Source organism: Xenopus laevis, chromosome 7L, assembly GCF_017654675.1.
Source record: "Xenopus laevis strain J_2021 chromosome 7L, Xenopus_laevis_v10.1, whole genome shotgun sequence".
Classification (NCBI taxonomy): domain Eukaryota; kingdom Metazoa; phylum Chordata; class Amphibia; order Anura; family Pipidae; genus Xenopus; species Xenopus laevis.
In genome coordinates this window covers 78,062,619-78,350,976 of record NC_054383.1, presented here as the reverse complement: position 1 = coordinate 78,350,976, position 288,358 = coordinate 78,062,619, and the positions used below count along the sequence as shown (strand labels likewise).

At 38.3% G+C, this 288,358-nt stretch overlaps 8 protein-coding genes across 11 annotated transcripts; 4 read left to right on the top strand and 4 right to left on the bottom strand.

Annotated features, from left to right (window-relative positions):
- Positions 1-19,303: 19,303 nt before the first annotated feature.
- On the top strand, positions 19,304-35,496 carry nxpe4.L (neurexophilin and PC-esterase domain family member 4 L homeolog). Its single transcript, XM_018225735.2, has 5 exons — positions 19,304-19,450; positions 27,035-27,726; positions 29,417-29,478; positions 31,327-31,542; positions 33,953-35,496. Exons 1-5 carry the CDS (start codon positions 19,370-19,372, stop codon positions 34,243-34,245), a joined length of 1,344 nt encoding a protein of 447 aa, XP_018081224.1. The 5' UTR covers positions 19,304-19,369; the 3' UTR covers positions 34,246-35,496.
- Positions 35,497-53,129: 17,633 nt separating this feature from the next.
- LOC108695825 (NXPE family member 2) lies at positions 53,130-104,661 on the top strand. Of its 2 annotated transcripts, XM_041569204.1 has the most exons (8): positions 53,130-53,918; positions 58,498-58,559; positions 73,693-73,755; positions 84,505-84,604; positions 88,517-89,223; positions 93,900-93,961; positions 101,743-101,958; positions 103,806-104,661. In XM_041569204.1, the coding sequence occupies exons 4-8, from the start codon at positions 84,515-84,517 to the stop codon at positions 104,351-104,353; spliced, it is 1,623 nt and encodes a 540-aa protein (XP_041425138.1). In that variant the 5' UTR covers positions 53,130-53,918; positions 58,498-58,559; positions 73,693-73,755; positions 84,505-84,514; the 3' UTR covers positions 104,354-104,661. The 2 variants fall into 2 exon arrangements, with proteins under 2 accessions (XP_041425138.1, XP_041425137.1); XM_041569203.1 differs by lacking the exon at positions 73,693-73,755.
- Positions 104,662-123,205: 18,544 nt separating this feature from the next.
- On the bottom strand, positions 123,206-132,246 carry rexo2.L (RNA exonuclease 2 L homeolog). Its single transcript, NM_001095353.1, is given in 7 exon segments — positions 123,206-123,807; positions 124,205-124,258; positions 125,387-125,495; positions 125,736-125,847; positions 127,367-127,444; positions 128,572-128,655; positions 132,066-132,246. Coding segments are annotated over 7 exon segments (561 nt in total). The 5' UTR covers positions 132,111-132,246; the 3' UTR covers positions 123,206-123,728.
- A 4,953-nt stretch (positions 132,247-137,199) lies between these two features.
- rbm7.L (RNA binding motif protein 7 L homeolog) lies at positions 137,200-143,869 on the bottom strand. Its single transcript, NM_001087346.1, is given in 5 exon segments — positions 137,200-138,881; positions 139,400-139,502; positions 142,418-142,514; positions 143,374-143,536; positions 143,744-143,869. Coding segments are annotated over 5 exon segments (756 nt in total). The 5' UTR covers positions 143,834-143,869; the 3' UTR covers positions 137,200-138,578.
- Positions 143,870-143,904: 35 nt separating this feature from the next.
- LOC108696405 (piggyBac transposable element-derived protein 4-like) lies at positions 143,905-147,376 on the top strand. Of its 2 annotated transcripts, none has more exons than XM_018225734.2 (2): positions 143,905-144,044; positions 144,361-147,376. In XM_018225734.2, exon 2 carries the CDS (start codon positions 144,819-144,821, stop codon positions 146,625-146,627), a length of 1,809 nt encoding a protein of 602 aa, XP_018081223.1. In that variant the 5' UTR covers positions 143,905-144,044; positions 144,361-144,818; the 3' UTR covers positions 146,628-147,376. The 2 variants fall into 2 exon arrangements, with proteins under 2 accessions (XP_018081223.1, XP_018081222.1); XM_018225733.2 differs by lacking the exon at positions 143,905-144,044 and adding an exon at positions 144,051-144,277.
- Positions 147,377-155,468: 8,092 nt separating this feature from the next.
- On the bottom strand, positions 155,469-158,923 carry XB5789557.L (uncharacterized XB5789557 L homeolog). Its single transcript, NM_001086396.1, is given in 3 exon segments — positions 155,469-156,070; positions 157,136-157,343; positions 158,655-158,923. Coding segments are annotated over 3 exon segments (783 nt in total). The 5' UTR covers positions 158,803-158,923; the 3' UTR covers positions 155,469-155,643.
- A 3,811-nt stretch (positions 158,924-162,734) lies between these two features.
- Positions 162,735-229,542, top strand: spa17.L (sperm autoantigenic protein 17 L homeolog). Of its 2 annotated transcripts, none has more exon segments than NM_001197283.2 (8): positions 162,735-162,807; positions 167,781-167,952; positions 170,078-170,148; positions 177,535-177,663; positions 179,272-179,387; positions 194,481-195,339; positions 215,835-216,051; positions 229,029-229,542. In NM_001197283.2, coding segments are annotated over 6 exon segments (1,530 nt in total). In that variant the 5' UTR covers positions 162,735-162,807; positions 167,781-167,798; the 3' UTR covers positions 216,036-216,051; positions 229,029-229,542.
- A 1,889-nt stretch (positions 229,543-231,431) lies between these two features.
- On the bottom strand, positions 231,432-248,045 carry vsig2.L (V-set and immunoglobulin domain containing 2 L homeolog). The gene is made up of 7 exons (XM_041569202.1): positions 247,890-248,045; positions 243,353-243,516; positions 242,858-243,065; positions 240,238-240,393; positions 237,991-238,110; positions 234,066-234,213; positions 231,432-232,588 (listed from the first exon to the last, which is right to left on the bottom strand). Exons 1-7 carry the CDS (start codon positions 247,939-247,941, stop codon positions 232,483-232,485), a joined length of 954 nt encoding a protein of 317 aa, XP_041425136.1. The 5' UTR covers positions 247,942-248,045; the 3' UTR covers positions 231,432-232,482.
- Positions 248,046-288,358: the final 40,313 nt, after the last annotated feature.

Genomic DNA, 288,358 nt, shown 5'->3' with positions numbered 1-288,358 from the left:
GTTGAATGTTACACTGGGTGACAGGCTCAAAACATAGTCTAATAATTTGAATGCCTACAATGTTTACATCGAGACTATTCTTAATTTTAGCTCTGATGCATTGTCATCTCAATTTACAGCCAGAATGTTTTAAAAGGATACAGTTCTGGGGGGTGATAATGAAGGTTTCACACAATGTGCATGCCTAACTAAGCATGGTCCGAATACTGGTCCCTCTAGGGCACATGGCTTTACTGGGCCTTGTTGCACCCAGGTTCCCTGGAACATCCAGCTGAGTCAGCAACCAGAAGCCAAAGAGGAAGATCCACTCCTTCACACTCAGTATACCAAACTGTGACAGGAAGTGGTCACAGCGCCTCTTGGCCAATAACACAACTATGCAAATTACATTTAGTTACATGGGAATCCGCCTAGGAACTAGGGAGATCAGGAAGTGTAGGGAATTAAAGCCATAGGGGCACATTAACCCTATGGGTCCCTAGAAAAATATGAACAAAATATGCTTCATTTGTAATCAGATCTGAACCACTGCATTCCATAACCATTACTATATTTTAAGTCTATTTATAACATCCTTAACTGCTAACTTAAAAATTACAATACACAAATCATTTAAAGCCATTTAAAGTTAAAATTAAATTAAAATTCTACTAGTTCTGTAAACTCATCATATAATAAAATATACACTTAGATAGCTGTACATCACCAGAGAGCTAATTGTCTTGCTTTTCCTCTCCCATCTGAACAGTGTGAGTCTGTAGTGACATAATAATTTAAAATATTTGTGACGTAAAATAAACATCATTTAAAGTTTTTACCCAAAAGCATTTTATTCTAATAAGATTACTATTTCTCATAGCCAGTATACTCGACAGATCTTCATAACACATACAAGAAAATAAAAGTTTAATACATGTTAAGTTTATGAAAACAACAACAAATTTAAAAATAAAACTTCTGATTTACCTTTGTCATGTCACTAACTTCCTTTCTAGGGTCCATCATAAGTGTAAGGTCTTCTTAGACTGTCACTGAAGATGCATTCCACAAATGTCAGTTATATATGGATATATATATGGATATATATATATATATATATATATATATATATATATATATATATATATATATATATATATATATATATATATATATATATATAATGCATAGAAGAACCAGTTTTGTGATTCAATGTGTCTTTGACTTTTATTTCACTTCATGCTGCATCCAAAGTTTCGGTCCCTGTTGGGACCTTTATCAAGGATAAAGTGCATGTGCTTACATTTACATTTATACACTCCCATTTCACCAATAAAACAGAACAACCAATAGAGTTTCAGTGAATCATGAATAAATAATTGACAATTAAAACATAATCAGTTATGTGACTTTTCTCTTTAAAAAATAACCATCTCACCACAAGATGTCACTGCATATGTGAATACTAGAAATCCAATGTTAAAATCCATTCAGTCCATCCTGTCAAAAGAAATGTTACCTTTTAGTATTACTTTTCATTGTAACCCTTTAAAGGAGAAGGTAAGCTACAGAGGCATTTTATTGCCAATAGATTAGCTGCAAAAGTGCAAGCTAGAATGCTATATTTATTCTGTAGAATGTTTTACCATACCTGAGTAAACAGCTCTAGAAGCTCTCTCTGTTTGTTTAGCTTGGTGATGTCACACTGGTGGGGGCCTTCGACACCACCTGTCTGCTACATACAATGCTGTTCTAACATCTGTACCCCGGCTGTTTCAGAACACTTCACACATCCATTCATGCAACTACACAGAATTAAAACCTCTGTGAATTTCAAACGTCACCTCTTTAAAGAGTTACAATGTGCCATTGTGATTGGATTAGTGGAAGAGTTTATATGATGAGAACTTCCCACACCAGTCAGTTGAACTGAAGAAGCTGCTCGGATGAGTAGTGAAACGTCTTCAACGATTACTCAGCAAATCCAGTTGTTTTTAGATTTACCTATACTAGATATACCATGACTTGGATGAGAAAATCTTCATAGTCATGTCCATTAAAAAAGTCAATTTGAAATAGTTCATTTCATGCACACCCTGCAGATTTATCTCTCTTAGTCCGTTTGCTCCAGCGGGGAGCATAGAGCCTAAACGACACTCCTCCAACGAACTCGGTTCGCAGCGGTCTTCTTCAGCTGAGCCCATGTCCATCCGGCTGCCTTCATTTCAGCCTCCATGCACCTCCTCCATGTCTGTCTTGGCCGGCCAACTTTTCTTTTCCCTTGTGGGTTCCACTCAAGGGCTTGCCTTGTGATGTTGTCAGAACTTTTTCTGAGGGTGTGGCCTATCCAGCCCCACTTTCTTCTTCTGATTTCTCGGTCAATGGAGATCTGTTTTGATCTTTTCCATAGGCTGATGTTGGAAGTTTTCTCTGGCCATCTGATGTGTAGGATGTGTCGTAGGCAGCGGTTGATGAAGGTTTGGAGCTTACTTGTGGTTGTCATGGTCAGTCTCCAGGTTTCCGAACCATAAAGCAAGACTGCTTTCACATTGGTGTTAAAAATACGAATTTTGGTTTGTTGTGAAAGGGCAGTGGAGTTCCAGATGGGACGTAAGGTGTTAAATGCCTGGCTTTGTTGATACGGCTCCTGATGTCCTCATCTGCTCCTCCATCCTTGCTTACTACGCTGCCCAGGTAGACAAACTTGTCCACGTCCTTAATGTCAACTCCTTACAGCTGGATTTGATCTTGCTGCTGGTTTTTAATCCTCATGGTTTCTGTTTTGTTAGTGTTGATCTTGAGGCCAGTTTTTGCTGCTTCCTCTGATAGACGTGTGAGTTTCTGCTGTGCATCTTGTTGTCTGTGGGACAGGAGGCTGACATCATCTGCAAAGTCTAGGTCCTCCAAGATTTTAGTGAAGGACCAGTGGATTCCTGTGTTGGCATTTTGTGTAGAACTCTTCATAATCCAGTCTACTACCAACAGGAAGATGGTTGGTGACAACATGCAGCCTTGTCTCACCCCCGTCCGCACTTCAAAAGGCTCTGTCATTTTTCCTTTATGCACAACCTGGCATGTGGAGTTGTTGTAAAGTTGTTTGATAATGGAGATGAATTTTGGTGGTATCCCATAATGTGCCATAAGTTTCCAGACGACCTCTCTATCTACCCTATCAAAGGCCTTCTCAAAGTCTACAAAGATTGTGTAAAGTGGAGACTGCCATTCCAGTGATTGTTCTATGATGATGCGCAATGTTGCAATGTGGTCCGTGCAAGATTTGTCCTGCCTGAAGCCTGCTTGCTCATCTCGCAGTCGTTTGTCTAGAGCCTCCCTCAGTCTCAGCAGCATGATTCGTGTGAGTACCTTGCTAGGTACAGATAGGAGCATGATGCCTCGCCAGTTGTTGCAGTTGGAGAGGTCGCCTTTCTTGGGAAGTTTCACCAGATGCCCTTCCCTCCACTCTTTTGGCACGCTTTCCTGCTCCCAGACTTTCTGAAGCAGTGGGTATAGCATGTTCGTGGTTGTTATGACGTCCGCTTTTAGGGCTTCAGGTGGGATACCATCTGGACCTTCTGCTTTCCCAGCCTTGATTTCTTTTACTGCTGTGATGATCTCGGCTCTACTGGGTGGGTTGGTGTTGATGTCCAAAAGGCTGTCTGCTGGTGGGATGAGTGGAGGCTGCTTCTGCAAAGTGCTCGACCCATCTCGTTCGTTATTGGCCTTCGTTGGTAATGGTGCGGCCTTCTTTGTCCTTTGTTGCACATGATGGCTGTGTGTTCTTGCCTGCGAGAGTTCTGGTGATCTCATACAATCGCTTCATGTCCTGTTTCCCCGCTGCCGTTTCTGCCTCCTCTGTAAGGTCGTGGATGAATTTCCTCTTATCCGCTCTACAGCTCTTTTTCACCATCTGATTTGTCTCCCAATACTGTGCTTGGAGATCCATCTTTTCCTGATGATTTTGACGATTATTCATCTGTTTGAGTTCTTTTCTTTCAGTCATAAGATCCCATGTACCCGGTGACAATCATTCCTTGTGCTTTCTCTTCTTTTTCCCCAGGACTTCTTGGCAGGTATCCCTCCAGACTTTCTTCAGCTCCAGCCAGTGGTCTTCCACCATCTCTTTCTCCAACTCTGCTAGTGCCTCAAAGCGGTTCTTCAAGCTGCACTGGTATTCTGTAGCTTTATTTGCATCTTTCAGGCTCTGCACATTGTATTTGAATGCTGGCCTCTGTACCTGGTCCCTGTGTGCCCTTAGCTTCAGCCTCAGTGTCGCCTGCACTAGGTGATGGTCTGACGCAGCATCCGCCCCTCGATTCACCCTGACGTCTAGTAGACTCCTCCTCCACTTTCGACCAATGGTGATATGGTCGATCTGGTTCTCTGTCTTTCCATCAGGGGAGGTCCAGGTCTTCTTGTGGATGCTCTTGTGCGGGTAGACGGTGCCTCCAATGACAAGCTTGTTGAAAGCACAGAAGTCCATGAAGAGTTCTCCATTTTCATTTTTCTCCCCCACTCCATGTTTGCCCATGATTAGTTCTTTTTCGGTGTTGTCCTTCCCAACTTTGGCATTTAGGTCTCCCATGAGGATCTTTAAAGTCCCTTCTATGTATCTTATCAATAGCTGCCTGCAATGCACTGTAAAACTCTTCTTTCTCTTCTTCTTTTGCAGTGTTAGTAGGTGCATAACACTGAGTGATGGTAACGTTTCTTCCTTTGGACTTGAATCTAGCTGACAGGATTCTCTCTGAGATTGGTTCCCACTCCATCAATGCCTTGGCTGCCTCTGCTGTCATAAGCAGTCCAACTCCATACATGTGCTGTTTTTGTGGGCCAGAGTAGATGATAGTTTCTCCGCTCGCCAGTCGTTGTTGTCCGTTTCCTGTCCATCTTATTTCACATAATCCTAGTATGGTGATCTTATAGCGGCCCATCTCCTTGGTCACTTGTGCTGTTTTACCGCTTTCGTAAAGGGTGCGGACATTCCATGTTCCGATCTTTGTTTTGGTCTTGCCTGATAGAAGATTTATCGGCGCACTGGCTTCCCTAGGGCTTTCACCAGATTGCGTCATAAGCTCTGCTGGACAGAAATCATCGCCAACCAAGTTGCTTTCTGATTGTGTCGTTGTGGTTTCTGTAACAAATTATTTTTTTAACGAGAATGGGTTGTTGGCCCATAGCCCAACCCCCAACCTGGAGGGCCAGGGACTGCACTCCGTCTGGTCTCTATCCTTTGACCTGTCTGGCATGGGTGGCCCTGCCAGGAGTATAAGCTCCAGCCAGCATAGCTCTCTGGGTTATTGAGACACTCAAGCCCTCCCACCACGTAAAGGTAGCAGTCCATGGGAGAGCTGCAGATTTATACAAAGTATAAATTTTTTGTTACCAGAAGCGACGGATACACATATTGGGGGTCATTTATCAACACTGGGCAAATTTGCCCATGGGCAGTAACCCATGACAACCAATCAAAATGCTGCATTCATTGTTCTACTTGCAGCTGGCTTTAAAAAGCTAATCACTGATTGGTTGCTATAGGTAACTGCCCATGGGCAAATTTGCCCAGTGTTGATAAATGAGCCCCATTATATACTGTTGCATTAATGTTAATCAACAAAAAATACTGTTGCAATCAATGTATCTATTTTTCATTATTAATGCAAAAATGTAACAATCCATTATAAAACATTTTCTGTTCTTTCTACTTATGGTCATACATCATGATCATTTTCTTTGGCGTTTTTTAAGTTGAAAAGCAACTTAGCACTATTTGGCCGTTCGACCCTTTTGGTGCCACACAGTCTTATTTGTGGATCCAATAGGCTTCCTTTTGTAGTAAAGCCTTATCAAAATCCCCACCACGGGCTTTAACCAGAAAATGCTCAATCAGCATGCATCTGAATGCTGTCAGACTGTGCTTGGCTTCAGCCAATGCCTTGCCACTAACTGCTGTGCAATGTCCTGTTTTTACTCTTCTCCTTGTCCCTGTCCTCTCTCTCTCTCTGGGTCCAGTGCAGCCCTAATACTGGCTCTGTGCATTCCAATTTGCTTCTTGAGCTGTTGTATAGTTTTCCCACAATATATGAGGCCACAGGGACACTTGAATAAATAGACAACCATAGTGGTGGTGCATGTCATTCGCTGATTAATCGTATATTTTTTGCCTTTATGTGGGTGTGTGAAATTGGAGCCTAAAATCAGGCTGTTGCACAATAGACACTTTCTTCACTCAACAGCGACACCGGGTGGTGAGCACACAAACTTTTTGAAGATTTTTTTGAGATGTTTTGGATGACAAATTGAAATAATGTAATCTGATCTGACATGCATGACGTCATCTTTGGCGCCATTTTTTGAAATGGGAAGGGCTTTGTACATAAATAGTCACTTGACTTAAACAATTGTATTCCATCCTTGATAAAAGCCCGAATGAGGGCTAAAACGTTGGATACACAAGAATGAATAAAAATTAAATATTTCACTGAGATTGGAGTGCGGGTATATATATACAAAAAAGTGTCTTTTTTATTAGAGTGACAGTTCAGTTGTGCAAAATAGGTATTCTCAGGGGGCTATATGTTGGAGTGCTGTGGTAAAGTGTGTGTAATTTGTATATCAAGCCTGACCATGTGCACCCAATAAGGTAAGAGATGAGCTGCATTTCCTTGTGTTTTTTATATATATATCGATCCATGGGAAAGCCGGCACTCACGAAAAATGGTGTAAACGTGCCTGGGTGCAGTGTCCAAAATTTTTAGAAATACAATTCAACAAAGAAGGTCCGCACTCTCAGGGCTTAAAAATAAAAAATGGTTTATTATAAAAAAAGACTAACGTTTCGGCCTCTCACTTTGAGAAAGGCCTCGGAGAGGCCGAAACGTTAGTCTTTTTTATAATAAACCATTTTTTATTTTTAAGCCCTGAGAGTGCGGACCTTCTTTGTTGAATTATATATATATATATATATATATATATATATATATATATATATATACATATATATATATATATATGAACAGGCACGTTTCAGGGGCTGCTGCCGCCTGAGGCAGCAGCCCCAATGCCGCCCCTCCTCCTGCTCCGCTCTTCTAACTACCAGCGTCGGAGCGGGTGGAGGAGGGGCTGCATCGCTAGTGCAGCGAGCACTATTGCGCTCGCTGCGCTAGAAGAGCCGAAATTCGGCTCTTAAAGTTACCAGAGGCGGCTTTTTGCCGCCCCTGGTAACTGGCCGCTCCGTGCCGCCTGAGGCAAGATTCTCACCTTGCCTCATGGCCGGAGCGGCCCTGTATATGAAATGCAGCTCATCTCTTACCTTATTGGATGCACATGGTCAGGCTTGATATACAAATTACATACTTTACCACAGCACTCCAACATATAGCCCCCTGTGAATACCTATTTTGCACAACTGAACTGTCACTCTAATAAAAAAGACACTTTTAGTTACAAAGTTTGTACAAAGTATGCGTAAGCTGACGCACCCAATAAGGTAACGGATGAGCTGCATTTCATTGTGTTTTTTATATATGATGGGGAGGTGGCGTCTTTCCTTTAAATGCCTGCTCTCCCAACCCCTGCTGAATGGTGTCTTTGGAAGAGATCATGCTAAATAAAGAGAAAAGCAGGTATGGTCTGTCACCCACCAAAGATAATACTTTTTTCACTTAGATAGGATTGACACACGGACGCTGCCTTGGCGGGGCGCATCAGCTTATGTATACTTTGTAACTAAAAGTGTCTTTTTTATTAGAGTTACAGTTCAGTTGTGCAAAATAGGTTTTCCCAGCATTCATGAAACTCCCATTGTGGTCAGTATTTAGACAGATCTCATTTATTTGTACACATATAATGCCATTCACACTTGGGGGCACATTTACTGAGCTCGAGTGAAGGATTCAAAGTAAAAAAACTTCAAATCTGAATGATTTTTTTGGGTACTTCAACCATCGAATAGGCTACTTCGACTTTCGACTTCGACTTTGATTTGAACGATTCAAACTAAAAATCGTTCACATATTCGACCATTCGATAGTCGAAGTACTGTCTCTATAAAAAAAACTTCGACTACATACTTCAGCAGTTTAAACCTACCGAGGTACAATGTTAGCCTATGGGGACCTTCCCCATCACTTTTCTAAAGTTTTTTGATCGAAGGGAAATACTTCGATCGATCGATTAAAATCCTTTGAATGATTTTTCCTTCGATCGTTTGATCATAGGATTTGCGGTCGAATTTGAGGGTTTATTAACCCTTAGTAAATGTGCCCCCTAGTATAGAGCTAGTTGTAGTTAAACAGGTTCCAATGTAATTATTCATGAAACTAGACCTTATTCATGAAACTGTCTTGGTGGACAGTGTTTAGATAGATATTGTATATTGTATATGTATATTTCTAATTCTTAAAGAGATACTGACACCAGAAACCAAACTCTTTTTTACATCTATCATAATATTGCCTTTAAAAGCTACTTAGAACTTTGCCATAAAGTATTTGCACAATGCTTTTACATTACCTGTCTCATGCCCCATGTTCCGCAGCAGGCGTGCGTTAGCATTAGAAACTTTAACTGATACTCTGAGATGGGACAGTCAGGTTGGCAAAAAAAAGTTTAGGAACTATAACTAACAATTACTTACAAACACAAACCTCTCAGCAAAAAAACATGACCTATAGGTAACTTTTAATAAACTTTAATATTTTGATTGCCGGCGAAATGTTGCTCCCGCCCATTAAAGTCTATGGTCGGCAAATTTTTTTGCCACATGAAGCCATACAAGTCTATGGGCGTCATTTCTGCTGCAAAAAAAGGGGAAAAAATTTGCCCATCCCTAGTGGTTTACAAAACTCTATGCTGCATTTTAATAATGGAATGGCAAGGCACAGAAGATCTCTAAATACACCTGCTAAGCCAGTTCCATGTATGTACACACCACAGTGGAAGCCAAGAATACCATGACCAGCTTGCGCCTTATAATAAATGCTGTAAATGTTTTGTTCCCATAGTTTTTTATAGCCACCATAGTAGCTAATTAGAAGCTTCCATGACGTGTTCGAAAGTGTCATTTCACATGTTACACATATCATCATACAATGTGTATGATATGTTTTATTTATTTAGACTTATTAATATTACAAATTTAGTTAGCGGTGTTCAATTACCAAAAATGGATCCGGTAATATCAAACATAACCACATGACAGCGCTTACATTTTCGCGGGCATTCCGCGAATTTATTCGCTGGCGGCGAATCGCGCAAATTCGCTGCAAATTCGCGCCTGGCGAATAAATTCGCCCATCATTAGTAGTGATATACCTGTACTACTAACATGCCCTACTACTAGTTCCTGCAGTTCTGCCTTTGTAGCCATGTGATTTGTTCACTTTTCCAGTTATTTTGCATCTATTCAAGTGCCTGCAGGTAAATGTTGCTCAGTTGCTATACAATTAGACTAGACTTGGGATAGGAAAGAACAGCCAAGAGGAAGGTGACAGTTTTACCTATGTGTTGCAAGTACTATAAGTACAAGTACAATAATAGATTGTCTTTGATATCTTTGTTACTAGGTTGGACTAAGTATTTGTAATATTTTTTGTGTATCTCTAACTTTTGTATTTTTTGTAATACCTTATTTGTTAAATACTTTGGATACCACGGTAGTCAATGGGATTATTGGCTATAAACATTGAGAAAGATATTTATGTCTCGTATAAAAGATATGGATTCCCTCTAGAAAGCTTTGTGTTCCATTACTTTAAAGAGGACGAATACAGAAGCTATCAAATTAATCAGCAATGTGGAGGTAAAGACACCATATTTGTTATCACCATCGGACAGTACTTTATTATTATTATTATTATTATTATGTATTTATATAGCGCCAACATATTGTGTATAATGTGATTATACAACTAAATCACATGAATTATAAACATAGAACATATGGAGTTACATACATCACAATTAATACAGGTACAAAAAGGTGAGGAAGGCCCTATGCAAAAGAGCATACACTCTAAAGGGAAGGGAGTAATACACAAGGTATAAGGCTTTATGCGGATAAATTTGCAGAGGAGGGCTCACAAGCAGCTTCCACCAGCGACAGACTAACCTGAAGGTGAGACAGGAAGAATGCGCTGTGAAAAGAGGCCGGAGAGTCCAGACGAAGTAACAAGGGTGAGATGGACGAGGTCAAACAGATCCGGGTCAAAGGCAGGCAGCTAAGGTTCGTAATGAAGTCAGGCCGAGGTCAGGTGCAAGCAGATCAGGTCGTAGTGAAATCAGGCCGAGTTCAAGCGAGTCAGGAATAGCTGGGTCAACAACAGGAGATCAAATATAACAATGCTGGGGTCTCTTGGAAATGAACTAAGATAACCTAGCAATTTGTTTGTATGTCAACTGAGTTGATATAGGCCCAGCCTAAACTCGCATGCGCAGAAACGCAGGGCGACGCAACGAATGTACGTACGCACGCGCGCCGAGACGTGCACGCGACAAGGCGCACGCACATCAAGGCGCACGCTCGCACACAAATGCACAGGCACGTCTTCGCTGACAACTGCGACCAACTACTTGCCTGCAGGGACGAACAGAACCGGACATCACCTCTACACAGCGGTGAGTGGCCTTACACAAGGTGTGGGAGTGGGCAAGATCGAATTAAGTGGGTGAGAAATGTAGTATTGTATGTGGTGTTGCATTTGGTAGTTAAGCAGAGTGAGGGTAGGCTTCTCGAAAGAAGTGCGTTTTAAGAGATTTCTTGAAAGCAGAAAGGTTGGGAGAAAGTCAGACAGACCGTGGGAGAGTGTTCCAGAGGAGGGGTGCAGCCCTTGCAAAGTCTTGAATGCGAGCATGTGAGGAGGTAATGAGAAAAGAGTTGAGTAGCAGGTCAGTAGAGGAGCGTAGTAAGCGGTTGGGTGAGTATATAGAGATGAGTTCAGAGATGTAGGGTGGGGCAGAGTTATGAAGTGCTTTGAAAGTCAGTGTCATCAATTTGAATTTGATTCTGAAAGGTAACGTAAGCCAGTGCAGGGATTGACAGAATGGCAAGGCAGAGGAGGAGCGGTTGCAGAGGTATATGAGCCTCGCAGCAGTGTTCATTATGGACTGGAGAGGTGACAGTCTCTGGAGGGGAAGGCTAATAAAAAGAGAGTTACAGTAGTCTAGACATGATATGATGAGAGAGTGAATAAGAATTTTGGCAGCATCTTGGGTGATAAATGATCGTATTTTGGATATGTTCCTTAGGTGGAAGGGACATGATTTAATAAGTGACTGGATATGAGGAGTGAATGACAGGGCAGAATCTAGGATAACCTGAGGAGAGGGGGTGATAGTGGAATTGTTAACTATGATGGATACTTCCGGGATGTTAATGGTGTTAGTTGGAGGAAAGAGAACCATTTCAGTTTTAGAGAGGTTTAATTTAAGGTAGCGTTGTGATATCGAGGTAGAGATAGCGGACAGGCAGAAGGAGACGCAAGTTAGGAGTTCTGGGTTGAGATCAGGAGATGAGAGATAGATCTGAGTATCATCAGCATAGAGGTGGTAGTGGAAACAATACGAGTTGATTAATTTGCCAAGGGAGGAAGTATAGAGGGAGAATAGTAATGGTCCCAGGACAGAGCCTTGAGGAACTCCAACAGAAAGAGGTAGGGGAGAAGATGAGACTCCATTGTAGGAGACACTGAAGGATCGATTGGTGATGTAAGAAGAGAACCAGGACTGTGTCACGAAGGCCAATCGAATGGAGGGACTGGAGGAGGAGAGGGTGATCTACAGTGTCAAATGCGGCTGAGAGATCAAGCAGTATTAGTAGTGAGAAATGATTGTTGGCTTTAGCAGTTAAAAGGTCATTAGTTAGTCGAGTCAGGGCAGTTTCCGTGGAGTGTTGTGGCTTAAAACCAGATTGTAGGGGGTCCAGCAGGTTATTGTCAGAGAGGAATGAGGTTAGTCGGTTGTAGACTAGGCGCTCAAGTAGTTTAGAGATGAAAGGTAGCAGAGAGATAGGTCAGAGGTTGTCAAGATTGGAGGGATCAAGAGAGGGTTTTTTCAGAATGGGGGTGACAAGAACATGAAGTCTTACAAAGGTTAAGGGGAAATAATCTTTATGCGAAACTAGAGAAATGTACTTTTGGGGTTTCTTCTGTTCAGTTTTTGGGGTTTAACATTTCCAGCAAGGGTCTAGAAATGGATCCAGGCAAGGTGAGAGCAGTCCTGGATTGGACCCAACCCCTTTCGTTACATGCAACCCAAAGATTATCGGCAGTTTATCAAAAAAATTTCCCTCATTGTGGCCCCCATCACTAATCTGACTAAAAAAGGCGCTGACCCCAGCATGTGGCCTCCCGAGGCCGTTCAAGCGTTTGATTTCCTAAAAAAGGAATTCAGTTCAGCCCCCATTCTCAGACACCCCGATACTGCACTACCTTTTATTGTGGAGGTTGACGCCTCTGAGGTGGGAGCGGGGGCAGTCCTTTCTCAAAGGCACCCGACTACCAACAAGTTACAACCCTGTGCTTTCTTCTCCAGGAAGTTTTCACCCGCAGAGGTGAATTATGATATAGGTAACAGGGAATTGTTGGCAGTCAAATGGGCCTTTGAGGAATGGCGGCACCTCCTGGAGGGTGCTAAACATCTGGTGACGGTCTATACTGACCACAAAAATCTACTATATATAGAGTCTGCTAAACGCCTTAATCCGAGGCAGGCTAGGTGGGCTCTATTTTTCACAAGGTTTAATTTTTCTTTGACCTTCAGGCCTGGGACTAAAAACACCAAGGCGGATGCACTCTCTAGGAGTTTCGAATCCATTTCTTCTGACTCTAGTGAGTGTACTCCCATTATTCCCAGGGAAATGATCATAGCAACCCTTGAATCTGACCTTTCTTCTTTATTGCTCCCTCTTCAAACATCTGCTCCTTTAGATACCCCTTCGGGGAGATGGTTTGTACAACAGGAGTTAAGGGAGCAAGTATTGAGAGTGGTTCATGATTCTAAAATGGCAGGGCATCCTGGCATTTCTAAGACGGTGTCCCTGTTATCCCATTATGTTTGGTGGCCATCTTTTAAACAGGATGAAAAAGCCTTTGTTAATTCCTGCCCAGTCTGCCAAAGATCAAAGTCTTCTCGAAGTTCTTCCAAGGGTCTGTTAATCCCCTTACCCATTCCAGGAAAACCTTGGTCCCATTTGTCAATGGACTTCATTGTTGATTTACCCCCTTCTCAGGGGAAAACGGTGATTTGGGTGGTGGTGGATAGGTTTAGCAAGATGAGCCATTTTGTTCCCCTTCCACACCTCCCTTCTGCTAAGACTTTGGCTGACCTATTTGTTACCCACATGTTTAAGTTTCATGGTTTTCTTGAAAATATTGTTTCTGACAGGGGGGTTCAATTTGTTTCTAAGTTTTGGCGCGCCTTCTGTTCTGTGGTTGGGATTGAGATATCATTTTCCTCTACTTATCACCCCAAAACAAACGGTCAAACTGAGAGGGTAAACCAGCCCCTAGAACAGTACCTCAGGTGTTATGTGTCTGATAACCAATCCACGTGGGCGGAACTGTTACCCTGGGCAGAGTTTGCATATAATAATGCTACCCATTCTTCCTCTGGGGAGTCTCCTTTCTTTATTGTAAATGGGTTGCATCCCAAAGCTTTTTCTTTTTCCAGGTCTGGTTCCCCTGTACCCTCTGCCAATTCTTCTGTCGAATTCTCTAAGGTTTGGTCTCAAGTGCATGAATCTCTGGCAGCAGCTACTTCTGCTCAAAAGAAAGCTGCTGACAGATCACGTAGAGAGGCACCCCAGTATAAAGTGGGGGATCGGGTCTGGTTGTCTACAAAGAATATCAAGTTAAAGGTGCCCTCTCTCAAACTAGGACCCAGGTTTATTGGTCCATATCCCATTTCCGAAATAAATCATTAACCCATCTTCAGTTCGCCTTCAATTACCTGACAATTTTAAGATTTCATGTATCTCTCCTAAAACCTGCCTCTGATATTCGTTCTTTGTCTGTTCCTCCCCCAGTGTTGGTTGAAGGTCAGCCTGAGTTTGAGATCCAAGAGTTCCTTGATTCCCGCCTCGTACGAGGTAAGCTACAATATCTTATTAAGTGGAAGGGCTATGGCCCTGAGGAAAACTCTTGGGTCTCAGTAGATGACATCAAGGCTGACAAACTCAGGAAGAGGTTCCATCTAAAATTTCCTGGAAAGCCTGGGGGTCCAGTGGCCCCCCCTGGTAGATATTGCAGATATTTATCCAAGTATATACTTAAAGGTTGCAGTAATGAATCCACCCCCGATACTATTGGGCATCCCGGGGGTTTATACAAGTTCTTATGTATCTTAGGTAGGAGGTAAAATACTGGCACCATTGGATGATCTGTAATTAAAAAGCATTCGTGGGATCATGTTCCAACTTGGTGTAATGTAATATATCATTCAATTGCCTCATAGCCTCCTCCATATAATCTGATTTATTCATCACAACAATGGCACCCCCTTTGTCAGCCTTCTTTATAATCACATATGTATTGCTCTTTAAGTCCTGGAGTGCCCTATTTTCTTCTTTCGATAGGTTGTATAATTTTTTCAACAGGCATTTCCAATTAAGTGTTTCAGTGTCCTGTAAAACCATCTGTGTAAATACATTTAGATTTTCACTAGTGATTTACGGATAAAATGAAGTATTCCTTTTCTTTACAACAGGTAAATTAAGCTCTATTCCTTTTGCATCCTTAAAATGCATTTTCAACCTGATTGTCCTTATAAAGCGCATAAAGTCAATTTTAAATCGTACAAAGTCACCTTTAGCCGATGGATTTTATGGATCCTTTTTATTGTATTGTATTTTTTTTGTTTTTATTTTATTGTTTATTTTATTCCTATTTTAATTAACTTGATGATGTCAATTTTGTAATTAAGGAAGGTGGGGCTTGTGATGTACCTCCCTTTAAAAATCTGTGTTTGCACAGTTTGTAAGTAGCACTGGATGAAGGGGCATGTCCCCAAAACGTTTGCTGTGATCTCACAAATAAAAGAAGCTTTTTCAAAAACTTTTGCAGAAGCAGTATGTGGAGTGTGCCTATGTTCTATTTTTCCATGGAAATTATCTTGCCAGAGACTCCTTGAGGTAAAAGACAAAGTTTATTTGACAACAGCTACAGGGCATATCTACCATAAGGCACTTGAGGGCCTGTGCCTACGGCAGCAGGGTCCAGAGGGAGGTACAGCAGGGAGCTTTTTTATCTTTTCTTCTTCTTTTTTTTTTTGAGTGTGGACTGCCCCCTGGACTGGCCAACTGAGGGGGTGAGGGTGGAGGGGAGGCAGAGGGAGGTAAAGCAAGGAGCATTTTTTAACTTTTGTTTTCTTTTTCTTCTTTTTTTGAGTGTGGACGGGCCCCTGGATTGATTGTTAGTGTGCTCACTTGTTTGTTTACTTATGTGCTCTGTGTATACTCAGCTACCAACAGCCAATTGCATTTAAGAGTAAAAGGCACCAGTATTGCTGCTCACACAGCCAGGACTCGGCTGACAGGCCAGAAGGCAGGATGGATGGGTGCTGCAGACTCTGTGCCATACTGTTATGTGTTCTGGGATATTTATACATGAAATTGCCTCTGTGCTATCCTGCTATGTGTACTGGGATATTTATACATGAAAATGCCTCTGTGCTATCCTGCTATGAGTTCTGGGGTATTTATACATGAAATTGCCACTGTGTTCATATATATATTTATATATTGCCTGAGGGTATATCAGAAACATGGAGAGTGGTTTATTGGAGTCATGTCTCCCAAAGTGGGAAGCAGTGCACCTCATTCTTTCCTTTTCAACGTCAATACTGAAAATCGGATTATCTGATTGTAGGTTCATAGCAAAAATAATGTCAAACTTGAGGGGAAGGGAGAGGTAGGGGGGTGTCATCAATCAAGAGTGCCTAGGGCAGCACAAACTGTAAATATAGGCCTAATGAGCTACATGGATTCTGAACTCACCAAGAGTCAGAATACTGGGCAAAAGGAATCACAAGGTGTTCATAGACTTTTCATGGTCACAGCACACAAGGCAAGCTTGTAAGAAACTGCTCCCAGAATGATTCATTGTAGTTCTGAACTCAAAAACATGGTTAAACTGAACCATGGAGTTCTTGAGACAGCACTAAGGGGGGTACAAAGCTATGGGTGAAATCTGCCTGTACAGAATCAGCCAGCAAGTAGCTTTTTTCTTGGCCCTGACTTCAGCATTGTAAGTGCCTTCAGACCTTGACAGATAGTCATACTATAGTACATATGTACTGCAACAATTATGTGATTTTAGCTGGGTAGATGGGTATGGGTGAAGGGCTTTTGAAGTCGCCTCACTATATTCTTACATCCTGCCTGAAATGGGACTTGTAGAGGCTCAATATGTAGCAGCTATCCTGAACATTTTTGTTGAAAGCTATTCAATTTTTATTAGAGTTATTCAGTATTTATTAGCACACAATTATTTTGTTTTTAATGTAAGACAGTAATGGAGGCAAAATTTCCCCCTCCTTTGCCAACCTATAAATGCATTGGTGGGAGGATGCCTACATCTCTTTAGATATGAGTGGCATCTAAAACTCTACCTACACTTTATAGATGACATACTATGTATATGGCTGGGTGGTAAGGAGGAACTTGAATCTTTTTGTATATTGAGTATAGTAAGTGTTGAGTACAGGGATTAATAGTATCCTCAGAGGAGTGCATACGCAAGTACATACTATAACCAAGCATGTTTTCTGATGTAATTGAGAAGAAAAAAATCACATTTCTTAGGAGTGCCAGGGAGTGCCAGGGAAGTACAAGTGCGGTAGCCATAGGTGTGTTAAATATTGACATATGACAGTATGTAGAGAATTTATACAGTTTGTGAAATATGTTGACGTTCTAAAAATACATGTTAATAATAATAATAATTTAAATCTGTAACTGTAACAAGTTTTCAGATTAAAGACTGCATCAATTTAAATACAATCACAGTCTTCAAAGGAAATAACGTATCTGAGGCTGTTTATGGAGTACTGCACTTTTTTTTACAATAAAATCACCCCATGGTACACACTAAATGTATTTTAAATATAATAAACTGTCAAATAGGCATGTTTTCCCAACTATAAGGCATGTAGAGACATAGTAAGCAGTGGCAGAACTACTGGGGGAGCAGGGGGTGCGATTGTACCAGGGCCCACATACCCTGGGGGTCCACCGGCGATTCACGTGCCCGCGTAGCCACCAAGAAGATCACTTCTGAAGGGGGTGGGGGGGCCCAGGGTACGACACTGCTTAGTTATGTTACTGATAGAAAGAATAATTAAGTAGGAATAATACCGTATATACTCGAGTATAAGCCGAGTTTTTCAGCATCCAAAATGTGCTGAAAAAGTCTACCCTGGCTTATACTCGAGTCAGTGGGCAGTAGCTGAGATTGCAGTCACTTTTAATCACTCCTAAACCAACAGTTCGCTTGGGGAGAGACTGCAATATCACACAGCGCCCTCTGTTGGTTATATGAAAGAATAACAGTGCGCCCTCTGTTGGTTATATGAAAGAATAACAGTGACTGCAATATCACACAGCACCCTCTGTTGGTTATATGAAAGAATAATAGTGCGCCATCTGTTGGTTATATGAAAGAATAACAGTGACTGCAATATCACACAGCACCCTCTGTTGGTTATATGAAAGATTAACAGTGACTGCAATATCACACAACGCCATCTGTTGGTTATATGAAAGAATAACAGTGACTGCAATGTCACACAGCGCCATCTGTTGGTTATATGAAAGATTAACAGTGACTGCAATATCACACAGTGCCCTCTGTTGGTTATATGAAAGAATAACAGTGACTGCAATATCACACAGCACCCTCTGTTGGTTATATGAAAGAATAACAGTGACTGCAATATCACACAGCGCCCTCTGTTGGTTATATGAAGGATTAACAGTGATGGCAATATCACACAGCACCCTCTGCATATGGTAGTGGGACAGTGGGACAATCCACACAGTAATCCGTTTGGCAATTCTTTGTCACCATCAACTTTGCAAAGAAGTCCGGTTGATTGCTGGGGGGGTCGCTTTGGCGGAATGTGCGCTGCTGGGAGACAGGGCTGTAGTTCTGTCTAGGCTTATACTCGAGTCAATAAGTTTTCCTAGTTTTCGTAGGTAAAATTAGGTACCTTGGCTTATACTCGGGTCGGCTTATACTCGAGTATATACGGTAAGAACAAATCTTGGAAATTTTGTGATTGAAACTTTGGTTCCTGCATTTTATGTGTACTAAAGATATTTTAACTCAGATAACCACATACCTTTGCAAAGTACACATTCTGAGGAATTAAAAATAGGTAAATATATTGTCCTATTTCAAACAATCAAGAAAACTTCTTTCCAGGGCCACTCTGCACATAATTGTGAGTGACTAGCGATTCCCTGCTGCACATACTGGTGGGTTGTCCACAATCCCCCAGCACACTTACTTGTGGGTCCCCCACCACACATACTCATGGGCCACTTGCATCCCCCGCTTCGGAAACTTGAGGGTCGTCTGCGATCCCCATGCTGTTGATACTACTGAGGTAGTTACACCAATGCTGTGTTGCATGTAAAACCACTTGCAAAAATGCACTCTTCAAACTTCCATATAGTTGCACTCGACCTGCATAGTTCCATAGCACCCCGTATCAATTGCTCAGTTGTGCCAAAAGTATAAAACACATATTTCTTGTATGCCAAACACAGTAAATTGTGTAAGATTTGCAACACAGCAAAGTGCAGTTGCATTCATTTTGCCAAATCGAGCACAGTTCCACAGGGCATAGCGCAATTGCATCTGATTCAGTGAGGCTGGAGTGTCTGGGAGAAACGTTGTGAAACAAATGGTCGTAAGTTTGATACTTGTTTAGTAACCAATATCAACCAATCAGTAGGGAGCATATACTAGTCACATATTTAGCAAACATCTCACATCACTTATGAGTTCTTTCATAGTGCTGTAAAATTTCCAGATACAGCAGCCACACATAGTTTGTTTGTTCTGATCATTATATCCTCAGGATTCTCTGCTACATTGTTACAAGCTAATTTCTCATGTTTATATTGCACAAACTGCAAATATGTATGACAATAGTAATAAGGGATGATGGCAACATGCTGAAGAGTTTTTCATTGTATAGCAACTTTATATTCTTTACACCCTAGTGTATGAAGGTTTTTAATAACATAAGTTTAACACTTAAGAATTATAAAACAAACACATGTGTAGATATGTAAGGTTATAGTTACCACATGTGTAGATATGTAAGGTTATAGTTACCATATATAAATTGTCAAATAGACTAAAATTATTCCTTTTTTTATAGGCCTGCAATGAAGCATCAACGTATTCTAGTTTTATTTTTGCTTTCCATGGCCGTGATTAGTTTTTTGGTACATCGCAGGATTGTTAAGGTAAAGGAACTTTTTTTACATTAATTTGTTTACCTTGATTTAGTAATGGCAAATCCCGACTCCTTAGTTACATATCATATAATTAAGGTTTCTGGGACAGGTAATCATAAGGTCCACTATGGTGTCTTTATTTTTTCATTGTATTTTCTTAATTGGAAATTAAAATAGGGGTACTGCATGTAAATATCTTTCTATAGTGAGTTGGTGTTGAAAATCTAATGAATGTATTGGAACTATTGAGTCACATGAATTTTTTAATTCTTCAAATATTTATATGAAATACATCCCAAGAATATCCTGTAAATTAAATCCTTATTATGGTGCAGTAATCAGTTATAATCAGTGTCTTGTAATTCACTGAAATGTGTTTATTATAATAAGGAAAGTACCACTTATAGTAAAATATGTGGATATTAGAGGTCACTTCGGAATTCCATGAAAATTCCATAAAAGCACTCAGACTTTGGCCTCATGCCTTTATATGACATTGAACGTCCTCTGTTACTTATAATCAGTGTCAGACTGGGACACCAGGGGGCCCACCAAAAAACTTTAGACCAGGGGCCACCAAAAGTTTTTAGACCAGGGGCCCAAACTCAGTACTATTTTCTTCCTCTCCTCACTCAACCTCTATTCTTCTAGTCTCTTTTCTTTACATACTATAATCTATTATTCCATCTATTTAGCCTCTTTGTTCTCAAATGCTGCCAAAAGTTTAGCAGCATGAGGGCCCACTGACACCTGGGCCCACCGGGAGTTTTCCTGGTATCCCGGTGGGCCAGTCCGACACTGCTTATAATATCCTTATGTTTTACTATAGGGGGGTATATTATTCACGATATAAACACAGTTTTATTACTTGAGCTACTTTAAGCTGGAATCAAAGCCTAATACAGGCATAGGATCTATTATTCATCTCCATCTCCATACTTTATGTCTGCTAAAAACATTTAAACATTACTTAAAATCAATAGGATTGTTTTGCTTCCAATAAGGATTTATGTAGTTTAGTTGCCATAGTTGTCTATAAGATATATATATATATATATATATATATATATATATATATATATATAATTATATATATATATATATATATATATATATATATATATATATATATAATCCATGGAGAAGCCGGCACTCTCGTCACAGTGTGCAAATATGCCTGGGTGCAGTGTCCAAATTAAGTACATTTAACTCACAAAAAGGTCCGCACTCTCAGGACTTACTTGAGAATAAAAAATGTTTTATTAAAAGACTAACGTTTCGGCCTCTCCGAGGCCTTTCTCAAAGTGATATACATATATATATAATTTTACACACAAACATACACACACATACAGTATATCCATTTCCTGTAAAACAAAAAATGCCCCAAAATGATATTATCAGTGCCACCCAGGGCCACCATCAGGGGGGCACAGGGGGTACTCCTGTACCGGGCCCAGGCCTTAAGAGGGCCCACCTTGACAGTGCCAAAGCCGTGCTGCCTCTTCCTAAGTCCCGAACCGCCAAACAGCCTGATTCCAGAAGTGGAGAAAAGACCCAAAGCCACGAAAATAGCCGAAGTTAAATTCCTGAAGTTCATTTCTACTGAATACTGATGTGTGTTTTTTTAACCCCTGGCCACCAATATTATTTTAATACTCTATAGGCCCCTGCCACCATTTTTTTTTAAACTTGTAGGGGGCCCTGACCACCAATGTTTTTGTAAAAAATTTTTGGGGGGGGCCCTTGCACAATTCTTTATTTTAATTTATAGGGGGCCCTGACCACCAATGTTTTTTTAAAAAACTTTATGGGGGCACTCGCACCAATAGTTTTTTTTTAACTTATAGGGGAGCCCTGACCACCGATGATTTTTTTTAACTTGTAGGAAGGCCCTGACCACCAATGTCCAGTGGACTTTTTACTGTGGCGTGGGTGGGATCTGGGGTGAGTAAGGATCAGGGGGCCCAGAAAATTTTACTGTACGGGGCCCTGTGATTTCTGATCTGGTGCCACCATCCAGTTAATCTGCTTGAAATTCGATGTCCTCCCATCCAGGTGTGAATGTTAAGTGTCCATTATATAAAAAATATATTCAAAGTGTTACATTTCCTTATTTTCATATCATGTGTCAATTTTGTTTCTACACAAAAGTTTCCCCAATAAAGCTTTCACTTGTAAAGATAAAACATGATTTTGCTATACAATGTCGCTATACTGAAAGTAGTACTGAAAGAAATTACTCATTTTCACTGCACATTTTTAAGTAAAAAAACAAGTAAGCACCAACTGCCATTTAAACCCTTTGGGGCTACTCAATTCAACTCATGGATCCAAAATGCTTCTCTTTTTAAATGGGTGGTTCACCTTTAAATTAGCTTTTAGTATGTTATAGAATGGCTAATTCTAAGCAAATGTTCAATTGATTTTTATTTTGTATAGTTATGGAATTATTTGCCTTTTTCTTCTGACTCTTTTCCCCTGACGTGCGCCGATGAGCGTGTGCGCTCCTGCGCAGGCGTGCACGTACACTACGTTTAAGGAGGATGAAATTAACGCAGGAAGGAAGGCCCTGCCTCAAGGCCCTTACCGCGTGCATGTGAAAATGCCGGCACGCGCCACAAACTGTTGGGGGCTGGGTCAGGGATGGGGGCTGGGTCGGTGGGGGCCGATGAGGGCTGGGGCCCATTGGTTTTTTTCCCGGTTTCCCGCCAACCCAGTCTGACACTGCATATAAATATATATGTGTGTGTGTGTGTAAAATTCACTTTTTCCCTTAAAAAAGTCCCAAGGGGGGCCAAAATAGTGGATACATATACACAAATAAATATTTCATCTGAACTGTAATCGATTGGAGTGCTGGTACAACATTTTGGCCCTTATTGGGACTTTTATCAAGTACTTAGTAAACCAAATTTCAAGAGAAAAAGTAGTAAGCTCTGCTGTATGCTGGCAAATGAACAGAGTTTGTTAGGTAAAATGGGAGGCCTAGAATTAATTGCATGCTCTAAAAAATATGATATAATTGGTATCACTGAGACCTGGTGGGATGAAACATGTGACTGGACTGTGAATTTAAATGGTTACACCCTTTTTAGGGGGGACAGAGGGATAAAAAATGGTGGAGGAGTGTGTTTGTATGTAAAGCCTGAATTAAAGCCATGCACTAAAGAAATAACCATTGCTGGCACTGGTGAGATTGTGGAATCCCTCTGGGAAGAGATTTTGACTGGTCAAAAGGTTAAAAAGAAAATTATCATTGGTGTATGCTATAAACCACCTTGTAAAAGTGACAAGTATGAAGCCCAGCTACTTTTACAAATAGAAGCGGCTTCGCAACTAGGTCAAGTTGTTGCTATGGGTGACTTCAATTATCCAGACATTGACTGGGGTAATTGGGCTGCCAAGACAGAAAAAGCTAGTACGTTTGTAAATATGCTGAATGACAACTTTTTATTCCAGCTCGTTCAAGAACCTACAAGGAATAACTCTCTTTTTGATCTTGTGATAACTAATAATACTGAGCTCATCTCTAGCATTTGTGTGGGTGAGCATTTAGGGAATAGTGATCATAACATGGTCTCCTTTGAGATTCTGTTGCAGAGGCAATTCTATAAGGGAGTAACTAAAACACATTTTAGGCACCATGAGGGGATTATTTGACTTTTTATAATATGTAATAAACTTGTACTTTCTAACTTATAAGCATGCTTTGGAAAAATTCTTTAAGCTATATGGTTATATCTCTGTTTGGTCACTAGAGGATTCCTGCATTCTATGACAATGTTCACTAGGCTCTAGATCCAAGCTAATTAGATACATTAAACATATCAAGTGGGAAATGCTTTTCACAGGGTTAAACACAGAACAAAAATGCTTTAAAATGCTGCATAATAAATATACATTCCTGTATATTCCCCTTGTAAGCATGAACATCAAAACCTTTTTGGTTCAATAGAAGTGTTGGTGTTGAGGTGGGTAAGAAAATACATGCTTTTATGGCTGGGTTAGCTGGACAGCCGAATCATTTATAATGTAGAAGGAGGCCAATAAATCATGCAAAAAAAAAACACAAGCAAAAATCGATATGGAAAAGGTTTTTGCAGCAAGCAGTAAATAGTAAAAAAATTAAGCAGGAAGGGGTTGGACCCTTAATATCAGAGGGGATCAGCTGGTTGATGAGAACAAAAAAAAGATGAGATTCTGAAATCATAATTTTAATCTGTCTGCAAAAAAGAGGAACCAGTTAATGAAGTTTTCCTTCTTAATAGTCCCAAATTTAAAAGAAATCCAAGCCAACCAGGCGCCCTAGGCAACCTGGCCGGCCAGCCCGCTACACACTGTGCACACAGTGCTTAGCTCTGTGATTGCCAAATCTCTTTACTTAATTTTTCAGGATTCATTGAGGTCTGGCATGGTGCCGTGAGACTGGGGAATTGCTAATGTGGTGCCGCTATTCAAAAAGGGATCCTGTTGTCAGCTTTAAAACTATAGGCCAGTTAGTCTGACGTCAGTGGTAGGAAAGCTTTTTTAAGGGTTAATAAAGGTTAAGATACTGGACTTCATAGCAAATCATAATACTATGAGTTTGTGCCAGCATAGTTTTGTGTGTAATAGATCTTGCCAGACTAACTTCATTTCTTTTTATGAGAAGGGGAGCAGGGACCTCGATTCTGGATGGCAGTGGATGTGATTTACTTAGACTTTGCTAAAGCATTTTATACAGTGCCACACAGAAGGTTACTGGTTAAATTAAGGAATGTTGGCCTGGAACATAGTATTTTACCTGGATAGAGAACTGGCTTAAAGACTATGTTACAAACTGTATAGTGAGAAGCCTGTGTACTGCCCATGTACTGCCCGGAACCACTTCTAAGTGAACAAGAAAGCCCTGCTTTTCCCCGTATTCACCGACGCCCTTTTGGGGCCCCAGACTTTCTGTTGCAGAAAAAGGCAGGGATCTTAAACACAAGTGAAGTATACCAAAAACAGTGGCAATGACGGACCCAGCAGAGTACAATGGCTGGCGGCAAGAATAGTCGTTATGCAGGCAACAGTTCAAAAGGCTGGCAACAAGAATAGTAGATTTCAGGCAGGCAAGGTTCAAAAGGCAAGCGGCAAAATTCGTAGTCAAACAACAGGTAAGGGTCAAAAACCAAAATGGAAATGCAAAATAATGCTTAGCTGGTTCAGGGGAGCTAAAGACAAGCTTGAGCAAAGATTACGGTCTGAGATGCGCCTTTTAAATTCAAATTTGCCAAAAGGGTGAAGTCAGCACATTGCATTGCGCATGCGTCCTCTGGCGTCAGCGCACGTTCAGACGCCCAGCAGATGACCTAATGCTATCACGCGTCCGGACGCCAGCGCTGGATAAACTTCGGGAGCTGGAACGCCGGTCTCCCGGAGCGCCTTACAGACTGGTTGTAAATGGAACATATTACCAGACCCCAGAATCAGAAAAGAAAATTGGTCCAAAACATAATATTTGTACTGGCTGAAGGATAGATTACAAATAGTTGTGGTAATCTGAACATTTTCTAATTGGACCAGTGTTGTTAGTGGAGTACCAGAAGTGTCAGGCTTGGCCCTTTACTTTTTAATGTGTTTATTAATGACATTATAGGGGACCTAAACCTAAAAAAATAATTAGTGTTAACTTATCCAGAGCAATCCTTTGAGCAATTTTGTAATTTACATTCATTATCTATTTTAAGTGATTTCTGAACTATTAGCATAGTTTTTGTTTTATGCTGCTAAGCAGGCTTTAACTCAACAGCTTATTAATGGCCAAAAGTGCCAGTGACACAAAGGGGCAGATTTACTAGGGTTCGAGTGAATTTTAGAAGTACAAAAAGTTCAAATTTCAAAATAATTTTTTGAATACTTTGACCATCGAATAGGATACTACGACTTCAAATTGACTTCAACTTTGATTTGAAGTAAAAATCGTTCGACTATTCAACCATTCGATAATCGAAGTACTGTCTCTTTAAAAAAACTTTGACTTCAATACTTCGCCAACTTAAACCTGCCGAAGTGCTATGTTAGCCTATGGGGACCTTCCAGAGCAATTTTCAAATTATTTTATATTCAAAGGAAAATCGTATCGATCGTACTATAAAATCATTCGAATCGTACGATTCGAAGTACGATCGTACTACGATCGGAATACGATCGTACGATGAATAAAATCCTCCGACTTTGAATTTTAATGTCGGAGGATTCTATTTGATGTATGTTCCACTTCGAAATTCGACCCATGATAAATCTGCCCCAAACTTTATATGCACTTCCTGGATTCAGTTAACCCATGGGTTGCCGACATTCAGTTGCGCTTCAGTCCTGCTATTAGCATGATAATAAATTGTGCAAAACTATGCAGGATGTTGTTGCTTTGCAGATAGACTAGGCTAAAGTGGAGAACTAAAGTGGAAACCAGTTATTTGTTGATAAATGCAGGGTTATGCACTTTGGTAGAAGTAAAATAAATGGTGTACACTAAATGGTAGCACGTTGGAGGTTTTCTTAACTGAGAAGCATTTGTGGATTTTTATGGATATCAAACTGTACAATGCTGGTGGGAACTACAGCAAATAAAGTACTATCTTGCATAAAAAAGGGTTGAAAACATATTTTGCCTCTTTACAGATCCCAGACAAGGCATCACCTTGAGTATCTTTTTCCCATAAAAAAGATTAAAGGCTTGAGTAGCTGAGTCTCAAATCTTTGGTTTTGGGCAGGACTTCTCGGGTCTGAGTCTGGGGCATTCCTGTTTTTTTTGTTGTTTTATTGATATAGAAAGTGGACAGGAAAGGATCATTTCAGCTAGTATGAAACTAATTTTCTACCTTGCAAAGACCAAACATAGAGTAACTACTCTACACAACAGTTTGTCTATATAAACTATTGTAGAGTTTCTGAAGCAAACACACCAACTGTACCAGGGCAGCATGACAGTACATTATATTTTCATTACTTTAAAACAATTACATGTTTTGGTGTTACCGCTACTCTAAAACAATAGGTAAAATATATGTTCAAAATAAGCCAAATAACTTTGTTCTAAACAGCCAATGTTCACCATTCCTCTTTCCTTGTCCTTTAATTAATGTATACGTTCAACTACTTACAATTACATTTTTATGGAATTGTCATTTGTGCAAAAAATTCATTTTCCAAAAGTATACTCAAAGTTTTGTCTGATATTGTATACATGTATAGGTGTTAAATGTGTTTCAGTGGGTATGGGGTTTATTGTGTGTGGAACTTTGTTCAGCCACTCTTTATCAATGACATCTAGTCACTGTTCAAGCTTATATCCCTATAAAAAGCAAAAACTTAACGAAAATTAAATGGCCCTCCACCCCACAATGAAAAAAAATATAGTGAAAATTAAAGGAAAGAATGCAAACTCCATGACTTACTCCATGATTGTGCGTACAAGTTCCTTAAAACTCAAAATATTTAGTATGATTTATGTACAATATTTCATAATCTACACCCACATCTAGTAGTTCAAATGACATGCACTGTTTTTCAAAGGGTAAGGCCAACCAATTTATCTAACCAAGCTTTCGTTAATCTGATTATTAGATTCCCACATTTATATATTTGAAGTCAAATTGCGAGGAGGTGACAAAAGAAGAAACAGAACTTCAAAAAGAAGTGAAAACAATCTTCAATGAAGTAGACAGTTCAATTCCGAAGATCAGCTTCACTCACTTTAATAACACAACCAGTGCTTGGAACAGCAAAGCCAACATTATAAATCCTAAAGATAAGTACTGTGTTGGCGATTCTTTAACTGTCCAAGTTGACATGTTTGATCATTTGGGCAAAAGGAAGACGTATGGAGGAGACTTCATGACGGCAAGAATATACTCTCCTGATATTAAAGCCAGTGCATCGGGGAGAGTAGAGGATCTAAGGAATGGGAGCTATCACATACATTATACTCTTTTCTGGCAGGGTACAGTACAATTTTCAATCCTTATGGTCCATCCCAGTGAACTTACATCAGCTTTATGGCAGGGAAGAAATAAAGGCTATGGATATGTAGCCCACACAGGATATTTTGTATACAAAGGCAATGAGGCCAAAGTAAAGTGTGGATATGATCTAAATAAAACACAAGAATTATGTGAATATTCTAATCCCAAAGAAGAGGAATACTTTTATTGTGAAAAACCTGGGAATATTCCATGTGGGTCAATGATAAAAATCATGAGTGTTTTTGTAGACACTCACTCCTATCTAAGTGAAGCTGAAAAACATCTTTTAATCAGGTAAGTCATATTTCCAACTCAAAAATAACTTTTTTATTTTTATATATCATGAGAAGGCATGTGTGTGACATTTTAAATAATAATAATAGGGTTATGCACATACATGGGAATAATTGTCATAGCCATCTATCCCACAAAAAAATATAGAATACTGTAAGTATCTATTGGATTTCTAACTATTTAAGGGCTGGGGCTAGGGATGTAGCGAACTGTTCGCGTCCGCCGCAAGTTCGCGAACGTCGCGCGACGTTCGCCAATAGGCGTTCGCGTCAAAATCGTTCGACCATTCGATCGCTAAAATCGAACGATTTCCGTTCGAATCGAACGATCGAAGCCATTGGATTGAATGAAATCATTCGATCGAATGGCTTCGATCGTTCGATTCGAACGAAAATCGTTCGATCGAACGATTAAAATCCTTCGATCGTTCGAATCGAACGATTTTCGGATGTTCGAAGTTCGCGAACTGTTCGCGAACTGTTCGAATTTTTTGCCGCATTTTTTGCCGGTGTTCGCGAACGGCGTTCGCGAACACATACTCGGCAGTTCGCTACATCCCTAGCTGGGGCCCTGTTTTACATTGTAGTTTGCATGTATTTCTGAAGGTATAAATACTGTATAAATCAGCAAAGTATCAACCCATACTATGTTAAGCTAGAGTAGTAGTCCCAGATGGGTCTGATTAAGTTAAAAAGGATAAAAATACATTAAATGATTTCTATACTATATTTGTATTTAGAACTTAAACAGGCACACATGTAGATGTTATCTGCTGTATCATGATTGCTCATTACTACTGCATATCGTCTGTCTAGCTGACAGCCACTGGATGTTAAACTAGGAAATATGTAAATTTTCTAAAAAAAAAAAAAAAAAAATACAGGTAGAATATTTTATATTTATAATTTCACTGGTTTATACTCACTAGCTCAGTGCATCAGTTCATTGATTTATTAGTTTGTTTTTTTTACCTAACAGTGCAAAGGCCCTGTTTCCCCATCGCATGATATTCTGTCTCTTAGCATCTACATAAAATATATATAAAATTCTAATTCTGATCTGGGTTTATGCCAGCTGTATGTTCTATAACACTGTATAAAAACAAGGTTTTATTGTGACTCGTTCTTCTTGTTTCAAGCAATGGTCTACAGAATAAAGTTGATTTAGTTTTGCCCTCTCCTAAGCAAGAGGAGTTGTCATGGTATATAATAATACCTTTATTTAAGATTGTATTCTGATCATCCTGGGGGAGATTTAGGTGCAATGACTAAACTGTTTTTAAAAAGTGAGCCTCACAGTGCTCTCAGTAGACAGGTGATCATTACTATTCTAGCCATAATGTCTTCTAAATAAGACTCTTGCAGAACCATCTTGCTAGAGGGATTCACCAAAACTTTCTTGTGATAAGTTGCAAAAATGAACACAATTTTGCATCCATGAAATTGCAGAATAGTTTTGCCCCATGATACCTAGTTCTTTGCATCCACACTTTTGCACCTTCCACTCCTAAACTACAGTGGCAACTATTATAAATAAGCGGCAAAATGCAATGTCATAGGTAAAAGGGTGCTCTATACTCAACACCTATCTTTAAGCGCCCAAGCAGTCATTAGTACTCTGTGCCTGTATGAAATTTCTTTTGCACCAAATGAATACTTAATTTAAAGTTGTGTTTTCTCTCTTTTTCAAGATCTAATATTCGTGTTGAAATACCGAAAAATTTTAAAACAATTTCTGTTACTCTCTGTAGTGGTAAGTATGATGCTCCTGATAAGACTAGGTTAAATAAAACAATTTGTTGTGTTTCTTCCAAAAAAGAACAAATTCTCAGAAAAATAACAGTGCTTACTGAAACTGTACAATATATCATAGCATAACAAGTACATTAAAAACTGTGGACAATAGCATCCATAAATGCATAAAGGATGAGATGCATTTGAGCCAACATTTTGTGGTGGTCTGTGTGCTGCCTCAGATCACCTGACCAGAAATAATACAACTCTAACTGCAACAGGAAGAAGTGTGGAAGCAAAAGACAGAACTCTGTCTGTTTATTGGCTCATGTGACCTAACAAGTATAGTTTGTTTGAGTGCTAAGTGAATCGTACAATCCCAGGGGGCAACCCTTAGTTTTTTTAAATGGCAATTTTCTATTTATGATTACCAAATGGCCCATACTACTAAAAAAGTTCTAAAGTATATTGTTATAAAAATGGTTTATTTACAAGAAGCAGGGTTTTACATATGAGCTGTATTATGCAATATATCTTCATAGAGACTTACATTGTTTTGGGAGTATAGTTTTCCTTCAAGGGCTCCTGATAAGCCACCTGAGGCTCTTCAGGGTTAAAGGTCAATGTTTACTCTTAGCTCCCTTTTCCTTCTTACTGTGATTGGAGCTGGAAGTATTAAGCCAGTTTTACAGCACTTTGGCCACACTGAATGTCTGATTACAGACATTTAACCTCTGGTAAGTACAGTATACAATAGGAAATTCGAATACAGCTGTCAATATTTTTAAACAATATAAATGGTACAACTGAATAATGAAATGTATGAAGTCAGTAACATAACTAGGTGGGGACGGGCCCTGGTGTGGGCCTTGCAGCCAGGCCCCCACACGTCGATTTTCTTTGCAGCTGCAGCCGACTGTAGCCGGCTTCAGCAGGGCTCGATCTGCCGGGGGGCCCTGTGTGGGGTGCGGACCCTGGTCCAATTGCACCCCATGCTCCCCTTGTAGTTACCCCACTGTATGAAGTAAAAGTAATAATTAAATTGTAGTTTCACTTTCAATTCGCAGAGGTTATATGTAAAGAAATTTTGACTTTGGGTATTCCGGATAAGGGATCTTTCCAAAATTTGGGTCCTTATACCTTGTCACCTAAAATATAAATGAAACAATAATAAAACCCAATTGGGTAAGAATTAAATATATCTTACTTGGGATCAAGTACAAGGTACTGTTCTGTTATTACAAAGAAAAAGGAAATCATTTTTACAAATTTGTTACTTGATTATAATGGAGTCTGTTGGAGATGGCCTTTCAGTAATGTGGAACTTTCTAGATAACATGTTTTCGTATAATGAATTTAATACCTGTACTTAAAAGTGTAATATAGACTACTATATACCATAGACTTTTAGTTATAGCCACTGCATGTTCACTATTATGATCACAATCTAGCTAATTACAATCCTTTTGATAAAAAGGAAATCAATTTTTAAAATGTGGAATATTTGGATAAAATGGAGACATGCAGAGCTTTCTGGATAACGGGTTTCTGGATAACAGATCCCATACCTGTAATATTAACTGGCATAATAACTCATGGTATACAATTACAAGTTACATTACAAGTCATATTTCCATTTGAGACTTTCTTTCTGTAATAATGATTGGTCCACCTACTTTGAAGTGTAAGGGGGTACAGTGGAAGTGGATTTATTCTACATTGTATTTAACATTCCATAGTGCCCAATTGGTTGCCTTTCATTCGCACCATGAGGTGTCTAGAGTCAACTGTAACTACAGTACATGTTTTGCCAAATGTTATCAATGCAGCAGCTTATACCAAATAGCATTTTATGTTATTTTGTTAGGAAATATAACTGAAGAAAAGAAGAAATGCCCAGGATTTAACTATACTTTCCCCAGTGGCTATTTCTACCAGAATATATGGAACCACCGGTATTGCAGTATAACAAGATATCGCAACATGAACGATATCAATGAATGTTTAAAAGGAAAAATAGTGTACATGACAGGAGATTCCACAATGCTTCAGTGGATGACTTACATCAATAAACATGTCAATAGTAAGTTTAGAAACATGTCATATTTAAATTTGTCAGTAGTAATTTGAGAAACAAATTACATTCGGTTATACTCTTGTAACTAGACAATTAATGAATTAAGTACTATTAAGTACAATTAGGTACCATTCAGCCACAATATTCATGAATAACCAATTTTCTTCAGTTTGCAGGAATATCATTGTAGAGTCATACTTCATAAAGGTGAACTAAATCCTCCTTGCTTTAGTTTTACTCTAGCACCATTACACTGGCCCCAGACAGCCTACTGAACTGCATTACTTACAACTGCCACAAATGGTACATGCTCCTATAAGGACTAGAGAAGTACAGAGTTGCACAGTAGTGTTGGCAGCGACCATCTTGGGCCACGTCACTTTTGCTACCTGCTTGGATCTCTGTGATTGGAATGCAGGTGAATGCACAATGGAATGTGATCTGTGGCCCAGGTCCAGTGTGCATTAGAAACATTTAAAAAAAGGCTTTAGTTCCCCCTTCAAGGCATTACGTTTCATACCCCCACATACCTTCCAAAACTCCACCAATAATTGGTTTCTGTTTTAAACTAAAGCAGTGATTAGCTTGGGAAATCTGCCAGATACTGTACTCTCAGATACCCCCATTACATTCCACCAGCCTCATTTTAATGGTTATGTATGCATGCAACCCCAATCTTTTGTTTTATCTGTGACATGGTGTGTTCAGGGCCACTCTTGTCATGAGGCAAGGAGGGCACCAGGTTACCAGAGAAGGGAAAAAGCAGCCTTTTAAAATAGAAATGTAAAATTGCTCTTTTTCTGCACTTGTGATTCAGCCTCCCCACAACCTTTTCTGTCAGGAAAGAGATAAGCATAAAGGGTTCAGCTGGGGGCTGTTGGCTCAAATGCAGGAGCCTCTACAGTGCCCATGAATATGTTCCAGTCCATTCATATGACTAGAGAATACTGGAGTTAAAATCAAACAGATCAGCACAGTGGATCAGCAGTACATAAGTAATAGTTTACTACATCCAGGTAAGTATACAATGAATTACAAAAGCAAGTCTTGCTGTCTATATTTTTATACACCCTGCATGCAGCTGAAATGATCATTAATCAGATATCCATATTTTATATTTTATAGCGTATTCAAGAGATCTACCTGTTAAATGGTGACAGAAGTATAGTAAGAGAACAATGCAAGTTTATGATGGCTTAGCCAACCACCATACATAACAATATTGTAATAAGATCTACCATGATATAGTTACATAGTTACATAGTTAAATCCGGTTGAAAAAAGACAAAGTCCATCAAGTTCAACCCCTCCAAATGAAAACCCAGCATCCATACACACACCCCTCCCTACTTTCACATAAATTCTCTATACCCATATCTATACTAACTATAGAGTTTAGTATCACAATAGCCTTTGATATTATGTCTAAAAAATCAATCATCCAAGCCACTCAAAGGCATTAACTAAATCAGCCATCACAACATCACCCGGCAGTGCATTCCACAACCTCACTGTCCTGACTGTGAAGAACCCCCTACGTTGCTTCAAATGAAAGTTCTTTTCTTCTAGTCTAAAGGGGTGGCCTCTGGTACGGTGATCCTCTTTATGGGTAAAAAGGTCCCCTGCTATTTGTCTATAATGTCATCTAATGTACTTGTAAAGTGTAATCATGTCCCCTCGCAAGCACCTTTGTTCCAGAGAAAACAACCGCAACCTTGACAGTCTACCCTCATAATTTAAGTCTTCCATCCCTCTAACCAATTTAGTTGCACGTCTCTGCACTCTCTCCAGATCATTTATATCCCTTTTCAGGACTAGAGTCCAAAACTGCACTGCATACTCCAGATGAGGCCTTACCAGGGACCTATAAAGAGGCATAATTATGTTTTCATTCCTTGAGTTAAGGCCCTTTTTTATGCAAGACAGAACTTTATATTATTTAGTAGCCATTGAATGACACTGCCCAGAATGAGACAAAACCCTTAGATCCTTCTCATTTAAGGAAGCCCCCAACACACTGCCTTTTAATGTATAACTAAATTAATTAAGATTATATCCACCCTTTAGACGTTGACACTATCAACCCTGAGTAGCATTGAACTTAGTATTTTAAAGGATGCACCGAAATATATTCTTCATATAGTTTTTATTCCCTTTCCTGTGACGTGCAAATTTGACTCTGCATGATCTGTCACTATGACAATTTTAATTTTAGTTCTGTTTTAACATTGCATATAATTTTAACAACACAAAAATCACTTGCAATTAATTTAGATTAAACTGTTTTAATTCAATCTTTTAAAATATCTTATTTATATTTTAAGGAGAACCTCACTGAGAGTAATACATTTTATTGCTAACTTTACTCATTTACTCATCTTAATTTACTCATGACCACTATATTTTACTCTTTTAGGTCTTAAGATGTTTAACCTTTATAATGAACACTGGCCAATGACACGTTTGTTTGTGGACCTGGAGAGAAATATAAAAATAGAATGGAGAAAACACACAAAGCCTTTCATGATGCTTGTTTTTCATACCTTTAAGGAGGAGTATACGATTCCTGATCAAATTGATCACATTAGTGGTAACCAACATACAGTCTACATATTTACTCTGGGAATGCACTTCCGTTTATTTCCTCTAGAACGTTATATCCGAAGGGTCATTAATATAAGGCGAGCCATTGAACAGCTACTTTTATGAAGTCCTGAAACCAAAGTTGTTGTTAAGATGGAGAATACCAGCGAAATCGATAAAAGGATAGAAATGATGAATGATTTCCATGGCATTGTGCAATATTCAATCCTAAAAAATGTTTTGCAAGGCCTTAATATTTTCGTGGTGGATGCTTGGGACATGACTGTTGCTTTTGCAAGTGAAAATACCCATCCTTCACAAGAAGTTATAGCCAGCGAAGTAGATTGGTTATTAAGCTATATGTGCCAGTAGAATTTGGTATTTGCTTAATAAAATGTTCATACAGTATATAGGCAAATCATGATGAACAACTAAAGTACAAAACAATATAAATGACACAGATGTTTTTCATCAAGGCTTACCATTGTAAAGGTAAACTACAAGGGTTGATTACTTGGTTAATATCATTAATTACTCTGTCTCACTTAAAATTGTTATAAGAGGGTTGTCTTTCAACACTAAAGAACATAAAGTTTACTACTAATGTTACCAAGGGTTTGGACTGAATGGGATACACTGTTGAGTACTTAGAGAGATTAGTTACATTTTAGCCAGATCTCACTTTCTGGGTTTCTTAAATTTCCTTTTATCTGGTATGGTGCCAACATACTGGAGAGAAGCTGATGTAATTCCAACTATAAAAAGGAGTATGTCCTTAAGCTGTTAGTTATGGAATATCTGTTATGGGCAAGCTATATAAGGGATCAAAGTCAAAATTCTGGCATAATAAGTAGTAAGCCTGATCGAGCAATTTTGGAAAAAAGCAAAAAAATGTATGATTTGGATTTTTGCTCGATATTATCAAGTTTTTCCCCGATCCAATTAAATTGTTTTTTTTTTAATATTAGATAAGGTCAAATCGTGAATTCTAGTTTTGTCTGACTTTTTTTAAATGTAAATTAATGTTGTAATCAATGTAAATGATAAATAAGGCCCCCCATATCTTTTTAGAAAGTGAGAAAATACAAAGTCCCCAAATGTAACAAATTTAGTACAAATTGAATCCAGGTACTGTTCTGATTGCCCTTCAGAGGATTTTTACTTTCTCTGGATGAGCTAGCAATTAGACAGGTTTCTTGATGATTGACAAACTTTTTTATCAATCTCTATAATGCTATGATTCAAGGGATGAAAACATCACCTTAAGTATGCAGTGGCACCTTTTTGATCAACTTTCATTAAGAAGGACATAAAGGAGCTGGGAATAGTGCAGTAATATGTAACAATGTAAATAAAACAATTAAACTATATGAAAAAGGCTCAAAGTTTGGATTGTTTTTCTCCCCACAGCAGCCTCTCTCCCCCCACAGAAGTCTCTCTCCCCCCACATCAGCCTCTCTTCCCCCAAGCATTTCTCTCCCCAAGCAGTCTCTCCCCCCAAAGCAGCCTCTCTCCCACCCTGCAGCCTCTTTCTCCCCCACAGCAGCCTCTCTCTCCCCCCACAGCAGTCCCCCCCCCCCTCACAGCAGACTCCCTCTCACCCCAGTCTCTCTCCAAACAGCCTCTCTCCCTCCACAGCAGCCTCTCTTTCTCCCCCCACAACAGTCTCTCTCCCCCCACAGCAGTCTCTCTCCTCCCACAGCAGCCTCTCTTCCCCCCTAGCATTTCTCTCAACCAGCAGTCTCCCCCCCACAGCATTTCTTTCTTTCTCAGCAGTCTCTCTCCTCCCACAGCAGTCTCTCTCCCCACAGCATTTCTCTCTCACCCAGTCTCTCTCCCCCAGCATTTCTCTCACCCCACAGCAGTCTCTCTCCCCACATCAGTCTCTCTCCCCACAGCAGTCTGTACCCCCACAGCAGTCTCTCACCCCACAGCAGTCTCACCCCCACAGCAGTCTCACCCCCCACAGCAGTTTCTCTCTCCCCCACAGCAGCCTCTCCCTCCCCACAGCAGTCTCTTCCTCCCCACAGCAGTCTCTCTCCCCCCACAGCAGTCTCTCTCACCCCATTCTCTCTCCCAGCAGCCTCCCCCCCCACAGCAGTCTCTCTCTCTCTCTCACCCCAGTCCCCAGTTTCTCTCCCAGGAGCCTGTCTGCCACCAAGCAGTCTCTCAACCACCATGCAGCCTCTCTTCCTCCAGCAGCCTCTCTCCCACCACAGCAGTCTCGCTTCTCCCCAGCATTTCTCTTGCAGCAGTCTCTCCCCCCACAGTAGTCTCTCTCCCCCCACAGCAGCCTCTCTTCCCCCAGCATTTCTCTCTCCTAGCAGTCTCTCCCCCCCCCACAGCAGTCTCTCTCCCCCCACAGCAGTCTCTCTCTCACAGCAGTCTCTCTCCCAGCAGCCTGTCTGCCATCAAGCAGTCTCTCTCCCCCCCACAGCAGTCTCTCTCCCCCCCACAGCAGTCTCTCTCTCTCCCCCAGCAATTCTCTCTCACCCCACAGCAGTCTCTCTCCCACACAGCATTTCTCTCTCCCCCACAGCAGTCTCTATCCCACCCAGCCTGTCTGCCACTGAGCAGTCCCTTTCCCACCACACAGCCTCTCGCTTCCTCCAGCATCCTCTCTCCCACCCTCCAGCCTCTCTCTCTCCCCCACAGCAGTCTCTCTCCCCCACAGCAGTCTCTCCCCCCAGCAGTCTTTCCCCCCACAGCAGTCTCTCTCCCCCCACAACAGCCTCCCCCCACAGCAGCCTCTCACCCCCCAGCAGTCTCCCCCCTCCACAGCAGTCTCTCTCCCCCACAGCAGTCTCTCTCTCATCCCAGTCTCTCTCCCAGCAGCCTCTCCCCCACACAGCAGTCTCTCTCCCCCACAGCAGTCTCTCTCCCCCAACAGCAGTCTCTCTCACCCCACAACAGTCTCTCTCCCCCCACAGCAGTCTCTCTCCCCCCACAGCAGTCTCTCTCCCCACACAGCAGTCTCTCCACCCACAGCAGCCTCTCCCTCCCCACAGCAGCCTCCCCCCCCCACAGCAGTCTCTTCCCCCCACAGCAGTCTCTCTCCCCCCATTCTCTCTCCCAGCAGCCTCTCCCCCCTCACAGCAGTCTCTCTCCCCCCACAGCAGTATCTCTCTCATCCCAGTCTCTCTCCGAGGAGCCTGTCTGCCACCGAACAGCCTCTCTCCCCCCACAGCAGCCTCTCTCCCCCCACAGAAGTCTCTCTCCCCCCACAGCAGCTTCTCTTCCCCCCAGCATTTCTCTCTCTCTCCAAGCAGTCTCTCCCCCTCCCCACAGCAGCCTCTCTCCCACCCTGTCTCTCTCCCACCCTGCAGCCTCTCTCTCCCCCCAAATGGGCACGATCTCCCTCTTGTTCATCAAGGCGCTGGAGGAGGGTCGAGTACATCAGTTCAGTGGTTTGCGGAATAGCGGGAGCTTCTTCCATTTTCTTCCGTCTCATGGGCCAGTTGTACTGACATGTTCGGCACACTATATCCAGAACCCAAGCTAGGCTCCCTGGTCTCGGCTCTCACTTCTGCCTTTAACTGCCGCCTTTCACCTCAGGAGGGGCCTTCAGCTAATCAGATGCCGCCAGGTCTTATTTGATAGAGGAGCAAAAGTAACGGTTCTGGATGAGCAAAGGGGCACGATCATCTCACCAGGATACTGGAAGGAAGAACACCACCAGGAACAGGCAGGCCGGGCCAGCACAAGCAGGTTAGAATAGTCAGACAGGCCGGAATCAGCATTAGAGAGCATAGAAAAGTCGTTGGACAGGCAAAGGTCAGATTGGAGAGATCAGAATAGTCACAGACAGGCAGGATCAGAATTGGAGAGATCAGAGTAGTAAATCAGGCAGGCAAGGGTCAAAACACTGAAGGTCAATAGTAAGAAACACACCCAGGAACAAGGTTAATTGAACCGAACAACGGGCAGCATGCTGAAATCTAAATTCCCCTTTTATACTATTTGAATTTCGCGCCTATGCGCGTGACGTCATCACGCCAGCGCATAACCCAGGAAGATTTAAAGGTCTTCCAAAAAGTCATTTATGGTCTGGCATATGTGGGCCAGACTTTAAGAGCTATAAAAATCAGGCTAAATGAGGACAAATCTGCAATACGGAACTACCAGCTGCCTCCAAGACCATTGAACCCCTTGATAAATAAAGATATGGGAAAGTCAAAGAAAGAAACAACGTTAACTAGACATTTCTTTACACAGGGCCATCAGGTGGCACAACTTCGTTGGCAGGTTTTGGAATAAGCGACGATTAACTTTTAGAGCCCGGCTTATTCTTAAGGGGCACATTTACTAAGCTTGAGTGAAGGATTCGAATTTCAAATTTCAAAGTATTTTTTTGGGTACTTCGACCATTGAATAGGCTACTACCACCTTTGACTTCGACTTCGATTCGAACGATTCGAACTAAAAATCGTTCGACTATTCGACCATTCGATAGTCAAAGTACTGTCTCTTTAAAAAAATACATTGACTACATACTTTGGTAGTTTAAAACTTACGAGGTTCAATGTTAGCCTATGGGGACCTTCCCCAGCACTTTTCTACGTTTTTTTTGATCGAATAAAAATAGTTAGATCGATCGATTAAAATCCTTTGAATCATTTGATTCGAAGGATTTTCTCATTCGATCGAACGATTTGTATTCGATCGATCGATTGAAGTATTTGCGCTAAAATCTTTCGAATTGATATTATTATTATTAACCCTCGAAATTCGCCCCTAAGAGTTGACATAAAAGAATCAAAGGTAATAGAATTGTGTTTGTCAGAGAAAAAAGCCTTTAACTACAGTGATCTAACAAACCTAAACAAATCCACCGAAAATGAAAAGGCCAAAGTCGTAAAGGCAGGAACAATGCTTAAATCTTTACCCAGTTCAGTCAATTTCCTTGATAAAGAAAGAAAAAGATATGGAAAAGTCAAAGAAAGAAACAATGTTAGCTTGACATTTCTTTACACAAGACTGTCAGGTTGAATTTGATAATAGACTACACCAGCTGCGTATACAAGTAGAAAGTGATGGTAAGATAATTATAAGCTAGTACTAAGCATTTGACTAATATTCTGTATAATATGTATATTTCTGTCCTTAGTAGGAACAGAGATGTGCAGTACTGGTTCTACCTTATATCAGGTGGTAACTTTTGTAAATAATTTTCTTTTTTTTTAACAGTGTGAATATAACAATGTATCAAAATGATTATAAATGTTGCTACTATGTTACAATTGTGTGGAAAGATTGAAGAATGGACACAAACAAAGAGACTTTGAACCCTTTATTCTAAGAGATCCACAAACCTGTTGCTAATTTATTAACTAATTGCATATGGACTGAAAAGATGGACTTTTACACACACCTCCTTGGGTTTCCTGAGTCCAATCACTGACTGGTGGGGGATGGTTGGGGTGTTTTAACCCTTTAAGTGCCAGCAGAATTTCACATTTTGGTTACGCGAAATGCCAGCCGTTTTTGAAACATTTTGTGCTCTCTCACTTTAGGGGCATTTTCTGAGGGGAAACCTATAGTTTACCTAGGAAAACTATACATTGTTTTTTTCGGTAGAAACTGAGCTTTCTAAATATGCCTGAGTTTTCATGTATTTCCACCTGTGCAAAAAAATTTATAGTGCTAAATACCAAAAAAAATGAAAAATTACCATTTTTCATCGTATATCAATTTATACCAGAATAATATTTCATTTTACGGATGAAAATCCAACTGATTTGGAAAGCCTTATGTCTCTCGAATGTGCCAATACCAGATATGTATAGTTTTAGGGAGATTTAGGATTTCTGTACAGCAAAAACTCCCGGCAGTATATTACCGAATTTTGAAAGCACTAAGGCAGAAAACGGCATGCTTTAGATTCCAAGTCAAAAAATCCTGAAACCGTAGGTTTACCCCAGAAAACCATACATTTTTGAAAAGTACACATTCTGCCAATTACAAAATGGGTAACTATGTCTCTCTACTCCCAACTACCAAACATAAAAGCTTGTCTGAACATAGCGATTTTTCAAAAAAAAATTCAAAATTCTGAAAAATCATTTCAAAGGTTTTATTTTGCTGCTTTGCATATCCCAAACTATATTAGGTACCAAGAAAAAGCACCTGAAATATGATTACCAGGGGTCCACTGAACAGTTTGATACCCATTATGCATAGGTTTACCAAAGTATCTGCCATTTAGAGACACCAATATGAAGTTAGCACATCCAAATTGTTCAGGACTTTACTTCAGCTACTGAGAAATCAACACATTGACTGCATTTTTTGTGGGGTAAAAACACAGAAATATATGTTTACCCCCCAAAACCCATATATTTTTGGAAAGTACACATTCTACCGAATCTAAAATGGGTACCCATGCCTTTCTGCTCCAAACTAATGAGTCTCAAGGCTTTCCCACAATTGTCGGTTTTGGTGAAATATCTGAAAATTGCCTCAAAGCTTCAACTTCTCAGCACCATATCACCCATGTATCGTTACGCACCAAGAAAAAGCACCCTAAATATGATTGCCAGGGTTCCTCCGAACAGTTTGGTGGCCATTGTTCATAGGTTTACCAAAGTATCTGGCATTTAGAGGCCCCAAAATGAAGTTAGCGCATACAAATAGTCCAGTGGGTAACTTCATCTAATGAAAAATCAACACATTGACTGCATTTTTGTGGGGTAAAAACAAAGAAATATATGTTTACCCCCCAAACCCATACATTTTTGGAAAGTACACATTCTACAGAATCTAAAATGGGTACCCATGCCTTATTGCTCCAAACTACTGAGTCGCAAGGCTTTCCCAAAATTGACGGTTTTTGTGAAATATCTGAAAATTGCCTCAATGCTTCAACTTTCCAGCATCATATCGCCCATGTATCATTACGTATCACAAAAAAGCACCCAAATTGTGATTGCCAGGTGTCCTCCAAATAGTTTGGTGCCCACTGTGCATAGGTTTACCAAAGTATCTGGCATTTAGAGGCCCCAAAATGAAGTTAGCACATACAAATTGTCCTGTTGGTAACTTCAGCTAATGAAAAATCAACCCATTGACTGCATTTTTGTGGGGTAAAAACACAGAAATATATGTTTACCCCCCAAACCCATATTTTTTTGGAAAGTACACACACATTCTACAGAATCTAAAATGGGTACCCATGCCTTTCTGCTCCAAACTACTGAGTCGCAAGGCTTTGCCAAATTTGGCGGTTTTGGTGAAATATCTGAAAATTGCCTCAAAGCTTCAACTTTCCAGCATCGTATTGTCCATGTATCATTACCAGCATAAAGCATCCTAAATATAAACATAGGGGTCTACTAAACAGTTTGATGCCCAATGTGCATAGATATACCAAACTATGTGGCGCACAGAGACCCCCAAATGACAATATGTATAGACATTTTCACCGCTGACGCGCTGGCTGCTGCAATATAACCACCCGGTGTGTGTATTATGCGACATTAGACCACCTAACAGTACAGAGACCCCAGAAAACCATATATTTTCAGAAAGTACACATTCTGACAAATCCAATATGGGTAAATAAGTGTTTCTACTGCAAACTGCCAAACTGCAAAGCAATGCTGAACATAACGGTTTTTATCAAATTTCGGAAAATCGTCACAAAGCTTGAATTTTACCCCATTATATGCCACACATTTCGTAACTTATCAGCATAAAACATCCTAAATATGAACGCCAGGGGTCTACTGAACACTTTGATGCCCAATATGCATAGACATACCAAACTATGTGGCGCACAGAGACCCCCAAATGACAATAGTGTATATACATTTTCACGGCTGACGCGCTGGCTGCTGCAATATAAGCACCTGGTGTGTGTGTTATGCGACATTAGACCCCCCTAACAGTACAGAGACCCCAGAAAACCATATATTTTCAGAAAGTACACATTCTGACGAATCCAATATGGGTAAATAAGTGTTTCTACTGCAAACTGCCAAACTGCAAAGCAATGCTGAACATAACGGTTTTTATCAAATTTCTGAAAAGCGTCAGAAAGATTGAATTTTACCCCATTATATGCCCCACATTTCGTAACATATCAGCATAAAACATCCTAAATATGAACGCCAGGGGTCTACTGAACACTTTGATGCCCAATATGCATAGATATACCAAACTATGTGGCGCACAGAGACCACCAAATGACAATAGTGTATATAAATTTTCACAGCTGACGTGCTGGCTGCTGCAATATAAGCACCTGGTGTGTGTATTATGCGACATTAGACCCCCCTAACAGTACAGAGACCCCAGAAAACCATATATTTTCAGAAAGTACACATTCTCACGAATCCAATATGGGTAAATATGTGTTTCTACTGCAAACTGCCAAACTGCAAAGCAATGCTGAACATAACGGTTTTTATCAAATTTCTGAAAATTGTCAGAAAGCTTGAATTTTAGCCCATTATATGCCCCACATTTCGTAACGTATCAGCATAAAACATCCTAAATATGAACGCCAGGTGTCTACTGAACACTTTGATGCCCAATATGCATAGATATACCAAACTATGTGGCGCACAGAGACCCCCAAATGGATATATAGTAGATAAAATTTACAAGGCAAAACAAAATAAGGCAGTAAAGAGTGAAATGCAAAAAAATCCAATAAAACCACAAAAATCAATGTTTTTTTTCCAGACTAGTGTTATCGGCCGTCAGAATCACAGTTTGAATATTTTAGCTGGGCCAAACAGGTTATACGGCTAGAAACAAGTGAACACAACATATGCAGAGCTGAAAATGCAATAAAATGGCTAAAAATTCAATAAAATGGCTAAAAATGCACCAAAATACCCAAAATTGCAATATAATCACCGAAATAACATACAAAAGGTATTGCACAGTATGGTTAGCGAATACGCTATTCGTAATGGCAATAAAACATTTCTTTCAGCCAAAAAAAGAGACGATGCGATAAGAAAAAAAAAAAAAAGCCACAATGCCATGTATGTGCATGTGCGTGTGTACAATTGGTAAATTACATGTTATGTGCACGTGTGTGCATGTGCATGTGTGTGTAAGTGCAGTGAGTGTAAGTGACCCCCCCAATCCCCAAAAATGTATGTGTTAGTGTGTGTAAGTGTGAATCTAAGTGTGTATTACTGTAATAAGTGTGTGTTGGTGTGTTTGTGTGTGTAATTGTTGCACTAACCTGAAAAAGTCGCTGGAGACTGTTGCAGACGATCAGGAAGAGCCCCTGGAAGAGATCTGCGATGTGATTCCTGTCTCTGTGCTGTGGGGCGGAGATCGACGGCGCAGTGTAGGCTGCAGCAGCAGGACACGTAAGTAACACGTGCCTGCTGCTGCTTTTGGGCCCCTGGGCGATCGCGCCCCAGGGGCCACTCGATCCCCTGCTCTGCTTATTGCCTAGGGGCAGGGGATCGAAGCGGAACGGAGCGAGCGGCTCTAACAGCCGCTCCTCCACTCCAGAACCCGGAAGTGCTGCAGAACGTAGAATCTACGTTCTGTGGCATTTCAAGTTACTTTTCCACAGAACGTAGATTCTACGTTCTGTGGCACTTAAAGGGTTAAGAAGCCTGCACATTCTGTTTGTTTGTTACACTTGATAAAGGGCATATAGGCCCCAAACATGTTGTGTACAAGTAGTCGAATAATAAAAGGATAACCACAGCATTAATTGCTTGCAGAGTGCTCTCCTCATTTCCTTATATATTGAGTTGCACAACTTTGTTGGCAGCTGCCTTTTCTTACTTTGCATCAACAGTCTAGAATAGAAAAGGACAGACAATCCCTGCTTTCAATCGCAATACATATACAAACAACTTAAAAACCAGATAAAATCTGTTATTAATGTATATGGCAAAGTTGCCTAGAATAATGTTTTTTTTAAAGGGATACTGTCATGGGAAAAAAAAAATTTTTCAAAATGAATCAGTTAATAGTGCTGCTCCAGCAGAATTCTGCACTGGAATCCATTTCTCAAAAGAGCAAACAGATTTTTTTATATTCAATTTTGAAATCTGACATGGGGCTAGACATATTGTCGATTTCCCAGCTGCCCCAAGTCATGTGACTTGTGCTCTGATAAACTTCAATCACTCTTTACTGCTGTACTGCAAGTTGGAGTGATATCACCCCCCTCCCTTTTCCCCCCCAGCATCCAAACAAAAGAACGATGGGAAGGTAACCAGATAACAGCTCCCTAACACAAGATAACAGCTGCCTGATAGAGCTAAGAACAACACTCAATAGTAAAAACCCATGTCCCACTGAGACACATTCAGTTACATTGAGAAGGATAAACAGCAGCCTGCCAGAAAGCATTTCTCTCCTAAAGTGCAGGCACAAGTCACATGACCAGGGGCAGCTGGGAAATTGACAATATGTCTAGCCCCGTGTCAGATTTCAAAATTGAATATAAAAAAATCTGTTTGCTCTTTTGAGAAATGGATATCAGTGCAGAATTCTGCTGGAGTAGCACTATTAACTGATGAAACATGTTTTCCGATGACAGGATCCCATTTAAATAGGCAAAATGTATTTTTTGGATGTTTTTTTATACAAGCATAATATCTAAGACTATTGTGATACTAAAATCTACAGCTAGTTAGTTTAGATGATATATATAGATATATATGCAGTGGCGGAACTACCGGGGGAGCAGGGGGTGCGAGCGGGCCAGGGCCCGCACCCCCTCAGGGCCCCCCGGCAGTCCGCGCGCCGCTTTGCGGCACATATTCCCTGCCAGTTCCGGGTGTAGGGAGGGTGTAGGGAGGGGGGCCCGGCTGCGCGTCCTGCGCCAGGGCCTGCCCCCCTCTAGTTACGTTTCTGTATATAAAATATATGTGTGTGTTCAGATAGGTCTGTGTAAGTATGAAGCCTACTAAAAAAACAAGAAAAACCTGTTTGTGCAGATAAGACTATAGAGGAGGGAAAGAGAAAGCTATTTTGTGGCATTAGTGTAACCAAGGCACGAAAGTCTGAGTAATGAAAATCTGAAGGAACACTGTAACCGATATTAAAACAGTCACTTTCCTTCCAGCCTAACAATATTTTTTATTTTTTTATTCAGATAGAAATTATTAACAAACTTAATTTATTATGTACTGCATATCTAATTAAATAGGCTTTTCAGTTAGCTGGTATGTTAATTCATTGGTAAAAAGTGCATGGGGCAAGGTGAGACTCTGTGTGCTATAGAGACAGCTGAGAATGAAAGTATTAAACAGAAATGAGATTAATAAAATTGATCTTTAACTTTGTTGATTTATCAGTATAAGCAGATCATTTGTATGTGAAAAGCAATAAGAGAGTAGAATATATAAGAAAGAAGCAGCACTACAGGTAAACAACAATTACATTTATGGAACATCAAACCCAGCACAAGGTTTAACAAACGGACTGCTAATGTGATTTAATGTGGCACTTAATACATATAATATATAGGCTATAACCATGCTGCAGTACACATTTAGCACTCTACTTCCACTTTCCTCAGTATAGGTGCACATCCCCCTGTCTCCTCTGAAACTGGTTTTTGTAAGACAATATTCAAAATGTTTGTATTTGCAGGAACTGTCACAGAACAATGTTTTAAGCCAAAACGGCTTTTTATCAAGCTAAAAAAAATCTTGTAGCCACCTACACTTTATATACATCATGTAACAGTGACTTGTGGCAACAAGTATATCTAAAAAATAAATAAAAATGCAACTGCAGGGAACCGTTTCTAAGTGTAGTAATTCATTTACTTCCTTTCTGTCTGATCCCCACACATAATATGCACTTACAAGTTTATAATAAATAAAGGGTATAATAAATATCTGCATATAGAACTCTTATCTGTCAGTATCCTTCATTAACAGCTCCTGTTCATGTCCAGCCTCCTCTGTGTGTTCACTGCTCTGGTTTACTCTGTCTTTATTCTCATAGCGATATTCAGTCACTTAGAGAATCTGAACTCTGTGCCCAAGATCCACAAAACTATTTGGATGAAAGAACTCAAAAACTCTGTGTATCTGGAAAAAAGAACTATTCCTGGAGTTGTGTGCATTTTTTGCAAAATTGGTGAAACGGCTAAAAATTTGCGAAACGGCGCTGGGTCTCATTTTTGACACCGGCGTCCGTTTTTAGGACGCCGGTGTACCTTTGTTTTTTCCTTTTTTTTCGCCGGTGAGAATACGCTGGTGTAAAAAAACAGATGGTGGCGTCCATTTTTTTGACGCCAGCGAATTTTCACAGCTGTTTCGCAAATTTGCCAGCGGTGAATCACGCAAATTCGCCGCAAATTCGTGCCTGACAAATAAATTCACCCATCACTACTTATAATTGCATATTATGTGTGGGCAGGGTCGTTCCTGCCATGAGGCAAGGTGAGCACCTTGCCTCAGGCGGCAGTGAACGGCCAGTTACAAGGGGCGGCAAAAAGCCGCCTCCTGTAAATTTAAGAGCCGAACTTCCGGTTTATAAACTGGAAATTCGGCTCTGCTAGTGCAGAAAGTGCAGTACTCGCTTCTGCGCTAGCGATGCAGGGCGGGAGAGGGGGGAGGCATCGGGGTTGCTGCCTCAGGCGGCAGCAGCCCACGGATCGCCCCTGTGTGTGGGGTTCGGGCGGAAACATAGTAAATTAATTACCACACTTAGAAAAGGTTCCCTGTTGTTGTGCTTTTATTTATTTTTTGGATATTCGTATGTGTGGAGAAGGAGTACTCCAATAATAAAGCTGCAAAGTGGGAAAGTTACTATAAAGTAAAGTGTCTATACAAGTTGGAGTGATATCACCCCCTCCCTTTTCCCCGCCAGCATCCAAACAACAGAACAATGGGAAGGTAACTAGATAACAGCTCCCTAACACAAGATAACAGCTGCCTTGTAGATCTAAGAACAACACTCAATAGTAAAAACCCATGTCTCACTGAGACACATTCAGTTACATTGAGAAGGAAAAACAGCAGCCTGCCAGAAAGCATTTCTCTCCTAAAATGCAGGCACAAGTCACATGACCAGGGCAGCTGGGAAATTGACAATATGTCTAGCCCCGTTTTAGATTTCAAAATTGAATATAAAAAAATCTGTTTGCTCTTTTGAGAAATGGATTTCAGTGCAGAATTCTGCTGGAGTAGCACTATTAACTGATGCGTTTTGAAAAAAAACATGTTTTCCGATGACAGGATTCCATTTAAATAGGCAAAATGTATTTTTTGGATGGTTTTTTATACAAGCATAATATCTAAGACTATTGTGATACTAAAATCTACAGCTAGTTAGTTTAGATGATATATATAGATATATATGCAGTGGCGGAACTACAGGGGGAGCAGGGGGTGCGAGCGGGCCAGGGCCCCCCGGCAGTCCGCGCTCCGCTTTGCGGCGCATATTCCCTGCCAGTTCCGGGTGTAGGGAGGGGGCGGGGGGCCAGGCTGTGCGTCCTGCGCCAGGGCCCGCCCCCTCTAGTTACGTTTCTGTATATATCGCATAGGTGGAGGGTGATTTTTTTGTTTGGGTGGGCTAAGTCTAATGTTACATCAACAGTTTAGTAACCTGTGATTTTTCCACTGGTGGGGGAAACAGCTGATTCAGTCCCATATTATAAGCATTGGCAAAAGCTTTAATTCACCTTTCTGAACACAGAGAAATTTTTTGTCTAAAAATGCATGCCAATCTGAATTCTGTCCCATACATGGGCTGACTTAAGAGTTACTTACTGATGGGCCCACACACTGCATGGTTATGTACTAAGTGCTTTTTTTCTTGCCGTGGACAAAGCCCAGACTATTTTGAAAATAATATTCATAGCACTCTTTTATTATCAAAATTATAGAAAAAGTTCAGTTCATCCACATTACAGGAAATCATGGCTAATGATTGGGTTGTTTAACATTAAAGCATGTTTATTGGTCTACTTTCACACAAATATGTTAACTGTCATTTATGGGAGATCTTTTATATAGAAAGTATTATGCAGATATATTTTGGTCCCCTTGCAAAAAAACAGTAGCTGTGCTTTTACTGCAGTTCCAAAGTAATACAATATAAAAGTAGATGAGGTTGAGAAAAAACTTGCATTCAACCATCAACACAACATTTGTGTGTAAGTGAAAGTAGACAAACTGATTTGTTAGCTGATACAGAGAAAGGTGAATTGAATTGATACAATAGTTGTTATATTCCTCATATACTGTTGAGAAATGTATCAACTAATTGTATCAACTAAATGTAGCCAATTGTAACAGTTCAGATGCTCCTGGATCACTGAGCTTCCAGCCTGAAACACCAGAGACACAAACATTAAACGCTAAACTTCAATTTTGGGAAAACAGTAAAAGTAAAAGATGGAAAGTAATTGAAAAAATGTTATGTTTATGGTGAACAATAGGAAAAAACTCAACTGAAAAAATTGTTTGTACGGTAAACAACCCCTTCAAGGAAACAGTCACCAATATCTAAAACTATTCAGGTAGGTGTTGTCTGAAACTCTCACAGGTGTGAAAGTGAGATCTGGTCACAATGGCACCATAACGACTGCATCACAAATTCACACATTTTTCAGTTTCAGATAACACCTACTTGAATAGATTAATGGAACTACCATTGAACATTGATGGTATTTATTTTTTGTGTAATGTAAGTATGAAATAATCCCCCCCCCCAAATACCAGACAAGCAGGTGGAAGATTAGCATCTACTTTGTCTCTTGGCCCTGATCCCCAGCACCACCCCTTGACCCTCCCCCATACATGCTCCAATAGACACATTGGTCAGTCAGAGGATTTACATTTTTTTTCTTAAAATTTTTTAGGCAGACAGGTTTGGGGAGGCTTAGCCTCCCCAGGCCTTAATGAAAATCCGCCTATGTAATATATGTGAGTGTTCAGATAGGTCTGTGTAAGTATGAAGCCTAGTAAAAAAAAAAACCTGTTTGTGCAGATAAGACTATAGAGGAGGGAAGGAGAAAGCTATTTTGTGGCGTTAGTGTAACCAAGGTACGAAAGTCTGAGGAATGAAAGTCTGAAGGAACACTGTTACCAATATTAAAACAGTCACTTTCCTTCCAGCCTAACAATATTTTTTATCATTAAACAAATTGTCAGACGAACAATATTACAAACGTGGACTAAAGAAGCAGAAAGGTGACTTTTCTTTTTGAAGCCCAGTAAGTATAATGAACTTTAGACACCTCTCTCTAGAACTAAAATGTTGTATGTGTATAGTATATATGATATATGTGCAGTTCATCATTTCAGCACAGTCTTAAGCTTTTTTATTCAGATAGAAATTATTAACAAACTTAATTTATTATGTACTGCATATCTAATAATGTAGGCTTTTCAGTTAGCTGGTATGTTAATTCATTGGTAAAAAGTGCATGGGGCAAGGTAAGACTCTGTGTGCTATAGAGACAGCTGAGAATGAAAGTATTAAACAGAAATGAGATTAATAAAATGGATCTTTAACTGTGTTGATTTATCAGTATAAGCAGATCATTTGTATGTGAAAAGCAATAAGAGAGTAGAATATATAAGAAAGAAGCAGCACTACAGGTAAACAACAATTACATTTATGGAACATCAAACCCAGCACAAGGTTTAACAAACGGACTGCTAATGTGATTTGATGTGGCACTTTAAACATATAATATATAGGCTATAACCATGCTGCAGTAAACATTTAGCACTCTACTTCCATTTTCCTCAGTATAGGTGCACATCCCCCTGTCTCCTCTGAAACTGGTTTTTGTAAGACAATATTCAAAATGTTTGTATTTGCAGGAACTGTCACAGAACAATGTTTTAAGCCAAACTATTTGGACGAAAGAACTCAAAAACTCTGTGTATCTGGAAAAAAGAACTATTCCTGAAGTTGGGTGCATTGTTTGCCAAATTTGTGAAACGGCTAAAAATTTGAGAAACGGCGCCGGGTCTCATTTTTGACCAGTGTCCGTTTTTAGGACGCTGGTATACCTTTGTTTTTTCCTTTTTTTTCGAATACGCCGGCGTAAAAAAAACGTCCATTTTTTTGACGCTAGCGAATTTTCACAGCTGTTTTGCAAATTTGCCAGCGGCGAATCGCGCAAATTCGCCGCAAATTTGTGCCTGACGAATAAATTCGCCCATCACTACTTATAAGTGCATATTATGTGTGGGCAGGGTCGTTCCTGCCATGAGGCAAGGTGAGCACCTTGCCTCAGGCGGCAGGGAACGGCCAGTTACAAGGGGCGGCAAAAAGCCGCCTCCTGTAAATTTAAGAGCCGAATTTCCAGTTTATAAACTGGAAATTCGGCTCTGCTAGTACAGAAAGTGCAGTACTCGCTTCTGCGCTAGCGATGCAGCCCCTTTTGACCCGCTCTCACGCTAAACTTTTAAGCGAGGAGAGGGGGGAGGCATCGGGGTTGCTGCCTCAGGCAGCAGCAGCCCATGGATCGCCCCTGTGTGTGGGGATCGGGCGGAAACATAGTAAATTAATTACCATACTTAGAAAAGGTTCCCTGCTGTTGTGCTTTTATTTATTTTTTGGATATTCATATGTGTGGAGAAGGAGTACTCCAATAATAAAGCTGCAAAGTGGGAAAGTTACTATAAAGGAAAGTGTTGGTATGAAATAACTATTAATTCCGGGAGCACTGCAAGTTACTAATTAGTTCTCGTTGTGGCAAAACATGTTCAACAAGTGCCATTTTTTGTCTCACTGATCCAATGATTTTTCGTTTAGATGCTAAATGGAACAAAATATATAAGACTGAATATTAACTCTGAATTTTATTCATAATACAGATAAATATATAATTAACATATTTTGCTCTCCATCAAAATACAAATTATTTGTAAGACCATGCAAAATACATATAATATTACGGGGATTGATGCAATATTGACCAAAAGGCCACTTACAGTAAGAAAGCATATGAAAGGTTTTATGTCTTTCTGCAACAAGCTACTTAACTAAAATACTTTTTTTTAAATTAATTGTGTTAGCAAAATTGCAGAAAGCCTCTTAAAGATTTACAAACAAATTTCTTAGCGGGGAGTATACATGGCTTGTCTGACAGCCAATGAAAACAGTATAAAGTCCTCAGAAGTAAAGGGCTTTAAAAAAATCCAAAAAATCCTGGAAACTCAAATACTATCCATAAAAATAGAAAGGAAATCATATTATTATTTTATTATTATTAACATGTATTTATATAGCGCCAACATATTGAGTAGCCCATAGACCCCCTAGTACTGACACACTAACATCAGATTCTTATCATGTAATTTAAAATTAATAGGATGCCAGTAATCCAATTTCAATGCCCAAATATAGGTTAATCTCCTGATAGTTTTTTGGATATTCGTATGTGTGGAGAAGGAGTACTCCAATAATAAAGCTGCAAAGTGGGAAAGTTACTATAAAATAAAGTGTCCATACAAGTTGGAGTGATATCATCCCCCTCCCTTTTCCCCCCCAGCATCCAAACAACAGAACAATGGGAAGGTAACCAGATAACAGCTCCCTAACACAAGATAACAGCTGCCGGTTGATCTAAGAACAACACTCAATAGTAAAAACCCATGTCTCACTGAGACACATTCAGTTACATTGAGAAGGAAAAACAGCAGCCTGCCAGAAAGCATTTCTCTCCTAAAATGAAGGCACAAGTCACATGACCAGGGCAGCTGGGAAATTGACAATATGTCTAGCCCCGTGTCAGATTTCAAAATTGAATATAAAAAAATCTGTTTTCTCTTTTGAGAAATGGATTTCAGTGCAGAATTCTGCTGGAGTAGCACTATTCACTGATGCGTTTTGAAAAAAACATGTTTTCCGATGACAGGATCCCATTTAAATAGGCAAAATGTATTTTTTGGATGGTTTTTTATACAAGCATAATATCTAAGACTATTGTGATACTAAAATCTACAGCTAGTTAGTTTAGATGATATATATAGATATATATGCAGTGGCGGAACTACCGGGGGAGCAGGGGGTGCGAACGGGCCAGGGGCCCCGGCAGTCCGTGCGCTGCTTTGCGGCGCATATTCCCTACCAGTTCCGGGTGTAGGGAGGGGGCGGGGGGCCAGGCTGTGCGTCCTGTGCCAGGGCCGCCCCCCTCTAGTTACATTTCTGTATATATGCATAGGCGGAGGGTGATTTTTTTGTTTGGGTGGGCTAAGTCTAATGTTACATCAACAGTTTAGTAACCTGTGATTTTTCCACTGGTGGGGGAAACAGCTGATTCAGTCCCATATTATAAGCATTGGCAAAAGCTTTAATTCACCTTTCTGAACACAGGGACATTTTTTGTCTAAAAATGCATGCCAATCTGAATTCTGTCCCATACATGGGCTGACTTAAGAGTTACTTACTGATGGGCCCACACACTGCATGGTTATGTGCTAAGTGATTTTTTACTTGACATGGACAAAGCCAGGCTATTTTGAAAATAATATTCATAGCACTCTTTTATTCTCAAAATTATAGAAAAAGTTCAGTTCATCCACATTACAGGAAATCATGGGTAATGATTGGGTTGTTTAACATTAAAGCATGTTTATTGGTCTACTTTCACACAAATATGTTAACTGTCATTTATGGGAGATCTAATATATAAAGTATTATGCAGATATATTTTGGTCCCCTTGCAAAAAAACAGTAGCTGTGCTTTAACTGCAGTTCCAAAGTAATACAATATAAAAGTAGATGATGTTGAGAAAAAACTTGCATTCAACCATCAACACAACATTTGTGTGTAAGTGAAAGTAGACAAACGGATTTGTTAGCTGATACAGAGAAAGGTGAATTGAATTGATACAATAGTTGTTATATTCCTCAGATACTGCTGAGAAATGTATCAACTAATTGTATCAACTAAATGTAGCCAATTGTAACAGTTCAGATGCTCCTGGATCACTGAGCTTCCAGCCTGAAAACACCAGAGACACAAACATTAAACGCTAAACTTCAATTTTGGGAAAACAGTAAAAGTAAAAGATGGAAAGTAATTGAAAAAATGTTATGTTTATGGTGAACAATATGAAAAAACTCAACTGAAAAAATTGTTTGAAACAACCCCTTCAAGGAAACAGTCACCAATATCTAATCACAATGGTTCCTAAAACTATTCAGGTAGGTGTTGTCTGAAACTCTCACAGGTGTGAAAGTGAGATCTGGTCACAATGGCACCATAACGGCTGCATCACAAGTTCACACATTTTTCAGTTTCAGATAACACCTACCTGAATAGATTAATTGAACTACCATTGACCATTGATGGTATTTATTTTTTGTGTAATTTAAGTATGAAATAATCCCCCCCCCCACATACCAGACAAGCAGGTGGAAGATTAGCATCTACTTTGTCTCTTGGCCCAGATCCCCAGCACCACCCCTTGACCCTCCCCAATACAAACTCCAATAGACACATTGGTCAGTCAGAGGATTTACATATTTTTTCTTAAAAATTTTTAGGTAAACAGGTTTGGGGAGGCTTAGCCTCCCCAAGCCTTAATGAAAATCTGTGAGTGTTCAGATAGGTCTGTGTAAGTATGAAGCCTACTAAAAAAACAAGAAAAACCTGTTTGTGCAGATAAGACTATAGAGGAGGGAAGGAGAAAGCTATTTTGTGGCATCAGTGTAACCAAGGCACGGAAGTCTGGGGAATGAAAGTCTGAAGGAACACTGTTACCAATATTAAAACAGTCACTTTCCTTCCAGCCTAACAATATTTTTTATCATTAAACAAATTGTCAGACGAACACTATTACAAACGTGGACTAAAGAAGCAGAAACGTGACTTTTCTTTTTGAAGCCCAGTAAGTATAATGAACTTTAGACACCTCTCTCTAGAACTAAAATGTTGTATGTGTATAGTATATATGATATATGTGCAGTTCATTATTTCAGCACAGTCTTAAGCTTTTTTATTCAGATAGAAATTATTAACAAACTTAATTTATTATGTACTGCATATCTAATAATGTAGGCTTTTCAGTTAGCTGGTATGTTAATTCATTGGTAAAAAGTGCTTGGGGCAAGGCGAGACTCTGTGTGCTATAGAGACAGCTGAGAATGAAAGTATTAAACAGAAATGAGATTAATAAAATGGATCTTTAACTGTGTTGATTTATCAGTATAAGCAGATCATTTGTATGTGAAAAGCAATAAGAGAGTAGAATATATAAGAAAGAAGCAGCACTACAGGTAAACAACAATTACATTTATGGAACATCAAACCCAGCACAAGGTTTAACAAACGGACTGCTAATGTGATTTGATGTGGCACTTTAAACATATAATATATAGGCTATAACCATGCTGCAGTAAACATTTAGCACTCTACTTCCATTTTCCTCAGTATAGGTGCACATCCCCCTGTCTCCTCTGAAACTGGTTTTTGTAAGACAATATTCAAAATGTTTGTATTTGCAGGAACTGTCACAGAACAATGTTTTAAGCCAAACTATTTGGACGAAAGAACTCAAAAACTCTGTGTATCTGGAAAAAAGAACTATTCCTGAAGTTGGGTGCATTTTTTGCCAAATTTGTGAAACGGCTAAAAATTTGAGAAACGGCGCCGGGTCTCATTTTTGACCAGTGTCCGTTTTTAGGACGCTGGTATACCTTTGTTTTTTCCTTTTTTTCGAATACGCCGGCGTAAAAAAAACGTCCATTTTTTTGACGCTAGCGAATTTTCACAGCTGTTTTGCAAATTTGCCAGCGGCGAATCGCGCAAATTCGCCGCAAATTTGTGCCTGACGAATAAATTCGCCCATCACTACTTATAAGTGCATATTATGTGTGGGCAGGGTCGTTCCTGCCATGAGGCAAGGTGAGCACCTTGCCTCAGGCGGCAGGGAACGGCCAGTTACAAGGGGCGGCAAAAAGCCGCCTCCTGTAAATTTAAGAGCCGAATTTCCAGTTTATAAACTGGAAATTCGGCTCTGCTAGTACAGAAAGTGCAGTACTCGCTTCTGCGCTAGCGATGCAGCCCCTTTTGACCCGCTCTCACGCTAAACTTTTAAGCGAGGAGAGGGGGGAGGCATCGGGGTTGCTGCCTCAGGCAGCAGCAGCCCATGGATCGCCCCTGTGTGTGGGGATCAGGCGGAAACATAGTAAATTAATTACCATACTTAGAAAAGGTTCCCTGCTGTTGTGCTTTTATTTATTTTTTGGATATTCATATGTGTGGAGAAGGAGTACTCCAATAATAAAGCTGCAAAGTGGGAAAGTTACTATAAAGGAAAGTGTTGGTATGAAATAACTATTAATTCCGGGAGCACTGCAAGTTACTAATTAGTTCTCGTTGTGGCAAAACATGTTCAACAAGTGCCATTTTTTGTCTCACTGATCCAATGATTTTTCGTTTAGATGCTAAATGGAACAAAATATATAAGACTGAATATTAACTCTGAATTTTATTCATAATACAGATAAATATATAATTAACATATTTTGCTCTCCATCAAAATACAAATTATTTGTAAGACCATGCAAAATACATATAATATTACGGGGATTGATGCAATATTGACCAAAAGGCCACTTACAGTAAGAAAGCATATGAAAGGTTTTATGTCTTTCTGCAACAAGCTACTTAACTAAAATACTTTTTTTTAAATTAATTGTGTTAGCAAAATTGCAGAAAGCCTCTTAAAGATTTACAAACAAATTTCTTAGCGGGGAGTATACATGGCTTGTCTGACAGCCAATGAAAACAGTATAAAGTCCTCCGAAGTAAAGGGCTTTAAAAAAATCCAAAAAATCCTGGAAACTCAAATACTATCCATAAAAATAGAAAGGAAATCATATTATTATTTTATTATTATTAACATGTATTTATATAGCGCCAACATATTGAGTAGCCCATAGACCCCCTAGTACTGACACACTAACATCAGATTCTTATCATGTAATTTAAAATTAATAGGATGCCAGTAATCCAATTTCAATGCCCAAATATAGGTTAATCTCCTGATAGTTTTTTGGATATTCGTATGTGTGGAGAAGGAGTACTCCAATAATAAAGCTGCAAAGTGGGAAAGTTACTATAAAATAAAGTGTCCATACAAGTTGGAGTGATATCATCCCCCTCCCTTTTCCCCCCCAGCATCCAAACAACAGAACAATGGGAAGGTAACCAGATAACAGCTCCCTAACACAAGATAACAGCTGCCGGTTGATCTAAGAACAACACTCAATAGTAAAAACCCATGTCTCACTGAGACACATTCAGTTACATTGAGAAGGAAAAACAGCAGCCTGCCAGAAAGCATTTCTCTCCTAAAATGAAGGCACAAGTCACATGACCAGGGCAGCTGGGAAATTGACAATATGTCTAGCCCCGTGTCAGATTTCAAAATTGAATATAAAAAAATCTGTTTTCTCTTTGAGAAATGGATTTCAGTGCAGAATTCTGCTGGAGTAGCACTATTCACTGATGCGTTTTGAAAAAAACATGTTTTCCGATGACAGGATCCCATTTAAATAGGCAAAATGTATTTTTTGGATGGTTTTTTATACAAGCATAATATCTAAGACTATTGTGATACTAAAATCTACAGCTAGTTAGTTTAGATGATATATATAGATATATATGCAGTGGCGGAACTACCGGGGGAGCAGGGGGTGCGAACGGGCCAGGGGCCCCCGGCAGTCCGTGCGCTGCTTTGCGGCGCATATTCCCTACCAGTTCCGGGTGTAGGGAGGGGGCGGGGGGCCAGGCTGTGCGTCCTGTGCCAGGGCCCGTCCCCCTCTAGTTACATTTCTGTATATATGCATAGGCGGAGGGTGATTTTTTTGTTTGGGTGGGCTAAGTCTAATGTTACATCAACAGTTTAGTAACCTGTGATTTTTCCACTGGTGGGGGAAACAGCTGATTCAGTCCCATATTATAAGCATTGGCAAAAGCTTTAATTCACCTTTCTGAACACAGGGACATTTTTTGTCTAAAAATGCATGCCAATCTGAATTCTGTCCCATACATGGGCTGACTTAAGAGTTACTTACTGATGGGCCCACACACTGCATGGTTATGTACTAAGTCATTTTTTACTTGACATGGACAAAGCCAGGCTATTTTGAAAATAATATTCATAGCACTCTTTTATTCTCAAAATTATAGAAAAAGTTCAGTTCATCCACATTACAGGAAATCATGGGTAATGATTGGGTTGTTTAACATTAAAGCATGTTTATTGGTCTACTTTCACACAAATATGTTAACTGTCATTTATGGGAGATCTAATATATAAAGTATTATGCAGATATATTTTGGTCCCCTTGCAAAAAAACAGTAGCTGTGCTTTAACTGCAGTTCCAAAGTAATACAATATAACAGTAGATGATGTTGAGAAAAAAATTGCATTCAACCATCAACACAACATTTGTGTGTAAGTGAAAGTAGACAAACGGATTTGTTAGCTGATACAGAGAAAGGTGAATTGAATTGATACAATAGTTGTTATATTCCTCAGATACTGCTGAGAAATGTATCAACTAATTGTATCAACTAAATGTAGCCAATTGTAACAGTTCAGATGCTCCTGGATCACTGAGCTTCCAGCCTGAAACACCAGAGACACAAACATTAAACGCTAAACTTCAATTTTGGGAAAACAGTAAAAGTAAAAGATGGAAAGTAATTGAAAAAATGTTATGTTTATGGTGAACAATATGAAAAAACTCAACTGAAAAAATTGTTTGAAACAACCCCTTCAAGGAAACAGTCACCAATATCTAATCACAATGGTTCCTAAAACTATTCAGGTAGGTGTTGTCTGAAACTCTCACAGGTGTGAAAGTGAGATCTGGTCACAATGGCACCATAACGGCTGCATCACAAGTTCACACATTTTTCAGTTTCAGATAACACCTACCTGAATAGATTAATGGAACTACCATTGACCATTGATGGTATTTATTTTTTGTATAATTTAAGTATGAAATTATCCCCCCCCCCCCACATACCAGACAAGCAGGTGGAAGATTAGCATCTACTTTGTCTCTTGGCCCAGATCCCCAGCACCACCCCTTGACCCTCCCCAATACAAACTCCAATAGACACATTGGTCAGTCAGAGGATTTACATATTTTTTCTTAAAAATTTTTAGGCAAACAGGTTTGGGGAGGCTTAGCCTCCCAAAGCCTTAATGAAAATCTGTGAGTGTTCAGATAGGTCTGTGTAAGTATGAAGCCTACTAAAAAAACAAGAAAAACCTGTTTGTGCAGATAAGACTATAGAGGAGGGAAGGAGAAAGCTATTTTGTGGCATCAGTGTAACCAAGGCACGGAAGTCTGGGGAATGAAAGTCTGAAGGAACACTGTTACCAATATTAAAACAGTCACTTTCCTTCCAGCCCTAACAATATTTTTTATCATTAAACAAATTGTCAGACGAACACTATTACAAACGTGGACTAAAGAAGCAGAAACGTGACTTTTCTTTTTGAAGCCCAGTAAGTATAATGAACTTTAGACACCTCTCTCTAGAACTAAAATGTTGTATGTGTATAGTATATATGATATATGTGCAGTTCATTATTTCAGCACAGTCTTAAGCTTTTTTATTCAGATAGAAATTATTAACAAACTTAATTTATTATGTACTGCATATCTAATAATGTAGGCTTTTCAGTTAGCTGGTATGTTAATTCATTGGTAAAAAGTGCTTGGGGCAAGGTGAGACTCTGTGTGCTATAGAGACATCTGAGAATGAAAGTATTAAACAGAAATGAGATTAATAAAATGGATCTTCAACTGTGTTGATTTATCAGTATAAGCAGATAATTTGTATGTGAAAAGCAATAAGAGAGTAGAATATATAAGAAAGAAGCAGCACTACAGGTAAACAACAATTACATTTATGGAACATCAAACCCAGCACAAGGTTTAACAAACGGACTGCTAATGTGATTTGATGTGGCACTTTAAACATATAATATATAGGCTATAACCATGCTGCAGTAAACATTTAGCACTCTACTTCCATTTTCCTCAGTATAGGTGCACATCCCCCTGTCTCCTCTGAAACTGGTTTTTGTAAGACAATATTCAAAATGTTTGTATTTGCAGGAACTGTCACAGAACAATGTTTTAAGCCAAACTATTTGGACGAAAGAACTCAAAAACTCTGTGTATCTGGAAAAAAGAACTATTCCTGAAGTTGGGTGCATTTTTTGCCAAATTTGTGAAACGGCTAAAAATTTGAGAAACGGCGCCGGGTCTCATTTTTGACCAGTGTCCGTTTTTAGGACGCTGGTATACCTTTGTTTTTTCCTTTTTTTTCGAATACGCCGGCGTAAAAAAAACGTCCATTTTTTTGACGCTAGCGAATTTTCACAGCTGTTTTGCAAATTTGCCAGCGGCGAATCGCGCAAATTCGCCGCAAATTTGTGCCTGACGAATAAATTCGCCCATCACTACTTATAAGTGCATATTATGTGTGGGCAGGGTCGTTCCTGCCATGAGGCAAGGTGAGCACCTTGCCTCAGGCGGCAGGGAACGGCCAGTTACAAGGGGCGGCAAAAAGCCGCCTCCTGTAAATTTCAGTACAGAAAGTGCAGTACTCGCTTCTGCACTAGCGATGCAGCCCCTTTTGACCCGCTCTCACGCTAAACTTTTAAGCGAGGAGAGGGGGGAGGCATCGGGGTTGCTGCCTCAGACGGCAGCAGCCCACGGATCGCCCCTGTGTGTGGGGATCGGGCGGAAACATAGTAAATTAATTACCATACTTAGAAAAGGTTCCCTGCTGTTGTGCTTTTATTTATTTTTTGGATATTCATATGTGTGGAGAAGAAGTACTCCAATAATAAAGCTGCAAAGTGGGAAAGTTACTATAAAGGAAAGTGTTGGTATGAAATAACTATTAATTCCGGGAGCACTGCAAGTTACTAATTAGTTCTCGTTGTGGCAAAACATGTTCAACAAGTGCCATTTTTTGTCTCACTGATCCAATGATTTTTCGTTTAGATGCTAAATGGAACAAAATATATAAGACTGAATATTAACTCTGAATTTTATTCATAATACAGATAAATATATAATTAACATATTTTGCTCTCCATCAAAATACAAATTATTTGTAAGACCATGCAAAATACATATAATATTACGGGGATTGATGCAATAATGACCAAAAGGCCACTTACAGTAAGAAAGCATATGAAAGGTTTTATGTCTTTCTGCAACAAGCTACTTAACTAAAATACTTTTTTTTAAATTAATTGTGTTAGCAAAATTGCAGAAAGCCTCTTAAAGATTTACAAACAAATTTCTTAGCGGGGAGTATACATGGCTTGTCTGACAGCCAATGAAAACAGTATAAAGTCCTCAGAAGTAAAGGGCTTTAAAAAAATCCAAAAAATCCTGGAAACTCAAATACTATCCATAAAAATAGAAAGGAAATCATATTATTATTTTATTATTATTAACATGTATTTATATAGCGCCAACATATTGAGTAGCCCATAGACCCCCTAGTACTGACACACTAACATCAGATTCTTATCATGTAATTTAAAATTAATAGGATGCCAGTAATCCAATTTCAATGCCCAAATATAGGTTAATCTCCTGATAGTTTGTGGGGGCTTTATAACTGACAATAGACTGATTCTTGGTTCCTGGTCCTTCTGCTACAACTTTTGACTACACTGATCACTGCCTACCCTTGACTTCTTGCCTAAATACCAACCTTGAACTGTTTAACCCTTTATTTACTGCCTCTGTGCCATCCTGCTATGTGCACTAGGATATTTATACATGAAATTGCCTCTGTGCTATCCTGCTATGTGTTCTGGGGTAGTTATACATGAAATTGCCACTGTGTTCAAATATATATATATTGCCTGAGGGTATATCAGAAAAATGGAGAGTGCTTTATTGGAGTCATGTCTCCCAAAGTGGGTGTGGCCTAAAACTGTGCACCTCAGTTCTTTCCTTTTCAATGTCCATACTGAAAATCTGATTAACTGATTGTAGGTTCATAGCAAAAACAATATCAAACTTGAGGGGAAGGGGGAGGTAGGTGGGCGTCATGAATCAAGAGTGCCTAAGGCAGCACAAACTGTAAATACAGCCCTAATGAGCTACATGTATTCTGAACTCACCAAGAGTCAGAATACTGGGCAAAAGGAATCACAACGAGTTCATAGACTTTCATGGTCACAGCACACAAGGCAAGCTTGTTTTTTTTAGCACACAATTATTTTGTTTTTGATGTAAGACAGTAATGGAGGCAAAATTTGCCCCTCCTTTGCCAACCTATATATGCATTGGTGGGAGGGTGCCTACATCTCTTTAGATATGAGTGGCATCTGAAACTCTACCTACACTTTATAGATGACATACTATGTATATGGCTGGGTGGTAAGGAGGAACTTGAATCTTTTTGTATATTGAGTATAGTAAGTGTTGAGTACAGGGATTAATAGGATCCTCAGAGGAGTGCATACGCAAGTACATACTATAACCAAGCATGTTTACTGATGTAATCGAGAAGAAAAGATCATATTTCTTAGGAGTGCCAGGGAAGTACAAGTGCGGTAGCCATAGTTGTGTTACATGTATTGACATATGACAGTATCTAGAGAATTTATACAGTTTGTGAAATATGTTGGCGTTCTAAAAATACATGTTAATAATAATAATTTAAATCTGTAACTGTAACAAGTTTTCAGATTAAAGACGGCATCAATTTAAATACAATCACAGTCTTCAAAGGAAATAACTTATCTGAGGCTGTTTATGGAGTACTGTACTTTTTTAACCAAACTTTTAAACTCATTCCCCGCAAAGACTTGTTTCGTGTGAAAAAATACTTTATAACTCACTGGAGGTACTCCACATAGGCCCTGCTGCAAACAAAAAGCCTTCTCAAATTCCAAACAATATAGAACATGGGCACACTCCACATACTGCTTCTGCAGACATTCTTTTGAAAAAAGCTTCTTTTATTAATGAGATCCCAGCAAACGTTTCGGGGACGTGCCCCTTCATCCAGTGCTACTTACAAACTGTGCAAACAAAGACTTTTAAAGGGAGGTGAACTACAAGCCCCACCTTCCTTAACCACACAATTGACATCATCAAGTTAATTAACATAGTGAAATTTTTTTTTATAAATACATTATAAAAAAGGATCCATAATACCTTAATAAGGTGATTTTTCAATACTATTGATAGTCCTTTGGTGCTCATAGTCCATATAATCACGTGATCCCTTTGTGTTAAGACTGTAGATAAAAATATACAAAATTTTTAAAATGTCAAAAATGCAATAAAATCTCGATTTTACAAAATCAGGCACAACACATATTCCCCCATTAATAGAAACAGGAATAACTTAAATCCTCATTTATTCCCATGGGATCTAGTGTATTCAATTTTTCTATCCACAGAACCTCTTGCTGTAATAATAGTTTGTCTTGGTTACCGCCCCTCATGGGGAATTTAACTACCTGGAGTACCAACCATCTTAGTTGTTTACTATTGTGTCCATGGGTTTTAAAATGTCTACTAACTGGAGTGACATATTTCATTCTATCTAAATCGCAATTATCAATCGACCTTTTGTGTTCACCAATACGCACTCTAATCTGTCTCTTTGTCTTTCCAACGCATGCTTTACCACAAGGGCATTTTATCATGTATATAACACCCATAGTTGTACATGTGGCAAAATCTTTCAAACCAATTTCATACCCCTTAGAAGGGTGGTTAAACTTATTGCCCTTTATAATGCTACTACAGCATTGACATGTTAAGCAGGGGTATGTACCTTTTTGTAGTGTACCAAAAAATGTGGGCTGGCGACTACAACTCACCCCTATATCAGTCCTAGTGAGTTGATCTCCCAAGCTTCTAGCTCTTTTATATGAAAACAACGGTTTCTCCCTAAAAAGGGTCCCTTAGCGTCTATCCTTCTCTAGAATTTCCCAGTGTCTGTATACAATAGAAACTAAAGTAAACGATGTGGCAAATGGCAGAGCGCTTCCCTTGCACGCCAGCTCCTGCTAAGCCGCAGCTATTGCGATAAATCGGCTCCTTCTGGCCGGCTTCCACTTCACACTCCTGTTACCGCTGCTCCTGTTACCGTATGCACGAGATTTTCTGGTTAAACAGATGCAGAAGGCGATGGGAGTGGAAAGGGTAAATCTCCTGGTGAGCACAGAAAATATAAAGAAACGGAATACGGAAAAGAGATTACCATTTGTCAGTACTTATAATGCACACTCTGATAGAATCAAATCTATTGTATACAGAGCGCTGTTCAAAGCATTCTTGGAGTCTGGCACGTTAGTATCAATATATTGGCTTTATTGTGCGCTTTAAAATTACAAAGGAGGGGGATTCACATCTAACGCGTTTCGTGTCAGAAGACCTGACACTTCATCAGAGTAATTAGAGCATACCTGTGTAAGTGCTCAAATAGTGACATGTATGCATATCATTAATAAATTAAAGGTAAAGAACATTCTTGTGAAGCAACAAAAAAGTTCTTAAAATTATACATATAAAATAAATAAGATAATACTTGTACCAAAGTGACAATTGTTATTACTAAATGTAATACCTTTATCTTAATATTGTGTGTGTATTTATTTAAAAGATTATTTATTGCAAATAATGTGTATTGTGTTAGTAATTTATTGTACTCCATGTTCTCATATTACTGTAAATAAATAAAATCTGAAATATATACAATAAGTATTGTGTTATATTAATAAATATAAACTTAAAATAAATAAATACATTTTTTGTGATTAATTCATTGACAAATATTAGTGTAATAATTTAATTTTAAATGTCTTAATAATTAGATAGTGCACTTATATTAATAAAAAACTTTTTTGCTCATTTGTGTATATCTTTGCATATCTACAACAATTAAAAATACATATCCATATAGATACAAGAAGACCTGATTAATATATTAATATGTTCATTATAAACATTCAGAACCATTTCTTTTGTTTCTACTTAATTTTTGTTCGTATCCAACCCATTGTTGGAACAGTTTGATAGATAGGGATTTTCTCTAAAGAAAATTGCACTGGCCTATTCCAATTTATTCAAGATTATTAATTAATAAAACATATATTGGAAAGATTAATTCCACTCCATTCACTCTTTACTTGTTTATTTCAGTTGGTTTTAATTTTTTTTGTTATATTCAATTGGTTATTAATTAATATTCTCACTATTTGTTCTTAACGTACTTGATTATGTTTATTCTCTTGGCTCTATGAAAAAAGTGTCAAATTGTAATATCAGATTTATAATATCAAAATACAATGAGGAATGAATGTATAAACAGTAATCTATCCAATAAAGTTTTTTATCTCACATTCTCTGTTCAGCCCATATGGTGTAACTGTGTCCAATAGGGTCATCCATTTGACCTCTTTCTTAGACAACAATGTATCTATATGGCCTTTTCTCTTCCCCAGTTTAACTGCTTCAATTACCTGGAAAGATACAAAATATTCATTAGCCTCATGTTCTTGTATTACATGTTCTGCTACAGCTGAGGATACATCGAATCTATTTATGCACGCTAGATGTTCCAGTACTCTATCTTTTAACCATCTCTTTGTCTTACCGACATATTGCTTACCACAGCGACATGTTGCTAGATATATAACATCTGATGTCCTGCAGTTAGCATATGTTCTGCAGTTATAGATTTTTTTAGTTACAGTACTCTGAATTTCCTTTGATACATTTATGAATCCACAACATTTGCAGATATTAGCACCACATTTGTATGTTCCGGTGACATTCAACCAATTAGTTTTATCTTTCTTATTAGGTAACATACTTGGGGACACCTTATCTCGCAAATTGTTTGCCCTTCTATATAGATATGGACCTATCGTGGAAGGACTCCTTCCATGATAGGTCCATGGAACTATGGGATAGATTGACATCTAGGGGTTACAGTACAGAATGCATTAAGAAAGCATATGAAACAGCAGTACTCAGCAATAGATCTGACCCTTTGAATAGTAGGAAAAGTGAATACAGAAACAAGAGGACAACATTTGATAAGAACAGAATAAAATTTATCACCACATATAGTATGGAAGCCAGGGAGATACAAAATATAATTTTAAAACATTGGGGTGTATTGAGATCAGACCCTATCCTGACACAATTGGATCTAAAGAGACCTCAATTTATCTATAGAAGGGCAAACAATTTGCGAGATAAGGTGTCCCCAAGTATGTTACCTAATAAGAAAGATAAAACTAATTGGTTGAATGTCACCGGAACATACAAATGTGGTGCTAATATCTGCAAATGTTGTGGATTCATAAATGTATCAAAGGAAATTCAGAGTACTGTAACTAAAAAAATCTATAACTGCAGAACATATGCTAACTGCAGGACATCAGATGTTATATATCTAGCAACATGTCGCTGTGGTAAGCAATATGTCGGTAAGACAAAGAGATGGTTAAAAGATAGAGTACTGGAACATCTAGCGTGCATAAATAGATTTGATGTATCCTCAGCTGTAGCAGAACATGTAATACAAGAACATGAGACTAATGAATATTTTGTATCTTTCCAGGTAATTGAAGCAGTTAAACTGGGGAAGAGAAAAGGCGATAAAGATACATTGTTGTCTAAGAAAGAGGTCAAATGGATGACCCTATTGGACACAGTTACACCATATGGGCTGAACAGAGAATGTGAGATAAAAAACTTTATTGGATAGATTACTGTTTATACATTCATTCCTCATTGTATTTTAATATTATAAATCTGATATTACAATTTGACACTTTTTTCATAGAGCCAAGAGAATAAACATAATCAAGTACGTTAAGAACAAATAGTGAGAATATTAATTAATAACCAATTGAATATAACAAAAAAAAATTAAAACCAACTGAAATAAACAAGTAAAGAGTGAATGGAGTGGAATTAATCTTTCCAATATATGTTTTATTAATTAATAATCTAGAATAAATTGGAATAGGCCAGTGCAATTTTCTTTAGAGAAAATCCCTATCTATCAAACTGTTCCAACAATGGGTTGGATACGAACAAAAATTAAGTAGAAACAAAAGAAATGGTTCTGAATGTTTATAATGAACATATTAATATATTAATTAGGTCTTCTTGTATCTATATGGATATGTATTTTTAATTGTTGTAGATATGCAAAGATATACACAAATGAGCAAAAATGTTTTTTTATTAATATAAGTGCACTATCTAATTATTAAGACATTAAAAATTAAATTATTACACTAATATTTGTCAATGAATTAATCACAAAAATTTTATTTATTTATTTTAAGTTTATATTTATTAATATAACACAATACTTATTGTATATATTTCACATTTTATTTATTTACAGTAATATGAGAACATGGAGTACAATAAATTACTAACACAATACACATTATTTGGAATAAATAATCTTTTAAATAAATACACACACAATATTAAGATAAAGGTATTACATTTAGTAATAACGATTGTCACTTTGGTACAAGTATTATCTTATTTATTTTATATGTATAATTTTAAGAACTTGTTTGTTGCTTCACAAGAATGTTCTTCACCTTTAATTTATTAATGATATGCATACATGTCACTATTTAAGCACTTACACAGGTATGCACTAATTACTCTGATGAAGTGTCAGGTCTTCTGACACGAAACGCGTTAGATGTGAATCCCCCTCCTTTGTAATTTTAAAGCGCACAATAAAGCCAATATATTGATACTAACGTGCCAGACTCCAAGAATGCTTTGAACAGCGCTCTGTATACAATAGATTTGATTCTATCAGAGTGTGCATTATAAGTACTGACAAATGGTAATCTCTTTTCCGTATTCCGTTTCTTTATATTTTCTGTGCTCACCAGGAGATTTACCCTTTCCACTCCCATCGCCTTCTGCATCTGTTTAACCAGAAAATCTCGTGCATACCCTCTATCCTCAAATCTCTGTAACATTTCCATCATTCTCTTATAACACAAATGGTCATTGTTAGAGAAAAACCTTGACTGTGCTTTCCTTGCACTGTCCCTGCAGCTACGAGTCGACTCGATTTATTCCTGTGTACTGGCAGACCATCTGATATCGTTCCTTCCAGGTGCGCTGATCAGGGAACTTGCAAGAACGACACGATACGTTTGTGTGTTGCAAACAAGTTCAGTTTATTATGCGTAATCATACAACTTATATAGTCGAGTAGATAAAGACATTCCATAATGATGACGTATATATCATAGTCAGGGAGATGCTAGGAAGTGCATGTCTGGCTATGCCTTAGAGCAGTGGTCCCCAACCAGTAGCTCGCGAGCAACATGTTGCTCTCCAACCCCTTGGATGTTGCTCCCAGTGGCCTCAAAGCAGGAGCTTATTTTTGAATTCCAGGCTTGGAGGCAAGTTTTGGTTGTATAAAAACCAGGTGTACTGCTAAACAGACTGTCCTGTAGGCTGCCAGTCCATATAGGGGCTACCAAACAGCCAATCAAAGGCCTTATTTGACATCCCCATGGACTTTCTCATGCTTGTGTTGCTCTCCAACTCTTTTTACATTTAAATGTGGCTCACGAGTAAAAAAGGTTGGGGACCCCTGCCTTAGAGCTACGGGACATTTAGTGTGTGTGCAGGCAAACATGCTATGTAACGGTTAAGAGATATAGCTTGCAAACATAAGCAGAAGGGAAGTTGAACAACAGGACAGATCATTAACCCTTTCAGTCATCAGAAACAATCCTCCTCACCCTTAGAAATTGACTATAGGGAAGACCTTTACTCACACTTCTAGGGTGAAAGCTGGAATTTAACATCAAGTTATTCCTATCTGTTTCTTTACGAAATAAGTCAGTTTTGAGTATTCCATCACTTTTGGTTACCAACACATCCAGAAAGCTGATGCTCTTATCATGGTATACTACCCATACTTGTACCTTGTTTTTGTAAGAAGAATGTTCTATCTGATGCTGGGATCTCATTAATAAAAGAAGCTTTTTTTCAAAAGAATGTCTGCAGAAGCAGTATGTGGAGTGTGCCCATGTTCTATATTGTTTGGGATGTACAGCCAGTGACATAGCTAGATGTTACTGGGCTCCACAGCAAATTAATTTTAGGGCCCCCAAAAATGTCCATAGGTTGACCTGTTTAACATATATTTAATATATATTTAAATTGCTCCTTAATTGGGGCCTCATGGGGCCCCCTTTACCTCCTGCCCCCTCTTGTAGCCATTGTATCCAGTTCCTCTGTAGTTAAACCCCTATGTAGAGCCATATTGGAGATGGCTCCATACACCATGGAATCATGGAATTAAAGGCAACCCAGTAGGGTGGGTAGTATGAAGTGCACTTCTCCTGTTACTATTATATCCAGTTCAGTAAACTAGAATCTGGAATTCTCTTCTTCTTCATAACACCTACGGAGTATCATCATAGTAACCCTTCTCACTCCCTCCCTTGCTCCACCAAGGCTCCTGGTATGTGTTAGGAGGTGCACCAATTTTGCCAAATATAAAAGGAAAGAGTTATGTGGCAAAAGCATGTACATGTAAAAAACTGTGTTAAGGCAGGTAAATAGGAAAGGGGAAAGTTGCCTGCACAATCTATGATGAATAAATAATTGGTCAGTGCAGCTAACTGGGAGTAATGTATTGTAGTAACCAATGCAGGTTTTGTTCCAGTTCTAGCAACCTAAGGCAGCCAATTAGCAGGTAGTATTTACATATCTTTTAGGTTGAAAAAAAGCTAAAAAAAATTACTCCAAGTTACTTATCAGACAAGAAATCCCCATCTAACTTGTGGGTGTGCAAATAGTTTAGCCCCCCCCAATCACTAAACTCATTTAAAGAAATAATGCATCATCTAATAAAAAAAGTAATGCAGTGCTTCAGTAATCATATCTTAGCTCACCCAGGAGCAGATTTGGAGGCCAATTTACAATTTTTCTGAGGCTGAGGAAAAAAAAGTGAGAAACAAGGGAAAGTTGTGCTCACCACTAATTTTTAAAACCATTAGGCGGGAGTGCAATGAGGCTGTGACCACAAAATATATATATAGACAAATACAAGAGTCCTCTGCACTCAACCCATTATCAATATATTTAAGACAGAGACATTTTGTGCATACTGCTACTAAAAAATGCCTTACCCTTTAAACAAAACAGGGATTGTTTGTCCATATATTGCAATATATTTAAGCTGGCCAACTATGTCAAAGTCATCCCATATCTGGCCAGTCCTATGCTTAATTTTCATCTGATTCATTAAGAATTCTATTGCTTCATTATACATTATACAAAAGGGACTAGTTTTTACCTGCAACTTACTAGCTGCTTTCAAAGTAAAACTCCAAAACTTGGCTGCTCTTTTATTAGACACCAGTGGGATCACCTGACTATAGCTGGGAAGGGTGGGAGCTACAACATGGAGCTGGTCACTGCTCCTGTATAACTATAACAAACAAGGGAAAGTTTTGCTCACCACTAATTTTTAAAACCATTAGGTGGGGGTGCAATGAGGCTGTGACCACAAAATACATATAGTCAAATACAAGAGTCCTCTGCACTCAACCCATTATCAATATATTAAAGACAGCGACATTTTGTGCATACTGCTACTGAAAAATGCCTTACCCTTTAAACAAAACAGGGATTGTTTGTCCATATATTGCAATATATTTAAGCTGGCCAACTATGTCAAAGTCATCCCATATCTGGCCAGTCCTACGCTTAATTTTCATCTGATTCATTAAGAATTTGACTTTGACGTACTTGGCCAGCTTATATTGATATATATATATATAGGGTTATATTGAATTTCCCTCTCATCATTCAAGATTTTACTAAGTAGGTGTAGATCTCAATACTGCTAAGGTTAAGTGGGAAAAAGTTGACCACCAGGAACTTCCATGGTACATTTATGGCAATATATGGCAGCCACATTTTCTGGTTAACACATGAGGATTCATTAGCAGCACATTTAGCATTTAGCTTTTTATAGCATGTTGTGAGCCATTATATGCATCTACAACCCTGGACTAACAGTTATGCAATACTGAGTTTTAAAGGGATACTGTCATGGAAAAAAAACATTTTTTCAAAATGAATCAGTTAATAGTGCTGCTCCAGCAGAATTCTGCACTGAAACCCATTTCTCAAAAGAGCAAACAGATATTTTTATATTCAATTTTGAAATCTGACATGGGGCTAGACATATTGTCAATTTCCCAGCTGCCCCAAGTCATGTGACTTGTGCTCTGATAAACTTCAATCACTTTTTACTGCTGTACTGCAAGTTGGAGTGATATCACCCCCCCTCCCTTTCCCCCCCCAGCAGCCACCAGCAGTGAGCCCGTTTGGGAACAATATTTATTCCCGGGCTCAACACCTTGAAAAAGTGCTCATCACCGTATAGAATAGGTAAACACTTTTTCACAATTCTAGAGATCTCAAAGAATTGTTTACTATATCTCGTGGTCAAAGCCACTTTCTCAGACCATTCTTGCCTTTTGTTCTTAACTCCCCCTCCTTTAAAGGACCAGTAACATCAAAAAAATTTTTTAAACAAATCGTTAGTACACATCAAAAAAAAAAACACCACCACAAATTATAATTTAAAATCACAAAGCCTTTATTAAGAAATAACTTACAGAAACTGCACTTCCTGTCCTGTACAGAAACGGCGAAAGGGCGACCATCGATGCTGCTGGGCTCGATTTCTCCTCCCTGGCTACTCTACTGTCAGCTTGTGAAGGAGCAAGATGGATGCCTCATGCCTGCGATGCGATGCAGTGACTGCTTGGGCCCCCTCCTCCTCCTGTACTATAGATGAGAAGCGCCCACCTGGACACTGGAGGAAGCGGTGATAGTGGAGGCGGTGGAGGGAGCTGTAAATCAATGTTGGCAGCGGCAGTCGCTTCTCATCATCAGTCACGGCTAAACGGAATGCAGGCAGATACAGACGTTATCGAAACAATCACTCATGTGCAGGAGCAACCAGGGCAGGGATCGGTGGAGGAGGAGGGGGCCTGGCCAGTGACTGATGATGAGAAGCGGCTGCCGCTGCCAACATTGATTTACAGCTCCCTTCACCGCCTCCACTACCACCGCTTCCTCCAGTGTCCAGGTGGGCGCTTCTCATCTATAGTACAGGAGGAGGAGGGGGCCCGAGCAGTCACTGCATCGCATCGCAGGCATGAGGCATCCATCTTGCTCCTTCACAAGCTGTCAGTAGAGTAGCCAGGGAGGAGAAATCGAGCCCAGCAGCATCGATGGTCGCCCGTTTGCCGTTTCTGTACAGGACAGGAAGTGCAGTTTCTGTAAGTTATTTCTTAATAAAGGCTTTGTGATTTTAAATAATAATTTGTGGTGGTGTTTTTTTTTTTTGATGTGTACTAACGATTTTTTCCAAAATTTTTTTTGATGTTACTGGTCCTTTAAGTAGGTCTTTTCTATCACTTACTTTTGCTCTTTGAAACGCTTTCTGAATTGTCCTTTGCTTATAACCTCTCTCCAAAAATCTCCTCTCCATGTCTCGTGCCTGACAACCAAAGTCTTTCTCCTCAGAGCAGTTCCTCCGAAGCCTTAGGAACTGTCCCACAGGTATACCCTCTATTAACCTCTTGGGGTGACAGGACGAGGCATGCAGAAGAGTGTTGACACTGCATGGTTTACGGAAAATACTTGTATTTATCGAGTTCCCTTCTATTGATAGCCTCACGTTCAAAAATTATATTCCAGTCTGATTGAATTGACTAGTAAACCCCAGGTTCAAATCATTGTTGTTAATATCTCTTACAAAGCCGTCCAATTCCTCCTAGGTACCCTGCCATATACACAACAAATCATCTATATAGCGTAGGTAAAGTTTTACATGTTTTCTTTGTTCTTCAGTGATATGGGTCTCTTCCCACCACCCCATATACAAATTTTCATATGAGGGGGTGAATTTAGCACCCATTCTTGTACCCCTTTTTTGTAAATAAAAGCAGGCATCAAAAATAAAGTAATTATGTTCCAAAAGGAACTTGACGGCACTCAGCAAGAAGCATAGCAATTCATCTGAATAACCACTGTATTTTATTAAATGATACTTGATAGCCCCCATGCCCTTGTCATGCGGTATTGAGGAATATAAAGAGACTACATCTAGTGTGCCCCATGCATTATCCTCTGCCCATCCAGTATCATTCAATCGTTGCAAGACATGTGTGGTGTCTCTAGTATAGCTTTCTAGACGTACTAATAATGGTTGGAGATGTGCATCAATCCACTCCGAGAGATGCTCATTCAGCCAATCCCAGAGATGATTGGTCTCCCCAACGGAGGTCTCTCTTTTTTTATGGACCTTCGGAGGGTGATAGAAGGTGGGTATAGTTATCGATTGTGGGACTAAATAGTCCCTCAATACCATATCTATTACTATATCCTCTACTCCTTTCTGGACTAGACATTCTAATTCAGTTTGGAACTGTCTTGTGGGATCTCCCTTTAATTTTACATAAGCTTCCTGATCATTCAATTGCCTGAATGCTTCTGCCTTGTATACCTCAGTATCTTGTATCACAGCCATTCCTTCCTTATCTGCATTTTTGATGTTTATATTTTGATCTTTTTTAAGGGCTCTCAGCGCCTGCTTCTCTTCCTCACTTAAATTGGTTAACCTATTGCCTTGTTCTTTCACTTTGTTATTCAATTCCCATAGACCCTGCTCATTTTTTGCAGATAAGACAGAAAAAAGAGTTGTTGACTCCAGAGAATAACCAGCAGACTAATGAGATTAATAGGAGTTTTAAAAACAAGAGTGAGTTCTATCCTGTACAATTGAGGGGCCCCCTAGTGAAACAATTTCAAAGGAGAGTAGAGCAGGGTCTATGGGAATTGAATAACAAAGTGAAAGAACAAGGCAATAGGTTAACCAATTTAAGTGAGAAAGAGAAGCAGGCACTGAGAGCCCTTAAAAAAGATCAAAATATAACCATCAAAAATGCAGATAAGAGAGGAATGGCTGTGATACAAGATACTGAGATATACAAGGCAGAAGCACTCAGGCAATTGAATGATCAGGAAGCTTATGTAAAATTAAAGGGAGATCCCACAAGACGGTTCCAAACTGAAATAGAATGTCTAGTCCAGAAAGGAGTAGGGGATAAAGTAATAGATATGGTATTGAGGGACTATTTAGTCCCACAATCGATAACTATACCCAGCTTATGAAAACAGAAAAAACGCAAGGGACTTTTCCCCACAATACATGTGTCTGAGACGATCTGCAAAATAATATAGATAATTATATGTCAAAGTAAAATAAAAAGCGATTTTTATTCACCACCATGCCATATTAATCAAGTAAAATTAAAAACATTTAAAAATAAACAACGCTGCATATAAAGCTGAAGGGATCCCTTTTATAAGGACAAAAACCCCAAGAGCTGATTATATTAATCAGCTAAGGGAAAAATTCGCATGCTGTTATATAAGGTAATAAATAATCTGTTGATAAGTGAAAAAGTGAAAGTGATGGAGGGGCTCTGGAACAAAAATGTGGATTTACAATTGTAAACTCCTTGAAATAATTATATTCAGTTAGGTGAATCCATCTTGTTCCTAATGAGGAGAAAGTTCCAAAGCTTGAAGACAAAACAGCATGTAAGTATTCCCCTACGTCGTGTGTTATGAAAAGAGGTTTGCGGGATGGGCACCTGAATGTTTGATGCTTGTAAACCCGTGTTCAAGTAACTCCAATATTGTTGTTAATGCTTTCTAAGCCTGCTGGAGTCTGTATCGTACTGGGGGTAGGTTATCTCACCTGCAATAAGCAGTAGCGACTAGACAGTCCAGATAGTCCCAACTAGCGATGTGAGTATCGCAACATATATTTTCAAATGTTACTAACAGTTTGCGGGTAATGTGTCCACCGCTCTCTGTAGCGGTCATGTGACCCTCAAAAGGAATATTAGTTGTTCCGACCGTATAACAAGTTGCGCTCACGGATGACTTCAAAGATCATTAGATTAGCCGTGCAACATCGCTACCCCAGTCCTCCGCTTGTCACGCCAGAATGCAGTCCAGAGGAGTCTCCCTGCAGCGAATACAGCGCTGAACTTCGACAGCTGTTTCGCCACAACTCGTGGCTTTGTCAAGAGGCCAAAAGCCGGAAATGCTGGGGATTTAAAGATAGTGTCATGTGACTCTTGAGCCTAGCTACGTAGCGGTACTTTGAATCCAAAAGATTTTTTGAATCCAAATGAATTGTATCCAAAAAGATATTCCAGCAAGAATGTAATTGTAACCACAATAGTGGTCCTTGAAAAAGCCAAGTCGATCTCTATTTCGAGCAAGTGCCATTAGTGAAGGATGGTATTCCAGATTGTGGTTGGAATGTCAAAAAGGAAGGGAAAGGGGAGGGGAAAGGAGACATACAATCCAATACATATAGTGAAAGTTAATTAGTTAAACCTAAATGCTATGTGGTCATCAATTTAGAAACCGATACATAGGCTATAATATGGCATGGTGATAATGTAATTTCGAGAATGGCATTTTAGTTTGTAGGTATATTCGTTAATTATGATTATAATAAAGATTCATAAAACCATGTCCATATAAGGGCATGATTACAATACACTTCAAGGGTGGTATGAGCAAAATAAATCAACAAAAATACAAAAACAAAAACCAAAATCAAATTGAAAATTGAAAAAGAAAAACAATAAATGTGTAAATGTATTATGATAAACCCAAAAATTGAAGAATCAGCAACAGCCAAATTTATGTATTAATTAAGGCTTGAAAATTAAGATGACCATTCAATCCAGAAGTGGATTTATAAGTATTTAATCTGAAAATCCACATGGTCTCTCGTTGGAGCAATTTATTATCTAGATCACCACCTCTTATATCCCCATGAAGGTGATCTATGCCTTGAAAGTAGGAGCCTGCATATTTCCCATTGTGCACACAATAAATGTGTTTTGCAATACTTGACATCAAATTGCAGTTTTTAACATCCCGTAGATGTTCATAGATGCATCTTTTCAGTGGTCTTATCGTTTTGCCCACATACATGCTACCGCAGTGACATGTGAACAAATAAACTACATATGTGGTAGTGCAGCAAATATAATGATGCATATCAATGGTTGATGTGCCTTTGCCAAATGTGGTAGATATTCTTAGATGGCTGCATTGTTCACATGTGCCGCATCTAAAAGTTCCTGGCATTTTGCAACAAGTTGTGCCAGAATGTTTTTGAAAATGACTGTGGGTTAGCATATCTCCAATGCTGGTATTTCTTTTATAAGTGATCAGGGGATAAGGGGTGACCAAAGAACCTAGAGAGGGATTTTTTGATAAAATGTCCCAGTGTTTTTGAATTATAGACCGGACTTCCTTATGATTCTTATTAAAGGTCATAATCAGTCTAGTCTCATTTTGGCTCTTAGGTTTACCCCTAGATGTCCCAACTCTATGAGATTGATACAAAAGATCCTCTCTATTCTTTCTAAAAGCATTTTGATATGCTTTGTTGAGACAACGTGTTTTATATCCCTGTGCCTTGAATCTCTGGTATAATTTATATGCCTCTTGTTTAAAGGACTCATCTGAAGAACAAATGCGTCTCAGTCTGAGGTACTGGCCTTTGGGAATACCATCAATACACTTATGAGGGTGCATGGAACCTGCATGCAAAAGGCTGTTACTGGCCGTTTTTTTCCGATATAAGTTGGTAGACAATAGGCCACTTTTATCTTTTGTAATCAATATATCCAAAAATTCCAAACTACATTGGTCAAAATGTAATGTGAATGTTAAATTAAATGTGTTGGTATTAAGTTGGCTTACAAATTATTTTAAAAGTTGTTCAGGGCCCTGCCAAATTAACATAATATCATCCATTGATTTCTCTCAATAAATGGGAAGTATCCAATATAAAAGAATCTAGTTGTGTAACTAGTGGTTTTAATACCATATCTATAAATTCACTTATGGGTTCAGTTAGAGAACCACACCCGGAGACAATCGGTCTTCCCGGTGGGTCAGTGATGGATTTGTGAACTTTTGGGAGAGCATAGAAGGTTGGAATTCTAGGATGATTTACTTTGAGAAATTCATTTGTATTTTGATCAATAATCCCCTCTTGGGAAGCTTGGTCAATCAAAGTGAATAGTTTGTCTCTGTATTTATGTAGTTGAGGTAACAAAACTGATTGATACCATTGTTTGTTGTTCAAGATTTTTTTGCACATTGCTACATATTTAGAAGAATCCATGATCACAACATTTGAGCCTTTATCAGAGGACTTTATTATTATGTCAGAATTCTTTTGCAAAAGTTTGAGTTCAGCAAATTCATTTCTGGTAAGATTAGGAAATTTCATGTTTTTAGTTATTCGTAATATGTCCTCTGTGACTCTTCGTACGAAGTACGAGTATGGTAATATCCCCTGAATTTTCGGATTATAAATTATGAATATCCTGTAATATTTTATGTTCATCCTCAATACGTGGATCATCCCATAAATCCAACAGTATTTTTAAAGTTTTGAAATCTTTTAAGTCAAATTGACTAAAGTCTATGTCGCCTTTTTGGCCATTTCTTTCCCATTGGAATTTCAGAAGTAATTTGCGTGCAAACAAGTGGACATCTCTGATTGTGGAAAAGTGATCAATGGTTTTTGAGGGCACAAAAGAAAGCCCTTTTTGAAGTACATGTGAAAGAGTGGGAGATAAGTTTAAATGTGACAAATTAATTATTTGTAAATCGTCATTGTGTGACTGATAAGTGTCGTGATTGGAAGAATGGGGTGAACTACCTGTGACTTTCACAGGTTGAGTGTTTGTAAAAAACCAGCTCTAGTTTGTGACAAAGTGTCTTTAGAAAAATTAAAAAGAAACGGATCTTGATTGCTCTTTTCTTCTACTAATTGAGTGGTGACATGTTCCTTGTGAGATACTGTGTTCAGTTTTCGCTTTTTGCGATCAATTTGTTTCCGTACATGAAAGGAAGTGTCTGATCCGCTCATATCACTTTCAGAATATGTGTCTCGATCTGAATTTTTGTAAGTGCCTTTGTGCTGTGCCCCTTGAAATCTTTTTGTGTTTATTTTTCTATCATTTACATTGGAGCGATTAAACCTTTTCTTGTTCCACAAGTACACATGTTTATTTTCATAATCAGAGATGTCCCGCTCAAACTTGTGTTTTTTTACCTGCATAATTTCTTTATTAAGGTTCACCATGAACAGTTTTAGATCATTATCCAATTTCTTAAATTCCTCATTTGGCTCAAAGTCCCTCAGTTGATCACATAGGTGTTTTTGTTGAGTTTTAATAGAATCTAATTCTTCAATGTTATACTGTTTCAAAAGGGACATCCATTTACAGGAACAATCATGCAAAATTTGTTCCCACTGAGTTTTAAATTCCAATGGGGTATCATCAAAAGAGGGAAAAAGCTGAATGCGCAACCCCCTAGGGATAATGTGTTGTGTCATATATTCCTCCAAACAAATCACATTCCAAAATATATTCAATCTCCTACGTAATAAATTTTTGCTTTTGACCATTAGATGCGAGAGTGTGAGGGAATCAGTATTAGCTGAGGTGGCGGACCCTGAAAATATGTTTTTAGCCATCTGGGCCCATTTGCTATCATCAGAAAAAAATTCCATTAAAAAAAAAAAAAGGGGAAGAAAAGGAGAAATAAATCACAAAATGTGTGATATGTTAAGCCTCTTCTAATAGTGGGAATACTAGTCCCGAAACTTGATTAATATGGCATGGTGGTGAATAAAAATCGCTTTTTATTTTACTTTGACATATAATTATCTATATTATTTTGCAGATCGTCTCAGACACATGTATTGTGGGGAAAAGTCCCTTGCGTTTTTTCTGTTTTCATATTGTTAATTTAGTGGACACCCCAACACCTGTAGTCTGTTACAATCTTATTAAGCCTTATCTGAGTCATTTTTGTTGTTATACCCAGCTTCTATCACCTTCCGAAGGTCCATAAAAAGAGAGACCTCCGTTGGGGAGACCAATCATCTCTGGGATTGGCTCTCTGAATGAGCATCTCTCGGAGTGGATTGATGCACATCTCCAACCATTATTAGTACGTCTAGAAAGCTATACTAAAGACACCACACATGTCTTGCAACGATTGAATGATACTGGATGGGAAGAGGATAATGCATGGGGCACACTAGATGTAGTCTCTTTATATTCCTCGATACCGCATGACAAGGGCATGGGGGCTATCCAGTATCATTTAATGAAATACAGTGGTTATGCAGATGAATTGATATGCTTCTTGCTGAGTGCCGTCAAGTTCCTTTTGGAACATAATTACTTTATTTTTGATGCCTGCTTTTATTTACAAAAGAGGGGTACAAAAATGGGTGCTAAATTCACCTCCTCATATGCAAATTTGTATATGGGGTGGTGGGAAGAGACCCATATCACTGAAGAACAAAGAAAACATGTAAAACTTTACCTACACTACATAGATGATTTGTTGTGTATATGGCAGGGTACCCAGGAGGAATTTGACGGCTTTGTAAGAGATATTAACAACAATGATTTGAACCTGGGGTTCACTAGTCAATTCAATCAGACTGGAATAGAATTTTTGGATGTGAGGCTATCAATAGAAGGGAACTCGATAAATACGAGTATTTTCCGTAAACCATGCAGTGGAAACACTCTTCTGCATGCCTCGTCCTGTCACCCTAAGAGGTTAATACAGGGTATACCTATCGGACAGTTCCTAAGGGTTCGGAGGAACTGCTCTGTGGAGAAAAACTTTGGTTGTCACGCACAAGACACGGAGAGGAGATTTTTGGAGAGAGGTTATAAGCAAAGGACAATTCAGAAAGCGTTTCAAAGAGCAAAAGGAAGTGATAGAAAAGACCTACTTAAGGAGGGGGGGGGGAGTTAAGAACAAAAGGCAAGAATGGTCTGAGAAAGTGGCTTTGACCACGAGATATAGTAAACAATTCTTTGAGATCTCTAGAATTGTGAGAAAGTGTTTACCTATTCTATACGGTGATGAGCACTTTTTCAAGGTGTTGATCCTGGGAATAAATATTGTTCCCAAACGGGCTCAGACCCAGAAAGATATGCTATCGCCTAGTCATTTCAAAATTAGCAGTCAGAAGCGTGACTTGGGACGACTTACATCGGAAGGCAATTATAGATGTGGGAGCCGTAGATGCATAACGTGTAAGCATATGAAGGTATCAAAAAGATTTGAGTCAACAGTGACAGGTAAGGAATATGATATTAAAGGGTATATTAACTGTAATACCACATTTGTGATCTATTTGATCACGTGTTTGAGGTGCCATAAGCAATATGTGGGGTGCACAAGTAGGAAATTGAAAGAAAGAGCAAGAGAGCATATGAGTCAGATTAGAAATCCTTGAGCAGCAGAAAAGAGTAATATCACTAGACATTTTACAGAATGCAATGGGGGGGACATAGACTGTTTCTCCATTCAAGGGATTGAGAGAGTAAGATTAGGAGAGAGAGGGGGTAATCATTTAAGCCTTCTAGGAAGGAGAGAGGTTTTCTGGATTTTCCATTTGGGCACAAGTTTACCATTAGGATTTAACCATGAATTCGATGTTACCTGCTACACCTAAATATGTAGAATAGATGGATTCGAAGTGTGTAGAGGGGTCAATAGGCGAAGCTACTCTATAAGGGAAGCGCTGGCAGAAATAGGCAGTGACGGCTTTTACGACTTATAATATAAGTATTTGTGTGGAGAGTGATATTAGTGCAAAGTATTTATGATATACGGCTATTTATACAAAGATATCTTTATATATATATATATATATATATATATATATATATATATATATATATATATATATATATATATATATATATAAAGCTGGAAATGGAGATCGCACTCACAGGTTAAGTGTTTAAATGTCTTTATTCAGTGGACGATCGCTGACGTTTCGGCTGACACGACAGCCTTTCTCAAAGTGCAAAAATGGTTCACACAAACGAAATAAATACCAAGTGTGGCGGGAAAACAAAAGGAGCAACCAAAAGCAGAGGAAGCGACGTGTAACAGACCTCATCAGTGACAATATAACAAGTAATAAAGTGAAAAAACAAAAATAATATCAAGAACTAATAAAAGATATAAGTCAAATAAAATATTGAAAAGAAATCTTTTGAGCATAATCCGAAAACCCGTAGAAATAAAGAATATTGCTTATATTGAATCAAGAACCAAAAACCCGGTCATATCCCTTCACATAAAACAAAGTATCCATTTCATAGTTTAGTTAGTCACACTCTAAATAATAACAATGTATCGAAACATGAAGGTAACATTAGTATAGATCGTAATAAAAAGGAACTACCTTGCGTATTGTATTGAAGCTAAAGCCGTTGTGTCTCGTACTAGCAGGATCACTGGGCACTAGCAGGAGAAAGGAGGAGGAGCGGGGGGTAGAGTATGTTGACGGTGATTGATAGGATCCGTAGAAGAAGTAAATTAAACAAAGTCAAAGCGACGATCGGTGCGTCTCGTGGGGGACAAGATAAGGATCAGGAACTAAGATAGTTAGCATAGAGGGGAGTAGGAATGCAGCGGGTAAAAAGAGATAGATCAGTCAGGACAGAAGTGTGGGAAAATAGGAGCACGAAGAAGAAAATTAAGCAAAAAATAAATAATAAATAATAAATAGAAAAAAAATAAATAATAAATACTGTAGATTAAACAGTGTCAAAGCGACGTTCCGTGCATCTCATAGGCAAAGGATAAGGATCCGAAACTGAGATCGTTATCATAGAAAGGAGTAAGAATGCTGCGGGTAAAAAGAGATAGATCAGTCGGGACAGGAGTGTGGGAGAGTTGGAGTTAGGGAAAGGAAAAGTGAGGCATAAGAATAAAATTAAAAATAAAAAATAACAAATAAAAAAGTGTAGAAATAAATAATCAGGACAAAACTTTTTTTATTTTTTATTTTTAATTTTATTCTTATGCCTAATTTACAGTATTTATTATTTATTTTTTTTCTATTTATTATTTATTATTTATTTTTTGCTTAATTTTTCTTCTTCGTGCTCCTGCACGGCCTAGGGGCGGATGCCCAGCAAGTCCGGTGCTGCAAAGGCAGGCAAAACATGGTCATGGTCAAGAATTAGACTGTAGGTCAGGCTGCAAAGTGCAGTCAGAATAGGCAGAAGTTAAAAACCAGGAAAGATCACCAAATATAACAGACAGGATACAAGAGGGAAACCAGCCTGAGAACCAAGCAAATAATTGAATGCTTGGAATCATAAATATGCCCTGCAACAAGTGTGCAGGGTCTGGGCATACATTTGCATTATGTGAATCAATGTGCATGCCACATTTTCGCGCAAAGTAGTGTGTTACATGCATATGCATGGCAATATAGCAGCTGAAGCAATGAGGATCACTGGACAGCAGTTAAGTTTTCTTACAGGAAAGTTATCTGCAAATTATGAGCATTTTTAACACAAAGAAAGCTATCTGAAAGCATGAGGTGTCAAAAGGAGACCAAATTAGGTGGCCTAGGGGATCTATAACCTATGGGAATAGTACAGGAAATGTGGAAGGACTGTGAAAGGTGACCGAAAGTCCTTGTTTGTGCTGTTGGTAAACTATAAGAGCTGAAATGCATTCAGGATGAAGGCCACACATTAACAGATGAGTTGGACACCTTTTTTTCCAAAGAAAGGATCATCCCGGAATTGTTGGGCAGGACAGCCATAATAAATTAATCAGCTTCCTTATGTTGCCAACCAGATTGATCATTGTGGATAATAGCCAATAAAAGTATTTAAAGGCACTACTAAGACATTGGCCAAGATTGTATAATCTATATTGTTTGGTTCTATGCAGTTGTTTTTGAGAAAGATTTGTAAAAGCTGGAAGTTATTGTGGTGCCAGAATGTTGGGTCAGGTGCTTTAGCTAGTTTTACAAGTTTTATAGCATATACAATCTCTTCTTTAGTTATAGGCACAGATAAGTTAGCTTGCATATCATCATTTAGTTATGGAAAAGAGTATATGAAAAGTTTATATGTTTTGTGTAAAGTTTCTTATAAAAGTCAGTGAATTCAGAAATGTATTTTTTGCGAATTTCCTGTAAGTACATCCTTTCCCTATTTTAATTTGAGAGAAAGGAGCTTTTTATAAAAGAGCATCAGTTTTGTTGCCTTTGTGATAACATTTTTGACCAAACTACATCAGGGACCACTCCGATTTCTGTTAAGATGAGATGGTGTATGGTTTTTTCAATGGTTTGTTTGCCTTTAAATTAACTTTTAGTATGATTTAGAGAGTCATATTCTAAGAGAATTAAAAATGGGGTTGCATTGTTTTATTATTTGTGTTTTTTTTAAGTTATTTAGCTTTTGATGCAGCAACTCTCCAGTTTGCAATTTCAGCAATCTGGTTGCTAGGGTCCGAATTGCCCTAGCAACCACACTGATTTGAATAAGATACTGGAATATGAATAGGAGTGGGCCTAAATAGAAAAATGAGTAATACATATAAGCCTTAACAATTAATGTGCTTTACAGATGGGGTCAGTGACAGACAGGATAGACTCCATTGGTATTCTTTAGGGATATTGTTTAACCAAGCGATAACAATCAAGTGGTCTGACCAAGAAGTAGAGCGAATATTCGAAGACACCATGGAGGGAATAAAATAATGGAAGATAAATATCATATCTATTCAGAAATAAGATTTATATAATATAGAGAGGAAGTTCTTCACTACTCTTTTTTTCTATTAGAAATGTTCCTAAGACATCTTAAAAAATAAATAAAGCTATTATTTAAAATGAGAATTTTTTCTTGTGGTGGTCATGTAGAAGCATACTATGAGGTTTTTACAGCATTAAGTTTTATGTTGTGCACCTTTATTTTATAATAAGGGCTAATCTGCTAACGTGGCAGTTGTTCCAGTGTGGCACACCTGAGCCCCATGTCCATGTATATTCACCTGCAATTACCAAGTAATTATTTGAAGTGCCTAAAGGGACTCACCAATGATATGGTGGGCAAATTGGTACCTTCAAGGGGAAGAAAAGTGTAAATTGCTGCAGGGTGGCAAATGGTTGGCACTCCCCTGCCAGTGACTGTAATCACTTACCTGACACCCTGGGCTGGTGGTCCTGTCAGCAGAAAAACAACACCAGCCTGAGGTTCTTCTCAGTGATCACCGCACAGTGATTCTCTTCCTGTATTTTTATTCTTCTTGTGGGTGTGCATGTGCAGTACAGTGAAAAGCCAAACAAAGTAGCAATACAAATCAGCAGTACCACGCATCATTGGTCCCTGGGCATTGAAGAAAGAAGAAAGCAAAGAAGAGGATCTCTCTATGGTGCTCGCTGAGAAGAACCATAGACTGGCAACAGGTGCACTGGATCCAATTAATGAAAAGATAGCTGATACCTGTTTTTACTGCAAATGGGGTGATCCCAAATTTTATTCCATGGTGCTCACAACACTTCAAATGATCAAATGTTTCAGGGATCATTTGAAGTGTTGTGAGCGGCTATCTTTTCATTAATTGGATTCATTGCTGGCGTGTGGCTGGGCCAGTGCCATATACCTGCCTCCCCTGTATTGACGTTGTGTGTAACTGGTGCACTGGCCCTTAGTGATGTGCGGCACCTGACCCTAACCAGCCCCTTAATGATTTGGCCTATTTCATGGCCATTCCCTATTATATGAGAACAAGGAGGCTAAATAGATGGAATAATAGATTAAAGTATGTAAAGAAAACAAACTAGGAGAATAGAGGTTGATTGAGGAGAGGAAGAATATTAGTACTGAGAGTGGGCCCCTGGTCTAAGGTTTTATGGTGGGCCCTTGATCTAAGGTTTTTGGGTGGGCCCCTGGTGTCCCAGTCCGACACTGGCTATGATGTGACAGAAGGGGCAGTATATATGCACATATATGAACAGAATGGAGGTGAAAGTGGGGCATTGTAAGGTTGTGGGCAGGATGAGCACATGGTAAAGTTCAACCTGAAAACACCCGCAAAGATTGTGCGGAAGTGGGCACAAATCGGCCGTCGGGTGCCACTACTGCTCCAGGTATCAGGTAAGAGACTTTCAAATTTCTCCTGGAATCACTGTTATCCCAAACATCAGACATGATATAAAGTATGTGTTAGGGGATTTCTCTGTTAGTTCCACTCAAATATTCCTGTTCCACACATCTGCATCTTGCGTGTGCGTGCCACAAATTATAATGGCATGCCAAAACTCAGGTTATAAAGGTTAGAAGATAAAAAAAAATATGTATCTATACTCAAATATTATTATTTATCTTCACATTATCCATTGTGATTTGTCTTACTAAGCTATTATATTTCTTATTCTTTTAGAGAGACTCCCATGGCTATAATAAAGCCTAGATCTGTTGCAGTTTTAGTAGTAACAGCATTTTTCCTTCTGAGCTTCATGTGGCACAGGAAAAGAGTTCAGGTAAGAAGCCTTAAAAAATCTGTTGAATTATATTCAATGTTATTCTTTGTTTTTTTTATCCTGTGTACTATACCTTGATATACAAATTTTATTTATCAACTCTACATGGAAAAAGACACAAACTGGACTACAAATCCAAATATATGCATTATATTTGATATTAGCATATCAAATTAAATCTGCACTATGCCAATAAATATAGTTCTCACATAACCACTTTCCTGAAACACCAACTTCAGTACCAATAATTTTTTCTGCTGGAAAAAAAACTTGAATCGCTGGAGCTCGAAAAAAACTTGAAACATCATGAAGGCTATTAACATCTTCAAATGGTTCAAGGGACCTCTGCCATTGACTTCTACATGACCTCGACAGGTTTTAGATTATAATAAATCTAGAAAAATTTAAATTTACAATCAAAAATACCCTTGAAATTTTTTTTGTGGAAAACATAACTTGACCCTTAATAAATCTGCCCCATGGTGTACTCTTGCCAAAACTAAGACTTTCAAATGAAAAAAACACTATTGGCAGTGGAAAAATAAAGTAGATACACATACTGTATTTGTTGCTCCTTCATGTCCTCTCTGTGGTTTAACACTTCTACATGGGACTTCTAGCCAGATAGCACACTCAAGTAAGCAGTCTGTCTACAATTATCAGTCTAGTAAGCCCATGCCTTTTCAAACTGAACACAAATGTTAACACTTTCTTTAAAGGGACTGTTCACATCTGAGTTAACTTTTATTATGATGTAGGGAGTGATTTTCTGAGACTATTTGCAATGGTTTTCATTTTTTTATTATTTAGAGTTTTGAGTTGTTTAGCTTTCAGCAATCTGGTTACTGCTCTTGTTGAGTATTTCAAAGTAGCAATAACAATAAGTTTGTAGCCTTACAAAGCATTTGTTTAGAAGGGGTTAGTGACCACCATTTGAAATCTGGAAATAATTCAAAGAAAGAGGCAATTAATTAAAAACAATAACAAATAAATAATAGACCAATTGAAAAGTTGCTTAGAATTGGCTTACTAGTTAAAGTAATGGTAAACTACTCTTGATGAAGTGACTTGCACAGTCACGAAATGTGTCGAGCCATGCTCCCCACTGCTTGCCTCATCCGTGTGTGTGTTCACGTTTGTTTTTAACTGAATGCCTCAATAATTTGGACGTTTTAAATATATATATCCGTTTTCATGAATCATGCCATGACGGCTGGCTGCAAGTGTGCTTTCATTTTTACATTGGATTAACCATGTTACCAGAGTGGTATCGGCCATTAACCGCGGCATTGGATTCCTCACTCCATCTCCAGAATTAGTCTTTCCCTACGGCGTGATACTTTTCTCTACCCCTTTAGCAAGGTCATCTTACCCAGCCTCTATGGTTTGAGAAATATGAGCTACCTACGAATCTGTTATGGCCTCATTTTATTTTGCCAATGAATACATGGAAGGCATCAGTTAAGAAAGTGTTTTTCTTTTTGCCAGATAAAACATAGTAGTAGCAACCACAAAACCGGTAACTACTAGCACCTTTTATATAGAATATACCACTCCAATATTTTCAGAGAAAATATAAATAAGTCCATCAGTTTTGCCACACACAAGATGGGTGCCACTTTTATTTGTTGCCACTCCAAGAAGAGTTCATTATTGGGTATACATGTAGCAAAAGCAGTCCACTACCACAAGATAGCCCCAAAATGTAGGTCTTTCTTTGTTCATATTTAATGTCAACTGAGGTGACTCCCCATATCTTTTTGTGACTGTCATATATGGCAAACCCGAACCCCAGGAGAGTGACTGGATTCCTGTCTAGGTGTGCTCTTTTGCCACATTTGGCTTTGGGCCAGGCTCTCAGTTACTCGGGTGCCACCAGTACTTACCGAATGAGAATCCAGTACTCCCACAGTGACAGACAATATATACTCCATGGAATGAAATGGACATATGCAGACAGGCCAGATCAGAACCAGATAACAGCAGCAGAATCGTGAGGCCAACTCAAGGTCAGGAACAAGCCAGGGTCAAAACCAAAAAGTCACACAGGGGACAGCAGGAGTCAAAGGAACAACACTCACAGGAAACATAGCACCTAGGAGAAAGCACGCTTGGCCTATAAAGGGCAGTCAGTCAGTGCAGAGACTAATGGCAAATACTGAGCATCTGAGGGCAGATTAGCAACAGTTGAGCTAACCATGCCTACCAGGGAATACAAGGATGCTAATAATAGTGAAGTAGGACCATAGCTGTCTGCCTGTATAGCACAGTGGTATAGGAGACTACATAGCAACCTGCAGGTCACTGGGCCAAACAGAGGTAGGATGTTACAATGACCATTCATTTTGGTATTTTAAGAAGCTGTAATCATTCACTGATGGCAGTTAAATTTATGTACCAATTCACTAATTTGATTTGTAATAAAAGATTTCTGCAATTACAGTAACTGTAACTAGTGATAAGCGAATCGCAAAACAATGAAAACATTTGCGAAACAGTAAAAAAAAATTTGCAAAATGCTTTGATATCAATGGGCGTCAAATTTTGTTAACATGCAATCATTTTTTACATACACAACAATTTTTATCGCTCCAAATGCATTAATGGGAGATTTCTCTTAACGCATTTTTTTTGTCTCTGCAATTTTTTTGTTCAAGTCGATGGGTGTTTTTTCTTACAGCGACTTTTTTATCCAAATACTTTCAAGTCAATGGGAGTTTTTTTCTTATGGTGAATTTTTGTCCAAATGCATTAAAGGCAATAGGTGTTTTGTCTTATGGCGACTTTTTTGTCTTGGCAAATTTTTTTGTCGTGGCAAATTTTTTTGGCGTGGCAAATTTTTTTGGCGTGGCAAATTTTTTTGGCGTGGCAAATTTTTGCAGCAGTTTCGCAAAAACATTTGCAGATGCGGAAATGCAGAATTTCACCTGAATACATGGCTGCAAAAAAATTAGCTCATCACTAGATGCTAATACTGTAATATTTTACACTGTGAAAAACCCACATATATTTCTATTATAGATGTAACAAGAGAAATTGGTTTCAATAATGATTAAAGTGATTCTGTCATTATTTTTATGTTATAGGTTTTATTTCTAAATTACACTGTTTAGACTGCAAACAATTTACCATATAAAATTGAATTCCTAAATCAACAAGTGTATTTTTTTGCGTTGTAATATTGTTGTGTAGACAGCCATTGCTATGTTTTGGTAGCCAAGGATGAGTAGAGTATAACAGTGCCTTATTAGCAGGCTCATGCAGCCATTACACAGCAGTAAGCAACTCTAACATCACAAGATGTATAGAAAGTATGCACAGTATAAGTCTTGAGCACAGTGACATCTACAGGCCATTTGTATAAACACCACAGCCATCTCAGGTCATTTTGCCTGGTCATCTACTTTCAGAAATAACCAGTGCTGCACTATGGAACTGCTTTCTCGCAGGCTTTTGTGTGACTCAATGTGAAGGTGTCACAGTGGGACCTGGAGTTTTACTATTGAGTGCTGTAATTATATCTACCAGGGAGCTGTTATATTGTGTTCGGGAGCTGCTATCTGGTTACCTACCCATTGTTCTGTTGTTAGGCTGCTGGGGGTGGGGGAGGGGTGAAATCACTCAGATTTGCAGTACAGCAGTAAAGAGTGACTAAAGTTTATTAGAGCACATGACATCAGTCACATAACTGGAGGCTCCTGGGAAACTGACAATATGTCTAGCCCCATGTCGGATTTCAAAATTAAATATAAAAATCAGTTTGCTCTTTTTAAAAATGGATTTCAGTGCAGAAGTCTGCTGGAGCAGCACTATTATATTATGCAAAAGAAACGTTTTCCTATGACAGTATCCCTTTAAAGTGGTAATTAAAACAAAACCATTGTTAACTACATGCTGTTTATTTCTATCCAGGTGTCTTTACTTCATATATTTTGTAACTGCACTGGACCTTTACAAGAGAATGTAACCTTCCCGGAAGTACCAAGTGAACTGCAAGTTAAAATAAATGACATTTTTAACAGAATTCAAAAACTTATCCCAAATGTTACTCTCTCTAACTTGAACATAGCAACAAATGGAAAGAACAGTAAAGCATTTATAGTAAATTCAAGGGAAAAGTATTGTGTTGGAGAGGATCTTGTAGTTCAGCTTGATATGTATGACGCACTAGGCAATAGGAAAACATATGGAGGAGATTTTATATGGACTCGAATATTTTCTCCAGAATTGAATGCAGCCATCTCTGGAAGAGTAGAAGATTTTTACAATGGAACATATCATGTTCATTTTCCTTTGCACTGGCAGGGGAAAATCAAGTTCTCTGCCATGTTGTTTCACCCCAGTGAAGGAATTTCAGCTCTATGGAGGTCTAGACATGCCAGTTTAGGAGTTATCGGTTTTAATGGCAGATTTGTACATCTAAAGGAACAAGCTATTACAACGTGTGGATTTAAACTTCAAACAAAGGAAGAGGTTTGTGAGTATCTGGATCCAGATGATGAAGAGGCCTTCTATTGTATCAAACCGAAAAATCTACCTTGTGAGAGCCTGCATGACATGATGGCTATTGACCTGCATTCATCATATCTCAGTAATGAGGAAAAACAACTCTTTCAAAGGTATTTCTTTACACTGGAAATTAACAGCTTTATTAAATTAACAAGAAATCATAAAATTACAGTAGACAATATTTTTTTAAAACAACAAGCATTTCATGACAACAATATACACAATTCTGCTGTTTTAAAGGGGACCCATCACCCAAAAATATTATTCAAAATCCTATTTTATCACATTAGTCAAGCAAAATGAACTTTAATTACACCATATAAATTATTTGAATCTTGTTTCCTTCAGTCTGGGAATTCAATTATAGCAAGCAGGCAGCAGCCATTTTGTGGACACTGTTATTAAGACAAGTCTTGTATCATCTCAGAATCTTGTTTGTGCACCAGAATGGGGGACCCGATGTTCATCCCCATGCAATGGTTACACAATTAAATGGTAAAGAGAATGGGGGAATGTGTGGAGAGCTGTGACATCTAGGAAGTGCTGAATGGAAAGTGAAAGTAATTGTCTGCCCCGCCTCTATGCCACTGACATAGAGGAGTGGCAGACAATATTTGATTGACAGCTGAGATTTTTAAATGAGTTTACAACAGCTATGAATGCTCTAATAAAAAATAGAAATTGGATTTCATGTTTAATTTGAAAAGGACTTTTATTATACAGATTTTTGTGTCTGGGTGACAGGTCCACTTAAAGTCCCTGGTATTGTGGCAAATTTGTTGCACATCTTAGCTTCATTTTCTGCTCAAAAAGTATAAGAGTAACTGAACACCCATATTTTCACAAAAATAAGAAAAACCATAGACAAAACCTCAGGCTCCCAGACGTCAATCCTTTTCCCTTGTCATCAGCCAAGGAGAAAGTGGCACATGGTTTCCTCATTTATATAGCTACCCTGGAAGAGGGGGATTTCTAACTATATAATAAACACACTCACACCTAACATTAATGCTACATCTTCTTCAACAGGCTCCTCCAAGAATACAGATCTGCAAACAAGATGGGGTGGGGGTTAAACCATGCAATAACACCTTAACAGCATTACCACGTACACATTTTCCCAAACATACGTAACCCTATAAGTGAAGCAAGGCAAGCGGCAAGGAAAAATGCACCATTATGCACAAATACACATCATTAACTAAGACTTTTAAATGAAAACACTATTAGCAGTGTAAAAATAAACTATATACGCATACTGGTTGCTCCTTCATGTCTGCGGTTCTGCAATATTCCCACTTCTACATGGTAATGCACTAAAAGTTGAAGGGGAAACTTCGGACATGGGGCTTCCCAGTCAGAGAGGCCCACTCAACAATTGTTCCACACAGCTCAGTTAGGGGCGGGCAAAAGTTCAGTCTCTAGTCTCTAGAGGGAGAAGGTGACTTAACAATTGCCACAACCTGGGACTAAGATCTGATTGGCTGCTCCAACTTCTGGCCCAAAAGCTGACCATAGCAGCTCCAATCTTTTCATCAGTTTCACTTTCATCAATGGTCTTGCCATAATCCAATGGTACTTGTCACATAAATTACTCAATGATAAATACAAACAGAACCAGATTTATTGGGGTGGTGGGCCCCAGCCTGCTGTCTACTATTCTCCCTCTTTGTTCAGGTCAGGGACACTGAGCTCTCAAAAACATTTGCACATGTATTAGCTTTGTATTCCAAATACTAGATGCTACTTAACCTAGTCCCTATTCCACAGGGTCTGTATCTGTGTTAGGTACCACCGGGGCACTAGTCCCTCTATCTCCTCGCTGAAGCCTCTGCTGCTCTACTACATAACCTATCATTAATTGTCATCACCTTCAGTGAGCTTCACTCAACTAACCTGCCACTATCTAACCTAACTAATTACACTTCCTCGTTTCCTGGTGTTAACACTGGGTGGCTTCTTTTAATCATTTCTTACAGACCAAATAACTTCTAGAACCAACCTTGACACCTATTAATTTAAATAAAAGACCATACTGCTTGCACACTAACATGTTTTCCCTAGAATGCTGCTCAGTACCATATGAAAGCATTCCCTCCCTTTCTGTTTAACTTATTAGCCCCCACACATACCTCTTTAATTTTTGTTTTCCACCACACCCTACAATAGGCATCCCAGTTTTATGGAGCCAGATAATTCTTTATCCAGAACAGAATCCTCAATTAATGATTTGGAAAGGAGATTGTATTCTGCTGTGCCATTGGAGCCAAATTTCCAATATGACCCAGTTGAAATTAAGAAGTGGCATCTGTTATCCCAATCATTTAGACTGGTACATGAGAGCTTAAACCAAATGTTCACTTCAGAACAGGATACCTCAATAAGGTTGGAAGCTTGCAGTAAGATTGTTAATATCCATGGCTATGCCACTTAGTGCATCTGGGCCACATTTCCTAGGTTATTATTATTAACTGAAGAGCCTTTAACCTGAAGACCCACGTTTCCTTTTTTTAGGACACCTAATGGGATTCCTGAAAAGGAGTATATAATATATAAAGCTCCAATATATCACACAGTTCTATACAATAAATGGGTGTATATAATGAACCCATAGATAACATACACAAAACAACCAATCTCTATAGTTAGAGAGGATTCTGTACAAAAAAGCTTGCCTATCCTGCCTAGTTTGAAACATTTTTTTCTCTGAGTGATCCAAAACAATCACAAGTTTTTACAGTCCTGAACAATTCTGCATCCCTGAAGGGGGATTCTACCTAATGAACCCTGTTTTACATCTCATTAGTTAGTGTTGTCTTCCTACCTTAGTAGTTTATTTTAAGTACCTAATGACCAGATTAGATCCTCTACACTCCTGTACTCCTGTTTGTACTATACATCAATGCTCCCCACACACTGTCATTATATTGCCAACAGACTCCCTTTCTGTGGGAGATGACTGAAGCAGAATTTTCTGACCAAGTTCCTAAATGTCCTTGTGATCATTTTATATCTTGGTCAATCCCCATATTCCTCTTAACAATGCTCTTTGCATTTCCAGATTTTTAAACCTTTCTGTGGCAAAATTCTAAAATATCAATATATTCTCTTTTGCAGACCATCTCTTTGATTTTTAAATGAGTCCTAAGAGGACCCTCAAAGTAGACATATGTGCTACCCTTTGCGGGATCAGAGATTGGTAACATTTTTAAAAACCTTCTTCTTGCCCATTTCTTATTTACATTCACCATAATCTCTTGTTCCCTCACCTGGAGGAGACATACCACATTACTTTTCTGGTTGAAGGAGCTGTAGTTACTAAGTTTGCAATGCTAGGCCCATCTAGTGATGTAGACTGAAGTCTACTTACCATTTTGCCATCATATCCCTTAACCCTGCAATGAAATCCCTAAAACCGGCTTTTCAATTTTTTGAACTAGCCCCCTTCGTCATGGCCTGTTCAATGACAATACCACTGCCAGTCCTGTTGCAAAGGACCTGGATGTGTCCACTTCAGGTGTCCTTAGAACTCCCACAGGTTCTGGTAAGGTATGTCTAGATGCTCCTCCCAAGCACCTGCTACTGATTCAATTTACTTTTTTGTTGTTATAAGCCAAAGGTGTTTATGAGATTAAAAGAAGACAGGAAACCCCTCCAGCTCAGCCCCTCCATATGAAAGCACTGCCATACTCATACATGCCCCTTTTCTCCCAGTACAAGCACAGCCTGTGTATGAACTGGCTTCTAGCGATGGGCGTCGATGAATAAATTCGCGAAACGGCCTCGAAAGTACGGAAAAACGAGATGCAAATTTTTCGCTGTTTCGCAAATTTCGCGGTAAATTTTCGAATTTCTCGGCTAAGAGAAATGGTGCAAATTCACCCATCACTATTGGCTTCTCTTCCTGCTCTGATCTTGTTCAGCTTGTAGTAGGCCTCTTCTCTGCTCTGCTCCATTACTCCCTGTTGGGATCCCTCCCATTCTGCACTCCCTTAGGCTTCATCAATATTCTCCTGCCTGAGTGCCTGATGACACTCCATGATGCTTCAAGAGAAGATATATGAAGAGTTTAAAAATCATTTAAAGAAACAAAAGGAACTGTGACTGCTTTTCAAAAAAATCAACTCCAATCATGTAACTGTTAAGATTTCAATAATACTAGCTACTAAACAGCAACAGCAAGAAATTCACAATTGTGAGAACATTGCGCTAGGGAGAGTGGGCACCCTCCATGTCCGCATTTAGTAATGAAGGAAACTCAGTATAATAATATTCTGTCTGTGATGTATTTTATACTGTTCAAGCAGACCAGAATCAGAAAATATGTGGGTATATTTTAAATATGCAAAAGGATGCTGGCACTCACGATTATCAGAAGCAATGTGCCTGGTTGCAGTCCACATAACAACAGATGCCCATGTGTTGATGGAAAGCCATACTCCCAGGACTTATCTTGGTCAAAAATTTAATCTAATGCAAAGCCAATGTCCGAAATGTTACATTTGCTTTAAATTCATCTTTTTGACCAAGATAAGACTGGTGAGTGTGGATTTCTGTCATACATGTATTTTTGCCAATTATTTCCAAAGCAATGTAAGCTTAACACTTTTATTACACATTTATGTTAGTTAAATGCATGTACGGTATGGGAACTTCTTGACCAAGTACATCCTTTGTCTAAAAAGTATTGTTTATAGGCATTGATTATACTCTAATGTAATTTTATAATAATAATAATAATAAATAACTACATTTGTAACTAAAGTATGCTTGTTTGTTTTTTTAGGTCCAACATTGGAGTGGAAATACCCGCTAATTTTGAATTTGTAGATGTAGTGGATTGTAACAGTGAGTTCAAATAAATTATTTCTTATCTAAACACCAAAAACATACAGTATAGACATATAAACAGACATATAAACATATAGACACATATTGACACTATGTATGGCACTCCTAGGAGAGAAAGATGTAAAACACAACATTTCTTTATTTTAAAAACGTATTTTGATTAAATCAAAACTATACCTTCAGAGTGAATAATTAAACAAGAGATCATTTATATCACAATAAGTGACCTTTTAAGGAACCTTACCAAATTGACATATATATTGAGCTGCCATTTTCTGATGGTCTGTGTGCTCCCTCAGAGATCACCTGATAGGAAATAATGCAATTCTAAGTGTAACAGGAAGAAGTGTGGGAGTAAAAACAATTAATTAGTTGATAGAATGTAGAATGGGTGTACCCTAGGTTTGTGTGTGAGCACAGTGAATCATGAAGTCAGGAGGCGGCCCTTAGTTCTTAAAATAGCAATTTTCCTACTTACCACAATACAATGACACAAACCAGATGGAGCAGTGTTTTACCTATGGGCTGTTTTATGCAATATATATTTATAGAGGCATTCAAATGTTCAGGGTATAGCGTCCAATGTTATGTCACTTTCCTCGAGCAATGCTGTTTTTTGTGTATGTGATTCTACTGGCAGATCAGAATTCACATATCTTATATTAAAATTAATGGGGGCAACCACAGGTATATGTGTTCTGCAGAGACATGCAGCAGTTCTTTAAAGCAGCAAAGCAGTGTGCAAAGTGCAAAGTGCAAAAACATTTTTGCACTTTGCACACTGCCTTCCTGTTGTTAGATGACCCCCACAGAGTTGCATTCTGGTGATATTTCTGCAAACTGAAAAAGTATTTTTGGAGCTAAATTTCATCATGTAAACTGTATCTCATGGCAATACATGGGCAGTATATGTCCAACTTAATTTGCAATTACACTGCTGTGAGCTGATATTCCAGTAAGTCACAGCTTGGTGAATGCCTTTTTTTCAGCATTGTGTTTGCTTCAGGAACACTAGTTGCGTTGTAGGCATGGGGCCAGCCATTTAAGTTAAAAAAGGAGAAAAAGACCTAGGTTACATAGCAGATAACAGATATGCTCTGTAGAATGCAATGAGTTCATACACTGACAGGTACAACATTTAGGCCTGGAGATAAATTCTACAGAGCATATTTGTTATCTGCTATGTAACTTAGGCCCTTTTCTCCTTTTTTAACTTGAATGGCTGGCCCCATGGCTACACCGCAACTATTGTTCCTGAAGCAAACACAATTTTACCAGTGTTCACCAGTGTAGGGCAACAGTACAGTATACAACAAGGGTTCTGAGTAAGCGACTGGTTCCAATTACTGCCTTTTTGTGCCCCAAGCTCTGCCTTTCTCCATGAAAGTTGCCATTGTAGTAATATAAACGAAGATTGAGCCAGGCACTCGCAGGTTAACTGCAAAAAGTGTTTTATTCTCACGACATGTTTCGGGCAAAGCCCTTTATCAAGTGATACCCACAGCGCACCTAAACATACAATATAAGCCACACCCCTGTGTGTGATTAAGTGGGAAGAGCTACTGCTATAGGGAGTATTTAGCCTAGCCCACAATTTAATAGGGGTGTAGTTGTGGCTATTAATAAGTGACAATCAGGTACAGTAATCATACAACCGCATTTTGCCGTCTCAGCCTACCAAAAGGGTCAATTGCTGCAATAAATCCATCTTATAGCACAAGAAATGCATCAAATACTCAAACATTTGTTACATCAATTAGTATTGTGACCGAAAATTTATCAATACTACTATCTCTTACTGCAATGTCGGTTTTCATAAATCTTTATAAAGGGCAGCAGAATTTTCAATTTATTATCTGTGAAAAAGAGGAACAAGAGTAAAAAATAACAAAAATGGTGCAATGCTCCAGTATTCATTTAAACCGGTAAGTACCAGGCTGTTAAGCCTCTTAATCCACACTGCTTCCTGTTGGAGGTGTAGTTTTTTTATATCACCTACTCTCTGTGGTTTAGATACCACCTCCAGGACTAACCATTTGAGTTGTGATTGATTGTGATTATTAATAAAGAAGTGTCTGGAGACTGATGTGTCTGTTGGGGTATTTGATTTATAATTTCTAATGTCGGACTTGTGCTCCTTGATTTTTTCTTTTACCGCCCGTATTGTCTGTCCAACATAGACCTTACCACAAGGGCATTTTTAACAGGTATATTACACATACATACACACCCCAAACAAGGAAAAGTGCCTTTTTTTCTTAGACCCCTGAAATAACAAACTTTGTGAAAATCTTTTCACCACTTTTTCAGCCTGGTTGCTGTTATGGTGGTACTGACTTGCAACCTTTGAACCACTGAGTAAGGGATTTCTCAGAATCTCCCCAACCTCTATAGCTGTTTTATGGAGAGTATTCTTATAATAACCTTTCACACAGAACCTATCGATTAAGGATTCTGCTGCTTCCCAGTATCAGAAGCTATCCTACATGCCCGTAAGAATTGCCCTTTGGGGATGCCAGAAATGCATTTTCGATTATGGAAGCTTGAATGATTCAAGAGGTTATTTCTATCTGTGGCTTTTCTATACAGATTGGTGTCTATGGACCCATTTTCAATGGTTAGATTTACATCTAGAAAATGTAATGATTTTTTGGCCATTTCTGTGGTGAATTTGACCATGAGATGCCTTGCATTCACTTCATTCACCATCTCATTAAACAATGATACATCACCCTTCCAGATCACTAAGATATCATCTACAAAGCGGAGATAGAGTAAAATATGGTTATTGTACCAGTGTTTCAGGAAGAATTCCTGCTCCAACTTATGGACAAATAGATTTGCAAAGGATGGGGCTACCGCTGCCCCCATCCGCGTGCCTTGGCCAATAATATTCGTTCTCAAACCTAAAGTAGTTCCTTTTGAGTACTAGGGTTAGGCAATCTAACAGAGTGTTTGGAAGGTTTGTGTTCAAAAGAGCTTCTTCTACACATAAGATTGCCTCATCTTGAGGAATAGAAGTGTAGGGACTTACTATATCAATGCTACAGAGAGTGATGTCCTCCCCTAAGTTACCCAAACTGACTAATTTGTTTAACAAATTGTTAGTGTCCAGTAAACAACACTAGGGATGTGTCGGCTGAACCGAATCTGAATCGAATCATATGCATATGCAAATTAGGGTGGGGAAGGAAATCACGTGAGTTTTGTCACAAAACAAGGAAGTAAAAATGTTTTTCCCTTCCCACCCCTAATTTGCATATGCAAATTAGGATTCCGTTTGGTATTCGGCCGAATCTTTCACAAAGGATTCAGGGGTTCGGCCGAATCCAAAATAGTGGATTCGGTGCATCCCTAAAGAACACAGTATTTGTTTTACCAGTGGTTGTAAGCATTGATCAACATACTTTGCCAGAGGCTCTAAGATCGAGCCATTTCCCGACACAATGGGGCGCCCAGGCGGGTTCACTAACGATTTGTATATCTTAGGCAGGAGGTACAAAACAGGAGTGCGTGGGTGCTCAACACATAAAAATTCTTTAGTCTCAATAGGTATCACATTATTCATGTGTGCATCATTAATCAGACTACTTATTTCTTTTGAATATCAAAAACAGGTTCTTTACCATTCAATTTATAGTGACCAGGTACCTGTAGTTGTCTCCTGGCCTCTGTGATATACATATCTTTATTTATTACAACAAAGCCCCTCCCTTGTCTGCTTTTTTGATAATGATTGTATCATTATTTTGAAGGGATGCCAGAGTTTTTTGTTCACTCTTGGTAAGGTTATTATTATACTTTACGGGTTTCTCCCAGACCTCTCTAACAGCTATGGTCAGGACTTTCTCAAATGCTATTAAAGAGTCATTTTGTATAGTGGGAATAAAGGTACTCTTTTTCTTTAAACCCCTTTGAAACCCCGCATTCTGAACAGATTCCCCAAAACACATTTTTAATTTTAATGACTGTAAAAAATTCTGAAAATCAATCTCCCAATCAATAATATACAACAAGGGCCTAACAGAGCAGAGCAGTTATGCATTGGAGAGCTAATTTTAGCACAATTTGGGTCAAAACACCTATATAATTATACAAATGGTTCAAGCAGACATGTAGTAAACATATTCCGCTACAAATTTTATAAACAAGCCCCCATATTTTATCTATATTTTATTTGTACCAAAATCATTCTGCTGTTTTGCCCTTGGGGCCTTCATATCCTTAAGTCACCTATGCTATACAATTCCTGTTTGCTAGGATATCTTAAAGAGGATACTAAAGGGCAGATTTATCAAGGTTCGAATTCAAATTCAAATTAGAATTTTCGAATTTTGAATGGTCAAAACTGTCAAATTCAACTAGGGAGTTATTGAAATTTGATTTGAGCATTTTAAAAAAATTGAATTTGATTTTCAAGATTTATCATACTCTGACCCTTTAAGAACTCGATTTTGACTATACACCTGAAACCTGCCAAATTGCTGTTTAAGTCAATGGGAGTGGTCCAGGGATCAATTTGGAGTTTGTTTGCAGCCCTCCTGACATTCGAGTTTTTTCTGAGGTTTTGTGTCGATCTAATTTATCCGAGTAGTAAGAATTTGATTTTTTTTAATAAATAAACTATTTAAAAACTCACATGAATTAGAAATGCCGCCGTCACAAGTTGAGACAGTTCTCTTATTCACAGGAGATTTAAAGGAACAGTAACACCAAAAACATGAAAGCATTTTAAAGTAATTAACATATAATATACTGTTAGCATGCACTGGTAAAAGCTGTGTGTTTGCTTCAGAAACATTACTATAGTTCAGCTTGTTTATATAAACTATAGTAGTGTTTTTGAAGCAAACACACAAGTTTTATCAGTGCAGGACTACAGCACATTATATTGTCATTCCTTTATAATACTTTCATGGGTACATTTTGTACCTGATTGTCTGAGCTTGCAGGATTTGTTATCCCAAATCAGTCAAAAGAACAGCTGGGCTGGGAAATTAAATCCCATAGATGACAACTGACAAGTATATTGTCAATTATATTTTCAAGTAGATTCAATTAATATCAATATTGTTTGAATCCACTACACATGAAGCAAGAATATGTTTCGTAGGGAGATCTGTACCACTGAATTGGTCCATGACAAATTGATCCAATTCATTAACAATACATTTCTGCAGTAATGAAAAACAATTATCGTTATGGGTCCCAATCTATGACTATAGCATTTCCTGATAATATTAGGACAGTATATAATTTATGTGAAAGTAGGTAGGGGTGTGTGTATGGATGCTGGGTTTTCATTTGTAGGGGTTGAACTTGATGGACTTTGTCTTTTTTCAACCCGATTTAACTATGTAACTATATAACTATGTATAGAAATCTCATGATTCAGGCACACTTACTTAATGGCACCATCTTTTGCTCATGGTTAAAATGTAACTTTTATTTGGATTTAGTTAAAATGTTAGTACCAAATTCATATGAAAAACACAATGACTCATGACTAATTTAAAACAAATTTATCATTACAGGGTTATAGGTTTATCTGGTCCAGATTCCCTTCACCCTGTCCTGCATTACCATTTCCCACCGGACCATTCATATTGCCCTCTGTACCTGTGCCAGCACCTATCATATTGCCCCCATTTGTACCTATGCCAATGGCAGTCAATCCCACAGATTGTCCCCAATCTGTACCTGTGCCAGCATAGCCAAAACATCCATCACATTCTCACCCCCAATCTGTACCTATACCAGCGGTAGCCAAAAAAATCCATCATATTGCCCCTGATTTGTACCTGTGACAGCAGGAGCCAAATATCCATTACATTGTTCCAAACATCTGTATAAATGTGCCAGCAGCCACCATATTGCCCATGTAACTGAGCCAGCTGCAGCCAATTCCTCATATTGCCCCCAATCTGTTCCTGTGCCAGCATCAGCCAAAAGATTTATCAATATTGCCCCCAAATATGTACTTGTGCTAGCAGGAGCCAAAAATCCATCATATTGTCCCCAAATATGTACCTGTGCCAGCAGCAGCAAAAATCTATCATATTGCTCCCAAATATGTATCTGTGCCAGCAGCAGACAAAATCCATCATATTGCCCCTAATCATCTGATATTGCCCAGAAACATGTACCTGTACCAGCAGCTGCCAACAGGGAGGTGAGGAGTCTACTTCTGCCCACAGTATGAATAACAGACACGAGGGGGTTGGAACAGGTGGTTTATAAAATTGAAAAACTATTAAAAGCCATGCACAAAAGGTTTAAAAAAAATTCCCCCTCGTGCCCCCCCCCCTTTATTGCACCCTAGGAAGGTGCCTACTCTGCCTACCCCTAGTTCTGACCCTGAATTCAAGTGCAATTATTCAACAGAATTGCTGTTCTTAAATACTACCTACAGTATATATTGGTGCCCAGATCAGAGCATTCTCTGTCTGCTGAGGTTGTAAGTCACTAATAAATATTAATACATCTTGGCACATAATTATTAGCCCATCATTGGCATTCCTTTGATAATAGGGGGGTTATTTTTTACTAAAGAAAGCTTGACCAAACTCGCATCCATGATTTTGCATTATTTATCATTAAAATAACTTGAATAAATCGAATTGGGGAAAAACTCAATAAAATCAAGCAAAAGCCCGAATCATATGATTTTTTTTGGACTTTTCTCCTGAATTGCTAGATTTTTTGTGCTATTGTCTGAAAACCCAGAATTTTTCTGATTATCGGACTAAACCTGACACAAACAGCGATATCTTCAAATTGGGACAGGGACATCTCCCATTGACTTATACAAGACCTGGACAGGTTTGAGATGGCAGATTTTCAGATTCAGGCTTTTTGCTGCTTTCATTATGGACTTTTGCAGCAGTATAATAAATCACGAAAAATCTGATGTTTTTTTTCCACAAAAAATGCTCCAAAATACCAACCAGAGTTTTAGCAATCAACCCCCTAAGTGTCACCAAAACCAACTGACCATGCTGAGTTCACTAAGCACCATTGTAGTGTAATATTTGTTAAATTGTAATATGTTTTAGGTGAGGAGGTAGCCCGTGGTTCCAGCACATATGCTGCTGTGAAAAAGGAATGGTATGAATTATAAAATACAATTAAAGAACAATATTCAGATCTAGTTAATACTTTGCCTTGTTATTATGCCATTATGCCAGTGGTATATCTCTGTCCCCTAAAGTTTGGAGTATAAATACTGCCGAAATGGCCACAGAATAAACTTTATGAACGGTACATGAACAATTAAAAGAAGTCGTAATTCCTGGTAAATGTTTTTACATATACCAGACTGAGCTGTACCTTGTATTCTAATATTGTACCTTGTACACTAATATTCTAATCTTCTGCCACAGTGTCCGTTTGTATCAACAAATTATTTTCCATCTGTACTGTGAACCCATAAATACTCTAATAAAGCAGAAGCCTGTGAGTACCCTAAATAAGTCACATTTATAGAATACTCCTATGTCAAAGCTTTCAGCAAACCAGTTCAGCTATCTCAACTGGTTTGCTGAAAGTTATGACATAGGAGTATTCTATACATGTGACTTATTTAGGGTATTAACAGGCTTCTGCTTTATTAGAGTATTTAAGGATTCATAATGAATCTCAAACCTGTGGTATAGCCGTAAACTGGGTTCAGACTTTTTTGCTCATTCTGTTGTATCCATCCCTACTGTATTGCTTTATTTAATAAATGTGATCATAAAGTTAGTTTATGCAGCACAAAACTTTCTTGTATTTTCCAGAAGTGTCTTCAGCAAAACCAAATTGTCAGACGGGTATGAACTCTCCATTTCCAAGTGGCTACTTTTACAATGGTGTCTGGAACCCAGTTTATTGCAACATGTCTAACTACAATAATGCAGAAAGCTTAACCAAGTGTCTGCAGGGAAAGAAGCTTTTTCTCATTGGAGATTCAACACTGCGCCAGTTTATTATGCACTTTACAGAAGGCATTCAAAGTAAGTTTAAAGAGAAACTCTGGCTTCCAAACCAAAATTTTATAAAGAGGCCCACATAATACAGAAACCCCTAATAAAACCATCACAGTTACCTGTTTCTTCAAAAAGTATGAATACATGCCATTTTCTATTCTGAAATCCAGCTGCATCATTTGAAATCCTGGAATGGAAGGTGGGACTAAACACTGATGTCACAAATTGTAGCAACTTCACCACAGCTTACAGACAGCATGCAGGAACTACATAACCCACATTGCATTGCACTGAGATGATCTGTTCCTTATTGAAATCCTATGTGCAGGGAATTGTGGGGTTTGGAGGATGCAGTCTAAGGACAGCTGGCTGTTGATACAAAGTAACAGTGCTCAGTCAGCTCAGCAAAGTAGTCAGACAGATCATCAGGAGAGTAGGAGGCTAGGCTTAGGGAACTGTCAGAAACCATTAAAAATCATGAAAAGTCTGCATATTTTTTTAATTGATGTATAATGCAAAGTTGCTTGAAATTATGTTTACTTTTCAAAAAGCTTAAGTTATGTTTTTGTGGAGTTCCCCTTTAATATAGCAGGCCAGTAGATAGGATAAAACTAGACATTTCAGCTCTGTCAGAAGCAGACAGCTACAGGCTATTATTGTAGAGTACATATTATTAAATCTTCATATTCTTTACAGTGAGGACAGTGAGGTTGTGGAATGCACTGCCAGGTGTTGTTGTGATGGCAGTTTCTGTTCATGCTTTTAAGAGTGGCTTGGATGATTTGCTGGACAAGAATAATATCCAAGGCTATTGTGATACTAAAATCTATAGTTAGTATTGATATGGGTATATATAATTTATGTTAGAGCATGGAGGGTCATTGTCAGAGTGTGTATGTATGGATGGTGGGTTTCATTTGGAGGGCTTAAACTTGATGGACTTTGGTCTTTTGTCAACCCGCTTGTAACTATGTAACTATGTAACATGCTGGTCAAACTCCAAAAAGATTTAACAGTAAGCTGGTTATTATTAATGATAATAATGTTCTCTGTTATTTTCTATTTATGGTAAAGCTTTATATGGAAAATTCAGCATGTATGTTTTTATATTATGTTAGCCATGCATACTAGGGGGTGCACCAAAAACATAATTTTTAACATCAAACGAATGCCAAATCCTCCACAAAAGATTTGTCCATATTACTGAACTCATTCCAAACCCTAATAAGCATATTATAATCTGGGGAAAGAAGATATGCATCATCTTACACTTGGATATCAGGGTTTGGATTTGGTCAAGGAATCCTGTAGAAAGTGTTTAGTGCCTCCTGCATGAAAACTTTATGTAGCCCTTTTGAAACCACAGTTACCATTATCACTTACTGCTGATTAGCTACACTTGTGGGTCTCTGCAGACTCCATGGTATCTCTTTCTCTCAAGGCCTGGTTTCTGCATGTTACCATCCTCTTAACCACCCTACTTTATTTTCCAGTAACAGCTCAGCTGTCTTTTGCTTCTTTAAAAACTCATGGATGGGTGCTGTGAGCTATAGATATTTGATTACATTGCAGTACATCCTTGCTTCACTATATTGTTTATTATTGTATATTAACTTTATTGCCTTTGCAGCTATCTCCCTGTGATTTCTTGACTTTCTAGTACCTTTGCACCTATTCATGTACCTGCTGGTAGTTCATTTGCTAGGCAATCAGATGCCAGTGTGCTCCAAAATGGGGACGGTGACATTAGAGGCTGCAACCACGAGGAAAAACAGGCAGGGGGAAGATGGCAATTTTAGATATGAGTTGCAAGTAATATATTGTTGATCTATATGGTCTAAGTTATCTTAATGTTCTTATTTTTTATTTTTTAGTTGTTAAATACTTTGGATACCATGGAAGGCAATGGCAGTCTTGGGAGGAGACACTTCTGGCTATAAACATTGAGAAAGATATTTATGTCTCGTATAAAAGACATGGATTCCCTCTAGAGAGCTTTATGTTCTATTACTTTAAAGAGGACAAATACACAAGCCGTCAAATTGACCAACAAGGTGGAGGGAAAGACACCATATTTGTTATCACCATCGGACAGCACTTTAGGCAGTTTCCGCTTCAGCTTTACATCAGAAGAGCCATCAACATCCGAAAAGCCATAGAACGGTTGTTTATTAGGAGCCCTGAAACAAAAGTTATAATCAAAACTGAAAATACCAGAGAAATTAATGCTCCTGTTGAAAGAATTGGGGATTTCCATGGGTACACTCAGTACCTGGCACTGAGGGAAGTATTCCAAGGAATAAATGTAGGCTTTGTGGATGCTTGGGATATGACTGTCTCATCAGCTATAGCAACAGTTCATCCTCCAGGGAACACATTTCAAGGAATAATGAGTTTGACGTTTACATTTGCTTGTTCATAAGCACAACAAGTCATTTTCACAACTAAATTTTTAACCTTTCAACACATTAATATATTGCTCATTATGCCACTTATTTAACATAATAATCACTAATATTAATAATCGAGTATGCTGAAGAAAGGAATTTGGCAGGAGAGTACACATCACATTCTTGTTTAAATGCAGTTTTACAGCTTATGAGTTTTAAATATACATATTTACAGGATATGTTTGTTTATGTGAAATTAAAGGGGTTTTTCACCTTCCAAACACTTTTTTCAATTCAGTTGTTTTTTTAGATTGTTCTCCAGAAATAAAGACTTTTTTCAATTACTTTCCATTATTTATTTTTTAAGTTTTTTCCAAAATCCAAGTGTTAAGGTGAATGTTCGTGTCTCTGGTGTTTCAGTCTGGCAGCTCAGTAATTTAGGTGCAGACTCTAAACTGTTACAATTTTGCAACATTTAGTTGATACATTTCTCAGCAGCATCTCTGGAGTATTCGCAACTAGTGTATCAATTCTAACAGCTGCCTGTAATGAAACCCAGAGATTCTTCTCAGCAGGGACAAAGATAAGAAATGCATCAACTAAATGTATCCATTTAGAACAGTTTACAGGATCGGCGACCCCCCCTCTCAGAGCTGGTTCAGAAGGTGAAAAATTACACTTTACACTTCAATATTAGAAAAATAGAAAGTCATTGGAAAAAGTCGTTATTTCTGGTGATCTATCTGAACCAACTAGTTGTTTGAAGGTGAACAACCCCTTTAAGGAAAAACTTACAGCAGTTGTCAGTGTACTTTCAAATAGAAAATGTATATTCCCTTTCTTATAAACTTTGGTGCTATGGAGAAACAGTTGATTTATTATTAATTTTTATCTTAAATGTATTAATAAATATTTCTGTTGATTTTGTTGTTAGGTGCCATGTAATTTAGTTTTTTGTTCATTTAATGTTATTCTTAATTAAAGGGTGCTACATCACAATTCAATTAAAGGGTGCTACATCACAAGTTCTAGTGCTACATCACAATTATTTAATTTAGGCTTGTGACTTAAATGGATGCTTCCACATTACCCTCTGCACAGGACTCCAGGGGTGGGTCATGGACGACAGGTATATTTCCCCTTTATTCAGGTACCTGGAAGGTGCACAGCAGGGCTAATTACTGCAGCAGTGCAGGAGTTAAGAGAGCCCTGAGAGTTCAGGAAGGGGGTTGGTAGACACACGTGAGGTCTGCAAGAGAGAAGTGTGTTTGGAAACTGCTCTCCTGACTGGGAATAAAAAGCTTTGTAAGGCTAGGTGAGCCTAGGTGAGCCTGATCCCTGAATGGGAATATGAACTGTTTTCTTTCAATTCTGCTGTGCATGAAAGTGAATGTTACTTTATGCTGAAGACTATGTTTAAGTTGACTTATTTTACCTGCTGAGGATACAGCTTGTTTAAGTTGTTATTGTTACCTGCTGAAGATACAGCTTGTTAGTTTGAATAAGGAATAAAAAGACATTTATTCTACTACTGTGTTGTGGCCGTAGAGCATGGGCGATCCGACTCCCCCTGAACTTTACACCTCATTATAGTTTATTTATTACAGTAATAAATCTGATATACTTCACAATAACCTGAAAGCACTAGTTTGCCATCAGGTAAGAATCCATTGACAAGCTCTTTAAAACTATCATCATAATGGGCAATAGAGGCCAATACAGTGGACAATGGAGACCGTAGGCATTTAGGTTAAGCATTAACTGACAACTCAAATGGAAAAAACTTGAATCTGCGAGTTCAGGGTTAACAACCTGAAAATTCAAAATTGATCGGGTTTTCAATCAAAACCCTGCAATGAAAACTCAAACATCATGCAGGCTATTAACATCTTCAAATGGTTCAAGGGACCTCTGGCATTGACTTCTACATGACCGTGACAGGTTTTTGATGGTGTATTTTCGAATTCAAGCTATTTCCAGGGTCAAGGTATAATACATCTTGAAAATTCTAGTTTTTTTTAACCCAAAAATTCTAATTGTGACTACATAATAACCTTGAAAACTTGAATTTTTTGTGGAAAACACAGCTAGAATAGTTAGAAAGCTAATAAATTGCCCCTAAATGTTCATGCAACTACTGTCTTGCAGGTCGTAAATGACTCCTAGGTGGTTTAGAGGGCTTAGAAATGTCAAGTCCTTTTTCTAAAATAAACTTGCTATACTTATGTTTCTGTAACAGTATACATATTTCTAATAGGCATTGCAGTTCTCAATAAAATCTTTTTTTTAACTAAATTTTTATATGCCATTATGAGTTTTACAAACACATTTTGATTTATTTTATGTTTATTCTTATGTATCAGCCAAGGTTCCCACAATATTAGTGGAAGGTGAAAAAAATGCATCACCCCAAATTTCACTTCAATGTACATTTATGTTGACTTCCAAGTGAATCTAAATAGGCATTCTTCTAAAATCTCACCTTAACTGGCCTTGATGGAGAATGAAACCCCTACATTAACAACAGGGACCTTCACAGGCTTCCTTCCCCTTTCCCCAAGCTCATCAAGGAGACCACCACATAATGTCCCTTCTCCTCATACCTGTACTGAAAATGCAGAGGAGAGCAGTAGGGTTGGCACCAGCTCTAGCCCCTTGACTTCCTGTCATCAGCTCTCTAACAATAATTACCAACTATGAGCATGCACAATTGAAGCCAATTCCTTGCTCCAGCAGTACATGTTGGTTGATGATAATTGCCAGAGACAGGGAGGGTGACTGCTATCAGAATGAAGGGTACCAGTCTAGTATTTTAGATACCTGCCTATTCTGGCTACTTTTTGCCATAGCCCTGAAAAATGACCAGTAACAAGGAATATTCAGAAAAATAGTAAATCTGAGTTCTAAACATAATCATAGTATCATAGTCAGAACTTCATAGGCCTAAATTAGCTGAAATTGACAAAAAGAAAAATCCCCTTCAGTAACTATACACGACCAAGATGACATTACCACCAAGGCCCCTAGAAAGAAAAAAGGGCTATACCTGACAGTTGGCATATAACTGAAACTGAACATTTATTTTCTATTCTTTTTCCCAATTATGTAGTTGCAAGAGTTGTTAAGTCTATGAGAGCCTATATTTGACGCTATTGTTAATGAAACCAAAGACGCAATGCAAGAGTTAAACGAGGAGTAAACCCAAATACGAAAGGTCGTTTTGCAAAACAGAACTAATTGGCCAGGAATGTTGCACCTATATCACTGAAGTAGAAGAAGGTCATATACAACACATCCAGTCACTAAACTGCAAAATCTTTTGGCTGAATGGTCTCTTAATGCCTGGTTTGGTGCATTTTGGGGTAGTATTATACAACTCGCCATACAGGTGTTAGCTATGGTAATATAAATTGGCTTAATTATTTGGTTGTTGTTCAACTCCTGCAAATTATTTGGTTGTTGTTCAACTCCTGCAAAACCAGTCCCATTGCTGCAGCCCAATATGTGACTATAACTCCAGCAAAGAGGAATTCTATCGAGATGGCTAAATTTACTGAGCAAACCAGTTCTGTATGTGTTCCCGTGCAAAGCAAACTTGAATACATTTCTCCAGAACAACTCATTAATCAGTTGTGTGGTATCTTCACTGCCCAAAATCCCCACTGGTAAATAAAAAGTAGATTGGAAAATTGGAATGGAAACTGTTCGCAAAGGCATTTGGAAATCACCTAGGGAGATTTTAATAGATTAGACATTTAAGCATATATTAGAAAAGAGAAGTTGCTTAACTGGACAAGTGTCTGGACATCTGCTCCTGAACAGATGACATTGTGTATCAAAAAACAATAAAGGATAACCATCAAATACATATGTGATTAACTAGTCTATGAAAATGATTTTGAGTGTGATACAAAATCAACAATTGCTAATTATGTTTTGATTAAGGTATAAAAAATATATGTCATGAGGAGAAGGGCAATCTGTTTGATTGCTGCATTGCTAATCTGCAGTTTGGTGTTTGAGTATGAGGATTATCCGTGTGTCCGAATGTGGTGATTACCCTGGTCCTTACTTAATCTAACCTCACTACATCTAAATTACCTTATTTACATAGCTTTCTCATTTGCTCTTAGAGATAGTGACCATTTTCCCTCTTACTTTAATACAGTGCCTGTACAGAACTTTGTGAAGTTCAGTGTTGAAACAGTATATACATATAAGTTTATGCACTTGGGTAAAAATTACATAAATGCTATTTATAAACTAGACTGTTTTGGTGGTATTCTTAATTGAGAATGATTTGGGAGGTTTTAAGAATAACAGACTTTTTATCTCAGTATAACTTAGTGGCTATTTAAGATAATAACATAGTGTCTTGCTCCTCTGCTCCCTTGCGTACACACTGTGTGTTGCAACACAGCAATGAGCATGTCATGATGTGCATGTGTTGTGATGTTGTGCATTAGGCTAGACAGTGATTTTGTACCAGGTTATCAAGTGGTGTTCCAGCTGAATTCCTGGATACTTCCCACTATGTATTAATAGCCTTGTTCCTGATAAATGACTCCGATCAGCTGCTCTGATGTCTGGCCTGTCTGACCTCTGCTTGTCTAATTCCTGATACTTTGCTTCAGACCTCACTAGCCTCTCTCCACTCTGCTGGTTACCTGTTCTCATTCTGGGTTAACTTGGTGTCAGCGTGGGCTGCTTGTGGGCCTCTGATTATACTGTTTTTTATTTGACACTTCATCAAGTATGCTAGTATAACCAAGCCAAAACATGGATCAGTCTCTAGGAATGCAATGACCAACTCAGGTAGTATGCTTCCTTGGCTCACAATCTTCCTGACCACACTTGCAAAGATCATCTCTGTTGGTGGCAAAAATACAAAGGGAGGTGAAGTAAAGGTAAGAGATGATGTTTGGGAGTGTCATGTAACCCGTCATTGCTGAACACAGAAGAACAGGAGCTTCATTGTACATGCACAATACTTCAAGACTCACATGTGCTAAGATAAGAAAGTGAAACATTGTCATGTATATTGCCAATAATTTTTATTTGCAGTGTGGATTAAGGACAAAGGATAAATGAATGATAGGCAGCCTGATGGTTACTACATGTTCACATACTGGTACTCTAAATTTACAGTTTTTAAACCGGAAATTTGGCTTTTCTAATGCAAGAGAGCACGACTGGGCTCTCTGAATTAGCAATGCACCCCTCTCTGGTGCAGAAAAGATAATCGCTGGGGGTGGCATTCATAGGTGGACTTTCATTAAGGCTTGAAGAGGCTAAGCCTCCCATAACCTGTTTGCCTAAAATATTAAAAGGAAAATTAAAAGAAAAAGCATTAAAAATCCTCTGTCCTACCAATGTAACAATTTGAGCTTGTCTGGGGGAATGGGCAGAGGGATGCTGCTGACTAGTGTCTTTAGAAAGAAAAAAAACCTACCTGGTGACTCCAGTGATGTCATCAAAAAGATTTTGCATAGGAAAGTTTATGAACTTATTGGTGTGTCAAGCATAGTTACTAGGTGTGACTGATCTTTACCCGGAATGGTTGTTTGTTCTAGGGATCAGGTCTGTTAATCCTCCATCTGCTTGTCTGGTATGTGCAATTTACATAATGATCAATTGTAGTTTCATTGAACTATTCAGGTAGGTGTTGGCTGAAACTGTGAAGGTGTGATGCAGCCGTTATTTGGACCATTGTGACCAAATTACATTTTTACACATTTCAGCCAACACCTACCTGTATAGCTCAATGGAACCATTGTGATTGGATATTGGTGACAGTTTCCTTAAAGGGTTAAAGGCCTTGTAACCTTAGCTCCAAAGTAATTGAAAATAACTGCACACCCTAATTTCCCAGATCTCTCCTCTTGGTTTTGCTCAATAATAGGAGAATCGGAAACCTCCAGTCAAACATATAAAGAATATCTCTGGCACACAAGACATGCGTTCAGCATGAGAAGCCCTTGCAATTTTATTTAATGCATGGTGCAATGTTTTGTGACACTCCCCTTTTTTCAGCATGCTCGACAAAGGGGCATCATGCATTAAATAAAATTGTAAGGGCTTGCCCTGCTGAACGCATGTCTTGTGTGCCAGAGATATTCTTTATACTTGCAAAATTAGCTGCTTACCAAATAAATACGCCATTCCTTCTTACTGGATTGCTGCCTTAATTTGCCTTAATTTGTATCACAACTTAGACTGCAGCATACATGCCTTTAATGTATTTTCACCTTCCTCGGGATAAGATCAGTCAGGCAACTTTCACTTAGACACACATTTTGTATTGATGGTTGAATGCAATTTGTTTTTAATCTCATCTACTATCATATTATATTACAGGTATGGGACCTATTATCCACAATGCTCAGGACCCAGGGTTTTCTGGATAATAGATCTCTCTGTAATTTGGATTTTTATACCTTAAAGGGATTCTGTCATGATGTTTATGATCTAGTTTTTAATTCTAAATTCAACTTTTTACACTGCAAATAATTCACTCTAGCATATATAATTTAATTCCTGAACGACCAAGTGCATTTTTTGCTGTAATATTGGTGTGTAGGCAGCTATCTCAAGTTAATCTGCCTGGTCATGTGCTTTCAGAAAAGGGACAGCACTTTAGGGTGGAACTGCTTTCTGGCAGGCTGTTGGTTCTTCTACTCAATGTAACTGAATGTGTCACAGTGGAACCTGGATTTTTACTATTGAGTGCTGTTCTTACATCTACCAGGGAGCTATTATCTTGTGTTAGGGAATTTTATTTAAAATATTCAAAGAATACAATGATAAATCAAATCACAACACATGTAGTTGCAATTCAAATCAAATATCAAACATTGAATTTCAACTGAAAGAAAAATGAATACCATCCCATATTACTCAAGACTTTTTAACACAGTCAGATCCAAACACCTCGCCACACTTTCCCTTAAAGAGGATGATGTTGGGCATTCTATGAGAAAGTGCTGCTGTGTCTTCTCTACCTCACACCCCCATGGGCACTCTCTATCAACAATACTGAGATATCTGAGCAGGCCCGGACTGGGAATCTGTCAATACGGGCAATTGCCAGAAGGGCATTTACTGTTAAAATGGGCCTCTTCTGTTTTATGAAGTTAAACTGCAGTCTCGTCTGGGCCGTGATTATTGTTCTCGTGGGCTGCTGAGCAGGAGTAGAGAGTACACTGGGCTTCTCCCTTCACAAACATACCGAGCAGCCTTTACTCCTCCCTCCTCCTATGATTGGCCGTCAGGGAAATGGCAAACGAATGCACCACGCCCACATGGGTTGGGAAGCGTCAGCTAATGAGCTAAAGTTACATGCGAGAGCTCCCGTCCTCTTTCTGTGGAATAAGAAGCTCCAGTGAGAGAGGTAGAGAGGGGAGGGTGTGTGTGTGTGAGAGACGCAAACATGTGACAGCTCCTTCCTGTGATCGGTAGGGCACAAACACACGTCTGCACTAGTTAAAGATGGTTATTATCTATGCATGGGTTCACAATGCCCTCAAATTGCCTTCTGTAGGAGATTATCTGACCTGTCAGAGTATTTTTATTCTTTATAGCAGTAAATTATTTCCTAGCACAGTAAATTGCAATGTAGATTTAGTTGCAGCACACAGCTATTGAGGACAATGTAAGGAAGTTCAGCAAGGCAGAGAATGTAATAGTGTGTAATCTAATCTGATGTATATTCAAATAGTAATGTGTAAATCTTGGGGTGTCAGTATTCATTCAGCATGGGCACAGCTGAGGGTGGCACAGAGCTGTATGCACCTTCATAATCACTTTCATGCCCTTGCTGCTTTAATAACCATACGGCCCTTTAATAATGCACTGTAAGTGTAAAGATGCACTAATGCACTGTGTGTCTCGTGCTAAAATACCCACAATTCTCTCTCAGCTCCAGCAACTATAGGACACTCTTTGTCTTTTCTGGAAGGTAGTCTGTTCGCTCATAAGCACACACACATCCCTGCTGTCACTTTATTTGCCCTACAGGTTCTTTACATTTAACCCACATATCCTATCTACCTGTATGCTTATTGACATTAAAACAAACATTTGATCTTACTTTATTTACATTTTTACTATTGCACCTGCCACACCCAATACAGGTATTGGACCTGTTATCCACAATGCTCAGTACCTGGGGTTTTCCGGATAACAGATCTTTCTGTACTTTGGATCTTCATACCTTAAGTCCACTAGAAAATCATGTAAACATTATATAAACCCAATTGGCTGGTTTAGCTTCCAATAAGGATGAATTATATCTTCGTTGGGATCAAGTACAAGTTACTGTTTTATTATTAAAAATTTTGATTATTCGGATAAAATGGAGTCTATGGGAGAAAGTCATTCCATTTGCAATAGGTTTTATTTTTTGTTATTTGTGGTTTTTGAGTTATTTAGCTTTTTATTCAGCAGCTCTCCAGTTTTGCAATTTCAGCAATCTGGTTGATCCTGAAAACTTGTTGAGCTTTAAATTCAGTTCTGCCTATCCCCTCTCAGTGGAGTAATTACCAGGGGTATGGGGGTGATTGCGATTCATAGGGGAGAGGGCCCGACAGGGGGGCCCGGGTGCCCAGCCTGTACCAGGGCCCGTCAGCAAGTAGTTACGCCACTGTTCAGCTGAATATCTGCATGGCGGTAGGGACTGTGCATATGCCTTGGAATGGGAGAGGGAACCTTTCCACGTGGATTTTAATAGCTTGATTTTAATAGCATTCTCGCTAAAGCTAGCAATACATGGGCCGATAAAAGCTGCCGACCGAGTCGGCAGCTTATTGGCCCATGTGTGGGCCCTCCTACGGGCTTCCCTGAACAATATCTGGTGAAATTCGGCCAGATGTTGATCAGGCAGGCTTAAAAATCAAGTCAGATTGCAGACTGCATCTATTCGTTGATGCAGTTCCGCTATCCGACCGCCCCTTTTGCCTGCATTATGATCTGGTCGTTGGGCCCTAAGGTGCACGATTGGGTCAGCTTGATATTGCCCACCTCAAGCCAATTGATTTATATAGGCAACTGCGCTGATGAATTATAGCATCTATGGCAGTATATCACAGTTATTTGAGGATCATTTTTATCTGCAAACATGGAAGATGAGCAGACCGACGAGATGGGCACCAATATATACGTTTTAACCCAATATATATAAGTGTGGCTGAGCATTGTGTGTTTACATGTGGGCTGCTTTGATTTTTTTTGCCTGGGCTGCTTTTTACGCCCAGTCCGGCTCTGTATCTGAGATTACCTCTCACAAATAGTTTGCCTTGCAAGGACAGCTAAGAAATGTCCCAGAACTTTCTGGGTAATCTTTTACTTGTGAGGAAGCGAATACTTTCCTTTAGTATTTTCTCTGGGCAGTCTTTGACACAAATAGGTGAAATAAAATGTAGATCCAGCACCTTCCAATAAATGATTTTTCTGTGAAGGGACCATATGTCTCTTGCACAAATATTACATTTCTTAAAGATTTTAACTGATTGCCGCAGATAAGATGGGGTGCAGCCTCCTCTTATCCAGACCTCTTTCACCCTGCTGCTGAGTAGCCAATCTCTAATAAAAGGTGATGCCCAGTCTCTAAAGCTGATTTCCCACAGAGACTCTTTCCCCTGCACTAGCCCTCCAAAGTAAAACTTCAGAAAGATGGTGCAGAAGAAAACCACGGGACATGGCATGTCCAACCCTCCCCTTTTCTTCTGCAGGAAAGTAATCCCCCTTTTAACCGGGCTGAGCCCACTCCCCCAAAGCAAGAACAGGCTCTGGATCCGGGTATAGAGAGATTCTGGCAAAAAAGACATAAGAAACAAAGAGAAAAAGAGGAATCAGGAAAGTCCTAATAATGTCAATCCTTTCTCTATAGGTCAGCTTCCATGATTTCCACCGCTGAACATTTGCTAGACCAGCATTCAGTTTGTCTTCCCAATTTGCCTTATTAAGGTCTCCCTTACCAAATTTAATCCCCAGAATTCTAACTAAACCTGGGGCCATTGGGAATTTCTCAAGCTTAGTGCTTGGTTCGCCCTCTAGAGTCCAAAAAGCTTCCGACCCTGAGGCCTCAGAGTAACTTCCGATGCACTCCAAAACCTTTCCCTCCTCCTCAGGTTTTGATATTACCAGCATGACATTGTTTGCGTAGGCTATGGACTTAAAGGATTGACCCAATGGAAACAAAACACCCCCAAGCCCACAATCTGACAATCTTACAGTCTCCTCAAGAATGGATCTAATGAGAAAACATACAGAATTGGACTCAGAGGACATCCCTGCATCCCGCCAGCTCTCACCAAAAAGTCCTCACCTTTCCAAACCCTTAATCAATGGGAAGCTCTTTGTCCTGCTGTACAAAATTCTAAGCCATATAATGAATTCATCCGGAATGCAGTATCTTTGCAAAGCAGCCCATAGATACTCGTGAATGACTTTATCAATATTCACTTGGTCTAAATAGAGAAAGTATTTGCCACTGCCAAGCCTTGCACCTCTCCAGTGCTTCCCTGAGAGAAAGAACAGCACCAAAACTGTCCCTTCCCTCCAGTGACCAAAACTGAGAATTAGAAAGAAGAGACCCAGTCACCTCACCCAACTTTTGTGAGAGAATCCTAGCCAGAATCTTCCTATCACAATTGAGAAGGGAAATCTGCCACCAATTCTCAATTTGCCTCGAATCCTTCCCCTTTGAAATCAGAACCAGAGAGGAGGACTGCATAGCTGTAGGAAGGCACCACTTTGCCAGACAGTCATTAAAGACTTTAGTAAGAACTGGAACCAACTCCTCCTTAAAGGGATACTGTCATGGGAAAAAAAAAAAATTTCAAAACGAATCAGTTTATAGTGCTGCTTCAGCAGAATTCTGCACTGATTTCTCAAAAGAGCAAACAGGTTTTTTTATATTCAATTTTGAAATCTGACATGGGGCTAGACATATTGTCAATTTCCCAGATGCCCCAAGTCATGTGACTTGTTCTCTGATAAACTTCAATCACTCTTTACTGCTGTACTGCAAGTAGGAGTGATATCACCCCCCTTCCTCCCCCCCCCCCACAGCCAAACAAATGAACAATGGGAAGGTAACCAGATAACAGCTCCCTAAGACAAGATAACAGCTGCCTGGTAGATCTAAGAACAACACTCAATAGTAAAAACCTATGTCTCACTGAGACACATTCAGTTACATTGAGAAGGAAAAACAGCAGCCTGCCAGAAAGCATTTCTCTCCTAAAGTGCAGGCACAAGTCACATGACCAGGGGCAGCTGGGAAATTGACAAAATATCTAGCCCCATGTCAGATTTCAAAATTGAATATAAAAAAAATCTGTTTGCTCTTTTGAGAAATGGATTTCAGTGCAGAATTCTGCTCGAGTAGCACTATTAACTGATTCATTCTGAAAAAAACATGTTTTCCGATTACAGGATACCTTTAAATGTGCTGTAAAACTCTGCAGTGAAACCATCTGGACCAGGGGCCCTCCTTTTCTGCTGTTTTTCAATTGCTTGCAGTACTTGCTCCTCTGTTATCTCGGACACCAAAGGGGAAAAGTCCAAATTGTCAGTGTTTGAAACTGGGGTTGCCTCCAGGAAAGCTTGAATCTTACCCTTATCCAAAGCCCCTTTCTTTTTGTAAAGGTCATTGTAGTAGGACCCCACAACCTCCAGGATACCCTCCCTAGAAACTTCCAATTCACCCTAAAGGTTGTAAAGGCCCCCAACCCGCTTCCTCTTAACTGTCTTCTTACAGTTCTGGTAAGGGTCCGGGGAACATGAAGTTCCATAGTCCCTCTCCAGAACCAGGGACTTAAAGGAGAAGGAAAGCTACCGAAGCAGTTTATTGCCAATAGATTAGCCACAATAGTGCAAGCTATAAGACTATATTTATTCTGCAGAATGATTTAACATACCTGAGTAAACAGCTCTAGAAGCTCTCTCGGTTTGTTTAGGATAGCAGCTGCCATATTACCTTGGTGTGACATCACTTCCTGCCTGACCTCAGATTACAGCAGGGAGGAGAGGAGGGAGGGGGAGAGGAGCAAATTTATTCCTGTGTACTGGCAGACCATCTGATATCGTTCCTTCCAGGCGCACTGATCAGGGAACTTGCAAGAACGACACAATACGTTTGTGTGTTGCAAACAAGTTCAGTTTATTGAAGGTCAAACAGAGGCTTATATAGGTTATAAGTAAAGACGTCCCAATATAGTGAGGTATCAGCATAGTTATTAGCATAGTATATGTCTGTAATAGGTTCAGCATTCAGGATGGGAAAGAGAGAAATAACAGACAAATGTGTGCATGCATATTAGCTAAGATATTTTGGCTGAGTCGAGCTGATAATATTGTTTATAGTACATGATGATACTTATCCAAGGTTGTCTAAGAAGAGACAGTACAGGGTCGTACAGAAAAACAAGTACAGAGGCCTACAAGGGTTGGCACGTTGGCATGTTAACCCTTCACTGAGCATGCTCAAGCCTTGCTTTGGAGGTTTAAACTGAAAACAGGAAGCCTGATACAGAAGCCCATGCGTACACAAAAGAAGGAAAGAAATACTGTGTTTTTTTTGACAGAGGATTTAGAGCAGCATTACTTTGAGGGTTTACTGGTGTATTTATATATGCCTCTCTGATAAAGCTTACTTAATTTTAGCCTTTCCTTCTCCTTTAAGCCGGTTGTACTGACACTGCCTCAACAAGTACTTAAGCCGGTTAACTTTTTCTCCCGCCTCCCAATCCGAAATACAGATTTCAAGTTTCATTCTTAGAGACCAGCTCTATTTCTCTTTAGCCCTCCCTTTCTTAAAAGAGGCAATTCTGAAAAAGGTCCATAACGTATCCTTAGCTGCATCCCACCAATCTGCAACAGAAAGTCCCTAAAACCTGTCTTCTAATCATCCTATCCCAGCAACTCTTTTACTAGTCTCGAAAGCCCCTTACTAGAGCCTTAGCTTCCCACTGCACCATAGTGAAAGGATAAACCCAAATAGACTGAAAATTCGACCACCACCTCGTTAAAATTGGAAAAAGTCTGATTTTTTTTAACAAGAATTAAGTCAATCCTACTACCTCTGGGACTGCATCTATAGGTGTACTGACTTCCTCCCACCAAATGTGGCCAAATCCACCAACCCCACCTCTTCTATGAAGTTCTTAAAAACCAGGCACTCATTTATTGATTGTCCCTGTTTTGTCCTTATCACATAACATCTGGTTGAAAAAAAATGACTGGCATTTACGTGAATAGGAACTGAGTGACATAAAAATATTTTTTACCCAGATAGTGTTACCATCATGAACACTCATCACATATACATCATAAATATCATAAGTTAGTGCGTAAAAACATGTGTAAAAAAACAATTCCAAAACATTTAGTGATATAAAAGTGTATAAATTATGTGTACATGTATAATTCATTTTTTCCACAAGATGTCACCGGTGTGTTTCATAAGCTAACTAATTTGTATCAATAATTCATAAAACATTTCCTTTCACTGTTAAAACCACAGAAAACTAGAAAAACTGTAAAAGAACTATCAAAGCTCTATTTATCCATTCTGATCAATTCTACGAAAACGACTTGCAGATTTTTAATTAAAAAAACAACCCATATTGATCTGTCCATTCATGCCTTTTGTTGAGACGCAATTAAGTTCATAAATCCAAAAGGCTTCCCTTTTCAGGAGCATTTTTCCTACATCACCACCTTTTGGATGTATTTGTATCTGTTCTATAGGCATGCATCTAAAGGACAAGGACATAATAATACGAAATGTGGACAAAGGGGGAGGGGTAGTTGTGATGGACTATACATACTACTGTAATGAATTAATGTCGCAACCAACTATCGGAGTTGTGGAAAATTATGGTAAACTACTGGTTAACCTCACAGACAAGTTTAAAAATGAATTATATGCAATGTTAAGCGCAGCAAAAATGCAGGGGTGGGTAACCGCAAACATGTTTGAATATTTGATTCCATTATACCAGGTGATACCAGTAATTTATACATTGCCGAAAGTATATAAAGATATTCTAAAACCACCAGGTAGACCCATAATATCATCCAAGGGTTCTTTGAATGAAAATATTGAGCATCTGCTGCAGCCTTGTGTGAAGATGATTGGTAGCTACCTACAGGACACTAATGACTTTTTGAAAGTAATCCAGAGTATTTATGTTCCGTTAACTGATCTAATGTTGGTGACACTGGATGTGCAGAGCCTGTACACGTGTATACCACATCATGCTGGCCTGTGCGCTGTGAGGAATCTAGCAAATATGTGGGTCCACCCATTGAATTTATATTATCTCTTTTAGAGTTTATTTTGCATAAATTGGTAATGACAGCCAAAAAACAAAACAATTGGTAATGACAGCCAAAAATTGGGCCATGGACCTAGATCGAAATGCTTTACTGACGCAAGAGAGTGCCAAGAGAACACAGATACACACAAGAATGATATTTATTATGTAAGTCAATACAATACAAAAAGCACACAGGTGAAGCAGATAATCCTGAAATATTGGGATGTAAATTGTACGGATGAACAGTTTCGTGACAAAGTGAATAAGAGACCTAAATTTAGTTACTCCCGTTCGAGAAATTTAAAAGAACAACTCAGTCCATCCGATCCATTATGTGTGGTACCCTTACTTTATTGAGGCAAGACGGTGAGGCAGCTAAAGGAAAGGATAGGCATGCATCGAGCGAGTATTAGGGCAGCGTTAGACCCTGAGAGGGTCAAAAATAAAAATAAAGATGACCGGAAACATAGCCCAACAACCGGTGGCTAAGCACTGGGCAGAGGCCAAGCATTGGTAGAATTGATCTGAATGGATAAATAGAGCTTTGATAGTTCTTTTACAGTTTTTCTAGTTATTCTGTGGTTTTTACAGTGAAAGGAAATGTTTTATGAATTATCAATACAAATTAGTTACAATTTTGTTTCTTTTTTCCTTTTAGGATACTTCTGTATCATGTGGATTTTAATTGAGCACTGTAACACGAGCTTATGAAACACACCGGTGACATCTTGTGGACAAAATGAATTTTACAAGTACACATAATTTATACACTGTTTTATATCACAAAATATTTCGGAATTGATTTTTACATATTTTTACGCACTAACTTATGATATTTATGATGTATATGTGATAAGTGTTCATGATGGTAACACTATCTGGGTAAAAAATATTTTTATGTCACAAGGGTTAAATCACTTAATTAACAAGTTTTCATTGCCCGTTAGGTTTGTTCCTGGTGCCTTTAGCTGTTTGCTATTCTGATTCTGAACTTGTTCTGACTACCTGTTGTGACCCCTGCCTTTTCCTGACCTCTGTATCCTGATCCATTGCCTGAATTTCGACTACCTCTTCTGCCGTATCCCTCTGATTGATCTCCTGGTTTTGACCCTTGCCTGCCTGACCTCGCTTTAAACGCTGCCTGCCCAGACCCGGCCTGATTTGTTTATGCTCACTTTCTGCCTGCCTCGACCTAGCCAGTTCGACGATCCCGTCTAACACTTTGTACCACGACCTTCAGCCCAAAGACTTTGCTAACAGTGGTGCCCCTCTGCTTATCCAGAACCTCTCGCCTTGCACCTCTCGTTTAAAGGAAAACTATACCCCCCAAACAATGTAGGTCTCTATTAAAAGATACTGAGTAAAACAGCTCATATGTAAAACCCTGCTTCATGTAAATGAACCATTATCATAATAATATACTTTTTTAGTAGTATGTGCCATTGGGTAATCATAAATAGAAAATTGCCATTTTAAAAAATAAGGGCCGCCCCCTGAGATCGTAAGATTCACTGTGCACACATACAAACCACATGTAAGGTCACATGAGCCAATTAACAGACAGAGTTCTGCCTTTTGCTTCCTCACTTCTTCCTGTTACAGTTAGTGTTGTAGTTTTTCTGGTCAGGTGATCTCTGAGGCAGCACAGATAGAGTCACGAAATGGTGGTTCAAGGCAAGAGATGTAAAAGGGCAATATTTATGTAAATATATATTCCAGTTTAGTAAGATTCTTTAATATGTCATTCAATTTGATATAAACTATCTGTTGCTTAAGTATTCATTTTGGGGGTATAGTTTTCCTTTAAGTCCTGGTGGCATCCAAGTAGTTAAGGGCTCCTCTCGAGGCCAACGGCGGTCACACTACAGGTGAAGCATGAGCCGAGACCAGGGTGCTTGGCATTTGTTCTGGTGTTGGGTGCCGACCGTGACAGTGACTAGGGAAAGCACATCACAATTTAGTTATCTGCCACAAAATGCAAGCATAGTACTATGATTTCTTACCAGATCCCTACATAACAAAGAATTATAATCAGTTTGTCTACATAGGTATGTATCTTAAGTCCAAAATGATGAGAACCTGGGGTGTTGCAGATAAGATATCCTCCAATAATGTGGAGCACCATGTGTTAAGTTTACAAAAAATGTAATAAATGTTCATAGAAAAACCTTTAAAATATTCATAGTTACACAGTAGATGAGGATGAAAAATTAAACTCCTCTCTCATGATCAACCTTTTGTCCCAGAGAAACCTGCCTAATTCTAATTATTTACATGGCTTTACCTAATTCAAAAATCTTGGACAGCATTATATTGACTTATTAAAAAAAGAAAAAAGCCTTTGTTATCATAAAGAGCACAGATCATCATCACAAGCAACTGTTCATGCACTCAGTGACAGTTTCCCAGGCAAGTATTAGACGTTGTATGTAAATATTTATAGCCTGTCTTTTATCACATCTAGTGGCCACAGTTAATACACATGACATTATATAAGTACAGGTACTAAGGGGCAGATTTATCAAAATGTGAGATTCAAGCTCACCACAAAAGAAATCACTCACTTTCTATTAATTTCTATGGGATTTTTAGAATTTATATAAAACAAAAACTGTGGTACCGTGTTAGCCAGTAGCAAAAATAAATAAAAAAAAATAAACAAATACAAAACGTATTGTAAAAGTGATACCTATATTGGCTAACAATACAGATACATTGCAAGCTTTCAGAGCACCAAGGCCCCTTTGTCAGGCAAAATAGAAATGAAATCTGGAAAGGCACAGCATATATTCTGTTCAGTGAAAGGTATTCATGGGCAATAAATCAGGAAGTTACAGATAGATAGAGATCAATTGTAGAGATAATACGAGTTAGGGTGGGTTGTAAATAGTCCAGGAGTCTGGATTCAGACAGGTCACAGTGTTACATGAAACCTGACCCTAAATTAAGGCCCTGTCTTAATGTATTAAATAAGTCCATACATTTGAATTCATAAATCTTCCTTTCCCGTTCAGTTTTAAAGTTCCCTTGATATTTTAATATGATTTAATACAATATTTTTCAACTAAAGTGCATGCATATAGAAATTTTTGAAGATTCACTTACACCCTTATGCAACTACATTAGGCAACTCTTTGAGAAGTAATTGGGGTAGTGCTGCCCCCAAGGGGCATGGGTGAATCTGCGGAGATTTTGTGCCAGAGGAAATGTTTTGCAAGGGGGGAGCTGATCCCTGAACTTAAGCAACTGACCTGGGGGAGGCCTTGTGGAAAATAAATTTACATGTAGCAAGGAAGGGAGGAAAGGGTTATTCTAGAATGTGCAATACAATTTCAGCCTCAAAGGTTATTAATCAGTTGATAAAGGGTATGGGGGGTCTTAGTTATGAGGAAAAGTTGGGTTAGTTGGGACTGTTTACACTGGAGAACAGATGCAAAAGAGTTGGTTATAATGACTAAATATACAAGGGGACCATAACATTATTTATATATTCACTGAAGAAGAAAAAAAAAGTTTCATTATAAAGGGTTTTTAAAGAATAAGCTGTGAATTGTGGAACTGTGAGATACTCTCCACAAAGAAGTAGTATTCAGAGATTAAAAGGTCATTCAACCCTTTCTTAAATTCCTTCAAGAAACGTTTGGATGACCTTTTAGAAAGGGAGATGGATATTTTTACCTTCCTCTGGATCAACTAGCAGTTAAAGGAGAAGGAAAGTCTTCCTGCACTTGGGGGTGCCAAATGTTAGGCACCCCCAAGTGATTGTATTTACTTACCTGAAACCCCGGGTTAACCCATGTTGGGAGATGTAGTCTAGCAACAGTAGGTATGTATTCTTAAAGCACAAATACTATTTTATTATTTTTCTCAGTGCCGGTGCTCTTATCAGCAGAAAACTGCACCGGCCTGGGGTTATATCAGTGAGCACCACGAAGCAATCCTCTTCCATCATCCTCTTTCTTCGCACGACTGCGCATGCGCAGTAGAACTTCAGCTAAAAAGTCAGCTATTTCGTTCAACTGCACATGCGTCTGCCCTGGGAAATTTAAAGCAAGAAGAAGCCGGAACAAGATTGATCCGTGGTGCTCACTGGAATAACCCCGGGCCAGTGCAGTTTTCTGCTGATAGGAGCACCGGCACTGAGAAAAATAATAAAACAGTATTTGTGCTTTAAGAATCCATACCTACTGTTGCTAGACTACATCTCTCAACATGGGTTAACCCTGGTTATCATGCTGGACCTATGCGGAGAACTAGTATGCTGAGAAGTAGTTTAATTACATTTGGATGAGCAAAAGTTAACCATTTGCTGAGAACGTGCTTAAACCCTGTGTGAACTCCCCTTATACTAGTGAATATGTTTTTTCCACCAAAACTTGCAAGGGTAGGTCTGTGCAGGACCCAGAAATGGATTGATATTGTTAATGGATGAGTAAAAAAATATTTTGGACACATACTGATTGAGGCAGAACTGTACAAAGGTTTGATTATATTCAACTTATTGGCTTGCAATAATTCCTAATAAAGTTTTTAGTCTTTAAATAAAAACACAGCACAGTATTTTAATAAAGAAATGTAAAGTTTATTTGTTAATACAGTTTGAAAAACTTAAATGGAAGACAGCTGAACAAGCATTCATATCAATAGCTCATAATGCCACACAAACAACTTGGCAAATAATGTTCCATCTCATAGTGGAAAAATCCTCAAAATAGAAAATCCCCTACCAAATACTATCTGAACTGTTCACCAAACTAAATACCATTAACCATATCTCTCCATGTCACAGCAAGTGAGACAGAAGAAAGCGGCGTGTTGTGAAATTTCAACTTTTTTAAAGATACATTAGTAAAACTTTAAAGCCGTTTTAAAGAAACAGCCATAACTCAGGGCAAGGTTTAGCTCATGTAGGCGCATGAAAGCTTGTAGTTTTAAATAACCAAGCATGCAAGAAATGTAGTTTTCAGAAATCTTGCTGTTTGTGGTACCATATAAAATCAACAAAGATTCCGCCTCTTCGAGTCAGATGTTGGTCACAGACTCTGGCTTGGCTGCTTCTCCATTTTCTAATATCTTTCTTTTTTTAATCAGTTTTTGTCTTGAAAATGCTTTCCCTATAAAACTGCAGTTCCTTGATGCTCTCTCTGATATCATCCAGGGCTCTTTAAAAAACACCAATAAACAGTATTACTAATAAGGGTAATGCATTGATTTTCTTTACAAACACTAGACAAAGTAGCAGCTTGCAGTTATTAAAGCTATATTTATTATATCTGTAAATGAAAGCTCAGGGATTCATAATTATACAGCCAATTACTACCACAGCAAGTAGGTGTCTGTGCATAGGCAGTTAGGAGCGCTCAAAACCTCTAAAAGCAGAATATTTTTGTAAACTGCAAAATGACAGAAGCCATTTGTTTTATGTTTGGATTTAGATCCCCTTTTTGTAACATACACACGTTTCACATTTCTATATCATGCAGAGTAGTCTCATAGCTGCTGACCAGACATGACAGAGGTTACATAACTTGTGTGTGTATGAAAGCTAACGTCACTTACCTATGTGAAGCTGCCTTTTTAGGAGCAAGTCCATATTCTACAGGGTGCCAGCGTCTGAACAAAATAAAGATTAACTGTATGAGAGAAACGCTCTACTGTAATAAAATTTACTGAACACAGATTTAATAAAGAGCGGCCATTATAATGGAAGATTCAGGTGACATATACCAAGACCACTGTCATTTCAGTAAGAAGGCCTTTAATCTCAATTATGTATGCAGTTATTAAGAAGACTGCAGTGATGAAGCTATTCAATTCTGCTGAATTGTGCTTTATATAGGGAGTATTAGTGTTCATTACATATTTAATTCACCTTAACGTTGCTTGACTGTTTCCATATATTAGTCATTTATTATATACAGATCCCACTCAGTGGTCAAATACAATCATACCGAATAATGTAATTTGCCTAAACAAGATTGGTTACCGTGCACTATTTAGACTGTTCAAGCTGACTCAAGAATGAAAAGAAAGATTAATATTTAAGCCAGAGCTTAAGTGCAAGATTGAAGCTTGAAAAACTATGGGTAAATCACAATGCTTTAGTGAAATAAAGACCAAGACATAAAAAGAAGATGACCCCAATCATTACAGCTCCCACTCAGAAAATGGAGAGAGCTAAAAGGGGGTGGGGTCCTGTTTCGAGTCCAGGTAATTAAATGCATACCATAGGCTAATGTAACAGGGAGGGTGTAGAACATAGTTCAGTAATTTTTGGATTCAGCTGAATACCAAATCCTCCATGAAAGATTTGGGGCAAATGCAGAATGAACTCCCTAATTTGTATATTTACATGTAATAAAATTGCATCAATCGTGACCAAAAAATTGCCACAGTCTGTTGTTCAGGGCTTTAACAATCACATAATTTAAGGGTTGGAATGCTGGATTCAGTCAATTCCAAGTATACAGTGACTGGAAAGGGTTCACAGTAATCTTATCATATTAACAGATTGATGGATTAGAATATTCAATTCTCCCAAAGTTGTGTTTCCAAGCACAACAACTACTCTGAATCAACTCACTCCCTGACGCTCACACAGACTGACAAAGATTCCTGGCTCAACACCAGCGTTTGTAAACTTTGTAGATATAAGCACAAACATCTGTCTTTAATCACCGATAAGAGAAAAACATATTGCGGTGAAGAAAAATGAAAAACTCATTGCAGAAATAATAATACCTGCACAATTCTTTCACAGTGCTCACATCAATGATCCGGTAATGTAAGTGTCTCATAAACCGTGGCATATATTTATCCAGAAATTTCTTATCTGCATGCACTGAATTTCCTAAGAGGATAAAAATGACATTTTAATTTAAAAACAATTTAAAAGGAGTGTCTGTAATTAGGGATATATATGTATAAATAGCACAACAGATACAGGCTATGCGAGAAATGTGACATTAATAAGAGCCATTACAAACACATATGCCCTACACAATACTACAGTCCAGTGATCACGTACATAAAATGAACCACAATTGTGCAACTCAACCAGAATTATGCTTCAGGAACACAGAGTTCTTACCTGCTAATGGGCAGACTCCCGGAGGTGTGTGTTGCCTGATGAATGAAAGAAATTCATACTCAGCTTGTTGTAATGTTATTCGACTCTCTCTGACTGCTTGGGTAAGACCAGACTGAAAGAAAAGAAGGAAAATAAGCATGTATTTAACTGCAGATAATACAAGTATGAGATTTATTACACCTTAAAGGGATAGTAATGTAGACAGTGGTATTCTAAGACAAGTGGTCTTTAAAGTTTTTATTTATTGAAGTTTTTGAAAACTTTTTGTTTTGTTCAGCAGCTTTCCAATCTGGAATTTCATCAGTTAGCTACTTGCTAGGGTGTCAATCACCCTAGCAACTAGGGATGCACCGAATCAAGGATTCAGTTCAGGATTATGCCTTTTCAGCAGGATATGGCCAAATCTAAGTGCCTGGCCGAACTGAATCCGAATCCATAAAATCATGTGACTTTTCATCATACAAACAAGGAAGTCAATTTTTTGTTTACTGCAAACGGTTCTCTTTCTCCCTTGTTTCCCTAATTTACCTATTCAAATTAGCATTCAGATTCAATTCAGTATTTGGCTGAATCGCTCACAAAGTATTCGGCAAGTTCTAAAATAGTCGATTCAGTGCACCCCTACTAGTAACGTGGTAGTAGTTTAAAAGAAGACTTGAAAATGAACAGAAGAGGGCCTGGATAGTGCTACAATTAACGCAAACTACACTACTTAGCAAAAACTAGTTTTGTATTTTAGATGTCAGGATGCACAAACGAATGGAACAAAAAACTGCAGTCAAAAACTGCAGTCATATCTTGTGTGGTCACTCATACACTTTCCGCCAGTTCAGCCCATGGCAAATCGCATAGAGATTGTACCCGACTAGCCTGTGTATACCTGCCTTAACTCAGTAATAGTAGAAAATAAACAAATTCCCCTTAGAACCTTCACTATTTTCCCAACATGTAGCATTCTATAAAATTGTGCAGTTAAATCCAGGATATAGTTATATATAAAAGTCAAAAACAGATTTTTTTATTTTATAAGTCAAAACAAGGCATTTCCGTTATCCAAGGAAAGTGCTGCCAATCGGTATAATGAATATTCTAAACTTTAATCAACATTGCAAAACTAATAACATCAATAATGTACAGAGAACATCTTGAAGAATATATCTTGAATATATCTTGGCAGCAACACACTTATTTGTGTTAGAAAGACTTTCACCTGGCTCAGGTGTACCAGGAGCCAGGCATTGAATCTAAAGACCTTCTCTTATCTGGGTCCTTTAGCCCATGTTTCTGCCTTCACAGCTGCAAGGGAGCTTCCCTAGCACTCTAAGCATGCATATAAAGAGTCTCATACCTAGAAAGATTATCTTCCAAACAGCATACTAGCTCCAGAGACACTATGAATGTGAAGGCAGAAAGCTAAATTATGTGAAGTAAACTAAAAAAATATATTTACAATACAGAGGGGCAGAGCTGGAGGAGGATAACCTGTACCCAAATATTTACATTTTATTGTTGGGTTAGCAATAAAAACACTAGCATGCAATTTATGATTCAAATGATTTTTTTTTCAAAATATTTTATTAAAATCACATTCCTCTACAAATCTGTTTATGAACCACTAGATAAAAACTCACCTTCCCATGGTGCTCTTTGCACCAGTCAGACATGCCGTCCAATAGTTCATCTGGCTGCTTAATAATCAAATTAGGACCCTGTCATTGTAAGAAAAAAAAAATACAATGTATATGTTGATCCAAATTATGGAAAGACTCCTTATCAGGAAACCCCCAAGTCCCAAGCATTCTGTATAATACATTCTAAGCCAGTATGAAAATAGAAACCAAATATAGATATTTAAATTAATATACATGCATGTAAAACAATGTATTGTAGCTAGCCATTAGTTCTTAACCTGTATCCTGCAAATCCCACAATTTACTGCAATGCATTGTAGCTAGTGAACTGATCGACGTTCCCTATCTCTATGCAGACAGAACAGACAAAGTTCCGCTGAAGGCTTTTCAACTGTGTTGACACCAATCTGGTCATGTCCAAGATCACCCAAGGCCTCTCTACTACCTGTGTATAACCTGGGCATCATTGGCAACATAGGACACTACTGACACAGAAATGGACAAGCATAGCTTTCAGGTGTAATACACATAGGTATTGAGTAGTCTTTACATCAATCCTATGGAGTAGGTACAAAACTTAAGGGGGACGCCACACAAACATAACAAACTTTTTGAAAAGTAAAGATAATTTCAAGCAACTTTGCAATATACATCAATTAAAAAATATGCAGACTTTCACGATTTTTAACGGTTTGGAACAGTTCCCTAAACCTAGCTCCCTGCTCTCCTGCTGATCTGTCTGACTACTTTGCTGAGCTGGCTGACTTCTGTTACTTTGTATCAACAGCCAGCTGTCCTCAGCCTGCATCCTCCAAACCCCCAATTCCCTGCACATGTAATTTCAATAAGGAACGGCACATCATAGTGCAATGCATTGTGGGTTATGTAGTTCCTGCATGCTGTCTGTAACCTGTGGAGAAGTTGTTACAATTTGTGACATCAGGGTTTAGTCTCCCCTTCCCTGCCAGGATTTCAAATGATGCAGAAAGACAACTGTTAACCAGCTGGATTTCAGCATAGAAAACTGCATTTATTCATACTTTTTGAAGAAACAGGTAACTATATGGTTATATTAAGGGTTTCTGTGTTATGTGGGCCTCTTTATTAAATTTTAGTTTGGAAGCCAGAGTTCCCCTTTAAGATCTAGTGTAGAGGCTCATAGCACAGCAGATTTTCTAAAGAAAATTAAATAAGAGGTGCCTTACTTCTGCCAGAATATCAAGATTAGAATCAGTTATGAGGCATGCCATCTCAATGATCTCGTCCTTCTCGATATCTAGGCCAGTCATCTGTAGAAAAATTACAAACATATTAAAAAATAAACTGAGAGTCTGGACTGTGTAGGAGGTCCACAGGTAATCAAGTAGGCTGAGGGTGGCTATGAAACAGACCCAAGCAGGGTTCTATTGTGGTCACCCGTTTATTTTTAAAGACCATTAGCCAATCTCACCTAAAAACATTATAGCCTTCATAAGTGCTTTGTGGCAGCAACAATTAGTTTTAAAACATCTTCCCCCATATGCCAAAGAAAGAACAGCATTCTGCCATTGGCTATTATTAAAGGGTTTGGTCAACTTTTTTAGCTTTTTATTCAGCAGCTCTCCAGTTTGCAATTTCAGCAATCTGGTTGCTAAAGTCCAAATTACCCTAGCAACCATGCATTGATTTTAAGAAGAGACTGGAATATGAATAGAAGAAGGCCTGAATAGAAAGGTGAGTAATAAAATGTAACAATAACAATACATTTGTAGCCTAACAGAGCATGTTTATTAGATGGGGGTCCAGTTTGCAATTTCAGTCTGGTTGCTAGGGTCTGAATTAATCTAGTAACCATACATTGATTTGAATAAGAGACTGTAATTGAATAGGAGAAGATCTGAATAGAAAGATGAGTAATAAAAAGTAGATATAACAATAAATCTGTAGCTTTACAGAGCATTTGTTTTTCAGTTAGTCACCCCCATTTGAAAGTTGGAAAGAGTCAGAAGAAATAGGCAAATAACTATAACAAATAAATAATGAAGACCTATTGAAAAGTTGCTTAGAATTAGCCATTTTATAATATACTTACCCCTTATGTAATAAAAGGCACAAAAGTTGCCCAAGAGCAGTAACCCATAGCAACCAATAAGATGTTTGCTTTTAAACAGGTGACCAGTAAATGCTACCTGCTGATAGGTTGTTATAGGTTAATGCTGCTGGGCAAGCTTTTATTACATAACCCCCTTAAAGGGGGACCAGCAGATTAAGGAGGCAGCACCCCACATGGAACATTTGTTGTCAGATAATTTGCATTTAACCCTTGGAGTATAAAACATTTGTATTTGACCTTCAGAGTATTTGGACTTTGTTATTTGTGTGCATTTTTTCTTGTTTCTACACATAATTGACTTAAACCAGTTAGTGCCCCCTTTTCTCTTATATACATAGGTTAATTATATAACGTACCACATTTCCCCAAATGCTGATGTTTCAACTGCCAAAAAGCCAAGGAAATATGCACTAAAAAGAACACTTGCAAAGAGGGGAACAGGACCTGTATCAGCTGAGAAAAAGCCCTGTTTAAAGTCAGCATTGTGGGTGTCAGAATTGGGGCGGCTGTTAGATTATTATGTTTTCAATTTAGGGGAGTTTATTGACCATTGACCCTAAAAAAAGACTGAAGAGGTAATATCTGTAAGATGTCCAGCGGCTGAAAGTAAATCATCACAATGTTGTTTTTTTAGCTTGCTCTATGATGCAAATTTTAAGGCACCCAGTAGGTAAAGGGTTAAACAACTCAATGCCATACTCCAGTTAATCCTAGCAATTTTATAAAGTCTAATAAAGCAGAGTTAGGATACAGGGCTGTTATGTGGCTGTCCATAGTCAACAGAACTCTGTCTCTTTGACATTAGACCCCCTTTTCAAATTAGTACAATGAATCGAGGTTATTCTTATTATGTTAAAGATGTTTATTTATTGTACTAAAATTGACAAATTCTAAAACAAAATGTAAAGTCACATTTTACTTCCTGGTTTAGACGAGTACAGTCAAAAGAAATCAGCAGTCCACGAGAGGCCCTCTGTATAAACAAGTCCCTCCCTTTCGCCTGCTGAAGCCTGTTAGGCTGAGATAAGGGGCAGCCTGTACTGTACAGAGGACATCTCAGTGCACTGCTGATTTATTCTGAAAAGGGAAGTAGAATGTGACTCTAGTTTAATTTTTTTTTTCCAGATGCTCTATTTAATACAAGAAATATGAAAATACATACATCCCTTATTAAAACAATAAGCAAAAAGTATGTACAGTGAAACCCCTATTCATTGAACAAATTTTAAAAAGAGGGGTATACTGCGCTAATACTTAGCGTTAAGTATGTTGTAGAATGACCAGTTCTAAACAACAATTGTTCTTACAGTATTTTTTATTGCAGTTTTTTATGCATTTGACGCATTCCAGCTTAAAATTCTTTCTGGTTGTTGAGGGTCACCGACCCCAGCAACCAAAAAACTTTTGTTAATGCTCATCTTTACAGGTAAATGCCCAACGGCAACTATAAGTCTGGGAGTCTGTAGCGATCAAAAGATTGTGATATGGACAAGAGTGCACGATCAGAGGGAGTAGTAAGGCAATGGAGACAACACAGAACAAATGGTTCACGTGGCAGAGGCATTGCTATCATGTTGCCATGCAATCTATTTTCAAGGGGTATTTGAATTCACCCCATTTTCAATCTCAAGTGCAGAAAACATAGGAGAGCAGTCAACAGACCATCAATGGGAGATGGAAGATGAAGGCATATTTAATTGAAACAGTCACTCCATAATCCAGGAATAGGATTTATGGTGTTCAAAGAGATGAAGAAGGACAATAAAGTCTACAGCCACACATATAGACCAGTAAGACTGAGATTCAAAATAGGCCCAGGCATTTATAGTATACAGAGGCTCAAACAGCCTGGGCTGTGTCCTCAATGTAATAAAAATGTATTTTAACAGATGATGCTGTTCTTTTGTAACTGAATTAAAGATGTCAATCAATCTGAGGGTAGGTGGGTGACACGGGCTACTGTAATTTTAAGACTATTGTGTTTACCTAATAAAGCTATACCATATAGTGGCCATCATTTATATGAAAGCTTTACAGGACAGGGACTCCAACCTTTTGTCTCCTTCACACTAAGCACGTCATCTTTATTGTAACTGGACTTTGTATTTTGTACTCATTTGTATTTATTATTGCGATGACCCACTTTGTTCTACTGTACAGTGTTTCACTCACAAGTTTCACTACACAAATACAAATGTACACACATACATCAGGACTAGGAAGCTATTGAGGGCAGCAACATGCCCCCCACATTATCATATAAGGGGTACACACATGAAGGAAGTCAAGGCACATATAATAATACGTCATGGGCTAATTCTACACGAACATGGCTTTATTTACTCGACAGAATGTTGCAATTAAGCAGAGTCTATACTGTCATAAAGGAGCCCGCATCCCTAACCCCTATCATGCTGGATAATGTCGTAATGCTCAGTATGACGCGTCACAAATGTCTTAACACCCAGTGACATTGTCGTTGCAACCGCTCCCCCCACGTCACAACTGAAAGTATTGCGCAAGGCTTCAAAGATGGGATCCCAAAGTTACGTCCAAACCGCTATGTAATTAAAGTGCGCCCAATTCTTTCATTAGTTACAGAATTACCTCCAAGTCCACCCACACCATCCGTTGGCCCATGTCCTTCGCCATGTTCCAAACACTACGGGACTTGTAAGCTATTTTCCCGCTTGCAACCTGCGACAACTGCTTAACAACTGCTGCACCCACAAACCGTCCAGCATGCAACATGCCAAAACTGCAGCTGCCGGCTCGGCCGCAAAGCAGCACTGACACGTCACGACACAATCTTCTTTCCAAGCCTCAGTCTGAAAGTTCCCTGCTCTGATTGGCTTATTTCTTTGTCCTAAACCTGACGCTTGAGCTGCGTTTTATTGTTCATCATTTTACAGAACATTATTGTAAGGTTTAAAGCAGAATCTGTCTGTTGCTTTTCGACAACTCATGTCTCCTGTGCAGGAAAATGATGCTAAATGGTGGGAGTTGTTGAAAACCAAGGCCACAGAAAATTGAATTGTACCCGACTGTTCTGCAAAGGGAATGTGATTTCACAACTAATATCGTTTAGTGTTATTAGTATGTGATACAAATAATAAATTGATCTTTTACTAGGAGTGGACCAAATAGTCGTTTTTTACATCATTCTTAACCTACTGCATGTAGGCCTATTTTTCAGCATGGGCAAAATAAGTAGCAATTATATATTATGCCTATACTTTAATTAAAGAATGCATATGATATTTGTTGGTTATTTCTATAATAACACTATTTTATTATGATGTTATTTTAATGTTATTATATATTGTGTTATTCTCTTAATACTCCATTCTCCATTAGTTGAACTAGAGATACAGGGCTCTGTGTAAACAACACCTCCCTCCACCCTTTTTGGGTAAAGGCACACCTGGCAATTCGGGGAGATTAAGTCATCTGGCGACTAATTGTCTCTTCTTTGGGGCACCTAAACTCCCGAACGGCTTCCCCCTGTCTTGTGCCGGCTATAATGAAAAGTCGCCTACGGCATGGCACACGCGTCGCTTCGTATTCCTAAGTCACCCGAAGTTTCCTTGTGAGGCAACTTTGAGCGACTTCGGAATACGAAGCGGCGCGTGTGCCATGCCGCAGGCGACTTTTCATTATAGTCGGCACAAGAAGGGGAAGCTGTTCGGGGAGATTAGTCAAGGCGATTAGTCGCCAGGCAACTGAATCTCCCCGAATCTGCAGGTGTGCCCTTACCCTTAGGGTGGTGGCAGAGGGGGGATTAGTCGCCCAGTGACAAATCTTCTCTACTGCGGGCGACTAATCTCCACATATGCCTTCCTGCTAGCAAGAATAGAATCGGGATGCTTCGGATTTACAAAGTGGAAACTCCAGGAAGATTAGTCGCCCGCGGTAAAGAAGATTTGTCGCTAGGCGCCTAATCTCCCCGTCTGTCACCACCTTTATTGTAACTGTTTTGTCTTACAGGTAATAAGCAGGAGTCCATTGTGTAGAGCAGTGATCCCCAACCAGTAGCTCACGAGCAACATGCTGCTAACCACCCCTTGGATGTTGCTCCCAGTGGCCTCAAAGCAGGTGATTATTTTTGAATTCCAGGCTTGGAGGCAAGTGTTGGTTGCATAAAAACCAAGGGGCAGATTTATCAAAGGTCAAAGTGAATTTTCGAATGTAAAAAATCGAATTTTGAGCTATTTTTTGTGTATTTTTGAAAAAAAATAATTGAATATCGAAATGTATCATGTACTGTCTCTTTAAAAATGTGACATCTAAAACTGCCAAATTGCTGTTTTAGCCTATAGGGGGCCTTCTACAACCTATTTGGAGTCAATTGGTGGACTTTTTTGGAAAAATGTCGATTCAAATTCGATTGAATACGCTATTCCTTCAATTCGTACAATTCTAATTCGGCCGAAAATGGACCTATTCGACCAAAAAAAACTTTGACTTAATTTCGGTTGGTCTTTTTGAATTTCTACGTTTTTTGATAAATATGCCCCTAAGTGTACTGCCAAACAGAGCCTCCTGTAGGCTGATTTTCCACATAGGGGCTACCAAATAGCCAATCACAGCCCTTATTTGGCACCCCAGGAAGTTTTTGTATGCCTTTGTTGCTCCCCAACTCTTATTTTTGAATGTGACTCACGGGTAAAAAAGGTTAGGGATCCCTGGTGTAGAGGGATTTAGTTTCTCTGCACAAGCCCTGTTAATTGAACTCCTGTTAAACAAGGAGCCTTTAATGTAGCCTCACTTTTGCAGTCTGAAGATGACCATACACAAATCTGTCTGCCACTCGCTAGCCACTCATGCCGGGTAGTTAAGATTGTGGCTTGCGGAATTCTTTCAGCTATAAAAGAAGCAGACCCTGCAACCCAGACCTCATGTTATCCCCAGAGTTCTCTTGCAGGTTGCATCTAAAGCTGGCCATAGATGCAAAGATCCGATCATATGAATCATTGTACGATCGGACTTCCCCATCTCCCGACCTGCCACTAACCATTCAGATCAAATAAAGTAGTTAAAGAACAGATCAGCCAATGTTCTGCCCCTGACAGCAATCGTACGAAAGTTATGTCGGACAAAAGCTGGTCACAGTCTCTGTTAAATATTGGGTATTGGAAAAATGGTTATATTCCAGTATTGATTAAGTTTGAATATGTTTCATTTGTGCACTCATGACTTGTCATTCACACATCTTTCACACAATGGTTCCCATACTCCATTTGTTCCTCAAGTCTGGAGGGATTAGGTTACAATTAACATATGGAATTTATGGGAAGGCTGGGGGAGGTGTATCCCACAGGTTTTGAATATATCCCTGGACAAAGAGAAGTTCTCTCTCTCACGCTCTCTCACACTGGACACACACACAAACACATACACAGACACACACTGACTCTCACATAATACAGACAAACACAAAACTTTTATACAACATATTGATACATACATATTATTTTGGTAGGCTGTCAATAGAGCATTTGACTGGCTAGGTATCTGTTAATTTGTATGTATTTTCTGTAACATTTTTTACACATTAAATATATTTAAATATCACCTTGGTGAGTGGTGTTTGTTGACCATAGAACTTATATAAATTATTTTAAAAAGACAGTAGTTTCTAACAGTCTCCCTCTGAAAATCGCACGAATACACGCAGAGATATCGTCAGCCGACAGAAATCTTTTAACCTGATCGACCGATCTCCGCCGGACGAAAAATGTTGGGACTCTCCACACACGGTCCGAAAATCGTACAAATCAGATATTTGCGTCTATGGCCAGCTTAAGCCATAACTTGTGGCCAGTGAATTGGACGCTAAAGGGATTATAATATAAACACTGTGTGCCACCGAAGTGATGCCTTTTCAACATAAATGCTGAGGAAATGGTGTTTGTCAATAGTTATTTGAAGAAGGGCAAAGAAAGATGAATACGTTTTAGTAAAAAAAAAAAAAAGATGGACAGAGTGCTACTTAAATAGCAAAAAGCAAATAGCACACAAGGATTTGTGCACAAAATAGAAAAATTTCTATTTTGATTATTTGATAATAAAAAGTCGCAAGCATTTGTTTTAAGATGGGGTCAGTGACCCCCATTTGAAAGCTGGAGTCAGAAGAAGAAGGCAAATAATTAAAAAAATATAAAAAATAATGAAGACCAATTGAAAAGTAGCTTAGAATTGGCCATTCTATAGCATACTAAAAATTAACTTAAAGGTGAAACACCCCTTTAAGAAGAGACCAAAATGGCCATCTACAAAGACAGCTGTTATGCATTCACTGAACTGGAAAAAAAATAAAAAACCTCGCTTTCTAGGAAATACATTTTTGAACGTGCATATGAATAGCCTGTCTCTAAGGGTAGGACTTCACGGGCGATTTCCTGCAATCCCATGGGCATGCGTCATGTCAGCAGAAATAAGGTAGGTAATATCATTGTCGGATGGTGTTACAGCATTGATCCTACACGACTGTCGGATGCAGACGCAGTGTGCAGCGTCTGCATCCGACAGTCCTGTCGCGTTGGATCAACGTGGAGTCCCACCCTTAGATGTACACAGAGATTTACATTTTACAACTGCTCGTACAATATCCATCCATTTGGCCAGTGAGCCAATACCATGTGGGTTGTGCTCATGTACTTTATGGCCACCCTCTAGAAATGCAAAAGTTGCTGCCCTAAAAAGTAATTTTTTTTTTTTTTTTATAACTATTAAAGCTATTTTTTTGCTTAATACAGGTCTCATTGACGGTTTACAATGGTTCATCAGGCTTTTCCCACCTACCATAATGGTAGAGCTCACACTTGAGTCTAATGAATAGTTGTACATTTAACCAGTCCCTGAGGGACACTTATTTCGAATAAAACCAACAACTTTTATAGGCAGAAAGGTCTAGAATAGAGGATTATTGCAAAATAAAAACTATATACAAAAACACAATATTAACATCAGATAAGATTTATTCTCACCAAATGTTCGAGAAATTACACAAAATGGGTCTTCAAAGTGGGACATTATGTAAAACAATTTGATGAAAACAAGTTACACTTTTTCCTTACAATAAAGGGGTACCATCTTTGGACCCTTAATCTGTAAATAATTATTCTCTGAAGAAATACTGTGCTCACTCCTGTATAAGGGTAGGACTACATAGAAGTTTTCGGCGTGATCTGACACACTGCGGCAAAACGCCTGCGACAAAAATAAGGTAAGTGAATGCATTGTCACAACGTTGATCCGAAGCAACACAACTGTCGGATGCAGACGCAGAGTGCAGGGTCTGCATCCAACAATCGTGTGACGTCGGATGAATGCTGTGACACCATGCGACAATGCATTCACTTACCTTATTTTTGTTGCAGCGCGTCGTATCGCTCCGAAAACTTCCATGTAGTCCTACCCTAGCCAATGACACACACTGCATAGGTAAATTTGCTTCATGCCATCCCATGCGTTTTGAATAGGAATAAATGTGCTATGCTTGTTATTACACATATGGTTCAGATTTCAGCTAAAAAATAAACACAATTGTTTTCTGTCTGAAATCCAACCCATCAGGGCAGTGACATACAGATTACACCTATTCCTATTTCTACACACATGGGGTTGGCCTTATCTTTCTCCATTGACATTTTTTATGCTGGCAAAGATAACTCGGTAAGTGCCACTACCCTAAGGGTGGCTTTATTATTACTAATTTGCAGGCTTTGTTTTTCTTTAATGGTGGCAAAATATAGTTGACATTACAAGAGGATATTAAGTTAACACCTTACATGGAAATCCATTTTACTAAATAATTAACAGGGTATGGCTTTTCTCTTGAAATTATTAAAAGAAAAAAGTTGTCTAAATATGCTTTACCTGAAATGATTTTGTGACATAGCATTTTCCTGAGTTACCCCGATCAGCCATATTAAAATATTTTTTTTGTCCCAACAATGCACAAAATAAACCTCTACAATGAATTCATACAAATTATCAATTAAAATTCAAAATGATTACAATAGAGGTTGCTTTCTCTGTAAAAATGGTGCTTCGAAAATTATTATTATTTTTGAAAAACACTTCTCATTAATGGTGTTTCAATACTGAATATTTAACACTTATTTTGTTACACTGTGAATTTGAGTGGGAACGTCAAATGTCAACATAAAATAGTTCCAATTCTTTTACTTGTAAAACAATAGCCAACTGCATATGAAAAATTGGCATACACTGGGAACATTTTGAAGTGGAAGAACACTTTAGTATCAAATACTTTGAAAAGAATTCAGCTTTCTAACCGTGGCATAAAAAAAATACAAATGTAAAATATTTGCTTCTCCTTAAGTGATTTTAATAAACCAGAGCGGTTATCAACTGCTATCCTGAGCTGAATTATACTGTTAAAATAAGTGAATATCCTGCTGGTGTAATAATCTGCTGGAATCTACATGTTAATCCAGATATAGACATATATTGTTACTTAGCTACTAAAAAAAATCTAAACCAAAATAAAACTTGCAAGTTACAAACCTTATTGGAATAATCTTAAACTCAGTTAAATGGAATATATCTGAGCAAGTCAAGGCTCTGTACCAACATCTTAAACATTTGTTTTGTATACTGCTTGATAAGGGCATATTTTAATTCCCATGGGTACAGAGCTCAAAACTATATTTATAACCAGTGTTTTTTTTTTTGTAAGACAACACAGCAAAAGATAAAGATATTCCATTTTTCACAAGCATGTGGGAACATCTAAAATAAATAAAAATCCTTTCCTGCAAACCGTGATATTATAACATCAGACCTTATGATATATACAAATTATTGCTCAGTACAAATATGATATGCCATTTTGTTGTACAACATTTTTTTTTCTTTTTTTGAGAGCTTAATTATCAAACAGGCTAGATGATGTAATATTGTCACTGGTAATGCAGGTTTTTAAAAATATTTTGTAAAAAGATTAAAACGAGAGGTGGTAAAATTAAACAACTGAAAAAACTTCTAATTTTTCAGTTTCATTTCCAAGATTGCTTCTGCTTTCAGTTAAGTATGGAACTTGTTTGAAAATGTTTGTTGTAAAGCAAAACTGAAATATATCTTCTTTCAAACTCAGTGTCTTGAAGACCGCCACCTGTTGTCATAGGCTCTATCTTCATAGTAGTGCTCCTCATGACGGCCCCTGTGGTGCGTCTCCCGGCTGTAATGGTGGCCATCACTCATATATGGATGAGAGCCATGCACTCTGTCTTTGCGCTGGGCAGAAGAAGAATCATATAGCCTTGAAGACTGCTGGGAACTTTGGCTGTACTTATCATAATGCGTTTGAGATGAAGGTGGAGAGTAGCTAGACTGTGATTGTGCTTGTGATCCTGTTCCATACCGAGACGACTGCTGCCACATAAAATTGTTTATCTGGAGAAAAAGGTTTAAAGAAAAAAAAAAAATTTAGAGTTAAGATTTTGCAACAAAACATCCTCACCCACTTTCTATCCATTACTCTGGGGTTTTTAGAAGATTATTTATAAAATTGTGAATTCTAACATTTCACCCATTGATAAATACACTTTTAAAATGCCACAGGAACATATAGAAAGAATTTTTCTGTGGTAAACCTTACATCTCACATTTTGATAAATCTGCCCCTAAATTTGTATAATTTCAACACACACGATATCAAGCAAATTGGACAGTTTTTTTTTAACAATGAAGTAGGAACTTGGAGAGTGGTGTTGCAGTTGACATAAGCTACTTGTATTTCCAATACTTTTAAAGCAGAGCTGCATAACCTAACCCTAAGCAAAAGAGTGTGAGGTACAATATAAGTAAAACAACTGATAAAATAATATCCGTAATATCTCATCGTTATGAGGATAACCAGCTATTTTATACCATGAGTGAAAAACCAACTTTAACATTAGAAGACCACTTACCACTGCTTGTCTCTGAAGGTTATCAGGTGAAGAAAATGATCTCTGTGAATTTTGAACAGGAGAGTGTCCAGGAGATTTTAGGTGATCTCCGTTTCTGTCATACCTGTAGGAAGAGAGATCATGCAGTTAAAATGTAAGTATTCTGATTCCCACAAGAAAATGTAATAGCAATTAAATGTATTTGAAAACATGTTATGAAAATCACAACAGAAAATTATGGATGTAAGAAATCCATTATTTTTTGGATTCTGTTAAATATTGAAATCATTTGGCCAAATGGCAAACCAACACCAATCCCAAATGTGCTTTTTTTCTCAAATTTGCAATTACACAGACATTTTGTTAAAGGGGACCCGTCACCCAAAAAAAACATTCCAAATCCTCAAGCAAAATGAACTTTAATTACACTATATAAATTATTTGGATCTTTTTCCTTCAGTCTGGGAATTCATAATTATAACAAGCAGGCAGGAGCCGTTTTGTGGACACTGTTAAGACAAGTCTTGCATCATCTCAGCATCTTGTTTGTGCACCAGAATGGGGGACCCGATGTCCATCCCCATGCCCTGGCTACACAATTAAACGGTAAAGAGAACGGGGGAATGTGTGGAGAGCAGTGACATCTAGGAAGTGCTGAATGGAAAGTGAAAGTAATTGTCTGCCCCGCCTCTATGCCACTGGCATAGAGGAGGGGCAGACAATAGTTGATTGACGGCTGAGATTTTTAAATGAGCTTACAACAGCTATGAATGCTTTAATAAAAAATAGAAATTGGATTTCATGTTTAATTTGAAAAGGACGTTTATTATGCAGATTTTTGTGTCTGGATGACAGGTCCACTTTAAATCCCTCTCATCTCCAACCTCACTCCCAGTTAGGTTAATAGTTGGACAAATGCATTACATTATAACAATTAAAAATCTGCCCCGTTTATATAGGGTAAATACCCACAGCCACCCATGTGAGGCAATATTTCTGTACCGAGAGAAATGGACACCAACTTTTTGCATTAATCAATAAAATCAAATGTGCACTGCCATAGGCAGGCATCGAGGCAGGGCAGGCAATTACTTTCACTTTTCATTCTGAACTCATTCTGCACCTAGATTTCAGTGCCCTCCTTATATTCCCCCTCCCTCCTCACCATCTAACTATGTAACCAGTGCATGGGCAAGGGCATCACTTGCCCGATTCTGGCACATTAACAAGACTTTGGCATGATGCAAAACATGTCTTAACAATAGTCTTTATATAATGGCTGCTGCCTACTTGCTGTGATGGAAAATTCCAAGACTGAAGGAAACAAGATTTTAAATAATTGATATATTGTAAGTAAAGCTTATTTTGCATTAAAATAGGTTTTGGAATTATTTCTTAGGGTGACCAGTCCCCTTTAAAAACACACTAAAGGGATTTTTTTTATCAAAAGTTGAGTTTTTAGACCGCCAATGAACTCCTAACTCGAATAGTTTCTAATTTAAGAAAAAACTTGAATCTGTGAGTATGGGGCTAACAACCTCGAAAACCTGAGCAAAACCCTCAGAAAGAAAAAAATGAACACCATGAAGGCTATTTTAATGGTTCAAGGGACCTCTGCCAACGACTTCAAAATGACCTTGACAGGTTTCAGATGGTGTATTTTTGGATTCGAGCCATTTCCAGGGTTGGAGTATAATAAATCTTGAAAAATTTAGGTTTTTTTTAACCCAAAAAAATGTTTTTTGACTCCAAGGTATCCTCGAAAACTCGAATTGTTTGTGGAAACAAGTCGAACTGTAATAAATCTGCCCCTAAATGACTGGAAATCATTAGGCAATTTGCCGTATTTGTACCTTTCACACTGCGAGTGTGATACAGTGCTTATAAAAAAAAAAAAAACTATTCACTTCCAGTGGACATTTTCCTGTATATTTTTTTCAAAACACAATTACAGTGGATTTAAAAATTTTTGCTGATCAACAGAAAATAAACGTCGATGTCACAAAGTTGTGACTCGTAAAACAACTGCCCAAACTCATATACTCTCTCCAATTATAGCCTAGTCTTGGCAGATTCACAGGCGTTCTATACTCTTTCCATTTCTTAATGAGTTATGTCAGTCACCTTTTCAGAATTTTTTTGTCCAAGGACTGTTTTTTTTACCTGCATTTTTTTTGCTTTTTAACACACGCTTAAATGCAGGTTGGCGCGCAACTAAAACACATTCGCTAATTGATTCCATTATATTCTGCCTGGTTGTACTCGTGAGTGTTCTGCATAGCATTTTACCCCATTTGCGTTTTATTGTGTTTGTTTAGACACAGCATGTTGGATTTACTTGCATTTGGCACATGTTCAGCTATCAATGGAACAGAGGGTAGTGTTTGGAAGGGAAAATAATGCACTTAGTTGTGTCAAAAATAAACACGTTTAAAAGCAATATATGCGCTTTTTGAGATTCAACATGCATTAAAAAGGAAAAAAAAAAAACCCTGAAAAAAGCACCCGTGTTTAAAAGCCCTTAATGGTATAGGTTATGTCACATTAGTGACTCAACAGAAGTTGGTGTTTTTTGTTCCACTTTCACTATGATGTGAAAAGTGATGTGATGTTTCTTGTTGATCAGTGCAATTTAAAAAAAAAAAAAAACCCTGAAACCACTATGATTCAATGTGCTTTGACAGTAAAACATGAAAACATCTATAGGCACAGTATAGATTACATTTCATATAAGGTAATATGTGATGTGTTTTGTTCTTAGAAAAGGAAATAATAGATGTAACTATAATACACTGCACCCCTTTCATCCAACCCTTAGGGCCAAATGTAATACCAATACTTGTGACAAAGTCCAAACAGGAAGCTTAGATAAAAAAAGTACAACAAAACTATTAATAGGTTTTGTATTAATCGTAGTTTTAATATTAAAAAGTTTACTCTTATACTCTTCCCCCAAAGCTTGGGTTTGTGGGGGGATATTGGGATATTAAACAAAAGAGACTGCAAGACACATTCCATGTTAAAAGTTTAAATTTTTACCTGCTTCCATTTGGTGATGAACCAGTTGGACTTCCATTGCCGTTAAAGTGTGTTGAATGAGGAGAATTATTGCCATCTTGTTGAATGTGTTTACTTCCTAAAATGAAAGCAGCAATAAATGCATATTCCTTTAAAGAGATACTGACATCAAAAAATAACCTTTTTTATTATCTATCATAAATTATTGCAAGAGGAGTGTTCTATTTTGTTACAATTTGTTATATGAGGACTATGCTACAATGTGTTCCATTATTGAAAGCTAAATTTGTAAGTTTTGTAAAAAGATTAAAAAGTGAGTCAGACTCACACTGATGCTCTGACTTTCAAAGAGAGCTACTAAAAAAACAGTAACACCTAAAAATTAAAGTGTTTTAAAGAAAAGTCAATATAATGTACTGTAGCTCTGGTAAAACAGGTGTGTTTGCTTCAAAAACACTACTATAGTTTATATATACGAGCTGCTGTGTAGCCACGGGGGCAGCCATTCAGTCACAGGATACACTGTTGATAACTGATACGTTCTGAAGAATCCCATTGTATACTACAGAGCTTATCTGTTTTCTGCTGTGTATCCTGTGCCTTTTCTCCTTTTTCAGCTTTGAATGGCTGCCCCATGGATACACAGCAGCTTGTTTATAAAACACTATATAAACTATGGTAGAATTTCTGAAGCAAATACACCAGTTTTACCAGTGCAGGGCAACACTACATTATAGTCATTATTTTAAAACACTTTCAGTTTTAGGTGTTATGTTCCCTATTCCTGTAATTTACGCTGGTTTCATGCAGTAGCCCAGCAAAGGTAAATTCTAGGTTTAACACTACAGTAAGATTGCCACTGAAGTGAATATCAAGGGTCAGCGGATTCTGGCAATTTTGTGGTTTGTATGACACATTTAAAATACAGTGGTAGCTTCTAATCTCATCAAGAAACATCAAGAGTATTGCTTGTGTACCTGATCTGTATTGTATTTTGAGAGGCCTTCCAAACAGTTTGATGCCATTTAGTAGACTCATTCCATAGGGAACAGACTCTTCGTGCTTGAAATTCACAAAAGCAAACTGCTTTGGTTTTCCATCTTTATCCTTTGGGATTTTAACACTAAATGCAGGGCCTGCCTGAAAGTAAAGCAACACGGTAGTCAGCAAAACAGAAATAATATAGGGGAATACATTCAGTCTGTTACTGTTGCACTGCAGTAAAGCAACTAGGACAAAAACGCACACCGGTTACACGTAGTGAAGTCGCAACATAACACAAGCCATAATGGTTGGGGATAAGAAGGGCTTCTACAAAGATGTTGAGGGAGAGCTGCCACGGCTAACCTGCAAAAATAACTCAAAAAGCAGCTCTTCTGTAGCTCGCGGGTCCAAATTCCCGACAAACAATGTCCTATCCGCCTCGGCCGCTCCCATTTCTCCAGAATTTCACGTATCGAAACTATCACTTGTGTACTTCCGGCTACTTTCTGTCTCGCACAACGTCATCAGCATGAAACCGGAAAGACTTAACGCCTTTCCTGTCGCTGCCAGTTATGCGTGGTGTGGGCGTGGCAAAGGAACCAATGGCTGATTTGAGCCTGTTTTGAATTGCGCGCTTCCAAATCTGCACTTCCGTGTTTCCCAGGTTTGTTTTCCTGACTCCAGTAAACAGGAATTTTGCTTCTGGATTATAGTATTTTCATTCGCAAGACAAGGTTCCCTATTACGTTCTCTGCACGTGCGTGATTGGATACTGCATTATAGCGAGTTAAATCGTAGCAGCTACTATAGGAGCCTGTGGGGATAAAGAACCAAAACGCACCGCATCGTTCAAGGGCTACATATGCAATCTGCAGATCATCTTATTCAAGCAGCAGTGTAGGATTATTATACGTTACTGTGACTGAGCCATTGGAAACAATAGGCACGTTTTGTTAATGTTTTTTTTTTTTTAATTTCAGGTGATCGCTGCCGTATTCACTCCTCAGCCTCGTGTCTTCTGGCTGGAGCTTGTTCATCTGGATTTGCCTGCCTTTCCTATTGAACATAAACCCACCACAGGAAAGCACAAGCATATTAGTTTGTCTTTTTCTTGCCACTTGTTGGCAGACTTTCCTACATTAACATTTATTTACAACGTTGCTAACTGTGCACACTTTTTTGCTTTTAATAGTTTTTTTTTTTTACCATTTTTTTAAGTTTGGTGATTTTAATTGTTCTTTTGGGCAGGTTATATATTTTATTTGTGTATAGGTCTTTTATACCGAGTTCGTTAAGGTGCAGTGAGTTTTTTTTCCATTAGCCAGCCTGATTAGTTATGTTGGTTAACTCTTAACTTGCTTACTTGGTTTATAAAAAGTTGCAGATCACTTTTTTCCCAGCTTCACTTTGCTTGTTGGTTTTTGCACTAGTGTATATAATGGCCAAAAAGATTTCAAGCACTGAAGAGGCTGATATGATGAATTCAAGCTCAGAGGAGTTTAATGATTACGATGTGGAGAGTGAGGACTTCGACTCAGAAACAGACTCATCTACAGATGATCCAGAGCTTGAAGATAGTAGCTGCATTAGTGCAGAGACTAGTTGTAGTGACACTGATATTGCTGACAAAGCAGAGGCTAGTTTGAGTGAAACCTGTGTTTTACATATAGAGGGAAAAGTAGCTGAGGATGAGGTCAGAAGTGCTGATGCATTTGTCGGAGGAGACGCTGCATGGGGTCCTCCCCAAAATTATTCCCCGGAGATTCCCCTATTCACTGCAGATCCTGGCATCAAGGTGAATACCAGTAATTTTGAGCTTGTGGACTACTTCTATGTCTTTGTTACAGAGGCTATCCTACAGGATATGGTCTGCTACACCAATTTATATGCTGAGCAGTATCTTTCTAGCCACCCATTACCCGAATATGCACAAGCTCAGGAATGGCATCCCACTAATATACATGAGATAAAAAGATTTCTGGCACTCACAATAGCAATGGGCCTCCACACAGGCAACACCTTGGCATCCTACTGGGATACCACTACGGTAATTTCCATCCCACTCTTTTCAGCCATAATGCCTATGAACCGTTATCAAGTTTTACTGCGGTTTCTTCATTTTAATGATAATGCTACAGCCACTCCCCCTAATGAGCCTGGTCATGACCAACTTCATAAATTGAGACCCCTTATTGAGAGCTTGTGTAAGCGCTTTGCAGAGGTGTACACTCCCTCCCAAAATCTTTGTGTAGATGAGTCCCATATGTTTTTTAAAGGGCTAAGGTTCCAACAGAACAGCCCAAGAAAGCGATCCTGCAATGGGATAAAATTTTACAAGCTCTGTGAAAGCAAGACCGGATACACCAGTAACTTTATGATTTATGAAGGAGCAGACTCCTCTTTAGATCCTCCAGGTTGTCCACTTGATTTTACGGTCGGTGACAAAATAGTTTGGGAGCTCCTAATACCCCTTCTGGGCCGAGGTTACCACATATATGTGGATAATTTCTATACAAGTATTCCCTTATTTAGGGCCCTACATAGTCTGGACACCCCAGCCTGTGGCATTGTAAGCCATATGAGAAAAGGCTTGCCCAAGACACTTTTGAATAAAAGTCTGAGGCCTGGAGAAACATATGGGCTAAGAAGCAGTGAGCTCCTGGCCATAAAACATTGTGACACCAAAACGGAATATATGCTGACAACAATCCATGATGAGTCTGTCATTGTAGAACAGAGAGCTGGCAATAGGCCCCCCAAAAGTAAGCCACTCTGTAGCAAAGAATACAATAAACATATTGGTGGTGTTAATAAAACTGAACAAATCCAGGAGTACGACGCCACCAGAAAAACAAAGTCCTGGTACAAAAAAGCAGCATTTTATATGATTCAAGTGGCTCTTTACAATTCATATGTTGTTTATAAGGCAGCAGTTCCAGGCCTCAAATTGTCCTTTTATAAATACCAACTGCAGCTGCTCCCTGCATTGTTGTTTGGAGATGTTGAGGAGGTACCAGATGTACCTGATAATGATAATGTTGCCAGAATGGTCGGGAAGCATTTTATCGATAACATTCCACCCACACTTAATAAAAAGTATGCCCAAAGAGCCTGCAAGGTGTGCCGCAAAAAGGGTGTTAGGCGAGATGTGAGGTACTATTGTCCAAAGTGCCCTAGCAAACCTGCCTTATGTTTTCAGCCTTGCTTTGAGCTTTACCATACTGTTGTACACTATCAAAATCTGTGAACACTGTAATGTGCTGGTAGATTAGGGCTCTCCGTATTTGTGGGTATTTAATCATTCGCCATATTTATAAAGTGGACTTGCTATGCTCTAGTTTTTCTATGCATGATTGAGAGCCTGCATTTGGCCCGGTGCCCGGTAAAAATGTTCAGTCAAGATGTGCCATACTATTGCCCAGATTGCTATACAGGTATAGGACCTATTCTCCAGAATGTTCTGGATCTGGAGTTTTGTGGATAAATGTATTTCTGTCATTTGGATCTTCATAAGTTATCTGCTAAAAATGTATTTAAAGGATAACTCAACCCCACAATTAAGAAAAGCCCCTACCTACTAAGCTGTATGGTTCCCCTCCCTTCTCCCCCCCCCCCAATACTTCAACAAATGTCCCTCAAATATTTCTCTTAGTATCCGTGCAGAGTAAGTGCAGTGGAGCTTGTGGGCACCATCTTCTGGATCTTTGGATTTATTTGGGTCCGCTTTGGCAATTTCCGTCACTTTTGGCGCATGCGCTGTCGGTACAAACCGGAAGACTGCACAAACTACGCATGCACCAATGCAGTGTTCTATTACAGATGAAGACCGGTGATCCGGAAGAGGGCGCCCACAAGCTCCACTGCGCTTACTCTGCACTGTTAGGTGAGAAATATTTTAGGGACATTTTCAAGGCTATTGAAGTATGAGGGAGGGGGGTCTATCTAGCTTAGAAGGTATGGGCTTTTCTTTATTGGGAGGATGAGTTCTCCTTTAAAGATTAAATTAACCCAATAGGATTGTTGTGCCTCCAGTAGGATCATATTTTAGTTGGGTTCAAGTACAAGGTACTGTTTTATTATTACAGAGAAAAGGCAAATATGTTTCAAAATGTTTATTTTACTATAGTGGAGTTTATAGGAAATTACCTTCCAGTTGTTCAGTTTCAGGATAACTCATCGCATAACTGTGGCAAGCTCCCATTATGTTTCCAGCCATGCACTGAGCTTTACAATTCTAAATGAATGCTGTGGCTTGCTTGAATATTACTGGATCCATGAGTGGTGTAGGTATTATTTGTAAAGTTGTATTAGCATGCTGTAGGGTTTTTGCACAGAATCTAAAACATGGTGTGCTGGAAGTTTTTGTGGCTGTTTGGCTTTCTACTTACCATATACATACACTTTTTTGCAAAAATGGAGTTGCCCCATGAGGGGGGCACAATCAAAGCTCACCACAAAGAAACCTATGAGATTTTTACAAGCCTATTTATCAATAGGTTCAAATTAGAGTTCACTATTTCATAAATACACTTCTAAAAATCTCTTAGGAATGAATAGAAAGTTGGTGGGGGGTTTTCTTGGTGTGCTCTTATTTCACACTTTGATAAATCTGACCCTAGGTGTTTGTGTGTACAGGTTACAAGATGAATGATTTTTTTGTTTTTTTTTTTGGCCTCATATATTTAAACTAGAAGAACAGGCAGACAAAATGCTAAGAGGCCAACAAGGCCTATGATTTAACTCGTGCTGTGTGATGAGTTTTTATTTCTTTAAAATCTTTTAGAATGGTTATTAAGGATAGAGTGGGAATTCAGTTTTAGATAAAATTGTGATTGGCACACTCAAAGTTTTTGTGCACGAGACACTGAATATTTATGCTGTTGTTAGGTTAGGCCAAGTGTTTCCTCTGATTATGGATAACTCTTGTGCTAAGGGCCTAACTGATCGAGGTGCTTAGTTGACCAACAGGGCACATAATCAAACTTGTGGTGTGTGATGAATCCACAAAAACAACTTCTGATGTCACAAGCTTTATTACTGACACCTCATAATTGTCTGTATTTTCAAACAGATATAGCTATATGTTTCTGTTTATGCTTTGAGCTTTATCATACCATCTTCAGAAAGTATTGTCTGCTCATAGATTAGGACACCACTGTGGGTGGTGTAGGTGTTCAGAATGACTGTAAAGTTGTGTTGGCATGCTTTAGGATTTTTTACACAGGAACCCAGGAAAATGTATGGTGTGTCGGCACATTGGAGGCAGTTTGGATTAGGTAATTTACATTCAGCTTTCTGCAAACCAGTTTGTTGTTGTTCTCAAAGTTTGTGTTTTCTAAACTGGGCCTGCTTACTACTAAAGTTCTAAAATGAATGTGCTATGGGCATAGCTGCCTGTACTAGGTTATTGATAGAAACCATGATTGAAATAGTGGTGGAGTCCATGAGATTATATAATCTCTCCTGTTTTGATTTAATCATAAACCTGTCTTTCAGTGCAGTCACAGAAGTTACCTGTATTCCAGGCCAACATTTATTTCAGATTTTGTCAGTAGATTAGGGCTGTCTGGGTTTTGTGGTTAGTAAATGCCTTTGTCTTATTTGTAAGGGTCAGGTCACACAGGCAGATTCGGGGAGATTCGTCGTCGGGCACAAATCTCCTCTTCTTCAGGGTGACTTATCTCCCCTGCCTGAAATGTAAATCGCTGGCGGGATGGTAATCGAATCGATTCGTTTTCCGAAGTTTCCTCGTGAGGCGACTTTGGAAAATGAATCGATCCAAGTGCCATCCCGCTAGCGATTTACATTTTAGCCGGCAGGGAGGCAGTTTCGGGAGATTAGTCACCCCAAAGAGGAGGAGATTTGTCACCGGGCAACTAATCTCCCCAAATCTGCCTGTATGCCCTGAGACCCTAAATTGAACTTTGTGCAAATGTTTTGTGTGCATTGAGACAGAAACATCATGTTCTGCTACATTGTGTCATGGGTTTGGATTTGGATTTGTTCATAGCCATTCAGCTTTTTGCAAAAGTATGTTTGACACAGTCTAGGTTTTCAGGTACTGGGCACAAATTGAGTATTTGTGTTAATTTTAGCCTTTTGCAGTATTTCTCTGATTATGAATAGCAGTGCCAACTAATATGGCAGGTCAGATATTTGGGGGGAAAAAACGAATAGTGTTAAAATCTTTCTGCTCCTTTTCTCGGTCGTCATCAATGCATCTCTGGCTCTTATGAAAGGTTATTTCAAACCTAGCAGTGCCCCTCTCCTGCCTCCCTGCAGCCTTTTCCCAAGTATCTTGGGAAATGGAAATGTATAAATATATATAATATGGCATCTTGTAGGACAGTGAAACTAAACTGACTGCTTTCAGGAGTTATATGAAAAATACAAAGTGGTTAAAGTGGATCTGTCGCCCTTAGAAATAATTCCAAATCCTATTTTATGATGTTAGTCAAGCAAATTATACTTCACTTACACTTTATAAATGATTTAATCTTTTAGTCTTGAAATCACATGAAGCAGGCAGGCACCATTTTGTGGACATTGTTATTAAGGCAAGCTTTTTATCATGCCAAAATCTTGTTTATGCACCAGAATGGGGCACCTGATGTCCATGTCCTTGCACTGGCTAACCAATTAGTTGGTGAGGAATGCAGTGACATCAAGGAAGTGCAGAATAGAAAGTAAAAGTAATTGCCTGCTCTCTGGCATAGAGGAGGGGCAGGCAATAGATGATTGACAGCTGAGATTATTAAATGAGTTTATAACTGGTATGAATTTTTTAAGAAAAATTATTTTTTGAATAAAAAGTACTTTTATTATACAGCTTTTTATGTCTGGGTGTCGGGTCTCCTTTAAGGCACAGCCAGATATTATTTGTTAAAATAGACCACTGGTTATGAAAGATAAAGCTGTCTAAGAAGTTTCTGCCTGTAGTAGCATGGCTCCTTTAATTTATAAATCGGTTCTAGTCCTGGGAAACCTTTTTCCACTCACAATGATACACAGGTCCTAATAAAAAAATGCATTGTACTGGACATCTTGTCACCCAAAAACCAATTTGTTATATTAAAGGTTTCTTGTACCATAAGCAAAAAGACTCCACACAGGAACCTCTGCAACATGAGGATTACTCCTGTGTTTACTGTGGCAAGCCAAACACACAGGTAATCCCTATTTTGCAAAGGTTCCAGTGTGCTGAGTCTTCTATTTCCTTATGCCTGTGGGGGTGCCGTTCCCTACTCTAGAGCACCAGGTATACTACTGGAAGAGAGCCCAGGTGTGCATGTGAGTTTCTTTCTTGTACCATAAGCAAGACCACCATCTCCTTTTCAGGGGGAGGGCAAAAGCTTCAGTAGTTAAATAAAGGAACTCAATGGAAATATGTAAAGAAGAATATAATTTTCTGATGCCACATGCAGGCAGAATTGGCCTGTTTATGAAGTGATATTTGATTGGTGCAGACCTTGTTGTAGGGAAGTGGACATTAAAAAGAGGTAGCACAGAACTGGTCCTGGAGAATTTCGGCTTGGATTTTTGATGTGCCAGGAACAAGTTCATACCAGCTTCCTAATCAGCCATTGAAGAAAGGTCATCGGAAACCCAGTCCACAGCTCTTCAAGAACATTTATTAAACTTCACCAACAAAGCTAAGTACATGTGTATATTAATAAAAAATACTCGGTATAGTATGTTTAGCATTGTAAAATCATTTTTTTGTAGATGCATATGTTATAAGCAATAGTGCCTAGTGTGTGATATTATTCGTATGCAGTTTACACGATTTTTCTAATTTAGTGGTTTTGAAAACATTGCAGATGACGTCTGCTAATACTAGGCTTTTTGACCCGACAGCTCTCCATGATCAGTCAGGTTATCATTATAATTAAGGGTTGAATTTTCAAGTTTTTTTATGGCCAAAGCTTTCAAATTTGAGTAGGGGGTTATCCAAAATCGATTTGAGTTTTTATAAAAAAAAAAAAAATTGAATTTGATTTTTGAAATTTATCATACTTTGGCCCTTTAAGAACTCAAATTTGACTATTCGCCACCTAAAACCTGCCGAATTGCTGTATAAGTCAATGGAAGAGGTGCAGGGATCAATTTGGTGAGGTTTGCAGCTTTCCTGACATTCTATTTGAGGGTCGATCCTATTCACCCGAGTTTCGAAAATGTAATTTTTAAAACATTTGATTGGTCAAATTTCCAGTTCATTAAAGTTTATGGGAGTTTAAAAATAAATAAATAAACTCGAAATTTGACCCTTGATAAATGTGTCTTTAACTGTTTATATAGAAAGTGCATGAGCAGTTAGGGTCACTAGAAAAATTTAAAATATTCTTTGCACTACAGCGGTGCACTCGTTTAAATATATACTGGTATAGTGTTGTATTACTTGCTAGGTTGGAAAATGTTCCAGTGTTAATTTGTGGGGAATTGAGTAAAATATCCACTGTAAGGTAATGAACATTGGTGGTTATGGGGAAATTTCTAATTCTGTTTTTCTTTTCTGAGTTTTGTTTTACAGACTTCCATTTCTTGAAGAATAGGACTGGACCTTAAAAGGTTATCTTTCATGTAAAGGATCCACTGAGAACAGGTGTTTCAGTACACTAGAATCCGAGAGAGAGAGAACGTGGCATGGAGAACACGAGGAATGCTAGAAGAAAAAATACAAAAATTGAATATTGGACTGTGACAGTGTGAGCAGCATGGACAGAAATCTGCTCTTTCAAAAACGAAGCAGTTATCACTGCAGTTATCAGTAAATTAGAGGTCAGGGTGAAATTCCAGTTTCATTCATTTGTATGAAATTCTTAGAAGCCCTTGTTTTTTGTTTTTTTTAGAAGCTGTATACTATTATTTTCACTTTACAAGCGAATAAAGAGAGCAGTGGAATTTCCCTCTGGTGGACTCCTGCAAGCTCTCGCCTTTGTTGTTTGTTTGTTTTTTTACCCTTTTTTGGAATTGTGTTTATAGTACTTGGTGAGCAGTAATCGATTTCACAACAGAGACGAAAATGGTGGATTGTGGGCCAGTTAAACTAAACTGAATGCTCTGGTGTGATTTGGAAATAACAAAATTGACTTGTCACATTGTTCATGCCCAGGCAGACATGATGTATTAAAGGCTCGATTCACCTTTAAATAACTTCTAAGCAACTTTTCAATTGGTTTTCATTATTTATTTTTTATAGTTATGTCTTTTTCTTCTGATTCTTTGCAGCTTTCAAATGGGCGTCACTGTCCCCTTCTAGAAAAACAAATGCTCTGTAAGGCTACAGATGTATTGTTATTGCTACTTTTTATTACTGATCCTTCTATTCAGATTCTCTCCTATTCATATTCCAGTCTCTTATTCAAATCAATGCATGATTGCTAGGGTAATTTGGACCCTAGTTACCAGATTGCTTAAAATGTAAATTGAAGAGCTGCTGAATAAAAAGGTAAACAAAAAAAAAAAAAAAATGAAAACCAATTGCAAATTATCTCAAAATAAATGTTAATAAAGATATGTGTTTAATCCATAGTGTGCTTATTGTTTTCTAAACATTTAATGCAGTTTTGCACATGAAGTGCCCTTTGCACTAAACCTCTCAATCATTTTTTAAATATGGGGCACTTGCTCATAATATATGTGTATCGGAGTTTCCAGTAAGATTGGATAACTAGCGACATCACACACATATACATAACGACATAGATGAGGTCCTCGCACTTTATGCGCATGCATGCCGACATAAACATCCATTAGTCTGACCTGTTGAGCAAACACATATATAGTAACATTTTAATTCAGGTTGCAAAAAAATTAGTCCACAAGTTCATTTTAGTATAATGGCTAGTTTATCTAATTTAAAGTTTGAGTGGAAGGTGAAAAAATCAATTTGATGCTTCTCCAAATAGCCTCTGAAAGGAAAAAAAAAATCCATTCTGGCTTTAAGAGGACAATTGGACCAGTCCATTGATTACCTTTGCATAGATAATTAATTTTAGTAACCCTGCATTTTCTGACTTGCTGAAATGTTGTTTATCTCTTAAACTTTTCTCTCTCAAATTCCCAGCTCTCACTGAATATTAAAATGGAGCCTCTTTAGTTCTAATCTCAATGTATACCCTTGTGTATACTATAAGGAACTAGATGTAAAATAAGTTTAAATGGAGTTTATTGTATGGATCTCTTTGTATATTTACTGTAACATAGATATTGTATCCTCCCCCTAAGTGCCTGTTCTCCAGTGTAAATAATCCCAGCCTGGCCATATTGTCCTCAAGATGGAGAAATCCATGTTATATAAGCTTTACGTTTCTTTTGGCTTTATTTCAATAATGTCTCTTTGAAGGCCAAAGCACAATGATGTCATGCATTAGTTCATACAATGCAGGTGCTTCATCCCATTTGCTTTAAGTGATTAGTCAACAACTCTAAATATTTTAAGTCTGTGCTGTTCAACTGGCGGCCCGCAACCCCCCCCCCCCTTGGGTGGTCCTCCCACATGAAAGTTTGCCTGCTGTGTCTGCTTACCATGTGTAAGCTTTAAAAGGTTTCATTACTGAGATTAACTGGCCCCTGCATTGTTTATATCTCAAATTCAGACCATAAAATCCTGCATTGTTCACACCTGTGACATCTCTATTGTTCACACCCTAAAGCCCAGTACTGTATGTAGCACATCTTTGAGTGGTCCTGATAGGCTTCCCTGTCTTCTGCTCTGTTCTTCCTTCCCTATGCTATTTGTGTGTGCCATACTCTGCCTGCCCAATGTTTCCTGTGTGTGCCATACTCTTCCTGCCCTATACTCCCTGGGTGTGCTATACTATGCCTGCCCTATTCTCTTTGGGTGTGCCTGCCATATTCTGCCTGCTCTATGCTCCCTGGGTGTGCCATACTCTGCCTGCCCAATGTTTCCTGTGTGTGCCATACTTTGTCTTCCCTATGCTCCCTGTGTGTGCCATACTCTGCCTGCCCTATTCTCTTTGGGTGTGCCTGCCATATTCTGCCTGCCCTATGCTCCCTGTGTGTGCGGGCATCCGCCGCGCCATCGGCTGGGATGCCCACCATGCCATACTTCTGCCTCTGTCTCCACGCCGGTTCCTTAGGGCGCGAGCGCCCGTGTCTCGTTCCTTTTATGGACGAGCTGGCGTTATGACGCCGGCGCACAATTGTCGCAAAAATCAAACAATATAAAAGGCTCTATTGGGCTTCAGTAATTTGCCCGTTTTAGGATCTTGTTCCTGTGGTTTTCGTGCTGTTAAGCTTCTGATTCTGTATTCCTGATTCCTGTTGAGACCCCTGCCTGGCTCTTTGACTATCCTGACTTCTGAATCCTGACCCTTGCCTGATAACCGACTTCGATTCTGCTTAACCATCTGATTGACTTCCTGATTTGACCCTTGCCTGCCTGACTACGTTTATTCTCTGCCTGCCTCGACCCGGCCTGATCTGACTACTTTATGGCCTTACGCCTTGTACCACGACTTTCTGCCCAAAGACTCTGCTTTTCATTTGTGCCCCTCTGCTTGTCCAGAACCCCTCGCCTTGCACCTCTCGTTATAAGACCTAGCGGCATCTGAGTAGCTGAGGGCTCCTCCCGAGGCCAAAGGTGGCTGCTACAGGCAGAAGCACGAGCCGAGACCAGGGTGCTTGGCATAGGTTCTAGATTTAGGGTGCTTCTTAGGGGTTTTAGCATTTGAAAATTGTTAGGGGCCCCTAAGGTGTTTAATCATGTGCTGGAGGGGGTGCTGTGTTATCCACAGGGGAGAATGAGGCATATGGATTTAGGGGTATGTCTTAATAACAACTTTTTCCACATATGAGTGATAAATGATATCCCTGCAGTGAGAACCAACCATTTGGTTTTTTGGTGTTCTATAACAAATAATGTGGACACGGTCTTGTGGTAGCATGGGTGTGGTTTAAAAACAGGTAGTGGCTCACACTGGTTTCAATTATCAGCCCTGCACTATGTAGGTCAGAAAAATTCTGGCCCTTGGTACCACAGAAGTTGTACAGCACTGTTCTAAGTGACTGCTTTCAGAGCACTAAATCAATGAAAAGGATTGTAATATCTAGTTTTAAGATGTAACAATGTATATATGACTTTTATTCTAATCATTTTTAGCAAGTGTATAAAATCAATGAAGAATCTGATAAGCCAAGGAAAAAATGTAAGACTCAAAGACAATACTGCAATTAAAATTTAACAACAGTAAGCAATAAAAGAAAGCTATGCAGTTTGTTTATCATTTGATTTAACCAAACTAGCATTTCTGTGCATGAATAAAGTAAAATCCTTCATAATCTGAAGTATCATATCCAGCATCTTCTGGCTTCCCGAAAGACACCAGCTTATTGACAACATAGCCACTCTCATTCACCGCTTTCTGCAGGAATGTCTCATTTACAGGTAGAGAGAAGACTTTATTCGAGCCCACCTCATAGTAATTGGCTCCTAAATCTCCAGCCATCAGCAGATGACCACCTGGTTTGAGCAGTGTAGAAAGGTTCTTCAGTGCCGTTCTGTAAGAATCATAATTGCGGCAGGCGGCTTCTAGACATACAGTTGATATGAGACAGTCGGCTTTTGGCAATGTAACAGGCTCCAATGGATTACTCTTGCTAACATCACACAGTAAAACCTGCTTAATCCTTTCTCTTAGTTTATTTTCCTTTTCTTCCAGCATTCCGCTGCAAAAATATTAAATCAACAGACCATGCATTAATAGGGATGCAAGTTATTTTCTTACAAAAATGTTAATGTTTTAAAAGAAAAAAGAGTTTTGCCACACTTTCCATTTAGAACTATGTAGTGCACTGATATGAATACTGTTTATTTATTCTAAACTAAACAGTTCAAAGACCAGTTTGGCAGTCATGGACTTTAGATAGCATATGCATTTGTTTTATTGTGTAAGCTATTACACAACTAGTACCGCTTGGGTTTCAGGCTTCCTCACCTACAGTAATGGGGCTGGCACTCAAATTACATTGAAAACAAAATGAAGAAACTAGCCCAAAATCCTGCAGAAGCTGGCTTTTCTAAGAGGGACACAACTTGACTTACATTTTAGCCTTATTAAATTTAACCAAAACACAGATTTGTTATTACCATGCACAACAAAACTATAGGTCTCTGGAACTGATTGGACAAGGAGGAGAAATCTCTGAGGTTTTCTTAAGGTGGCCATAGACGTAAAGATTTTTTGACCAGTTTTCGTGCTACCCGACAAACCTGGCAAATTATCGAGAGGTTAGTGGGCACCAAATGATATAGTATCTAACGATTTTCATCTGACATTGGTCAGAAAATCGATCGGTCAGGTTAGAAAATTCTCATTGGTCACAGTGAAATGTATCCATTGCTCAATTGTTTGCAGGGCCAAGCAGGCAGCTACCCAGTTTTCCTAGCTTCAACTAGATGATATCGCTTGAAATGGTCTTTTTGTTGATAGGCAAATCGTGCATTGAAACAATCATTTCAGGTGCTACGATAACAAAAAGTCCTTTTAAAAATCTTAACATCTATGGACACCTTTAACTATCTGTTAGGAAGAGTTAGCAATCTAGAGCATTTTTCTGTTACAAATGATAATTGTTACATTTTATTTTTACAATTGCATATATGTGATTCTTGGGTTTGGAGCTGTGGATGTACTGTATTGTAAATGTTAATACTTTACATCATTCATGTAAAATTTCCACATAATATAAAATATTTCAGAAACACATATTAGAAAAGTTAGCTTGCAATACCTTTTACCCTCAAGTTCCCAAACATGTTTTACTATCGAAGACCAATCAAATGCTCCTTGGTCTTTATTCAGCCATTTCTGCAGTTCTTGCAGTTCTCTGTTAGTGTACCATGTGACAGTAATATCTTGAAAGTATTCACAGGCAGACAGTAGCTGGTATATGGAGGGAGCAGTCCCAATATCAATAAGTGTTGTTCCCTTCACTTGACCTATTAGAAAACACAGCCAGTCATTGATCTATGCCAGAGTGGCCTGCATTACAATAAAATATATTCACTAAATACATTTATGGAGCTTGAGAGTAAGAAAGAGCAGCCTCCAGTCAGAATAGATGATGGTTTGAAGACATTATAGCAAACACAGATGTAGGAAATAATGATGAATGAAATTACAGAAACATATTAAAGTCAACATTTTTTCTCACTCCAAATGCTTTAAAGTCAATGGACGTTTTTTCTCATGCCGACTTTTTTGTCTCAGCTGCAATTTTATCGTATTTTGTCGTTGCAAAATTTTTTGAGGTCGAATTTTGCCGCAGTTTTGCAAAAACATTTGCAGATAGCAAACTGCATCATTTCGTTGAGAATCCATGACTGCCTAAAAAAATTTGCTCATCACTAGTAGGAAATTGTGTTACTGGAATGGAATATCCTTCAATCCTATGTAAAAGTTAAGACAAATACATTCCTCAGTTGACAGCCCAAATCTATGTAATGCTGCCTATAGGCAGGAGCCATTTTTGCACAATATATTTTTCATTACTTGTCATGCAACCATTATGGACGTATTTATAAAGAGCTGCATTGTAGGGTTGTACTGAAATTCTGGCTGATTACTTCACTACAGAATGATCCATGGTGCTGTATCAATGGTTGTCATAAGCTGGTTGTCATAAGCAAGTGACCCACAGTACATTACAAACTTACTGAAGAAAATGGAAGATTGGCATTTGGAGTATGATATTTGACAGTTATATGCATCACTGACATCTGATGTATAAGCTGTGTAAAATGTTGAGGAATGTATCAATGCTCTAAATGTAAAGGTTTAAAATACTAAAACAACTAGAAAGAGAGCAAGCACCTCTAGAGCAAGCATACAGTACTTCGACTATTGAATGGTCGAATAGTCGAACGATTTTTAGTTCGAATCGTTCGAATCGAAGACGTAGTCGAAGGTCGAAGTACCCAAAAAAATACTTCGAAATTCGAAGTTTTTTTTACTTTGAATCCTTCACTCGAGCTTAGTAAATGTGCCCCCAAGTATAACGCTTTTATTTTAGCCTCAGGAGACCTATAAAGGTGAGCAATATGTCAAAGCCCAGCACACACAAATACCAACTAATGTGCAAACATGCAGAGATGGCAAGTTCTGAATGCAAGTAAAAACTAACTAAATCCCTACCTATAAATAGGATGTAGTTTAACAAATGAATAAAGAAAATCTACATTTTACTGTTTCATAGAAGTATGTTTACCAAGTAAGTATTTTTATGTTGTTTTAGAGCAGACAGAACATACCTTCTGTAAAAATCTTGTGGAAATTTCCGAGAGTGAACCTCAAGAAATCATCTGCAAGACTTCCTGATCCTAAATGAAAATATGTTTCCAAATACAGCCTTGGATCAAACTGCTTTTCATATTCACTGGCATTAGTAAAATCAGACATGGTTGCTTCTGAAATGTGCTTTCGCAGGAGCTTAAATCCAGTTTATGTATCTTGCTTTAGTATGTTGGTTAATTTTTTACAAAGAGGGCAGCCTTATATTCTAGCTCCAGATCATAAGATCATGTGGGTGGAAATAGCTTAGTTCCATCTGTTTTATCTCTGTGTTAAAATCTGACTGCATTTTTGCAATAGTTTAGTATACTGACTTCTCTTATTAAGTTACCAAAGGGAGGAGTCACTCTACAGGCGAACAGTATTACTTGTGTCTTCATTTAAATAATAAAAAATGCTTTAATAATTAATGGGATTATTATTAATATAACATACATTAAAGTTTGCCTGTTTTTGTAAACAGTGTGCCTTTGTAACAAAATATAAGATGAATAAATAACATGAGTCATGGATTAACTTTCTAAATGCCCAAAAGTTTACTGGAGTGGTAACACAGTTCTTTAATGCAATCCAATCTACTGCTAATGTTTGATGCTAGATATTACATAGTTATGTTTAATCATACACCAGTGTCTTTAAAAAAATTGCCTTAAAGGGGTTGTTCACCTTTCAAACACTTTTTAAGTTCAATTGTTTACAGATTGTTCACAAGAAATAAAGTGTTTTTTAATTACTTTACATTTTTTATTTTTTACAGTTTTGCAAATTTAAGTTTAAAGTTTAATGTCCCCGTCTCTGGTGTTTCAATCTGGCAGCTCAGTAATTCAGGTATAGACTCTTAACTGTTACAATTTTGCAACATTTAGTTGATACAATTTTCAGCAGTATCTCTGGAATATTAGCAACTATTGTATCAATTATAACAGATGCCTGTAATGAAACCCAGAGATTCTGTTCAGCAGGGACAAAGATAATAAATGTATCAACTAAATGTATTAAATTAGAGCACTTTACATGGTCAGCGACCCCCCTCCCTCCCAGAGTTTCTTTAGAAGGTGAAATGCAAAAGAAAGAGTGGTGGTTTGGATCATAGGGATATCAGGGAATAAGCTTATGAGGGATCCTGGGAGAAAACTCCTATGAATACTCATAGGAGTTACAGAGGAGAGCAAGATGAGATTAAGGGGTTTACCAGGGCAAGAAGGGGCAGAACAGCTCAATGAGGGTGACTAAAAAGAGGAGCGGCAGTAGGGCTCATGGAGATATTTAGACATGTAGGCTCATGAAGGGCGTGCTGGAGAAAAAAATCAGGATGATTCCTTTGGAAAGGCCATTAGTGGCAGGGAGAGGCAGAAGATATGGGTTGGGCTGTTACAGAAATGGAAATATGGAAAGAGGAGGCATAGAAGGCAAAGCAAGGTTGTTTATATGTAATTTCTTGCATTAGTTGTAGGTGGGATTTCCAAATCACTTGAAAATTCAGGGACATGTCTAAAAAATTCAGCATTCAAATAAACCCCTCTTGCATCTGCCAGAATCCACAGATTGCAAATCAGAGCCTGGAGATAATAGTTCCTGCGAAATTACAGACATGGCAGGAGCAATTTCCATGCATTTCATCAATGCCTGACATTACTAATTGCTATGAAGGAGCAACAAGTTGCATCAGGAACAAATAGCTGTGTAAATGACTGTTATTACGTAGATATACTTCTATTAGTAAATGAGAACAGATTTAATTTGTCTCGCTTATTTTCTCACGCCAAATGCATTAAAATTAAGAGGTCTTTAAGCATTAACTTAATGTCAATGGGTGTTTTTTCTCTGTGTCTTAACAACGTTTGGGGGGAAAATTTGTAGATGACGAAATGAGGAATTTGGCTGCATATCCAACACAGAATTTTGTTGCAAATATGTACGCAGGCAAATATGGAGCGGGTATAAATGTATCAGCGAATGCAGCAATCAAATGCGCTTTGATGTGGAAATGCCCTGTAAGTAAATTGCTCTGAGGTAACATTTTTTCAGGAGGTTACTTTGGAGGTAAACTCTTTGGTAACTTATAATATCTTTATAATTTGCAGGAGGGGGGTACTTTATTCACTATATAATTTACCTTTGTTCTTATCTGCATTCCCAAGGGGGTCTCTCTAAAACTTGAGGAAAAGAACAAATGCCCTTTCTGTATCCTTAGCCTTTTGCTAAGCTCTACTGCTGAGATACTGTGGCCCTTTACATCTTGAACCATTATAAAAAATCTTAGGGGCCCATTGTACACATTTTTTGAACTGCGCACACTTAGCCGGTAAAACACCTGCCAAGGCCGGGGCCGGTATTACAAATTTACCGGCAATGCAGTTGCCGGTAATTTGTAATATCCTTTAAAAAAAATGGCCTGCCCCCATTTGCGCAGAACTTACCTTTTTTGTAGTGTTCTTCACATCGCCGCGAAGTTGCTCTGCCCCTTTTTGCGGCACACTGCGTAGCCACGCCCCTTTTTGCATTATGGACCGCCTTCTTTTTGTACCCGCCCCTACCGGCCGGTTATTTTTTTCACTAAAGGTGGCAACCCTAACTGCTATAGTGGTTATAAATGACCATTGTTGGTTAATGTGGAGTGTTTGTGAGGTGTTGTTCCTGAGAAAATAATATTGTTTGCCCCATCTGAATTGCTGGCTTAGTCTGCCCGCACGGTGCGAGAAACTATTTTGATGTGATAAGTGCCCTTTAAGAGGAATAGGGATGTACCGAATCCAAGATTCGGTTCGGGATTTGGCCAGGATTCTGGCTTTTTCAGCAGGATTCGGATTCGCCGAATCCTTCTGCCCGGCCGAACCGAATTTGCATATGCAAATTAGGGGCGGGGAGGGAAATCGCATGACTTTTTGTTACAAAAGAAGGAAGTGAAAATTGCTTTTACTGCAGTTACTGAGAATACCTCCCAACTGTCCCATTTTAAGAGGGACAGTCCCTCTTTTGACAGCTCAACCTGCAGTCCCTCATTTGTACTGGAAAGTCCCCTTTTTCTCTGCACTGAACAGCCAGAAAAAGAAACAAAGTTTCTAACTTATTTGGCTTTTGGCAGAGAGCCCAGAACAGCCAAAACAGAAGATAAGATATATTTGTAACAATTCAAATGTATCTAGATAAGCAAATAAGTAATTGTAACAATATAAGAGAACAGGTCCCTTGGTAAAAGTTAAGGTCCCCATAGACACAAAGATTTCTCTTGCCGAACGACCAATTTTAGAGAAGTCCTTCGAAATTATTGTACGGTTAGTGAGATTCGAACGATCGAACGTCTTACGATTTTTTGCCCGACATCTGCCAGGAAATTGATCGCCACGTTAAAAAATCTGTCGGCCCCAGTGCAATCTATCTATGTTTGCAGGGCCAAGCAGGCAGCTCCTCTTTGTTTTCCTGGCAAATTGGTCTTTTTAGTTGATGGACAATTCGTACGATCGTTCTGAGATAATTTTGGTCTCACGATAACGAGCGGATCTTTTAAAAATCTCAACATCTATGGTCAGCTTTAGACTCATGGCTTAAACAGCAATTCACCTTCATTAGCAAAACTATAATAACTAAAAAAAAAACCCACAGAAATATGTTCAAACTTTTATAACCTGCAACATTTTGCAAAACGAACATGGTAATTAGGGGTGTGGCCACAAAAATGGGCATGGCAGCGGCGCTGCAACTTTTTTTGTCCCTCTTTTTATTTCCAAAATGTTGTCCCAGAATCCTCTGCTATACCTGGCGGAAGGCGCCGGCATTCACTAGGGGAGTCCCTCTTAGGAAACCTAAAAGAAATATAATAGTGCCTGGCCTTCTGCTGGCCCGAAAACAATCCATGCAACATTACTAAATGCACTACAGAAACAGTTAATGATAGCAGAAAAGAATAATGAAGGAAAAAAAAATGTCACGTAAATTTGGTCCTTTTGACGAACCGTAGCCGCTAACTAGTTAAGGCGGTCGCCATAGAGATAGAGCTAAACAGGAAAAGCATTACATTGCTTAGCAACGTTTCCAGCGTTTCCTCGCACTTCTACATTTTCATTGAAAGTCCCTAAACGCTCTGCGCTGGTACCGCGATTGCCAAAAGACAAGGTATAGATATATTGCTTGGAAGTATCTCATTTCTCTCCTGGGATCGCTGCGTTAACCCTGAATGAACTCTTAATGAAGTATTAGTCGGAATTAGGACTCGGGAATCTTCGGCTCGGGGCAAAAGGCTTCGTCTATAAGCTCTAACCAAAGAGGTCACTTTTGACAAATTATAACAATTATAAATGTAATAGTTTTGTTCGAATAGACAAATATATGAACACTGAGTAGGAAGGAAAGGGACCACTCCCAGAGTTGCCACCTAAATCCTAGTAAAGTAAATGAAGCGTTTATTATCAGGGAACTCGTCTGGCCTAAACCATTTTGAAGTTGGGGGACACATTAAAACATTAAAATATTTTTAAGGTATAAAATATCCAAGGATGGTATTTTTAATTATTGGGAAGCATACATACAGACACTTCTTTGACTAATTTGCACTGCCAATTGATTTGTTTATTCATGTGACTAGAACTGGTATGCAGTATTTAGTGTGGCCTCCATTTGATGGTGGAGCTCATGTTTAATAATTTAATGTATTTGCCATTAAATTTGTAATCACTTGTTTTTCCGGTGCTCTACTACTGCTTTGTTGCAATAATAAATGCTTTACCTTAAGTAGGCCTTCCTTAAAGGAATTGTTCACCTTTAAATTAACTTTTAGTATGATATAGGGAGTTATATTCTGAGACCATTTTTTATTATATGTGAGATTATTTTTGCGTTATTTCGCTTTTTATTTAGCAGCTCTACAATTTGCAATTTCAGCAATCTAGTTGCTAGCATCCAAATGACACTAGCAACCATGCCCTGATTTGAATATGAGCAGTGGCGTAACTACCAGGGGTGCAAAGGGTGCGATGGCACCTGGGTCCGCACCCTCTTGGGGCCCAATGGGCCACGATAATGGATAATGGTTGGGCAGGGGGAGATTTTACAGCGCACGCAATTCATAGGGGGGAGGGCCCGACAGGGGGGCCCAGGTGCTCATCCTATACCAGGGCCTGCCGGTGAGTAGTTACGCCACTGAATATGAGACTGGAATATGAATAGGAGAGGGCCTGAGTAGAAAGAGTAATAAAAAGTAGTGATAACCATACATTTGTAGCCTTTTTTGATGGGTCAGTCACCCCCATTTGAAAGTTGGAAAGGGTCAGAAGAAGACGGAAAACAATTCAACAATAAAAAAATAAAGGCCAATTGAAAAGTTGCTTAGAATTAGCCATTCTATAACATTATAAAAGTTAACTTAAAGGGGTTCACCTTTAAGTTAACTTTTAGTATGTTATAAAATGGTCAATTTTTAATTTGGTCTTCATTGTTTTTTTTAGTATTTGTTTTTTAATTATATGCCTTCTTCTGACTCTTTCCAGCTTTTAAATGGGTATCACTGACTTTATCTAAAAACAAATGCTCTGTAAGGCTATAAATGTATTGTAATTGCCACTTTTTATTACATTTTATTTTAAGGCCTTTCTCCTTTTTATATTCCAGTCTGTTATTCAAATCATTGCATGGTTGCTAGGGTAATTTGGACCCTAGCAGCTAGATTGTTGAAATTGAAAATAAAAAGGTTAATAACTCAGAAACCACAGATTAGAAAAAGCAATTGCAAATTGTCTCAGAATCTGCCAGATTTTTCAGACAAATAGCAGTCGTGTAGGGCCATCAGAGTGCCCCATATACAGGCAGATAACCTGCCGACTCCGACTAAAGGAGTCAAATCGACAGCTAAAACCTGTTCCTGTATGGCCACCTTAAGCAGTAGCCTGGCTAACTATAAACAGCGCTATCTATTAACAGTAGCGATATCTTTTTTTAGATTTTAGTGATTTTCAGTGAAGGACAGTTTTGGGTGTTCCATTTAAATATCAGTTTTGGGTGTTCCATTTAAATATCAGTGTTGGAGTGTGTTAATTAATTGACTAGTTTATTTTTAAATGGGCATAAAAAACAGTAATGCAAAAATGTAGTTAATGGTAGCCTGCAGAATGCTTGTTGGTATGTATAAAACAGTTGTTGCAGCAATTAACAACATTAACCACTAGATGGTAGTATCTAGTTATTATGATTCCATATATTCATGGCAAGTAACTTTTATATAGAAGCTAAGGTACTAAAATGTTACACATTGGCAAATACTATATAATTAATGCTGACACCTAAAATCATTGTGTGCACAGTATTTCTGTAAACAAATACATTTCCTATGTTGCTGGACAGATACAGCTTTCTTTATGATCACCTTTTGTAAGTTCTTTCTAAAATTCTTTTTTATGCTTCCGAAATGCAATGGATGCTTTATTTCTGAAAATATATAAAGAAGCTGATTCTTAAGTGTATAACTTGGAAGCTGTTTCAGGACTAACAGGGATGTACATATCAGATAGGGTATAAATAAACAAATCTTCCACGCCAGAGTTGTGTTCAGCATTTATATACTTGTGTGGGTGACATGTTGTAACAAATACAGGGAATGCTAAAGAGACTAGAGTTTAAAGTGATGATATTTTTTATCCTTTGTATAGTGACAAAATATTCTGACAAACACTGACAATTATTATTGTATAGTTATAGTGAATGTGAGGGATCATTGCATTGCTAAAGTTTGCAATGTAAAACTAAAATAGTTATTTTAACCAGGTCAGTAGTGTGCTACTGTTGCAAGTAAAATATGTGCCTACAATTTTATGGAAAACAGAACATATACTCTACTTTTAAATGAATCCATTTCACATGGATTTTCTTGCTGAGTAAAACAAAATATTCTTTAAACTCAATAAACAATTCCTTTTAAAGGAAAACTATACCCCCCGAACAATGTAGGTCTCTATAAAAAGATATTGCATAAAACAGCTCATATGTAAAACCCTGCTTCATGCAAATAAACCATTTTAATAATAATATACCTTTTTAGTAGTATGTGCCATTGAGTAATCCTATATAGAAAATTGCCATTTTAAAAAATAAGGGCTGCCCCCTGGGATCGTAGGATTCACGATGCACACAAACAAACCAAACAAACCATACATGTTAGGTCACATGAGCCAATTAAAAGACAGAGTTTTGTCTTTTGCTTCAAATCTTCCTGTTACAGTTAGTATTTCTGGTCAGCTGATCTCTGAGGGAGCACAGAGACTATCCTGAAATGGTGATTCAAGGCAAGAGATGTAAAAGGGCAATATTTACTTAAATATATGTTTTAATTAATTAATTTAGTTTTAATTTTGGGGGTAATATTTTCCTTTAATGAAAAAGAAATCTATCTCCATTATACTTTAATTAAGAAATGTGTACCGTTTTTATAATAAACCTGACTGTATGCAGTGAAATTCCCCCTTTGTTTTACTTGCTCTGACAGCTGCAGATAAGAAACTTCAGCGGTCCCTAACTTTGAAACGATCATACTTTCAAACGGCAGGAGGGAGCCCCTACTTACTTCCTTGACCTCGAGCAGCTTTGTTTGTTTCCCTGTAAAGCAGCGACTGTGTAGAGATTTGTATCCACAGACCCAATGCAGTTTGCATATTCTGATTATTAATCAGTCTTGCTTAGTGATGGGCGAATTTATTCCCGGGATTCGCCACCGGCGAATGAATTTGCAAAACTGCTGTGAAAATACGCCAGTGCCCAAAAAATTGGACGCCGGCGCATTTTTGCCAGCGAATGTGTGCCGGCAGGCAAAAAACGGACGCCGGCATCAAAAACGAGACGCTGGCGCAGTTTTGCAAATTTTTTGCCGTTTCGCGAATTTCAAGGGAAATTCACAAATTTTTCATCGAAATGCCCCAAATTCGCCCATCACTAGTTTTGCTTTATTAGCTTCTATGGCAGATATTATTTGACTTGTGCTGTTTTGAGAATTTAGAACAATCCCTAAGCTTAACCTCCCAACTGATGCCCAGATCACACTGAGCATGGTCTTGGTCTTGCAAAGATGTTAAACAAAGTTACAAGAAAATAGCACCCTGCGGCCAACTTTGAAAACATAAATAATTTGTTTAATTAAGCTTCTGGTGCAGTAAGTTCATGTTTATGTTTAGTATACAAAATACATCATTTCTAACATTATTCTATTTTAGACTTTAGTTCCCCTTTTAGTCCTCTTTATAAGCATGTGAGCTAATTGCAAAAAAAAAAAAATATGTGTTAGTAGTTTATTGTAAGATTGTAGATGACATTTATATTTCAAGTTTTAAATTTTGGGCACAAAATAGGTAGAGAATTTTAGTCTATAAACCTCGCTTACCAGAACGCTTGTACTTATATTTGATCCTGTTTACTAGTGCCAAGTGATAATTTGATGCACGCTCAGGTGCAAGGTAGTACAAGTATGGGATTATTATCCGGAAACCCTTTATCCAGAAAGCTCCGATTTACGGAAAGCTGTCTCTCATAGACCCCATTTCATCCAAATAATCCAACATTTTAAAAATGATTTCCTTTTTCTCTGTAATAATAAAACAGTACCTTGTACTTGATCCAGAAACCCCAGGTCCCGAGCATTCTGGATAACAGGTCCCATACCTGTACAAGTGCTGGTGCTGATATTTGCACCTACTGAATCTTGAGGAAGTTTATTGCTAATTTGCAGCTGGGGCAATTACTTTGGGATTCAGGGAATGAATTTTCATTGTGGGTGAAAACATGGTGACTTGTAATGGATGTAAAAAAATCAAAAATGACCTTTTTGAGTAGATGAACAGTTAAATGGAATGCAACCTAATTAAAAACTAAAATGATTTTATTTGATACCTGAAAGCACAGCAATTTCATTTTGCATTTTCTATTTACTTATTTCGTTTCATTGTTGTATTTTGTATGTACCATTTCCCACTCTTTCTTAAGCTATTGCATCACTGAAAGCTGCTATGGACTCATGAGATGTTTTACAATAGTGTTGTCTGGCTGTATGCTTTCCATAATATTTGTTCCAGCATTAAACTGTCTACTGTTGTTTCTGTTTTGCAATCTAGGTAACTTTACATTAAAGGATGTCTATTCCATTTTCAAATACACATTATCGCATTCCACGAGGATTTGCAAATCTTCTAGAAGGGCTGACCAGGGAAGTTTTAAGACATCAGCCTAAAGATATTCCACTCTTTGGTGCCGAGTACTTTGCACAGCTATTACAACAAAGACAAGGTAAGCAGAGACTACATTAAAAGCATCATCGCACCTATGAGAGGGATTAGTAGCCCAGCAGCAATGCTTAAATTTATGGCTGTGTAGATTTATGAAGTCTTCCTTATGTCAAAAATATAACTATATTTCTTTCTGAGAAGAGCAGCTCACAAAAAACAATTGTAGCAGGAGAGCCACTCAGTGTATTAAAGGAAATGTAACACCAAAAATGTAAGTGTTTTAAACAAATGACAATATAATGCACTGTTGCCTGCAGTGTTTTCTACAGAAACACAACTATAGTTTACATAAACAAATTGCTGTGTAGCCATGGGGGCAGCCATTCACACAAAAGATACACAGTGTAGAATTCTAATGTATACTACAGGACTTATCTGTTATCTGCTGTTTATCCTGTGGCTTTTCTCATTTTTTGGCTTAAAATGGCTGCCCCATGGCTACATAGCAGCTTGTTTAAATAAACTATAGTGGAGTTCCTGAAGCAAGCACACCAATTTTACCAGAGAAGCTCAGCAGTACATTATATTTTCATTATTTTAAACCACTTTCATTCTTTGGTGTAAACGTTCCTTTTAGGTGCTAGAAGGCTGGTAATTTTGTTAATACTAGTTAGTGCTTCTCCTGCACTGCTGATTTGACATCTAAAGATAAGAATAGCTCGCAATACTAAGAGTCCAAATACCACTGTGACTCCTTCAGTTACATTGAGTAGGAGAAACAATAGCGCGTCTGAAAGCAGTTACATCACGAAGTACTTGTTCTTTCTGAAAGCACATGGCCAGGCACTATGACTTGAGATGTCTGCCTACGTACCAACATTACTGGTTGGTTCAGGAATAAACTTTTAAACTATGTAATTTAGAAATAAAAAACAACACCATAAAAATCATGACAGGCAGATAGGCAGAGTTAGAAACGTTATTTGAAATCAACACATATAAAGAGACTAACTGGCAAAACCAGCAGTGCTGTGAAAGCACAAAGTTAGCTGCACCCATTTTGTTGCTTTATGTACAATGTATACTGGACAGGAAATGCTTACAGACGTATTTGTGACAATGAGTACAGTTAGCATTTAAAGGAGAACTAAACCCTAAAAATTAATATGGCTAAAAATGAAACATTTTAAATACTGAACTTATTGCACTGAACAGCAGCAATGATCCAGGAGTCCAATATTTTCACAGGGGGGCTACCGTCTTGGAAAGTGTCTGCGACACTCACATGCTTCAAGTGATATGAGCAGCTGCTGAGAATCTAAGCTTAGGTGTTGTCGCAAATTATCTAGCAGAAAATGATGTTGACCTGTAATATAAGCTGCTGCTACAAGTAGGGTTGCCATCAGTTTGTCAAAAGGGCTGTCTGTTCAAAACTTTCTGCCATGCCTTCCCCAAGATCACTGCTCCACCCCCAATGCTATATGACACGCCCCTATTGTTTGGGTTTAGCCACTGACAAAGGTGGCAACCCTAGCTACAAAGCTGATTATTAAATTCTGATGCTAGTTGCACTGGTTTCTGTGCTGCCATGTAGCAATTATCTGTATTAATTACTAATCAGCCTTATACTGTAAAATGTATATTCTATGTGTATTATATATTTTGTGTTTGTCTCTAAATTCAGTAACTGACAGCAGCACATGTGCAGTGAATCAGCAGAAAAGAAGATGGGGCGCTACTAGGGCATCTTTTGGGTCACAGATCTTCCCAAGTTCCCAGGGTTGTGGTTGCCTTGGGCTGGAAACCCAAAACATAATGAACAACATTTCTAGGCTATTTCTTTAGTTAAACTTTAGTTCTCCTTTAAGAGACATTGGTCCTTTTTCTTAATACTAAACTAATAGATGAATAGGAAACCTATTTTACAAGATTACTTTTTATATAATATTTACATAAAGAACTTAGCAATAATTATAGGTAAGTTTAAAAATAATGCAGGTGTGGCAAGTATAAAGAGTACAGATATCAGATTGGAAGCTGGTGTAAAGTTTATATTGGATACAATAAAGATGAGCACTAGGTTGAAAATAATAGCTAATTTGAATTTGAAAAAGCCTTCACATATTCATATTTATATTTATCTTGTAGAAATTCTCATATGCAAACTATATATATTTTGTTTTTAGAGACTGACTTTGACCCATCACAGTGGGGAGCTGCTTTGGAGGATAGATTCTATAACAACCATGATTTTCAGGTAAGTACTTTATTATCTTATATAATATATAAGGTTTTTCTATATATAAAGGTTTTCAAACTTTTTCTATTTAAAATGTATTTGTTGTGCAATACCTGTTTTTGCCTCTTGACCCAGTGCTCTAACAATATTATATATAGCATCATAAATATCACAATTTTTCTACAAGTAATATCCAGGACAACAAATAAATATCCCCTATCTCACCTTAATTCAGGCTGGGAAAGCACCAGAGTTGTGGTACTTTATCTATTTAATGGGAAATACCAATTTACTAAAAGGGAATGTTTCCTTTACATTCATTTTAAGCATATTATTGATAGGGTATCTAAACATTATCAAACAAACAGCTGCGTAAAGTCCAAGTCTGAGCGCTGCAGAACATAAATATTGCTCAAACAGCAAATATAAAAAGCAACTGGCAACTCTCCTAGAATTTTGCTGTCCGCACCAAACAAATAAATACATTCTAATGTGTACCTGTTCACAAAGAATGGGAGTTACACTTTTACATTTTTTTTAAATTTCATAAATCTGTTTCCAAAACTGTTAATAAAAATGGTTATAAATCCAGTCTTTATGGATGCATTTTTTAGAGCAGTGACACATTTTAAATAACCCTTTATGTTTTGGAACACTAATTTTATAAAATATTTTATATATAAACAGTTGTTGAAATTATAATGTATGAACTGTACTTATGTAATCAGACTGCTAACAGTAAGTACCCAGGTTAGTATGTAGCTTTTACAAACAAATTCTCATTTCTTTTTCAAATTTACCTTACACCACATTTTATTATAATTTAAACATACGGTAATAAGCAATAATACATTGGCCCATTGTGAATGCAAGGAGCACAGTTGATTATTCAGCCCACTAGGCTCAAAAATGTTCCTGAATGTTTACTCAGCATACCTGGAAGTTGGCACTGCCACACTATGCACAAAAAGTGGGTGGCAACTTTTTCTTTTTCAAGCTGTTTATGGTTGTGCAGGGAAAAAGAAGTACAGTACCCTCATAAGCAAGGTGATGATACCATTTCCAGTGAAAAGTATATCTTATGCATCAGCCTTGTAGAACATCTGCCAGTAACATAACATCACAGGTGGTTGGTGCAGGGTAAACATGTATTTGTAAGTGAACCCTTATTGTGTGTGATGTTGAAATTCTTATTCAACAATATGTTTATTGGTGCCTTGGTATGTACTAACCTTTCTATTCTTGCTTCTAGCACTAGTTAGACCAACTCACAGTTATTACTCCTAAGGTGTGATCTCTCTCGGTATTGTATTACAATGCTCTGCACACCATCTGACACCATCTGTACATTATGAGTCTCAATTATCAAACATTACCAAACGTTTTCATTATTTTCCCTGTACATATATGTTACATTAACTATAAAGACATAGTAACAGATCTTAAGCCATATGTTGTTCACATAATCAGCTAGTTCAAGGCTATTCAAATTGACCATGCATTGAGCCCATTTACATGATATGTCTTACAGCGCCCGGCCAAGTGGGGGGGCTGACATCATTTGTGCCCACTATATACTGTAAATACTCCATGCAGCCGCTACTCAGAATTACAGAAGGGTCAGACTAAGGTTAGGTGGACAGAACAGGTACACAGCTAGTGCCCCACCACCATAATTGGATTCTACCTTTCACCACCATTGGCACATACAGTACCTCTCCTGCCTGCCCCTAGTTCTGGCCCTGACGTCTTGCAGGCCAGATTATAAAGTCAGTTTGTGGAGCCTTTATTTGAGCTGGGGCCATAGAAATAGTAAGATAGATTCATCAAGGCCAGGGCTTTTACATGTACAAGTCAGAGGAAGATACAGTATCTGTCATTAAAATATATTGAAACATTACAAAATATCTAGAAAAGACAAGAACGTCCCTAAAGCTGGCCATAGACACAGATCAGCCGATGTTCTGCCCCTGACAGCAATCGTACAAAAGTTATGTCCGACCAAAGCTAGTGACAGTCTCCCTCTGAAAATCGTATGATCGGCAATACACGCAGAGATATTACCCGCAGCCGACAGAAATCTTTTAGCCTGTCCGATCGACCAAACGTTCTCCGCCGGACGAAAAATGACTGGACTCTCCACACGGTCCGAAAATCGTACGAATCCTTGATTCGTATGATCAGATCTTTGCGTCTATGGCCAGTTTAATGGACAGCATTCGCTTCTATTGCTCAAAACTTTGTATTAAATAGTAAAAAAAACTTACATCACCATATATGTGCACATAATAAACAGCGACGTTTCGAGCATGGGCTCCTTATCAAGCTATGTGAAACAATGGTGCAAATTTCAATCCAAGTCCGTATAGGTTTTTAAAGTCCATCGTAGGAAATTACATAGCATCTTTTTCATTGTACTCTGCGCAGGGTTCCTGCCATGTACACAGAATAAAGCACAATAAGCATTGCATGTACCAATAGAGTTTTGCTACAATGGATAAACAAAATGCAGGAACAGATACAAATCATAAAATAGATACAGATTGTAGTCTCTATTTAAACTCAGTGGATGAAGCAAATTCAACCTTTTGAACCACCAAACTTCCCTCTGTTTTGATCTCAGTCAGTGTCGGACTGGGCTGGCGGGCCCCCGGGAAAAAACCGGGTGGGCCCCAGGCTCTTGTGGGCCCACTGGTCCAGATCCGCTTCTCAGTGGTGCTACCCCTCTTTGTCGTGTGCATGCACACTAGCGCGGTGCTGCACGCACTGACGCGCATGCCACATACCTACGCGTATGCACAAACGCGATGTGACGCGCCGGAGCGGCAGGGGGGGCCCTGGGCCAGTAGCCCCAGTGGGCTCCAAGCCCCCCAGTCTGACCCTGATCTCAATTCACGGTCCCCTCTTTAATGGGGGTACCATCTCCAGTACCATGAACTGCAGTTGTTCAACAGAATGGCCCTTTTCCTTGAAGTGTCGTGACAGTGGTAATGCTGTAATTCCCAATTTTATGGTTGATTTATGTTGGGAAATACTTGATTTAACTTTCTGAACAGTTTCCCCAACATATATCTTACCACCTTATTGGCATGCCACATGTCCATTCCAAAAACAACTAACACTTCAATGAATACCTCTTATTCTGTTGACTTGTTTGTTTGTATAGAAAACCAGCATACACTTAATGCTGTCACTCCCCCTTTCCTCTTCTACTCTGTTTCTGTCATTGGAATTGAAACCAGTACGAGAAATGGTATCCATGTTTTACAACAAGAGGCATGAATCAATTATCCTTTGATTTCAGCAATGATTGTTTTAAAGCACTGTGAGCTTTTGCTGCACAATACAGTTGCTGCATTGGCATCAGTCATTCAGAAATAATTTATTGGGATATGTTTGCTTTTATTCATTGTATATATACTGAAGAATTAGGAGGCAACAGGGCACCATATTAGTTACTTTTGCCAAATGGCAATTCAACCACCTAGCCATTCTAATAATTTGCCCCCATGGATACAAGGGTACCCTGGAATTACTGGTAGTCTGGACCTAATGTTAATCCTTGGCAGTTTTCATTGATAGCTGTAACTGATTCGCACACTGAGTGAGTTTCATTATAATGATGTTTGCTGCAAATGATGCTATTTGCACACAAATGTGATTAGAATGCAGGCCATTTTGCCAAAGTGGATGTTAAATTGTCCCATATTGGTGCATATTGTGCAATCTGTGGCAAATGCTACCTAGCAGACACCTGTTATGCATTGCATTTCACTGTGGGTAAAAGAGCCATCATAATGCTACTGCCAGTTCTAAATACAATTCTTTTCAACAGAGGGATATTTTCTTTGTTGCTCAAGCTAATACATGGTTAAACAAAGACACCATGCTTTACAGGACAAAAGGACAAGACACAGGAAAAGAAACTCTAATGGGGACATTAATATGAGCAATTATCAGCAAATTAATTAAATGTTTTCTCTGTGGGCTAGTTAACATTTTTTGGCTGTACTTATTACACATCCAATTGTCCCAGATATCATGAATGGAATGATAAAATTGCCAGATATTTAAAATGCAACTAAAATAAATTTCTCCTTTTAAAGAACTCCATCACTTTCTATGCATTATTTGGTTTCTATTTACCGATAGAAGATGTAATCTTTCTACCATCTATGGGGCAAATTCACTAACCGGCGAAAATTCGCCAGCGCTGGCTTCGTGCACATCGCAACACTTCGCCAGGTGAAAATTCACCTGGACAACGCTAATTCGCGAAGATCCGATGTTGCGCACAGGGTACCGAATGCTGGCGAAATTACGCTCTGCAGTTCGAAGTTACGCTAGCGTTAGCTAATTAGCATACGGCATGCAGTTAAAGTACAATGGCCGTATATGCTGCAGCAAATACATTACACTACACAAGGCCAGGGAACCTTAATAAAATTATATAAAGTTGTTATAATGCCCTACACATGTGTCCACAGTATAGTTTAGGTGTCATATGTTAGCAAATGTAGAGGGGAAGCAGGGTACCCCAAAAAAAATTTACGATCTTTTTCAGTCTATCACCCTTTAAATAGAATCTATCTCCTTGGTGAAATGATGCCAGCGAATTTACACCAGCTACCGTTAGTAAATCGGCGAAGTGCTGAAATGACGTCACACTGGCGAATTTTCGCCAGCGTTAGCCACTTCGCCCTTTAGTAAATTTCCCCCTCTGAGTGGGATTTTTCTTAGTCTATCAGGCTGGTTAATATTTTTTCGAGCTTATTTACTTATTTACACATCCAAGCTACAATAGGTAAATAAGTACCAACTATGTGTGCGACTTTTCTTAGTCTATCGGACTGGGCCAGTGGGACACCGGGAAGAAACTTGGTGGGCCCCCCAGCCGTTATGAAGCCTGCTGGCCCAGGTCCGCTCCCTGCCTTGAACTTGAATTAAAACATAACACAATGGGGCTCATCTATTAACACTGGGCATATTTGCCCATGGGCAGTAACCCATGGCAACCAATCAGATTGCTGCATTCATTGTTCTACTTGCAGCTGGTTTCAAAAAGCTAATCACTGATTGGTTGCTATAGGCAACTGGCCATGGGCAAATTTGCCCAGTGTTGATAAATGAGCCCCAATGTGTGGGAGGCGGGGTGGGCCCAAGACACCCCAGTCCAACCCTGAGTCTATATGTCAGTAACTCTCTCCTCTCTGAATACAGGTGTAGGATCTGTTATCCGAAAACTCGTTATCCAGAAAGCTTCAAATTACAGAAAGGCCATCTCCCATAGACTCAATTTTATCCATACAGTATAATCCAAATTTTTAAAAATGATTTATGAATGAATACTTATTGGAAGCAAAACCAGCCTATTGTGTTTATTTCATGTTTACATGGTTTTCTAGTAGACGTAGGTGTCTTTTCCAAATGTTGGAAAGATACCTTATCGGGAAAACCCCAGGTCCAGAGCATTCTGGTTAAAAGTTCCCATACATGTACACATAGCAGTTATAGACAGAACTCTAGTCAGAAGTCTGTGTTATTGAGAGAAGGTCTGCTTGTTACACGCTACGTGGCTTTAAGCAATGCGTTTCTATGGAAATCTATATTTTGATTACCAGTGTTTTTGCACCTGATGGCAGCAGCAGTTAAAATGCCCCATGTGGCATTAGTCTTAGGCTTTCGTTATTTAATTACTGCAAGTTTTTGTAATTTTGGTTGCTGGCTTTATAGGAGAAGGAATACCATTTTACACTTGGGGTGCTAAAAGTTAGGCACCCCCAAGTGACTACTGGTGCTCGTATCAGCAGAAAACCACACAGCCCAGAGTTCTTCCAGCGAACACCACAGAGCGATCCTCTTCCTTCTTCTTCGGTTTTCAAATCTCCCAGGGCAGACACATATGTAGTAGAGCGAAATAGCCGGCTTTTTTGTTAAAGTTCAGCTTTTCTCTCTACTTCACATGCTCAGCTGTGAGAAGACCCGAAGAAGCAGGAAGACAATCGCTCCGTGGTGCTTGCTAGAAGGACCACAGGCCAGTGCAGTTTTCTGCTGATTGGAGCACCAGCCTGGGGTGTCAGGTAAGTAAAAGTAGTCGCTTGACACCCCAAAGTGTAAAGTGGTGTTACTTCTCCTTTAAAGTATTTTAACATGATCGGTTGCTTTTTGTACTGTGAATTTTGTTGTGAAATGTTTGTTGTTAAATGGTGAATGCTGATATTTGCTTATGTGATACTGAGTGCATACTGAGTTCCCTCAGAGTGTAATCACCTCTGGCAAGATGCCTGAGGTGACATTGGCCTTAAGATTAAAGGCACAGCATGGCATAACGTAACCTTATATCACCTAGTAGTTGGCTAGTCAGATAATTAGGGGCAGATTTATTAAGGGCCGAAGTAAAAAATTGATCCAAACTTGATTTGAGTTTTAATTCGAATTTTAAGATTTATCATACTCTGGCCCTTTAAGAACTCAAATTTGACTATTCGCCACCTAAAACCTGCCGAATAATTTATAAGTCAATTTGATGGTTTGCAGCCTTCCTGACATTCAAGTTTTTTAATTCAAATAGAGTTTTTCTAATTCGAATCAAATTTGATTCACGTTTTCAGGTCGATTCAATGAATTTCAATTGGTAGAACTTATGGGAGTTTATGGGATTTTAAAAAACTCACATAAATTCGAAATTCTACCCTTGATAAATGTGCCCCCCCTCATTGTTATGGAACAATAGCCAATATTGCTTTTATATCTCTGGTATTGCAGGGATCTATACAAAAGTATCTCCCAACTCTGTGATACATGCCATGTCCATACATGACAACCCTCATTTTTGTTTAATCACAGTGGAAAATCACATTAGCAAAAAGATACATGTATATATTTCAATTTACTTGTATTGAAATATGTTGATTTATAGCTGGTGACATAAAAAATATCTTTTTGGCTGTTGCGCATTGTACATATCGGTCACTGCAATCGGTAATGGCCTTGTATTTTACTGCATTTTTAAATCACATGTAATTTCTCCTTTATTCATAAATTTGTACCTGCCTACTAGTTGCATCTTTACCCACAGTGCAGAAGCTTTATATCACTTGACAAAGAGCTACAGCTCGAAATATACATAGCTTCTTTTGGGACAGAAGCAGTGATATAGAGGTCAAAGCAGTTCCATCGGCAATTCTGAATCTTTACATCAAGCCTGTGTATTTAAAATAAAAGCTGTGCAATATTTCTCTTGTTAATTTTATCTTTTTGCAGCTCATCTTGAGTTACTTTAATCTGTATTAAAAGAAGAAGAAGAAGTGTTCCTTTCATTTACATCGGTTTTAAATATTCTGTTTCAGAGAATAGCATCTAATTTTCCATAGTGCACTTATGTATTCTTTGTTTGTTTTTTAGCATGCAGAGTTTAAAAAATACACTTCAGAACCAGGTGGACTAGAGAACAGTAAAAGAAAGAGCTTCTCAGTGGCTGAGAATTCAACTGATACCTACCCATTGTCTCAGTCAACTAGTCTGGAACAAAAGGTAAGAAAACCCAGGGAGTGGGTGGGTGGCTGTGCATCTACACACAATGATCACTGATGCAAAACAATAAGAGGATGAGAAATTGATCTGTGGTTTATTCATAGGGGGCTCATTTATCATGAAACACAGCACACAAAGCCTTAGCACAGATGCTCATCCTTAACACCTTGCAAGCAAGTTAAAAAAAATAGGTGAATCGGAGAGAACGTGGAAACCTGCTCACAAGGTTTAAGAAGCACCACAAGAAACCTTTATAATGGGGGTCCTTAATTTATTTTAACCGTGAGCAACATTCAGATGTAAAAAGAGTTGGGGAGAAACACAAGCATTAAAACATGTTTCTGGGTGGTGCAAAATGATGGTTATGATGGCTATGATTGGCCATTTGGTAGCCCCATGTGTTCTGGCAATCTACAGGAGGGTCTGTTTAGCAGTGCACCTGGTTTTTATGTAACCAAAACTTTCCTCCAAGTCAGGAATTTAAAAATAAGCACCTGCTTTGAGGCCACTGGGAGCAACATCCATAGGGTTGGTGAGAAACATGTTGCTCATGAGCCACTGGTTGTGGGCCACTGCTTTACAAGTAGCTGATGGAAACAACATATATACTGGCTTTGTAAAATAAAAATAGCAAAGCCATAGGATTCTACCCAAAAAATGGTTTGCCTCACTTCTGGTTCTGATTTACAGGCAGAAGTCCATATGTATCTGTGGAATTCTGTGTACTTTGTGAGCAGTTTAGATGACATTCCTCTGTGTTCAAAAAAGAATTTAGATATTCAAAGCATTAATGCACATGCCAGATTTATTATACACATAAAAATCTATTAATATCTATTTAAATTTTTGCAAATGTATAAGATCATCTGCCCCAAAACACTGCTTCTGGCTTATGTTGTGCCTCCCAGCAATGTAGCAGGCAATGCAGAGACAATATTTAACCCACTATGCATTGTTGGACTAGGGAAGGCAGGCCCACTGGAAAACCAGAGTGAAGGGCCCTCCACTCCAGTCACACTCTTATCTCCCAGCTAAGGGCACACCACTTCGTCAAACCACCCTGCCACCAATGATTACTGCTTTCACCATCATACAGTAGATTAGCACCACTGCATACACCACACAGCCTGCCTATGCGCCCTGGCCAGTGGATGCCAACATGTCTGGGGTCCATTTGGTTTATCCCTGGGCCCCACAGGGGGCCCGTACAACAGTGACACTATGCCGTTTAATGCACTCGGCTTAGTTGTCTTACTTTGGACTATGTCTAATTTAGTAATAAATATATATATATATATATATATATATATATATATATATATATATATATTTATATTTATACACACACACATATTTATAATATTTGAGCACTGGAGACCAAAAATGCTTTACCAGGCTTTGTAAAGTGGATGATTGACCCACTCCTAACACAAATCTACTACCAATTTTAATATAGGCTAAACACTACAATGTTTTATTGGTTGCCTTAAACTATAACTTTATATTTGGGCTAATATTAGAGCTTTTACTTTGTTTGTTTTTTTAATAACTAATGATTTTACCCTCCTATATAATACAACAGTAAATTTTTGTGTATCTTCATTTAAGGAGGTTCAGCCAAATGATGTGATAGAGATGCAAGCTGCCACCAAAATTCAAGCTGCATTCCGAGGGTATAATGTTAGACATAATGTAAAGATGCACCAGGAATCATCCCCAGACATGTAAGTGGAATGTACTGTGAATGTCACATTGGATAGTACAAGCCAAAGACTCCCACTTACCATACATATCCGCTACACAGAGTGACAGAGTGAAACAAAAAATATAAAAACCTCAGAAATAAAAGTATTTAATACATTTAACTTTTCTAAATATCATGGTATTTGGGGGTTTTGGAAAGCTGGTTGAAATTCTTCTATTCTATTTTTAAAAAACTCTTCATCTGTAATTTAGTGAATATCTGTTGTTTCCAAATTGGAAAAATGGGAAAAATAATCACAATTTTCCCACTTGAAAAATGTCAGTAACTATTTTGATATTGTCAACCTCATTTCTCTTAAATTTTGATTGAACTCATAAATGTTCCATAAACTGGCAATTTTATTTTCGCTAAAGTTGTGACAGGCCACTGAAATGTCATTTAGTTCTATTGCTATGGTTTATAGATAGGGTCCAATGTCACAATATATATTACATTTCATTGTTACCAGTTGTGAAAGGTCGATGAGAATCCATCCCATTGCTTTTTTTTTGAGTGTGTGCACAAATACCATCTACCCAGTGGGATAGTAACTGAAAGATTACTAAGGAGCTTTTTAAAAGATAAAGTGACTGATTTTACCTTGTTTAGCTCAGCACTGCTGTTGGATGACAGCACTTCAGCAATCAGTTAGCTAATTCATTGGCTTCTGCTACATTGTTTACTACTGCAGACAATATTAACACCCAGAGTAACAGTGGTGTAACAAGAATTCGCCTACCCCCCCTGCAAAAAAATTTCCAGATGGGCCTGGCTTGCTGTGGGGGGTTCTACAGGGCCTCCTTGTGACCATGTGGGCTGCTGTATTGTAGTTAATGCCACTTCAAATGGATACTGCTTTCAGTACCAATTATATTTACAAATGATTTTAAAACCTTTAAGCAGAATCCATTGCAAGTTAAAAGTGGTGATATTTATTCAGTTATGTATTTTGGAGAACCCTGAAAATTAACACCATTATCACTTGTGAAGTGGACAAGTTAGGGGAAAGAAATAAAAAATGATGCAACTTCTGTTGTTCTGTATTATTCAGACTAAAAAGTAACAAAAACTATACAGTAAATAGGCAGGCAGCATTTTCAATGCAAGCCCTGTTTGTTTGACTCATGCTGTATATTGGTCCTTTAGTCTGGGTCTGTTACTATTCTCACTGTAAGACAGGACTGGCCATATCTGCAGACTGTTGGAGTCAACAATCTTTATACACCACGGGGAGGCCCATTTATCAAAGTTTGAATTTCAAATTCATGTGAACTTATTTTAATTCAAATATACTCACAATTCGATTGGGAGGTTATTTAATAAAAAAATTGAATGCCTAATATATGATCGAATAGTTTGACCTGAAAATTCGAATCATATTCGACACATATGAATTAAGTTTTTCTCTTGAAAAATGTCAGGAAAGCTATTAACATCTCAAAATTGCTCAATGGACCTCTGCCATTGACTTGTGCATGAACTCGGCAGATTTAAGGTGGCGAATATTCAAATTAGGACTGTTTCTGTGGTAGAGGTCTCGCATTCAAATTTATATTCGAATAGGGGGATGAAAATTAGAGTGTGAATTATGACATTCGCAAATTCGAATTTACATTCAAAGTTATTATTCGACCGTTGATAAATCAGTCCCCAATAAGTCCCCCAAGTACCCAATAATATGCTTTTGTTTTTGTGTCAAAGTTTCCTAAACTAGTGTATAGGTGAATGGAGAGCCAACACAAACTGCATACAAAGCATGTTTCAAATGATAGCCCTAATGAATTTCAAGCACCTGCTCGGTGCCTTAAATTGAGGCCCCAGGTTTCCAGATCTCGGTCTCGGAATAAGTGCACTTAATGTTCCAAATGCTTCAGATCTTCTATTTGTTGATGAATATATATACTTTGATCTTTCAAGTGTAAAATAAAAACCTGCTTCTAGGGATGACAAACAGCCAAATGTTGTTGCTTCTTTATTTCTCTTTTATGGGATTTCAGTGATGTGTTGCTGTTACCTTTCTCTTGTAACACCAATTGTTCAGCTTTTAGTATTTCTAGATGTTCTTGGTAAGCCCCAAAAAAGGTTTTGTAGAAATAACACATTCTGCAATAGTCTTTAATTGTATTGGCAGGTATTCTTATCTCCTGTAAAGGTACTGACTGCTCTATTGCAGGGTCACTCACTTAGTGGACAGCTTTAATTGTGCCTTTACTTGCTTGCCATATCAGTCTAAATCATCTGCTTGACAAATGTTGTTTTCTGGGGTGTGTGTAGCTTTCAGTCTGTGCCAGTCCTCCTGAAGGTGGCCATACACGGATAGATCCGCTCGTTTGGCGATGTCGCCAAACGAGCGGATCTCCCTCCGATATGCCCACCTTGAGGTGGGCAATATCGGGCTGATCCGATCGTGGGCCCTAGGGCCCAACGATCGGATCCTAGCGTTCGCCAAACGGGCGGTCGGATCGCGGGACCGCATCAACTAACAGATGCGGCCGCGATCCGACGGGATTTTTAACCCCATCCGATCGAGATCTGGCCGACTTTCGGCCAGATCTCGATCGGGGAAGCCCGTCGGGGGCCCCCATACACGGGCCAATAAGCTGCCGACTTGTTCTGTCGGCAGCTTTTATCGGCCCGTGTATGGCCACCTTTAGCAGTTATTTTTCTCTCATTCATTTAAAGGGGATCTATCATGAAAATGAAAATTTAACATAAGCTTCATCTTGCTGAAAGAAGAATTTTTCTAAATAAAATCAATTAAATATTCTATACCATTTATAAAATGATCAATTTACTCTGCACTCCCCCCCAAGCAACTTGTCTCTCTTCATTCTGTCTAAATGAAGTCAGTTTTTGATTGACAGTTAGGTCTAATACATCCTTTGGGGGGGGGGGTGCACCCTTAAAGGGGTTGTTCACCTTCAATGTACAAATCTTATGAAACCACTAACAATGCTCTCAATGTGTTAGAAAAACCATTTTCCATAACAAAAAGTAAAAATGCCATTGTAAAAGCTAATTTCTCTACCTATTAACTCAGTCCTTCTCCTGTCTCTCTGACCAGTTTCCTGAAGTGATGGGAGTGGCCTATTTTGAACCTGCCACACCAAGAACTTCCTATATGATGACATCATCATGCCCAGGCTTTGCCCTTACTTGTTCCCTATTGGATGTTGATACTGCCCTCCTCCTAGTAATTTATTGGGTGCTTGTGAACTGTAACCAGTCACATAATTTGAATGGTCATTGGTTGATTACTCAATTGTAATGGCAGAGGTTAACAGACGCAGCATATAAACAAACCTGCCTTGCAACAAACAATCACACAGCCATGCAGACAAATACTGCAGAAAAGGAAGGAGCAACATTGTTTGGCAACCTTTGGCATTAAGCATAATGTCAGTTATTTACAAAATTGCAACAAAACCAGCACTGACTTGCTTAGAAACGTATGTAACTTACACATCTAGCAGGGACAGTAGGGTTGCCACCTCACCCTTTTAAAACCAAACATATATAAAATATATATATAAAACATATATAAAATCCACAGATCCACATATGAAATCCACAGGCTGCATGGCTAATTATCAACTCATTTAGATGCTGCAGACTGAACTGATTTCTGTGCAGCCATGTATCATGCATCTAAATGAGTTGATAATTAGCCATGCAGGCTGTGGATTTCATATGTGTTTGGTTTTAAAAGGGTGAGGTGGCAGCCCTAAGAGACAGGCAGAGCAGTGATGAGGGCAGGTACATATTTTGAACATTTTGCGCGCTCTCCCGGGGGGGGGGGGCGGTAATTTACCTAGGAAAACTATACCTTTTTTAAGTGTTTAAGTGTTCCACTTCTGGAACAAGATTTAGAGCTCTAAATACCAAAAAATGAAAAAGTTATATTTTTCATGATATAGGGATCTATACCAGAAAAATATTTTACCTTTTTTATGAGGTAAATACACAAAATAATACATGGACCCCCCCCCCAAAAAAAATAATATATTTCTGGAAAGTACAAGTGTCATCTCCCATAGTAGCCATTATAATCCAATAATTCAAATTTTTAAAAATGATTTATTTTTTCTGTGTAATAATAAAACAGTAGCTTGTACTTGATCCCAACTAAGATATAATTAATCCTTATTGGAAGCAAAACCAGCCTATTGGCTTTATTTAGTGTTTACACCATTTTCTAGTACTAAGATCCAAATTACAGAAAGATCTGCTATCCGGAAGACCCCAGGTCGCAAGCATTCTGTATAACAGATGCCATACCTGTACCTTGTACTTGATCCCAACTAAGATATAATTAATCCTTATTGGAAGCAAAACCAGCCTATTGGGTTTATTTAATGTTTATTTGATTTTCTAGTAGACTTAAGGTATGAAGATCCAAATTATGGAAAGATCCATTATCCAGAAAACTCCAGGTCCCAAGCACCTTGATCCCCCCATCTGCACAGTTGAAGTCTCTGCAGCACACAGCCCACACTCCCCCTCCCTCTCACAAACTTGTAACAGTTTCTCTTCAGTACCTGAATGCTGCTCAAATTCCCCAGCACAGCCCAGCACAGGAAGCAGTGGCAGATTGACAGCAGACATAGCCAATAGGAGTTAAGTTAGCTGCCAGTACAATGTGTGATGTCATATAAGGAAGAGGAAGTGAACACTGTAGTGTTTTTGGGGGTCAGTGACCCCCTCCCAGCACAGGGTTTGTGTGGAACTGAAGGATTAGTACAGGGACACTTCTGAGGTGAATATCTCTTGAACTGTACTTTTTCTGTTAACTATTTCTATGGAAAAGTTTGTTCTATTCATGTGAACTGTTAGATTTGTCAATTTGTTACAAAGGCGAACAACCACTTTAAACTAGGTGCTCACTCTTTCAAAATAACCGGTTGTGATAGAAATTCTGTTTCTCTGTGTACAGGGTGTTTGCCAGAGTTATGTTGTTACCTTTTGCTTGTGCTGTAGTTGGTTATTTAAGTAATTCTGCTAAGAAAGGAGAGTGAGATACTGAAGAGTAAACAACACAGGAATGAGGAAGACCATCACTCTGCCTAGTAGTAGTCTGACAGTGGCTGATGTGAGGATGACTCTGGAAAGAGTAAACCCACGGAAGGCTGCAGGACCAGACAATATCCCTGGCAGACGGCTAAGAGAATGTGCAGGTCAGCTGGCAGATGTTTTCATTGACTACTTTGACATCTCCCTGATCACCTCCACTGTACCGAAGTGCTTCAAAACCACCACCATTGTCTACCGTCCTGTGGCACTCACCTCTATCATCATGAAGTGTTTTGAGAAGCTTGTCAAAAAACACATAGAAAATCTGCTGCCACCAGCACTGAACCCCCTACAGTTCGCATACCGTCAAAATCGCTCAACAGACGATGCAATAGCCACCACCCTCCATCTGGCCCTCTCTCATCTGGACAAAAAAAGACACCTACGTTCGAATGCTGTTCATAGACTTCAGTTCAGCATTCAACACTATCATTCCTCCGCATCTGATAGAAAAGCTGAGCCTGCTTGGACTGAACACCTCCCTCTGGAGTTGGGTTCTGGACTTCCTGACTGACAGACCTCAGTCAGTCAGGATTGGAAACATCATCTCCAGAACCATCACACTGAGCACTGGAGCCCCTCAACGCTGTGTGCTTAGTCCTCTACTGTTCACTCTGCTGACGCATGACTGTGCAGCCACGCACCACACAAAGTTCGCTGATGACACGACCGTGGTGGGTCTCATCAGCAATAATGACGAGTCACCATACAGAGAGGAGGTGCAGCGGTTAACAGACTGGTGCAGAGACAGTCTCTCAATGTAGACGAAACAAAGGAGATGGTTGTTGACTTTAGGAAGACTAGGAGTGACCACCTGCCACTGTACATTGACGGCTCTTGGTGGAGATCGTCAAAAGCACCAAATTCCTTGGTGTCCACCTGGCGGAGAACCTCACCTGGTACCACAACACCAGCTACTTAGCCAAGAAAGCCCAACAGCGCCTCTACTTCCTGCGCAAGCTGAGGAAATCCCATCTCCCACCATCCATACTCAAAACCTTCTAGAGGGACTATCGAGAGCATCCTGAGCAGCTGTGTCACTGTCTGGGCTGGGAAATGCACTTTCATGGAGCGCAAGAACCTACAGAGGATAGTGAAGACAGCAGAGAAGATCATAGGTGTCTCTCTTCCTTCCATCACGGACATTTACACCACTCCCTGCATCCGTAAAGCCGCCAGCATTGTGGCTGATCCAACACACCCATCACTCTCACATCTCACACTCCTGCCATCTGGAAAAAGGTACCGAAGCATTCGGGCCCTCACTACCAGACTGTGTAACAGTTTCTTCCCCCAAGCCATAAGGCACCTGAATACTCAGGGACCGGACTGTCTCTCTCACACACTCCATTCTTTCTACTATCATATCACAATGATACACCCATCATGTCTGATGTTTAGCATTATTTAATTAACATATTAAATCTGCTGAGTGTGCACTGTCTTGTCCTGTCTCTGCACTATGTTGTCCTGTCTTGCAGGAGTGGCATATTTTTGCACTTTTTGTCTGTTGTCTGATACATCTATGTTGTGGGTAGCATCATGGTCCTAAAGGAACGTTGTTTCGTTTCACTGTGTACTTGTGAGGATACCTGTGCGGCGGGGTCGTCCAGCACGCCATCGGCAGGGACGCCCGCCGCACCTTCCTTCCTCTTAAGCCGCGCCAGCTTCTCCTTAGGGCGCGCGCGCGGCGCGCCTCCTTCCATTTAAAGGCGCGCTGACATCATACGTCAGCGCGCAAGGGCGCGAAATTCAAACTATTTAAAGCCCATAATGTCCACAGCACCTTGCCCGTAATAGGATTATATTCCTGGTGCTTCTGAGCCTTGTGCTAATCTGTTTGCCTCAGTCTGAACCTGTTTGATTCCTGTTTTGACCCTTGCCTGGCTATTTGACTATTCTGAATTCTGGATCCTGACCTCGCCTGCTTACGACTACTCTACAGTTTAACCCTTCGATTGATCACCCGGTTTTGACCCTTTTGCCTGTTTGACGTTTCTTGTTATCTGCCTGCCTCGACCCAGCCTGTCTGACGATTCTGTTGCCTGCTCCATTTGTACCATGACCTTCGGCCCAAAAGACTCTGCTACCTGCTAGCCAGAACATCTTGCCTTGTACCCCTCGTTAAGTCCAGGTGGCACCCAAGTAAGCTGAGGGCTCCTCCCGAAGCCCAACGGTGGTCACACTACTGGTGAAGCCGAGCCGAGACCAGGGTACTTGGCACCTGTTCTGGTATTGGGTGCCGGCCGTGACATTATCACGGGCCATGGAGGACGAAAGTCACGATGATGCTGCTGCTCCTCCTGCTTCAACTCCTCCCATTACCACCGAAGCGCTTCTTACCACCTTGCTACAGCGCTTGGAGGACCATGAGCGGGAGCAGAACAATCTCCTACAGGGTTTTCACAATCTAACCCGTCAGCTGGAGAATCCGCAAGTCCCGCAGCAGCTTCCTGTTCCTGTTTCTCCTGTGGGTTCTTCTGCTATGTGGGGTAATTCTACCAGACCCCACGAACCCAAAATTGTGTTCCCCGAAAAGTTTAGTGGGGATCGCACCAAATTTTTTGTGTTTAAGGAGGCATGCAAACTGTACCTTGGTTTCTTTTCTCACTCATTTTCATCTGGTGAGGAGAAAGTAAGGTTTGTTATGACCCTGCTTTCGGGTGACCCCCAAATTTGGGCCCTAAGGCTGCCTATTTCTGACCCGGCACGCTATTCCCTAGAGGCATTTTTTAACAGCATGGCAATGCTTTACGATGACCCGGATCGCACATCTTCTGCCGATTCCGCGATTCGTACGTTGCGCCAGGGGAGAAGGGATGCGGAGGTGTATTGCACTGAATTCCGCCGGTGGGCAGTGGAAACTGGGTGGAACGACATGGCTCTACGTAGTCAGTTCCGTTTGGGGTTAGCTGATCCTGTCAAGGACAGTCTTGTTAATTACCCCCTATCTTCCAACCTGGATGACCTCACCCCAGGTAGATAGGAGACAAAGGGAGAGAAGGGGTGAGAGGGGTGGTTCTACTTATTCTGGGGTTACTAATGTTAAGTGTAATATGGTGACCAATGTTAAGTTTTCAAACCCCTCTGTGCCTCTATCTCAGGAGGAACCTATACAGTTAGGCATCTCTCATCTAACTCCTGAGGAAAAGGCACGCAGGCGTTCCCAAGGTTTATGTATTTATTGTGGGGAAAAGGGTCATTTCTTGAACCTATGTCCTAGGAGGAAAGGGAGGCTCCCTAACCTAAATGGAGAAGGGGAGCTCCATTTGGGCGCAGGAGTCTCCTCTCCCCAATCTGCCTCCAAGGTTTTGATTCCGGTTAAACTAACCTGGCCTACGGGCTCTGTCAAGGTGTCTGCATTTGTGGATTCTGGGGCGGAGGGAAACTTTCTGGATGCTGCTTTTGCAGCTAAATACAAGATTCCCTTGGTTTTTCTAACTACCCCCATGAGAATATGGGCTGTGGATAAAAGACCTTTAGGGTCAGGTGTGGTTTCAAAACAAACTGTTTTTCTTTCTATGTGTACTGACAATCTGCACTGTGAGGAGATATCTTTTTACCTCATTGAGGGTGCTTCCTCTCCCCTAATCTTAGGATTACCATGGCTCCAGAGGCATAACCCTCTGATTGACTGGGTCTCAAAGGGGTTTATTCAATGGGGTTCCAAGTGTGGTGGGGTATGCCTTCCTTCAGTGGTGGCAACTACTTCTCTTGAAGGGTTACCTGCCGCATACGCAGAGTATGCTGATGTATTTTCAAAAAAAGCTGCTGAAACTCTACCTCCACACCGGCAGTATGACTGCCCAATTGACCTTATTCCTGGTTCCACTCCTCCTCGTGGTAGAACCTACCCTCTTTCTTTGCCCGAAGCCCAGGCAATGAAGGAGTATATAAGGGAAAACCTAGAAAGGGGTTTCATCAGACCTTCTAGTTCGCCTGCGGGGGCGGGCTTCTTTTTCGTTGGGAAAAAAGATGGTGGTCTTCACCCCTGTATTGATTATAGGGGGCTCAATAAGATTACCATAAAAAATCGCTATCCTCTCCCTCTAATTTCTGAACTTTTCAATCAAGTTAGAAATGCAAAAGTCTTTACAAAGCTCGATCTTAGGGGGGCTTATAACTTGATTCGAATAAGGGAGGGTGATGAGTGGAAGACTGCATTTAACACCAGGGATGGCCACTACGAGTATCTTGTTCTGCTTTTTGGTCTCTGTAACGCCCCCGCAGTGTTCCAGGAATTTGTCAATGACATCTTCCGGGATCTGCTGGGGATCTTCGTAGTGGTCTACGTAGATGATATTCTTATTTTTTCCTCCAACATGAAGGAACATCAAAATCATGTTTGTGAAGTCTTACAAAGGCTAAGGGGGAATAATCTTTATGCGAAACTAGAGAAATGTACTTTTGGGGTTTCTTCTGTTCAGTTTATGGGGTTTAACATTTCCAGCAAGGGTCTAGAAATGGATCCAGGCAAAGTGAGAGCAGTCCTGGATTGGACCCAACCCCTTTCGTTACGTGCAACCCAAAGATTTCTTGGTTTTGCTAATTATTATCGGCAGTTTATCAAAAAATTTTCCCTCATTGTGGCCCCCATCAATAATCTGACTAAAAAGGGTGCTGACCCCAGCATGTGGCCCCCTGAGGCTAGTTCAAGCATTTGAATTCCTCAAAAAGGAGTTCAGTTCAGCCCCTATTCTCAGACACCCCGATACTGCACCACCTTTTGTTGTTGAGGTTGATGCCTCTGAGGTAGGAGCTGGGGCAGTCCTTTCTCAAAGGCACCCGACTACCAACAAATTACATCCCTGTGCCTTTTTCTCCAGGAAATTCTCACCTGCTGAGGTGAATTACGATATAGGTAACAGGGAGTTGTTGGCAGTTAAGTGGGCCTTTGAGGAATGGCGGCATCTCCTGGAGGGTGCAAAACATCTGGTAACGGTCTATACTGACCATAAAAATCTATTGTATATAGAGTCTGCTAAACGCCTTAATCCAAGGCAGGCTAGGTGGGCTCTATTTTTCACAAGGTTTAATTTTTCTTTGACTTTCAGGCCTGGGACTAAAAACACCAAGGCGGATGCACTCTCTAGGAGTTTCGAATCCATTTCTTCTGACTCTAGTGAGTGTACTCCCATTATTCCCAGGGAAGTTATCATTGCAACCCTTGAATCTGACCTTTCTTCTCTATTGCTCCCTCTTCAAGCATCTGCTTGATTCTAAGATGGCAGGGCATCCTGGCATTTCTAAAACGGTGTCCTTGTTATCCCGTCATGTTTGGTGGCCATCATTCAAACTGGATGCAAAGGCCTTTGTTAATTCCTGCCCAGTCTGCCAAAGATCCATTCCAGTAAAACCTTGGTCCCATCTTTCGATGGACTTCATTGTTGATTTGCCCCCTTCACAGGGGAAAACTGTGATCTGGGTGGTGGTGGATAGGTTTAGCAAGATGGGCCATTTTGTTCCCCTTCCACACCTCCCTTCTGCTAAAACCTTGGCTGATTTGTTTGTTAATCACATTTTTAAGTTACATGGTTTTCCCGAAAATATTGTTTCTGACAGGGGGGTTCAGTTTGTCTCAAAGTTTTGGCATGCTTTCTGTTCTTTGGTGGGGATTGAGTTATCTTTTTCCACTGCTTATCATCCCCAAACCAACGGCCAAAATGAGAGGGTGAATCGTCACTGGAGCAGTACCTCAGGTGTTATGTGTCCAACAACCAGTCCACTTGGGCAGAACTATTACCTTGGGCAGAGTTTGCATACAATAATGCTACTCATTCTTCCTCTAGGGAATCCCCTTTCTTTATTGTCAATGGTCTGCACCCCAAAGCTTTTTCGTTCTCTGGGTCGGGTTCCCCTGTACCATCTGCCAATTCCTCTGTTGAGTTATTTTCTAAGGTCTGGTCTCAAGTGCATGAATCTCTGTCTGCAGCTACATCAGCTCAAAAAAGGGCTGCTGACAGATCCCATAGAGAGGCACCCCAGTATAAAGTGGGAGATTTGGTCTGGTTATCTACCAAGAATATCAAGTTGAAGGTGCCCTCTCTCAAACTGGGTCCTAAATTCATTGGTCCATATCCCATCACTGCTTTAATTAACCCTTCCTCTGTTCGTCTTAAGTTACCTGGTAAATTTCTGATTCCTTTCATGTCTCCCTTCTCAAACCAGCTTCACAAATCCGGCAGTCATCTGTTCCTCCCCCAGTACTGGTTGAGGGTCAACCTGAATTTGAGATCCAAGAGTTCCTTGATTATCGCCTGGTTAGGGGTAAGCTCCAGTATTTGATTAAATGGAAGGGCTATGGCCCCGAGGAGAACTCTTGGGTCTCAGTTGTGGACATCAAGGCTGACCGTCTCAGGAAGCAATTCCATCAAAAGTTTCCTGAGAAGCCTGGGGGTCCAGTGGCCCCCCTGGAGAGGGGGGTAATGTGAGGATACCTGTGCGGCGGGGTCGTCCAGCACGCCATCGGCAGGGACGCCCGCCGCACCTTCCTTCCTCTTAAGCCGCGCCAGCTTCTCCTTAGGGCGCGCGCGCGGCGCGCCTCCTTCCATTTAAAGGCGCAGGCGCGCAAGGGCGCGAAATTCAAACTATTTAAAGCCCATAATGTCCACAGCACCTTGCCCGTGATAGGATTATATTCCTGGTGCTTCTGAGCCTTGTGCTAATCTGTTTGCCTCAGTCTGAACCTGTTTGATTCCTGTTTTGACCCTTGCCTGGCTATTTGACTATTCTGAATTCTGGATCCTGACCTCGCCTGCTTACGACTACTCTACAGTTTAACCCTTCGATTGATCACCCGGTTTTGACCCTTTTGCCTGTTTGACGTTTCTTGTTATCTGCCTGCCTCGACCCAGCCTGTCTGACGATTCTGTTGCCTGCTCCATTTGTACCGTGACCTTCGGCCCAAAAGACTCTGCTACCTGCCGTGCCCCTCTGCTAGCCAGAACATCTTGCCTTGTACCCCTCGTTAAGTCCAGGTGGCACCCAAGTAACTGAGGGCTCCTCCCGAAGCCCAACGGTGGTCACACTACTGGTGAAGCCGAGCCGAGACCAGGGTACTTGGCACCTGTTCTGGTATTGGGTGCTGGCCGTGACAGTACTGTATAAATGTATATGGATGGAGGAAACCCACATGCGACACGGCAAGATCATACAAACTCCTTGCATATGGTGCCCAGGTTGGAAACTAAGGACCACAGTGCTCACCACTCCTCTAGGCCATATGGTTTCCTGTTATACTCCAAAAATATAGAGGCAAGTTAACGGACTCCTGAAAAAAAATGAACTACAATGTGTGTATATGCAATAGGGACCTTAGACTATGTTCTACTAGGACAGGAACTGATGTGAAACATCACTATTAACATAATGGATAATAATACAGTAATATATGTACTATTTTAAAGGTTAATACACTGAACAATTAATGAAGAGTCCAATCCAGTGGCTATAGAGGAAGCAGACCCCACAGTTGCGGGGGGGGGGGGGGACAGGGGTCCTGGATCATGGGGTCTGCTTCCACTATAGTCACTGGATTGGACGCTTCATTAATTGTTAACGCAGTGTAATAACCTTTAAAATAGTACATATATTACTGTATTATTATCCATTATGTTAATAGTGATGTTTCACATCAGTTCCTGTCCTAGTAGAACATAGTTATAAAGAACTCCCCAGCCACTCTCCTATCTGCAGGGAGGGAGGTAACAGGTGGGCAGAAGGCACCAGCAGGGGGCAGGGAGTGGGTTGGTGGGGACTGGGTAGGGATCTCTGTGCGCTGGACCCCTCCAGAGAATTGTTTGCATAAGGGTTTACTACTAGTTACACTACAGGTCCAATCTTTCGCTTTTTACAGTATTTTAAATAATATAGAATTAGCACATAAACATTGATTTGACATTATTATTTTTCACAGTGTATCGAGTAAGATATAGTCTTTGACATTTTTTTTAAGAATAAAGCAATTTTATTTCTGCAATAATAGTTAAATATGCTTGTTCAAATGGTAAAGTAGGGTGCTGTTCATTTTAGGAATATTTTTTTATTGATATAAAACATACATACAGTTCCCCACAAATAATAATTTGATTGTTTTCATCCAAATTGATATATATGTTGTAGGCTTCAGTGCTCAAATTGTTTTCATAAAGCAAGAATATTTCTTAGTAGTTTTGATTGATATCCTACTCCCAATTCTGAATCCCATGTAGTTAATTTAGGAAAGTTTGTCATATTCTGCAAAAATCTGTAGGGATCACATTGTAAGTATTTATCGTTTTCTTCATTTAATTAGACATTTACCCAAAATTTTATGTATTTACTCATTGATTGTTGTTTAATATTCTGTTTTTGTAGGTAATATTGTATTTTTTTTTAGAACAGGTCACATTTTGGGTTCAAGACATTATTTGGGCCATCATTCAAATTGACACCCTTACCTCCTAGTAATGTTATAGATCTAGAAACATATTTTATACATCTATAACATCCCTCTATGGTTCCCAGAATCTCTTGGAAAAAGCAAATTAATGTCCACCCCTAGATCTCATGCTAGTTAAGCTGTTCCAAAGAACAATATCTTTCATGTATAAATAACCTGTTGGTAAGGATAGAATGATAGTGGCAAAGGATGGTTTTCCCTATTGACATCATTACATGAATGATCAGCCTGCCAGCAGTCATTAAAAATAAATTGTTATAAATCATCCCATTTCTAAGGTTTTGCTCTTTATGTTAATGCTCAACCAGACTGTGCTAAAACAGTCACACCATTTTAGACATTTGTGTACCCTTGCGTATGACTAACTTTAGCATTGATGATTATAATTTACTTATGAATGGTACCTTAAGGGAGCTATTGGCAAAGTTTAGGACCCTATAGTCTACTAAGTCAAAATATCAGACTCTTTCCACAACTATTAATATAGCCATAATGTTACAACTGTCCTTTAAGAATCAAGGCTGAGAATTGTAATAAATTATACTAAAATGGGTCTCATAAACACAAAAAGTCTACATTACAGTAAAGTATGAGCTATATTATAGTACTGGATACTTCTAAATACTAGATACTGCTAGAAACTAGATATTCTACATACTAGATATTTAATATTAGATCTAATACTAGATCTCAACAAACATCATCTGACTTCGCTAATCACCTAATCACAAATAGCCTCTGGAAATATCAAGAGTGAATTTCACAGTAGCTCATGTGCCTGAAAGGCATAATTCATCACAGCTGTAGATATAAAACACAAGATATTTTTATGGCCTCCACCTCCATTAGCCAAGGCTGGCAATGAAAAGGCATATTTCATTACAGTGGTAGATATAGATGTAAAACACAAGAGGGGGAATGTAATTACAAATCACAAGCAATGTTTAAAATGGTGTTTTTGAGAATGTCTAGCGCAGCTCGCAATGTAAAATAATTTGCTGGTGAATATTACATTGCTAAGCAAAGGTTTAGCACCTGCTCTGGAGTTTTATTAAATATTTTGTTGCCAAATACGCTGCAATTGTGAAATTTTATTACATACACTGTGCATGTTGGCAAAAGCCATTTGGTTGCAAAATTTATGAGAAGTCCTTGAGGTCAGTAATAAGTCACAAAGGAAACAAACATGGTTGCCAACATTCTCAATGGTATTTGTGAATGTTTTTTGAGCTAACTAAAATTACATTCCCCCAAAGACTTTTTGATGGCCTAAATCCATTAGCAATGACTTGCAATGCCAGTGTCATAACACCATATTTTTTTATAAAATTATGCAGAATTGAGTACCTTTTATTTAATAAGCTTGCATTGATACTATTTAAAAACATTGCATATTTTTATGATCTTTATAGCATCTGTGTGCAACATTAGATGAGTTTTTGCTATAAGAGTGTCCTCAAAGAAAGTCCTGCTGTTTGTGTGTTGTAAATTGTGCGCAATATTGAATATAAGCATATATTTTGGTTTATTATAAAGATTGGCTTGCAATCTGTTTTATTTTAGCCATCTGAAATCTTCATCTGAACATGAAGATACTGATCAAGCTGTAGAGGCAAAATCTGTTTTGATGGAAAATGAGGATTGTGGATTTAACAGCAAAGCAGATGAGAATGAGATACATGAGGAACAGGTGGAGATACCAGACTCTATAACAGCAGATGAGTTGGTGAAAAGAGAAGAATTACAAGAAGAAATCACAGAAAGGGGTGAGGAAATACAGGATGAAGAAATAAAATTAGGTGACAGAGAAGAGATAGAAAGGGAGTTTAATAACCTTAGACTGAAAGACTCAGTAGAGCAAGAAGTTGAACAAGAACAACTAACTGACAAAGTTTCAGAATCAGAGATCAAAGAACCTGAAGACATTATGCAAGATGACAATATTGAAGAGGTTGTTTCTGAGGACAGAGAAGATAGAATAAAAGATGAAGAGGAGCACGTGATAACCACTGAAGAGAGGGAAAAAACTACACAAGGTGATAATTCATCATATCTAATGGATCAGTCCTCTACCAGTGAAATACAAAATATTGAATTGAATGCTACAGCTGATTGCCCAGGTGACAGTATTCAACATGATTTTTTATATTCCCAAACCAATGAATTGGAAAGCCCAAATAACCAGCTTGCTCCTGACTATTTATCTAGCAGTATTCCAGATATTATCAGTAAAGAGTCTGATTCATTAACTGACAGTAACATGGACATTGTAAATGAACAGGTCTATTCAGTACATTTGCATACCTCTGACATAGATGCTCCTAGTGACCAGCCTGATCCTGAACCTTTACATAACATTATTGAGAGTAACCAGCCTGATCCTGAACATGCAGATAGACGTAACATAGAATCTCCTAAAGAGGTAAGTGTTACATCTACTTTAACATCTAATTGAAATAATCTTCATATACAATGAAATGAACTGTAAGCTAAATATTTTTTTTCTTTCATATTTATGCTCTAACAAACATTTAGTGCATTAGCATATTTCCTGTTTCAATATTTTTTATTGACATGAGAAGTTATATACCATACATATCAATCTGAATAACATTTTCACAATGTGTATGTAAAGGGATACAGTAGGCATATTATAGTGAGGAAAAAAAAAAGATTTTTACAGATTAGTCGTCTGTCGTTCATTGTGCATTGAAACAGAGAAAAACCATATTGTACATAGTAATCTGGCTGGTGTGTTAAATTGTAAGTATAGAATTGAAATAGCTCCTTTAGGGGCTACACCCTTAGCGCACCAACGTTCATAGAATGAGCTAGATATGTCATGAGACTTAGTGGTATTCCAACATCCCTGTATAAAATGTATAACCTGATAAGCTCTGAATCTGCATTAACATATTTCATTAAGATGGCATCAAATTACTATAAATAGAATGTTGGATTTTCAAAAATATATAGTTACATGAAAAGTGAATATGTGGGTTTGCTGCCTTAGTCCAGCACACTAAATACACTTGTGCAAAGTGTACAATTGTGCTCCCCGTGCTTAAACAGGTGAATTTTCACTCTAAATTCAGAAGCAAGTTGAGAAATTTGCTTCATAGCACAAATGGCACTGTAAGTAACAACACATTTGCATGCTAAAATTATTTAGCTTCGGATAAAAAGTAGATCTGAGGCAAAGTCTATTTTGCCTCTTGGAAATATTCAGAGTAAAGCTTTCCACTTCTTCTACAGAGGTATTTCTAACACTTTGAGGCCCATTTATCAAAAGGTCAAATTTCGAATTCATGTGAATTTTTTTAAATTCGAATATATTCACAATTCAACTGGGAGGTTATTTAAAGGGGATGTAAAGTCAAAAAATGAAATTCCTTTAACGGGTCCATTGTCTAATAATAAACCTATCATCAACATACCATTGAAAATTCTGTATCTTTTTCATAAAAATCATGATTTTCTGCATAACTGTAGAAACAGTTACAAATTACTTAAAAGGATTGAATCATTTAAGTGTATTTCGGAAGTCATTCCAGTGTATGATGGAAATTGTTTTGCTATTTTTTATTTGGGCATCAACCCAAGGCAATCTTTCCATGTCCTTTAGTTTTTATTCATCTGTCTACTTGCTGTTCTTAATAAGGAGAACAGAAAAAGAATTCCTGGCCCCTTCACATTTCCCTCCCAAATTGCACAGCTGGGGTCTTGCAGAACAGCAGCTATAAGTTTTCCTGACTTAAAAATGCAGAGTAATGCAGCTGAGTTAGCTGGTGCCATTTCATTTCACTTTGGGCCCTCTTCACATGGAGCATGCACAGTTTAAGGAAGGTGTGAATCAGCTTCATGCTTCTATGGGGGATCACAATAAAGAAGACACAGGGTGGCACAAGATGACTGGGAAAAGTTACAGCAAGTTACCAGTGGTGTGGTTCTGGAGGTGGGAGAGAGGCCTCTGTAGGGGGCTGGGGTAGTTCCTCAGGACCTTGTTCTCCTGCTCTTTCTATTTTATATATAGGTAATTGTGTGTGTGTCTGTGCATTTAAAATGATAAAATATTCATATAAATACATAGAAAATGTTTTTCATTTATCAAAATAACAGGTTCTTCTTTATAAACTATGGATAACTGAATAGGTGAAAGCAACCCCTGAATCCTTTGTGAAAGATTCGGCCGAATACCAAACCAAATCCAAACCCTAATTTGCATATGCAAATCGGAGAGGGGGAGGGGAAAATAGAGCCGCGCACAAAGTTTTGTGATGAAAAGTCACATGATTTTAAGTATTCGTTCTGCCAGGCACAAGGATTCGGCCACATCTGAATCCAGCTGAAAATGGCTGAATCCTGGGCGAATACCAAACCGAATCCTGGACTCGATGTATCATATGTACATATATATATATATATATATATATATATATATATATATATATATATATATATATATATATATATATATATATATATACATATATATACACACATACATACACACATACATATACTAAACAAGTTACCCCAGCACTCTCAACATATAACCCCCTTAAAAAATATTCTTGCACAACTGAACTGTAACTTTCTTAAAAAAAGACACTTTTAGTTACAAAGTTTGTACAAAGCATGCAAAAACAAACAAGGGAAAGTTGTGTTCACCACTAATTTTTAAAAATATTAGGCGGGGGTGCAATGAGGCTGTGACCACAAGATACATTTAGACAAATACAAGAGTCCTCTGCACTCAACCCATTATCAATATATTTAAGACAGAGACATTTTGTGCATACTGCTACTGAAAAATGCCTTACCCTTTAAACAAAACAGGGATTGTTTGTCCATATATTGCAATATATTTAAGCTGGCCAACTACGTCAAAGTCATCCCATATCTGGCCAGTCCTACACTCAAATTGCATCTGATCTGATCTGAGCGTTTTTATACAGGTTATGGAACTCCGAGGTAACTTCTAATAGCCTCATATTTCGCAACTGGGGGTACTTTATTTATTATAATACACAAGTTTCAGTGAGTCATGTGACAGAAATGACATCAGAACTCACCGTTTATAAGGATATAATTTACAAGATATTCGTGGCTCTTGTGTATTATAGAATTATACATACAGGTAACTACAATGTCTGCACTTAAAAAGTGAAAAAGTTATTTATTAAAAAGAACTGACGTTTTGGCTAGCACTCTAGCACTCTTTGATAAAGGCAAGCCGGCAACTGTACTGATTGTGATTATAGTATAAAGCTAGGTGTGTGCTTCCCTCACACCTGAGGGCCTTAACCCATTCACTTAAGCATATCACTTCTGCCATATAGTTAGGCATTTACAGGTGCATAAATGGAGCGTCGTCTATTTCCCTATGCAGCAGTGCCTCAATAATGGTCTCAGTGCAAGATCATGGGATTGCCATACTGTCCATATTACCTCGTCCAGAGGTCCAATTTCATTGCCACAATATGTATCTGCCATTTGTGTGATTGCTCGATGAGACAGTTACTTCATTCATGACCCACATATTACCAATTGAGGGATGCATAAAAGGCCAAGATTTACTGAGAAGGTTTAGTGGTGTCTGGCATGTACGGTGTATAGGAAGGGAAAAAAGAAAGGAATATATAGAGGGTAGAGGAAGAAAGTTAAAAACATATATACTATACTATAAACTATATATATAGACCCACACTGGTGCACTCCACAGTAAAAAGTTTGCCGCCTTGGTGCTGGTAAAAATATAATAAATGAAAGAGACGTTTATTCCTCAATGTTTCGGCTACCAAACTCTAGCCGTCACTTTGTGAAAGTCCTGTGAGTGCGGTCGCTTTCATTATATATATATATATATATATATATATATATATATATATATATATATAGATATATATATATATATATATATATATCCATCCAAAGAAGATCAGCACTCTCAGGGCTGAAAAATATGAAAAAGTTTTTATTGAAAATAACACAGCATAGGACTAACGTTTCGGCGCTGTTGGATATATATATCCAACCAGCGCCGAAACGTTATATATAAACACACACACATATATATATATATATATATATATATATATATATATATATATATATATACTGTATATGAGATAACAGGTTAAATAAGAGGAGTATATTCTGTCAGTTTTAGCAATCTGCATCAATGCTGTGTTTCTCCTTTATTAATTTAATTGGCAGCAGAGGGATTTGAGATGGTGAGAGACATAGCTAAATTTGGGATTGTGTTAGCTGATTGTAGCTGTAGTGTTTGGAACATATTGAGGGAGGACGCTGACAAGCTGTCATCAAGTATAAAGTTATAGTAAAAGATGCAGGAAAAATTCAGCATATAAATTCAGATTTTGCTATAGGGCAGTATATAAAGCAACATATTCCAGATATGTTTTCTTCTTGAGTCCCGTGGGATTTACTTTTCATTTTGCAATCTAGAACAGTAGGCGTATTACATTATCCATTCCAGTGACATTTGTACTCTTATTAGTGCAAATTCAAATACCGAGTTCTGGCAGCAATATTTCATTTACCAGTTGCAGAAAATGAAAACACAGCATCCTTAAATAGATGACCTATTTTGCAATTTCTGCATAAATATATTGATCTGTGTATAATGATGAAGTACATATCACAGTGACATCAATAAATATGAACAGCAATAATGCACCTCAGAGCAGTAATATTTGGGTTTAGGTTTGTATTTTTTTTTCCTACTCTTCTACATCTGAAATTTAGGCTGTAAGAACTGGTGCTATATTTGCTCTTCTTCTCATTCTGAATCAATATTATTCCCTGCAGTCTTTTCTATTTTTTGAGATATGACTCATTGTGCAATATCTGGATTTTGGGCAAGAAAGATGTTGAAAGATTTTAATGCAATTCCTCATACTAGGAATCATTCAAAAACAAAAGTCGATTGATAGGCTTAATTTGTTTAGCAAACAAAAAATACAATGAAAATATAATTAATTAATAAATGAATTAATAAATTATTATTGTATACAATTGTCTGCAGCAGACTAAGTGATTATTATTAAGGTGAACTTCTTCTTTATGATTTTACTGGGTAATGAGATACTGAGGAGGGGGTTGGTGCAACAAATTAGTAACCAACAGGAATGGGTCATGCTTAACATTTTGCGTGCTCAAACCCACACCTACGGCTTTGATTATTCACCCAAACCTACCTGTCTCTTTGGGTTCTCTAGGTTTCTGCTCTACCCATCAGTCACTAATAGGGTATCATGCTGCCTTAACAAAAACAATTATGATAATGAAAATAGATTCAGGCAAGGCTCCTGAACATTACCTTAACATTCAAATGTATGTCAAATTGCTAGGCAGCTTTTATATATATGTTTTAGACTTTAAATACACTCAAAATAACTCACAACTCAAATGGTTTCTAATTTATGTAAAAACTTGAATGGAAAAAATCTTTAATCAGTGAATTCTAAGGGAAAAACTGAAATACTCAAATTGATCGAGTTTTTGGCAAAAAAAAAAATTGAATCGCTTGAATTGATTGAGTTCTCAAGCAAAACCCACCAAAAAAAAAAGCAAGAGCCAAAGCAATCAGTTAAATGTTAACTGAGTATTAACCTTGAGTGAAAATGATTCCATTGCCACTTTAAGATATCTTGGGCATAGTGTAACTGGGTTCATAATCTGACCACCTGTGATCAGTGTTCCACAGTAAATAGGGCTTTGCACAGCATTAGATAAATATCCATATGGCATAGCATGCATGAGGTGTATATTTCTATTGGCCACGCTATGCTTTGGCAGGTGGGCAACAGATTAACCTTTGAATGTTACGTTTCTTCTTCTGTCAATAGTTTAGGCTTCTTCCTGCTACTTGGCCCTACTACTCTCAAAGTAGCTCAGTTGTATGCTAGCAAACTCCACTTTGTTAGCCAGTTAGTAAATCCACAACTGTAATGTTTCACTCTTTCATTGGGAATGGCCTAGGGATGTACTGCAGCTACAATATTCTCCATGAGCACTGTTGAACCATGTTTAGCTTTTTGTCATTTAAATATAAAAAAAATACTCCTATAATTTACTCATAAACTAAAAGCAGCGTTGTCTCCTGCTGAAACAAAAGCCCAAATAATTAGTTATAAGGGTCAGGGCTAATGTGGCAGGTAAAGGGATATCAGTGAATATGAAGGGATAGTGATCCCCAACCAGTGGCTTGTGAGCAAAGCAGATGCTCTTGTAGGCTACCAGTCCACATAGAGCCTACCGAATTCCCAATTGCAGCACTTACTTGGCACCCCCAGGAACATTTTTCATGCTTGTGTTGCTCCACAATTCTTTTTACATTTTAATGTTGCTCACAGGTGAAAAGGGTGGGGGACCCCCAGTTTAAGGGGATACAGTATCTGTAGTTGGGGTTGAGCTATACCTTCCAGCAACCCCACACATATAGCTCAGAGAATGGCTAACAGATGCAGCATGTATTACAAGAACTATTAAAATGAGCATGAACACAATATAAATATAAAAATATAAATATAATATTTAAAATATTTAAATATAAATATAATGCAAGACCAACTATACATCAGTCAGCGCTTCAAGTACAAAGTGACTTGTGCACCTGCATTTCCAGTTCTTATTCACTGAACACGCAGGCTTGATGATACAGCCTTCAGAGGGAAAACTTCACTACCAGCTTGGCTCTATTGTTGGACCTAAGTACTGTATGTTTTATGTTTCTTCCAGAGAGCCCAGCATGAACACAAGAGATGGGCTTAATGCATTACATTACTCGAGACTTTAAGAATATAGAAGAAGAGTTCTTGTATATAAATCAGACTCGAATCTCCATGCTTTTACACAAAATGCAACATGTGTAAAAGTGGGTTCCCGCTAAGAATTGTTAACAACTTACACACAATGGCCTGTGTGGATATAAATTAGTGTCCATTTTGCCAAGTCGTGGTGATCTTTCCATAATTTGGATCTCCACACTTTAATTAACCCAACAAGATTTTTCCACCAAAAAGGATGAATTATATTATAGTTAGAATGAAGAATAAGGTACTATTTTGTAGGGATGCACCGAATCCAGGATTTGGTTCGGGATTCTGACAGGATTCGGCCTTTTTCTGCAAGATTCAGCTGAATCCTTCTGCATGGCCAAACCAAATCCGAATACTAATTTGCAAATTAGGGGTGGTGAGGGAAAACCGCGTGAATGTTTGTTACAAAACAAGGTAAAGAATTCAAAAAAGTTTTCCCCTTCCCATCCCTAATTTGCATATGCAAATTAGGATTCAGTTCGGTATTCGGCCGAATATTTCGTGAAGGATTCAGGGGTTCAGCCGATTCCAAAATAGTGGATTTGGTGCATCCCTACTATTTTGTTATTACAGAGAAAAAGGAAATGTATTTTTTAATTATTTCATTAAAATGGAGTCTACGGGAGATGACCTTCCTGTAATTTGGAGCTTTCTGGATAACGGATGGTAAACCTGTAGTATATATGTCCTGGTTGCATTATATTACCACAATAATCGTTTGGAGTTGTTACAAAGATCATATAAAGATCATATATATGTAACAGCAAAATTAAAGCTTGTGCTCACCCTACACACTAAACATCCTAAACATTTTTCAATGCAATGGAGCCAATTATAATATTCCTACATATTTCAGAAAAAAGGTAACATATAAATCCTTGTTGCCTTTAAATACAATTGCTATATGTTTTTGGCCTCTTACATAAATCTTTAGCAATGGAGCTTTAGTCAGGCTGCTGTCTGAGAAAGCAAGTGCTTGCAGGAAATGGAATTCTGGATACACCTTCTTGGAGCAGCACTTCGAGAGCAATTACATAGTTGTTGAAGAAAAAAACATTTTGGTGATACTTTTTAAGACTTATACAAATTAAAACACTTTTTATCTTTCACCTCTACATCAATCATTCCAGCCTGTGGGCCAGTCCAGAAGAATAGCATTAGAAAATCTTGTTGTTTTCATAAATATGTGGTCAGCAGGACGCAAGAGGTTGGTCTCTCTCAGTGTAACTTATTTGCCTCAAGCTGAATGAAAGAGATAGCTTGCTACCTGTATTAGTATGTGCCCCTTCTACCATGTTTGACCAAATCAACTACATCCTTCAGTACAGTTATGAACTGATGTTAGATTGAGAAAATTGCCCAAATCACGCCTCATTGTTGATTGATTTTGAACATTCTTGTAGATGATTAATGGAGAAGAGTTTAATCAATGATTAATGGAGAAGAGCTTTTTCATTATAACTACAACAGATATCAGGGCATGGCATTCTTAGTAACACAACCGTATTTTTGTTGTTACTCTATCTACAAGGCTAATCACTCTGTACATGCATAATATTATTTTTATCTTTCTCAAAATATGTGAAGTTTTAGGATTTAAATATGTTTTGCCTCTTGGGCATTATAGGTCTCATTTACAATGAGTGTAGTATGCAAAGTGCAATTTCATATGGAATTCACCATGTTTTTTACTCAGAATGCATCATACCTTTAATGCTCACAGCGACAGTGTTAATTTATGGGGGACTGTAACCTCAGCTGTGGTAGTAAATGAGCCTTTATGTATACCTCTTGTCTGCCTTTTCTGTTCATATCTCTTATATTTTTTTAATCTATATAATTTTAGATAACCGTAAAGTCCCTTATATGATTAGACCATGTGAACTGAAGCTATCCCTTTGAATGTGGATGCTTTGTTTATAAATCTCACTCAGGACAAATGCTGCTAAAGATCATAAAATACTATTCTGCTACATAATGTTCAGTTTCCTACAGTACTTTTCCCAAACCAGTACTTTTTTGTTACTCTCATTATGCCAAACACCAGAGGAAAACTGGAAATATAAAGATGAATAGTGGTCTTTTTATAGTCTTGAAATCCTAAATGAGTTTACCCTGCTACTGGCAGAGGAAAATATCAAGGGAGTAAGAAATTTCCTTCCTCTTTCCGTGGATATCAGAGTAATAGTTTAATGCTGGCCAACCTAGATAAATTATGTTAATTCTGCAAACACATTTGTACAACGTGACTTTGAGCAGTGGAAGCAGACACATGAGAACAGGGGGGGGGAGGAATTCAGGTTTCAGCATTACAAGAACATTTTAGCACTACTCAACCACAGTGAAATACCTTCCTCTACATCGTGCAAGACATGGATTGCTGTCATGTATGTATTTATTTCATATAAGTATTTAAAAAAATATCTAATGAATGCAGTATGTTCTATATATATATATGTGTGTGTGTGTGTCTGTGTGTAGACAAAATCAGTGATAATTTAGCAGTAAAACAAGTAGCTGTATTATGTTTGCCTTGTGAAATTGAACTTTTGATGTACAGTAAATGATCTGACTTGTTGTGTTTTCTTTTATATGCTATACAATACAGAATATTCTGTGCACTTAAGTATTTTTTAATTAAGAAGGGATGGATTTGGTTGCTGTGGATATAATGCTGTGTGGGTGTTGAACACTGTTGAAATAATCATTAAGACAGAAAATGTGCTCTGACAAAAAAAAATAATTGGTTTTATTTCATGTCTGTCTTATAACGAGCCTTGTAGGTTGTTTCGGATAGTATGTATACTATGTACAACATAATACTATATCCTGTATCTTTTGTCTCTGCTAACCTTTGCAGTTTTATGGGAATTAAATTCCAGATTCACAGACTGTTCATGCACACACACATACACACCTTTAAACTCGTTGATATACATATAAATACATAAAAGTGAGTGTTTTTTACTCTTCTGTTTTAAGGTTAATTGTATAAATACTGTTTTTAGAAATCCTCTTGTATAAATGTTCATTGTTTCGTGTCAGCAAATTTCGGACTTATTTTAAATGTAATTTTTTTGAATATGAAAGACTTTTCCAGTATACTAATTGTCTTCTAGAAGTATGTTTTTCCGAATTGATTTTCCCAATTTTCTTTTTTGGAGGTGCATTTAATTAAACAATTATTTTTACATAGTGGCTTCCACATCTGAGGCTGTGTTTTTGTTATTAGGAGAAATATGGGTTAGTGCTTTGAAGGTGACTTCTCTCTGCCCTATATTTCTAAACACCTTTTATTGTACAGCTGCAACCTGGAGAAATAGAGCACAACAGTTTTGTTAAGTTTACATTATTGACAGGCAGGTTTCTGGTTTATAGTATGTGCAATTTGTTGTAAATGATGTAATCAGCACTGCTTTTATGGTCTTGTTTGTATGTAATTCTTCCAAATATTTCAAATATAAATCTGGGGCTGGTAGTAAGAAGATTACATAAATAAAACAAAATGTTTTAGAGCTTTTTTGACTGGGATATTATCTGCATCTTCAAACTCAGTGCTGTCATATGAAAATTGATAGGGTAGATATCCCATTAATGCATTGATGGCCACCCTTGGGTCCCAAAATTTTTTTTGACTTGCCAACATTCTCCAATACAAGTATAAGGCATCTTTGGATTTGTAATTTATTGAAATCTGTGGACCTCAGGTTGAGCATCTACATCATTATGACAAAGACAATTCTTATCTCCTCCAGAACCTATTGGAAGTCAGAAGTGTCATACATGGAATACTGATATGTCCCACATTTATTAGTAACATGCCACTACCGAGTTTAATAACCTGCCACTAATTGTTCTTTTCTGTTCTGACATCCTGCAGCCCTTTATAGTCCTATGTGTGTTACTGACACTGCTCTTGTCCCATTCATCCTCCCCATTCCTGACATGAACTCCGGTTACATGGGGGTCATGGGAGACATGGAGACATCACAAAGGTTTTTACGATGTAGTTTATCATCTGAGTAAAAACACTGTTGATATTGTTTATAAAACAGAGTATTTTGGATGTCAAGCTTATTTGTTGAGTAGCTTTGAATTTGTTTTATGGGAATTAGGATCTGTCTAGTTTCTGGCAATACTCTAGCAATTAGTTTTCACATTAACTTCCCCAATATTTATATAATACTCTGAATTCATGAACTGACTGGCAATCATACAGCCAGTGATTCTGCCACAACCACACCCACTTCTTGACTTGACACAACCTCTTGTCTGATCTTTGAGAGCCACAGTGGATGGATAGGATCAGGATTATTGCAGGGCGGGTTGAAGGTATGGCACCAAGAAAGGCTCCTTCTGGTTTCTAGATCAGGGATTACTAATAACTTTGGGGGTACATGAAATAAATATGGTGTAGCATTTGTTAACATTCCAAAGAGCCAGGGCTAGCTGGTGTTTATGCAGACAAGTTACAAAGGGAAAATAAAACTGAGCAACCAAAGAGAAGTCCACTGTAGATCTGATTAACTTTACTGCAAAGAATAGCACACACACACCCAGACAAAATAAATATAGGAACTCCATTCCAAAACTGGCCACTTTCAGATTTCCAAATAAAAGTACCAATTTAGTTTTAGGTATTTTAGGCCACCTCTGTCACAATCACCAGAGCAACTTCTGGTGTAAACAGAGCTTTACATATATACAATGGGGAATATGCAATAACGTTCTGCAAACATAACAATTCTTGTGTGGATATAACATAACATTTTCCAGTTGGTGAGATCTCCCCAGGTCACGATTATTTATGTGGTTGCATGGTTTGCTAATGTATTCTTTGCATTTATGGAATTTAAATAAATAACATAAGTAGCCCATATTGTAATAAATGAAGTGCTACAATTCTAATACTCTAGAAACTGTTGGTACAGGCTTTCTTAGTCCTTACATGACTGTAATTGTATCTGCTGAACCTTATAAAATCACTTAAAAAGTGATCAGTAATACTGGGTATGGATTTAGCTCAGTGGTGGATAAAAGAAGCACAGTAGAGCACCTCTCGCTATAATGTTAAGACATCTAGGTATAATCAGATTATACAGATTATGTACAAGGCTTTGTAGCCTTCTGGGATAAAATGAATTATCCATCTCTGTTTGATAAACTAATGGATAAATAAATATTAAGACATTTTGTTGTAGAGTATTTGTAAATCATAGACTATATTATATATGAGGAGGTAGCCCCTGATGAGCTCTACATCCATCAGTGAGAGGATCCTGGTAGCTGTCGGGGTTGGTGGCTTATTATTTATAGTTCACATTTATATTGTCTTGTTATTATGTCATGATGAAGATGCCTATATTCATTTTAATGGTGACAATAAATAAAGTAATTCCAAGCAATTTGAAAATCCAGGTATATGGTAATTATGGTCGACAGAAACCTGGCTACCTGGGGCCATCTTGTTGTATCTGTGAAAAGAAAGGGCGCAGGCTGGGCTGTTTTGTGTGCAATTGTATACCTTTGTAATGGTAGACTCTGAAATAGTATGTATAACCCATGATTTTGTTAAAGTTAGCAGTATAATAGCTAAAAGATCTAATCAGGCTTCTGATAAATGCTTTAGTCATGTACATATAAAATCCTTTTTGGGGAAGTTGGAAGAAATACAAACTATACAAATTTCAAAGCAATTGTTGCACAAAGAAATATAATTTAGCTAGTTCTGCTTCTTTCAAACCTGTCTAATTAAGCTTTGCACAAAGGCCTCTTAGCACCATGCAGTGCACCCTCTAGCTACTTTGTTTGTGAAATGATGTTCAGTAGGTAAAAGCAGTAGCTAATGTAATGGTCTTTTCTCCCACAATATTCAGCAGTAGGCTGAGGAAGGAATGATAAAGCTTAAACACAATTGCTTTGTGTTTTTTTTTCGACTCTGGAATAAAATTAAAAAATCAGTTGCAATTGTAAAAAATATATACACTGTTTATATATTTTGTGAATAAACTGTGTTATGTTAGAAAATAGTAATATAGCATGTGTCACTTGCACATCCAGAGTGCTACTTATTTTAAAGACTGGAACATGTTGCATTGTTTGTCTTTTAAAGGCTGGAAAATATTGTATTGTTTGTCATATGTAAATAAACATGGGCTATAAAATATATATAAAATATGCAAAACAATATGGAAGACATAGAGACAGTCCACTAAATAAAGAAGCTAATCAACATATCCAACACCCCTGTCTCACATTAGACAAGTACCAAGATCACCCCCAGGAGTCGCCAAACAAACAGGCTGCTGGCATCCTATGGGAGCTAATTGCCATTACCTTTGGAAACAAAAGCCTGACTGGAATGAGTCACCTGCTATAAATTAAGCCGTGTATGTAATAAAAAACAATTTGCCCAAGAGCAGTAACCCATAGCAACCAATAACATATTTGCTTTTAAACAGGTGTCCAGTAAATGCTACCTGCTGATTTGTTGCTATTGGTAATAAGCTGTGTTGCAAACTTTTCTCCTAATATTACATAACCCCCAATAAGGTTTTTTTTTTCTTTTTACTAAAATCCAAATTTTCTCATATTTTATTTAAAAAAACCACAACCAAACCCCCATGCTTGATTTGACCCTATTAATTAAAAAATAACCCAAATTAATTAGATCACGGAAAAAAACTATAAAAATCGAGCAAATTTGGCTAAAATTTCTCTGGCTTTTTTCCTGAATCACTCTTTTTTTCGCGTTTTTGCCCGATAACCCAGAAAAAGTCAGACTTTTGGACTAAACCCATTGCAAACCAGTAACCAATAACTTCAAATTGAGCTTAGTGCATCTTAAATTGACAGGACCTCGATATGTTTTTTTCGGATTTAGGCTTTTTGCAGCATCAGGGTATAATAAATCTCAAAACATTAAAGTTTTAAAGCCGAACCAGATAAATTTGAAGTTTAGTAAATAACCCCCTAAATGTTTAATGTAAACAATACAGTACTTTGATTTTCTTTCAAAATTATTCATCTACCATAGGAAGGTGGTCAGGCAGATTTTCTGTCTCCCTGTGTTGTGCTTTACCTGCAATACCAGAATAAAGATAGTAATAGAAACAAGTCAGCCTTATTAAGAGTCAAGGGTCACAGTAAATGATACCCCAAATCCCAAATTTGGTTTGGGATTGGGCCAAATCCAAGTGTTTATTTTCACAGGATTCGGACAAATACTTGGTCCTGGCTTAACCTGATCAGAGCCTTAAATATTACATGACATAACACTATGTGACAGCTGAATGTGACAATTATGTTTTACATTTTGCAATTTAAAAAATGGGAATTTTAAATATTTTGCTAATTTGTAAATGCAAATTAGGGTTGAGGACATTGCAGAATCTTAGAATGCTGGATCTGGTGCAACCATAGTCATAACGCTTCTATAAAAATGTAAAATAAATGCTTAATGATTGTCAAAGATTAGCCATCCACTGAATTCTGAATCATATAAGGTAGCACAGTTACTTTATTAATTTGGGTTAAAAAAAAATAGTCCCTGAAGTTCAAAAGCAACTTGCTTATGCAATATTGAGCAAAGGTGTCAGTGCTGATACAGGGGTCAAGGGTCTTGCTTCTGTGGATTATGTTATCTCTTGAAAAAAAATATCCAGCCAGTGCTGGTCTGTATTCACCAGTGTACTTAACCATATATTTTTAGTTATATAGAGCATATTATACTTCCTACTGTAAATTGTAGAGGAGTTCCCTGACCATAATATAAAACCTCAATGATCAAGGCAGCACCTTCACTGTCATGCACAAATAACAGCATCTATAGTCTCAGTACCAGCCCTCAATGCTTTATTAAAGGTTTCAGTGACTGTGTGCCAGTCCCTCAAACATTGTATTTAGTCAGTTTCCTTTCTTTCATGTCCTTTAACCACCTTTACTGTCTGCCATCAGGCCCCTCCTTCTCCACAATGTGCAACCTCCCCTCTCACCAGCATCCATCCAACCTGGCACTTTCTTCATTTTTATTATGAACTACAGAAACAAGACCGCCCCTCCCATCCAATTTCTCTTATAGTAGCACTGTCTGACATTGCTGTGTTCACATATTCAGTGCAGCGCCAATAGCAGCGCAGGCGGACAAAGTATAATGCTATGTGGAGCACTGACAAGTGTTTTTGACAGTGTACCTTTACCATTTTAATGGTGATGTGTAAAAGCACCATTCTGTAAATGCCCTTTATATATAAATTACAATTTGGGGAAATATATATATATACCATAATACATTTACACACAGACGCATGTAAGCACCGAACGCAAGTGGAATGCAACATGCTGCGTCCCACCTTCATTTAGCGCTTACATGCGTCTGTGTGAGTATAGCCCCCTTGACAATAATTGCGTGTGTTTACTCCTGCACTCCCCTGTGGCCGAACGGAAGAAAACGGAACACGGGAGCATAGCAAAAAACGCCTGTGTGTAAGAGCCCTTAGTAGAGATTCCATTTTTAAGAAATCACTTGTCACTGTTAAAGTGCCTGTCAAATGCTGTCAAAAACAGCAGTGAAACAGTCTTTATTGTCTCATAATTTTAATTCAGGTAACTCAAATATCCGATACAAACATAAATAATTATTATTGAATTTGCACCTCTTAAATGTCACAATAACAGAATGCAAATAGCAAACTTATTGTTTTTTGTATAACCTCTGAAACATCCCATACACCCAACAGGACTTATCAAAAAGTAAAAATAGAAAGGAGCTATTTTACTAATAAAAAGTATTGTTTATACTGTACATCTGTGCACAAAATACCTTGTTTGAGCTATTATATTATTATTATTATTATTAATAAAGGGAAATTGTCTCCCAAAATGCTTTACAAACATTTCTCCAGAATAGATAGTTGCATTTGCACATTGTTAGGAGACGACAGGATCTTGCAATCTACAAGGGAGAGGAAGTAAGACATACAGTATGGGTAACTAGGGCAGATGTAGAGTTCCTGTGTACATGCTGTTCTAGTGATTTTCAAGAGAAAAATAGAAGAGAACTTTGTCAATACTTGAAGGGGATTGTAGGATCCAGTGAAGGCTTTTTAATGGTAGGTTTGATGACCACATGTGTGAAAGGTTGTGGGAATATGCCAATAGAAAGAGAGAGAGAGAGATTGAACAGTAAAGCAAAAGTTAGAGCAAGAAGGGGTAAAAGAGAAATACTCAGATGAGACAGGATTTGACTAAGAGAGCATTTGTTAGTATAGTAGTTAGAGGAGACAAGAGATGGTCTCCTATGTCAGCATGAAGAAGGATGTGAGTGAATCAGCAGTCAAGGGAATGTATGCTAGTGCACTCTACTTTCTGTTCAATATATCCATGCGGATATTTTTATTTTTGTGTAGTAACTAACTAGCACAGTCCTCTGACATGATAGAGAAGGCAGCAGTTAGGGTGGGTGGACGCAGCAGAGAGTTGAAGAGTTGTTTGGGGTTGTGAGATTATTTGGATATGAGAGTGGAAATGTAGGACAGCTTTGCAGAGGCCATCCCTGATATTTTCTAGAGCAATTAAGTATTGATAGTGTTGGAGTTGTTTTTTCTCCAACTGTGTTCTAGCCTGTAGGACTGCATTTGTAGTTGCTTTGGGTGTTTTGTGTGTCAGGGTCGCTGTTAGCATGACATGGATGGTTTGCAGAGGGTGCAACATTGTCCAAAACAGTGGTGATTGTGTCAGTGTAGAAAGAAATAAAAAGTTTAAGGTGAGTAAATAAAGACATAGAGAAAATCAAAAGCTGTGGAGTTGACAAAAGACGAAAGTGAAAATCATGTGGTGATGGTTCTGGTAGTAGGAGTTATGGTTGAACAAAACAGAAATTGCGGAGCATATCGGCAGCTTAATCATAAAATCTTCATTTATTAGAAATAATTAAAAGCATCAATATCATAGCAGTGACTTGTACCCCTACGCTTGACGCGTTTCGTGGCGTCTCGCCACTTCCTCAGAAGCATAAGGTATGCTAACTCCCACACCAGTTAATATATCACCACAAAAAAGCCTCATAGACCACGCCCATAAAAACATTAACCCCGAACAGGATTTATACAAGAATAGATTAGTACCAAAAACACATTGTGCATTGCAAAGACCCATTTAAACTTACAATAAAGGATTTCTGCACAGTAGTGGAATGTTACAAATTGCTACTATATATTTTTGATATAGTAGCAATTTGTAACATTCCACTAAGCGCTTCTAAGATACTCAGCTCTGTTCAATTTTGCATTTAAAAGCACACACAGGAAAGACAACATAAATTATAAATAGTATTTAATAAATAAGTATAAATATACTTGAAAAGTTCTGATGTTCACCTTGATAAGATTCAAACCTTGACTTCTCACAAATTTAGAAACCATTAAAGAGATACTGACACCTGAAATTAAACTTTTTTTTACATCTATTATAATATTGGCTTTGCAAGCTACTTCTAACTTTGCCATAAAATATTTGCATGATGCTTTTACATTACCTGTCTGATCCCCCATGTTCCTGTATGAGGGGGCTGCCATATTTGTGCAGCAGGAGTCCGTTAGCATTAGAAACTGTAACTAACAGGCTGAGATGGGACAGTCTGGTTGGCAAAGTCAGAGTGTCAGAGTGTCAGAGTGTCAGGCTTAGGAACTTCAACTAACAATTATATACAAAAACAAACCTCTCAGCAAAAAATGATCAACATGACCTATAGGTAACATTTAATGTACATTCATATGCTAAAATTCATTTTTTAGTGTCAGTATCACTTTAAGTACCATGTTAAAAAAGGGCACATTAGGAAGGAATCCCTTGCCCTGTAGAGCTTGCAATCTAAGTGAGATATTGAGGTCAACCATGATTATATTTGGATGCCCTTTGACTTTAATGCATTTGGACAAAATAGACGCGCACATAAAAATTGTTGTTCGTATCCAAAATTGTTACGCGTCAAAATAATTTTGACGCCCATTGACTTCAATGCGTTCTACAATTTTTTTCGCTGTTTCACGAATCATTCGGCAAAGATTTGCCCATCACTGTTCCCTACATTTTATTAAAACTACAGAAGAGGGTTTATTAATTAATTCACTTAAAACAAGGGAATTTCAATGAGCATTGTTTCTTGTGCAAATAAAATGCTCAAAGCATTTGCATATATTCGTTATTGTGTGTCATAACAACCACAATTTATTAATGAATACAAAGAAAAAAATGGTGGGGGTTCTCTTGGCATTTTAACTCTAATGAGAAAAATATGATTATAATATGCAGTGTGTGCAATTTCCCTTCCATTATTACTTCTGGAATGTCAGAAATCTAATTAAGCAAACAATTGTTTTACTGTTCTGCTTTTGCTCTCCTCTAGACAAGCTTCACAATGACCATTGTTTTAGGATTTCATTTTATCTTCAGAGAGATCATAACATAATAATTCCTTGTATTCATATAAACATTGTAATGACATTTCTTAGTCAGATTTCACAGTCACTGTATCAAAATGAAAATTCTGACCTGAAAGGTAACGAGGATGAAAACATCAAGAAAATCCATAAAGAAAACAGAAAGGCTTGTTTATATTCGCAGACACAGTGGGAAACTTGTTCTTTTCCCTGCAGTGATTTGCTTCTAAAACTACTTTTATTTAAGATCCTTGTGTCCAAATGTGCTCTTCACACTTTCATTTAGTTGCGCTAATCACTGATCACTGTGCTGTAGTGGCTATTGAGTCTGCCACCTAGTCAAGAGGTAGTGGTTGCTTTAGGGCTCCCTCAACTACCTGTGTCAATCACTGCAGCAAAGGTGCACATAAAGAATCAGGCCCAGGCGTGATGCCAAAACATTTGGTACAACTGTGTGCCCTCACATTTGCATCAATTGCAAATAGGATGCATTTGCAGTAGATACTGCACAGTTGCACCAAGTGAATTAGCCCATTGTGCTCTATTATACTAAGAAAAGGCACCGCATCATTGTGGGAAGAAAACATGGTGCCTGCGCTCAACATTGCACTTTGTTCAGCACAGAATTATCGGGTGATGTGTGATAGCGATGTGCAGGTCGGGCTTTTTCCAACCCGCATTAGCCCTCCCACCACCCGAGCCCGAGTTACGTGTTTCTTTCATAGACCTGCGCCGAACCTCCCCGCCAAAGATGTCACAAAAGGGGAGGACGAGAGGCACGTGTCTATTAAAGCTCAACCCGGAAGTTGGGGAGCAGTCAGAAGAGCTAAAAAAGTTCTGCTGGGGTTGAGCACTGTAATGGTTAAGCTGAGCTCAGGAGAGGTGGTTAGGAGAAAAAAAAATCAGACAGCTAGAGTTTCTATGGGAACCAGCAATGCTATCTCTTCATTGGCTGTTAGACTGGATGGTGTGCTCATAAGCTAACAGCCAAAGTAAATTTCTGAGGTAGGGGGCAGAGTGGGTTAGAGGAGGAGAAGGATTTCTAAGTGATTACTAAGGGATGCTGCAACCTTTTAACAACTAGAGTGGCAGGTATCCAAAGCTTTCAAAGAGGCTATTACATTTTTGTGGGGAGGGTTTACATGTCCATTTTACTCCACCTAAAAACAAGAATGTTTAAAATTAATTATTTTCTGTGCTTTAAACTGGCAGTCAGGCTCAGTACTATGGGTAGGCACGTTGCAATGCTATGGGGTGGGCGCAAGGCACTTACCTCTTCCATCACCTCCCCTTAGTCCAGGCCCATGGCTCCTTACTGGTCACTGGGGCTTGCTAATGTGCATGTGCATCGGGAGTGGAGGCAATGGGGCCAGCTAGGCTGCCTCAAGTGCTTGACTGGCCTAGCCCGGGACTGCTGACAGTCACTTTTTTACAACATTCCTATTAGTTAGATGTAATCCACAGCTTGCTGCATAATTTGGAAATTTCCAACATCTCTTTAGTAGCCTAACTCCGCAGTGACCAGTGTCAAATTTGTTTTAATAGACACAACAGGGATTTCCATGTTTTGAAGTCACAACACCTTTAAAACTTACCATATAAATAAAAGGCTTCCTGGGAGGTTAAATGGAAATGCTGAGGCAAGTTGGCTCTACATTTTAGGCTACAGCCACAATATACCTCTGAAACTGTGTCATGTCATACAGTACATGCCAGAGATATTAAAAATAAAGCTTCATAGAATACCAAGTTTTGCTTGTTTTCTGACAAACTCATCAATCTTTCAGTAGGATAAAGATTTATGTGAGAAATCCCTGGTGGGCAGCACAAAGTCATCCCCTAAAATTCCCCTTCGCTTGTATGTCATTCAGACACATAGACTAGAGAAACCCAGGAGCCATTGTACAGGCATTAGGTACAGGGCTACCTTGTGCCCTACAGCACTGTGCTATGTACCTTGCAACTGCTGCGGTGGACTTAAAGGGGTGCAATTCTGTGCCTGTTAGGGGTTCAGAACTTATAGCACTGCCATATACAGTACATGTGGAGGCAGATTTCATAATTTTGTATAATGGAGAAAATGAGATTATTAGGTTTACAATCTTGAGGGTGGATCGTCTTTTTTCATATATCTTTGATCTTTTATTTCATACTAATAATTATACAATTGGTCTGAAAATATTACTATTAATATAGTATATATTGTTATATTATTATATTATTAAAATATATAATAATACTACTACTACTATACTAAAAAATTGTTTAGTCATGGATAGTGGCAATCACACTTGATTTCATTAATGTTTCACCTAAATCAGTATTTAACACTGATACTGTATAATAACCATATTTGATTCTGTATTGTTGCCATGCCTTAGATTGTTAATATTCTTTATATCTAAAATTCATACTAATAACTGTCCTATATTATTTTGTGTTTTACAGCCTTGCTAACAGATTTGATAATGTTTTCTTAGCAGTAAATAAAAAGATTAGACTCATTTTTTTTTCAGTTGAGGTATAACACAACTATGGCCGTGTGAACAAAAAAAAAAATTTGAATTACAAATGTAAAAAAAAAGTTGCTTTTTATTATTTCATATATTTTGCATAATAATTATGCATTACAGAATGAATCCTTCAGAAAACCAGAAGAGGAAGTCATTGACATCCCTCTTGATGATCCTGATGCTAATGCTGCAGCTGCTAAAATTCAGGCGGGTTTCCGTGGGCACATGACAAGGAAGAAGATGAAGGGTGGGGAAAAAGACCTGAAAAGCAAGGATAGTAAAGATGGCAGCAGCACAGGAGGAGAAAATGAAGGTGATTAAAGAAAACTGCAGTAAGGTGTGTATCATAGCTGGAAAGTTATATTTGATTTGGCTGAATGAATACAATTATTAAATATAAAAAGGTAAAGTTGCCACTAAGAGACTATTGTATGAATATTGATTATTTTTGCCTTAATTCCTATGTACCCCTTTCCTACATTATTTCTTGGTGCACCTGCATGTGTCTGACCTTGGAAATCATATACAAGTGAGATCAGTGAAAGGCAGCCATGGGTATTAGTGAGATGGAGGTAGAGAGGAGCAGCACCTGAAAATATATCTGTGGTCCCTAGGCTGCTGAACCTCTTGGCTTGCACTGAGAGCTGTCCATGCATTACCTCTGGTGTGATGTACTAGTTTTCTGGCATCCCAAGACAATCTTGTTAGCACCTCATTCAGCAATAAATTTCATATGCATGTCACACAATGGCAACGTACATCTGCATATCCAACAATATTTACAACTGGTTAAATAATTGATCCTCTAGAACGAAAGGTGTTTCCCCAATCCGGCAATCAGCAGGGCTCTCCTCCACCCTCAAAAGAGACAATTTCCAAAATAGATTGCTGTATTTCTCAAAGGACCACAAGGTTTTGAGGGGGAAAAAAACAGATAAAGTATATATAGTGCAGTATTTCAAATAAAATCAATATAGTATTTTAAGTGAACTTGTTGTGTTCAAATATACTCGCATGTGGATATTTATACTCAAAGATTGTACACCACCATAGAGAGTTAATTTTTACCAGTATAAAAATCTGTGACTTAAAGGGGACCCGTCACCCAAAAAAATTATTCAAAATTTTATTTTATCACTTTAGTCAAGCAAAATAAACTTTAATTACACTATATAGATTATTTGAATCTTGTTTCCTTCAGTCTGGAAATTCATAATTATAGCACGCAGACAGCAGCCATTTTGTGCACACTGTTATTAAGGCAAGCCTTGCATCATCTCAGAAACCCGATGTCCATCCCCATGCCCTGGCTACACAATTAAATGGTAAAGAGAACTGGGGAATCTGTGGAGAGCAGTGACATCTAGGAAGTGCTGAATGGAAAGTGAAAGTAATTGTCTGCCCCGCCTCTATGCCCAGGGCATAGAGGAGTGGCAGACAATATTTGATTGACAGCTGAGATTTTTAAATGAGCTTACAACAGCTATGAATGCTTTAATAAAAAATAGAAATTGGATTTCATGTTTAATTTGAAAAGGACTTTTATTATAATGATTTTTGTGTCTGGGTGACAGGTCCACTTTAAGTGGTACTAGAAGTTTTTTTACTATAGACCTTATATATTTCTTTTACACCCGTGAAGTTAAAGTTATAGTTGCACAGAAGCCTGCACTCTGATCCTAGTGTGTCCTGCAGGCGTTCATACTTACAAGAAGTAAGTTGAGCGTCCCAGCCCGCATTAGATCTTTTTAATTCTTTAGTGGATATACCTTGTATATCTGAATGCAGGCAAGGTGGGGGATGGGAAGCCTATGTGCCTCCCCCTGACTAACGCTAAGTAACACAGTTAGCGCAGTATTAGTGAAGGAAACTGCAGGTGACTTTTCTGCACTTTGCATGCTGCATCTGGGTTCACAAATGAACTGTCAGGTTCGACAACCGACAGTGTTGTCGGTATGATGGGGAAAACAGTAAATGTGGGGGTTACTAGTGACCTACACATCCTACCAGCAGCCAGTCACAAAGTGAGCCATTATATTAAAAAAGAATGTTTAGCGCGTATATTTAGGGCAGGAGGGTGCTGCGAAAGATAAAACAATGCACCCATAACTGAAGGAGTCACCATATTGGTTTTTATTACATTCTCTTCAGTGATATACTTTACTGCCTTTTTACTACCAAACATATTTCAGATACCAACTCCCTAAAATAATCTAATTCTTGTTGAGCCTGGGTGAAAAGAGCAGACCTCATCATCGTTCTGTCTGCAAACATTGTGACAGATTGTTAGTATTAAGATTGATTTTGATGGTCATTTTAAATATATGTGCTGCAGCTCTTTGCAGATGGGTTAAACTTAATGATGAAGGGCAAACAATGTGTTGAGACATTTTCAGGGGAAATCTGACTGTAAAGAAAGTCTGATAATAAGAGACAGACGTGACTTTTCCCTGGCAGTAAGACTATTGATCACAGTGGCAGATAAAGAGTAGAGCAGCAAGCTGGCAACTGCCACATGAGATTAATTCCATCAAATGTCATGTCTGTGTAAAGCATTATCTCTGCACTATCTATATAATATCTGCAATATCTTTCACATAACAAGCAAGAGAAAATGTGATTGGACAAAGAGCTTTTTTAGTGTACAGCATAAAAGACAAGCGGACTCGCAAAACCCAAAATGAAAGTATTGAAAAATAAAGGAAAAATGTATGTACCTAGAATAAGATTATGTTCTGTTGACTGTTTTTTTGCATAAGGATCTATGCATTGATTTAGTTCAGCATATTATGTGTGCTTTATGCTCCACTTTACTCACATCATACGAAATGAAATGTACTCATTTGCAGTCATTATATATTTCTGGGACACTTTTCACTTAAATTAATGTAACAAAAAAAACCTAAAGCAGGATAACCTATGGATAGGGACCATAACACAGGACCCCATACTAATAAGGGTGGATCTCCATGATCATTTTGAATACAAAAATGTGGGTCCCCCTGAAACATTGATACTTTTGGTGAAGCAATAAATGGGGTAAGCTCCCAAACTGCATAATTCGAGTGTGTGCGGCTCTGTGTATTCACAGATGCTCAGGGACCAAGTCAGGTCAGCAAACAACAGGTATGCAGACCTTTCATATATTCTAATATGTGCTGTGTGTTTGTTTTGTGTATAACATTTTAATGGAAACAATTCTACACTGATTATTGCACCTCACACTGCATTTATTTGTGAACTAGCTGAGTGAATGATACAAAGCGATACACTATATTATAACATAGAGTTGTATCCTTAATACAGGAAAAACAACTGAATTTCTGTTTAATCCAGATAATATTATGCTCATTTTATTTCTGTACCAAAAATGAAAAAAAAAAAACCCATTACAGTTAAAATTAGGTTTATCAGAAAACAGTTTGGCACACTTCTATATTGTCAATTAAAAAGAGATGTGCTCCACTTTTGTGCTAATACAAAGTAGTCATTAATTATCACGGAAATCTTTGCATCTCCCAAGAGGTCACAAATGCTGTTTCCAAATTTAGATTTTCTCTTAGCAACACCTCAACAGCCTGTTTCCAAGTGCATATGGTTACCACACTTAAGAATCTGTTTTGCTGTAATGTAACAGTATCATGCTAACTACAGTATATATATCTTAGATTATTATACTTTCTCACACGCATACATTTTGCTTCATTTGTACCTATTACATTTCAACGGCACCTGTTGGCTGAAAATATTTTCCCTAACCAAAGGTGTGGGCTAATAGAGCCTGCACTCCAGTTGGGGGTAACAGAAAACAGGACACTTGCATCGGGAGGAAGCTCTCGATGTGAGCGGCCATGTTGTGCATAATGAGCTTCTAACATCACACACACAGGGCTGGATTTACATAGCGGGCGCCCCTAGGCCCACTGCCTTTCGTCACCCGGATCCCCCCCCCCTTTATTCATGCAAATTTTCATAATCGGGACCTGAGCAATGTGGATTGGGCACGGAAAATGTACAAAATTATTGGATCTTCTGCGCATCCCCAGTGTTTTTGAACCAATGTGGATGTGGTTGGGCAGCATGCCGCCCCCTAAAATCCTGCCGCCCTAGGCCTGGGCCTTGGTGGCCTCTCCACAAATCCGGGCCTGCACACACACAGGGCTGTATTTATATTGAGGCCCATGAGGGCTTGTGCCTAGGTTGGCATGGTTTTGGGGGCGGCCCTCAGAGTGCCTATTTTTAACGTTTTTTTTTTAAAACCCCCATCACCCTCCACCACGGATTTCCATAGGACGCTCTGATGTCACTTGCATAACGTAAAGGCGTGTTTAGCTCCGATGCCTAGGGCATGCATGTGCATAATAGGCAAGTTGCGGCATTCACTTATTATGCGCATGTTTGTGCCTCAACATGGTCGCTCAAGCTGGGAGCTACCTCCTGTGTGTGTGTCCTAGCGCTGACTGGGGGCAATTATAATTACCCCCAAAAGCCCACATCTTTGGGTGGGGAAAATATTTTCTGCCAACAGGTGCCCTTCAAGAGTCAAAGTGATGTAACTCATGTTCAGGGAAACCTTTACACTAGTCAGTAATTGTATGTTATCTGTACGTTTTATGTGTACACCCTTCTGTCGTAGAGCAATGTAGAATACAGTATGTTGGTGCTCTTTAAATATGTGTTAGTAAAAATGTTAATAAGCCACATCACTATAAAGGTATGGGATCCATTATCCAGAAACTTGTAATAATAAAACAGTAGCTTGTACTTGATCCAATATATAATTGATCCAAGATATAATTAATCCTTATTGGAAGCAAAACTGGGTTTATTTAATGTTTACATGATTTTCTAGTAGATTTAAGTTATGGAGATCCAAATTAGAGAAATATCCCTTATCCAGAAAACCCCAGGAATTTATCTGGTCGGCTTTTTGGGGCAAAACTCAAATTTTCCGGTCTCTTTTAAAAACTGGAATTTTTCATTTTTTTAAGTTCAAATTTATCTAGATTTATTAAAGCCGGTGCTGCAAAAAGTCCAGAATCTGAAAAAACGCCAACTCTGCCCTTCTAAGGTTGTGTCCCAAGCATTCTTGATAACAGGTCCAATACCTGTATACTGTATCTTGGCAAACCTGAAAACACTGTAACACCTTGCCCTATTGCCTACCATGTAAAGCCACGTCTGGAACTTGTACAGGTATGGGACCTGTTATCCAGAAAGCTTGGGACCTGGAGTTTTACAGATGACAGGTCGTAATTTGGTTTTCCATACTATGTCTACTAAAAATCATTTAAGTATAAATAAACCCAATAGGATATTTTTTGCCACCAATAAAGATTAATTATATCTTAGTTGGGATCAGATTAAATTTACTATTTTGTTACAAAGGATAAGAACATTTTAACATTTGGAATTTGATTAAAATGAAGTTTATGGGAGATGGCCTTTTCTGGATAATAGGATTTACATAATGGATGCCATGTCTATATTAGAAATGGTTGGAGAGTAGCCCTCTTTAGTCTTGACAAAATAACAAATTATTGCTACATATAATGGTGTTGCCCAAGTTTGATAAGTTGAGTCTGATATGGGCACATATTGAAGATATGGTTGGCAAATAGTGATGGGCGAATCTGAATCTGAATCTGAAGTCTATGGGTGACAAATCTTCTTTGACGCGCAACAATGTTTTCACCCATTGGAGTCTATGGGCATCTTTTTCGCAGCGAAACTTGGCAACACATTTTGCTCATCACTATTGACAAACTGCCAATTTTAAAATTCTGTTTATGGAGCCTTTATCTATTTAATGAATGGAACTTATTATAATTTATTAGATATAATTAGGCTCAGGTATTTTAATAACGATTATTATTAGGGTATGGAATGGTTAACTGTTTCACATCTTTTGACGTTTTGTTGATTTATGTAGGTTTTCTGTGTTTTCCCAGGTATAGCAGATGGCACACTTAAGCCCTGAGGGATTTCACCTCTTCCCTGTGCTGTTTTTAGCCTGTATTAGTACTGGTGTTATAATTGGAAGAACTGATAATATGTCACACTAAGCAGAACATATATTGGAAGTGCTCTGTTACTTAGTGAGAACTTGCATTAGATGTGTTAAAAATGTAAATACACCTAGCAATCAAGTTTGCTAAATTTTTTTTACAAATATAAGAATATAAACACATTACTAGATGTTTAAAAGTAATCAGGTTGATCTGTGCATAAAATATTTCTTTTCTCTATGTTTGTATTTCAGCATTGATATCGGTTGATGAGTACTAATCATGAGTACTAAAGGTGTAGTTACATTGTTGACTGTCTCCAAGGCAAGCAATAAAATTATTTCATATATGCCACCTTTAGTATGTTAGGGAAAAAAATAGATCATAAATCTTTCTGATAAATAATGTAGATTTTTTTCCTTTAATTGGGGAAAGAAGAGTGCAGTTTTATCTGTGCTATCATAGGAATCATAAAAACTTCAGTGAAAGAAGGATACATTAATTATCTGGCATCTGCTGCTTTGTCAGAGGCACAAGGAAAGGAAGTAATGTGATTTAAATGCCAGGGATCCCCAGGCTTCTTCTTATTAAAGATGTCATCAGCTACAATAATAAACTGCAAGAGTCTTAAAGAGTAAAGACTTTTTTCAATTGCTTTCCATCTTTTATTTTTGACCATTTTACCTAAATTGAAATTTAGAAGGTTATTTACAAAACCTTGAATATATCTTTTTGGGGCAAAACACAAATTTTTCCGGTCTCTTTTTTAAAAACTCGAATTTTTAGTTTTTTTTTTATACTCAAATTTTTCGAGATTTATTAAAGCCCGGTGCTGCAAAAAAGCCATCTCAGACCTGCCGAGGTTGTTTATAAGTAAATGCCAAAGGAAGTAATTGTGGTCTGCTCTGGGTTTAGCCCAAAAATCCAATAATTTTGTGCTTTTTGGGCAAAAATTTGAAAAATGGAAAAAGCCTGAAAAAATTGTACCTATTTATTTGAGCTTTTTAAATAATAAATAAGGTCAAATCAGGTATGGGAGTTTGGTTGTGGTTTTTATATTTAAAACAACGAGATAAAACTGGATTTTAATAAATAACCCCCTAGATGTTCCTGTCTCTGGTGTTTCAGGCAGCTCAGTAATCCAGGCACAGATTCTGAACTGTTGCAATTTGCTATATTAGTTGATACATTTCTTAGCATCTTCTATGGAATATTAGCAACTATTGTATCAATTCTAACAGCTGCCTGTAATGAAACTCAGGGCTTCTGCTCAGCAGGGACAAAGATAAGAAATGTATCAACTTATGTATCAATTTAGATCAGCCTGTGAAACTAAACTTAACTTCTGAAGCTAAACTTCAGAATTGGTAAAACAGTCACAAATACCGTATATACTCGAGTATAAGCCGAGTTTTTCAGCACCAAAAATGTGCTGAAAAAGTCTACCTCGGCTTATACTCGAGTCATATATCTGCAAAAAGAAAAAATGTGATATCATGTAATTCCGTTGGATGGTTGATACAATTGGCTCTACTCACATTTAATTAGAAAGGTAGCGTTAGTATATGTATGTATACTGGGGATCTCCTCTATAGTTGTGCAGAGTATGCAGCTGTACGATCGCTCTGCAACTATCGGGTCCTGAAGTTTCTGTGCATTTAGCGTGTGGAGGCAATGGGGATCTCCTCCGTGTTTGTTCCTAATGGAAAAAACTGTGCATAGTGATATAGAGACAAGGTCTTCAGCCGGCCGGCCCACACTGCAGCTTTACGATCGCTCTATACAGATAAATCTCGGGTGTGCAGATTTATGATCACTTTGTACAGCTGAATCCCGGGTCCTGCAGTTTCTGTGGCTCAGTATGTTCAGCGTGTAAAGGCTGCTGCTCCTTCTTTACAGAGAGGGGGTTGTGTGCCTCGTGGAGTTTCTTTCCCCGCACTTTCAGTCTCTGATAACTTAAATTCCATACGCTGCCGTTTGAACTTTGGGGAACCTTGTTTTACCGGTAATTGGTTCCGTGAGAGCAGTTTTGTACAATCAGCTGTACAAAGCGATCATAAATCTGCACACCCGAGATTTATCTGTATAGAGCGATCGTAAAGCTGCATATCCTGTAAGTACAAGTCCAGTGCGGGCCGGCTGAAGACCTTGTCTCTATTTCACTATGGACAGTTTTTTCCATTAGGAACAACCACGGAGGAGATCCCCATTGCCCCCACACGCTAAATGCACAGAAACTTCAGGACCCAATAGTTGCACAGAACAATCGTACAACTGCATACTCTGCACAACTATGGAGGAGATCCTCGGTATACATACATACACGAACGCTACCTTTCTAATTGAATGCGAGTAGAGCCAATTGTATCAACCATCCGACTGATATCAACTGTATTACATGAGAGCACATATTTTCTTTTTGCAGATATAAAGAAGCACAAGAGCGCACCGCCACTCTATATACTATATTTATCCACAGGGACTAGTGGGTCCCATGATTTAAGTGGGTGCTGCCATACCGATTCCAACAACACAAAGCGCAGAGTCTATCTATACACCAATACTTGAAGAAAGCATTTTAGGTCTTCAGCAGAACACACACTTCTGCGTGAGTGTGAGTGAGAACTGAGGGCTAAAGAGGGAGGACCAAGTCATGAGGGGGGAGATTAAAACAGTAAGTGTGGGCAGCACGGAGGTGTTACGGCAGCCTCTTCGGATCAGTGAATAAGAGGCTATTTCTTCCCTAGCAGAGCGCACACAGGAGCGTGTTCTGCTGAAGATGTCCTATGATGCATTTCTAACCCTAGGCTTATACTCGAGTCAATAAGTTTTCCCAGTTTTTGTAGGTAAAATTAAGTACCTCGGCTTATACTCGGGTCGGCGTATACTCGAGTATATACGGTAGCTAATAGAAAGTACCTAAAAAAGGTCTATTTTTCTGGTGAAACATCTGAACTGAAAAAAGTTTTGGAAGGTGAGCAACCCCTGTAAGTTCCAACTTTGTTTGGGCTTACTCACAAACAAAAACACGTTGAAAGTCCATGGTAAAAAAGTGTGCTAAAATAATGTAGAGCCTACAATATTTGCTCAAGTTCTCTTCTTGATGATAGTATGGATATCACTTTTATATTCTGTTTCTACCTACTGCTTCATTGTTTTACTATACTATACTAGTTCTTCCTTGAGGCAGCTTGAATATTTCCCAGTTAATCCTTTCATTACTCTAAATGGGCTATTTATCAAAGCCTGAATTTATCTCTAATATCCAACTCCGAGCAACTCCAAATTTCTGAATGGACCTTATTTATGAAGAAAAAAGCCTAAATAAAAATTGGGTTTGGCAAAACTCCAAAAACTTCTGAGCTTTCGCCGAAAACTCTGAATTGTTCGGAGTTTTCTGCAAAAACTAAGATTTTTTCTGAGTTTTTTGCACCGAAAGACACTGGGACCTTCCCCATTGACTTATACAAGATCTTGAGAGCTTTTAGATGCAGAGGTTTCAGATTCAGAGTTTTTAGACCATGGGACTTTAATACATTTCGAAAAATTCATAGTTTTTATTTTTGCTCCTAAAGGGGGAAGAAGAAAAAGATCAGATAGGTGCTACAGTGTCCTGGTTTAGTATTGTATGATACGTTTTTCATATACTCAGATCACCAGTAGTAGCAATTCAGGTGTAGTACATGAGAATAAAGCTCAAACATTATTGAAATTGCCATTTGTTCTTCAATATAGATGTCCCAGATTCCTCTGATTGGAACTGCTTAGTTAGCTTAACTTTAGCCCGATTTAGCAACTCATGTGAAAAGCAACTGCACATGTAGCCCTTTTATGAGATATTCTGGGCTGACCTATTTAGTTTTCAGAACAGCTTGCTAAGGCTAAATGAGAGAATGGGAGCAGGAGAGTAGTGATAAGTACAAACATACATAGAACTGAGCACATAAACATGTTCCACAGAGGATACACCCATCCCAAAGGATGGATGTGTTTAACAATGCTGTCCATTCACATTGTATTGCTGGCTCTGCCAATGAAAAACCCTCGGGAGTTTTTCGTGGTAAAGTCTCTGAGGAGGAAGTAAATGTTGATTAAAAGTAACTCATGAACATAACTTAGAATTGGCGCACATGTATCTAGGCATCAACTGCATGGGAAAATCCAGTTGTCTTCCCCAGTTGAAGGCAAGTAACGGGCTATTTCACCCTTGCTGGGAGATTACTTTTCACTCATGTGGATAGAAAGGAACGAGGGTATGTTTTTTTCTAAATAAATTGTGTTCAAGTAGGCCACCCTGCTAGTATTTGTTTTATTTTAGTATACACCTTATATTAGTTTAATTATAAGGGTAAGGATGCACAGGGCTGTGTACTGTGTAATGAGACCTCTCCACTCATATTTGCACTTGAATTTTTCATGAAATCGCTCGAAATCCCTACCTTAATTGAATTTTTAGCCGAAACTCAGTACAGACAATGAAATCTTCAAATTTGAAATGGGACCTTTGCCATTGACTTATACAGGACCCGACAGCTTGGAGATGGAGTTTTTTTTTCAGATTTGGACTTTTAGCAGCCTCGTGGTATAATAAATATTTAAAAATTCTAGTTTTTTCCTTTAAAAATGTGTCCAAAATTTTCCAGTTTTTTCCATTTGGACTTTAATAAATAACCCCCTTCATGTCAGCCCCGTGTGGCATTAGCCTTAAAGGAGAATGAAAGGTTAAAATTAAATAAGCTTTATCAGAAAGGTCTATATAAATAAACCAATAAACCCTCAAAGTAATGATGCCTGGTTCTTCTGTCAAAAGAAACAAAGCATTTCTTTCCTTCTATTGTGTATACATGGGCTTCTGTATCAGACTTCCTGTTTTCATCTTAAACCTCCAGGGTTAGGGCTTGAGCATGCTCAGTTTGCTCCTCTCCCCCTCCCTCCTCCCATCCCTGCTGTAATCTGAGCCCAGAGCTATGAGTGAGCAGGGAAAGACTCAGGCAGGAAGTGATGTCACACCAAGTTAATATGGCAGCTGCTATCCTAAACAAACAGATAGCTTCAATAGCCATTTACTCAGGTATGGTAAAGCATTCTACAGAATAAATATATTGTTCTAGATTGCACTATTGTGGCTAATCTATTGACAATAAACAGTCTCTGTAGCTTTCCTTCTCCTTTAATGGATCACTTGTATCCCAGAATTCTCTGGCTTCCCTCTATACACAGCACAACATGCTAAAAATGAATAAATAAACAATTCTCATTGTCTCTGTTACAATTTACTTTTCCTTTCTAGCTATACTTATTAGATATTATATTAAAGGTTACCCCTCTGAGAATGCCTAAAAAATGAAACTGTATCACATTACACATTTTGCTATGTCAAAATCACCACCCGACAGCAGTATTCTAAAGAGACAAACTAAAACTTGGGTTGAGAATTAGCTTCAGTAATGATAATGATCTGCCACAAGCTCAACAAAAGATCCTTCCTGCTTACAATTCAAAGTAATGATTACAAAAATCCCTTTGCTGTCTGTTAGCTGTCAGTTTGTTGCTAAAACAACTGTTACACTTGGCGATATTCTGTCATCTGGTGATTTTTTTTTACCATAAACAACACCGTACCACTTTCTCATAAATACACAAGTAGCTTTAATGTATTATTTTTTAAATGATTAAGTCTGCATAAAAAGAGCTAATACTTTACCCTAGGTTACACCTCATTTTTAAGAGTAAAGCAATACTGTATGTATTTCTTTTGCAGGGACTCTGTTGCCTGTGGGTAGGTATTTAATGGGGTGGTTCACCTTTAAAGTAACTTTTATTATTTTATATTATTATGTTATAGAACGACAAATTTTAAGCAACTTGTTTAATTGGTTTTCATTATTTTTTTTTTATAGTTTTATAGTTATTTGTCTTTTTCTTCTGATTCTTTGCAGCTTTCAAATGGGTGTCACTGCTCCTTTCTAAAAAAAAATGCTCTGTAAGGCTACAAATGTATTGTTATTGTTACTTTTTATGACTGATCCTTCTATTTAGACTCTCTCCTATTCATATTCCAGTCTCTTGTTCAAATTAATGCATGGTTGCTAGGGTAATTTGGGCCCTAGTTACCATATTGCTTAAAATGTCAATTGAAGAGCTGCTGAATAAAAAAAAGCTAAATAACTCCAAAACCTTCAATAATAGAAAATGAAAATAAATTGCAAATTATCTAAGAATCTCACTCTCTACATCATACTAAAAGTTATCTCAAAGGTGAACAACCCCTTTAAAGGGATTCTGTCATGATTTTTATGATGTCGTTTTTATTTCTAAATTACACTGTTTACACTGCAAATAATTCACTCTACCATGTAAAATGTAATTCCTGAACCAACAAGTATATTTTGTTTAGTTGTGATATTGGTGTGTAGGCAGCCATCTCAGGTCATTTTGCCTGGTCATGTGCTTTCAAAAAGAGCCAGCACTTTATAATGGAACTGCTTTCTGGCAAGCTATTGTTTCTCCTACTCAATGTAACTGAATGTGTCTCAGTGGGACCTGGATTTTACTATTTAGTACTGAGTGTGTGTGATCTACCAGGCAGCTTGTGTTAGGGAGCTGCTATCTGATTACCTTCCCCATTGTTCTGTTGTTAGGCTGCTGGGTGAAGAAAGGGAGGGGGTGATATCACTCAAACTTGAAGTACAGCAGTAAAGAGTGACTGAAGTGTATAGGAGCAAAAGTCACGTGACTTGGGGCAGCTGGGAAACTGACAATATGTCTAGCCCCATGTCAGATTTCAAAATGAAATATAAAAAAAATCTGTTTGCTCTTTTGAGAAACTGATTTCAGTGCAGAATTCTGCTGGAGCAGCACTATTAACTGATGTGTTTTGAAAAAAACATGTTTTCCCGCAACACTATCCCTTTAAGATTGAGGTATGATATCTGTATATAAGAGGTGATGGTGGGAATAGCAACCTTCACATCTCAAACTACCAGGCCACATGATCTTTTGTCTTCCTATTTTTGAAACCATATTTGAATTTGAGCTTATTTATTGTAACTCAATCACTTTTTCCTGATTCAACAAGCACTATAATAGAAGTTAGTAAATGGGGTTGTTCAAGATGTATTCAAATTAAATGTAGATCATGATGTCCTATAATGCATGGACCCCTCAGTCCGACCTATATATTTCTATATTTTAAGAGACCAAAATTGTTCGAGGGTATAGTTTTCCTTTAATTGTAAATGATAATGTTTAAAAATGTAGCATTGTTTCTTGATGATTTTATCTGATTGATATCTTTATGTTTTAGGAAACAAAACAGTGAAGTAGCGTGCCCCCCTAGGCAAGAGTTATCTTGTCCGTAAGATGAACATTGCACCAACTATAACTTGGGCTCTTCTTTACTTCTTTGAAAAGCAAATGCCCTCTGTTGGCCACTGGAAGATCGTGTGTGAAATGCATCATTAAATGTGAAGATTTTTTTTAATTTATCAAATAATTTAATTGGCAAAAATCAAATGTAGGGGGGGGTAAACTATTTGTGTACATTCTCCTTATGCTTTGTGTTTTCCATGTTCTTTTACTTTGTGTTGCTTTGATAATTAAGTGATGGCTGCATGCTCAATCTGTTTTGGTATATTCATTTTAAGATTGCTTTAATATACATGTCACCATTCTGCAATAAATAAACTAGAATCTTGTAGAACTGATTTCTGGAGCGTCTCTACAATACGTTCTTAACTTTTTCACTGCAAAATGCAAATAAGGCCAGATGTACTATCGTGTGTTTTGTTAAATGCAAAATAAATTGATTTGCAACTAAACAATGGTTTCTTTAATGACATCTTGTGTTTTCTTCATTCACATTATATGGTTTAAAGCAACATAGACTTGATACTTGTGTTACAATGTGCCCTGGCAATTGGTGTCCTTTACAAAATTATGTTAACATTCTCAAGGACAGAATTTATATGCCAAGCTCCAGGCAGCAAAAGACCCTTATTATAGTGTGCAGTTGCTTGAATATATATATTAGCATAAAAAAGATACCACACTCTCAAGGCTTATGAAATCCACCGTTTATTTAGAAGAGCCTAATGTTTTGGCTCCTTAAAGAACTATTGCAAAAATGAAATTTTATTTTTGAGCTCCATTAAGAAATATAATCAATTAAAAAATATTTACAATTTCTGAAAGTCAAATTTATCTTCACTATCCCTTTCTCAACATTTTCTTCTCTTCATTCAGGAGTTGGGTGTCAGATTTTCACTGACAGATCATATATGCTTAAGGGGGGGGGTCCTTTTCCTCTCAGATGTATTAGAGCTCATTCATATAACTGATTCCAGCACAAACAAAATCAAACAACATAAGTGTCATTGGCAACAAATCCTGCATGTAGAGAGACAGGATTTCTGGTGATTTTAATAAAGTGAATATTTTCTAGGCAAAAAGAGCCCCCCTAAAACATACATTGGATCTGTCATTCAAAAGTAGACTCCAAACTCCTGCATGAAGAGAGACAGATAATGAGGGGGAGATTGAAGAGTAAATTGATTATTTTATAAATGAGTCTGAATTTTTAATTGATTATATTAAGAAAAGTTCTTATTTCAATATGATGCTTATATTAAATATTCATTTTTGTGATGGTTCCCCTTTAAAAACAGTTTTCTACAAGCAAAATATCATTGCTGACAGGTAAGTGATGTCTCAATCCAGGGTTGTACCAACATACATCATATAGATTAAACCATGAACAACTAAAAATGAACTTAAAACAAAATAAACAAAATTTCAATGGAAATTGCACTGAATACCCCACAGTGAAACAGTATCAATATAGAAAAGTACACGAATCAAAAAACATATTAAGTAACTAAAATATGTGCATCCAGTTGATTTTACACTTTGTCATTCACTATAATACCTCAGCAGAAAAGACTAATGTAAATAGGCAGTCAGATCATAGCACAATCATTGAATATGAACCCCCATAGGTAGCTGAATAAATAGGTACTTACTAAAAATTACAAAATATTATGGACAAAGTAATGGGTAGAACATCAAAGGTAAGATTACAGACCTAGCCACTAGCAGAAGCAGTACCAAAGCTTTATAGAGAGTAGTTGTGATATCAACCAATGTAGTGGCATATAGGTCTTACCTCACAAGGAGCACTTTTAAAGTATTGTAGGGGACTGATAAGTAGTTTTGTGCAATCCCCTAAAGTTTGGCACTGAAGGACTCCTTAGTTTCCCTACTAACTTTCCCTAGTTTAACCACAAAGTGGCAGTGTGTAATAATATATAAGCTGAGCTCACGTGTTCAGGGTCCATTTTGCCAGTCCCCTTGCCTGAACAGGCAGGAAGGATGCAGTGGAACCTAGAAAGAGCTCCGGCTAGGATCCAGGGTACTGATTGTCCAGAAGTAGGGACCAAGGGGTTTTCTTTTATCAAAGGTCGAGATTTCGAAGCTTGTGAGGTTTTCTTATACCTCGAATAAACTCACAACTCAAATCTTTTCTGATTTATGAAAAAACTTGAATGGGAAAAACTCGAATCAGTGAATTTGGGGTGAAAAACTCGAACTGATGGAGTTTTCGGCTAAACCCACCGAAAAAATCCGAACATCATGAAGGTGACAAACAACTTCAAATGGTTCAAGGGACCTCTGCCACTGACTTCTATATGACCTCGACAGGTTTTTGATATTTTTCTCAATGATTTACTAAAGCATTTGTTACATTTTTGTAGTATGTTTTTATATCACAAAATCACTTTAAAAAGTTGACATAGTTCTTTCCCATTTGGAAACTGTCTGGTAAAATATCACTATATGGAAATTTTTACTTGGGAGAGACAATATTTTTATTTGTATTCGAAGGGGGAAAATAGTTGCCAATAATAGTACCTTTCAGGACAAAACTTTTTCTGTGGGAAAACACTAGTATTTAAATTGAAAAAAAATCTTTATCAACCATTATTATGTTCAGGTTAATGCTGTGGGATTTTTGGGGTTTCTTAATTCCCTGTTCACTCCCAGCACAAAGAATTATTATTACACCCTCCATTCTTTCATTGCAGCCTGCACTTTCAAACATAGTATTTGGAGTTTGGAAAATGGGTCATTTACAGCAAGGAAAGCAAAATGCAAACAAGTTTGCAATCAGCCATTTATTTGCATTTTGGATACAGCCTTCTTTATACTGTACTGAAAAACACAGGCAGCACTCTATTCAACCAGTAGCCACAGGTCTTTGTTAACTTGACTTCCCTACTATAGATTTGATTTCTAGATGGTGAGTGCCACGTAGCACGTGAAAGGATATTGCTGTATTAGATTATATTGCCACTAATCTGACTAGATTTAAAATAGAATGTGTGCTAAAAACATGAATGTACCATTGTACTATTTTAAATATAGAAGGAATGTATGTTTAAAAGTAGTGTTTGAGGCTGATTTATTGAAAATTTCTGAAAACCCCCCACCCATCAGTTCCACTTCCTGCTGCCTCCTTTCCCAGGCTGTGTCTGTGGTTGGCTGTCCTTCTCCTACTGTTCTGGCAGGAACCATTACGACACACCCACGCCTCATTTTAAACATGGACAGACAGGGACCATAGCAGATCTGTAGGGAACTCCAATAAAAATATATTTTATCCCTTATATTATACATTATTGCCTACAAAGTTACGTGTTTTTCGCTTCTTTTTCCTATGTGTCGCCTTTAAACTGTAAAATGTCCTTTTTTTCAGCTTTATATTAAACAACCATGTTTTCATGTCTCGTGGTTGCATTATTTAAAAGGTAGGAGTCTGTTTGGCTGGATCTTCTACCGTCATGCATTCCCGGTGACATTGCATCTTCCCTTTGTGTTATAAAAAAAAAAGAAGAAAGCAGTCGTGTTAAAATTAACAAATTATATAAAAAAAATAAACAGAAATGCAGATTTACACATATTAAATTAAAGGACCTTTAAAAGATTAAGGCTAGAAATGATATTTACTTGCATACACTTATCAGAGATAATTAATGATGGGCGAAATTCTCCCGTTTAGTTTCGCTGAAAAATGCCTGAGAAATTTGCGAAATGGAGAAAAATTCACGAAATGCCACGAAAATTTGGTGGTGACAATTCCGACGCGCATTGAAGTTAATGGGCGCCTTTAATTGTCGTTGGTGAATTTTGCGAATTTATTCGCCGGTGGTGAAACACGGGGATTCACAACGAATTTGCGCCTGGTGAATAAATTTGCCCATCACTAGAGATAATGAATCTCTTTTGAAATATCCAGGGTCAGACTGTCCCACATAAATAAGGACCAGTTCATGTCAAGTTGACCTGCATTCCTGTTTTAAATGTTTTATTTCTACTTTCCAACTGAACTGATCCATAAAATGTACCGTGCAATGGGTCATATCAATAAGCTTTTTTGGAAACAAAATGGATAGAGGAGAGAGAGAGATGGAAGGGGAGGAATGTGAAGAGAGGGGAGATTGTATATCAAGTAAGGAAAATCCTTCTATATGAGATAATAATAATATTACTGACAATATTGGACTGTTGTTTGTTCCAGTGAGCAAAATATTCTCCGAATCCTTTCTCCTATCAGGTGATTTGCATTGGGGAGGAAGAACTTTGATGGGTGATAGTTCTCAATGCTACTGCTGAGTAAATGCTATTAAAATCAACCTTTAGTATAATGTAGGGAATGGATGTCTAAGGTAATTGGCAGTTGGTTTTTATTTGTGATCTTTGAGGCTCATTTTAGACATGTAAACTTGTTTTTTACCCCAAGTACAGCATTACTGACCAGAAATATCTTACCTAACTGCTTCCATGTTAAGTTGGTCATTTGCCTGCAGGCCACTTTCATACTTTAATTGCTGTGGCTCAAATTTTGTTTGGGTTCAAATTGTAATATTTCCAATACTGGGTGAGATTTATTAGGTGCAATTGCTTGTGTAGGTGCAACATGCATAGGGACTTCTGGAAGCAACGCCTCATCAAAGCAGGTGTTAATTGCAGGGCTCCCTTGCCTTTGTGTTCCCTGTACTTTGTATGTTGTACCTTATCCATTAAACCAGCATGCACATGTAACGTACACATATGGAGAAGCACATTCAGACAAAAGTGGTTGCCATATGTCTTCCACCCTTGCATCCAGATATTTTACAATTCAGATGGCTAGAGACCATTTTATCAATGTCTTTGCAGTATCTATACACCTGAAGCATATTCACCAGTATATTGAATAGTCCTCAAAAGTAAGCAATAAAAACCTGCACAGTCCTTGCTATTTTACCTTGTCGCACAACACTCCTTTTTCATGCAGTTAACTCACCTTATTTCATTTCCAGGGTAATCAGGTTTCAGAGGCTTCTTCTGTTTTCCTCTGTAGCATAAAATATAAATGGCCACAGCTACAATCAACAGTATTGCCAACAGAACTCCCACGACAGCACCTGCTATTGTTCCGGCATCAGCAGCGTCTGAAAAAGAAATTAGCAGTCATGTTGGTTATTCAGCAGTTGGAAAACAACAAAATCTGGTGTCTTCTGTTCATTACTGGTTACGGGCTTTCACCAGCTGTTTCCCTCACAGAACAGCTCAGTGATTGATTATTATGCTTTTATGTCAACAGAAACTGCTCTGTTGACAATATACAAAATATAGAAATATAGTAGAAAACAGGCATGACATCAATTCACTGTATTACAGGAAATATCTATTACTGGTAATACATAAGACAACCATTGTACAAGTGGTAAATGCTGTGCATTTTTATTCATTAATCCATCCATTATTTTGCTGCAATTAAGCCAATTGCAGCGAGTAATGTAATTTACTTGTGGCAATTCAAATGTTAGCAAATAGGGATGGCTTTTTTTGGGAGCTTTGTCACCTGCAGTAGAGTAGATTTAACCGCAGGCTTACCGTGTGCCATAGCCCTAACATCTGTATGAGTGGGGGCAGACACAGGCTACAATGTATGGCACACAATAAAAACAAAGCTGGTCTGTGCCTGCAAGCACAAATCTCTTCCCTCATGCTGGATTTTTTATCCATCACAAGGTGTAGAGCGTAGCCTGACCCCAGACTTCAGTGTTTCCAGAATGAGTTATTTGCTCCTGTTAGTGCTCTTGCTTTCCGGTCCTGAGTCTTTGTAAATGCATGTTTGTATCTTCCTAATCCCTAAGCACTAAGGGGAGATTTTGAAAAGGGCTTTGCTGCACAAAGAGTAGGGAATGCCCACATGCCACCCCGAGCCGACCCCTGATGAATATAGTGCCGTTAAACACAAGCAGCAATGTATGTTGTGTTCTGGGCAGTTTTTTTCTTTGGCAAAAGAAAGGGATTTTTTTTCTTGTTTTATTCTTATACTGATTAAGCTTCAGTCTTGTCTGTATGAAGGCCTTTAATTAATGTATTTGTAAAGTGTAATTTCCAGGTATGAATTTATAATACATGTTAATGATAACTTGCACTTGACGTAAGGCTCTGCAGCCTGCCAGAGACAGGTAGCAAACAGTAAGTAATCTGAAGCTGGCTTAGTGCCTCGTAACATATTGAGCACATCATCATCGTCCATTGTTTCATCAATATCTTTCTTTGCAATGTTAATCACTTCAAAGGATAATTTCCAAAAAACTAAGCTTGCAGCATTGTAGCATTCAGCCACATAATCTAATGCAGGGGTCCCCAAACTTTTAAAACGTGATCCACATTCAAATGTAAAAAGAGTTGGGGAGCAACACAAGCATGAAAAAGTCCATTTGGTGACAAATAAGAGCTATGAATGGCTATCTGGTAGCCCCTATGTGGTCTGGCAGCCTACAGGAGGCTCTACTTGGCACTATACTTCGTTTTTATGCAATTCAAACTTGCTTTCAAGCCTGGAATTAAAAAATAAACACCTGCTTTAAGGACCCTGAGAGCAACATCCAAGAGGTTGGAGAGCAACATGTAGCTCACGAGCTGCTGGTTGGGGATCACTGATCTAATAGATCCGTTAGATCTGGGATGGTTATTCATCTAAAGACGATGTGATGTACACATTACTGAATTTCAGATTGCTTTCACATGAGGCTGATCAATTTCTATTCATATGTGTTTATCATCTTTTCAGTGGGCAGGGATCGGAAAATGCAGTATCTGAAGACTTGAAATGTTCAAAGATTTAGACCAAGTATCCACTAAGATAATGCAAAATGTTCTCAAGGCCAAAATAATATTTAAAACTTTTCCCCCCCACTTAAATAGTTTTTTCTATATTTTGATATAAGTTCTATACTACTGATATCTGCAGCATTTTTTTCTGTAAAACTCACTGGCAACTATACCAAGTCTAATTTTAGGCTTTGGGTAAGTTGAGTTTAGTGCATAACTTTATTCTCAAATACCTCATTGTGAGTTAGAACTACTACTAATAATTCCGGGCAATTCTTCTGACCATTCTCTGACCATTTATAAAGGGCAGACTTGAGCTTGCTTTCCTATAAGTTTATGTAGCTCTCAAGCTGCAACTGAGCCATAAAGAGCTGGAAGGTCATGTTGTGTACTCCACCAAAAAATCATTCTTTAAACATGTATTCATTATAATTTTTCCTGGAAAAATCTACCAGGGATAGAATATACATAGTAAAGCCACCCTTAATAAAAACAAGAGACTTCCCTGTTGAAATTTAAGGCCCTCGGGTGTGCTAGTTTTCAGGGTATGGATCCAGAAGACATTTCTCTGATCTAATAATCTGTTTAAATCTCCTCCCCTGAGTCACAATTTTACCTGTTCTATACTCTGAAAAGAGACATTATTAAAACCTCCATCATTAAATATATACATATATATTTCACTATTCTCTAGATCCACTATTAACAAATGTTCTCTCCAGCTTTCTCTTGGGATCTCCCCACATACTGCAAGCCACATATACAAGTTGGCAGATAAATTACATTTGTGGTATCACAGTTAATATACCCTTTAATTCTAAATGCAGGTATCGCCTACGTATATATATATATATATATATATATATATATATATATATATATATATATATATATATGCTTGCATACTTTACACTTGTGTTCCTAAGCAATTATTTTTTGTAGGACTGTTTCTCTGGAGTATAAATGCTAGGGTATAAAAAGTTGGCTGAGGATTTGTTCCATTTATATCCAAATTTCACCATACTAAAATCAATATTCTTAAATACTGGATCTAATTTCAGAACCTTCGTTCTGTGTTCAACAATTCGCCTATTCTGCCTAGCCTATCTGTTACACTTTGTAATAACAGTAGGACCTCAGTTTGAGTTTCCATGTTTTTATCATTACCATTTACTCTCTTATTACTCCTGTATTTATTTCTATTATTTTTATTTGTACTCAATAATTGTTTCCTAGATGTAGAGACTGCTCAATCATATACTTTCAGCCTTTATTTAGCAATTTATCCCACAAATCCCTTACGGGTACGGGATGCCCCCCCAGGGCTGAATTTCTGTGCTTAAAATGGAATTCCTAGAAAAGAACATAACAATATAAATCACACATGATGTTACCACAGTCAAACTAATATCTAAGAAATCAATCTCTGCATTTCCAATATCACTGGTAAACTGTAAATTCATTCTATTATTATTACAAAGGTTAACAAAATCAAAGGCCTCCTGTTTTGTACCTGACCATATAGAATAGAATAAAAAAATATATAAAAAAACAAAGAAATACACTGATATTTCAAAGCAACATCAGCTGTGGCCTTCCAACACTGAAGCTCCATTCAATTAAGTTACAGTAGTAGAGTTTCCAGAAAAAAAACAAACTAAAGCAGAATTGTTTTTTTTTTAAAATGCTCCTCCTATACTCCTATAGCAGATGCCAAACAAACACTGAATATAAACCTCCCTCACCATAAATTCCATCAAGTCCTCCTGTAGATACTTGATACAAAGTAAAATATAAATATAAATAAGGGGTTCTTAAACCATTATCATTTGCATTGAATATCTCTCAGTGCAATGTGGTTTGATATTTTCTGTGAACAATCTTGTGAAAATGTTTTAATAAAATATTTCAATTAGACTTATAATTGATAACAATATTATGGCCATTAATCAATAATTAATAATTCCATAGATCAATATAACCAATATTCATGTTTGCTTTTGTCTTCTGTCTTACTCATACATTTATTCACATTTTTCTATGTATCATTACCAATGGCAAAAATCAAAAAAGTGAAAAGTTAGAATGGTAAATATTACTTGTAACAGAAACTGTCAATTCACATGTTGCTGTCCCCTGATCATTTGTTGCCACGCATTGGTAAGTTCCAGAATTGGCCTGTGAAATATTGGTGATAAGGAGGCTTCCACTTCTTTCATCTGTTTTAAGGAATAAAATATATTAAAATTGAAATGAATTCATGGCACACTTGGAACTTCTAGTTGCTTACTGAGCCTTTATAGATTTTCTAGTTAGTGGCAAAATGCCGAAAGGCCAGAACTTCCCAGAAAAAAATATTTGGGATAGTGGACTTCAATTTTCCCTTCCCTGCTCAGCCACGGGTGACAAAATGGTGACAAAATGCCATGGGTGACAAAATGGTGACAAAATGCCATGGGTGAAAAAATGGTAGAAGGGGCTTGTCCCATGGTCTGCTTTATGGAAATTTTTGAACAGTACTGGGTACTATTACACCCATAGAGCAGAAGAACTTTCTACTGCTCAAAGCAGCCAAAAACTTTCAACTGAATTAACACAGGTATTAGATTTCATAAACATATCAATGTTAAAGACTTTCCTTACTACCAGGTTCTGACAGTCAGGACAGATTGATAAATGTAAAAATTATTGAACAGATAGGAAGGGTTCCCGAGCACAATATATGATAAATCATCTCTATAAATTAAGAGGCAGAACAAGTAGCATTAGCCTGACTCTACTGCCTCCCATCACTTTTAGTTGCAGTATTAACAGGCTCACTATCGCACTTGGTAAGTGGTGTTTTTTCCATGAGTAAAGTCCTGAACCAACAAGTATATATATTTTTTTAGTTGTAATATTGATGTGTACTTCATGATGAAACTGCTTTCAGTTAAGCTCCTACTCAATGTAACTGAAGGAGTCATAGTGGAACTTGGATTGTTACTATTGAGTGCTATTTTCATATGGACCAAGGAGCTGTTATCTTATGTCATGGAGCTATTGTCTGGCGACATTCACATTGTTCTGTTGTTAGTCTTCGGGGGGGGGGGGATGGAAGTGATATCACTCCAACTTGAAGTGCAGCAGTAAGAGTCACTGAAGTTAAGTTCAACGCAATATGGGACAATTGGTTGAATGCTCAATCCGTATAAATAGGTATGACTCGCAATGGCTTAGTTAGTTACTTTACTGATTGTTGTAACTTTAAAGAATTAAATAAAAACTTTAAAAAAAAAGAGAGTCACTGAAGTTTAGCAAAGCGCAAGTCACATGACTGGGGGCACCTGTGAAACTGACAATATGTCTAGCCCCATGTCAGATTTCAAAATTAAATATAAAAAATCTTTTTTTTTGGAAAACGGTTTTCATTGCAGAAGTCTGCTGGAGCAGTACTATACTACAGTAACTGACGCCTTTTGAAAAAACTGGTTTTCTCATGAATCCCTTTAAGAGCATATTTTTTTGTTTTTTTCTACTGGAAGTGCTTTGCTTTAAGCGTAGAGAGCACAATTGTGTCTTCTTTACAAGAGGTTCTGCACTACCACTCAGTCCAAGAACAGATGAGGTAAGCAGGAGGAGCAATTGCCCCTGTTAGCTCCGGGCTTGCCTTGCACTATTAGCATAAGGGTAAGAGAGCCATTTACATAAAAAGTAAAAAGTGCAATAATCCCAAACAGTAATGTCTTTCTGTTCATTAAAGGAGACAGTAAAGTACGGATAGGAATAAAAAGTCTGCCAGTGTTCCCTTTATATTTCTGCGAGCTGGGAATTGCCCAGATCTTGCAGTACCAGGACCAGGTCTGTATATAATTTTTTTTTTTGTTTTGTTTTGTTTTACAAATAAAAAATAAATAAAAAAAAGTCTGCCAGTGTTCATGGAACTTGTAATGTCATTGGCATAGATTTAACCATTATAACGTGTCAGCAATATATAATCCAAGTGTTTTTTAAGGAAATACAATTCTACTACTTGTGTTTTTGGTAGTTTCACAGTGCAATTTGTTTACACTAAATACAGTATATAAAAACAATACTCCAAAGCTTTTATACTCCCTCTATGAGAAATCATTTCATACCAGAGGATGCTGACATGAAAAATAATGTGCTTTTATTCAGAACAGAACATACTGTAAGAATTAAGATATATTTACATGTAGACTCTGATGCAGGTGCAGCCAGATCAATTGTTTTGAGTTGCAAAAAAGAGTTGACCCACATGCATCACAATCTCAAATGTAAGCAAAGCAAAGTAAGATTTCTAATTATGTAAACCCCTGTCCCAAAATCCAAAAACTCCAACTTACTTTCCATCATGCTAGGAAAGGATGATACCTTGGATCCTGCAAAAGTCCATGAATAAACTGGAGTTGGGTAACCTTCAGCGGAACTGCACATCAGTGTTGCATCGCTTCCAGCTATAGCTTTCCCATTCAACTGGCATGTTGGGGTGGATGGTGGAACTGAAATAAAAAAAAAAAAATAGCTACAATTATTATTGGAGAAACTAAATGCACTCCTGTAAATAACAGACATTCAAACTGCATGCGCGGTTGACAGTAACAAAGTGAGCAACTTATAAAATGTGAAACTTTTTGTGTATTTGACTGTATACTTAACTTCCTCACACATAGGGAATTGTGTAATGGTAATTTATATATATATTGGTAATAGTCAAAGTTGCTACTTTATTCATTTTACACAGAAAGATTACTGTTCAATTTTGGCTTGTATGTATTACACTGCAATTAAATAGTAGTGTGGATATAGTGCAGCTAATGTATCTAGAGCTATAAATAAAAAAAGTGTGTTGAATGGTTTCAGCCATAGAAGTACAGGGTGCTGTGTGTACACATTTGAAGCTAGATTTGCATTTGAAGAGAACAAAGAAAATCATGGTGAAGAACTGCAAATATTCTTAAAAATTCAAATGGTTGGTTCTATAGAAGGTAATGGGAGCCAGATTTTCAAAATTCAAGCTATATTGTTTGTTTGTTTTTGTCTTTTTTTAACAGCGGAATTAGTAAAAATAAATGGATTTTGATTTACATAAACATAAATGGAGCAATGCCGTACTGAAAAAACTTGAAACTTTGAAAATTGATAAAGAGGCCTTTAAAAGTGATGGGACCAACAACATGATTAATACAAGAGAATCCTCTGGTGAAAAGAACTAGAAAATAGCTTATGCAGCTCTAAAAGGGATAACTCTCACTAGAGAAACTTCTTTCATCTGTATTATGGCTGAATAGATAGGGGGTTGAAAAATAGTCACTGTCAGTTTTAGGGACAGCTTGTGACGGATTTTGTACAGGGTATAAACCTTCCTCAAAAGCCTTCCTATTAGTGCCAACAGCCTTTCCAAAATAGGCACCCCAAAGTCAGTTACGGGCACTATGCCAACCATCTTCCTATTATCAAACATACAGTAGATTACTAAGAAATTTTGCCTGTTGATTTTACACTGTACTCAAAGAAGAGATACCGAGATGTACTTTTTATATTTCAGCACTTCCAGGGATGAACACTTTAACAAATAACAAGACAGGTTATACACAAAAGAAGGCAGAATTTTCATTGCAAGATCTTTGAAAAGTTCTATTTCATAGCATTGCTTTAAAGGAGAAACAAACCCTTAATAGAAAAAAACCCTACCCTACATAGAACCCCTTCCTCCCCCCCCCCCAGCCTAGCTGTTACCCCTGAAAAATGCCCCTAACTCTTTACTTATCCCTCTGTGCAAATTCTGTCCACGGCAGCCATCTTCTTCTCTTCAGTAATCTTTGCAATAACACTGGCATATCGGTGCAAGAGCAGTGTGAGCAATTTTCTGTTTTGTTCTGTTCTGCACATGCGCAAAACTCATGAAAATTGCCAAATCGCCGGCCTCATTCCGAAGATTACCGAAGTGGCTGAAGATGGCTGCCCTGAATAATGCTTGACAGAAACTGCAAGGAGGGGTAAGTAAAGAGTTAGGTGCAGGGGGGGGGTCTATGTAGGGTAGGGAATTTTTTATTACTATTATATTTGTTAATCTATTAAATGAGAACTAAAGCTTAACTAAAGAAGTAGCTAGAAATGCTGCACATTATGTTTTGGGCTTCTATACCATTCAACCACAGCCCTTTAATAGTAAAGATCTGTGTCTCCAACGATGCCCCAATAGTGCCCCATCTTCTTTGCTGCTGATTCACTGCACATGCTCTGTGCTGCTGTCACTTACTGAGCTTAGGGACCCACTCACAATATACAGTACACATAGAATATAAATGTCACAATAAAAGGCTGATTAGTAATTAATACAAATAATTACTACATGGCAGCACAGAAACCAGTGCAACTAGCTTTAGAATTTAAAGATCAGCCCTGTAACATCATCTTATATTACAGCTCAACCTCATTTTCTGCTTGATAATTTGCAAAAATCCCTAAGTTTAGCTTCTCAACAGCTGCTCAGAGCCCACTGAGCATGTGAGTGTTGCAGAAACTTTCCAAGATGGTGACCCCCTGTGACAAGTTTGAAGTCCTGGATCATTGCTGCTATTCAGAAGCTGAAACTTTAGGCTGGTGCAATAAGTTCAGTATATAAAATATGGCATTTTTAGTCATATTCATTTTTAGGGTTTAGTTCTCCTTTAGCAGTCCAAGCTTGATTTCATTACACTATGGCTCCCATCATGCTTTAACTCTCAGCAATATACTGTAATATAATAAGATGGTAGCTGCAATCTAGAAACATTTGGGCAAAGCAAAATTGCTATGGAAAGTTTGTGTCCCCTCTAAGAATGAATCACCCATGTTGCTAAATTAAAACCACATATTTGGATGAGCAAGTGTTTACATTCCCTTTAAAAATAGAAATTAGGTTCCACCCTTCAAAGTGTGTTGTGAATCAGAACGAGTTGCCGTCCGTCATCAGAAACTTACCTTGAACTATGAGTTTCACAATTCCTGATCCAGTGCCACTGAAATCCGGTGGATTGTTTACTTGACACACATAGGAACCAGTGTCAGCGGATATAATATTATTCAAGTGAATTGATGCAATTCCTGTAACCGGTGGAGTCACGGATATACTAAGTCTTTCAGACTGAGATCCAGGTTTATACATTTTTCCGTCAGAATAGTAATAAATCTAAAACAGACATGCATATATATTTAATGCATACTGTAACCCTTTCTGTACCATATATAGCAAAATCTACAGTGCTGACCGAAGTATTCTAAGATTCTGGGTGAACCCTATTACCTACTCAGTTTATTGTGTGTCTAAACACAGCTAGCAGAAAAACTCAATTAATTATAAGATGTACTGCAAAACATGGCATCCAGGTATCAGCTGACAAAAAAAAATGTTTCTTTCTCAAAAACAACTTTATTAAAACCACAATGTAGATACTGAGAAAAAATGATACCCCCTACCTGTCGTCCATCTGATGGTGCTGTGTTGCCTGGGGCAAACCTCCATTCCAGAACAAACTGAGAACCGGGGCTGGAACTGTATATACAGGGTAAGAGAACATTTGAACCAGTCTTTCCCACTACAGTGCTTTCTGGAATAGTGACATCCACTGTAATAACAACCTCTGAAAATGTGCATAAAGATGTTAGTACCAATTCAAAAAGATTTGCTAGTTTGCAGGAAGACTCACAATCATTGAAAGAAATTGGCAGGAACAACATATGGGAGAAAAAAAATATTTCAGCCCACACTTGCAATTATATTCAAGCTTTTTTTACAGTTATTTAAAATCGAAAATCCTTTTGGATTTTTGTAAATACACTTCCAATTTCAGTTCACATATTTGCAATTTTCATTTACATTTCATTTCTAATATTTCAGTTACATTTTGTAGGACAAATCAACCTAGAAAGGTTTGTGAGTCAATATTTGCTTTTTTCTTTCTAACGGGTGCTTACTCAAATGAAAAAATATAATGGACTCTATATGAATAATGTACCCCTACTGTAAAACAAGAGGGTATTAATCATTAAGTATTTCCTTGACCTGAATAAATTGATTTGGCCTGTGGTGCTTTTGTGCTAATGGAAATCCATGTTAATATGCTTATTATAATTTACAATCTGGGTTCATTATTCCCTATATAAAAATGATATGTTCCAGTTTGTTTTGCAATATAATTATAAATTTTTCCAGTCAGATATGTAGCACAGAATGCTATGTTTATGATTTTCTTGCTTAAAATGAGATTTACATATGGTGTTTATATATCAAAATATATTTTATCTGCCTTAATGTGCCTGATTTAACAATGGTTTTTGTTTGTGTTATTGTTTGTGTGCCTGTGATTGTTAATACTTTCTTACTGATTTTTATTACAGGTATTGGATCTTTATCCGGAAACTCGCTGTAACGGTTGGCACCCTAAACCCAGCAGCACCCTGGTCTTGGCTCGTGCTTCCGCCTGTAGCAGCCGCTTTTGGCCTCGGGAGGAGCCCTCAGCTACTCATATGTCGCCAGGTCTTATAACGAGAGGTGCAAGGCGAAGGGTTCTGGACCAACAAAGGGGCACAACTGTAAAGCAAAAGTCTTTAGGCAGAAGGTCGCGGTACAAGGCGTTAGACAGAATCGTAGTCAGATCAAGCCGGGTCAAGGCAGGCAGAGTACAAACAAATATATCTATTGAAAGATCGGGAGTCCATATAGCTATTCAGCATGGCCAAAGGGACCAGCCCCAGTTCCAAGGCAGTCAAAATCCAAAAAGTTTATATCAGGCCTTGGGACATATATCTTTTTTGATATAAACTTTTTAGAGTACAAACAAAGTCAGGCAGGCAAAGGTCAAAACCGGTTGATCTATCAGAAAGGATTTAGCAGGATTGAAGTCAGATAACAGGCAAAGGTTTCAGAAATCAGGATAGTCGAATAGCCAGGCAGGGGTCACAACAGGAATCAAACAGGATCAGAATACAATAGCTCAAAGCTCCAACACCACAGGATTAAACCGATGTGGCCCGTTTTAACCTTGAATTTACATCACATTGTGATTCTGCACACCAAGCACCTACTGGGGTTAACACCTTCCAAGTGATTACAACCTATTTTATACAATAGTGCTGTTTTGGCACTCAATGTGCACTGCATATGTGTTAACACACAGTATACAGCTTGGACTGACCGTAACTACCACTGTGGAGCTTGTGCTTAGTTTAATTAGAAGTTAATTCGACTATCACGCATGCATTCTCCCCATATCCGTCTCTTTTGATTCGGCATTGGGGTGTTAGCACATCTTACAGAGGGATCCCTCTTCCTACATGCAGCGCTGCTTGTTTTTAAATTTGTTTTTAATCAGTAAGATATGGCATGGTGGTAAATAAATATTGCCTTTTATTGATCTTTTTGACATGTGTTTACTCATTACAATATAATATTGTGGGACAGATTGGCTAAGGGATTAAGTACCAATTTGTACATCTATATAAACAGTTGGTTTGTTTGTGGACACCCTGACCCACCAAAGCCCCCCTCCCCCTTTTCATACCAGTATACGTACACCTTCCCTTAAAACAGTTACTATGACTCTTCAATTACTCAAAGGATATAAATATAAAATGTACTGTGTTAATGGCAAGGCTTATTTATTGCAGCATTAATGTTACACTATGCGAGGACAGATGCAAGATCTCTCTGACAGTAACATACAAAATCGAATGCAATACGTGACTTGTGCACATGACTGTATTAAGTGCAGACAAACTGGACAGAATGCATAATAAGCATTTGGTTAGTATTTTAAACCTCATAATTTCACTAGTAATAAACATAATCAGGTATAAACAATTGAAATGCATTATTAATTGGTGAGGCCACATAAAATGGTGTAAAATATGAGAAAACGTAAAATCATGATATGTAAAATTGAGGTTTTACTGTATTCGTATTGAGGCCTACAATGTGTCACTATTCTAATGATTTTTCACAACAAGTTTCAATAATGGTGTTCAAATTATGTTTGGCTTACCCAAACATTAGTGGACTTCAACTCCAAAATATTATAAAATATTATAGAGGGTTATGCATGCTAGAAGCTTTAGTCAAGCAACATTAAGGGGGTTATTTATTAAACCTCAAATTTCTGGTCTGGCTTTTTTAGGGCAAAATTAAAAATTTTTGTGGGAAAAAACCTTGAATTTGTAATATTTATCCAAATGTATCCAAATCGGAGAATCCGCCATCTGAGACCTATCGAGGTCCTCTATATGTCAATGGGAGAGGCACCTATTTGAAGTTAACATGGTCTGCGCTGGGTTTAGCCCTGAAAATCTGACCTTTTGGGCAAAAAATCGAGTGATTCTGGAAAAAAAGCCCGAAAAAATAATATGATTCGGGGTTCCGCTTGTTTTTATCTCGTTTTTTCATGATCCGATTAAATCAAGTTTTTTATTAATAAACCAGCTAAATGGGGCATGGGAGTTTGGTCAAGTTTTTTTTAAATAATATTATGAGATAAATTTGGATTATATAACACCCTAAATATCGATTATGAAAGCAACTGCGTTCAACAAAAAAGCTCTTCTCTGCACGGCCAGCGGCCCAGTGTATGCACTGAGAATCCTAACTGCTTTGTGTACAGTCAGATAACTTTTCTCTTTATAAGTACAAGGTATGGGACCTATTATACAGAATGCTCGGGACCTGGGGCTTTCCGGATAACGGGTCTTTCCATAATATAGATCTTCCCACCTTAAGTCTACTAGAAAATCATGTAAACATTAAATAAACCTAATAGGCTGGTTCTGCTTCCATTACATCTTCCATTACAGCTTAGTTGCTTCCATTACTTCTTAGTTGGGATCGCATACAAGGTACTGTTTTATTATTACAGAGAAAAAGGAAATAATTTTTTAAAATTTGGATTACTTGATGGAGTCTATGGGAGACGGTCTTTCCGTAATTCGGAACTTTCTGGATAATGGGTTTCTGGATAATGGATCCCATACCTGTATTAAGAATTCATGCTGTCATACATACCATTTAAAATTAGCTGGCCGGCCTACCATTTCATAACTTACCAATCAAGGCTGCTCCTGCCAGGTGGCATGGAGCGGCCAGTTACCAGGGGCCGCAAAAAGTCGCCTCTGGTAACTTTGGGAGTTGAATTTCCATATTTCAATACGGAAATTTGGCTCTGCTAGTGCAGCAAGCACAATAGAGCTCACTGCACTAGCAATGCGGCCCTCATGGACCAATGGGGGCGGCATCGGGGCTGTTACCAATTAAAACAATCAATAGCTGTATTTCTTATACTAAAAACCATCGCAATTAAATTATTCCCTATACAGTCCTTAGGGGTAAATTTCTAAACTGTGAAAATTGGCCAGCGACGGCTTCGCAGCCATCGCAACACTTCGGCAGGCGTAAATTCTCTAGGACAATGCTAAAGTACTAAAATGTGAAGTTGCGTCCAAGGTGTCAAACGCTGGCAAATTTTCGCTAGCGTTACTTCGGCAAAGAAAGCCTAGCGCAACTATGTTAGATGAAAAAATATAAAATAATAACCCGGGCACCGGTATAGTCTGTAGCTGTATATTTTGCATAGTGTGCACCAGCACCAGTGACCTGCATAGGCCCCCCCCCCCCGTTGCTATATCTGTGCTGAAAAAGTAATTATATGGAAACCGAAGCAATCTCACGCACAATGGAAGTCAAAGTTCCTCTCCTTCATTTAGGAAGTTCTTATGTACCGTGACCCCTCTATACACTCGGACACAAATTTTCATTTGACCTTTTCACACACACACACAATACACTCTCAAATGTTAGTACAGTATATGAGATTTACTTGAGATTTACTTTAAAAGACAACAAATTTGTCACGGTAAATTGGCGACTAAATAATCACAGTGGAACTCTATGGAAGGTTCCTTGACTACTACACAAATCCTGTAATAGTCTGAAATCTTATAAAAATAATTAAAAGTCAAAATGTCTTACCTTTGAAGAAAATAAGACCAAATGAAAAACTTAGCAGAATTTTTTGTAACATGTTCAGAAGTGTGCGCCTTTGTTTTGTGTGTGAAATGAGAACGTATGTTAGCTGTCTTTATCTAACTAACTGTAAGTGCCGCGCAATGAACAAACAGCTTTTGTCAAATGCACTGAGTCACTGATACCATTTACCTGTTTCACTGAAAGCTCTTACCTGTTACAGCTCAAGAGGAAAAGAACAATGACATGCATAATAAGATTATACATCTAGATACATCTCATGCTAATTCTAAATCCATTTTGTATGTGTTATGACAAAGTGTTCTTAGCCTCAACAAAAACAGAAGTGACAGTGTATATTGTTTACTAAAATGTAGGGAGATGGTGGGAGCAGTGCTTCAGTTAGGAATGTCACCTCCTAATGTCTGTCATCATAGCTGGATTAGAATACTTCAATTTCTCTTTTGTGAAGTACCGATTATCTGAGGCTACAGGTGCTCATATGCAGTAACACAATAATTCCTATACTCATTGCAAAGAGTTCCTATAGTTTACAGTGGAATTCTCTCTTATTTACAGATTTTTAAATATTATAATGTAATTTACTGGGATTGCTCATCATTCACTTCAATCCCTGTGCTTGTGGAATTTACATCCTAAGGTTTCTAATGTCCCACTTTTTGCAGGAACAATCCTAATTTCAAGCACAAATCACACTGTTTATAATTTAATATTATAATACACAAAAGCCATGAATATCCTGTAAATTATAACCTTATAAACGGTGACTAGTGATGTCATCAGTTATAAACGGGGAGTAGTGATGTCATTTTTGTCACATGACTCACTAAAACTTGTATTAGAATAAATAAAGTACCCCTTGTTGGAAATGGTCATGGAACTCCTCTGTGACTTATAATATCCTTATATTTTACAATAAAGGTACTTTATTCACTATATAATATCTTCTTCACACAAACAAACCATAAATGTTAGGTCACATGAGCCAATTAATGGACAAAGTCCTGTCTTTTGCTCCCACACTTCTTCCTGTTACAGTTAGAGCTGCAGTATTTCTGGTCAGGTGATCTCTGAGGCAGCACACAGACCATCACAAAAAGGCAGTATTTACTTAAATATTTATTTCAGTTTGGTAAGATTCTTTAATATGTCACTTAATATGATATAAACTATCTGTTGTTAAGTGAATCTAAAGAGCAGTGCTGTCTAACTTATTACTTCTAGTGGGCGAATTAATTGTCGCGCAGTATGCTTGAGGGCAAGATTCTATTAAAATGATGATGTCATACATCTATGGAGCCCTAGAGCAGATGGGGATCATAAAAATCCTTTGGAGAGCTACATCCGACCCACAGGCCTCCACTTGGACATCCCTCATATAGAGCATCATTTCAAACCCTTTTTACATACCATTTCTGTAAACTACTTTATTTATAAATTACAGTTCAGTTGCCATTCTAGAAAATCTGCAGAACTGTGTTGTTTGTTATCAGTTGAAAGGGATGTTAGTTTAAATTTAGATATCAAAAATAATTTTGAAACCTTTTTTTGCAGCATCTGTAGTTGTTATGGCAACTGGGTTTTTGCAACAACTAGGTTACCACTTACAAAGTACTTGCACTACAGCTATGGGATCCGGATCTGGAAACCTTTTATCTAGAGAGTTCCGAATTACAGGAAGGCCAATAATTTGATTTTTTTTATTGATTTCCTTTTTCTCTGTAATAATAAAATAAAATATATTGTACTTGATCTCAATTAAGATATTATGAAATATATGAAAATATTATGAATATGAAAGGTGGGGTTCCAAATTCCTGAAAGAGCCCTTATCTGGAAAACCCCTGGTAATTTCAAGCACTTATGTTCTTATGTAATGCCAGGTACTGTACCAGTTTAATATTTATTCCCTGTGTGCAATGTTTGTTTGACCTTGATAATGATGCTGTATCTGGGTCACTAACTGTGTTGCTGTTGCTTAGCAACCTCTCTGCTCACTGTTATGTGGGAGTGATACAAAGGTACAGAATAAGTTTCTCCCTTCATCACTCCAGCAGCATTAGTGCTTGTAACAATAATTATAAGGCATTTGGCAGAATAAGCTGAATCTAGAACGCTTTCTTGCAAATACATACTTGTGATCAAAGACAGACAATCATTTCCTTAATATATTTCATATAATATTTCAAATAAACACAAATGTTTTTGTATATCCATTCCATGTTAAATGTATCCATTATAAAATAGTGCTGCAGAAATGGGGAGGGGGAACAGTAGAAGCTTTATAGGATGAGACTATGCAGGCATTTCTGCAGCAATGATTTCACAGCTATAGCTGATAGGGAGCTATTGAAGCCTGTGCTGTAGACTATGGGGCACATTTACTAAAGGGCGAAGTGATATCACTGACGTCATTTCAATACTTTGCCAATTTACTAACGGGCGCAGGCATAACTTAGCTAGCGAAAGAGACTGACACTGATGCTCATTCGCACTCAATGCCAGACGAAGTGAAGGGACGTAACTACGCAAATTCACTAAAATGCGGATTTTACTGAACGTTACCTCTTGCCCCAGACTTGCCTTTGCCACCTCAGACCAGACTAAATGCAATAGAATAGATAGGACTTCCTAAAAATTTAGTTGAAAAATGTTCTAAGTCCCAAAAACCGCTGGCGTCTTTTCCTTTTTTCAGGGTGATAGGCTGCAAAAGAGCATAACATTTTTTTGGGGTAACCGGCTTCCCCCCTACATTTCCTAACATATGGCACATAAACTATATAGTGGGCTCATATGTAGGGCATTATAACAACTCTTTTTTCTTTTATTAAGCTTCCCTGGGCTTATGTAATGTTTTTGCTGCAACATATACGTCCATTCAACTTTAACTTCCCGCCATATGCAAATTAGCCAACGCTAATGGACACAACTTCACATGTTAGTGATTTAGCATTGTCTGAGCGAATTTTCTCCTGGCTAAGTGTTGCACTGCCTGCAAAGCCGTCACTGGTGAATTTTCATGCTTAGTAAACTTGCCCCTATACCTGTACTATGCTAAGTGTATTATTAAATGTCCATTATCATCCAGTGATAATGATGTGTGTATTAGAGAAATTTGCCACAAAAATCCAAATATTTTTTACGACATCGACAATTCTGATGGCGGCGACAATTTAGATGGCGGCGACAATTCTAGGCGCCCATTGACTTTAATGGGAATCCGAATTGTCGCCAGCGTCTGAATTGTCGCCAGCGTCAAAAACATTTGGACGCCTGCATCAAAATTTGTGATTCGCTAATTTTTCATCATTTCGAGAATTTCACAGGAAATTCGAAATTTTTCCAGCGAAGCGAAATGGGAGAAATTTGCCCATCACTAGTCACTGGTCACTCCAGAGGCGGGTCAACCAGGTCAGGGGGAAAAAGTTATAAGAAAAAAAAAGTTTTAACTTCAGTAGGTGAGGGTAATGTGAGGTATTCCGTGGGTACAGGACCTGATGCAGGACTCTAGTGTCTTCAGTCTAGGTGCCCAGGACTGTTGCATGGTTGCTAAACTCATTTTCTCCTAATATATTCTAGCAGAGCAAGGTTTTCAGGTCAGAATCTTTCTGCACGGCTATTACTGATTTGTAAAGCAGCATACTCCTGAGGCCAGTGAGAATTAAAAACATTTTAGAATAACTATGGTGGTCCTAACTATTTTTCTATTGACTGAAACCGCTATGCCTTGTATTATCTTGGGAAAATGTCTTCTACAGGTAGATCCAACCCTGCTGCTGCTTTTTTAAGGAAGCGATTTCCAGTGATGAGTCAACACATTTTATAGTCATATAAGTGACATTAAATGGGCAGGTTTGGGGAATACTATAATACTAACGCAAGGAGAATCTCAGACATTCTAGATTATCTGATTTTAAATAAATTATAGGATTGGATGTTCTTTGAGAGAGGGCGTACTCTTTAGTAACAGTAAACTTGTTATTTTACTGACATACCCCTGTAGATAAGACTTACTACCTAGTAATTAGACATAGATTTGTTAACATATGTTAAAGATAATGGTCTTTAACGTGTCTGTTAATCATTAAATGTTTGCATATATTAACATTTTAATAGTAACAGAGTGTTTGGAGCTGACAGTATACAGGGTAATCCCGTGCTTTTTGTTTTTGATGCTATAATTATATACTTTCGGCCTCCATCTATTCTTGAATTCATTTATTGGTCTAGTTTGAGTTACACTGTTTGTATAACTGAATGTAAATAATCGGTACACGCACACAGTAAAACTCCCAAACTTGGCTGCCCTTTTATTAGACACCAGTGGGATCACCTGACTATAGCTGGGAGGGGTGGGAGCTAAAACATGGAGCTGGTCACTGCTGTTGTAGCTCCCACCCCTCCCAGCTATAGTCAGGTGATCCCACTGGTGTCTAATAAAAGGGCAGCCAAGTTTGGGAGTTTTACTTTGAAAGCAGCTAGTAAGTTGCAGGTAAAACTTAGTCCCTTTGTAAAATGTATAATTAAGCAATTGAATTCTTAATGAATCAGATGAAAATTAAGCGTAGGACTGGCCAGATATGGTATGACTTTGACGTAGTTGGCCAGCTTAAATATATTGCAATATATGGACAAACAATCCCTGTGTTGTTTAAAGGGTAAGGCATTTTTTAGTAGCAGTATGCACAAAATGTCTCTTAAAGGAGAAGGAAAGGTTAAAACTAAGTAAGCCTTATCAGAAAGGTCCATCTAAATATACCAGTAAACCCCAAAAGTAGCGCTGCTCTGAGTCCCCTATCAAAAGAAACACAGCATTTCTTTCCTTCTATTGTGTACACATGGGCTTCTGTATCAGACTTCCTGCCTTCAGCTTAAACCTCATTGCCCTGGGCAAGAGCATGCTCAGTTTGCTCCTCTTCCCCCCCCTCCCTTCTCTACTGTAATCTGAGCCAAGAGCAAGGAGAGACTCAGGCAGGAAGTGATGTCACACCATGTTAATACTGCAGCTGCTATCCTAAACAAACAGAGAGTTTCTAGAGCTATTTACTCAGGTATGGTAAAACATTCTACAGAATAAATATAGCATTCTAGCTTGCACTATTGCAGCTAATCTATTGGCAATAAAATACCTCCGTAGCTTTCCTTCTCCTTTAAGTGTATTGATAATTGGTTGAGTGCAGAGGACCTCTTGTAGTTGACTATATGTATTTTGTGGTCACACCCTCATTGCACCCCCGCCTAATGGTTTTAAAAAATAGTGGTGAGCACAACTTTCCCTTGTTTGTTATATATATATATATATATATATATATATATATATATATATATATATATATATATATATAATCTATAGTAGTTCCCCAAGATTGACGCACTCCAGGGCTTCATAATGCAGTTTAGTAAAGAAAATTTATTGTCAACATTTCGGTCCCATTCTGGGTCTTTCTCAAGAAATTTAATCTCTTGAGAAAGGCCCAGAATGGGACCGAAATGTTGACAATACATTTTCTTTTCCAAACTGCATTATGAAGCCCTGGAGTGCGTCAGTTTTGGGGAACTACTATCTACAATATATTTGACAGCACCCAGGCAAGAAGATAACGCTTGATGTATACATACATATATAGGATTATTGATTTTAACAGATGTAATCATTACTTTTGTAACATAGCAGAGGTTTAATTGTGAAAGAAGTGTATCTATTAACACTTTCTCAAAAATATGGTACACACCAAAACATTTGTGCACTTTCTAAATGAAAAATGAATGTTCCCTAATTTACCGGTGAATGCAAAAGTCTTTTTTAAGTAGGCTCTATAAAGATCTGAAGGGTAGTAGCATCAACTACCATGTTTTGGGAGCAAGGATCTCCCACCACCCACCAAAACCTGCCTAGTTTAGCATCAACATAAGGAGGGCAGGCTGCACAGAATATTCTGTAACTCAAATGATATTTGAAAACCTGTAATATACTTGTATCATTTAACACAAAAAAAATTAAGAACAATTGCAAATTTAGAAAGCTGTGTAAAAGTCTAAAAGTGAAACTTCTGGTGTGCCTGTTTCTAAAAGCGCATAGATCATTGGGACACCTGCATCATTTACACAATTATTTTACATATTGTAATCTTAATTGAAGTAAAAGGGGCATAGATTCATGATAGGAGGGGGTCACTGGTAAGGCCCCATCTAGAATATGCCGTACAGTTTTGGTCTCCATCACTCAAACAGGACATTATTGTATTAGAGAGGGTACAGAGAAGGGCAACTAAGCTGATAAAAGGTATTGAAAATCTTAGCTATGAGGAAAGACTGGCTAAATTGGGGATATTCACGCTGGAGAAGAGGAAGAGGCGCTTAAGGGGTGATATGATAACTATGTATAAATATATAAGGGCATCATATAATAATCTCTCTAATGCTTTATTTACCAGTAGGTCTTTCCAGCTGACACAAGGTCACCCATTCCGATTAGAAGAAAAGAGGTTTCGCCTTAATAGTTTTATACAGTGAGAGCTGTGAAGATGTGGAATTCTCTTGCTGAATCAGTTGTACAGGCTGATACATTAGATAGCTTTAAGAAGGGGTTGGATAGCTTTTTAGCAAGTGAGGGAATACAGGGTTATGAGAGATAGCTCATAGTACAAGTTAATCCAGGGACTAGTCCGATTGCCATTTTGGAGTCAGGAAGGATTTTGGAGAGGCTTCAGATGGTTTTTTTTTGCCTTCCTCTGGATCAACTGGCAGTTAGGCAGATTAAAAAAAGTTAAAAGGTTGAACTTGATGGACGTGTGTCTTTTTTCAACCTAACTTGCTAAGTCACTATGTTACTATGTTACTTGGTAGCACATATAGAGGAGACACTTGTGCAGAAACTGACATAAATTGCACCTTTGCACTGCCTTTATAAAGATACCCCAAGTACCAGCTCATAAAGGCAAGCACACATTGGGAGACTCAGCTAGAAACGGTTCCCAGGTCTTACTAATTTTATTTAAAAAAAAAAAAAGGCATAAATGTGGTGCCACTTACTTAAAAGCAGCTGAATCAAAGTCCATACAAAATAGGTATTATTATTCATATTCAGCATTTAATACAAAACTAAAAACATTTTTATTACAGATTAAGCTTTTTGAAGCATTTTAGACCAGACTAAATAAAAGATTTAAAACACTCCATCCAGTCTATGAATTCTGTGATGTAAAGGTCATTGAATTTCACTTGTGAAGTGGTTAATAATTAACAAACAACCTGAAAGCTAATGAGAGAGAAAGGTGTGGTCCAGAACCAAAACCTGATAACTGATAAATGCAAGAACAAATATTGCTTCCAGATAAGTCTGTGCTATCTTACTAGAATCAACACATCGGCTAGTGGCAAGGACAATAATACACTGGTATGTTGGTTTTAGGGGGTTAGTGAAACTCCACTTTTTCAATTTTTGCAAAATTAGCTACAGAAAGGAGGGAAAACTATGCGGGTAAATTGGGAAAAGTGAAAAATCTCTGTCTCGTGGAGCTTATAATTATTTTATCTTATAACACACACTCAATGCAAGCCAAACTACATACCACAATTTTTTTGATAGGGTGAGACTGTGAACACCTTGAGAAAAGCAGCAAAGCAGGACTCCTCTCTGATGTGCTTGTTTTGGACACTGGGCCACCCATTGTATATTTAAGAGGGAGTGGCACAGTGCTGCCCCAAGCAAGGTTTTTACTGGAAACTTTTAACCAGAATTATGAATGGAAATAAGGTCTCTTTTACTGCTTGCAACTATGCTTTCTGGACTAGTGACCTGCCACTGCTGCAAATTCAGGGATAGAAATAAAGGGGCAAATTCACTAACCTCCGAAAATTCACCAGCGACGGCTTCTCTCACAGCGCAACATTTCGCCAGGCGTAGATTCGGCAGGACAACGCTAATTCACTAAAATCCAGGGAATCTTATTAAAATAGAGTTGTTATATTGCCCTATACATGAGCCCAGTGTATAGTTTATGTGCCATATGTTAGGAAATGTAGCCGGTTACCCCAAAAAATGTACGCTCTTTTTCAGCCTACAACCCTGAAAAAAGGAAAAGACACTAGGGTTTTTTGGGACTTTTAAGGAACTCCTATCTAATCTATTGCACTTTGCCTGGTCTGAGGTGGCGAAGGCAAGTCTGGCGTAAGAGGTAACATTCAGTAAAATCCACATCTTAGTGAATTTGCGTGGCGTTAGGGAGCGAAGTACCGCTAGAGTCTATCTCGTTCACTAGCGAACCATTAGTAAATCGGCGAAGCTCCGAAATGACGTCACAATGGCGAATTTTCGCCAGCGTTAGTAAATTTGCCCCAAAGATGGGATTATGTAATTTAAGGTACTAAGTTTGCCCAGGAACAGTAACTCATAACAACCAATCAGCAGGTAGAATTTACTGGTCGCTTGTTTAAAAGCAAGCATCTCATTGGTAGCTATGGGTTACTGCTCCTGGGCAAACGTAGTGCCTTTTATTACATATGGGGGTTAAAGTAATATACCAAGAAGTTAGCAAGTAGGGGTGTTTCAGCCACAAAAAAAGGTGGAAAACCCCAAGGTAATATTTTATTTCTGAGGTGCTCATTTACCAAAAACTATTAGAAGATGCACAGAATAGCAGTTTAGAAACAGTTGGCGGTGCCTTCTCTTATAAATAATTCATGGCTTATTTTTCAAATGTACAATGGATAGGGCCACTGTCTATTGATCTGCGGTATGGGGAAGGGTCGTTTTGTAAAAATGAATAACTGTAAAATCCACTTTTTCAGGGGTGGTTATTAAAGGGGTTGTCCATCTTTCAAACACTTTTTTTTAGATCATTTGTTTTCAGATTGTTTACCAGAAATAAAGTTTTAAGTTTAATGCTTGTGTCTCTGGCGTTTCAGTCTGGCAGCTCAGTAATCTAAGTGCAGATTCTGAACTGTTACAATTTCGTTCATTAGTTGATACATTTCTCAGCAGCATCTGTGCAATATTAGCAACTATTGTATAATTTCTAACAGCTGCCTTTTAGTGATGTGGGGGACAGCCTGAAACCCACAGGATCCCAGGTTTACTCACAGGTCGGGCGGGTCTGGACCGGTTTCCAAAAAAATCTTTGGGTCACAGGTTCGAGTGTGATCCCTTCCACAACCTCATGTTGCCTGTCAATTTATACACTCACACTTGCTCTTGCACTTTTGTGACATCACTGCGGGGCAGGCGCGGGTCTATAAATAGAAGGAATGAAGCGGGCCGGTCCTGGTTAGGGTCAGGAGGGTGCGGAGTGGGTGCGGGTCAAGGAAAACATAGCTACTGCCTTTAATGAATCTCGGATTTTGCCCAGTAGGGCCAAAGATAAAAAATGTCTCAAGAAATGTGTCAATTTAGAACAGCTTTTGAAAGACATAAAAGGGTTAGCAATTAAACAATAAAGGAATTCTGTAATGGGAAAACGTTATTTTTTTTAAAAAAAAGACATCAGTTAGTAGTGCTTTTCCAGCAGAATTCTGCACTAAAATCCGTTTTTCAAAAGTGCAAATATATTTTTTTTATATTTAATTTTTAAATCTGACATGGGACTAGACATAGGGGGTTATTTATCAAAGGTCGAGTTTGAGGTTTTTTCAAATGTTTGCTTATTTATGAAAAAAACTAAATGTAAAAAACTCGATTGAATGCAATGGGGGGGGGACTTCAATACCTCGTTTCAATCATGCTATAGGCGAAAAAAACTGAAAATCCTTTAAGGCAAAGAAAAATCTTCAAATGGTTAAAGGTAACTCTGCCATTGACTTCTACATGATCTCGACAACAAAAACAAAACAAAATTCAATCTTTAATAAATTACCCCCGTATTGTCAGTTTCCCAGGTGCCCCACAGTCTATTTAACTTGTGTTCTGATTAACTTCAGTCGCTCTTTACAGTTACACTGCAAGTCAGAGTGATGTCACCCCTCACTCCCCCTCCCCCAGCAGCCTATCAACAGAATAATGGGAATGTAACAAGATAACATTTCACTCACACAAGATAACAGCTTTCTGGTAGATATGAAAATTGCACTCAATAGTAAAAATCCAAGCCCAACTGTGACTACTTCAAGATACATTAAGTAGGAGTCTGTCTGAAAGCAATTCCTTTAGGAAGTGCTGTCTTTTTCTGAAAGCACAGGGTGAGGCAAAATGACTTGAGATGGCTGCCTACACACCAATACTGTATTACAACTAAAACATATATTTGTTGGTTCAGGAATAACAGTTTATATGGTAGAGTGAATTATTTGCAGTGTAAACAATGTCATTTAGAAATAAAAACTACATCATAAAAATCAGAATTATTTTAAACTTCACAAATAGAAAATAGAGAGTAAATGGAAAAAGTATTTTTTTCTGATGAACTATCTGAAAACAACTGAACTTAAAAAATTGTTGGAAGATGAACAACCACTTTAATGGCCACCTACCACCATGTGAGGGGGACTACCATACATCAGTCCATGCCTGATGTCCAGGCCCCCTGTCCCCCAGCTATGTACTATGGGGTCTGCTGTATGCTATTTACACCACTGTACATTCTATGTAGTATTCATATGCTTCTGTGTGTGTTAACCAATTGAGAATCCCATACATACAGTACAATGAAATATTTATGATGTTTTGTTCTGGATTACTGTACAATATATACATCACCTCCTCCTCTTGTCTCCCAACATTCAACACTCAATCTTGAATGTAATTGTATTTATTTATTATTTTATTTATACTCATTTGTTCTATTATTGTGTTATAATGTACAGTGCTGTATATATACTCGGTGCTAAATATACATATAGGTATGTTTCTGCATCTAGTTGACAATACTGTTCCTTTTTTGTATATTAGAGTATAACATTTCTGCAAAAGATTTTTGTGAAAATACTAAGATTTGTTTTATATGAAATACACAGGCTTGTGGATTTTATTTTTCCCCTGGGCCACCTACACACCATCTGATCTTTCCCTTTAGTCTACTGTTTTTTCCATGTTAATAATTATATTTATAGTGGCATATATGTATATTTTATTTCTTCTAGAAAATATTTTCTCTAGCTTATAAATCCAATAAACCTATAGTGATACTGACACACAAAAAATATTTTTCAAAATATTAATATATATATTAAACTTTTAAGAAGAATTTCCTATTTCATTTTGTGCTCTCTCGCAACATTTTGTGCTGTCTTGGAGTTTATTTCTTGGGGTGGGGTTGCTCAGAATCAGGATGAGACTTGGAGAGAGTCATCTAAATATTAAAAAAATATTTACTAACCTATCCCAGCTTGAGGATAACAAATGGTGAGATCTTGGGGAAATGCATGGTTGCAATAAGCTTAACCTTTTAAGTGTCAGGAGAATTTCCCATTCTATTTGCTCTCCAGACGTTTTTTGAACATTTCATGCTCTCTCACTTTAGGAGCATTTTCAGGGGGTTTGATTTGGAAAGCCTCATTTTTCTAGAACGTGCTAATATCAGATATGTTTAGTTTTATGGAGATTTCTGACTTCTATAGATCAAAAACTTCCAGCAGTAAATTACCGAACTTTAAAAGCACCAAAGCAGAATACGGCATACTTTAGATTCCAAAGCCAAAAATCCTGGAACAGGAGGTTTACCCCAGAAAACCATAGTTTTGAAAAGCACATTTTGCCAAATCCAAAATGGGTAACCATGTCTTTCTGCTCCTAATTACCAAACATCAAACTGTTCTGAACTTTGCACTTTTTATAACAAATTTTGAAAATTCTGAAAAATCACCTCAAAACCTATAACAAGTTTATATCTCCCACAAAGCATAAGATACCAAGAAAAAAAAAAATCCTAATTATGAATGTCAAGGGTCCTCTGAACAGTTTGATGCCCATTGTGCAAAGAAATACCAAAGTATTTGGCACTTAGAGAGCCCAAAATGAAGTTAGCGCTTACAAATTGTCCCAGAGGTCACTTCAGCTATTTACTGCCTTTTTGGAGGGTAAAAACACAAAGAAGTGTGACCCCCCAAAACCTTATACTTTTGGAAAGCACACATTCAGCTGAATCTTAAATGGGTAACTATGTCTTTCCACTCCAAACTACTTGCAATGCTTTCCCAAATTTGACAGTTTTGATGAAATACCTGAAAATCACCTCAAAGCTTCCACTTTCTAGCATCTTCTATTTCCCACATAGCATTAGGTACCAAGAAAAACATCCTAAATATGTTTGTTTGCTGGAGTCCAAATTACCCTAGCAACCATGCACTGCTTTGAATAAGGGACTGGAATATGGGACCTGAATAGAAAGATGAGTAATAAAAAGTAGCAATAATAATACATGTATAGCCATACAGAGCATTTGTTTTTTTAAATGGGGGTCAGTGACCCCAATTTGAAAGCTGAAAAAAGTCAGAAGAAGGCGGCAAATAATTCTAAAACTATAACAAATAAACAATGAAGACCAAATGAAAAGTTGCTTAGAATTGGCCATTCTATAACATACTAAAAGTTAACTTAAAGGTGAACCATCCCTTTTAGGGGCGCATAAAGACTTCTTGGATATGGTTGCCTTCAGTGTAGTGGATCTTTCTGCAATAATTCCAGTTGAATTCACTAACTAAGCAGCAGCAAATGCTCAACCTAACAGATCACTTGCACCTTAGTATACTGATGAGAAGATGTCTGACATGCATGATTAGCCCATATGTATTATCTTATTACTGTGAGTTCTTGGTAGTGGTTGATTTCTGAATTCCAGACTTTTGCATAAATGTCAGTTGTATGGACTGTATTCTCCACATTAAAGTTCTGCCAGGACAAAAAGTTGCCCTTAGAACTTTCTCTCTGGTACATTCGCTGAAAGTAGGAGCAGGGCGGGTGGTTAGCATCTCTGCCTACCATAAATATAATAGCAGGATACACATAATTTAAAAAAAAAGTAGGAGGAAGATGAAAAAAGAAGACAACTTTATCAGTGGTACAGACCAATGTGCTGGATTGCTAAAGGGCCCATGCACTTGCAGTTGGCAATCCACAGACTGAATGTTCTAAATGACAGGCAAGCCAGGGACTGGATAATTATATGTACTGAAGCTAATATGCTCCTTTATGTGTCACTTATAAACTTTAGCAAGCAGCACCCTCAATACACCAATCTTAAAGAAAACCGTAGAGAGCCTAATTGGCTCTATTCATCATCTGTTTGAAAGTATTTATGCTATTGGTTGATATAGGTTACTGCACTAGGTGCAGTATGCCTTTTATTAAATTATCCCAAATGTGTTGCTCTTTTGTTTTGCCTAATGAGTAAAATATCTAGTTGTTCAAAATGGGTTTAGTGAATAGGGCTTTGCTGAAAAGACTTAGTTTTTTTCCTGTTGTGTTAATTAAGAAATGTTTAGGTTATTTAATATAGATGTAAAAGGAGAAGACAGTTAATTAAATTCCAAGTCAACAGATAAGACACTGTATTGTGAAATACTTATCTGCGGCTGGGGGAAGAGATGGGACTTGTTTATACAGAGTTTACTATTTCTATGTTAATCAACTCTCATTATTACAGGGGGGAGAATGAAACCAACACATTGGTCTGTGCTGATATCCACTAACGGCATAGCTATATCGGGGGTTATCCGAATGTTCGGCTGTATGGTCGAACGATCGGATTATGATACTCCAAGGGGCTCAGATGGGTTGGTTGCGTTAAAATCAAACCTTACCGATCGATATTGTGGCCAGATATCGATCGGAAAGACCCGTCGAAAGCCCCTGTACATGGGCAGATAAACTGTCAAATTGGTCTAAACGACCGATATCGGCAGCTTTATCTGCCCGTGCATGGCCACCTTTAGAGGATCTCTCGAAGGACCTTCATGATTCCTGACCCTAAAACCTGAGTATTACAAGACAGAAGGCCAGATAGTGTACAGGAGGGTGAAACACTGGCATTTCTTCAGAAATAGGGACACAGTTTCCTTTTCTTACATGTCCCTGGGTATAAAATAAAATGTTATATCCATTTTTAACCAGTTGTGTTACTAGATGCCTATGTGTCCAAGTTCAAGGCTTGGGACTCTCTCCTTAGCTACTATTTTCTTTTATAAGAAGAGAGACTACTCTACAGAATAGCAAAAACACTTTTGTATAATAACCTGTAAGTTAGAAATTCTGGTCTGATATTAACCTCTGTCCATGAGCAGCATACTGTATGTAATGTGCTTGCATTGGATGCTACTCTACATTTTCTGTAGATAACTCTAACCAAAGCTGTCTGCTGCATTTGTCTAACAATGGCTGCCTCATTATCTGCAAATCAGTTTGAGCCTTCTTGGAGAAATTGGTATTAGAAATAAAAATATTATCATTACTAACTTCTTTGTCACTTGATGCAGCATGACAGTAGCTACTTTATCAGGTGTTATAAAACTTTAAATAGCTCATTTTATGTGTGGGTTATGACATTTCACTTAATTAAAAAAGTGTTACTCTTCCTAAAAAATGTCTTAAACATTTTTTAAAGTTTTGAGTGCTAAAGTGCTAAAGGCTGTACTTTTTGCCACCACCTACCCATATTATCTCTCACTTGCTCTACTTTCCCATCTTGCTTTTCTTTACTAGTTACCAGCTCCTGTATTCATTTGTCATCCACCTTTCCACATTTCTCTTACTTATCCCCCATGTTTCCTTAGTTCCACACTTTTCCTTTCCATATAACTCTACCTGACATCATTTTTAATTTTTCCTTGACCACTTTTCCACGCTTCATACTAGTTGTTCTTTTGCATCGTCAATTGTCTTCATTCCATACTCTTCTCTATTCCCTTTCAATTTTCTTGCATTTTTCCGCCCATTCTATTTTACACAACCCCTTTTCTATCTTCCCTATGTGGTCTATTCTTCTCTCTATTCTTATCTATGTGTCAAACATGCCTATTGTATTTACCCCTCTTTTTGACCAATCAGTGGTCTATGTACGACCCTCAGCAAAACCATTTTAGGTCCTCCAACACTGATCTGTTTCAAAATAATTTATTGAAAATGAACAAAAGTCTGTGCCCCACTCCTGGATGCCAGAAACCACACACGTTAGAGTACTGTGCAGGTCCAACTTCTAAACGTCGGACCCAACCCAGACCCACAGGCATTTTTAAGAACTTGTTTTTCTGTCTGTGACTGTGAGTTTATCCAGCCCGGTTACAGGCTGTAGAGCCATTAGATTGGCTGCGTGCCCCAATGCATCTTTGGGAAAAGAGGAGGACCTGAGGGAGTGCCTGACTTTGGAGCCAAATGTACAGGGCTACAGACAGAGCTTATAAAGGAACCCCTGTGGCAGCAGCCAGACAGAGCTAGTGGAGTGTGACAGCGCTGCTTGAAAAGACTAATCAGAAAGAGCTTGAAACGGGCTGCGTTGTACTTGGCTTTAAGAAAGCAATTGAGCTTCAGGGAGAGACAGTTTATATCTCCTGTGGATATTTTGGCCACTGTGTGATTGACCAGGGTAAGGACAGGTCTTGCTCATGTACCTGCCACATGGGAGCGGCTACTAACTCCAAAGGGAAAGGTACCTTGGGGCAGGTAGCGCTACCTGGGGACATAAGAGCTCTTGGGAAGGGACATTCCATTTGAACTGAACTGTGTGGGCATTAATCCCTATCAGAGGGGCAATAACCCCTTCCAGAGGGACTGTGATAATAAAAAGGACTGTTTTGGAGAGACAGTCAGAGGGATACCTATTGTGCGTTAGGTAGTGCAGGAGTGCATTGTGTATTAGATTGCACAAGGTCTTTCACTACAGTTTTACATAAAGTTATATTTGTTTTGTTGTAAACTTGTGTGTTTTATTTTTCCTAGTGGCACCCCCCCCCCCGAGGTGTGCTCCTCAGTGTTCCCTAGGTGGAAGCACTGTGCTGTAAATCCCAGTTCCCAGTACTTTTCATATTAAAAGGGCCCTTGATTGCAGAGGGTTAATTGCTATTTAAAGAGACAGTAACCATTTAGGGTTATAAACCCATGCTAGCCTGTATGAAACTGGAAATTCGGTTGCTGCAAAACAGAAAGCCCTCACCACAAACCAGAAGTGACATCATCAGAAGTAAAAGAAAATAGGAACAAATGAATAAAGGAGCAACCAGCAAACTACCTGCTTTTCTATGGGAAACCTGCAGGTACCCAACCCAATGCATGATTTTATCACATTTATCACGCGTGTTTTCTTTATTGGTATGCCCCTGCTTTAATTTTCTCGGCACAGTTAAATCTTCCATCTCATAGGGAAAGCTAAATATATGTGTACACATGGAACCTCAATAATTTATAGGTAGCAGCTTTGCAGCAATCAAAGAGATCTGCAGAACATTGTACATTTTATAAATACATTACTAACTTGTATTTATGTTTACTTTTTTGTGGTTAAAATGCATTTTAGTAACTTCTATGTATATGGTTTCTCCTTTACAATAATGGAAAACTATAGGGACTTCTTGGATACTATGGAATAGAGCAATCTCTTTGTTTAGATGGGCAGACCAATTTCAACAACACTTTTAGGTGTAAATTTTGTGCTACGATCTGCTGATGAATAGTGCTACAAAACTATGAATGGCACAATCTGAATGGTCAGATGGGTGGCATGTGATTTTGGAGGTTAACTGATGGAACATTGGCATGCAGTTTCTTCTCGCAACTGATCACAAAGACCATGACAGAAGGATATTGGGAATTGTTTTGAGGCAGCTCTAGTGCCAAGTTTGCCTTTTAAAGATATTTGTATATTAGTGTTTCTGTTCCTCGACTCCTAGTGAAGTATAAGGCATCCGTGAAGACTCTCCATTCAGAGTTGCTATTCTCTTGATCTCATTCCATGTTTTTCCCATCTTTATAATTTCTTCTTCCACTGATCTGCTCCATGTTTTTCGAGGCCGTCCCCTTCTTCTTGATCCCTGTGGATTCCATTCTAGGGCTCTTCTTTCTATAGATACCTTTCCCTTCTTTTGTGTGTGGCCTATCCAACCCTATTTCTTTTTCCTTAACTGAATTTCTTTTGGTAGGTGGTTAGTGTTTTTCCACAGTTCTTCATTTGTCACTTTCTCCGGCCATTTTATATTCATAAGTCTCTGTAGGCACCTGTTTACAAAGAACTGTATTGTTGTGGCAATAGGTTGTGTGACCTTCCAAGTTTCACTTGCGTATAAAAGGACTGACTGCTTTCACATTAGTATTAAAAATGCGTACTTTGGTTCTTTTTGAGATGTTTTTATATATTTACACATATATATATATATAGACAAACAGTCTGCTTGTTTACTGTAAAACTCAATAAAAAGAAGTTGAAAAGAAAAGAAAACATGAATAAGAAAAGAAAGGTAACTTCAGATCTGAGGGATGCTTTGTTTTAACAGTCATTGGGCCAGATTCAATTTATTGAGAAAAAGGTTTATCAAGTGAAAAGTCATGGATAAGATTCAATTTGAGATGCAATTCAATTAAAAAAAACTTAGCTCACAGTTTATTACTAGAAAACTCTACTGAAGTCTATGGGAAACAATGGAACTGAAGTTGGAGAAAAGTTTTTTCTCCTCAAATTGAATCTCGTCCATGAGTTTTAATGTGATAAACCGTAAGATAACTTTTTCTCAATCAATTGAATCTGGCCCATTGATTGGTAAAGCATGCTACCATTTTTCATGACACTAGGCATGAAAATAAGGTCACTGCAGGAAAAGTAAACCGTACAATTATAGTCCTGCATTCTATGTAAAAATAACAAATGAGCAGCAAATAGACAAGTCATTTTTCTTTTGTATTTCCCCATTTTTTTCAAATATAATTTGTATTTTAAGAATTTACATATTTGGATTGTTTGCCATAATATAGTTCATCATATCTTCTAATTTACATATTGTAATGTGATATCGGCGCATCATTAGTAGCTGTTTGTTCTGGCATATAAAATAAAATATGGTGAGTAGGTGTGCATGTTGACAGATTATGCTCTGTCTTTTCATGGGATTTTGAACAAGGGTGTAAGAGTAATATGTATCTGCTTCCTTATTTGAAATAACGGTAACAATAATAGAATTTTCAGAGGAATTCAGATCAACCAGTTTAATCCTGTAGCCATAGAAACTGTCCAACTGAATGCAGTGTATGCTCAGGGACAACCTGCACATTTAAAGAACACTAACAGTAATTATTGTGTAATATGTGTGTATTACTTTTACATACTAACATACTTACATACTTTACATACTGTATTCGAATCGTTCGAATCAAAGTTTTACCGCATTCGATCGGATTCGAATTGAAGGATTTGTCCCAAAAACATTAATTTTTAAAAGTCCACCAAATGACTCCAAATTTAGGATGTCCCCCATAGGCTAAAGGTGGCAACACAAGGGCAGATAAAGCTGCCTATAATGGTCCTTTAGACCAATTTGGCAATATATCTGCCCATGTATGGGGGCTTCTGACGGGTCTTCCCGATCGATATCTGTCCACGATATAGATCGGGAAGCTTTAATTTCTCTGCCGACCGACCTGTCAGACACCATTGCTCCTCCGTGTAATCCGATCGTTTCGCCATAGGCCCGAATGTTCAGATTTCCCCGATATAGTAATCAGATCAGGATGAGCGAACAAAATCAGATATGTGTAAACCTGCTGTTTCAACACACACCATCCATCATGTGATAAGCATTCGATTTATAGAAATTAGAAACAGACCAGGAACAGGCAGTACTTTAGTCTGCAAACACCCTTTATTGGTGTATTCTCACTCACAACATGTTTCGGGAGCTAGTCCCTTTTTCCCTTGGTCTGTTTCTAATTTCTATAAATCGAATACCCCGATATAGCCCTGCTGTTGGTGGGCATTCTCCATCTTTTAGATGGAGAATGTTGAAGTTTTAAAGAGACGGAACATGATAAATTTAAATTTTCGAATAGATTCATTTTTTTTTTTAATTTGAATCAAATTTTGGACTATTCGATAGTCGAAGAACACTAAAAATCGCTCCAAAATTTAATTTTAAAATTCGATTTTTCAATTCGACCCTTGGTACATCTGCCCCTATATGTGTAAATGTTGTGTTACACATTTTGTGCATTTGACTTTGTGTTTGTGAATTCCAACAAGCATTACACATTGGGAAAAGTGTATTTAATAACTGCACAACAACATTTCTCTAGGATATTAAAAATGTTTAAAAAAATAATGCTGCTGTAAGTACCATTCCTTCAGTTTCAATTGAAACGGTACTAGAAAGAAAAACATATATTTGACATAAGTTGTGTGTAAATGTGAACCTTTTGACAGTAAGTCAGAGGGGTCATCCACAATGGGAAAGCTTTAACTTGTTGGTAACCTTAGAATATACACAGTAAATTCTTAAATTGGTACTTCAGCTTTAATTTTTTTGATGTAGACAGTGATATTATGACATAATTAGCAATTAGTCTTTACTTTCTATTGTTTTATTTAATTATTTGGCTTTTTATTAAAAAAAATTTGGAATTTCAACAGATTTCTGGTTGCAAGGGTCCAATATACCCTAGCAACCAGGCAGTGCCTTAAATAACACTCCATGACTGCAATAAAGAGAAACTTTTGAGTGTGTGCATCTCTATCTAGCATCTAAAACAATACCAGCCTGAACAACTTTTATAGATGTGGGTGTGCCATCTTGTCTGACCACTTACACACATGACTATTGCTACTTAACATAAACAACTACTTTGGCAGAGTCTCACTCCTTAATAGAAGATGAGTTACTCATTTCTCAGCATGTAGGAGCCACTGCAGAGCACAATAACAGTGACAAACATGTTGTTTCCCATCTTGTCCCACTTATAGAGGATTTCTAAGAATTTTGTAAGCATCTCATAAGGACAATAATACCCTTCACTGGTCCATCAACAATATTGATTTCTATTCTAAAATAAAATATAGTAAAAGCTAAAGTATGTTTTGTACAAGTCAGCAGTCAGATTAAAAAAATGCTCTGCCTGTCAAAAATGTCATGTTGATTATAGTTACCCAGGTGAAGCACAGCAAGCCCGAGCTTTTATACACATGTTGAGAGAGATTTGAATGGAAGACAAACTGTAATACAAAATATTTTCTTACACAGTTTACACTTACTCACTTTTCCAAATCTAATAGTAATCATTTTTTATCTGCAATGTATTATTGTTTATTCTATTATTTTCACTGGCATTGCCTGGGAAATCTGATGCTACATACATAAAAAATTATAATATTCTAAAAAAAAACAAAAAACAGTTCAAAGCAAAGCAGTTATTGGTGTAAAGAAGATAATGGGGGTCATTTATCAACACTGGGCAAATTTGCCCCTGGGCAGTAACCCATGGCAACCAATCAGATTGCTACATTCATGCTTCTACTTGCAGCTGGCTTTAAAAAGCTAATGACTGATTGGTTGCTATAGGTAACTGCCCATGGGCAAATTTGCCCAGTGTTGATAAATGAGCCCCAATATGTCTAGATTTCAAATCAAAATCAAGGTTATATGTATTATTATAAGGTTATATGTATTATTTCCAGTTCCAACTCTTGGGGGGGGTATTTATTAAAACTCGAATGTGTCTAATTTTTTAATTAGATACATCAACCTCAGATGCAACACTCAGATGCACCACTGAGCGACTTTAAACGAAAATGGGAAAAAGAATCACACTTTCACAGAGGATGAATGGGAACTGACTGCAGCAAATACATATAAGTCAACCATATGTGTCAGACTGCAGGAAACCCTAAAATGTTCCCAAATGGCCAGGATAACTGCTGAAGGTGGGGTCAAGCAGAAGGTAATCTTACCCATATCATGTGGCAATGAGCTAATATTCAACCATATTGAATTCAAATTAAATTAATCTTACTGATATGGCTATAACACACACAGCACCTTTTTTCCTACTACATCACAATGATATGTCGCTAACACAATATAAAAAAAATCTATATTCTCAATCTTAATAACAGTGGCAAAGGCAGTGATACGACTTTTTTGGGTATTAAACATTATTCCCATACTCAAAGACTGGGCACTCAAGGTGCATGAGATATAGCAGTTTGATCAGTATAAAATAGATATAAGTAAACCAAAACAACAGGAGAAACTGACTCAAAAATGGTCTCACTGGCTACAGTTCGCTGAAACTCCAGAATATTCTGCCCTGGTAGCCAGGTATAATTGTAGTTAACCAACTGATAGCTATCACAATCCGTGATAAAAGGCCAATATTGTTTGTTTACCATGCTATAATCCATTTAAACTGCTACTCTGTTTGTAAACTCCTTAAGGTATGCATCAGACTTCATGCAATAAGACATGCAACACAAGACTATAAGCCATGATTACTGTATATGTAATTCACAATCATATTTTATTTGTACTGTACAATCTAAAAAAACAAAAAACAAAGTCGACCTAACTCCAATCCACAAATTTAAATCATTAATCAAAAAATCAGCTCAAAAAAGTTGCTGCAACAATCCTAATCGTATAATTACCCATAACCCCAACTTTATACATAGAAATCAATTGTTCAGACTCTATTAAGGGACTCTGGAAATCCAGATAGGCAGTTTTAAATTCTGCAGCCCACGTGAAATCCAGGCCTTCTAAGTTTAAAACTGGACATCCCCCCTATATGCCTGCTACATCCCTAACATAAATATTAACTATGTGAACTTTCCTTTCCATGACTTCATTCTAAGCTCATTTCAGGCTTCTATTATTTTCCTGTACTTTTTTTTGGGCCTTTTTTTCCTGTGACCCCAAACTTACTCCACGACTGTTGCCACGTACTTGGCCCTGACTGGACCTAACACTTAGGGGCCGATTCACTAAGCTCGAGTGAAGGATTCGAATGAAAAATACTTCGAATTTCGAAGTATTTTTTGGGTACTTCGACCATCGAATGGGCTACTTCGACCTTCGACTACGACCTTCGACTTCGATTCGAACGTTTCGAACGAAAAATCGTTCGACTATTCGACCATTCGATAGTCGAAGTACTTTCCCTTTAAAAAAAACTTCGACCCCCTAGTTCGGCAGATAAAACCTACCGAAGTCAATGTTAGCCTATGGGGAAGGTCCCCATAGGCTTGCTAAACTTTTTTTGATCGAAGGATTTTCCTTCGATCGTTGGATTAAAATCCTTCGAATCGTTCGATTCGAAGGATTTAATCGTTCGATCGAACGAAAAATCCTTCGATCGATCGAACGAACGAACGTTTAGCGCTAAATCCTTCGACTTCGATATTCGAAGTCGAAGGATTTCAATTCGAGGGTCGAATTTCGAAGTATTTTTTACTTCGAAATTCGACCCTTAGTGAATCTGCCCCTTAGATTTTTAGAACTGCAGCTAGGTTAAACTTTTTATTTGGAAAACCGTGCTTAAGACCTTTTGCTCTGTGGATGAACAGTAGAGTAACATCAACACGTAGAATATAGAAGCCATTCTCTAATACTACTCCAGGAAAAATCATAGGACAGGCAGCCATGGCAGCTCTGTGTTATGCAGCTCCGCTATACAATAATACCCCAGGCATGTGTACAGTTTCAAGGAAGAGTAAGTGGCGGGTTGTAACTGTTTGCAGATCCTCCAAGCTTGAATCTAAGGGGCAGATGTATTAAGGGTCGAATATCGAGGGTTAATTAACCCTCGATATTCGACTAGGAACTAAAATCCTTCGACTTCGAATATCGAAGTCGAAGGATTTAGCGCAAATGCTGCGATCGAACGATCGAAGGATTATTCCTTCGATCGAACGATTAAATCCTTCGAATCGAACGATTCGAAGGATTTTAATACAACGATCGAAGGAATATCCTTCGATCAAAAAAACTTAGGCAAGCCTATGGGGACCTTCCCCATAGGCTAACATTGACTTCGGTAGCTTTTAGCTGCCGAAGTAGGGGGTCGAAGTTTTTTTTAAAGAGGCAGTACTTCGACTATCAAATGGTCGAATAGTCGAACGATTTTTAGTTCGAATCGTTCGATTCGTAGTCGTAGTCGAAGGTCGAAGTAGCCCATTCGATGGTCGAAGTAGCTCAAAAAACACTTCGAAATTCGAAGTTTTTTTACTTCGAATCCTTCACTCGAGCTTCATGAATCGGCCCCTTGATGTCCGTGTTGAAAGTGGGGTAAAAAGTATGTTCTGAAGAACAAGTTTTAGTACTTATATTTTCATTCAGTTATTAGCTTTCTGTATAGTGCATTAGAAACTTACCATTGCAACTGATATACTTTGGTGTGGGGATGTTGACACATTGTAGAGAAAGATTATGATGCTCAGCATTTAAGATGGGTTCCTCCCAGTTGCATTTTCAGGTTCTACTTTTTTTGGCAGCAGAAGGTGTATATTACAAGGGCTTTCAGGGAAAAGCTTTGGCAGAACCATTGAGTATTAGTCTTGGCAAAATTGTTAAGTTTGAAAACATTATTGTGGGTTTAAAAAAAAACAACATTTGCACAATAAACACCTATGGGAAACATTTCACTAGCATATTTGTGAAAGAAACCAATAATATTAAATAGTAATAGTCACCAATAATAGTACAGGAAACCATCATCCTCCTGGATCTGCACCTTGTTTTACTTCATCTGTCACAGATGCAGAGGATTGAACATCAGAAGTCTTTTTTCCCCTCATCTTCTCTAGTATATATCTGTGAAACATAATTTTGGCTTTAAGCTTGTTAGGCAACTTGGGGAAAAAACCCATTAAAGCACAACAATCATGTACAAAACATTTGGAGAGTTAGTTACCTAATAACCTACTTAAAGGGGTGGTTCATCTTTAAGCCCCTTTACGGTTGCTGTCATACCTGGTAGTATTAGAGGTTTACAGCTTTGGAAAAATTGAGCCTGTGTTTGGTATATCAAGGATATAATAGTGAGTTCAATTTGTTTATGCGTATACCATGGACACATTTAGATAGCACTTTACAGAAATTAAACATCATTCACTGATCAAGTGGAGCTTACAAAGCTAAAGTCCCTATCACATTTGCATACTTTAGGGTAATTTTAACAGGAGTCAATTAACCTGCCTGAATGTTTATGGAGTGTGGGAGGAATTCAGGTTACAGGAAACCCCAATATAAACACCGGGGGAACATACAAAATATACAAATGTCTTGAAGATAGTGCCTTCATAGTTTGAATCAAACCCAATGTTGCAGGGCAGATGAGCTACCCACTGAGCCATTCTCAGACATAGGCCACAACTGTGTACAAAAATATATACAATTTATTTAGATTAGATACATTAAAAAAAATTGTCAGCTTGGCCTTTTCCATATTAAGATTTGAAGGTGTGACTAAAGACAGGGAATTCAGTTCTCTTCTTGTTATTTTTTTTTTTTTTTACAAATGAACATTTGAATCAGGTTTTTTTTGGGAAATTTATTGTAAATTTCATGAGTATGTATTAAGTAAATACATTTTGGGAAACATTTTAGAACTATTTTGTACCTTGTTAGACAAAGATTATTTACTGTGACTATTTTAAACTATTTGGATTGAAATGTTTAAAAGTATACTTTTCATTCTAAAGTACAAAATGAAAGTTGATGTTCATTTTCAGAGTACTTGGAGAGTACCTTCTTATATGAGCTCTCTTGTATTTGGTTTTGGAAAGTCCAGAGAGAGAGCACATAATGGGATTCATTTATACCTCTTTGTTTAATGAACATTTCCTTATTTATTATTGCAGACAGACTGGACACGGAATGAGGGTGGGAGTTTGCCATTATACAAGATTCAATATCACATATTATATTGGAAGAATGGGATTTGATTTTTCCCTTTCCTCCCACTTGGCTCTCCGGAGGCAGATGACACAGTTAAAGTAAATTCAGTCAATGCACTAAATTACTAAATTATTAAACATTTTTAAATTAAAATAATAAGCAGTCATCCCTTGAAAGGACATGGTCTAAATATGCATTCATTTGATCTCTTTTAGTCACTAAATATTTGATGTGCATTTAATTTTATGTTTAATAAATATATACCATATCTTACTGAGTCCATTTATTCTGTATCCTTCTGAAAATATATCAACGTTCAGTACAAACTTCCACAATGTCACAATGTGGTGTCACAGTGACACAATGTGGTGATATCACAAGGGCAAATGTATTTTTGTTATAGAAAAATAATGAAAATGTCATTGTAATATAATATAGGCATAAGTAGCATGATAGGTAAGTGTCTAATAGCAAAGGCACGTAAGTCAGAAAAGTGCACCCTTGTATCTTGCTGCAATGAATATCATGTCACAACGGCACATATATTCTCACAATAACAAACAAGTGTTATATCTAGTGATAGGCGAATTAATCCCGAAAAATCGTGAAATCGGAAAGTTCACAAAAAAATTGTGAAATTTGAATGTGCCACGAAAAAATCTAGCAATTCGAATGCTTTCACTATAAAATCAAGCAACTTGAATGTTTTCACTATAAAACAAAGCAATTTGAATGGTTTCCACTACAAAATCGAGCAATTCGAACGCTTTCACAAAAAATCAAGCAATTCGACCGTTTTCACAAAAAAAATTAACAATTCGAACATTTTCACAAAAAAAATGGAAATTTAAGCAAATTCGTGCCAGGCGAATTTATTCGCCCATCACTAGTTATAATGTCATAAATAAAATGTATTGGGTTCCAACAAGGGAGGAAATGATGTCCTGAACTTCTTCATGATGCAAAGGCTAATATTTAAAGAGGTAAAGAAGCAGGAACAGGCAGTCTAGCTGCTTAGTGTTTTTTATTGGCACAACGTGTTTCAAGTGCAAGTCTCTTTATCAAGTGTGATTCATTAGTTTAAAGTGCAACTTTTTAAAGTCACAAACAGGAAATGATGTAGACCCATGGGTCACCAATATGTGACTACTAATAATATCCCAGTGTGTGTAATAGTCCAAAAGTCCACATAACCATAAATTCAAAGATTAAAGTTTCAGCATTTGGTAATGTCCAAAAACAGTCCCAATCCATTCACAGCTACAGATGGATTGGGCAGGGCCGGATTTACATAGACGGCGCCCCTAGGCCCACTGCCGTTCATCGCCCCTGTACGCTCCCCTTTATTAGTGCAAATTTTCATCATCAATGGGGAAATTTAAAAAAATATTGTATCTCCAGCACATCCCCAGTGTTTTTGAACCAAAGTGGGTGTGGTTGGGCATCATGCCGCCCCCCTAAAATCCTGCCGCCCTAGGCCCGGGCCTAGGTGGCCTTTCCACAAATCCAGGCCTGGGATTGGGACATTACCAAATACTGAAACTTTAATCTTTGAATTTATGGTTATGTAGACATGGGTCTTAATGATTTTGTAGGATTATGCATTCCTTGCATTTCTACATAACTGTCATTAATCGATCATGTGATATCAAAACAATTTCTATTCTCTCAAGACCCACCAAAGCATGTTATTTTACAAGATATTAACAACACGGTACCACACATCCACCAAGCTACAATCCAAAACGCACACCGTTTGAGTCCAATACCTGGGTGCTACCTTCAATGGCTAAATTGTACACTTTGTAGGAACGAAGATGCACACCAGGATTTAGCAAAAAAAGTTAAAATTCCATTTTTACTGGTTTAAAAGGAAAAGGTGGAAAGGTTTGCAGTTGCAGAAATTTCTTATTAAGACAACAGGGCTCTATGCTGGAAATTAGTATAATTTTCCAGGAACTGCCTTGGGGTTTTCATTTTCAGTTACTGTGTTAATTTTATATTGCTAGCTTCATTATCATTTTAACAAGTTTCTGTTTGATAAAATGCTGTAAGCATTGTTTCTGTAAAAGACAATAGAATATTATAAAATGAACGTAACCTGTTTTCACAGATTATCTGCATCTATAAAATAACAGGAACAAATCTCTATAGGGAAGTGCAAAATGGATACTATAGTACAGGGCCTTTAATTCACTATAACGTGCCAACTGCAACAAAACTGTGTCGTGTTACCTTCATAATAACGTGCCATGTGCTGAAACCCTTCAACCAAGTTTATACTGTGTCTGTTGATGTCTTCAAGTATTAACACAATATTCATGATCATAAAACGAAAAAGCAAATAATAGAGCAGATGAGTTTTTTTGAAAAAAAGACAATATGGCCCCATAGCTGATTCTCAAGGGATAACTGAAAATATAGAGCTTTGTGCACTCAAAACAGCAATATTATCACTGATCCTTATCTTTAAGGCTTTGCATGTGGGTCTCCATGTTCCTTCAAAATAAAGTGTCTTCCCCTGATTGTGCCTTTATAAAACCCTCAGTGTCGAGGGGCTGTTGTCAATGGTATAGTATGTTCTCTACTTCGAGTAGGGTATTTAGTGGGGTCCCACAGGGTACTGTATTGGGTCCACTTTTATTTCATATGTTCATTAATTGGCAAACCCGCTGCAAACCTAGCCCTGTATTTAACAACCTTGATTTTCCACACAACATCTCACTTAGCATTCAGTCAAAGTAGTTGTAGATAACTACTGCAAATTTAGGGTGCTTTTATTGACACATTACATGTTTCGAACATAAGCTCTTTTTCAAGTCTCACTGCTTGGCCGCAAGTAGTGAGAATGGTCTAAGTGAGAGATTGAATCCGTACCTTGTACTTGTATGAAGATGGCCTCATTTAGCATGTACCATATGCACTCCTACCTCCTGCTTCCCCTACGCTGAGAGCTCCATTCCCCCAGGTGATGAGTCATCACTTACAGAACCTGAGCTAGTTGATTTGCAAGCAGCCTCTATTCCCAGACTGTGCCACACCACAAATATTTGTAAAGGGACTACATTAGGCAAATACTTGAAGGACTTGGGGGCCCCTTGTATATAATAAGCTGCAGCATGAAATGCCAGTCAACAGCTGTAAGGGCATGTGACTGAATCCAGATGTATCAAGCTGTATCAGTTTGATGTTGGTTATTTTGGTTACAGTTCAATGTTTTCAAGACTTTTCCAAATTTTGAGTTATTTATTGTAATTACTTCCTAATTTCCACATTTTGCAACAACAGTACCCAAGGGTGCCCATACATTTAGCACTTTATATAATTGTCCAGTAACTGTCTCCATTATTATTGTATATTTGAGTGGATGTTCTCATGACCTTCATCATAATGCAAGAGGCAGTTATTATTAACATGTATTTATAGAGCGCCAACATATTTTGCAGAGGTGTACATGGGATGTTAATACATTTCCCTATAGACCTGTACAAATCACTGATAAAGAAAGGCCCTGCTCTTGCTTCCTTCCTTGATGGTTCTTTTCCTACTGAATAGTAGGAATGCACTAAAAGTGATATGAGTCAATTTTTTAGTACAGGGCAAATAAAACATTAAAGGACCTGTAAAGCCTACATTTTACTAACATGAAAAAAATTTGGGCATATCTTCCCCACTCAAGCCACATCATTTGTACTGCATATACCCCTCCATTTGCCAGCGCCATCACATTTTCCTAAAACAAATACAGGTATGGGACCTGTTATCCAGAATGGTCGGGACCTGGGGCTTTCCGGTTAACGAATCTTTCCATAATTTGGATCTTCATACCTTAAGTCTACTAGTAAATCATGTAAATATTAAATAAACCCAATAGGCTGGTTTTGCTTCCAATAAGGATTAATTGTATCTTAGTTTGGATGAAGTGCAAGCTACTGTTTTATTAATACCTGTACAGAGAAAAAGGAAATAATTTTTTAAAATTTAGATTATTTCATTATAATGGGGTCTATGGGAGATGGCCTTTCTGTAATTCTGAGCTTTCTGGATAACGGGTTTCCGGATAACGGATCCCATTCCCGTAGCAGCTTTCACCAGGCAGCCATTTTGCCTCTTACACAACAATGATATCTGATCAAAGGCACCTTTTAAGATTTTTAAATCTGGCATAATCTCAAACTGGGAATATTTATGCATGAATTCTGTGTTTGTGTTACACCACAACTTTGGTGGCAGAAAAAATAGCCACTAAACAGATTTCACAAATGGTTTATATTATTTATATAAATAAGTATATATTCACAAAATGACAGTCTGCGCTATATTCACAGCACACACAGTGGCCGCGCTTATGCAAACATGCATCTCATTTTGTAACCCATTTGCTAATATTTGTGGCCAATGTGCATTTCACGTCAATTTGCAAGAGATGGAGAGAGTTACAGCAGTGCTAACCCTTTAGTGGAAAATTACCATATGTAAATAAATATGCCCTACTCAAACTTTATTCAGTAAACGACCCCCTAGTACATCATTATACTTTATTGTAGGCAGTTTCCCTTTCATTTCAGTTGTTTTTTTTCAGTATATATTACAATTCTGCATTCTCTATTTTTTGCCACTGATTCAAAATAAATTATACAAATAAATTAAAATGTAAAATAATGGTCAGAGCATTTTTTGTTATATACTAACATTTGTTTTTTAGAGTAATACACAGTAATACACAGGCTTGTGTATTTTATTTTCTCTTGTGCAACCTACACACCATCTGATCTTTTCCTTTATTTGTTTATTTAAAAGGATTTTGACAGGATTTCAAAATGTCTGTAATTCCTTCTCCAGGACCCAGTATACTAGGGTTGGCTATAATTTCATTGCTAACATTTCCCAAACTTCTGGGCTGCAGTCACTCTATAGTAGTGGCACCCAACATTTGGGGCTGGTCTCCCTGGAAGCGGGGAACTAAAGTGAAGCTGGAATAGTCTCTGTCAGAAGGTCAGTTAGGGTCTAATTTGAAAATAATCCCTTTTGGTTCTCTTAGATACTCTGATGGCTAGGTAGGAGATTAAATAAGGTTCTATATATGGTAAACATTTATTTACCTTCCTATATTCCTATATACACCTTTCAATGATATACTGATGCTTTTCTATATCATATTAAGGGGCACATTTACTAAGCTCGAGTGAAGGATTAGAATAAAAAATACTTCGAATTTCAAAGTATTTTTTGGGTACTTCGACCATCGAATTGGCTACTTCGAACTTCGACTACGACTTTGACTTTCGATTCGAACGATTCGAACTAAAAATCGTTTGACAATTCGACCATTCGATAGTCGAAGTACTGTCTCTTTAAAAAAAAATTTGACCACCTACTTCGCCACCTAAAACCTACCGAGCACCAATGTTAGCCTATGGGGAAGGTCCCCATAGGCTTTCCCAGCAATTTCTGATCGAAGGAAAATCGTTCGATCGATGGATTAAAATCATTAGATTCAAAGGATTTAATCGTTTGATCGAACGATTTTTCCTTTGATCGTTCGTTCGAACGAATTGCGGTAAATTGTATAAAATGTTTAATGAAATATATATAGAAATGTCTTTATTTTCAAGATGTGAAGCTCATTTTATATTTCTACAGAGATGTAATAAGAAAAGTATATCTGTCTCACCTGCCCAGATACTAATGTCACAATTTCTGGTAAGTTTCAATCAAAAAATTGAGGGTTTCTACTCCCATTGGAGGTGCCGGCATCTTGTTTTTGGATGCCGGCGACCATTCTTGGACGCCGGCGAATATTCTTGGAGACTATTCTTGGACGTCGTTTTTGCGATTGACCCGAGTATAAGCCGAGGTAGCGTTTTTCAGCATATTTTGGGGGCTGAAAAACTCGGCTTATACTCGAGTATATACGGTATTCCCATTTAAAAATTCCTTTTCACAATTTTTTCCAGCATGGAAAATAGCTTTCCAAATCCTTTTTCCATGAAGTTGCAGTTAATGTCGGGGATTATCGATGCAGACAGGTGGTAGTGCTCAGTCCAGATGCCGACACAACACTGAGCAATAACAATGATTTATTTTTTTTTAATAGGAAAGAATATCAAACTTCTGATGCACAAATATGCACATAATTGTGCAGTGATTGCAATAATATACAATAATATATCTATGGTATGCATAGACAGGTGATGCTTATGTTAAAGTGTCTATCAGGCATCAATTTTCAGACCAGCAATTCTTCACAAAGACATTCAGCATGTGGTTGCTGAGTATATTGGTAGACAAAGACATCTTGGTTAATGACACATTTTTTTAATCCATTTTTTTTCACATAGAAAATGAGGACTGTTTTGGAATAAAGTGTTTTTATGACTTGTCAGGGTCCTGTCTAAGCCTATTAAATTTGACTCAGATGATGTTCAGTTTTGACATTATAGTGGAAGGAACAGGTATAAATTAGCAAATAAATGGCAGATATCCATTTCCAATTGATGGAATCTTCATTTCATTTTCTTGCAGTTGCTGATAGACAAAAACATCTATTTCCCAAAATCTGACATTGAAGAGTATCATCAGTGTATTCTGTAATTGTATTTTGTAATTGTATTCTGTAATTAGTAATTACTATTAGGTCAAATGTAGAAAAATTGACCACACTATATAAAGGCTGTATGTGAATATTGTGAAATGCCAGTGGTATGGATAGAATGCTGACTGTGACAAAAGAATCATTTCATGACCTTGCGTCAATAAAATAATGACAAACCACCTTGACAGCTATGATGGCTCTTACAAGGTTTAGTAGCTCAAACTTGCAAACCAGCTTAGAACCATTCACAAGGAGAAACCATTGGTATAGATTGTGAGCAGTAATGAAAAGAAGCAATGTCTACTTCTATGAATTCTGTAAAAGAATCTGACAGGTTTTTGACTGATAATCCACTCTCCTTCATTAACAGTGGATTCAAAAAAGTACCATATTAGCAAATTCCCTTCTATCTTTAAGCACACTGTACATACAGTATATATTATGAACCCACATTTTCATATTCTCATCAAACATAAACTAGTTTCCATAAATACATATACCGGTAAAACCTTTAACTTAGCTAAAAATATGCCCAGTAAAATCTAAAGAATAATAATTATTCAATGATATAATAATAATAAACAATCTAAATAATAAATGTCTATAACACATTTCTGTACTTAAGCGCTAATAAAAATGATTGTAACCCAATTTGTCGATGGCCAATTGCATAAACCAATAGTTAAGTAATAGAATTAAAAAGTACAATACAATATTATACCTTTTGCTTTAAACCCGCTAACCCAAGTCATTATTTTCAAGAATATTAGCAAATTGTTCAAAGTTAATTTTCCTTAATCCATTTCCTTGGTCCAAAACTAGGTTTTAGCTACTCTGGAGATAGAGGACAGTTACACTGTGATGCCCTCTGTCAGCTGGACCCTCGCGATAATGAGTGAAGGAAGGGAACAATGTTGTTAGACTACACCTCTCATGCTGCAATAAATCACCATAATGGATGTCAGAGGTTCTTAATCATAAACACAGGTTTATTAAAAAACAGAGGTAGTACAGGATATGAACCAATTAGATTAAAGTAGGGACCATTAAAGCTAGAGCAAGAACACTGCAACCATTGTGGAGATGGATCTGGTATATCCCAAGATCACCTGTTGGAATACCTGGTAGTGGTCTGGATTCCCTCAAGTGGAATTATTGAGAGAGGAAAATACTAGCCCAATGCCCTATTCCACAAAGTGTGCCTGAAATGAGGTTGCCTACAAACTAGCAATACTTAGTTGGAGCTCGTTGCTGCTTTTGTTAGCTAAATATGCCTGTCCTACACTCCTGGGGGCAGATTTACTAACCGGCAAAAAACCGTCAGTGTCTACTTCGCACCCAGCGCAACACTTCCCCAGACAAAAATTCTCTCTGACAACGCTTGTTGGGTGATGAAAGATGGTGACTTTTCACTAGCGTTACTTCAGCAAGGCAAGCATTCAATATTGAAGATGTGCTAGCGAAACTTCGCTAGGGATCTTGCGCTCTGGTCAATTTGCATAGGGCAGGAAATTTAAAGTTGTATGGACGTCAATGTTGGTGAATATACTTACTTAAAAACACTTGTCCAGGGAACCTTAATAAAGACAATTGAGTTATTCTAATGCCCTACACATGTGCCCACTGTAAAATTATTGTTTCATATGTTTGCAAATGTATGGGGGAAACCGGTTACCCAAAAAAAATTCGTTTGGTCTTTTGTAGGCAATCAGGCTGAAAAAAAGAAACAACGCCAGCGTTTTTCTGACTTTGATGCATTTTCGTCTCACAGAATAAAATGTAAATGACTGAAGATCAGAATGACTGATCCCTCTAGTTATGGCAGACGCAGCACTGGGCAGACTCAAAGTATTTGACACGCAGGTTACTTCCCTGTACGGGAAATTTTGGTTGATATCTACTTACACTGAGCCAGAGTGTGGTTTTTTTGTGAGCACTGACAGGCTGACCCAGCTGGATGGGAGTGGATCAGCCTTTTCTACACTGGCATATCTACACCAGCAAAGAAAATGCTGGATGTAAGAATGTAATATTGCCTTTAGACCATATTATTCACTTTAGTGGCAGGACACATGGTTATTGCTACTTCACATAAACAGTTTATCCAAGACTCTAGCAGCCACTTTGGCATTTTCTCAACTCTCCACAGAAAGAAGTTATTCATTTCTCAGCATGTAGGATCCGCCGCAGAGCACAATAACAGTGACAAATATGTTCTTTTGCATTGTGCCCCACCTATTGAAGATGACCAAGGCTTTTATAACCATAGCAAAGGAGAACGATAATGCCCTTCACTTGTCCATCAGCAATATTGCTATATTGATTTCTGTTCTAAAATAAAATATGGTTAAAGCTAATGTATGTTTTGTACAAGTCAGCAGAGTACGTGACTGAAATGTTAAAGTGATTAAATTGAAAATATGCTCTGCCTGTCAAAAATGTCATGTTGATTATAGTTTCCCAGATGAAGCACAGCAAGCCTGAGCTTTTATACACACGTTAGGAGGGAAATGAAGGGAACCAAAATTGTAATTACATGTTTTTCCTATGCTCGTATGGTTTATACTTCTTCTCTGGATTGCAATGTTGTTCATTTTATTCCAAGGGGCTAATATGCACATTTGTAGTAAATACAAGCCATTTCTTAATTCAAGACTTTTGAGGTTTTTGAATGTGTAAACTCACAAATTCATGGTATTTGAGTTTTTTTCCACACATTTGTAGTCAATTGAGTTTTTTATATTTGGACAAGTAAACATTCAAGTTTTTTTTAAATGTGAGTTTATTCAAAGTAGAAATAAACATCTAAAAGCTCACAAGTTAGATTTTTTTCTGAGCTGCTATGTACCAATAATTGTTTACATGGTCGGACTGGGGTACCCGGGCCCACCGGGACTGGTTTCTCGGGGCCCCCCTCCGACCCCCGCCCATACTACAAAGTCCATACAGGGGCCCCTGTTGCATGCACATACGTTCCTGCACGTGCTTGTACCGAATGGCATCTTTACGATTGCGAAGTCCCTGGTCAGAGGCACACCTCCTGGCTCCTGCGTGCGCTTGTTCCTCTCACTACCACAGGCTCAGAGCTGCCGTAACAGGGAACGCGCATGAGCACTAGCCAGCACATGCAGGGCTAACAGGGAGCAGGTCTGGGCAGGCGGGGCCATGAGAGCTGGGGCCCATGAGATCCGGGTCCCACCGGGTTTTTTCCTGTGTCCCACCAGTCCGACACTGATTGTTTACTTATCAGCCTTAGCCTTATATTGGGACATTTATATTATATATATTCAGTATCTTGTGCATTGGTCCCTATGCTCAGGTAACTGACAGCAATACAGAGCATGTGCAGAGAATCAGCAGGAAAGAAGATGGTGAGCTACTGGGGCATCTTTGTAGGTACAGATCTTTACTGCTAATGGTTGCCTTGGCTGGTACAGAAGCCTAAAACCTAATGTACAACATTTCTGCCCTACATCTTTAGTTAAGCTTCAGTTCTCCTTTAATAAATTCTAAACATAAATTGGAAAAACAATGAGTGACATAGTAGATCATTTGTAATTACTTGGGTGGAAAAAGTTCAAGTTGAATGGCTTACTTTTACATATACAGAGTTTGATTTCACATTATTTTTTCTACATAACTGCCATATCCAGGTATGGAACACAAAGCAAGAATGGTTTCTGAACACAACTCTATGTGAAAAACAGAGTGAAAAAAAATTATATGACCACTGCTATTTTTGCAAAAAGTAAAACATGTGACATCTTTTCTTCTTAACCTGTATAGAGTATATCTGGAGCTTTTTTTCTTCCAATCTCTGGTAATAACCAGCTGTCCCTGAGTGTTAGAAAGAAGCAATGATGATCACAAAGAATAACTACACATCTCTGGTTTCTATAATTATGATTTTTATGTATCCAAATATGATGGTGTCTATACTGCCCTTACAAGAAGGAGTTACATTTTCTTGCACTTTGTGCAACATTCTTGGCCACCGTTCTGATAATAACAAGATCAATAAACAACTGACTAATTGCTGAACATCTTGCACCTAGATTTGCTGATTCCCTATCCGAAATGGTTGTAGGTAACGTATTTCCTTTCATGTAACACTCATCGTAGATTAACAAATAAAAAACGTTAAAACTGAATTTAAAATTGCACAATTTTATTTAGTTGTCTGTACTATTTTAAATATGTCACATTTCAGACATTTGTCCATTTGTACAATATTTCATCATCAGACATCATGAGCTGTAATAAATAAATGTGGTTTGCTTAATACTGACAGTTTTTTTTCTCTTGGAGACATCGGCTGTTAAATATTTCAAGAAAATAGGCTATACAGTAAAGTTTGCCAGTAGATTTCTGTTATACAAAGTGGCTGACATTATTATAAAGGTTATATTCCTTAAACATTATACTGTAAATGAATACATTGAATTTCAGTGCATCTGTTTATAACAATTCTCAATGCTAGTTCAATTTTACCAAATTTGATATTCAGACTTTTTCAGAAATACTTGTCAGGCTGCCTGCTGTGTCCTTGGCAAGTACTGTGGTTATGGAACTGTCACCATATGGACACTTTGCTGTGTATTTTAACCTGTTAATAAAGATCATATAACATTATAAATATCTCGAGCCACTGAAGTTAAAAATGATAAGTCCATTGGTCCATTTTCTTCATATTCACTCACAAGTTGATACAAACTTACTGACTCGATCAGAATAGTTCACACACATCACTCTAGACAAATAATGACAGAAAAGAGCAGGTTATCTGTAAGGAATGGGATATAACCCAATAATGTACATTTCTGCACAAGCACTTTATATTTATGTGCTCCAATAAAATTATTAGTAGACAGAAATTAAACAATACATAATCAACATACTTGAGAAGTGGATAACCAGAAAACACTTTCATTACAAACTTTACAATATATGCAATTCTGTATTTTACAGTTAATAAAATAAATGAAGAACCAGTAACTTTTGAAGTCTTTGGTGTTGAAATCTCCTCAATTTCACTTCTCTGCAGAGAATTTCATGAGATATTTGGTGAGCAGGTTAAAAACCTAACAATCTGCTGAAGGGCTGCTGTCAAACCTGGGGGTAGTAGCGTTTCTGGGCATAGAAGAAATGATACCTTGATGGGGCTATTGGCATGTCATCAGAGATTGTGGAAGTGAGTTAAATGTAGAGACACGAATGGGGAATGGACCAGCGTCTTAGCATAGTGCCACACAGGGGTGAAATCAGCTAACTGAAATATGCTGTTTGATTTCAGCCCTACTGTTAGCAGTAGCCTCCTCTCTTATCTATATTCGGCTCAGAGCCAACAAACTTCGGAGGATTCTGGCTCAAAATGCAGAGACTCGCGGTTCTTTGCCAAAACCGATGAGTCTCTTCGTGCTGAGCCAATTCAATGCAGAAAAGAGAGGAGGCTGCTGTCCACAGCAGGGATGAAATCAGCCAGCGTATTTTAGCTAGCTGATTTTGGCCCCGTGTGGCCCTAACCTTAACATAACTCACACAACCTGATTTCTCCTTACACCCGGTGCTCAGTAAATAAGAGGGATTGACAACCTCTAGTAATTTCCTGATAGAAAATAAAATAATAGCGCAATGTGTCTGCTTGTGTCAGAGATTTGTTTTCTGGAAGGGAACAGTGTACAGGCCCAGATTTTATGCGAGGCTACATAGGCCCGGGCCTAGGGCGGCACATTTTTTGGGGCATTATGCTGCCCAGCCACTTTATGGGGAGTCTGGGAACGCGCTGCTCCCCAGGGTTCCAGCGCTTGCATTGCACGCCAGTGCTCTTGCGCCTGTGTGAGGTAGTGCGGGCGGATGCTAGGACGCAGCAAATCCGGCGCTGCCAGTGTCAATAGGATTCTGTGTCAAACCATGATTCTCTTTGGCAAATCTCAGGTAAAGGCTCCAACTGCATAGTTTATACCACAGCAAATATTCTATCAATTTTATTATATCTAATTCAGATTCATTTGGAATAAATCTGAATTACGTACTGGCCCTCATTTTTGAAGATATTGAAAATCTGGATCATAATCAGCTCTCCAAGTTATGCTGATGATCTCTGAAGTTTAGCCTGGACTAATTGGATAAACGTAATATATTTCAAAAGGTGGAAAGTCACCTTTTCACAGAATTCCCCAAAGACATATACAATGGGGGTTATTTACTAAAACTTACATTTATTTTTATTAAACCAAGCTGGACCAAACTCCCATTCACGATTTTATCAAGAAATTAACTAGAAAAAGTCTGGAAAAACTTGATAAATCAAGCGAAAACCCGATTCATGTGAGGTTTCTGGCACTGCAGTTAACAGGCGACATCTTCTTCGGTCTTCATCTGGTCTTCTTCTGGCGCTTCGGAAATTTTCGTGACTTTCGGTGCATGCGCAGTTGACAAAAACCCGAAGACTACTCCAACTACGCATGCGCCGATACAGAACTTACTTCCCGATAAAGACCGAAGAGAAGAAGATGGCTGCCGTGAACTCTGATGCCGTGAATCTGCACTGAGGCTCTGATGCCGTGAATCTGCACTGAGGGGTAAGTAAAAAGTTTGGGGCATTTGCCCAAGGTAGCAGCTAGGCTGGGGGGGAGGAGGGATGGGCGTCTATGTAGAGTAGGGGAGTTTTTTTAATAAGAAGTTTACTTCTCCTTTAAGTTAGAGAAGAGATTGGAATTCTGGCAGTTGGTTTAGCTGAACTGACCTAAGTTAAACCAAAGAAATGAATAAAAGTTAGTGCTTTTCCAGAAAGCACACACAGGACAAATTTAGCATTTGAGTATTTACAATAAAAACCCTGCAATTTAGTATCTAAAAGACAGACTCAATGTTGACTCTATTGTTGACATTACAGCCTCCTACTGGGAAATGCTGCCTTTGATAATAAAGATTAGCTTTTGCAAGGAAAAAATATACATACAGAAAATAGGTTAATGAATTCATTCTGCACTGAATCAGTGTTAAGAAATTGCTGTCTGCTGAGATAAAGCTAAGAAAAAATATGAAGGTGTCAGTGATATGTCTGATGGAGTCCTGCTCTGCAATACCATTAATGTCAATTTGTTGGTAAGTACGATAGGAAATAATGGAATTAATCATATTTGCATAAAGCATACCTGTTTGAGCAAAGGTGTCTAGAAAGAATGATTTTAACCTTCAGCAACCACAGGGAGCCATGCAGAGGAGTAAGCTGTATATTCTTCTACCGTTTTTAGATAAACTAAATAAGTCATAGAACCATTAGTCACTATTACTGTATATACCAAATAATTCTGCACAATTCTAATTCTCCATTATTGGCATTGGAATTGTTTTTCAGACAATGGCACTTTCATGTTATTCTCAGTTTAATCACAGCTGACGTGGCAGTTAGACCACCGCTTATAAAGGCCAAATGCAGTTTTCTGACCAGTGGTCTGACTGTGTCCACCATGTTTGCTGCAGGAAGAGCATTTCCATAAATCGTTATAGGAAGTGGTAACAGGCAATTAGGGATGTGTTGACCACTGATACTTTCCACCTGAGCACAGTGAAGGCTTCCCATGTGTCAAGGGCCTTAAATCTGAAAAAAAACAGCCTCTTTTTGCCACCAGATGTTGTCTCGCCATCATGTGATATAGAAATGTAAAAGGCTTTAAAAACCAGTTTAAAACTGAAAATGATTACTTATTACAAGTATTTTCAACCTGTCCAACTAAAGATATTGCTGAACTACACCCTGCACAATCCTCCAACAATTATAGTAGAAACTGAATAGTTCTCATCTGAGGAAAGGCAGGTTGGAAATTCCTCACTGGCAGTTTGGAGGACACAAGTTGGACAAGTAGGACACACAGGGTAGCTATGCACTAAACACAGGACAATTGGCACCTGCATGAAGTTATGAAGATAGAAGGTGTCTGTCCCCTCAAGGCCAGTATGTTTATAGCACCCACTTCTGCTTTAATCTGACTATTTTGATTAAATATTTTTATACCTGTTTCTTTGAAATTGGTAGCAAAAGTAAGAAGGCTCTGTATCAACTGTATATAAAATAGTCTGTTTAATACACTGCAAAATAATTAATGTTGACATTTCAGTGTAACGTTCATATCAAATTCATATCAAAATAAGATATTCATTGTATGCCTTATGTTGCTTGAAAGACTGGCAGTTTAAAGATGATGCAAAATTAGCACTATTGCATACATGGGGTTACGTGCTTTCTCACCCCAGTGCATATGCAGTCATTAGTAATCATCATTATCCCTGTGCATTTGCACATGCCATACCACCATCTAAAACATGTGGGAGATGGAAGCCAGACTTTTAGGGGGTTATTTATTAAAAGCCGAGTTGTATTTTTCCCTGAAAAATTTAAGTTTTTGTAGTTTCAGTAAAAACTCAACTTTTTCAGGGTTAAAAAAAAATGTGACTTTTTCAAGATTTATTATGCCCTGAAGCTGCAAAAAGCTTGAATCCAAACAAATACTCCAGCTAAAACCTGTCGAAGTCATGTAGAAGTCAATGGCAGAGGTCCCTTGAACCATTTAAAGGAGAAGGAAAGTCTTCTTGCAATCACCCCCAAGTGATTGTATTTACTTACCTGAAACCCCAGGCCGGTGCTCCTTTCAGCAAAAAACTGCACCTGCCCAGGGTTCTTCCAGTGAGCACCACGGAGCGATCCTCTTCTGTCTTCTTCTTTCTTCTCTCTGCTGTGCATGCACAGTAGAGCGAAAAGCTAAAAAGTCAGCTATTTCGTTCTACTGCGCATGCGTTTGCCCCGTGAAATTTGAAGAAAGAAGAAGCCTGAAGAAGATCGCTCCTTGGTGCTCACTGGAAGAACCCTGGGCTGGTGCAGTTTTCTGATGATAGGAGCACTAACATTTGGCACCCCCAAGTGCAAGACAACTTTCCTTCTCCTTTAAAGATGTTTTTATCCATCATAATTTTTGGTGATTTTTTTGTTGGTTTGTCCTCGAAAACTCGATCAATTCAAGTATTCAAGTTTTTCCCCCAATTGTATTCATTCGAGTTTTTCATAAAT

What these genes read in the sequence shown, in the direction of transcription:
- nxpe4.L (XM_018225735.2), top strand. Translation starts at nt 19,370, where the DNA reads ATGAAGCATCAACGTATTCTAGTTTTATTTTTGCTTTCCATGGCCGTG. An exon ending in TTCTGTTACTCTCTGTAGTG is followed by an intron (nt 29,479 to 31,326) that starts GTAAGTATGATG and finishes TTATTTTGTTAG; the next exon opens with GAAATATAACTGAAGAAAAG. An exon ending in CATCAATAAACATGTCAATA is followed by an intron (nt 31,543 to 33,952) that starts GTAAGTTTAGAA and finishes TTACTCTTTTAG; the next exon opens with GTCTTAAGATGTTTAACCTT.
- LOC108695825 (XM_041569203.1), top strand. Translation starts at nt 84,515, where the DNA reads ATGGCTATAATAAAGCCTAGATCTGTTGCAGTTTTAGTAGTAACAGCA. An exon ending in GGCACAGGAAAAGAGTTCAG is followed by an intron (nt 84,605 to 88,516) that starts GTAAGAAGCCTT and finishes ATTTCTATCCAG; the next exon opens with GTGTCTTTACTTCATATATT. An exon ending in AGATGTAGTGGATTGTAACA is followed by an intron (nt 93,962 to 101,742) that starts GTGAGTTCAAAT and finishes TGTATTTTCCAG; the next exon opens with AAGTGTCTTCAGCAAAACCA.
- vsig2.L (XM_041569202.1), bottom strand. Translation starts at nt 247,941, where the DNA reads ATGTTACAAAAAATTCTGCTAAGTTTTTCATTTGGTCTTATTTTCTTC. An exon ending in CTTTCCTAGCATGATGGAAA is followed by an intron (nt 238,111 to 240,237) that starts GTAAGTTGGAGT and finishes TCCTTAAAACAG; the next exon opens with ATGAAAGAAGTGGAAGCCTC. An exon ending in TACCCTGGAAATGAAATAAG is followed by an intron (nt 232,589 to 234,065) that starts GTGAGTTAACTG and finishes TATAACACAAAG; the next exon opens with GGAAGATGCAATGTCACCGG.
- LOC108696405 (XM_018225734.2), top strand. Translation starts at nt 144,819, where the DNA reads ATGGCCAAAAAGATTTCAAGCACTGAAGAGGCTGATATGATGAATTCA.
- spa17.L (XM_018224237.2), top strand. Translation starts at nt 167,799, where the DNA reads ATGTCTATTCCATTTTCAAATACACATTATCGCATTCCACGAGGATTT. An exon ending in CAACTAGTCTGGAACAAAAG is followed by an intron (nt 177,664 to 179,271) that starts GTAAGAAAACCC and finishes TCTTCATTTAAG; the next exon opens with GAGGTTCAGCCAAATGATGT. An exon ending in ACATAGAATCTCCTAAAGAG is followed by an intron (nt 195,340 to 215,834) that starts GTAAGTGTTACA and finishes TATGCATTACAG; the next exon opens with AATGAATCCTTCAGAAAACC.